Genomic DNA, 288,358 nt, shown 5'->3' on the forward strand with positions numbered 1-288,358 from the left:
TGCCCCATTCTCACAATCACTGTTATGTTTGAGCCCATTATTGCAGCCACTGTATCAATCCATCTCTTTGAGGGTCTTCCTCTTTTTCACTGATCCTCTACTTTATTAAGCATGATGCCCTTCTCTAGGGACCAGTCCCTCCCGATAACATGTCCAAAGTATGAAAGAGGAAGTCTTGCCATCCTCACTTCCAAGGTGCACTCTGGCTGCACTTCTTCCAAGACAGAGTTGCTCATTCTTCTGGCAGTCCATAGTATATTCAATATTCTTCCCCAACACCATAATTCAAAGGTGTCAATTCTTCTTCAGTCTTCTTTATTCATTGCCCAGCTTTCCATGCATATGAGGCAATTGAAAACACCACGGCTTGGATCAGCTGCACCTTAGTCCTCAAACTGACATCTTTGCTTTTCAACACTTTCCATAAAAATTAACGTAATGCCATATAAGGCTGTATTTGTTCCCATATCTATGAGTTTATTTTTCAACTAAGAAATGACTGATACTTGAAACATTTTATATAAATGAAGCAGGATTCTCAGGGTCAGTGTGAGCTTAATAAAAGTGCTCTGTTGTAAATTGTTCTTTTATTTCTGCTAGGGCAACATGGTGAATGTTCCCATTGTCTCCAAGGTAGAAATGGAATGCGGAGGGTGGAAAGGAAAGAAATGGGAACTAATACGTGATCCTAAAATCTTTAGTGCTGATACAGGAAGAATTGTATGTAGCAAACCTTACTGCCATGGAGGGGAAAAGTGTAGCCCTCTACATGTGTGAAAAAGGCATAAACCAAAAACAAAACAAAACAAAACAAACTCGTTGCTGTCGAGTCGATCCAGACTCATAGCTACCCTACAGGACAGCGTAGAACTGCCCCAAAGAGTTTCCAAGGAGTGCCTGGCGGATTTGAACTGCCGACCTTTAGGTTATCAGTCGTAGCACTTAACCACTACGCAACCAGGCATATGTTTGATGAATTATTGAGAATTTATTGTACTAAGTACTCTCAAAGTAGTTTCCTACGTTTGCTGCCCAAAAATATTCTGCTAATTGGATCAAGGAGCTCTGGTGGTGCGGTGGTTAAGAGCTGGGCTGCTAACCAAAAGGTTAGCAGTGGGAATCCACCAGCCATTCTTTGGAAACTCTAGGGGACAGTGCTACTCTGTCCTATAGGGTGGCTAGGCGTTGGAATCAACTCTACAGCAACGGGTTTTTTTTAATTGCATCAAGGAGACCTGCACTTAACCAAATCCCTTTCCACCTATCAACTCCTTACCACACTGTCCCTAACTCTCAGCATTTCTCCTCCCACCAAACTCACGTTGGGGCAACTGCAGGCTGTAAGCTCCTGGAGGCTGGCCTTACTTGTCACTGGCACAAAGTGCTGCATCAACATGGTTTGAATGAAGGAGTACATGAGTGGCTAAGGGACAGGGCCCTGCCCCCAGGAGCACCCGATCAGAGACTTCTGGATAGGGAAGAAAGCTGGTTACAGCCTCCTCACATTTTCTGTGGACCCAGAGCTGTAAGTGGAGGGAGGGAGGAAGGAGAGAAGAGTCATCTCAGCGCAGGGGGCCAGAGGATGATCCAGGCAGGGGTGTTGTCAGGCCCTCGGCAGGAATGGACTCTGGGGGCTTGGCAAGGCCGCGGCGAGGGGACAGCAGGAAGGAGGGGTGCTGCTCACCCCGGGGTCTGCCGAGCACTGCAGGTCAGCCGAGGAGCTGGAAGGGACATGGTCTCAGAGTTCTGATTTATTGTTGTTGTTAGGTGCCTTCGAGTCGACTTCAAGTCATGGTGACCCCATGTGACAGAGTAAAACTGTCCCCATAGGGTTTTCTAGGCTGTAATCTTTAAGGGAGCACACCAGCAGGTCTTTCTCCTGCAGGGTTGCTGGATGGGTTTGAACTGCCAACCTCTCGGTTACCAGCCAAGTGAGAACTGGCTGGTAGGAACACTGTTCTACCACCAGTCCACCAGTTGTGTTTTGTCTTTCCCCTACTGAGCCACCTGGTCTCTGCTCATCGAGTCATGGTGTTTGGAGCTGGAAGAAACCTGAATAAAGTCATTTTTTAGATGAGAATCATAAGTCCACAGCCTCATTTTAACCCTACGAATGCCACTGAAGCCAAGCCATGCACTGCTTCCTTCATCAAGAAAGTCTTGCTATGAAAAAATTATCATCCTAACTAAACACTGTGCTTAGTGACATCAGATTGACATTCTAGTTCAAGCTTTGTAACTCAGCTTGGACCATAACTACAAGTTCCAAGGCTGGCACTGAGTAGCGCTGCCCTCTCTCACTCACCGAATCAGTCAGTAAGCAGGAATTGAAGGGATAAAGGAATCAATGAGTCCTAAACAACACCATCCATTCCACAATAGTTAGAAAGCATCTACGGTGTGCCAGGAACTCTATTAAATACTTAGGAATACATACTTGTACAAACTGGACAATGTCTCGCTCTTATGGAATTTATATTCTAGTAAACAAATAGATCAGCCAACCAACCAACAATCCAATATACAAGGAGATAACTTAATTTTAATTAGTGAGAAATGTAGTGAAGAAAATGAAGCTGGTAGTGTGATAGAGATTCAGGGGGTGGGGCTGCTATCAAAGTGACTTTGTGGGACAGCATCATCTGGGAGATGGTTAGAAATGCAAAATCTCAGGCCCACCCCAGAACTGCTGAGTCAGTCTGCATTGTCGCACACTGCCAGGTTACAGCTTCAGATATGGTTGTCAGGAGAGCTCTCTCTAAGGAACTGAAGAATGAAAAGGACCCGGCCATGTAAAGATCATGGCAAAGAGTGATACAGGCAGCAAGAACAGTGAAAGAAAATATTCTGAGATAGGACAAGGCAAGACCAGCGTGGCTAGGACAGAGTGAGAGAGGAACCTTGGACCTTCTACTGGCTGATACTATGACGAGAATTGTTGAGTTGGGACGACCGCCTAAAGACTTGCACGCAAGACCTCTAATCCTACAAATCAGAGAGGCTAGGTAGGTTGTTGTACACAGCCACTCATCCATCCTGCGCCCATGATAGACATTTTTAATCAATCACAGAACTTCTTTCTACTGAGCCTGGACGCAGCCACAAAACTTCTTAACCTAGGCATTTAGGCAGCTACTATGAGTGGCTTGGAGTTGACAGATGAGTTGAAACCTATTCACCATCCTGGGAAAGATGATTTACACGCTGCCCTGTGAACTCAGGTGAACAGGAAAGTTTTGATGGTTCTTTGAATTGTTCTTAGTGCCTCATGATTTCTGATAGTCCAGCAGTTTACACTGAGGGGATCTGAGTGGAACTCCTTATGACACTTATTCCCACTTAGCTCACAATGCCATCGTCATGAGGAACCTGGATTTCTTTCGGGAGTAAAACTCAAGAAAATCTGTGCTTCTAAAACAAAACGAAACCTGGTTGTTTTTTATGTTATGAACACCGGAAAGCAGTAAAATGATCACTATCTCCTCTTTTCTATGGTCATTCAGTAGCTTGGAGTCAAATCTCTTGATCACCTTTAACAACTGGGCAGGATCTTCTGTTATTCTCCTCTGTTAAACTCCCCCTCTCCCTCGTACTTTCAGGTCTTTCTTTACCCAGTATTTTCTAAATTTTGGTAAGCTGCCTCAAAGTGGTGGAAGACGGTGAGGTAGGGCTAACTGTGTACAGATCAATCAGGAACTTATATAACTTACATAGGCCGTATTTGGTCCATTTCTGTGCATTTGTTTTTCAGCCAAGAAATGACTGAGACTTGAAACATTGTATAAATAAGGCAGAATTCTCAGAGCCAAGAGGAGCTTAATCAGAGTGTTCTGTTGAAAACTGTTCTTTTCTCTATGTTCTTTCTAGCGCAACATTTTTAATATTCCCATTGTCTTCAAGCCAGAAATGGAATGGAGGGTGGGAAGGAAAGAAAGGGGAACTGATATGTGATCCTAAAATCTTTATTTTTGGTACATGAAGAAATAAAAGTAGCAAATCTTACTGCTATGTAGAGGAAAATTATATCTCTCTACACATGTGAAAAGGAGCCCTAGTGGAGCAGTGGTTAAAGCGCTCGGCTGCTAAACCGAAAAGTTGGCAGTTTGAACTCACCAGCCGTCGCATGGGAGAAAGGTGTGGCTGTCTGCTTTCGTAATGACTAATAGAAACCCTATGGCACCTGAAGCAAAGGAGAATGAAGAACACCAAAGACACAAGGTAATTATGAGCCCAGGAGACAGAAAGGGCCACATAAACCAGAGACTCCAGCAGCCTGAGACTAGAGGAAATAGATGGTGCCCGGCTACAACCGATGACTGGGCTGCCCTGACAGGGAACACAACAGAGAACCCCTGAGGGAGCAGGAGACTAGTGGGATGCAGATCCCAAATTCTCATAAAAAGACCAGACTTAATGGTCTGACTGAGACTAGAAGGACCCCAGAGGTCATGGTCCCCAGACCTTCTGTTAGCCCAAGACAGAAACCATTCCCAAGGCCAACTCTTCAGACAGGGATTGGACTGGACTATAAGACAGAAAATGATACTGGTGAGGAGTGAGCTTCTTGGATCAAGTAGACATGAGACTATGTGGGCAGCTCCTGTCTGGAGGGGAGATGAGAGGGCAGAGGCGGTCAAAAGCTGGCCGAATAGACACGAAAAGAGAGAGTGGAGGGAAGGAGCGTGCTGTCTCATTAGGGGAGAGCAACTAGGAGTATATAGCAAGGTGTATATAAATTTTTGTATGAGATACAGACTTGATTTGTAAACTTTCACTTAAAGCACAAGAAAAATTAAAAAAAAAAGAAAGAAACATTATGGGACAGTAGTTCTACCCCGTCCTATAGGGTTACTATGAGTCAGAATCGACTTGATGGCAATGGGTACATATGTGAAAGGTGTCCCTGAGTGGTGCAGGTGGTTAATGCTCTTGGCTGCTAACCAAAAGACTGGCAATTGCCGTCCACCCAGAAGCACCTCAAAAGAAAAGCCTGGCAATCACTTCCTACAAATCAGCCACTGAAAACCATATGGAGTACAGTTCTACTCTGACACAAATGGAGTCACCATAAGTTGGAATCAACTTGATGGCACTGGTTTTACACATGTGAAAAGGGCACATATTTGGTGAAGATTTATTGAGAATTTATAGCACTATTTTTTTTTTTTATTGTGCAAAGGACTGTACCAAGTACTATAAAAGTGGCTTCTTGTGTTTGCTCACCAAAAATATTCCTACTAATCAGATCAAGGATTTATGATTACCAAATCCTTTTCCACTTATCAACTCCTTACCACACTGTCCCTAACTCTCAGCATTTCTCCTCCTATCAAACCCACGTTGGGGCAACTGCAGGCTGTAAGCTCCTGGAGGCTGGCCTTACTTCTCACTGGCACAGAGTGCTGCATCAACATGGTTTGAATGAAGGAGTGCGTGAGTGGCTAAGGGACGGGGCCCTGCCCCCAGGAGCACCCGATCAGAGATCTCTGGACAGGGAAGAAAGCTGGTTACAGCCTCTTCACATTTTCTGTGGACCCAGAGCTGTAAGTGGAGGGAGGAAGGAGAGAAGAGTCATCTCAGCGCAGGGGGCCAGAGGATGATCCAGGCAGGGGTGTTGTCAGGCCCTCGGCAGGAAAGGACTCCGGGGGCTCGGCAAGGCCGCGGAGAGGGGACAGCAGGAAGGAGAGGGGGCTGTTCACCCCGGGGTCTGCCGAGCACTGCAGGTCAGCTGAGGAGCTGGAAAGGTCAGCCTAGAGGACATGAGAACTGGCTGGAAGAAAACCGGTTGCACATGCGGGTTAGTGGCCATGAAAACAGGCTAGGCGGAATACTGGTTTCGTGTACCTGAAAACGGGCTAGGAGAGCAAGACTCCAGAGTGCAGGTTTAGAGGACGTGAAAACTGGCTTGAAGTTAAGTGGACATGAAGTGTGGCCGGCAGGAACAAGTTCCCATTGCTTGTATTTCGGGATAAGCCACGTGTTGTCAGCTCATGAAGGGATGTATGGAGCCGGAAGAAACCTGAAGAAAGTCATTTTTTACTCGAGGATCTTAGGTGCCAGCGAACAGCTCCGGCAGCGAGAGTACTTCTCAGGGACCCCTGTTGCCCGCCTGCGCCCCCTCGATTTCCTGAGACCAGGCCTCGCGTCGGGAGCGAGATTTTGTAGGGGGGAGGAATGGGCGGGCCCAGGCGGAGCCTAGGGGCGTTGACTACGCTAGTTGTTGGGGGCGGGACCCGAGCGTGAGGGGCGGGGGCGGGGCGGAGGGACGTGTAGGCCGGGCTGTAGAATGGTGGCCAAGGCGGTACGTGATGACGTATGGGGCGTGGCCCGGCAATACGGGGGCGCGACCGAGAAGGGTGGGTGGTGGCTCGGGTGTGAGGGGCGTGGCGAGGCGCGAGGGGTGTGGCGAGGCTCGAGGGGGCGTGGCCATGATGGCTCTGTGCGCGGACAGCGGCCCGGGAGCCAGCGGCTAGGTTCGCGCTACGGAGAAACGCTCAGGTAAGAACGCTAGGCGAAGTACAGCTCCGGCTGCTGCGGGGACGCGGCCGACCCAAGGAGGGGCGGGTACCTCCCACGACTACTTTACCCGCAGTGCCGGCCCCGCACCGGGACAGTTGTTGGTCCGCGGATATGGCCTGGGTCCCCGCGGCGCGCCCTGGAGGATTTGGGGGGCAAGCGAAACCGACCCCGCACCCCAACCCTCTTCCTCCACCGTGGGGCCACCAGACGGCTGCACCCTCTTGAAATTCTTTGCACTTAAAGGGAGAACAGCAGCTGTCCCCGGGACCTAGTGGGGAGGGGGCGTGCCCGCGGTGCTTGGATGTAAAGAACTCAGGAAGGTCCAGACCTGAGGTTGCATTTCTGGAAATGCACCAAGCTGGGGCTGACTTGGCTCTGCACTGTTGATCAGGCCCTGACAATGCCAGGGACACCCTGGACAGAGTCTCAACACCCCGCCTCCCCCAGAGCACGGGAATCAGCACCACAGCTGTATTACTTGGGTAAATCTGAGCCTTCTCCACTTTTCTTTTATGTCCTGCCCCAGAGCTTGAAGAGAAGAATCTACAAAATGCAAACATTGCAGGTGTCTGTAACTGGCATTCAGTGTGAAATGCCACTACCCTGAGCTGGTGGCAACTGTTCATATTAATCTCAGTGCCCTTCCCTCCCATATATTTTTGCTGGGAAAGTTTGAGAAATGCAGGGAGATGACGAAGATGTGTACACCTTAATGCGATGGGAGTTTGTGCACTCTCAGCCACTGAAAACCATATTGCCTTCTGCTTCCCCATCTTCTTTTCCTGTTAATCTGGCCATCTCCCCTCTGCTAATTAAAAGCCATGCTAGACCTCATGGGATTTGGTTCCTTGGTTTGGAGGTTTAGGGTCATGGTTTCATGGGACATCTGTTAATTGACCTAACAATATGTTTAGTGCTTCTGTTCTGCCTCCTAGTTCCTTGTGTAGTGCTTGGGGTCTGGAAAGCTTGCAAGCAGCCATCCAAGGCACAACAGTTGGTCTCTATTCATCTAGAGCAACAAAGGAAGTAGGAGAGTCAGGAACAGGAGGAGGATATGGGATGTGTGGCTAATTGCCTTCATAAACAAATGCCTACTTTGCCAGGACACGAGAACAACCAGATGGTGCCTAGCTCCCATCACTGAATGTTTTGATCAAAGATTCCATAGAATAATTCTGATCAAAAGGAGTAAAATGCAGAACAGAATTTCAGATTCTCATGGACTCTAGACTTTCTGGGGCCATAGAGGCTGGATGAATCCCTGAAACTATTGCCCTGAGATAACCTTTAAAGCTTAAACCAAAAATATTCTCTGAAAAAAAAATTTTTTTTTATCTTAAAACTGAACAAATAGTTTAGCTTAACTAGTAAAAAATGTCTGCCTGGAGCTTTATGCTCTTTTAAGAACTATATGGGATCAAGTTGACAATAGCAACCTGAAAGATTAGATAGGAAACTTAGGGGACAATGTTAATGAGAGAGGAAAAACTCAGAAAAGGAGGGTGTCTTAGTCATCTAGTGCTGCTATAACAGAAATACCACAAGTGAATGGCCTTAACAAAGACAAGTTTATTCTGTCACAGTCCAGTAGGCTAGAAGTCCAAATTCAGGGCGCTGGCTCCAGAGGAAGGCTTTCTCTCTCTGTTGACTCTGGAGGAAGGTCCTTGTGACAATGAATAGGTCTTCCCTTGGTCTGGGAGCATCTCAGCGCAGGAACCTAAAGTCCAAAGGGCACGCTGTGCTCCCAGTGCTGCTTTCTTGGTGGTACAAGGTTCCCCTGTCTCTCTGCGTCCTTCTCTCTTATATATCTCAAAAGAGGTTAGCTTAAGACACTATCTAATCTTGTAGACCTCATCAATATAACTGTCACTTAATCCGTCTTATTCCATCATAGCGATAGGATTTACTGCATACAGGGAAATCACATCAGAAGATGAAATGGTAGACAATCATACAAGGGAATCATGACCTAGCCAAGTTGACATATTTTGGGGGAACACGATTCAATCCATGACATTCCACCCTTTGGCCCCAAAAATTCATGTCTTTGCCACATGTAAAACATACTTACCGCGTCATATTACAGCAAAAGTTTTAAATCAACTCCAAGTCCAAAATCAAAAATTCTTCCTTTATCTGTGAACTCTAGAATATAAGTTATCTGCTTCCAAAGGTACAGTGGCAGAACAGGCACGAGGTAGGTGTTTCCATTACAAATGGGAGAAACTGGAGGGAAAGAAGGGATAACAGGCACCAAGCAAATCAGCGAAACACATTACATTAGCCCCCAAGGCTTTGAAAATAATCCTCTGTTCTCTGAGATGATTTACGCAATGGGCCTGCCCTCCAGACTCTAGGTATTGGCCAAACTTTCCAGTTTCTGAGTGCAGGCCCTTCAGCTCTGGACTTAAGCTCTGCCTTCCAGGCCCATTGGGATGGCAACTCTGCTCCCTAGGCTTTAGGTGCGCCATTCTCCTAGTCCATCTGAGTGGCGACTCCACCCTTAGAAACACCAGAGGCCACGGCACCACCCTTTGAAACCCCAGAGGTCATAACCAGACCTTTTGAGACTGAGGCAGCTCAGCTTCTCGTGTTTCTTGTGTCTTCAGCTTCTGCTTCCTGGTTTCTTGGCCTCTTGGCATTCGGGCCTCATGCCTGCATCTGCCCCGCTGGGGCATGTGTGCCAAAGCTCTGTAGCTCTACCGTTAAGTGCCTGGAGGCACCCCACTTTGCCAGTAGACTTTGGCTGGAAGGCACTCAGCTCTCTTGCTCCGTGGATTGGCAAGCCTAGCTCCACCGATAAGTGCCCGCAGGCACCCCACTCCACCAGGAAGCCATCTGCGCACAGGCACTCAGCTCTCATGCTCCGTGGGTCGGCTCCAGCTCTGTCTGGTGCTGGTTTCCTGCTTCTGCTGCTGCTGGTTCTCTGTTGCTGCCACTTCTCTTCCACTGCAGGTTCTCTGCTGCTGCTCCTCTTTCCATTCACAGTTTCAAAACTGCTTCTACATTTTAGGTATCTGTTAGAGCAGCACCCCACTCTCAGTATCAAATTCTGCCTTAGTCAGCTAGTGCTGCTATAACAGAAATACCACAAGTGGATGGCCTTAACAAAGACAAGATTATTCTCTCACAGTCCAGTAGGCTAGAAGTCCGAATTCAGGGCGCCGGCTCCAGGGGAAGCCTTTCTCTGTCTGTTGACTCTGGAGGAAGATCCTTGTGATGCATCAGTCTTCTCTTGGTCTGGGAACATCTCAGCAAAGGAACCTCAGGTCCAAAGGACAAGTTCTGCTCCCGGTGCTGCTGTCTTGTTAGTATGAGGTTCCCCTGTCTCTCTGCTTGCTTCTCTCTTGTATGTCTCAAAAGAGATTAGCTTAAGACACTGTCTAATCTTGTAGACCTCATCGACATAACTGCCACTAATCCATCTTATTCCATCATAGTGATAGGATTTACAACACATAGGGAAATCACATCAGAAGATAAAATGGTAGGCAATCATACAATAATACAAGAGAATCATGACCTAGCCAAGTTGACAGATATTTGGGGGGACGCAATTCAACCCATGACCGAGGGTAAGAATGGCTGTACAACTTGAAGAATGTAATCAGTGTCACTGAATTTGTGCATGTAGAAACTGTTGAATTGGTCTTGTATGCTTTGCTGTGTATATTCTCAACAACAAAAACAAATACAATTTATTTAAAAAAAAAAAAAAGGCCATGCTGGAAGATGAAAAAAGGCCGTGCTGGAAGATGGAGAGGAGTGCTCAGGTTTCCCTGGGGAGAGAGAGGAGCTGCCTCAGCCCCTGCCCTGAGCTGCTCTCAACATCCCTCACAGTGGTCACTGATCCCAGCCTGCAGCAGAGTGCACAAGGAACCAAAGTGCTTTGACCCACCCATCCACTCTCACTGCCACCTGGGACCTGGCGAAGAGCAGCACTGTTCTCAGATATGTTGGAAACGGAAAATCTGTCTACTTTCTAGGGCTTTCCTCTTTTACTTGGATTTTTTTTTCCTGTGGTGAAGATACACACACACACACACACACACACACACACAAAACATTCGCCAATTCAACAACATGTAATTCAGCGTGCATAATTCAGTGATATTGAATCCATTCTTCGTGTTGTACAACCATTATAACTACCCTTTTCCAAATTATTCCACCACAATTAATATAAACTCAGTGCCTCGAATGCAAAAACTCCCCCTTTCCCTCCTACCCCTGGGAAATGTTAATAATCTCTGCTTTCTATGTATTTGCCTATTTCATGTAAGTGAGATCATATAGTATCCGTCCTCTTGCGACTGACTTCTTCCTCTCAGTATAATGTTTTCAAGGTTCAGCCACGCTGTGGCATGCAGCAGGACTTCATTTCTCTTTATGGCTGAGTATCAGATCTTTTTCAAGCCAGTAGGAGGGCTGGGATTCCCTGAAAGGCCAACAGCAGCCAGGCCCCGTCCTCTGTGCCTGTGCACACCTGCCCTGTCCTCTATCCCTGGAGCCAGACAACAGGTCGCCACGCTCCCAGGTGGGACTTAATAAAGGTTGAGTGACTTGAGAGCGGAAACTGCATCTCCCATCTTTGGCCGTACTGGGACAATGAATTGCAGTACACAGAGCAGTTATTAGGAATTTATTTTCAAGGCTTCAGCAACCCCAGATTGGGCTCATGCTGTCAGGGAAGAAATGGGTGAGAGGAAGGGAAGCTGAGCTTTCTTAGGGAAGACTTGGCAGCATAACCTCTAATTGCAAGAGGCATGTTTCCTTTCAAAATCAGGAGGTGAGGAAACAAAGGGGCAATCTGGTGAGAATCAAGGAATTTTTTTCAATGTAATTATAACCTTTACTCACAGTATTGTTGTTGTAGCCGTCTGTATTGTATAAGTGTAAATGGCTTAATCAGGCAGAATTCAAATGACTAGGGATTTAATAAAAACACAGTATGAGTGATTGTTTTTTTGTTGTTGTACTTTAGATGAATGTTTACAGAACAAACTAGTTTCTCACCAAACAGTACACACATTGTTGTATGACATTTGTTAACACCATGACATGTCAACATTCTCCCTTCTCAACCCTGGGTTTTCTCTACTCTGTCAGGTCAGCAAGTCTCATCTTTCTTTTGGAGTTAGAATTTTGTTCTACATTTTTTTCCAGCTCTGCCCAGCACCCTCTACTGTGATCCCTGTCAGAGCAGTCAGTGGTGGTAGCTGGGCACCATCTCGTTGTACTGGACTCAGTCTGGTGGAGGCCATAGTAGATGTGGTCATTAGTCCTTTGGACTAATCTATCTCTTGTATCTTTAGTTTTCTTCATTCTTCCTTCCTCCCAAGGGGGTGAGACCAGTGAAGTATCCTAGATGGCCGCTCACAGGCTTTTAAGACCCCAGATGCTACTCACCAAAGTAGAATGTGGAATATATTCTTTATAAACTATGTTATGCCAATTGAGCTAGATGTTGCTCAAGACCATGGTCTCCACAGCTCTCAGCCCAGCAATTCGGTCCCTCAGGGAGTTTGGATGTGTCTGTGGAGCTACTATGTCCTTGCCTTGTACAGGTTGTGCTGGCTTCCCCAGTATTGTGTATTGTCTTACCCTTCACCAAAGTTTCCTCTTACCTGTTATCCATTAAGTGTTTTTCCATCCCCACCCCTCTCCTCCCTCTTAACCATCAAAGATTGTTTCTTTTTGTATGTAGACCTTTTCATGAGTTTTTACAGTAGTGGTCTCATACAATATTGTCCTTTTGTGATTGACTTATTTCACTCAGCATAATGCCCTCCAGATGCATCCATGTTATCTGATGCTTCCCCAGATTCATCATTGTTCTTTACCTTTGCACAATACTCCATTGTGTGTATGTACCACAGTTTGTTTATCCATTCATCTGTTGATGGGTATCTAGGTTGTTTCCATCTTTTTGCTATTGTGTACAATACTGCAGTGAACATGGATGTACATATATCTATTCGCCTGACAACTCTTATTTCTCTAAGATATATTCCTAAGAGTAGAATTGCTGGATCAAATGGTATTTCTATTTCTAGCTTTCTAAGGAGGCACCATATTGTTTTCCAAAATGGTTGTATCATTTTGCATTTCCACCAGCAGGGCGTAAGAGTTCCAATTTCCCTGCAGCCTCTCCAACATTTGTTGTTTTCTGTTTTATTCATTCGTGCCAGTAATGCCGAGGTGAGATGGTATCTCATTGTGGTTTTGATTTGCATTTCTCTGATGGCTAGAGATCGTGAGCATTTCCTCACGTGTGTGTTGACCGCTTGAATGTCTTCTTTGGTGAAGTGTCCATTTCCTTGCCCATTTTTAAATTGGATTATTTGTCTTTTTGTGGTCGAGGTGTTGGATATTCCTGTAGATTTGAGAGATTAGACCTTTGTCTGATTTGTCACAGCCAAAATTTTTTTCCCAGCCTGCAGGTTCTCTTTTTACTCTTCTGGTGAAGTCTTTTGATGAGCATAAGTGTTTAATTTTTAGAAGATCCCAGCTATCTAGCTTATCCTCTGGAACTTGTGTGTTGTTGGTTGTGGTTTGTATCCTGTTAATGCCGTGTATTAGGGCCTTTTGCATTGATCTTATTTTTTCTTCTATGAACTTCATAGTTTTTGGCTTTGTGTTGAGGTCTTTGATCCATTTTGAGTTAGTTTTTATATATGGTATGAGGTATGGGTCCTGTTTCATTTTTTTACAGATGGACATCCAATTTTGCCAGCACCGTTTGTTAAAAAGACTGTCTTTTCCCCATTTGATGGACTTTGGGTACTTGAGTGATTTTTTAAAGGCTTTCTTTCAGAAGCTTTTCTCTATCTAGCACATTTCTAAGTTTGAAAAACAATAGATAAGAGACATGTTAGTAAAACCCAAGGACATATACACGTGATCAGTGATGACAAGGGCGTAGATCTCAGAAAGCTCCGCTCACCTGTGGCCCATCCAGCCCCTACTCCCATCGTTATGGACAGACTTAAGTAGAGATAGATTGCCTGGGAAATCCGGAGTTCCTTGTTATGTTTGATGGATAAACATTACTTGTGGTTTCACAAGCTTGGGTTTATGAGATCAGTGGGGAAGTTTAAATAACCATCTTTCAATAAATCATTACTTTTAAGAGCTGTGATTGGCCTTAGGCAGCAAAGCTTGACCGCATGTAGTAATACCTAGTCTCTGGAGCGTCTGCGTTTTTGTGTCTTGGTGTATAATTTCATATTTTTTTAAAACCTGAGCCCGTTGCTGCCTTATAAGTACTGAATGTGTTTGTCAAGATCAAGATTATTTTATATATTTGAATTCCTGTTATTCTGGGTTAGGTGCTTTTGAGAAACAGAAGTGTTTTGTTCTAAGGCTTCATGTAGTGCACTGTTTTACTCATAGAAAATTATTAATAACAGTATAAAACAGTTACGTTTTGATTCCACATTAGCCATTTTTCTCCTGTGCCTGTACTGCAAAATATAACTTATTGAGAAGGTACATTCTAGTGTATTCATTCCAGGACTCACCTTGAGCTATTTTAATAATGCCTTCCATTCACACATGCATCCATATTTTCATGCTGATTTTTGCAGTTTTGACTTTAGCTAGAGTTCCATGAGCATTTTTGATAAGCATGTATCTTTGAAGCATGTGCCTGGGCATAAATAACCTCATGACCTGTTACAGGTATTGTAGCCTAGCGTTAGCTAAGTTTGGTTTCTATGGAATTTTCCTGGGACCCTCCTCTCCCTGAGCCACCATGCTCTCTTCCTTGCTTGCTCGCCTGTGACTGTTCCTTCTCAGTTACTTGGCCTCCTTAGTTGCCCCCTTTTCCTCAGTCTCCCTCCATGCACCTGCTACTCCTCCGTGGAGGAATTTCCATCTTTCTCTAGCTTCCTGACTGCATTTGCAGCTCTGGATGTTTCTTCTCGCTTCCTCTTGGCACCTCAAATCCGAAGTGATTAGAAGGCAGAGCCCCATCTTTCCCTTCCCACCTGCTCCTCCTCCCGGCTCTATTTCTCTGTTCAGGTGCTCATCCTCATTCCACCACCATTGTCACTCCAGCTGTAAAAAGTATGAGGCCTTCTACTTCTTCCTTGGTCCCTCTTCCAGTTGGGTGCCAAACGCTACTTTTTTTTTTTTTTAAACAAAATGGTTATCTCTTGCGTACAACCTATCTCTTCCTTCTCTACTGTCCCTACCCCAGTTCAGTGCTTCATGTTTTCTCACTTGGAGCATTGAAGTTGCATTTCAAGCTCAGCATGTCCAAACCTGAACTACTGATTTCCCACCCAAAACCTGTTTCACCTACTCCCTTCCCCACCTTAGTTCATGGCAACTCCTTGCTTCTAGTTGTTTAGACCGACAACCTTCCAGTAATCCACGAGTCCCTCCTTTCACATTTTGTAGGCTTTATCTTCAAGGGATATCCAAAATCCAACCATTTATCATCACCTCCACTGTGAAATCCTTAGTTCAAGCCCCCTGGATTATCCTAAACGGTCTCCCTACTTCTTTTCTGCCCCAGTGTGCTTTCAATAGGGCAGACTGAATGTTCTCTTTAAAATATAAGTCATATTACGTCAGCCCTCTGATCATAAATCTCTGTGGTCTCCCATTTCCCTGAGAGTAGTGGTTCCCAACCAGGGGCGATCCTCCCCGCAGGGGACATTTGGCCATGTCTGAAGACATTTTTGTGATTGTCATAACTGGAGGGAAAGTGCTACTGACATTCAGTGGGTAGAAGCCAGCGATGCTGCCAAACATCCTACAGTGCATAAGAAAGCCACTTACCACAGAGGATGAGCCGGTCAAAAATGTTAAGGGTACCAAGGTTGATAAAGCCTGACTTAATGTAAGAACACTTACAATGGCCTAGAACCCTACTTGAACTGGCATCCATTCCCTCTCAACCTCATCTCCTTCCACCTACCTCGTGGTTCACTGCACCCCTGCCATATCTGCCTTGTTGATATCCTTTGACCATGCCCGACACTCTCCCACCTCAGCATCTTTGCACTGGCCGTTCCCTCTGCCTGGAATATCCTTCCCCTAGAGAGCCACATGACTCATTTTCTCACCTCTTTGAATCTTTGCTCAAGTTTCACCTTCTCCATGAGGCCTACCCTGAGCACCTTATTTAAAAATGCAACACCCCTTCCCAATGGCACTCTAAATTTGCCTTACCCTATCCTACTTTTAAGGAGGTCTGTCTAATAGGATCACTGTGAATTGGAACCGACTCAGTGGCAGTGGGTTTGGGTTCTACTTTTCACTTAAGGTATTCCAAATTTCTGTATAATTGAAAAATCATGCTGTTGTTTAATATCTGTCTCCACCTATTAGAAGGAGAGCACCAAAAGGGTTGGGACTTGTTTTGTTCCATGATGAGCCTAGAACAGTGTCTGGCATTCAATAGATGTTGACTGACATATTGTTGAATGGAAGCATCAAAGAGTGATGGACTGAATGAGTGGGTGGTTGAATGGGTCACCTTCTTTCTGACTTTCCTGGCTCTACTCCTTGCCCACTCCCATCCATCTTATGTCCTGCTGCCAGAGTAACCACATGGAATAGTATCTGCAAGCCTTCTGGTCCATTGAAAATTCATATTTCCCAAATTAGTCTCAAATCTGCATCCATTACCACCTTCCAGTGCTTCCCCTGGGCATCTGCTTGACCAGTGCACAAACAAATATTAATAGCTGACTTGGAGTGATGGAAAGTTCAGACACACTCTTGGCTTGGTGACAGCCAACAGGTTTTTCTTGTTTAAAGGACACACAAGGAAGTCTACTAGCCTGGGTCCTGTGTAGCGAGATCAGCAACAGTCTTGGGGGCAGACAGATTCCAACTTCTGGGCCTTATACGCACCCACCACAGGGTGAGCTGTGTAGAGGAGACAGCCGAGATAGTGAGAGTGGCATCAGGCCCTGTGGATCCCTCCTGTTCCCCTGGCCCTAGAGAGCAAGTCTGAAGGTGGGCAATGAGACCCCTCATCTGGGCCTGGTATCATTAATGCCAGTCTTGGAGTTGTGCACAGTGTGACTGCAGAGTGCAGGGCAGTCCCCAAGGCATGACCGCAGCCCTGGCAGTCAGCCCAGCCTGCCGGGCCAGCTCCTCCTTGCCTGGTGCTTTCATGATCTCTCTGATGTGGAGCCAGACCACAGGTCAGTCACCCAGTTACTCAGGGCACCATGTTAACAGGTCTCAGAGCCCACATGGCCTCTTCTGCAGTCCCTGTGCCCTGGTCACATGCATCCCACTGTTCTGTTTGTACAGCTCCCATGGTCATCAGCATGCCCTTCGCCTTGTCTTATTGCATCCTTCCCTTTGAAGGCCAGGTCAGCGGGTCCTTTCTGTTGAATGTGGATTTCACTAGGCTTTGTCTTCTGGTGAATTAATAAGTTTGTCTTCTGTGAGATAGAGAATCACTTCACCTCAAGTAATTTGGTCTTTGCTCTTGTTACTTAAGAGATAACTCTAAAACCTTGGAATTTCCCGAGCAGTTGAGGTACCTTTCCTATCTAAACCATACCTGAGGGTTTGTGCTGATGAGTGGGGGCTGGCCTGGCCAGAAAGACCATCATGTGACCTGATATCAGCTGACCTCAGGGGATGGAGGGGGGCCGACCCAATTAGTCATGACTTACCTAGTTTTTTTTACCTAGTACAGTGGCGTCACTAGGGCTGGTGTCACCCAGTGCAGTAACTCATGGTGCTACCCCCCTACAATGGACCTCCTCCCTTACCAGACCATACAGAATCCACAGTAATGTTTTTTGTACTAATGTTATTCGTACATCCTAATTCCTGTAGATCATTCCTTCTTTTCCTTTAATTTCTATTTTATTCTCAAAAAATTATTTATATAGGTTCACAAATACTAATTATCACAGTATTGTAGCTAAAACACCAGAAAATTTGACAAAATCAGCAACTATAAGAAACCTGGCAACAAGAAAACAACAGCACGTGCTTGTAGCGTGTGCAGATGAAACCATGTGATTCGAGGCATCATTGTAATTGAGTAATAGACAGTCGTTTTGGTGTCACCCCCTCTGACAGTGTCAACCGGTGTGGTCCGCACCCCCTGTACCCTCTAGTGACGTCACTACCTAATGAAGCCCACAAAAACTCTGGACACAGAAGTTTAATGGGATTCCTGGTTGATGAAAGACATCAGTGCGCTGGGAAAGGTAATACATCCTTTGGGACATGGAAACTCTGTGCTAGGAACCCTCCCAGACCTCGTCCTATGCTTCTCTTCATTTGTATCCTTTTTTGCCATAATAAAGCTGTAATCCTAAGTATAGCACTTTCCATCAGCCCTGTGAGTCATTCCAGTGAACTATCAAACCCAAAGGAATTGTTAAAGCCAGCAGGTAAGAAAACAGGGGGCTGGGAACTCCTGAGCTTGCAGCTGGTATCCTGAGGGGGTAGAGGGAACCCCTAAAATTGTAGCCAATAGGTGAGAAGTGAGAGAGCCCAGGGAGGGATTCCCAAGCTTGTGGCTGGCATCCCAAAGAGGTAGAAGGAAACTCCAAATTTGTAACCAATGAGTTAGAAGTTAGGGAGCCCAGGGGACTACCAAGCTTGCAGCTGACTTCCTGAAGGGCTAGAGGGAAACCCTAAATTTGTAGCCAGCAGGTCAGAAGTGAGGGTGCTGTGTGGACCCCCAAACTTGTGGCTGACATCTGCCTTTTTGGCAGTCTGAAGGACGGTGCCCTTTTAACTTGTGAGGTCTGACTTAGCTCTGAGTGGCTAGGGTCAGAGAAGGGTTTACGTGGGCAGCTGGTGTCAGAACTGAACAGAGAAGTAAAAAGTGGGGATTTGATTTATATTGAGTATTATCCTTGAATCTTCCCAGCTAGGTTGTAAGCAAGAAAGGAGTCTTTTTCCGCTTCTTTGCCCATCTCTCCCTGATACGTAGCACATGGGCCTTGGGATTGTTTATTGACTATACCCAAAGTTCCCCCCATTCCAACCCGAATTGTTCTCTCCGGCCTTGGCACTTGGTGCCTGGCTTCAATGTCCTCTTCATCCCTGAGGTTTTTCCACTGTCCTTCCACTTTGCCCCTCCTACTGAAACTGTCTTTCTCAAGATACATGGTTCCAGTGTGCCACTTCCTCCCAAAACCTTAGCCTCTGCCCTCTGTGTCCTCAGTGCTCTAAGTGAAGGCTCGTAGTACATCCAGCCTTGACTAAGAAGTAAGTGTTTAAATAGTTTCTCCAGGTAGATTGTACACTCATGGGAGTGGGGAGACAGCATGTCCTTCGCTACTTTACACCTAGCTCAGAGCTTTGCCCAAGATAACCACTCGTTGCTTCACTTCAGAACTGGAAGTCCATGGCAAGGAAGCACAGAATGAAGGCAAGTGTTCTCCATATCTCTTAGCAGTTTTAGAAATTTCATTTTAGTATCAAATGAACCTCATCAGAGGGAATCCTGTTTAGTTGCATTGCTTGATGGTATTGGCTTAAAAAGAAAAAAAAATTAAGCACCATCCAATATAGTACAAAGTTCCTTAGTGGTTAACAGGGCCGGGAAGGTGAGGGAAAAGGGGAGTTACTGCTTAAAGGACACTGAGTTTCTGTTAAGGGATGAAAAATTTTAGGAACAGACAATGGTGATGGTCGCACAACGTGATGGACATAATTAGTGTCACTGAATCATACACATAAAAAAATGGAACTGTTTTGTCATACATATTTTTACCACAGTTTCAAAAAATAAATAAAAGATGACTGTTCAACAATGACTACAAAAAAATGAAGACATTGAAAGAAGGGAGGAAAAAAAAGAATCCTCCAAACGTCTTTCTATTTTTTTAGTTTTTGCATTTAAATCGAAAAATTTAGGAAGCTGATTTAGTCTAACCGTAACTTGCATTTATGCAACACTTGGGAGTTTTCTCAGCCCTTACCCCATTTGAAGTCACAGGAAAAGTCAACTTAGTTTTCAGTCTTACTGAACAACTGTTTTTTCGGCCCCTCTGGTCTGGACTTCTGCGTAAGTTTAGGGGTGTACATTAAGTCTTGATCTAAAATGTTTCTATTCATATGATCCTTTTACTCTGCTTAACTAGAGTGATAAATTAGGCAGTTTCATGCTAATCATAGTCTTACAGGTTAGAAACAAGCACAAGCCTCACCTGAGGTCACATCCAAGCTTTTTATGTGGAGATATCAGGAGAATAGTAAAGGGTTTTGACTAAGGTATTACGCTAGGTTCTAAGTGGTGGTTCAGTGGTTAAGTGCTCAGCTGCTAATCAAAAGGTCAGCATTTCAAACCCAGCAGCCCCTCCACGGGATTTGTAGAGATTAGAGCCCTAGGAAACCCTATGGGGCAATTTGCTCAGTCACACGGGGTCACTATGAATGACTATGGGTCAGAATCGTTTCAATAAAAAAAAAAAATTCAATGGCACCTAACAAAAACAGCAGCTTTTGAGAAGCTTGTTGAGTTACTGGGCTTTTCTGCTCTTTTTCTTTAATTTTGAAAAATTGATAATTTTCAGATTCTGTCAATAAACTATCATCAGAGGTTATTTCATAAAGATAATTTTTATGGGAAAGAAACTGAATTAAGAAGATATTTTCCTATAAAAACAGAATCATGGATAAAATCGATAGGATGTCTGGGCATTCTTTCAAAATAATCCAGGGCAGGGGGGATGGGAGGATATAAATAATCACACTTGGCCATGAATTCATAATTCTTAAAATGGGGTATTGGACACATGGACACATTGCCCCATTGCCGTCGAGTTGATTCCAACACATAGTGACCCTCTAGGGCAGTGTAGAACTGCCCCATAGGGTTGCCAAGGAGAAACTGGTGGATTTCTACTGCCGACCTTTTGATTAGCACCTGAGCTCTTAACCACTGTGCCACCAGGGCTCCATTGGGTACATAGGTGGTTATTATATTGTTCTCACGATATTTGTATAAGTTTGGAGTTTTCCGTAAAAAAAAGTTAAGGAAAAAAAAAAAGAATCAGATTTTAAATTGAGGTGGCTATTACTCTGAGCCTGTTCAGTTGTTTTACTTAATGAAGCTCTTTGAAAAGGTGCTCTTACCTGGCTCCAGACACTGTCAAGATAATACCTTGAAAGTTTACTAGCAGTCTGTCTTGGCAATCCTGAGTCAAACTTTTGCTTGTCTTGAACACTGCGATTTCTTCTCTGCTCAGACATTTCAGCGTACACACTCCCGCCAATAATGTATGTACATAAACACACATAAAAAATTAAACAGGTGTGATTTTAGCTCTGAGAATTTAAAACCTGGGAATACAGACATACTTTGTGTCCCTGGCCTAAAGACCCCAGGTGGGCAACCAGGCAAGGAGGTAGGGAGCCCCAAGATTCGAACTTCCTGCCAGGCCCCTGGAATGGGGACATGCGTCCCCGAGTCAGGCCCTGTATGAGCAAAGCCAAGCCTGCAAGGGAGCCCGGGACGGAGCCAGAAGGCTGGCTCCTGGCCTGCTGTGCTTCATTTTCCAGTGACTGTCCAGGCAGACGGCTTGCTGACAGGCAGTTTATGAGTGATGCCTTGGAGTGCAGTAATGCGAACTGGTGGTGCTTCTGCTTTCGTTGGACACGCCCTAGCCGGGCAGGACTGAGTCTCTGACCACATGGGTGCAGCTTCTCCCTCTAGCTCCCATGTAGCCGGCTCCCGGGCAGCAGCACAGGGGAGAGGAGCTAACGCCCAGCTAACTGATGGCCGGGAAGTACCTGAAGGGAGAGAGGGTGGAACCAGAATGCTTGCCTCCTTGTGCAGCCTCCCTCAGGATTGTCATGTGGCTTTATGTATTCTATGCCCTTCTTCCAAAGATAAGAACTAATAAAGGTCAGATAGGTAAGTGAAAAATGTCTTTAGCGCCCCCTCAGTGTCTCCTTTTGTGCCTTCCTCCCCCCAACTAAAACCAAACCAAACCCGTTGCCATCGATTTCAACTCATAGCAACCCTATAGGACAGGAAAAACTGCCCCATAGGGTTTCCAAGTGTTGCAGGGCAAGGCTTCCCAGCTTGGGACTAAGCACTACCTAGGTTCTTGCCTTCTACCAACCAAGAATGACCAGGAGAGGCTCAGAGGTTCCACAGGAACAAAGGTTTATTAGTGACAGAAAGAAAGTAAAAGGCTTGTGAGGGAGAGACGGAGAGAGGCTTCTACCTACGCTAGCCTCCAGTCTCTCTCCGAACGGAGGTTTTTCTGGAGTTTATAAGGGGTTTTAGGTGGGAAGGATGTTATGTTTTATTCACTGCTTTTGGGGGGGGAAGGCAGGTCTTGCTGAGAAGTAGAGGGGTTAAAGAAATGAGGTGCGTGCGCATCTGGGGTCCAAGGTGGAGTCAGTTTGGACAGTGTTACGTCACTACTGCGCAGTCTCTGTGGCCACTTGGCACCCATTTTCACTGCACATGTCCCGGGGATCCTCTAATTCTGTTCATCTTTGGAAAACAGCTTGTAGGATATGGAGAACTGCATGGGTCAGGGTCCAGGATGTGGGCCTTTTTGTGACACCACCCCCTATGGTGGAGTCCTGAAAAACAACTTGCAAGAGAAATATGCAAAGCTTTGTGCCACCTGGGCTGCATGTGTGGGTTATCTTGTAACACCACCCCCAGGATAGAGTCCCAGATCAACGGGCCAGTTATTCCCACCTTGAGGTTGTCCAGCCTCTGTCCCTGTCTCACAAGGAGGGGCCGGTGGATTTGAACTGTCAACCTTTTGGTTAACAGCTGAGCTCTTAACCACTGCTTAAGCAGGGCTCCAAACTGTCCAGAGCGCTCCTTGTGGCAGGAGAAGGCCAAGTCTGAGGTCGCACTACCACTCTGGTGTGAATGGGTTTGGGGTGTGCTTCCTTCCCATAAGATGTGTGAGCTTCAGCAGGCTCCTCAGAGGAGAAATTAAGCACCTGGAAGATAGGGATCATGCCTTGTTCATCTTTTTTTTTAATTCATACAACATAAGATTCACCATTTTAAAGGGTATGGTTCGGTGGCATTTAGCACATTCACAGCGTTGTACAGCCACCTCCTCTATCTAGTTCCAGAACATTTCCATGAGCCCCAAGGGAAACCCCATACCTGTCAGCAGTCAGTCCCAGTTCCCCCATTCCCCTTTCCCACAACCGTAAACAAACACTAGTCTACTTTCTCTCCATGGATTTGCAATCACGCAGTATGTGTTTTTTTGTGTCTGACTTCTTTCACTCAGCATCATGTTCTCAAAGTCCATCCACATTGTAGCAGGTATCAGAACTTATTCCTTCCTATGGGCTTGTCCAGCTTTGCATCGCAGCGCCTAACACAGTGGCTGGACCAAAGTGAACAACAGCAACTCGGATGGAGGGTGGGTAGGATTAACCAGGCACAGGTGAAAGGAGAGGGGCCCTGGGGACGGAAGAACATCTGCACAAGCCCTGAGCCTGGTGGAGCTTTGGGACTTGGAAGAACTAAAGTCCACGTGGCTGGTGAGAGGAGGCAGCGGGGACATGGACAGGAGGCTGGAAGCTCGGGAGGGCTGGGTCACGGTGTGGGTTACGTGGTCCTGCAGCCAGGCATGCTCCTGGTTGCTCAGAGGGTGTCCCCAACCAGCTGTCTGAATGCATCCCAAGCAATCACCCTAAACTGTTTGACATCTAGAGTTGCAGTGATGTGTAATCAAGAAAAAAAATTTTTCTTTTTTTCATTTCGTAACTTATTTGTTGAAATGGTACAAGGACAGGAGTTTGCAGGGAAAATGGATGGAGCAATATGGATAGGGGGAGGCTATGGGTCTCAGCTAACATGACCATGATTTCACAACGCAGCAGTGGGTGTGGGGAAGCAGTGTGTGCTGCGACCCTCTGTGAACTGTGGGAGGTGCAGGTGTCTAGGCGAAGTCGGAGTGTGTACTCAGAGTGAACCTACCTGTAGATTAAGTCAGGATTACCTTCTCCACTTTCCCAGGTTTCAGGGACATGGCGTGACACCTAAAGCTGGCCAAGAGTCACAGATAATGTTTAAACTCAGATTCCAGACCCACCCATAACTATTTTGGCAGGATGTATCTGGCTTTTTCAGTGCAACCTAGAAGCAGGCCTATTATTTTGACTCAGAGTGCCTGGAGGGAGCTTAATCTTTGTTTTCTTCCTACAGGCGAGATAACTAAGTAGAGTTTCCGCAAGTCTACTTTTTAAAAAAATGTTAAGAAACCGTCCTCTAAACAGTCTTCGTTCTTGTTCATAAAGAGAAGCCTTTCCCTGGCCCTCTAATGTTTGTCAGCCCCGAGGGAAAGGCAGAGAGCTTGAGTCAGTCCTCCTGGGCCCTGCCTTCCTCTGGGTCACCATTGAGTTTGAGGAGCAAGAGTGAATAGCAGATTAACTCTCCTTTGGGGCACTCTCCCTCCCCAGGGCGTGTTCTAATAGTCTGAATGTTGTCCTCCTACTTAGGGGTGGCCACATGATCTTAAATCTTGGTGGTTTTCAGCTTTTTCTTCTCTGCCCTTCTGTCACTAGGGTGTTAGGTTCTTGCAAGTTATTTGGACACTGATCAAGATTGCAAGCTAAAGATGGTGCTGATAGCTAGCCTTCGGCTCCTTTGTCAAGCATTTCCCCGCACAATGCCGTGGACAAGGATCCGGGTCCCCAGGCCCGCTTCAAGGCGGCCCTGCAGCCTCTACACCTGCACTTACAAAACCCAGAACCGAGCCTGTGAGTATGCGCTCCCTTCTAGAAAGAAAAAGGCTTGCTGTTTAACGAAGATCACGTGTCTGATGGATTCGTAGGGTGGATGTCATTGGTATGCCTGTGCCTGATTTTAAAAAATAGGGCTTAAGAATTGTGTGACTAACCGATTGTTTATTTCGCTCTTAAAATCAGTGTGGAAAGTTCCATTCTTGAGCAATTGTAAAATGTTAAATTGATGACATGCAGAGACAGGACACGGGAGACCTTGATTTTGAAATGCTGGGAGCCTGTTCTTTATTATGTCTAAGAGGTGGCAATTTTCTTTTATTAAGGTTGAACCACAGACTGCGAATTTTTCACGTGAAACCCAAGTGTCTGGATATTACCCATTAATATTTGCGAGTAGTTCAGTAGCTTCAAGCTTGGGAATATTCGGTCCCGTAGTTAAAAATTGCAGAGTTATTTGTAGCTACCAGCTTGCAAGTGTGTGCTCCACTACAAACACAGACAAGCAAGCAAGGCGGCAAACGGTCTTACCTGGTATGTTATGGAAATACACGTTACAGCCCTCATCCGGGGATGCAGGGTTTTTCCACTGCTGCACTATTGGTATTAGGGCTGGGTCATTCTTTTTTACCGAGGCTGTCACGTGCACTGTAGGGTGTTGAGCAGGATCCCTGGCTTCTGTTCACTAGATGCCGGCAGCACTCCACCACACCCCAAGCTATAAAAAAAAAAAAAACCAAAAATATCTCCCCAAACCAAACCAAACCAAACCCATTGCTGTCCAGATTCTGACTTATAACGACCGTTTAGGACAGAGTAGAACTGCCCCATAGGGTTTCCAAGGAGCGGCTGGTGGATTCGAACTGCAGACCTTTTTTGGTTAGCGGCTGAGCCAAACATTGCCAGATTAGCTGTGGGAGGACACAGTCGCTCTGGTTAAGAACCACTGAGATGATGGGGGCAGGGCTAGATAATGTGTATTGGTGGGGAGAGGAGTTTAATTAAATGGCTAAGTATATCTTTTAAAGAGGAATTTTTTCATATTTTCCCCTTTTTAAAAAAAATGATATAGCGTTTTCAAATGTTGGCTATCTTCAAGAGTCTAGGTTTCTCAACTTTTTCTCTTTGTGTTTATTCTTTTAATTCCATAAGCATGTAAGAAATGGAATTTGTTAATATTGCTAATCTGGCTAAATTTAAGGGCTTGAAACTGCTCTCTCTCTCTATTTTTATTCTAAGTTTATTTTATTTCCTCCAGCATTGACTGTGTCCTCTTTAAAAACTGGCCCAGGTCATAACAAATTTCTAGTTGCTGGGTGTGGTTTCCTATGGGCATGCCCACATCCTGACCCTTTCTGGCTCGGTCTGACACTGGCACATTGTGGTCCAAGGCTGAAAATGGAAAAAATTACTCATAGTTATCTAATCACTAACGTTTTTTGTTTTGTTTTGTTTTTACAGAAAGTTAAAAGCTAGAGATCTAAAATAAAACAAACACCCTTGTGTCTTTAGGATCGTTTTGTTCTTTTTAGTATTGACAAAAAACAAAAAGTAATGGCTGGGGGAAGTGGGCCTTCTACTTGATTAATTTTCCACATCACATGACCTGTTGTTTTGTAAGGCACTTAGAAAAGTAGGTGACAGTCACCATTTGAATTTGCTTTTGGCATATGCACCGTCTCTACATGTTTTCACCTGGAAGAATATTCTCATCTTCATTGCTATGGCCCTCTGATCTCAAACAGTCCACGCCCCTCATCTGTTTAATTGTACAGACAGTACTCATTGTTTCTGGATGCTCACTACTCCAAGACAAGGCCCAATGTACACCTGTGACCACAGTTCTTCCCAAAGATGTTGATGATTAGAAAAGATACCACGTTGGCAGCTACTTCCGGCCCCGATCGTTCATATCATCAGCAACATCTTTATCATCACCATAGGCTCCATGCCTCCCTAAGATTTGTCAGTTGGACTATTTTTCAGATGTTGTTGTTAGGTGCTGTCGAGTCAGTTCCGACTCACAGCGACCCTATGTACCACAGAACAAAACATTGCCTGGTCCTACGCCATCCTCACGATTGTTGCTATGCTTGAGCCCATGGTTGCAGCCACTGTGTCAGTCCACCTCATTAAGGGTCTCTCTCTTTTCCGCTGACCCTCTGTTTTACCAAGCATGGTATCCTTCTCCAGGGACTGATTCCTCCTGACAACATGTCCAAAGTATATAAGACACAGTCTTGCCATCCTTGCTTCTAGGGAACATTCTGGCTGGACTTCTTCCAAGACATTTTTCAGATGAGGTAAAGCAGAATAAGGATTAAAGGACGATTGGAGGTCATAGCAAATTCAGCAAGCACCATTTCACTACAGCCTTGGAAACCCTATAGGGCAGTTCTATTCTGTCCTGTAGGGTTGCTACGAGTCGGAATTGACTGGACAGCAACACGTTTGGTTTTCTGGCTGATAATCGGATGCGGCTGCTCTGATGAACTAGGCTCAGCATCCATGTGCCTTCTACAGCCCGCTGGCTCTGACAAGGTGATGCTGTGATCATCCTCCCACAGTCACAGGGAGGAGGGTCTCTGTGTATCCCTTCACTGCGCTAAGACCACAAAGATGGTCTTTCGTTACATAAGGAAATAGGACATTACAAGAAAAGGGAGAGTTCAGGGCAAGGCACAGGATAAAATGAGCCTATAGGCCACATGTCTGTCAGTTTGTTGTACTGTGGTGGCTTGCGTGTTGCTCTGAGGCTAGAAGCTATGCCACCAGTATTTCAAAGACCAGCAGGGTCACTCATGGTGGACAAGTTTCAGCAGGGCTTTCAGACTAAGACAAACTAGGAAGAAAGAAAGACCTGGCCATCTACTTCTAAAAAAAAATTGACCAGTGAAAACCCTATGAATAGCAGCAGAACCTTGTCTGCTATAGTGCCAGAAGATGAGCCCCCTCAGGTTGGAAGGTACTCAAAATATGACCCGGGGAGAGCTGCCTCCTCAAACTAGAGTCAACCTTAATGACATGGATGGAGTCAAGCTTTTGGAACCTTCAAATACTGATGTGGCATGGCTCAAAATGAGAAGAAACAGCTGCAAAGATCCATTAATAATCTGAACATGGAATGTACAAAGTATGAATCTAGGAAAATTGGAAGTCATCAAAAATGAAATGGACCACATAAAGATCGATATCCTAGGCATTAGTGACCTGAAATGGACTGGTATTGGCCATTTTGAATCAGACAATCATATGGTCTACTAGGCTGAGAATGACAAATTGAAGAGGAATGGAGTCACGTTCTTCGTCAAAAAGAATATTTCAAGACTTATCTCTGAAGTGGTCAGAAAAAATCTTGCTGAGGAAGTGAGAACAAAGCAGCCCAGAGACCTAAAGATACCAGGGAGCTAGCCCCTGAACTGAGGGAGGGGAAACTGCATTCAGGCAGAGGAGGAGCAGAAACCAAGGGGCTCAGGCCAGAAGGAGCTTTCCACGTTTGAAGAGCTGACAGAGGGACATGCCCCAAGGCTGGAGAAATAGTAGTACAAACACAAAATAACCAAAGCCAGGACTAGTTATACAAATAAGAAATAGAACCAAGAACATCTTCCCTGTGGAATCTAAAGGTGTTTTTGTTGCTCATCAGCAAGGGATTAGTGACACCTTTTAGTGATGTGTGATTTGCTGACTTAAATTATCACCACCACCACCAGCACCCCACCCCCGTTGCCGTAGACTTGTCTCTGACCCACGGCAGCCCCATGTGTCAGAGCAGATCTGTGTTCCATAGGGTTTTCAGTAGCTGCTTTTCCAGAAGTAGATCACCAGGCCTTTCTTCTGGGGTGCCTCTGGGTGGACTCAAACCTTCTACCTTTTGGTTAGCAGCCGAGCTTCAAGTGTTTGCCATGCAGGGGCCCCCACTTAAACTATGGGTTGATATAATTACGATCTCTGTTTATTTCATTTTCTACATATAAGAAAAACCTTAAAATGAAGGCTCTGTTTTCAGAACACTTAATCATCTTCCTATTTTGAGGGGAAGTATGAGCAAGTACCAGTAAATCATTTTAATCTCTATTTTATTAAACTGGAGGAGGAGGAGAGGAGGGGAGAACAAAAGTCAGAGTTTACCAAAAGCAAAACACGCCACTGTCAGACAGGTGGCCTTACCAAAGGGACAGTGAACAAGGCCACTGGTGGAATGGTCTGTGTTCTAAAAGGAGGAGGTGGATGCGGGGAAAGAAAGCCTTCTGGAAGCTGAACTTGTAAACTTGAAGATATAACTTGATGGGAGCATTATGGTCCCTGAAGGAGCAGTTGAATGAAAAGGCCCTTATCTTGGCTGTGTTTGCATAGGCTTGAGAGGCGAGTCCATTTCCAGGGTGAGGAGGAACCATGTTTCAGTTCTTCCCTGGTACTCACCGGAGACCCTCATGAATTGGTCCTGAAGGGTGTGAATGTTGAAATCATCAGGTGTATCCTGAGTATCTCAGAGGAGGAGACACCTGGAAGCCCACTCTGTGCCATACAACTTTAAAGCTGAATCAGCACCTTTCTAGGGCTTTCTAGAAGTTTAAAAATATAACGTAATTTGAGGCAAATAGAGCTTTTTTCCCAGCAATAACAATTGGATAATCAACCAATTAAAGTGCATATATTGAATAAGGCACTACAGGGCAACAAAAAGGGAGAAAGATATGATCCTGCCCTCAGGGAATTTGTACTCTAATCACATCATAATATGAAAGTATGATACTGGTCCAAATGCATTTTCCATTTTAGGTTTCTAAAACGGAAAGTTCTTGTTTTTCTCTAAGGAACAAGTTTTTTAATATTGAAAAAAGAAAAATTAAAACGTTGGGTTCAGATCATTCCAGAGATAGGAAGGTACTGCGTTCCATGAAGAAATAGAAAAACAAGAATACTCTGAGTTTGGGTATAGTTTTTAGCTCTAGACTAGAGTTTCTCAACCTTGGCACTACTGACATTCTGGGTCACATAGTTCTTTGTGGTGGGGGCTGTCCTGTGCATTGTAGGATGTTTAGCAGCATCCCTGGCCTCTACCCACTAGATGTCAGTAGCGTCTTCCCTCATTTGTGATGACCAAAACTGTCTCCAGACATTGCCAAAAGTCCCCTGGGAGGCATAAGCACCCTTGATTGAGAAAAACCAGCCTAGGCACTCCTGGGAGAGCTCCATATCAATATTGTGGGAGCCCCTTTCCCAAAACTACAAGGCCAAGATTTTGAACTTCCAGCTTTGGGAAACTACTAAGGGAAGAGGAAGGTCTCCTATGTAAGAGTAAACCAGAGACAGGTTCGTGTTCTTTATGAAAATGGGAGAGGGATCCTGCCATCCAGGGGGGAGTCGACTAGGTAGGAGTTACCTTGTCACTTTGTCAAATCCTTAGACTCTTTCTTAGCAGTGGGGCGTGAAACTGAGGGTCGTTGGTCTTTGTTCTACCCATCTGTGTGGCTTCTGTAGGGCAGAGAACTGGACAACCCCAAACTTCATATATGTGAGTTCTAGTCATCATGTACAGATATTTCAGCAGGTCCACCTCAGCCATCATGGAATGTGCTGATTTTATCAAAGACTCACCACAGACAAAGAGCACATGCTTGACGGTAGAGGAAATTAGGGTCAGTGGTATGAGCCGTGCTTGCGGGTGTGTGTGTATGCTCCTTAGTATGTAACACGGATTGATAAAGTGGCTGCAATAAACATAGGAACGACTGTGAGGATGGCGCAGGACTGGGCAGCATTTCATTCTGTTATCTATAATGTCACCCTGAGTCGGAGCTGACTCACTGGCACCTGAGAAGCACAACAAGCTGAGGACTTGAGGGACCTTAGCAATGCTTGTATTCTACCCAGATTTTCAGGATGGTTGCCTCATTCTCCTAGTTTGCTGACGTAACAGGGGAACTCAACACAACATTGCATTTACATGGGATAAGCCTTCTACAGGATGCAGGGTACGCAAGCCTTTATTTCTACTAGCCAGCCAACAAAACACATATGATACCTTGTTGAATGTTTACTTTCCAAAACTTCTTCCCTCATTCCCTTTGTTGAAAACAAGTCTGTTCTTGACTATTAAATTAATTTGTATCTCAAACTAGTTTTGGGGAGTGGGGCCCAGATAATTCTCAATAGCGAAAAAGAACTCATTTCCGAATACCCTATTTCCACATGGTACTAACCTCCACACGTTTTAAAATCATTTTTATTGTGCTTTAAGTGAAAGTTTACAAATCAAGTCAGTCTGTCACATATAAGCTTATATACACCTTACTCCATACTCCCACTTACTCTCCCCCTAATGAGTCAGCCCTTCCAGTCTATCCTTTCGTGACAATTTTGCCAGTTTCTAACCCTCTCTACCCTCCTATCTCCCCTCCAGACAGGAGATGCCAACACAGTCTCAAGTGTCCACCTGATACAAGTAGCTCGCTCTTCGTCAGCATCTCTCTCCAACCCATTGTCCAGTCCCTTCCATGTCTGATGAGTTGTCTTCGGGAATGGTTCCTGTCCTGGGCCAACAGAAGGTTTGGGGACCATGACCACCGGGATTCCTCTAGTCTCAGTCAGACCATTAAGTCTGGTCTTTTTATGAGAATTTCCTCCACGCATTTTTACTGGTGTCCCAGGACTGGATGGCTCTTGATGTAGTGAAATCAGTATGACAAACTGAGACGTTTGGCTTTACAAGACAGGAGACTGCTGCTTCTCTGACATTTTGAGGTTTCTTTTTCCTCTGCTTTAGTCAATTGAGGAAGCCCCAAAGCGGCTAATTTCTAACACTTGGAGTTTCTTTGGCAAGTTCTCCACAAGGGGAATTGCCTCAATGTGTGGTACCTGGTAGTGGACAGTCTTGATGGTAACCCCCGGTCTACTTGCTCCTAGTGCATCCGCTCTGGGAGAGCATGGACCTGGTTCCTGGGGGTGATCGACAGTCGCCAATCAATATCCGGTGGAGGGACAGTGTTTACGATCCCAGCCTAAAACCTCTCACCATCTCTTATGATCCAGCCACCTGCCTCCACGTCTGGAATAACGGGTACTCTTTCCTCGTGGAATTTGAAGATTCTACAGACAAATCAGGTGAGAGCAAGATCTGGGGTCCACTCTGGAGTTAAAGGACACATTAGGCTACCTCCATGGTGTTAATTGACCTCGTTTGTTAGCAAGGGCATGCAACCCATTGGACTTTCTTTTTGAATGTATGAAAAATATCCTTTCTAGTTCTCATGCATGCTTCCTTCTACTAGGATAGGTAGTATTTTAATAATTAGTCAATGAAAAAAGTAAATAATTAACATTATTATTTATACTTAATCGGGTGAGTAAATTAATTAATACACACATTTCTATATAGAGAGTCTATCACTGCTTAGTAAATAGGGTATGGAATTAAAGCTTTGCCAGACATTGTGTTTGTGTGTGGAACGTGCTAATTTTCCTCTGCTTGCTGACTTTACAAGTAACCTCTATATCAAATAGTAATACCATTTAATCAGTTTTAGCTGATAAGATTGCAATGCATTTGAAATGGGGCAGAAAGTATTTCCGTGTGTGCATAAGGGTACGGGCTTTAACAACTAGCTAAGACTAGTTGTGCAGTAAAACCTGCAAAACCTGGAACCTGTATAAGGCGGAAATCTGTCAGTGAAGGAAAACTCAAATATTTCCCACTCATAGAGAGCGATAGTTAAGTGATAAGACTGCATCCTGTCAAAGGCTGGAAACCTGCAAGACCTGGAAAAACAAGGCAGTCCCAACTTGTTCCAGCTCTCACAGGTTTCACTGTTTTAGAAAAATGGCAGCTATGATCTCTTTGTTGAATGATGTTATCTATTTTAAAAGGAGCACAGTTTAAAAGAGATTTTCAAATTCACGTCTTAGATTTCTTTTGAATCTTCTCCTTTGAACCTACCCAGATAAAAACTAATCTGGATAATTCCAAAATTTCAAGGAAATTCTTGGAGTCTGTTGAAGGCAGAATGTGATTAATTCTATACAGGTTTCTTTTTTTTTTTTTTTTACTGAATTTGATGGTATCAAATAGTCCTAATAAGCCTGAAGTAATTATTATTTAAAATCGTGCATCTCAACCAGGGGCAATTTTGCCAACCTCATTTCCCACCTCCTCCCCCGCACATCCCCTACTGGACACTTGGCAACACCTGGAGGCATTTTTCGTTGTCACAACCGAGGAGAGGTGGGAGAGGGTTGCTTCTAGCATCTAGTGGGTCAGAGGCATGACATGGCTCCAAAACCCTGAGCATCTTATTATACATCTCCAACTAAGAAGGAATTCCTCTTTTTCCTCCCAGATTCACTGACATCTTTCTTAGCTTCTCCAAGACCCCAGATTGTGCCCCTCTCAATTGGAGGCCTATAATATTGCACTGGAGCCCTGGTGGCACAGTGGTTAAGAGCTACGGCTGCTAACCAAAAGGTTGGCAGTTCGAATTTACCAGCCACTCCTTGGAAACCCTATGGGACAGTTCTCCTCTGTCCTAGAGGGTCGCTGTGAGTCAGAATCGACTTGATGGCAACAGGTTTTTAATATTGCATTATCTATAAGGGTCCCAGAATTCTTCCAAACAGCAAGCCATATTCCTTTGTCCCAGACAACCCTCTTACACTAAGGGGAGCTCTACATGTCTGCCTGACCTGAACTAATGGGCTGACCTGATCTACAGAGCACCAACTCTCATGCTCTCATTCTGAACACATAACAATCTTTTCAAGCCCCCACCCCAGCTTGATCCCCAGCCACCTTCTTTCCTTTCTCCTGAGGATCTTAGGTGTTGGTCAGCCTTCTGATGCCCTTGACAGTCTAGGAACTATCAGGAGTCTGTGACTAGTCACTGTTGCCAACTTATCATGGCTTCATTGATCCATCTTAGAGAGTCGTTTAATGGATTTCTTAACCAAGTGAATTAATTCTAAGATCATTCAGTGCAAATAGCTGTTTGTTTTATTTTTCAGTCATCTCTTATTCTCTTGAACTGTAGATCCAAGAATTCTTATCCATCCGTTTGCACTGCCAGTATTGCATGGAAAACAAAGACCTGTCTTTTGCTCATACTCGCTCTTTAGATACCTCCGCAGCCAACTGACTAAATCATTTCTTGATCTTCTTTCCTTAGGTGAGTCACTTTCATACTGTTTTTACAAAATATGCAAGAAAAGTTGTAGAGGCATTGTTAATTTTCCACTTTTTTTTTTGCAAGACCAAAACTGATAGCCGCTTTTCGTTATGCTTTAATAGTTATTTTCTTTGAAATATCATCATTCTCTAACAAGCACCTAATTTTCTCTCTCTCTCTCACCACATTTCAGTGACCACCTCCTATTTCCTGCTTATTCTTCCCTGCTATTTCTCCAGGCTGTTGCAGATTAATCAATAGCATTCCCAGAGGAAGACAGAGTGAATGAACATAAAGACTAAAGAAAAGGTAAAAGAAAACAAAGATATCCTAGAAGTGCAGAAAGACGAGAAACAATTCTAGAAAAAATAAGACTCTAACAACTATCAATATCTGTAAATTTCAAAATGAGATTAAAAAAAGAAAACTAGAAAATGCTGCCACGGTGTCCTTTACAAAGAACTAGGGAAAAATTGCAGGAAAACGGGGCAGGGACAGGATCTGACCAAAACCAAACATACCAAACCTTTTGAGATGCAGCTAGCATAGCGCTTAGAGGGAGATTTATAGATGAAAATGCCTATATTAGAAAAGAGGAAATTTCTCAAGTCAGTAACCTAGGTTTCCACATTAAGACGTTAGAAAGAGAAAGAGCAGACTAAACCCAAAGCAAGCAGAAGGAAGGATGTAATAAAGAATAGAGCAGAAATCAATGAAATCAAAAGTTGGTTCTTTGAAAAGACCATCAAAATTGACAGACCTTTAGCTAGGTGGACCAAGAAAAAAACAAGAGAGAAGACTTCAAATTAATAAAATCAGGAATGAAAGAGGGGCCAACGTGACTGACCTTAAAGAATTAAAAGGATTATTAGCGAAGGTATGTGATCATCTCGTACCACCACTCTCTGCTACAGTTATTGATTTGACGAGTGTGTATGAAAACCAAAACCAAACCCATTGCTGTTGCATCCATTCTGACTCATAGCAACCCTATAGAACTGCCTCATGGGGTTTCCAAAGCTGTAATCTTTACGGAAGCAGACTGCCACATCTTTCTTCCTCAGAGCAGCTGGTGGATTCAAACCACGGACCTTTTGGTTAGCAGCCAAGGCTTTAACCACAGCACCACCAGGGTTCCTTGAGTGCATGTGAGAGGTACAAAATGTTCTGGGGGAGGGCACTAAAATTTTCTACGGGCTGAGTTCCATGTAGGATCCCTGTGACTCTGTCACCTGCTGTGAAATTACACTTATGAGTGATGTCGGAAGGCATTAAAGAGGAGGAGGTGTGAGCCCAATTGGTGTCCTATGAAGGGTGCCTTCTGCCCCATCTTGCTTCACTTATTTTATAATTTTATGCCAATAAACCTGATAAGAATGCTTTCACGAGCATTTGGAGTTCTCTTTCCCAATTTTTAGTCCTACATTTACTTTCTTTTTTTTAAAACAATTCAGTGATTGTTAGTGAACTTACGGAGGTGTACAGCCATCACCACTATCTAATTTAGAACATTCCATCACCCCGGAAAGATCCCTGGTCCCCGTTTCCTGCATTTACTTTTGTTTGTAAGGTCCTGTGGCTTACCATTCTCTTCATCACCCCTTCTTTGCTAGCTCCTTCACCTCTATACCTAAAAGCAAAAGAAGGAAGTGAACATTAAGTAGATTGCTTACTAAAATTCACACTCCATGCCGGGTGTTTTCTGTTTGTTATCTAATTTATACAAGTTAAATCTTTTCTCATCTGAGAGCACATAAGGAACAAAATATCAACAACCTCAAGTAGTTAAATCTGTATTTATCGGACGGAGCCCTGGTGTCTTAGTCATCTAGTGCCGCTGTAACAGAAATACCACAAGTGAATGGCTTTAACAAAGAGAAATTTATTTCCTCACAGTAAAGGAGGCTAAAAGGCCAAATTCAAGGCGTCCACTCCAGGGGAAGGCTTTTTGTCTCTGTCGACTCTGGAGGAAGGTCCTTGTCCTCAATCTTCCCCCAGTCGAGGAGTTTCTCAGGCGCAGGGACCCCAGGTCCAAAGGACATGCTCTGCTCCCGGCACTGCTTTCTTGGTGGTATGAGGCCCCCAACTCTCTGCTTGCTTCCCTTTCTTTTTATCTCTTGAGAGATAAAAGGTGGTTCGGGCCACACCCCAGGGACATTCCCTTTACATTGGATCAGGGATGTGACCTGGTAAGGGTGTTACAATCCCACCCGAATCCTCTTTAACATAAAATTACAATCACAAAATGGAGGACAATCACACAATACTGGGAATCATGGCTTAACCAAGTTGTTACGTTTTTTGGGGGGGACATAGTTCAGTCCATGACACCTGGTGACACAGTGGTTAAAGCACTTGGGCTCTAGCCAAAAGGTTGGTGATTTGAACCCACCAGTGACTCTTTGGGAGAAAGATGTGGCAGTCCATTTCCGTAAAGATTTACAGCCTTGGAAACCCATGGGCCAGTTCTACTTTGTTCTATAGGGGTCGCTATGAGTCAGACTCAACTCAATGGCAGCGGGTTTGGTTTGGTTTCTATTTATTGGATATATCTTATGACTGTTCAGCTCTCTGTTTTACTACCTACTGTCTCCCTTCACCACCCAGTTTTCTTGATAAATAGTACTTCCCCCTCTCCACCCATCACCCCCACCCTGCCTCACCCATTTCCTCCTCTTGCTGAGGTTACTAGTAACATCGCAATTAACAAACTGGACAGAACCTTTACAGTTTATTTCCTTAGTTCCTTATTTCATTGAAGACCTACTAAGTGCCAGACCCTGTGCCAGCTGCTCAGAATAGAAAGAGAAATAGGAATCATTCCTGTCTTAAGGAGCTTATAGTGTAGTGGGGAAGAAGACCTTTGGAGAGATGGCGCTAATGCAGAGTGTGAAGTGCTCTGATGGAGGTATGCACATGGGACCTGGTGGGAGATGGCTTCTTGGTGGAAGTGATATCTGGGCAGCCCACGCAGAGGTGGCGGTGTGATGCTCGCATTAGGTATTACTACGTGTAAAGTCCAAGATGAAAGTGGAAGAAGAGCAAGCCCAGAGGTAGGCAGGAGCCAACTTGTGGAGGGCTTTGCAGACCACGCTCAGAGGCTGGGATTCTGGGCACAGCTTTGCTGGGTCAGGGTCTCTCCTAGGACTGTGATCAAGGTGTCAGCCAGTGTTGGGGGCAGAGTGAAAACCTAAATGTGAAACAAACATACACCAAGTCAGGGTTCACTGAAGTGCTACAAAGTCTCTTGTATATCAATTTGGGCTTAGATCTTATGGGCTTGGGAGGGACTGTGAGATCGTTAGCCCTGGCTGGGGAAAACATGCCCCTCTGTTTTTACCATCTTTGTCAACAGTAAGTGCCACATCTGGAGTGATGACTTCGTAGCTGCAAATCTGGCTGAACTGGGGGGAGCAGTCTGCATCCACTGCCCCCACTCTCAAGATGCTGTCAATAACCATCGCTTTATAGGACTTCTCCTTGAACACAGGCGCATATTCATTCACAGTGTCCACCTGAATGTGGACAGCTGCTCTGGTAGAAGAAAGAAAAAAGCTGTTTTTCTCTACCCAGAGGATACCAGTTCTGTTCCATTTTTAAAGTTTCCTTCTTTGGATACTCTGTTTCATGAAATTCATAAGATGAAAGTAACGAACTGTTCATTGTTTAAAAAAAAAGATGTCAGCTGGAGTTGGGATCTCATCTCAAGGCTCGACTGGGGAAGAATCTGCTTCCAAACTCACTCATGTGGCTGGTGGCAGGATTCAGTTTCTCTCAGGGTCTTAGTTCCTCGATGGACGTTGGTCAGAGGCCACCCGTGAGTTCATTGCCACGTGGGCCTTCCCACAGGGTGGTTCACAACATGATAGCTGACTTCATCAGAGTGAGCAAGCGAGGAGAGCCAGAGTGGGCAGGCAAGATGGAAGCCACAGTCTTTTTATAATCCACTCTTTTTTTTTATTAACTTTTATTGAGCTTCAAGTGAACTTTTACAAATCAAGTCAGTCTGTCACATATAAGTTTATATACATCTTACTCCGTACTCCCACTTGCTCTCCCCCTAATGAGTCAGCCCTTCCAGTCTCTCCTTTCGTGACGATTTTGCCAGCTTCCAACTCTCTCTATCCTCCCATTCCCCCTCCAGACAGGAGATGCCAACACAGTCTCAAGTGTCCAACTGATATCGTTAGCTCACTCTTCATCAGCATCTCCTACCCACTGTCCAGTCCCTTTCATGTCTGCTGAGTTGTCTTCGGGAATTCTTCCTGTCCTGGACCAACAGAAGGTTTGGGGACCATGACCGCCGGGATTCCTCTAGTCTCAGTCTGACCATTAAGTCTGGTCTTTTTGTGAGAATTTGGGGTCTGCATCCTACTGATCTCCTGCTCCCTCAGGGGTTCTCTGATGTGCTCCCTGCCAGGGCAGTCATCAGTTGTAGCCGGGCACCATCTAGTTCTTCTGGTCTCAGGATGATGTAAGTCTCTGGTTCATGTGGCCCTTTCTGTCTCTTGGGCTCTTAGTTATCGTGTGACCTTGGTGTTCTTCATTCTCCTTTGATCCAGGTGGGTTGAGACCAATTGATGCATCTTAGATGGCCGCTTGTTAGCATTTAAGACCCAGATGCCACATTTCAAAGTGGGATGCAGAATGTTTTCATAATAGAATTATTTTGCCAATTGACTTAGAAGTCCCCTTAAGCCATAGTCCCCAAATCCCCGCCCTTGCTCCGCTGACCTTTGAAGTATTCAGTTTATCCCGGAAACTTCTTTGCTTTTGGTCCAGTCCAGTCTAGTTGAGCTGACCTTCCATGTATTGAGTATTGTCCTTCCCTTCACCTAAAGCAGTTCTTATCTACTAATTAATCAGTAAAAAACCCTCTCCCACCCTCCCTCCCTCCCCCCCTCGTAACCACAAAAGTATGTGTTCTTCTCAGTTTATACTATTTCTCAAGATCTTATAATAGTGGTCTTATACAATATTTCCCCTTTTGCCTCTGACTCATTTCGCTCAGCATAATGCCTTCCAGGTTCCTCCATGTTATGAAATGTTTCACAGATTCGTCACTGTTCTTTATCGATGCGTAGTATTCCATTGTGTGAATATACCACAATTTATTTACCCATTCATCCGTTGATGGACACCTTGGTTGCTTCCAGCTTTTTGCTATTGTAAACAGAGCTGCAATAAACATGGGTGTGCATATATCTGTTTGTGTGAAGGCTCTTGTATCTCTAGGGTATATTCCGAGGAGTGGGATTTCTGGATTGTATGGTGGTTCTATTTCTAACTGTTTAAGATAACGCCAAATAGATTTCCAAAGTGGTTGTACCATTTTACATTCCCACCAGCAGTGTATAACAGTTCCAATCTCTCCGCAGCCTCTCCAACATTTATTATTTTGTGTTTTTTGGATTAATGCCAGCCTTGTTGGAATGAGATGGAATCTCATCGTAGTTTTAATTTGCATTTCTCTAATGGCTAATGATCGAGAGCATTTTCTCATGTATCTGTTAGCTGCATGAGTATCTTCTTTAGTGAAGTGTGTGTTCATATCCTTTGCTCACTTCTTGATTGGGTTGTTTGTGTTTTTGTGGTTGAGTTTTGACAGAATCATATAGATTTTAGAGATCAGGCACTGGTCGGAGATGTCATAGCTGAAAATTCTTTCCCAGTCTGTAGGTGGTCTTTTTACTCTTCTGGAGAAGTCTTTAGATGAGCATAGGTGTTTGATTTTTAGGAGCTCCCAGTTATCTGGTTTCTCTTCGTCCTTTTTGGTAATGTTTTGTATTCTGTTTATGCCTTGTATTAGGGCTCCTAGGGTTGTCCCTATTTTTTCTTCCATGATCTTTATCGCTTTAGTCTTTATCTTTAGGTCTTTGATCCCCTTGGAGTTAGTTTTTGTGCATGGTGTGAGGTATGGGTCCTGTTTTATTTTTTTGGAAATGGATATCCAGTTATGCCAGCACCATTTGTTCAAAAGACTATCTTTTCCCCAATTAACTGACACTGGGCCTTTGTCAAATATCAGCTGCTCATATGTGGTTAGATTTATGTCTGGGTTCTCAATTCTGTTCCACTGGTCTACGTGTCTGTTGTTGTACCAGTACCAGGCTGTTTTGACTACTGGGGCTATATAATAGGTTCTGAAATCAGGTAGAGTGAGGCCTCCCACTTTCTTCTTCTTTTTCAGTAATGCTTTGCTTATCCGAGGCTTCTTTCCCTTCCATATGAAGTTGGTGATTTGTTTCTCTATCACATTAAAAAATGACATTGGAATTTGGATCGGAAGTACATTGTATGTATAGATGGCTTTTGGTAGAATAGACATTTTTACTATGTTAAGTCTTCCTATCCATGAGCAAGGTATGTTTTTCCACTTAAGTATGTCCTTTTTAATTTCTTGTAGTAGTGGTTTGTAATTTTCTTTGTATAGGTCTTTTACATCTTTGGTAAGATTTATTTCTAAGTATTTTATCTTCTTGGGGGCTACTGTGAATGGTATTGATTTGGTTATTTCCTCTTCGATGTTCTTTTTGTTGATGTAGAGGAATCCAAGTGATTTTTGTGTGTTTATCTTATAACCTGAGACTCTGCCAAACTCTTCTATTAGTTTCAGTAGTTTTCTGGAGGATTCCTTAGGGTTTTCTGTATATAAGATCATGTCATCTGCAAATAGAGATAATTTTACTTCCTCCTTGCCAATCCGGATGCCCTTTATTTCTTTGTCTAGCCTAATTGCTCTGGCTAGGACTTCTAGCACAATGTTGAATAAGAGCGATGATAAAGGGCATCCTTGTCTAGTTCCCGTTCTCAAGGGAAATGCTTTCAGGCTCTCTCCATTTAGAGTGATTATAACCCACTCTTGAAGGTGACATCTCATCACTTTTGCCCTGAAAAGCAAGTCATTGGGTCCAGTGCTCACTCAGGGGCAGGGATTACACAAGGGTGTGACTACCAGGAGGCAGGAGAGATGGTGGAAGCCCCCTTAGAAGCTGCCAGCACGCATAGCTAATGACACCCAGCCAATTAAGTCAAACTGAGACCCTTTTCCTGCAAAGTGCATGCCCTTAACCACAATATACAGTAGAATACCTCCTTGTTTCACCTTTCCACTACAGGCAGTTTATGAGGGTAGAGTGCCCAGCGCATAGTAGGGACTTAATGATTTTCCCAGCCAGCAAGTGCAAGCATCAGATGCCTGGGCCTCTAACCTCTTCTCTACCAGGGATCACAAATGCAGATGTGCCTATAGGCCAGGGAGCGCAGCTGAGAGGGTCTAAGGAGCCCAGCAGTGGGAGACCATTTAGAACTGATGAGGACGGCTATTTCTCCTGCCCCACCAGTTGTTACCCAGGAGGAGTATGCCAAACAGGGCCAGATTGGCCCCTTTATAATTCAGTTTGGGAATCTGGATTTTTATGTGCAATTGTCCAGCTTTAAATGTTGGCAACTGCTTACAAATTTTGTTTCGTATTGTGTAAATCGGCACTGTGTGGGTGAATCAAAACACCCCCCGTAGACCATTCCTGCTCCCCACCCACTCCCCCACCTATCGGTGACTTCTCCTGCTGGCCCTACATGTCCTCACTGGAGGAGACGCCTGGTGAGGGCCCAGTGTTGTGCTGAGGGCCAGGAGGGAAAAGCTGACTGCTCTCCTCGGCCCTTGTCGCGTTACTCAGGACCTGAACTTCAGTTTGGTTCAACAGATTGGACTGAATATTTGCCAAAATTATACTTGCAACATGGAGCTGGCATAGGAAACTAAGTTTTGGAAGATATCATTTTATTTTTGTTTCAGCATACTCTGGTACAGTCCTCCATCATTGTAGTGATATATGGAGTCATGTGGTATTGCTCTCTGCACCTCCCCTGCCCCCAAAGGGAAGTGGTCATTGGTCTCTTCACTCACCTCTTACAAAATCCCTTCTTCCTCTTTTTTTTTTTTAAAGAGGAAATTAAACAAATTGGGAGGCCTCATGCTACCTGATTTTAGAACCTATTATACCGTCACAGTAGCCAAAACAGCCTGGTACTGGTACAACAACAGATACATAGACCAATGGAACAGAATTGAGAATCCAGACATAAATCCGTCCACATATGAGCAGCTGATATTTGACAAAGGCCCCAAAACAGTTAAATGGGGAAAAGACAGTCTTTTTAACAAATGGTGCTGGCATAACTGGATATCCATCTGCAAAAAACTGAAACAAGACCCATACCTCGCACCATGCACAAAAATGAACTCAAAATGGGTCAAAGACCTAAATATAAAATCTAAAACAATAAAGATCATGGAAGAAAAAACAGGGACAATGCTAAGAGCCCTAATACATGGCATAAACAGTATATAAAACATTGCTAACAGTGCAGGAGAAAAACTAGATAACTGGGAGCTCCTAACAATCAAACACCTATGCTCATCCAAAGACTTTACCAAAAGAGTAAAAAGACTACCTACAGACTGGGAAAAAAATTTTAGCTATGACATTTCCAATCAGCATCTGATCTCTAAAATCTACATGATACTGCAAAAACTCAACTGCAAAAAGACAACCCAATTAAAAAATGGGCAAAAGACACAAACAGACACTTCACTAAAGGAGACATTCAGGTAGCTAACAGATATATGAGGAAATGTTCATGACCTTTAGCCATTAGAGAAATGCAAATCAAAACTACAATGAGATTTCATCTCACTCCAACAAGGCTGGTATTAATCCAAAAAACACAAAATAATAAATGTTGGAGAGGCTGTGGAGAGATCGGAACACTTCTACACTGCTGATGGGAATGTCAAATGGTACAACCACTTTGGAAATCAATTTGGCGCTTCCTTAAAAAGTTAGAAATAGAACTACCATACGATCCAGCAATCCCACTCCTTGGAATATGTCCTAGAGAAATAAGAGCCTTTACACAAACAGATATATGCACACCCATGTTTATTGCAGCACTGTTTACAATAGCAAAAAGATGGAAGCAACCAAGGTGCCCATCAATGGATGAATGGATAAATAAATTACGGTATATTCACACAATGGAATACTATGCATCAATAAGGAACAGTGATGAATCTGTGAAACATTTCATAACATGGAAGAATCTGGAAGGCATTATGTTGAGTGAAATTAGTCAGTTGCAAAAGGACAAATGCTGTATGAGACCACTATTATAAGAACTCAGGAAATAGTTTAAATAGAGAAGAAAATATTCTTTGATGGTTACGAGAGCGAGGAGGGAGGGTGGGAGAGGGGTATTCACTAATTAGATAGTAGAGAAAAACTATTTTAGGTGAAGGGAAAGACAACACACAATACAGGAGGGGTCAGCACAACTGGACTTATCCAAAAGCAAAGAGGTTTCCTGAATAAACTGAATGCTTCGAAGGCCAGCGTGCGTAGCAGAGGTGGGGGTTTGGGGACCATGGTTTCAGGAGACATCTAAGTCAATTGGCATAATAAAATCTATTAAGAAAACATTCTGCATCCCACTTTGGAGAGTGGCGCCTGGGGTCTTAAATGCTAGCAAGTGGCCATCTAAGATGCATCAATTAGTCTCAGCCCACCTAGAGCAAGTGAGAATGAAGAACAGCAAAGACACAAGGTAAGTATGAGCCCAAGAGACAGAATTGGCCACATAAACCAGAGACTACATCAGCCTGAGACCAGAAGAACTAGATGGTCCCTGGCTATAACTGATGACTGCCCTGACAGAGAAGACAACAGAGAACCCCTGACGGAGCAGGAGAGCAGTAGGATGCTGACCTCAAATTCTGGTAAAAGGACCAGACTTGATGGTCTGACCAAGGCTAGGAGGACTCTGGAGGACATGGTCCCCAGACCTTCTGTAAGCCCAAGACAGGAACCATTCCCAAAGCCAACTTTTCAGACAGGGAGTGGACTGGACTATGGGATAGAAAATAATACTGGTGAGGAGTGAGCTTCTTGGTTCAAGTAGACACATGAGACTATGTGGGTAGCTCCTGTCTGGAGGGGAGATGAGAAGGCAGAGGAGGTCAGAAGCTGGCTGAATGGACACGAAAATAGAGGGTGGAGAGGAGTGTACCATCTCATTAGGGGAGAGCAACTAGGAGTATATAGCAAGGTGTATATAAATTTTTGTATTAGACTGACTCGGTTTGTAAACTTTCACTTAAAGCACAATAAAAATAAAAAAAGAGGAAATTATGTAAAATGTTTTCAAAAGCGGCAAAGTATATAACAGACCCTTGTGTGAATTAGCCAGTACATTTTTTCCCTGGAGTTGCTGCAGTCGATCATCTGTGTCCATAAAATTGAACTAATGATGCAGAACACTCTGGAGGTGATTAAGACGGTCAAATGAATGATTTTTGTGTTGTGGTATTGGTCTGATAACATTCAGATAGACGCCACAGAGGTCTGAAGAGATGGAAAAGCTAAAGAGTAAATATGCCAAACGAACAAGTAACCCAACCCAAAGCCTGAGAAAGGGTGACTTTAAAATCTTGTCTTCTCCAAATCTCTTGTCTGTAATGTATTGATTTCACCAGTCCCAGAAAAATCAAGTCGAAACAAAAGGTGTTTATCATCCAACAAAGTGTGGAACGGTACCGAAGCTGGGGCAACTCACATTGTTCACACCGTCCAGGGGAGATGGGTGATCATTTTTTACTTGCAAATTCCCTATTACATTTCAATCAAAGGGAAAGAAGCACTAGTATGTTCAAAAATTACCAAGTAAATATAAAAACATAAAATATTATGAATGTAAAAAATATTCTAAATATAAAAAAAGTAAATTATCAAGTAAATCTTTGTGTTTTATTGCATACTTTAACGTAGAATGTAAGCACAACTCAAGGATTGGCCTTAACAATTATATGTCGCTTGGTGTGGAGTTAAATCTTGGCACCATTCGGGGTGCAGATCTCACCCTTATACATGTGTTAACTGCACAGAGAGCAATTTTATAAACACTTGTACGTAACAGGGGATGTTCCACTTAAAGGCAGCTCAGGGGGTCCCCCCACAGATGCAGCCTGTCCCCCACTCCCCACAGCATGAGTGACCGTTCCCTGAATTGCCGGATGTGTCATTTCAGTGATCAAGGGAGGACCCCTGGAACATAACTACAGGTTGAAGCAGTTCCATTTTCACTGGGGGGCCATCAACACCTGGGGCTCCGAGCACACCGTGGACAGCAAATGCTACCCGGCGGAGGTATGTCAGATGCTTGGGGACAGTGACAACTCTGGAGGAGTGGGATTGTTCTAAGGCTTCTGGTTTTAAGCATTATTGGTAAGAACCGGGTGATTCCTGTAAGGGCTCAAGAGCACTCGCAGGGCTCACTTTTCTTTTTTTAATTGTGGTGAAAATATACACAACAAAACACACACCAATGCAACAGTTGCTACATGTATAATTCAGTGACACTGATGACATTCTTCAATTTGTGCCACTCAGCTTGTTGTTGTTGTTGTGTGCCGTTGAGTCGATTCTGACTCGTAGCGACCCTATAGGACAGAGTAGAACTGCCCCACAGGATTTACTAGGCTGTATCTTTAGGGGGAAGGAGCTATGGTGGTGCAGTGGTTAAAGTGCTCGGCTGCTAACCAGAAGTTCGGCGGTTTGAACACACCAGCTGCTCTGGAGGAGAAAGGTATGGCTTCTGTAAAGATTATAACAGCCTTGGAAACCCTATGGGGCAGTTCTACTTTATCCTATAGAGTCGCTATGAGTTGGAATGAACTAGACGCCAGTGGGTTTGTTTTTTGGTAAATCTTTACAGGAGCAGATTGCCAGGTCTTTTCTCCCGTGGAGCCGCTGGTGGGTTCCAACCACAGACCTTTCAGTTAGCAGCCAAGCGCTTAACCACTGTGCCACCAGGGCTTCTTCCACCCAGCTTAGACTTATAAAAAGAACAGCTTCCCTCATGTTGAATAATGTGGCCAAACTGAACCAGAAAATCCTGAAACAGAATTCTGAGCTGGACTGAAATTAAAGCAGAAAGTAAGAACCCAGGCAGTATAGTTCAGGGCCACAAAGACAGATCAGTCTGAGAAGGAGATGGTGGGAGGCTCAGTGAAGGCAGAGCAATAGAAATGGAGAGAAAAAGCAAAATTTAAAAATCATTGCTGGAATAAAAACCACCGAACTTGGGAGAGGGGAAGGCAAAGTTAACAGTGACCTTGAGGTTTCTCACTTGGGTGGCTGGGTTAAAGGCGATGCTGTAAAGAAAGTTCGTGAACGCTGGATGAGGAATCATTTGTAGAGAAATATAAGGAATGTGTAATGAAACAGAATTTCTTCTTACAGCTTTTTTTTTCTAATTTACTTTTAAATGTTAAATATAAAAAAAAACACACTTTAAGTGGTTATCCCTCAAAGAAGAACTTTGTCTCCAACTCCTGTCTGATTCCCGTAGGGAGAATCTGTTTCTCTGAATATAAACATCTCCTTTTGATGCAAATGGTTTTGAATATTAGTAGTTCAGGCAAATCCGAATGGAAATGGACAAATGTTGATCTGCCGCGGAAATGTAACTCACTTGGCTCTATAAGTGTTCTTCCATTTTGTCCCCAGATAAGTCCCTTTGTTGTTGTCGTTGTTAGGTGCCCTCAAGTCAGTTCCGACTCACAGTGACCCTATGCACAACAGAACGAAACACTGCCCGGTCCTGAGCCATCCTTACAGTCGTTGTTATGCTTGAGCTCATTGTTGCAGCCACTGTGTCAGTCCACCTCGTTGAGGTCTTCCTCTTTTCCGCTGACCCTGTACTCTGCCAAGCATGATGTCCTTCTCCAGGGACTGATGCCTCCTGACAACATGTCCAAAGTATGTAAGACGCAGTCTCACCATCCTTGCTTCTAAGGAGCATTCTGGTTGTACTTCTTCTAAGACAGATTTGTTCGTTCTTTTGGCAAGTCCCTTTATACCAAAGTAATATTAGTTGCTGCTCTTCCCTAAATTTCTTCCTGTCAATTCTATCTCCTTTTGCAGCAGACTGTCATATGCCTTGGCCAGTGTGGACACGTGTTTAAACAGCGTATGTTGAATAAGGCCGTCGGTTTGTTTTGGGGTATTGCTATATCATTATGTATTAAACCTTCTTTTAATGGCATTTTAGCTGCACTTGGTGCATTGGAATGCAGTCAAATTTGAAAGCTTCGAGGATGCGGCACTGAAGGAAAACGGTTTGGCTGTGATAGGAGTCTTTTTAAAGGTAAAAAAAAATCTTACCTACTTTAAGTATGTGTTGTATTCTACAATGAAAAGCTAGAAGAGTGTTATTTACTTTAAGAATATTGGGATCAATACACTGCTAAAAATGCACAGTGGTTAAAATATGAGATTGTGAGAGAGATGCTGATGAAGAGTGAGCTATTTGTATCAGGTGGACACTTGCGACTGTGTTGGCATCTCCTGTCTGGAGCGGGGATGGCAGGATAGAGAGAGTTGGAAGCTGGCAAAAATGTCACAAAAGGAGAGACTGGAAGGGCTGACTCATTAGGGGGAGAGCAAGTGGGAGTACAGAGTAAGGTGTATATAAACTTATATGTGACAGCTTGACTTGATTTGTAAACGTTCACTTGAAGCTCAATAAAAGTTAATAAAAAAAAATATGAGATTGTTACAAATATATTTTAAATGGTATAAAGCTGCACTGTCCAATAGAGTAGCCACAAGCCACTTGAAAGGAGGCCAGCGCCACTGCAGAACTGATTTTTTTAATCTGAGTAATTTCAATTTCAATGAAGCCCTGATATTCAATGCAATTACTGGAAAACTTTCCAGAGTGTTTGGATCAATTTGAGTATGTGAATGTGCACTTTCAGCTACAAATTTTTTGGTGAACATGAAATACAGATAACGTATTTCTGATGAAAATTTAGCATCCAAATTAAGATGGATGTAAAATATACACCAGATTTTGAGGACTTAGTATAGGGGAAAAAAAGTTAAGTTTCTCATTAATAATTTTTTATATTGATTGCATGCTGAAATGATACTATCTTGGATACATTGGGTTAAGCAAAATATATTATTAAAAATGATTGCACCTGTTTCTTTTTGCTTTTGTAATGTGGCTGCTAGAAAATTTAAAATTACCTCTCTCACTTGCATTATATTTCTGTTGGACAGCACTGGTATAAAATGATAAAGGCAAATAACTCGAAATAAATAATATTTAAAATACGAAATTAGCTAAGAATGTATTTTAAATGGAATAAAAAAAGACAAACAACTGTGGGAAATGGTCATGAAAAGACTATTTATGAGTTCTTTATGAGTAAACAGTAGTCCCTGGATGGTGCAAACGGTTAATGAGCTCGGCTACTAACCGAAACGTTGGAGGTTCCAGTCTACCCAGGGGCGCCTTGGAAGAAAAGCCTGGTGATCTACTTCCCAAAAATCAGCCATTGAAAACCCTGAGAACAGTTCTACTCTGGCACACGTGAGGACGTCATGAGTCGGAATCCACGTGACAGCAACTCATATGATATGGTATGGTATGGTATGTGACTATACCTTTGCTACCAATGAACTAAACTGACTGCTGTTGAGTCAGTTCCGACTCACAGGGACCCTGTAGGATAGAGTAGAGCTGCTCCATAGGGTCTCCAAGGCTGTAAATCTTACGTCTTTACAGAAGCAGACTGCCACATCTTTTTTCCACGGAGTAGCTGGTGGGTTCGAACCACCAACCTTTTGGTTAGCAGCCAAGTGCTTTAACCACGTGCCACCAGGGTTCCCCTTTGCTAAGTGCTTAATTTATCTTCCCAAGTGTGACCGGATGGTGATATAATGAGGTCCACTTCTCACATGAAGAAACTAAAGCTCAATGAGGTTAAGTGCTTTCTTGTCAGGTCACACAGCAAGAAAATGGAGAACAGGATTGAAAACCCTAGGACAATACTCCGCATGAGCCTCTGAGCTCCTGCAGGTTCCATCCAGTCTGGAGGCTGAGGTCCTGGAATGAGCCTTGAGGGCTGCAGGCCTGAGCTGAAGGCTGCCTTCCTGCTTTCTGCCTTGCTCTGAGAGCTTCAGCCTTCAGCACCCCTGTTGCCAAGCGCCTGTGAGCTCAGAAGGAAGCAGATGGCCAATAGGCCACGAGCGCTATTGCTTGCCTACTGCCTGCCAGCACCTGAGCCTGTCAGCAAACAGCCTGCCCCTTTGTTCTCTAATTCCTCAATGTGGGAAACATCCTCAATCGCCAGTTTAAGTGTACTTTCTGCACTGTGGTTTGTTGGTTTTTAGGTAATGGCCAGGTAGTTTGTTTTAATTCACATTCTGTTAACAGTTTCTACAGTTCGATGTCAATTATATTTAATGTTTTCTCATCAATGTTTTTTTAGCTAGGCAAACATCATAAAGAACTGCAGAAATTGGTGGATATGTTGCCATCAATTAAGCACAAGGTAATTTTTTTGTTCCTAAATCATTTGAATTTATTTTATGCTTCAGTCTCGAAGTGGAGACATTAACAAGGCACTTTGAATCAGGAAGTGTAATTAAATTGAATATAATTGAATTGAAATGTTAGAAGACAACTTGCCTTCTAGAATGCTTGTGTTAGGAGAGACCCTTCCTCTAGGATACTTTCAGGGGTAGCTGTTGGGTTCGCTGGGGGATCCATTGGCGGGCATGTGCTGATGAGGACTTGGGCCTCAGGAGTATAATGATCTCCCCTCTAGCCTGTTTCCTACACCAGCCCCTTCTAAGTCCTTGTGAAAACACACTCAGAGCAGCCTTCTTTGTGTAGCTACCCTCCCACCAGCAGGGAGAAAAGTTTTACAGAAGCTTGACTTGTCCAGCTTTAAAGAACAATTACCAGTATCCTTCAGGTTGGATACCATTGTCCAACCCCTAGGATGAATGGTTCATTATTCAGAATCTCCAAGAGGCTGCTCCCTGGGCAGTCTGCATATTCGTTCTGTCTCATCCCCCAACCCCAACCCTGCTCTCTCATTCTCCCACCCCAACCCCACTTTAGTCCAGGGTCCTGGCTTTTCCTCATTTGCACTTCATTCTGTACGGGGTCTGACTTATCTATAGAGTAAAAGAGAGGCCTCCTTTTTTAGGCACCACCCCAAACCAAATCCACTGCTGTTGAGTAAATTCCGACTCATAGTGACCCTATGGGACAGAGTAGAACGGCTCCACAGGGTTTCCAAGGCTGTAAATGTTTACAGAAGCAGACTGCCACATCTTTCTCTTGTGCAGTGGCTGGTGGTTTCCAACCACTGCCCTTTCAGTGAGCAGCCGAGTGCTTTGACCACTGTGCCACCAGGGCTCCTTTGTTTCTGCACCAGCCACTACCTAAGTAATACCTCCCAACCATTCTCAGAGGAGACGCTCTGCTCCACGCTCACTAGAATGAGGGAGAAAACGGTTTTTGTTGTGTCCCACTGAGGTGTACCAGAAATACACAGTGAACTGCAGGAACAAAGCGTGGGCGTGAGCCTGTCCTAAGTGATTCCTTAGGAGGTTCCTCACAGGTACCCGGGCTCCTCTGGACCGCTGCTGGTCCCCAGACACACGCTGGGAAGCATCACCTAAACATGCAGTTCCTCGGTGGCTTTCACCCCCAAATACTGACTGGGTGACCCCTTCTCTTGCTCAGGACACCCTTGTGGAATTTGCGTCATTCGACCCTTCCTGCCTGATGCCCACCTGCCCGGATTACTGGACCTACTTGGGGTCTCTGACCACCCCGCCACTCTCCGAATCCGTCACCTGGATCATTAAGAAGCAAGCAATAGAGGTTGATCACGACCAGGTGAGTTCTTCCCACAGTCTACACGAGGAAACTCAAGTGCAGCCACGTCACACTGGGCCGGGTTCCAAATGTGGCGCCCTTTTTTAACATCTTGTAATACTTAGACACTTTTGGTAAAATGTGCTAATGTCTTATCTCAGTTTGGGCATGAGTTAGGAGATGCTTCCAATTAACTGGAGCTAGGAGTTAAAACAGAACATAAGCTCTTTATTTCCATACTTAACAGTGACATATATTTTCCTGTACATGCATTATGTGTTTTTTTATATAAATGTGCATCTGTATGTAAACTAAGACCCTTTTAAAGAGAAGAATGGAGGTTGGAAATGGATGTGTTCAATACCCTTTAAAATCCTTTAAGGACTTTTGCTGTGGACTCTCGGGTAAAAACAGAACCTAACAATGTCTGTCCAGAAATTTTATTCTAAGTCAGTCATTTCGAACTTGGGCTTTATTTTTCTCTTAGAAACTAAGTGTAAGTGGTGTTATTACATCAACACACAAAATCCTATTTCATTCATAGTGTAACTAAATTACAACACTAACTACTTATATTTCCTTTGTATGGAATTTTTATTGATTACAAAACATTTTAACAAGAAGAAAAGCTTCCATTTTTTTTTTTTAAACCAAGGATCTAAAAAATCCTTTTAAAAGCCGGGATAACATTGATACCAAAGCTCATCAAAGACTGGAACCCCTCCGCCTGAAAAAGTAACATATAGACCAATATCTCTGAAATATATAAAAGCTAAAATAAAACATTAGAACCAGAATCCAGAAGTACATTAGAAGAAATATATACTGCGTCCAAGTAGAATGGACGTAAGGATGATTCAATAAAATCCATCTTCTGAGCAAAGAGAAAAATCATATTATCACTTCCGTAGATTCTCAAAAGACATTAACAAAATTCATCATCCAGTTCTTAAAATTTTTTTAACAAAATAAAAATGAATAGAGACATCCTTAACTTGATAAAAGAGATTGATTTCAGTTTAAAAGTAAAAGATCACTAAATGTGGAAAGATAGCTACTGATCCTGCTATTGTTAGCACACCAAATCTTATAGTAAATGATATTCTGGAAGTAGCCAGTACAATTAGACCAGAAAAGAAATTATAGAAATAATAAAAAGCTATTGCAGAAAATAAGATAATTCAGTGATTAGTAGAGTACAATATTAATTTATAGAAATCGATACATTTGATACCTATAGATCACAATAAGTTAGAAGATATAATGGAAGAGGGAACCCTATTTATAATGGGTATGAAAAAAATACCTTGGAATAAACTTAACAAGAAAAGTTAACAAGACTTTGAAACATTCCTGAGGAACACAAAAGACTTGAATTAATAAAGATTCATACCATGTTATTGAATAGGGAGACTTAATAACTGGCATCTCTGATGTCAATTCTCCTTAAGTTGTTATTCTTCATGAAATGTTTACTCTTCATGAATCTAATGTGGTCCCAGTAAATACATACCAACAGGATTATTAAATATATATGCTACTTCTTAATAAGTTCATATGGAAAACCAAACAAGCATGAATAATGAGGAGAAATTCTAAAAAAACGAAATGAGTGACAGCCACAAGATATTATCAAGTCTCAGTAATTAAATTGTGTGATACTGGCACATGATTAAAGAGGTAAATCAAATGGAACAAAATAGTAAATTCAGAAATATGCCCAAAAAACCTATGGGATTTAGTTTATGATAAAGTAGCATCTCAGTTCAGTGGGAAGAAAAGATAGTGCATTCAGTAAATGCTATTGGGAGGCAACTGAGCAGATATTTTGAAAAAAAAAAAACAGCTGGAGCCATCATTCAAACCTTACACAAGAATATATTCCAGGTACTTTAAATGTAAAACATAAAAAATAACACCATGCATTTGAGGTCTTAAACGCTGACAAGCGGCTACCTAAGATACACCAATTGGTCTCAACCCACCTGGAGCAAAGGACAATGAAGAACACCAAAGACACAAGGTAACTATGAGCCCAAGAGATGGAAAGGGCCACATAAACCAGAGACTCCATCAGCCTGAGACCAGAGGAACTAGATGGTGCCCGGCTACAACCAATGACTGCCCTGACAGGGAACACAACAGAGAACCCCTGGGGGAGCAGGAGAGCAGTGGGATGCAGACCCCAAATCCTCATAAAAGACCAGACTTAATGGTCTGACTGAGACTAGAAGGACCCTGGAGTTCATGGTCCCCAGACCTTCTGTTAGCCCAAGACAGGAACCATCCCCAAAGCCAACTCTTCAGACAGGGATTGGACTGGACTATAAGACAGAAAATGATACTGGTGAGGAATGGGCTTCTTGAATCAAGTAGATACATGAAACTATGTGGGCAGCTCCTGTCTGGAGGGGAGATGAGAGGGGAGAGGGGGTCAGAAGCTGGCCGAATGGACACAAAAAGAGAGAGTGGAGAGGAGTGTGCTGTCTCATTAGGGGGAGCACAACTAGGAGTATATAGCAAGGTGTATATAAATTTTTGTATGAGAGACAGACTTGATTTGTAAGCTTTCACTTAAAGCACAATAAAAATTAAAAAAAAAAATTACACCATGAAATTACTAGGGTAACCACAGGAAAATTCTTCCATACCTCCAAATGGAGGAAGTTTTTCTTAAAACCAGAAGTCATACAGAAAGCAACTAGTAAATTAGACTACAAAAAGGTTTAAAGATTCTGTATTATGAAAACCACCATAAACAAATGACAAGCAGGAAAAATATTAGCAACTCATGTTCCTTAATCAGCCACTATTTATTGCATGCCTCCTATATGCCAGGTACTCTTCTAAGTATTTGAGAGACACCACTGAACAAAACAGAAGGAGCTTATTTCCTTAATAGATAAAGATCTCCTAGAAATCAGTTTTTAAAAAACCAGCAGAAAATGGTATAAACAGTTTACAGTTAAGGAAACTCAAGAAGCTCATAAACGTATGGAAGATGTTCAGCCTCACTTATTAAAATATATAAAAACCAAACCAAACCCATTGCCATCTAGTTGATTCTGACTCACAGAAACCCTATAGGACAGAGTAGAACTGCCCCGCTGGGTTTCCAAGGAGCAGCTGGTAGATTCAAACTGCCGACCTTTTGGTTAGCAGCTGAGCTCTTAACCACAGCACTGCCAGGGCTCCTATATATATATATATACACACATATACATACACACATATACATATATATATACACATATACATATATATGTACACATATACATATATATATACACATATACATATATATACACATATACATATATATACACATATACATATATATATACACATATACATATATATATATATAAAATCAAAGTACTACGCTGAAATATCATTGGTTCAACTATCAAATTAGCAGAGACCCCTAAATTTGATGGCCTCCACTGATAGTAGAAGTATGGAGAAAGGCCCTCTGGTACCCCGCTGCTGGGAGTTAAATTGGTACCATCGGAATATCAATCAAAGTACAAGTTCACATAACCTTTGAAGAGCAATTTATTCTGCAGATGAACTCCACATCTGAAAAATTATGCGTATACATGGTTGTTCTTTGCACCCTCGTTCCTAAACAACCGAAGTACCTATCAATAGCCCAGAAACCCAGTGCTGTCGAGTCTATTCTGACTCAGCGACAGAGTAGGGAAGCAGCTAAATAAATTATGGTAGATCCACACAATGGAATACTAGCCAGTCTTTTAAAAAGAAAGTGAACGTGCGTTATATACTGATCATTTCTTTTGCTCTTCTCCCAGACCCTAGCAGGGACAGTGTCCACTCATTCAAATAACATCCATTAAATTAATAATCATTAAGTACCTACTCTGGGTCAAGGACTATGCTAGGTGCTGAGAACACCTTGGTGAAGCAAACATAAAGTCCCTGCCCTCAGGGAACTTACATTGTCACGGGAAAGACAGACAACAAAGACAGAAATCCATGAAAAGGCCCGTAGCTGTAGCTTGAGTTAAGTACTAAGAAGAAAATCAATTTGATAGTATGATAACAGGGTGGGAATTATTTTAGATAGAGAGAACTGAATAGTATTTCTGAGGACTTGGGAGAGTGCTTCAGCCTAGGGACAAGGGGCTGGTGAGGGGGAGGACGTCAGGAGGCACAGAGGTACGTGATGGGGAGCACCACAGGAGTGGGTTTAGGCAGGAAGAGGCAGAGGGAGAGCAGAAGAGCTTGAGGGCCGGCGCCATGTTCATGTGTGTACAGGTGTGCAGAGTTGGAGTCCATTCTTAGACCGAAAGTGCAAACAAAAGGAGCCTACCTCCCCCAGCCCTGCTCTTCAAAAAAATTCCTTATCCTAAGAAGGGGTATACAAAACACCAAGAGTTCAAAAAAGTCAGGTAAATTGGTGGAGGGGAGTAGAGAGATTGATTGATTGAGGAGATGCATAATAGGCTAGTTATCAGGAGGAGCTTAGGGCTCCTTTGGCATGTTCTCTGGGCACAGACATTCCTTGGTGTACCTGCTAGACAAAATACAGAGCTTAACCGACCATAAGCTGAGCTTGGTAGCTTTTACATTGAGTCTGCTACTGTTCTTCATATTTAAAAATTGACCTAATGCTGAAAAAATAAATAAATCCGAGGGCCAGTGGCCCACATGAGGACTTCTTAAATAGAATTTCAATGCAAAAAATACAATGAGAAAAAAATGTTAGTTGTCATCTATAATCCTAAACCAAAACACCAACCGCCCTGCCGTCAAGTCAGTTCCAACTCATAGCAACCCTATAGGACAGAGTAGAACTGCCCCATAGAGTTTCCACGGAGTGGCTGGTGAATTCGAACTGCTGACCTTTTACTTAGCAGCGGAGCTGGCTGTTAACCACTGTGCCACCAGGGCTCCTCTATAGTCCTAAAAAAAAAAAAAAGTCCTAGTCACCTATAATCTTACTAAAACCAGACCAGTTGCCATTGAGTCTACTGCAACTCATGGCAACCCCATGTGTGTCAGAGTAGAACTGCACTCCATAGGGTTTTCAATGTCTGTGCTCTTTCAGAAGTCAATCACCAGGCCTTTCTTCCATAATCTTACTATTCGATGTTAATCACTGTTAGGGTAAATTCTCCTGGTCTTTTATCTATACAAATATACATATTTTTTTTTACAAAGATGGAATTATTTTCTGCATATCATTTTGCTGCTCCTTTCACTCAGTGATGTGTAGAATATTGTATTGATAATAACCGTCTAGATCTTTAACATCGTGTTTAATGGTGATATACTAGTCCATTTCATAGCTGTTGTGTAATTTATTATGGGTATTTGGGTTATTTCTAATCTTTTGCAGTTAGCTGAATAAAAATAAGCATGACCTATTTGGGTACCTTCTCAGTTTCTGAGAGCATGTGTGTAATTGGCAGGTCCAGCCACTGTTTTCAGTGCTTGCCTCTTCAGCTTGGCTTGGCCTGAAGTCTTTGCTCCAAACACATTCTCACATGCTTGCCCACTGTACCATAGGCTATCCTCTCTGTAGCTACAGTGAGCCTGATGGTACAGGGGAGGTGTTGTGAACAGATTTTCCTGCCAGCTTGAAGGAAGCAGTGATCCATAACATGGTCGCTCCGAATGCCATGGGGCTACTGACTGACGTTATGGCCACATTAGAAAAAAAGCACTTGAGACCCTTGGTTGTTCCTTTAGTATCGAGCTGCACTGTCCAATACAGTAGCCACTAGTCACATGTGGCCATTTAAATTTAAATATAAATTAAAATGAAATAGAAATTTAGTTCTTCAGTCATACTAGCTAAATTTTTAGTGCTCAGTAGCCATAGGTGGCTTGTGGCTACCATATTAGATGTGCAAAGAACATTCCCATCATTGCAGAAAGTTCCGATGGACAGTGCCAGCACCGAGAATCCCATTACCACGGAAGACATCTACGTGCATTGCTTTACTCACAGTGCCCAGATGTGCTGAGCAATCAGTAATACATTATGTTAATGATTCAGTTAAATTAAAAAACGTTGTACTGTTACTATATACATCAGGCCTTTTTTAGTCTATGAAAATCAGTTGCCATGGGGTTGACTGTGACTCACGGTGACCCCATGTGTGTTCGAGTACAACACTGCTCTGTAGGGTTTTCAGTGGCTGATTTTTTGAAAGTAGATTGCCAGGCCTTTCTTCTGAGGGACCTCTGGGTGGACTCGAACTTCTAACCTTTCAGTTAGCAGCTGAACATATTAACCATTTGCACCACCTAAAACCCCATTGCCATTGAGTCAAGTCTGACTCACAGCAACCCTATAGGACAGAGTAGAACTGCCCCATAGGGTTTCCAAGGAGTGGCTGGTGGATTTGAACTGCCAATCTTTTGCTTAGCAGTCAAGCTCTTAACCACTACCCCACCAGGGCTCCTTGCAGCACCTGGGGGCTCCTGTTATTCTATCAGCTATTTTGCCCATTTAAAGATGAAGTTCCTGAGAAGCCAAGAGAAGAAGTGGGTTGTCCTGCACAGATGGCTCATATGGGGAGATAGGGCCTTTGAACCCCAGTCTTCTGATCACTCCAAGCGCCCCCCGCCCCGAGTTGCGCACATCCTGCTGCCGTCCCCTACACATGGTGGGCCATTTTATTCCCACTCAAGCATTCCTACCAAGAAGTAAGCTTTTCCTTCTGTATCTAATTTTCGTCTAATGCTTCAGGGTTTTAAAAATGAATGAAAGAATAAAAATAAATAATTTAAAAAAATGAATGAAAAGCTGTTTTTCTCTTGAAATTATTTACGTTTCCTATTTCTATTTCTAGCTTGAACAATTTCGGACCCTGCTTTTCACATCAGAGGGGGAGAAAGAGAAAAGGATGGTCGACAACTTCCGCCCCCTTCAGCCCCTAATGAATCGCACAGTCCGCTCGTCCTTCCGTCACGATTATGTCCTGAATGTACAAGTATAACCCAAGCAGCAGACCAGCCAAGTACCCCCTAAGACGTTCACATCTAGGCAGCATCTTAATACATGTTACCTTTTAAAAACTGTTAACTAGACTGTTCTAAACGGCTGCACTTTACTAGTAATTGAATGTAATCATAGATGCCCATTTCCTGGTACGGGAGCTTCCCATCAATCTCTGCGGAAAGAAGCTCTTTGGTCAACAGATTCTTACTTTTATCGATAATGATATTTATCACCGAAGTACCAGCAAGACACACAAGATTCTCATCTTATAGCAACCAGTTGCTGATGGTGATATCTTTTTAGGTCTGACTTTTCTGAGCTGCCGTTTTATGTTTATCAGTTGGTGGTTCTATAGAGATACAGGTAGGGATGATCATCAAGGTGTTTGGCACTGACCACACAGAACACCGGCCTGTGAGAAACAGCCATCAGCCCAGACTGGAGCGTCCTGGCTGAACATGGGCCTTGGTCTGAGGTGTAATTTATTTCAGAACATGAATGTATACTCTTGTATAAGGGCTTCTCAATGAGTATGTTGGCCGTGACCTTTCATTGTCGTTGCTAGTACTTGATATGCTCATTATCAATTTATAATGTAGAAAATGTATTTGGTAATCAGAAGCAAACAAGGACTTTAACTTATATCCTAGAATCCTTTTGCCTTCCCGAAGATCAGATATTTTATTTAAAGGCTTGCTCATGTAGAAAGCATAGGCAGAACATTTGAAAGAAAGTGCTTAAAGTGCCTAGAACTTAGAATTCTTTCATGGCACATTTACAGAAATGTTTTTCAAAAGATTAATAATCAAATAGTCTATAGCTTATGGCATTATTTTGCATTATTTGTACAGTGCTTTATAGAATATGACGATAATATTTTCCACAATGAAAGAGCTGCCTTGACTTCCCTTTAAAGCTGTCTGAATGTTATTTAGTCATTAGTTGAGGTTCTTTGTTGGCAAGGCAGGTGATCAACTTCGATCTCCCAATTTATACAGTAGTTTAGAAGATTTTTGTCGCAGTAATAGGGAGATTTTTTTTAATAGGGAGAGAAATGTACCAGATAGGCTGTAATCTGTCATCCCACATAATTCTGAAGACTACATGCCACTGCCGCCCTAGCGCTACGTCTCTTGGAATATTTCCAGCTGCCTAGAAACCTGTGTTCATTCAGACTCAGTGTTGCATCAGTAACTAGTAATATTTTTTTCATCAACAGACTAGTCATCAAGTCTGCAAGATAGGGCTGGAGTTGTATGTGGAAGCATTTGGAGATACCTCTGTTCCATAAAAAGAGGGTGAAGATATTTGCTTCTAGGGTGCTTGCCCTCTTTGGGAAAGGGAAGCATGTGCACCCTAGGAAATGCGTAAGAACCCTTGAAAAGATGATGTTAGCTGCCATCAAGTTGGCCCCCAACTTGTGGTGACCCCACACACAACGGAACCAAATGCTGCCCAGTCACCATCGGTTGCAGTTAGACCATTGCGATCCATAGGGTTTTCACTGGCTGATTTTTTGGAAGTAGATCACCAGGCCTATCTTCCTACTTAAAAAGATAGAGTAGGTTTTTTTTAATTTATGTTAATTTTATGCAGTTGATCTGCTTCAAACTACAGTTATCTTTAAAAGGGGAAACACACAAGATTGGCATTTTCCAGGGCACCCAGCCTTCCTACCAAGGCCTCTTCCAAAATCTTAGTATAAAACTCTATTGTAGTGGATGTTCCATGTTGGAGTGAGGTCTGATGTACAGAATCCCTGACTTGCCCTTATACCTTAGGGGTACAAAGGATGCTGTGTTAGTAGGTGACTGTGTATCCTGGTTTGCCACTCCTGATTGACTTCGCGTGTTCTCCTGATGTAATTATTAACAGCACCTCTCACTCTCAACCATGGCCTGGTTTGCACAATAAATTCTGTGGTCCCTTTCCCCACAGAGGTTATGGAAATAGCCTTGGGGATGTGATTTCTTCAGTGCCTTAGTCATGTGAACCCCCCAAAGAGGCACTCTAATTCCTGGCACCTGATACACCCTAGCAAGAAACTTTTTACGTTTTTATGCCCTCCCAAAAGTGTTTTATGTGTACCTTCCTAGACAGAAGCGGAGACACGGGCTTGCAGTCTGTCAGAAGGCTGGAGAAAGAATTTTTGTATTAAAATTGCTGCTCACCTTCCTTGAATAAGATTAGATTAATAAAACTGTTTCTTTATAATATTAACATTTGTTGAATGACTTTTCCTTTTAGTTCTTTGGAGTATATGCCCTTTGCGGTGGAGTCAATTCCGACGGATAGGGACCCCATGTATTACAGAGTAGAGCTGCTCCATAGGGTTTTCTTGGCTGTAATTTTCACAGAAGCATATCACCAGGCCTTTCTTCTGCAGTACTACCAGGTGGGTTCGAACTGCTAACCTTTAGGTTAGTAGTCGAGCACAAACCCTTTGTGCCACCTAGGGACCATTTCGGGGTATATAAGATGTCTGTAAAATTACTGAGACATCTTTTAACATGTAGATCAGAAAGTGACTGGAAAGCTCAGACAGGATTTACAGGTAGCCCCCGGCTTACGACATATCCGAGTTATGACAAACTGCACATACAACTGTTTTTTGTTTGTTTTTACGTCTTATCATTAGTAATATGTACAACATATAATTTTGCAGGACGTAATTTACTGATGTTATCATTTGCAGATGTTCAAAGATTGGATTTATAAAGATACTGATAATAAAAGGGAATAATAATGAAAAGTAAAGAAAAAAAGTGGTACTCGACTTACGTCAGAACTGACTTATGATGGAATCATTGGAATGGAACCCTGTTGTAAGTCAGGGACTGTCCCTACTAGAGAAACAGTGTGGGGAACCCCCCCTACCCCGCCCCTGCTCCTCAGCTCATATGCACAGTCTGCAATCACCATCTAGGGCAGGCTGCCAGCCCCTCTCCTCTCCCAGGGCTACACTGATCCAGGGTGAAGCTGGCTGTTCTACAAAGCAGGCGCCCACCCTACTAAAGCTTAGGAAGGTGTCTTTCCCTTGCCCAGTGGGGGACACATTCTTTTGGCATGATATTAGCAAAAATATTGAAACCACTTTTGGTGTTTTTCTGTGCCACTAGAAGAATCCACATGATTTACTTGATACCTATTCTTCTTAAAGCTTTATTGTCTTTTTGATTCAACTTTGTCAGTTAAGTCTTTCATGTAGTTTTATTGAACAAAAATGGATATAGTTAATTTAAGCAAATAAACTAATTTTACAGTATAATTTGTTGATATAAATAATACTGGCTATTTATAGGGTAGCTATGAGTCAGAATGGTTTGGTTTGGCTACATTACAGATAAATAGTAACACATTCTTGTCTTTAGGTAAATTTTGCTTTGATCCCTTCTTTATGGATTCAGCGATCTTCAGAGATGGTACTTTGGTTTGGTTCTGGGTGGGAATATCGACTCTGCCATTGTTCTTTCTCAAACCATCAGCAGTTGTGTTGCATAGAGCTTATCACTAGACAAAAAAATTGAGTAGTAAGGACACTATGTAGCACTGGATATTTCTTTCTTACACTCTCATTTCTAGAAGTACAATTTTTTAAAACCTTTTTGGGATAATGAACATTTTACCATAGCAGAGGAATAACCTGAAATATACATGCTTGAGAGTAAGTAGAGGTTGCCTTTCAGGGCACCAAGAATAACACTAAATTTATATTACGTTGCAGAATAAAGGGAACTTTGTTCTGCTTATCTGGATATCCTAGAAGAACGTATCTTTGCATTAAAATTTTACAACTCTTATTTTTACCTTATGACTTATTGCATTCAAATTATGGTAGTTACAGTTTGGAAATGGAGCTGGCTTTTAGAGCTACTTCTGTAACGAAATTAACTTGAGCAATTCAAACTGCATGAAAATTCATTGCGAACCAGCCTAAAGTACCTAAAACACAAGTACGGCCACGCCAAGCCTCTACTTAAAAGCTTTCAATGGTTACCTATTGCCTACAGAGTGTAATTAAAGCTTCTTAGCAAGATATACAAAACCCTCCTCCAGCCCACCTCTACCGCTATATTCCTTGATACGCGCAGATTACACTTTAAATTTGACTGCCAAAATTCTTCCTGTTCCTGGCAGATACCAGTTTCCCTTTCATTGATTTTGCTTATGCCGATCTGCCTGCAACTCAATTCCCACCTTTTTCCACTTGGAGTAAAAAATAAATAAATAAAAGTTCAGGCATCAGAAAGCTCTCCCTGAATCCCCAGGTGAACTATGTTAAGTGAACGTCATCTTTGCATGGGCCATATTATATTATTTATGTACTGGTGTTTCTCTGGCCCTAACTTGTAATCTTCTCGGTGACAGAGGTCACACCTTTGCAGCCCCAAGAGTTAGGTTCGCATCTTAAACCCGTAGGAGAGACTGGCGGGGGACGGAGCCTAGAGCTTTGTCTGAGGCGCTGATAGGAAGACCCGCGAAGGGGCGGAGCCTAAAGCAATGAGCGGTATTCTGTGTAAAACTGGAAGCCACTCTCCGTGGGATGAGCTTTGGTGAATGGATGAATGGATGAGGAGAAAAGGAGGAGAGGTGTGACCTTAACCTCCTATAGCGTTGGGAAAGAGAGCAATAAAACACTGGAGAAGAGGTGAGGACAGAATGACTTCCAGAATGGGTTACAAGTATCAGAGGAGTTTTTCGGGCTGCGAGATTTGCGTGGGCAGGGTTTGGAAACGAGCCGCCAACGGGAGCCTCCCCTCTCTGTCTTTGGTCTCGCCCGGGCTGAGGCGCGCTCGGGCGGCCGCGCAGCACTTGCGTCTGCGCGCGCAGCCGCTCCCGCCCTTAGGCCCGCCTCTTCCGGACGGCTCCCCGGGGAGGGCGGGGGCGGAGCGCGCTGATAAGATGGCGGCCCCCGAGAAGATACAGTTTCCAGAGAGGCAGAGGTAAGCTGTGCTGGGGGTATGACCTGCAGAGGGAGCGGGCGGAGCGGGCCGAGGCTGGGCCTGGAGAGTGTGCATGCGAAAAGAAAAGAGTCATTAGGCCAGATGAGTGAACTGCTGCTACAGTTGGGAGCCTGGCGCCCCGAACTGTCACGGGCGTCCGTGGGCTGAGGGAGGTGAGGAGGGGAACAGGTGGTGGTTACAGAAGACCTGCCATCTGAGCGTGGACGGACTAGGCGATGGTAGGTGCTTGCTCTGAAATGAACACAAGGGAAGCAAGATTTCACCCCCGATCACCCAAACAATTTCCTGTCACTGTCCTCTGGCTGAGGAGAGGGGAGCTCGGACAGCTGCAGGTGCCGTCCTTGACTCGCGCGTGCGTGTCTTCGTGTTCCAGCCACAGAAAGTACAGGGCCGCCCTGAAGAAAGAGAAACGAAAGAAGCGTCGTCAGGAACTCGCTCGATTGAGAGACTCAGGTAATGGGACTCCCTCATTCTGTTTTCTGTGAAATTACCTGTTTTCCACCTTTGCTCAAACTTGATGCCCCAGTGTTAAAAGGAAGCCAAAAATCCGAATAATTACTGTCACTGCTGCCTCCCAATAAAGTTATATTAGACCCATATGAGAAACTATGTTACCATACTAAGGAGGAGAAACGAAGTCTTGGTGTATCTAATATGACATAGTGAATTACAGTAGCTAGCACAGCCCTAGCACATATTAAGTATTAAAAAAAAAAAAGTATTAGGTGGGTATTTTTCTCTGTAACACCAGCAGAGTTCGAGGATTTTAATTAGACATTTTGCAAGTTTTTCTCAAGCTTGAGTAATGTAAACCAAAAAGAAAAATCCAAACCCGTTGCCGTCCAGTCGATTCTGAATTCATAGCTACCCTATTAGAACTGCCCTGTAGGGTTTCCAAGGAGCGCCTGGTGGATTCAAACTGCCCACTTTTTGGTCAGCAGCTTTAACTCTTAACCACTATGCCCCCAGGGTTTCCTGAGTAATGTTACCCAACCCAGTGCCCTCCAGTCGATGTTAAAAAAAAAAAAATTAGAGACCCTTAAATGACTCACTCAAATTATTATTATGCTATTTAAATATATACAAGCATAAAACTTATTATGAAGCTCTTATTTGACTGTACCACCAAATGAAATGACAGTCCCTGAAATTCAAATCTATGTAATGTAATGTGAGAGATAATGTAAAACAGACGCTGTTTCAGTGATGCTGACTGGTTTGGGGTAGGGTCTTTGGAGTTTGGAGTGTCTCTGTTATTGTTGCCTGGTTGCTTTGCACCTTTTTTTTCCCCTGTTGAGACAACCGTGTTTATTAGAAAATAATTTGTTCAATGTGGAAGCTTCATTTGTACAGCTGGACATGATGCCATTTGGCCTTCACATGGCAAACTTATTATTATTTATTAAACCTGCCTGTTCAATACAATAAAAGTAGTACTACTTGGACCAATGGGGCTATAAATGCAGATGAGAGCACTAAAAATCACAGAGCAGTACTGCGTTATAATTGTTGTCCTTTAGATTATCCAGAATATGCTTATTAAGATATCCTAGACAGTTCTCAAAGTCCTGAGGCTATTGCCTCAAGTAGCCAGGACTCTCCGACCTTGAGAAAAATAACCAAGAGGGTTGCATTTACCATTGGCGTTCCCAAGTGATTATTTTAGTAGCAGTACTTGGAATACTTGGAATGGAAGGAGCAGTGTGTTTACCTGCAACCTGTGTTAGCATCTCTCTTTTATTTGTTGAAAACTGGTCTACTAGAGGTGGGACAAAGCGTCAGGGATAAAAGGAAACACAGGGTAGGCTGGAGTTATTTATGCCCTTATCGTACTTTTTTTTCTCAGCACTTAAGGTTCTCAGCAACCTCACTTTATTCATTTAACCAACTTTCTTCTAACATACCTTTTTTAAAAAAAATTCTTCTATTTTTTCTTTCCCTATTTTAAATTTTATAATAGCTGGTGTTTATATTGTGCCAGGTTTTTTTTTTTTTCCATTTTGCCCTTGCGAAGTACGTTCAGAGTGAGCCCCCATGGAAAGTCAGGTGGATCATCTCCCTTGGCAGTTTAGTCAGTTGAAGGATACAGGACACTGGTCTGCTCAAGATTACATAGCTAATGGCAGGTAAAAGACTAAGTATCTGTCTCTGGATTCTAGCTCCTTGTTTTGCCCAGTATGACACGCAGTTCTTAGTGGTGTTTCATGAATTCTGTGGACAGTTCACTCACTGTAGCACTTGACTGGGCAGACATTACCCAGAAGGCTAGAATATAGAGAGCACAACAATTGTCAAATGATTGGTAGAAATTTCTGGATTATTGACCTCTCAATTACCAGTAGCCTCTTTGGCACCCAGTTCTACTTGAGATAATCTGAAGTGAGGTTCCTTGTCCAGAAATTAAGGTGACATTAAGTAAAAAAAAGGAGCTCTGGTGGCACAGCAGTTAGTAGCACTGAGCTGCTAACCAAAAGGTTGGTGATTCAAACCCACCCAGCAGCTCTGCAGGAGAAAGACCTGGCAGCCTGTTCCTGTAAAGATTATAGCCTAGACCTAATAACATGTTTAGTGCTTCTGTTCTACCTCCTAGTTCATTGTGTAGTGACTGAGGTCTTAAAAGCTTGCAAGTGGCCATCCAAGGCACAACGATTGGTCTCTAATTGTCTGGAGCAACAGAGGAAGGAGAGTCAGGAATAGGAGGAGGATATGGAATGTATTGGTAATTGCCTCCATGAACAGCTGCCTCCTTTGCCATGAGACCAAAAGAATTGGATGGTGCCCACCTACCATTACTGAACATTTTGATCCAAGATTCTATAGAAGAATCCTGATCAAAAGGGGGAAGATACAGAACAGAATATCAAATTCTCATGGACTCTAGATTTCCTGGAGCCATGAATGTTGGATGAACCCCTGAAACTATTGCCCTGAGATAATCTTTAAACCTTAAACCAAAAATATCCCTCGAAGTCTTCCTAAAACTAAACAATAGTTTAGCTTAACTATTAAAAAATGTCTACCTTGAGCATTATGCTCTTTTAAGAACTATCTATATGGGATCAAATTGGCAACAGCAACTTGAAAAATTAGGGGCAGTGAAGTTATATTAATGGAGGAGGAAGAACTTACAAAAGGAGGCTGAGAATGGTTGCACAAATACAAAAATGTAATCCTTGTCACTAAATGGTACGTGTAGAAACTGGAATTGGTGCATGTTTTGCTGTGTATATTCTCAACAACAACTACAAAATTAATAAAGCTTAAAAAAATTATAGCCTAGAAAACCCTATGAGCGGTTCTACTGTGTCACATGGGGTCTCTATGAGTTAAAAATTGACTTGATAGCACCTAACAACAACAAAAATATTAGTATAAAAAGCAAGTTTCAAAACTATAGCATGATTCTGTATACACACTTACATGTCTAATATAATTAGATATGTTATACATAGATGTATAATTGTATATATTTGATTATACATGTAGAGAAAATTATATACTCAGAACCGTTAGCCCCCTCTGCAGGGTGTGTGTGTGCTTGGTTTGCGACGGGGGCTTGAGTGAGTCAGTCGACAAATATTTTGGTTTATCAGCTGTATCTGGGCAGTGACTAGTCTATGGGCCAAAGCCAAAAACCAAACCCATTGCCATCGTTTCGACTCTGACTCATGGTGACCCCATGTGTTACAGAGTAGAGCTGCTGTAATTTTTACGGAAGTAGATCAGCATGCTTTTTTTCCACAGCAGTACTAGGTGGGTTCGAACTGCCAGCCTTGAGGTTAGTCGTTGTTAGGTGCCGTTGAGTCAATTTTTGAATCCTAGTGACCCCATGTGACAGAGTAGAACTGCCCCATAGGGGTTTTTAGGCTGTAATCTGTATGGGAGCATATCAGTGGATCTTTCTCCCACGGAGCTGCTGGGTGGCTTCCGTGAAAACTCTAACCTTTCAGTTAGTGGTCGAGCACGTTTGTGCCCCCAGGAGCTTCAGTCTACCAGCATACCTCTGTAAGTCAGTCAGTCCTCTGTGCCCGGTTCTTGGAAGGGCCCTCATTTAATTATCTGGATAATTGTGGGCATTAGGACTTACCCTCAGTTTTTGTTGTTGTTGCCTGTTTTAATTTCAGGTGCTGAAATAATAAAGTTTACTGGCTTAAAAAAAAAGAGAAGTAAATTATTTTAAATATCTAGGACGAGGAGAGCTTTTGGTTAGACTTAGCATATGTGACAGACACAAAACCTTTTTCCTATAAGCCTGAGATCTTCTGTTTTATTTCCTTAGGATAGCTTCCATTTCCCCCCTTTTCTGTATCTCCACTTTCATTGCTTTTTTCTCTCTCAAATTTCTGTTTTGAATTGGAGAAGAAATACATTTTTATTGTACTAAAAAATTATTTTCCCACATTTTTATTTTGTAAATGTTGCAATGTACAGAAAGTTGAGACAATAATACAGTAAACATCCCTGAACCCTTCACTAGATTTGCCAGTTGTTAACATTTTGCCTTACTTTCTATTTATATAGGTAGATAGATCCATACATACATTTTTTCTGAACCATTTGCAAGTCAGTTGCAGACATTATGAGCTTCACCCCTCAATACTTCAGCTTGCATCTCCTAAGAATAAAAACATTCTCCTATAGAACCACAATACCAGACTTGCACCTGCCTTCCCCAAACCAGGGTTGATTCTTTACAAAAGCTCACGCCAGTTAGCTTGTAGAATGTTCCACACTCTGGATTTGTCTGATTATTTTCTCGTGATTAGCTTCAGATTAACGCTTCAATAAGAAGTATATGACACCTGCTGTGTAGCATTTTGGCATAAAGCATTACTCTGTAGCTAATGTAGCAGAATGCTACAGAGCAGGTGTGGTATACTTCTTATTGTACACATCAGGAGGTCTGTAATGTCAGGTGGTTCCAGTGTGAGTGTGGTTAAGATGTCACCCACCAGACTGCACCATCCTAAAGGTGCTTTTCCCGCTTTGTGACTAGTTGACTAGTACTAATCTATGGGGTGGTATTTTGAGATGAATATTCTCTTGCCAACACGCTTTCATCCAGTGTTTTCAGCATCTTTGTCTAAATTAATTTTTACAGCGGGGGCTTACAAAAATGATAATTTTCCTATTTTTGTCTAAATATTTTAGTTGCCAGTCTTCTGTAAAGATGTTATGTTCCCCCCTCACACCCCCACCACCTTTTTGAGTATCGTTATGGAACCATGGATTAATTTTTGTAATTTAATGTGTTATCAGCTACATTAAGGAGCCCTGGTGGTGCAGTGGGTAAAGTGCTCAGCTGCTAACCAAAAGCTAGGTGGTTGGAACCTATCAGCCACTCGGTGGGAGAAAGCTGTGGCAGTCTGCTTCTGTAAAGATTAGAGCCTTGGAAACCCTATGGGCAGTTCTCCTGTGTCCTAGAGGGTTGGAATCAAGTCGATGGCAGTGGGCTTTTTGGTATCCACTACATTGTTGTTCTTTTTGATGCTCAGATTATTCCAAGTTTGGCCGGTTGGAGTCCTCATTATTAGAAAGTTTAAACCATTTCGTAAAGATTAAAGATTTCATGCATTTCATTTCCTGAGTTACTGACCTAGGTTTTGCGGTATACAGATAGTGTAATAAAACTTCTATATTCCACCAGGACTCTCACAGAAGGAGGAGGAGGAGGATGCGTTTATTGAAGAACACCAACTCGAAGAAGAGAAGCTGTTAGAGAAGGAGAGGTCAGCACTGATTTCAGCCCTTAAAGTGAACTCAGTTATTTTGAGTGTTCTAAGTCTTTACTGGAGGCCTGGTGGGGCAACAGTTAAGCCCTCAGCTGCTAACAGAAAGGTTGGTGGTTTGAACCCACTCAGAGGCTCCACCGGAGAAAAATCCTGATGATATGCTCTGTAGAGATTACAATCTAGAAAACCCAGTAGGACAGTTCTACTCTCGTCACTTAGGGTTGCTATGAGTCGAAAATTGACCCAACAGCACCTAACAACGACAACAACAAGCCTTTACTAGCACAGGTGTCCTTTATATGATCTTGTACCGTAAAACCTGCAGAAGCCAGAACCCGTATAAGGTGGAGACCTGTCAGAGAAGGAAAACTCAAATATTTTCTACTAATAAAGGGCAATAGAAAAGTGGTAAGACTGAATCCTGTCAAAGGCAGAAAACTTGTGAGACCCAGAAAAACAAGGCCGTCCGGCTGTCACAGGTTTTACGGTACAAGATAGGTTTTATAAAATAGCTTGTGTAGAACATTTATGTCTGTAGTCAACAGGCTAAAACTGAGTTCGTCTTTATGTTTTTAACCCAAGTATTTTTAACTTTTTGTTAATTCGTAAATGTTTTTGCCAAAACAAAACAAAAGGCCAAATGGTTAAGTGTAAAAAGTGAAAGAGCTTCAATAAACACAGCACCCCAAAGATAGCTACTGTAAAGAAAGTAAGAATGAAAGAAAGCACCTGTGTACAATACATGTGTATTTCTCGAATGGGTTAATATTTATCCACATTTTTCTATGAATTTTTTTTGCTAAGAATTGTATATGTATTTCAGTGTCAATGCAGAGATCTAATTCAACCATTTTAATGGCAACATAGTACCCACTGTATGGATGTAGCATAATGTACTCTTTATTCATAATTTATTCTTCATAATTTATAGTTCACTATTGATGGACTTAGAGGTTTTAATAGGTTGTTACCGTTATAGAAAATGTTGCAAAGAGCATCCATGCTTGTATATCCTAAGAAATTGTCCTGTTATTTCCTTAGGAAAATGCCTGGAAATGAAATTGCTGGGATCATTACTTGTAGATGGCAGAGTAGAACGGGCAGGCCAATTGGCAGCCCTTCTGGCAGTTGAATGAAGGTGCTTCTTTCCCTATGCCTGCACCCATTCTAGGCATTCAATTTTGAAAGCTCCTTTGGTGAAAAGTTATATTTCATTGTTTGAAATATACATTGCTTAGTTAGTAAGGTTGAATATCTTTTTATACATTTTTTTTTACCTATTTATAAAATGCTTAAGTCCTGTACCTTTTTCTTTTGGAATAGATCTTTGTTTTCACTTGCTTTATAAGAGATGTTATTGAAGATACTAAGGATTGAGGATATTAATCCTTTATCTGTCATATGTGTGATGTATGTTTTTCTCATTTGCTATTAGTCCTAATTTGATTTATGGTATTACTTACCATAATTTGATTTTCACATAGTCAACTTCTGTTATGATATCTGGCCTTGGTGTCTGACTTAAAAAATGCCTCCCCCATCCCAAGATGATGAAAATACTCTGGTAGTTTTTCTCTTAATATTTTCCAGGGTGGTGGTGGTGGTGTTTTTAATGTGGTTGTGTTGGAGAACATGGAGTTGGATTCAACTGGCCCTCAGTTCCCGTTCTGCCTCTGCTACTTACTAGCTGTCCAAGTGTGCTCAAGTGTCTTAATCTCTCTAAATGTCAGTGTCCTTATCTTTAATCTGGAGTAAAAAAGCAATCATAGTAGCTACCTCATAGAATTGTGAAGATTCCACAAGGTGGTGTGTGATTGGTAGAGGTAGGAGGCACTGTAACAGCTCTGGTTGCACTTACTGTAGGTTTCCCTTGTGGTAAAGATGAGAGAGGGGATAAAATAGAAAAGTGATTTTTATTTGTTTCCCCATTTATTTGAAATGATTCTTTTAAAGCACAGTACAATGCCTCTGTGTCCCTTTCATCTTCATGTATTCCTACACTAGTTGCGCACTACTTGAGTTCTTGTCGAAAAACGGGAAAGTTCATTATGTGAAAGTACTGTATGACTTTATATACTATTTTAAAGCAGATGTGTAGGATATTGAAGTTATTAAATTGTAAAGTTTGGAATGTTTTACTTTTTGTGGTCTTAAGGTATATACCATTTTGGTTCAGTTTCTATACAATTAATATGTTCCTCAAAGGATTCATAAATCAGAGCTCTGCCCACTGAAAGATCTATACCTACCTCATATCTGGCGCATGCATGTGACACACACAATAAGCTAGCTTCTACCACGGCTGAAAGCTGCGTTGCTGGAAACTGTAGGTGGAAATTGAATATATTTTCCCATAGAATATTTAAAGTTCTGTTTAGGTCCCCAGGCTAAACGTAAAGCCCTATTTAATTCCTAATGTTGCTGAGGTAATTTAGAACAATTTCTCATATATTTCCCTTTTACAAATTCAGTGAGAAAATGCAGCCTAGGTTCTGAATATCAGGTTGGCATATAAACCTGAAATATAACCCATCTTTAAGTTAGAAACTGTTATGAATGTCTGAAACACTTGCCATTTTAGTAATGTTGTTGTTGGGTGCTATCAGTCATATTCTAACTCATAGTGACCCTCTGTGACAGAGCCCCATGAGGTTATCTAGGCGGTAATCTTTATGGGAGCAGATCACTACGTCTTTCTCCTGTGGAGCTGCTGGATGGATTTGAACCACCAGCCTTTTGGTTAGCAGCCAAGTAAACACTTAACCATTACACCACTAGGACTCCTCTTTTTTTTTTTTTAAATGACCAGTTATAAAGAGTAATGTTTTATACTCTTTATAATTATGTTTTAAATTGGTCATTTAAAAAAATAGACACCCACTAATTTATTTTTATAACTTCTTACCATCTTTTCTTAAAGCCTGTAGTATTCTTTATTTTAAAAGACATGATCGGCAGAGCCAAGATGGCAGACTAGGCAGACGCTACCTCGGATCCCTCTTACAACAGAGACACGGAAAAACAAGTGAATCGATCACGTACATAACAATCTACGAACCCTGAACAACAAACACAGATTTAGAGACGGAGAACGAACTAATACAGGGAAGCAGCGATTGTTTCCAGGGCCTGGAGCCAGCGTACCAGTCAGGTACGGCACAAGCACAGAGAGCTGCTCCACCCCCCTGAACTAACCCCGGGAGGGGGACCAGCCGGTTCCACGGGCGGCGTGGGATGCAGCCGGTAGGAGAAGTCCCCGGGAGGCAGTGACTCGTGTTGGAGCAGAAAGAGCAGCGTCCGAGCCGGGGAACCGTCCCGCAGGGATTTGGACTGGATGCAGCCGATTTTCTGGAAAAACTAGTTTCCCAGTGATGGCTCGGAGACAACAATCCATATCAAACCACTTAAAGAAGCAGACCATGACAGCTTCTCCAACCCCCCAAACAAAAGAATCAAAATCTTTCCCAAATGAAGATACAATCTTGGAATTATCAGATACAGAATATAAAAAACTAATTTACAGAATGCTTAATGATATCACAAATGAAATTAGGATAACTGCAGAAAAAGCCAAGGAACACACTGATAAAACTGTTGAAGAACTCAAAAAGATTATTCAAGAACATAGTGGAAAAATTAATAAGTTGCAAGAATCCATAGAGAGACAACATGTAGAAATCCAAAAGATTAACAATAAAATAACAGAACTAGACAACGCACTAGGAAGTCAGAGGAGCAGACTCGAGCAATTAGAATGCAGACTGGGACATCTGGAGGACCAGGGAATCAACACCAACATAGCTGAAAAAAAATCGGATAAAAGAATTAAAAAAAATGAAGAAACCCTAAGAATTATGTGGGACTCTATCAAGAAGGATAACCTGCGGATGATTGGAGTCCCAGAACAGGGAGGAGGGACAGAAAACACAGAGAAAATAGTTGAAGAACTCCTGACAGAAAACTTCCCTGACATCATGAAAGACGAAAGGATATCTATCCAAGATGCTCATCGAACCCCATTTAAGATTGATCCCAAAAGAAAAACACCAAGACATATTATCATCAAACTCACCAAAACCAAAGATAAACAGAAAATTTTAAAAGCAGCCAGGGAGAAAAGAAAGGTTTCCTTCAAGGGAGAATCAATAAGAATATGTTCTGACTACTCAGCAGAAACCATGCAGGCAAGAAGGGAATGGGACGACATACACAGAACACTGAAGGAGAAAAACTGCAAGCCAAGGATCATATATCCAGCAAAACTCTCTCTGAAATATGAAGGCGAAATTAAGATATTTACAAACAAACACAAGTTTAGAGAATTTGCAAAAACCAAACCAAAGCTACAAGAAATACTAAAGGATATTGTTTGGTCAGAGAACCAATAATATCAGATATCAGCACAACACAAGGTCACAAAACAGAACATCCTGATATCAACTCAAATAGGGAAATCACAAAAACAAACAAATTAAGATTAATTAAAAAAAAATACACATAACAGGGAATCATGGAAGTCAATAGGTAAAAGATCACAATAATCAAAAAGAGGGACTAAATACAGGAGGCATTGAACTGCCATATGGAGAGTGATACAAGGCGATATAGAACGATACAAGTTAGGTTTTTACTTAGAAAAATAGGGGTAAATAATAAGGTAACCACAAAAAGGTATAACAACTCTATAACTCAAGATAAAAACCAAGAAAAACGTAACGACTCAACTAACATAAAGTCAAGCACTATGAAAATGAGGATCTCACAATTTACTGAGAAAAATGCCTCAGCACAAAAAAGTATGTGGAAAAATGAAATTGTCAACAACACACATAAAAAGGCATCAAAATGACAGCACTAAAAACTTATTTATCTATAATTACCCTGAATGTAAATGGACTAAATGCACCAATAAAGAGACAGAGAGTCACAGACTGGATAAAGAAACACGATCCATCTATATGCTGCCTACAAGAGACACACCTTAGACTTAGAGACACAAACAAACTAAAACTCAAAGGATGGAAAAAAGTATATCAAGCAAACAATAAGCAAAAAAGAAGAGGAGTAGCAATATTAATTTCTGACAAAATAGACTTTAGACTTAAATCCACCACAAAGGATAAAGAAGGACACTATATAATGATAAAAGGGACAATTGATCAGGAAGACATAACCATATTAAATATTTATGCACCCAATGACAGGGCTGCAAGATACATAAATCAAATTTTAACAGAATTGAAAAGCAAGATAGATACCTCCACAATTATAGTAGGAGACTTCAACACAGCACTTTCGGAGAAGGACAGGACATCCAGTAAGAAGCTCAACAGAGACACGGAAGATCTAATTACAACAGTCAACCAACTTGACCTCATTGACTTATACAGAACTCTCCACCCAACTGCTGCAAAGTATACTTTTTTTTCTAGCGCACATGGAACATTCTCTAGAATAGACCACATATTAGGTCATAAAACAAACCTTTGCAGAGTCCAAAACATCGAAATATTACAAAGCATCTTCTCAGACCACAAGGCAATAAAACTAGAGATCAATAACAGAAAAACTAGGAAAAAGAAATCAAATACTTGGAAAATGAACAACACCCTCCTGAAAAAAGACTGGGTTATAGAAGACATCAAGGAGGGAATAAGGAAATTCATAGAAAGCAACGAGAATGAAAATACTTCCTATCAAAACCTCTGGGACACAGCAAAAGCAGTGCTCAGAGGCCAATTTATATCAATAAATGCACACATACAAAAAGAAGAAAGAGCCAAAAGCAGAGAACTGTCCCTACAACTTGAACAAATAGAAACTGAGCAACAAAAGAATACATCAGGCACCAGAAGAAAACAAATAATAAAAATTAGAGCTGAACTAAATGAATTAGAGAACAGAAAAACAATTGAAAGAATTAACAAAGCCAAAAGCTGGTTCTTTGAAAAAATTAACAAAATTGATAAACCATTGGCTAGACTGACTAAAGAAATACAGGAAAGGAAACAAATAACTCGAATAAGAAATGAGAAGGACCACATCACAACAGAACCAAATGAAATTAAAAGAATCATTTCAGATTATTATGAAAAATTGTACTCTAACAAATTTGAAAACCTAGAAGAAATGGATGAATTCCTGGAAAAACACTACCTACCTAAACTAACACATTCAGAAGTAGAACAACTAAATAGACCCATAACAAAAAAAGAGATTGAAACGGTAATCAAACAACTCCCAACAAAAAAAAGCCCTGGCCCGGACGGCTTCACTGCAGAGTTCTACCAAACTTTCAGAGAAGAGTTAACACCACTACTTCTGAAGGTATTCCAAAGCATAGAAAATGACGGAATACTACCCAACTCATTCTATGAAGCCACCATCTCCCTGATACCAAAACCAGGTAAAGACTTTACAAAAAAAGAAAATTACAGACCTATATCCCTCATGAACATAGATGCAAAAATCCTCAACAAAATTCTAGCCAATAGAATCCAACAACACATCAAAAAAATAATTCACTCTGATCAAGTGGGATTTATACCAGGTATGCAAGGCTGGTTTAATATCAGAAAAACCATTAATGTAATCCGTCACATAAATAAAACAAAAGACAAAAACCACATGATCTTATCAATTGATGCAGAAAAGGCATTTGACAAAGTCCAACACCCATTCATGATAAAAACTCTTACCAAAATAGGAATTGAAGGAAAATTCCTCAACATAATAAAGGGCATCTATGCAAAGCCAACAGCCAATATCACTCTAAATGGAGAGAACCTGAAAGCATTTCCCTTGAGAACGGGAACCAGACAAGGATGCCCTTTATCACAGCTCTTATTCAACATCGTGTTGGAAGTCTTAGCCAGGGCAATTAGGCTAGACAAAGAAATAAAAGGTATCTGGATTGGCAAGGAAGAAGTAAAGTTATCACTATTTGCAGATGACATGATTATATACACAGAAAACCCTAAGGAATCCTCCAGAAAACTACTGAAACTAATAGAAGAGTTTGGCAGAGTCTCAGGTTATAAAATAAACATACAAAAATCACTTGGATTCCTCTACATCAACAAAAAGAACACCGAAGAGGAAATAACCAAATCAATACCATTCACAGTAGCCCCCAAGAAGATAAGATACTTAGGAATAAATCTTACCAAGGATGTAAAAGACCTATACAAAGAAAACTACAAAGCTCTACTACAAGAAATTCAAAAGGACATACTTAAGTGGAAAAACATACCCTGCTCATGGATAGGAAGACTTAACATAGTAAAAATGTCTATTCTACCAAAAGCCATCTATACATTTAACGCACTTCCAATCCAAATTCCAATGTCATATTTTAAGGGGATAGAGAAACAAATCACCAATTTCATATGGAAGGGAAAGAAGCCCCGGATAAGCAAAGCACTACTGAAAAAGAAGAAGAAAGTGGGAGGCCTCACCTTACCTGACTTCAGAACCTATTACACAGCCACAGTAGTCAAAACAGCCTGGTATTGGTACAACAACAGACACATAGACCAATGGAACAGAATTGAGAACCCAGACATAGATCCATCCACGTATGAGCAGCTGATATTTGACAAAGGACCAGTGTCAATTAACTGGGGAAAAGATAGCCTTTTTAACAAATGGTGCTGGCATAACTGGATATCCATTTGCAAAAAAATGAAACAGGACCCATACCTCACACCATGCACAAAAACTAACTCCAAGTGGATCAAAGACCTAAACATAAAGACTAAAACGATAAAGATCATGGAAGAAAAAATTGGGACAACCCTAGGAGCCCTAATACAAGGTATAAACAGAATACAAAACATTACCAAAAATGATGAAGAGAAACCCGATAACTGGGAGCTCCTAAAAATCAAACACCTATGCTCATCTAAAGACTTCTCCAAAAGCGTAAAAAGACCACCTACAGACTGGGAAAGAATTTTCAGCTATGACATCTCCGACCAGCGCCTGATCTCTAAAATCTACATGATTCTGTCAAAACTCAACCACAAAAAGACAAACAACCCGATCAAGAAGTGGGCAAAGGATATGAACACACATTTCACTGAAGAAGATATTCAGGCAGCCAACAGATACATGAGAAAATGCTCTCGATCATTAGCCATTAGAGAAATGCAAATTAAAACTACGATGAGATTCCATCTCACACCAGCAAGGCTGGCATTAATCCAAAAAACACAAAATGATAAATGTTGGAGAGGCTGCGGAGAGATTGGAACTCTCATACACTGCTGGTGGGAATGTAAAATGGTACACCCACTTTGGAAATCTATCTGGCGTTAAACAGTTAGAAATAGAACTACCATAAAAAACCATACAACCCAGAAATCCCACTCCTAGGAATATACCCTAGAGATACAAGAGCCTTCATACAAACAGATATATGCACACCCATGTTTATTGCAGCTCTGTTTACAATAGCAAAAAGTTGGAAGCAACCAAGGTGTCCATCAACGGATGAATGGGTAAATAAATTGTGGTATATTCACACAATGGAATACTACGCGTCGATAAAGAACAGTGACGAATCTCTGAAACATTTCATAACATGGAGGAACCTGGAAGGCATTATGCTGAGCGAAATGAGTCAGAGGCAAAAGGACAAATATTGTATAAGACCACTATTATAAGATCTTGAGAAATAGTATAAACTGAGAAGAACACATACTTTTGTGGTTACGAGGGGGGGAGGGAGGGAGGGTGGGAGAGGGCTTTTTATTGATTAATCAGTAGATAAGAACTGCTTTAGGTGAAGGGAAAGACAACACTCAATACATGGAAGGTCAGCTCAATTGGACTGGACCAAAAGCAAAGAAGTTTCTGGGATAAAATGAATGCTTCAAAGGTCAGCGGAGCAAGTGCGGGGGTCTGGGGAACATGGTTTGCGGGGACTTCTAAGTCAATTGGCAAAATTATTATGAAATCATTCTGCATCCCACTTTGAAATGTGGCATCTGGGGTCTTAAATGCTAACAAGCGGCCATCTAAGATGCAGCAATTGGTCTCAACCCACCTGGAGCAAAGGAAAATGAAGAACACCAAGGCCACATGACAACTAAGAGCCCAAGAGACAGAAAGGGCCACATGAACCAGAGACCTACGTCATCCTGAGACCAGAAGAACTAGTTGGTGCCCGGCCACAATCGATGACTGCCCTGACAGGGAGCACAGCAGAGGACCCCTGAGGGAACAGGAGATCAGTGGGATGCAGACCCCAAATTCTCATAAAAAGACCAAACTTAATGGTCTGACTGAGACTGGAGGAATCCCGGTGGCCATGCTCCCCAGACCTTCAGTTGACACAGGACAGGAACCATCCCCGAAGACAACTCATCAGAAGTGAAAGGGACTGGTCAGCGGGTGGGAGAGAGCCGCTGATGAAGAGTGAGCTAATTATATCAGGTGGACACTTGAGATTGTGTTGGCAACTCTTGTCTGGAGGGGGGATGGAGGATAGAGAGAGAGGGAAGCCGGCAAAATTGTCAAGAAAGGAGAGACTGAAAGGGCTGACTTAAGAGGGGGAGAGCAAGTGGGAGTAGGGAGTGAGATGTATGTAAACTTATATGTGACAGACTGATTGGATTTGTAAACGTTCACTTGAAGCTTAATAAAAGTTATTTAAAAAAAAAAAGACACGATCACAGTGTAGTTTTATTTTCCTTTTTTCAGCAGTTTCGGTATTTTGGGGCAAATCACCTACCACCCACCAGTTGCTGTTGAGGTAATCCTGACTCATGGTGACCCCACGTGCGTCAGGGTAGAACTGTGCTTCATGGTTTTTTTTTTTTTTAATTTGTCCTTTAGATGAAAGTTTATAGCTCAAGTTAATTTCTTATTCAAAACTATATGCACATATTGTTTTGTGACATTATTTACAATTCCCACAATTGTGATAGCACACTCCCCCTTTCCATCCCAGGTTCCCTGTGTCCTTTCATCCAGTTCCTGTCCCTTCGTGCCTTCTCAAACTCCATAGGATTTTCAATGGCTAATTTTTCGGAACTAAATTGCCAGGACTTTCTTCCAAGATACCTCTGGGTGGACTTGAACCTTTCAGCTAGCAGCCAAGTGCATTAACCATTAACTCCAGGGCAAATCACAGGAGTCTCTTAACCATATGGACTAGTAGTGCAAAGGTTTCTCACGGAAGATGCAAGGTTTTCATAGTGCTGCAGTCATGGGGTAGCCATGCATAGAATAGGAAGAGTAATACTTTCTGAATGTGAAAAGCTAATTGTTGCTTTAAGACTTGTTACACATTTTATTGGAACCTAAATATTACTGTGATCGTAGTGTCACTTTTTTTATGTCAAAGATATACCAGACACACACATATAAAATGTAGAAGTAGTGATTTCAAGGTGTTACCCTCTGTGAAGATAATTGCCAAAATGTAGTGTTCCTAAGATCTCTACTTCTATTTTCTCATTTTTTTTACTCCCACTTAATTTTTTTTATGGAGGATATCTTTTATGATATTTTAATCATTCTTAAAACATGTCATTTTGCTGTCGTGTGTGTGTGTGTTTGTAGATTAATGCCGATTTCTTTTGATTAATCGACTGTTTCACTATGCTGATAGGCAAAAGTTACATCAGGAATGGTTGCTGAGAGAGCAGAAGGCTCAAGAAGAATTCCGAATAAAGAAAGAAAAGGAAGCGGCAGCTAGAAAACGGCAGGAAGAACTAGAGGTACAGTATTAAATTAATTAACCAATTAACTATTAAGAGTTACATATCTTGCCCAACAATAAAAAGACAAACTTCCCAATTAAAAGTTGGGCAAAGGACTTGAATAGACATTTCAGCAAAGAAGTTGTATTGTATTTTTACACAAATAACACACGCTTTCTACATTTTTTTTCTTTTTTTTTTTGCCAACTACATCTTCCCCCTGCAAGATATTTTCACAGGGATGCTACGCCTTTTTTTTTTTTTTTACATATTGCTTTGGAAACCCTCCCTTCATGGTTGGCAAACATACATAGAACGTACCCATTATTAGCATAAAATATGGTACAAATGGCCAGTAGGCACCTGAAAAGGTGCTCAAGTATCATTAAAAACCCATTGCTGCCAAGTCAATTCTGACTCATAGAGACCCTATAGGATGGAATAGGACTGCCCCATAGGATTTCCAAGGAGCAGCTGGTGGATTCGAACTGCTGACCTTTTGGTTAGCAGCCAAATGCTTAACTACTGCACCACCAGGGCTCAGACCAAAACTGTAATTAGGGAAATGCAAATCAAACCCACCATGAGACACTCCTGTTAGGGTGTCTATTATCAGAAAAACAGAAGACAACAAATGTTAGAGAGAATGTGGAGAAATTGGAACTCTTATCCACTGCTGGTGGGATTGTCAAATGGCACGTCCACTATGGAAAACTGTTTTGCAGTTTCTCAAAAAGTTAAACACAGAACTATCTTATGACTCAGCAGTTCCACTCCTAGTGTTAAAAATAATCCAAACTCACTGAAATTTGAACATAAGTCTTATTCTATATGCATATTTAAGAAAAAAAAAACATTGCCATCGAGTCAATTCCAACTCATAGTGACCCTGTAGGACAGTGTAGGACTGCCCCATAGGGTTTCCAAGGAGCTCCTGGTGGATTTGAACTGCCGACCTTTTGGTCAGTAGCCATAGCTCTCAGCCACCGCATCACCAGGGCTCCATAGCATACAGGAGGCCATTTTGATCCTAGAAAAAGCAAGTGGCTCAAAGGAGCTGGGTACAACGGAGCTTATAAAGAGAAGAGAAGGGAGAAATATAGGTCAACCGTTGGCTAATCTTAACATGATCGACTGAACCCTGCGTTCCCCTTTTTGCTGAGATCCTCTAATATCAGGTTACTTCTGGCCTGGCTGCCAATACTTTGACCCTGCACCCACCTGCAGAAACCCTGGTGGCGTAGCAGTTAAGAGCTATGTCTGCTAACCAAAAGGTTGGCAGTTCGAATCCACAAGGCGCTTCTTGGAAACTCTATGGGGCAGTTCTACCCTGTCCTATAGGGTCGCTATGATTTGGGATCCAATCAAAGACACCTGCAGCCAAGAGACCTTTTTGAGATTTAAATTAGGAAGTGATGGTTTGTTGACTGTCCTTTTCTAGCTGGATAGAACAAATTTACATTGCTGTAGAGCAGTTTCTGACAGGCTTTCTATGGTTAATATTTTGTTTTGTGGATGAGAAAACCTTAAAATCAAAGGAAGATGTCTGTTATTAATTTTCCTCTTCAACACTAGGTATACACCCAAAACAATTGAAGGCAGGAATGCAAACAGATCTGTGCACACCAATGTTCATTGCAGCACTATTCACAATAGCCAAAAGGTAGAAACAGCCTAAATGTCCATCAACAGATGAATAGATAAAGAAAATGTTACTTACATACATTGAAATATTTCTCAGCCATAAAGAGAGATGAACTCCTAATACATGCTGCAACATGAAAACATTATGAGCCTTGAAAACATGCTGAGTGAAATAAGTCACAAAAGGACAAATACTGTATGATCCCACCTGTATGATATATCCCTGGTAGCGTAGCAGTTAAGAGTTATGGCTGCTAACCAAAAGGTCGGCAGTGTGAATCCACCAGCAGCTGCCTGGAAACACCAGTTCTGCTCTGTCCTAGAGGGTCGTTATGAGTCGCAATCGACTCGATGGCGGTGGGTTTTTTTATATGATATATACAGAATAGGCAAATGCATAGAGACGAAGTTCATTAGTGGTTACCTGGGGCCGGTAGGGTGGGGAAATGGGGGGGGGACGCTGCTTAAGAGGTACAGAGTTTTTGTTAAGGGTAATGAAACCATTTAGAAACAGATAGTGATGGTTGCTGCACAACATGGTGAATGTAGTTAATGGCACTGAATTTTACACATAAAAATGGTTGAAATGTTTTGCTGCATATATTTCACCATAGTAAGAAATTTAAAAATTAAGAGTTACATATCTTGAACTTCAGAAACTGATAATGTTCATTTTACCAATGTGTTTAAATTTTTTAATTTATTTTCCCCTATGTTAAATGTTTTTAAAAAGGGAATCTGAAAAAAAAAATTACCTTTCCTTCTCCTTTATTTCCTTTAAAGAGAAAATTAAAAGAAGAATGGGAACAACAACAGAGAAAGGAGCGAGAAGAGGAGGAGCAGAAACTACAGGAGAAGAGAGAAAGAGAGGTGATTCCTGTCATAGGAGGATAAACTCACTGCGTATCCTCTTAGAGTGCAAATGTTGCTGGTGATGGGTTTGAAGAGTAAGCCGTAGGCATCTGAGGGTTTTTTGTTTGTTACTTGCTTTTGTTGTTGCTTTGTTTGTTCCTTTAGAAAGAGTCGTATTTTCAGTATTGACATGCACTGGAGTTTCCTCATGATGTTCTTTGGGGTCCTGCTATGACAGATAAGACTACCTGAAATTAAGGTTTTTCTTCAACTTACCCAGCATACCCATTATACCAGTGGTTGGGAAGCTTTTTCTCTAAAGGTCCAGATAGTAAATGTTTTAGGCACTGTGGTCCATACAGTTTTTGTTGCCAATACTCTGTCATTGTAGCATGAAAGCAACCATAGACAGTATGTAAAAGAAAGGGTGTGGCCGTGTTCCAATAAAACTTTATTTATAAACACAGGTGGCTGGGCCCTACTTTACACTGTTTGCCACTCTATAACAAATGGTGTTATTCTGAGGTTCTGTTATATGTGGGTTGACTTATTCAGAGAATAATATTTTGTATAGTTGCCACATTTGTTTTATTCATGAGAGACTTAACTATTTATAACGTGTTAGCAAGAATTTTTTTATTTAGAGAAATTAGGGATTCAAATATCAAAGATTTAGCAAACACTGTTTTTGTTATTAAATCTTGTCTTTCTAACGTGGGCTACTAAAGGCAATTGCAATTAATACACGATTGTTCATTTATAAAAAAAATTGGCGAGGTATATGTATATATATTCCACAACATCCAGGATTCTTTTTTAAAGATTCATTTGGTACATTTTGCTGCTGTTCTTTAGCAGTGTATTTATTTCAAAGATATCACAGCTCATCTTTCTTTGACTGACTCATCAGGATGTATCTTTTCAGTAATATTGCTGAGTCAGAATAACATAAAATTGGGAGCCCTGGTGACGCAGTGGTTAAAGCGCACAGCTGTGAACCGAAAGGTCAACAGCCACTTGGCAGGAGAAAGATTTTATCAGTAGAGTGTTCTTCAGTTGAGGTCTTTCCAGAATCAGGTAAAAGCTAAGGCTTTCAAATGCTTGGATTTCAAAGTAAGTCTCTTGAGACAATAAAACCTATTGCCCTCGAGTCGATCCCGACTCAGCGACCCTATAGAACAGAGTAGAACTGCCCCATAGGGTTTCCAAGGAGCAGCTGGTGGATTTGAACTGCCGACCTTTTGGTTAGCAGCTGAGCTCTGAACCACTAAGGAGAAGTGGACAGAACGAAATAGATTCTAAGCGTATAAAGGGACATACGATCTGTGTTTCTGCTGTGTTTGTCACTTTCCTAGTAGATAGAGATAGAGCGGTGAGAAAGACAGTCCCTGCTCTCGTTGAGTTAGTTTTCTAGGTGAGAGAGCTGGATGATAAGTAAGCAAAATGCTGTTTCCAGTAGTATTAAGTGCTATATAGAAAAAAAGCAGAGAGTGGCATGGGAGTGGTGGGGCAGGGCAGTCTTCCCTTAGATTGCATAGTCAAGGGAGACTTCTTTGAGGAGGTGGTGTGTGAGCTGATGCCTGAGTGCAGAGATCTCAGGAAGAGGGCTTCCCTGCCCGGAGGAGAGTCCTGCAGCATGGAGCTGGAAGAAGGCCGGGGTGCCTGAAACGAAACCCAAGGGGGAATGAGGTTGGGAAGGTGGGCGGGTCAGGCTCTATAAAGGGCTTCTGGACTGAGGCCACGGATCTCACGCTAAGTGTAATGGGAAGCCATTGAAGGGTTTAAGCAGAGAATGATCTCATCTAATTTAGTACATCATTCTTTAATACGGGGTGAGGAACAGTGAATCAGGAGGCGAGATCGGAAATACAGCAGCCAGTTAGAAAGCTGCTATTGCAGATAGGAGATGATGGTGATTTGGATTAGCAGAGTGCTTAATAAAGCTACACACATACATTTGGGGTAGGTGTAGACAGAGCTGGCAGGACTCTAGCTGGTGGATTGAATGTGGGGAAGGAAGGAGAACTGAAGCCCTGCTCTTAGGTTTTGGGTTTGAATAGGCAAGTAAACAGCAGCAGCATTTGCTGAGATGGGGCGTTTAGGTGAGCGGGTGTAGGAGAGAACAAAAGTTCTATTTTGAGCGTGTTAAGCTAAAGAGGACTCTTAGGTGACCAGGAACACTTATCAAGTACACAGCTACATATATGAGACTTTTAGGTAATGCTTTAAGGGGCTAGGGAAGAGAATTCTATTGAACATAGTTTAAAGTTTATTTAAATGTCAATTAGCCACAAATTTCCTGTCGTATCGTAGGACTTCCTTTGGCTTATCAAAAAGTTAGAAGTTTCTCACAAATCATAATTACTACTCTCCGTGTTATATTTTAGCTTCATCTAGCACTGTGTTTTATAGTATTCACTAATCCTAAACCCAGACCCAGTGCCGTCTGCATCATAAAAACTAGAATGAGGTATATATGCTCAAATATTCAGAATATTGGCGTTACTGGAACTATTTTAGGCATATACTTTAAATATTTTACAACGTGAGCTATTAAATTTTCTATTTAAATAAACCTTCTCAGCAAAGTATCTTTTGAAAGCTTTTCAGCAGACCTGTGCTGTAGAGAACAAATGAGAACCTGGAGCCTTTCGTATGTGTAGCTTTGTTTCTATGTTGTTACACATGAGATTCTTAACCAGAGAAACCAGCTGTGACTTACATGACGTCCAGGTTTTCATTAGTCCTATGTTTGCACCATTTGTAGGAAGCTGTGCAGAAGATGCTGGATCAGGCTGAAAATGAGGTACGTCTAAAACCTTTCATTAAGAATTTGAGACCCATTCACGTTTTTTTACAAACAGTACTTCCAGTAGTAGTAGTTTTGTGCTAGACTGTTTCGATTACTTGTGGATATCTGTAACCACTTTTGTGGCTCTGCCACTTACATAACAAGAACAAAAGTTTATTGATGAACAACAATAAATGTCATTGAATCGCCCCTGCGGACTGGACTCACCTGTAGTCCTTAATGTGTTTGTAAGCAGCCTCACATGCTATTCCCCCCAAATAGCTGTTTAACTGAATTCACAGCTGTTTAACTGAGTTCTTTCAGTGGTGTTTGCCTAATAAATCCTATCCTTTCAGAACGGATGGGCAGAAGGAAACCTGGTAGCAGTAGTGATGCCTAACCAAGGGAAATGGGTCGGAACACTTTTCATACAGTCTTGATTGCATGTTACAACTGAAATGTGTACATTCTTAAATGAATCCGTTTTTATTTTTGACATGAATATTTGACTACATTTTTAGACATTAAGTTTTTGTCATGGATTTTTACACTGCCAGTAAAGTCATGGTTATTTTTAACAGTTGGAAAATGGTACCACATGGCAAAACCCAGAACCACCCTTGGATGTAAGAATAATGGAGAAAGATCGAGCATACTGTCCGTTCTACAGTAAAACAGGAGCCTGCAGATTTGGAGATCGGTAAGTAATTTTGCTTTATCACGTCAGAATTAAGTTTATCAAGAAATGGAGGTTTTTGAGTTCTCTTTCTTGGAAGACATACTGGCTTCTGTCTGAAATGTCCATCATCCAGTGTCCACAGTGCTCTTACCACTCCTGTCGTTCTGCAGCTGGACCTCCCTGGGTGGGCTTCCCCTAGTTCTCTGACAGGTGCCTCTCTCGTACTCCTTGGAAACTTGGATGGGGAAATCATTTATTTCTGCTATTTCAAGAAACTGGAGCAGCCTGGCTTTATTTTTTGAATGGCAAACACTTTCACAAAACAGGCTTTAAAAACACTGGCATGCTTCAAGGAATATCTTGGAAGGCCAGGCTCAAAGTGGGTAGAGGAAAAGTATTTTAAGTCAGTATGCTCAGACTCGGTGGCATAATGGCTAAGTGCTCAGCTGCTAACCTAAGGGTTAGCGGTTCGAATCCACTCAGTGGCTCCGCAGAAGAAAAGACCTGACGATCTGCTCCTGTAAAGATGACAGCTGAGAAAACCCTATGGGACAGTTCTACTCTGTTGTGTGGTGTTGCTGTGAGTCGGAATTGACTCAACGGAACCCAACGACAGCAACATGCTCAGATTCAGGAACTGACCCCTGGGTTCAAAAACTGACTTTAGCGGCAGTCAGTTTGGGCAAGTTACTTAAGCTCTCTGTGCCTTAGTTCCCTCATCTGTAAAATGGGGATTAAAAATCCTATCAATCTTATCGAGGAGGTGGTGGTGGTTCTTCTCTGAGACACGCTTCTTGTCCCATCTCTTTTGGATCAATGTTTTTGAAACAAGACATTTACATGGAAAACTAAATGTTGATCTCTTTATTCATTTAGCAAATATATGAACACCTACTGTATACCAGGAACTTGTGGTTTTTATAATTTGGCTCATTTATGAATGAACAACTCAAAGTAGATAAATAATTTATAATGGTAAATGAATCCATCAGAGGCAAACTGTAATTATTCCTATATATTCTATAGAAGAGGAGATCTGACCATAATCTTAATGTCCTGTTAATCCTAAAAAATGTCATGAATACACAAATTCATATGTATTTCGTGAGAAACTGTATGTTGTCTCATGTTTACTTTATTCATAAAATTATCCATGCCGTGAGTTTTTTTCCCTTTCTTTGAAAATATGAGCCTTCTCTTTTTCTTTTGTAATTTAAGCCCTCATACCTTTTTACATTTTTCGAGAACAATGGTTTTCAACCCTGGTTGCACATTAGAATCATCTAGAAAACTTTAAAAAATTATGTCCCAACCCCACCTCAGATTGAGTAAATCAGAATGTCTGTGACGTGGACATCCTTATTTTTGAAGTGTCTCCAGGTGTTTCTAATGTGCCCCCAGGATTGAGAGCCATGAACCAGGATCTGTAAGTCTTTTTATATTTTATAACTGGGATTGGATCTAGCGAGAATATTTCTTAAAGAATTCACAGGACTCTGGTTAATAGTGAAACCTTCCCGTCGAGGAACTGAGAACTCAGAACAGACTTTATTCCCTTTTCTGCCTTTTGAATGGTTGCCCATATGTATGTTTAATCTCATCAAGAAATAGTAGTAATTGAAGTAAAACACCCTCCACCAAAGAAAAAAATGTACAGTGAATTGCCTTTGAAAGACAACTGAGACTTATTATGAGTTCCCTTTTGCGTAGGTAGCTGAGCCAGATTGTGTTGAAGATTTTCCAGCTGCGTGATTCCTTGTTTATGATGTACGCCTAACATTTCCTTGAGTTCTAAGGCTGTGGACTCCTCTTCTTTTAGGCATAAGTAAGAGAAAGGGAGGTATCCTAAACAGTTTTAGAGAATCAGTTGACAGGGGAGTGAACTGGCAGGCTCTCAAAACCCACCCCTGAGAGTCATTTCAAGTAAATATCAGCAATTGTCAAGTTAGTATGTGAACATATGCAATTTCAGCGTTAAAACAATCTAAAGTATGAGACGGACTTGAGTATTTTCATCGTTCAAGTGACTGAAAGTGAAAATTCCGTGACTGTTAGCAGTTATGAAATCCCATACCATCCCTTCAGACAAATATACTGTCTCCCTTTTCAGAGAGCCTCAGTGACTTGCTCCAGCCCACACAGCTGTTCTTGCCCGTTGTTAAGGTCATCAAAGAAACGTCTATAATCTGAGCATTTCTTTGCTTATATGTTTTTATAATTAGAACAGAATTCAATTCTAGAATCTTTCTGGAATTGGTGTCTTTTTTGGAGACCAATTTGAGGGGAGTTCTGTTTGTTTTATTTTTCTCTTGAACATAATCCTCGATGAAAGGTAAACCTTATTTGTCTGACTATTTATACTTCGTTACTTCCAGAAGAAATTTAAAGAAGGCTCACAATCCACTGCACTAAGTTAAATAGAATAGAGCAAGTCAAAAGCAAGGGGAGGAAGAGAAAGCGGGTTATGTGAATACATTTGACTCTGGTTTTTAATGATCTCAGACACATAATAAGCTCTCTAGTTTTTACCAAAAAGGAAGAATGAATGGTATCTATGGAAAGACAAAGGTTTTTCCTGGCCGCACATCATAAATGTTTCTCCCATGAGACATTGAGTAGGAAAGTGGACAACAACTTTGATAGATGTTTTTTAACAGTTGCATACATAATTTTCACGAGACTGTTTCTTAGAGACCTTCAATAAATGATTAAAGCCTAACTTCAATATGGAACTTGGTGATTCTGTGAGAGACAAAACTAGGGCCAACAAATAGGCTTCATCTTAAATACTCTCTCCAATCAGTAGGTAGTGGTTATCTGAAGTGTGCCCTTGAGGAAGAGATAAAGGGGAGTCATCGGTTAGCTCTACCTGAGGGGCATTTGAATAGTCACACCACTGATTGACAGTCCTTGGACTAAGGTCACGTCCAACTCTATTTTTCTGCACTCTGACCTGATTCAGGTGTCCAAGTAATGGGTAAATAGCAGGTCCAAAACCAGTGGTTTCCAAAACATGATGGACTTCAGGGCCAGAGAGGAGTTACTTTGAAAACATGAGTTTCCAGGCCTCACCCCTTGATGTCTGATCAGTAGGTCTGGAGTGGGACCTGAGAAATGTCACTTCTCCCCAGATAATTCTGATAACCACACAGGTTTGGTGCCACTGTTTTAAACTGCCTTCTCAAATAGAACTTCTCTTAGCTAACTAACTTTTCAGTAGGAACTGTAGGCCTGGCCTTTTGAATACGCTATCTCTAGGCCAGGTGGGGATTTCCCTAGCCAGGGGCTTTGGCTGTGTTCCAAAACTGATAAGTGCATATTTGACACCCTGGGAACTAGGGCCAAGGTCATTCAGATAGAACATCCCAGAAGCAATTTTAACCTCATTAAATTGGTTCCTCGTTAATTCTGTGTGTGCGTCATACTTGTAAAATTCTTCACTGCTAACACTGCCAGTCAGGGTGACTCCTCCTTCTTTCTTCTATGGGTAGCTACATACGGAAAAATGGCTCTTATAACAAGGTCTCTGAATAATCTGGGAGGTCATTTGGAAGAGAGAGCATTTCCCATTAATGAACATTGAACATTTCTGCACCAGGCCTGGTGTGTGCTGGGCCTTGTGGATGCAGGATCTCAGTCAGCACCTAGATGTGTGCTGCAGACATGGAGCGTGCTTACTAGTTCAACACTTAGTCATTTCAGGGCTGTTGTTTTTCCCAGCACTTGTCCTATGTTTCTTCAATTTTTTTTTCTTCCAAAGTTCTGTGGATTTTTTTTTTCTAAAAAATTTTGCCATTTTTTAACGAGAATCCTAACTAGGAAATTTTTTATTAATTGGACTCTTGAACTAAATTTTTTTCTCGTTTTATTTATTTAATATTTTATTGTGTTTTCAGTGAAAGTTTACACAGCAAATTATGTTCTCATTTAACAGTTTTTTAGACAAGTTGTTCAGTGACATTGGTTACATTTTTCACAATGTGTCACTATTCTCATTATTTTCATTCTAGTGGTCCCATTTCCAGTAATCTAGTTTCCCTGACCACCCCCGCCCCCGGCCCCGTACCTTCTCATCTTTGTTTTACGGTAAATGTTGACCATTTGGTCTCATGTAGATGATTTTTAAAAGGAGCATAGTATTCACAGGTAAGATGGTTTATTTTATGAGCCGATCTGTTATCTACTTGAAAGGTGACCTCCAGGAGTAGTTTTGGTTCAAAGTCTAAAGGGTGTCGTCTCAGGGCGATAGTCTCGGGGGACTTCTAGTCTCAATCAGTCCAGTAAGTCTGGATTTTTTAAGAATTTTAGTTCTCTTCTACATTTTTCTCCCATTCTATCAGGATCCGTCTATTATGGCCCTGATCAGAAAGGTCAGTAGTGGTAGCCAGGCACCATCTAGTTCTGCTGGTCTCAGGGTAGATGAGGCCATGGTTTGTGTAGACAGTTAGCCCTGTTCAGGCTTGTTTCTTCTGAGTCTTTTGTTTCCTCATTTCTCTTTTGCTCCGGACGAATAGAGACCAACAGTTTTATCTTTGATGTCCGCTTGCAAGCCTTTAAGACCCCAGAGACTATTCACCAAATTAGAATGTAGAACATAGACTTTATGAACTATGTTATGACAGTTGACTGAGTTATCCCACGAGACTATGATCCTGAGCCTTCAAACCCAGTAAACCGTTCCTGCAAGGTGTTCAGTTATGTCTGAGAAGTGTCTGTAACTGTGCCCCTATACGAATATATATGCATATTCTCACACACATGTATATAGATATACCTGCAGTCTGGAAACCCTGGTGGCGTAGTTGCTAAGAGCTACAGCTATTAACCAAAAGGTTGGCAGTTCGAATCCACCAGGTGCTCCTTGGAAACTGTATGGGGAAATTCTACTCTGTCCTGTAGGGATGCCATAAGTCTGAATCAACTTGACAACAATGGGTTTGGTTTGGTTTATAGATATACCTATACATGCACACATATATGCATATATACCTACATATGTAGCCACACACATAATTTTTGGTAGTTGTTGCTGTTGCTCTCATTTTAAGAGAAAGAAGTAAATGAGAAACGAAACTCATGTAAAGGACTTTTAATTAACTCAGCTTCAGCCTGGTTAGTTCAGTCTTGGCCCAGTTTAAACTATGAAAAGAAAATTGCTCTTCATGATAATTAGCCTCATTCATTAAATAAAAATGAAATGATGTTGATTATTATACTACATAATGAACAGGCACTAGCCAGTTAACTCAGATCTCTTGGATCCATCCGTTACCAGCCAGGTGACTTTGGGCAAATGTGCTTCTCTAGGTCGTAGCATCTTTATTTGTCAAGTGGGGAGAATACTAGCCCTGGCTGTCCTAACGGGTGGCAATGATCAGAGGAAAAATTGTAAAAATGCCATGAAAACTATAAAATGCTATATATGTATGAATTAATATAAAATATTCCATTAACTGGAAATTCTGCGATCACACTATTTGTATAGAAGCGTGATTGTGTTGTCCTCATCTTCCCATGAAGAGTCCCACTTGGTGTCTTTGTGCTTGTCACCACAGCCTACCAGGGCAACAAACTCTTTTGCCCTATGGTTCAATATGTATAAGGCTTCCTGAATGTCATTAAAAGGCAGCTGAATGACGTGTGGACTTGGAAATAATTTCTAACTTTACATTTTAATAAGAGCCAATGTATTGGTCAGTCTTAAAGCAGTTTTCTTGAGCATTGAAATTCGACGTCTGAGTGTGGTTTATTCTCTTACAATTGCGTCAAAACAGGTACATGACTTGAGTCTTTATCTCAAATTTTCCAACAAGCTTTTTAAGTTTAATTTTTAACTGTTTACTGAACTCAAGGTTTGTTTTTTTTCCATTCATATGCAGGTGTTCACGTAAACATAGTTTCCCCACATCGAGCCCTACCCTTCTTATAAAGAGCATGTTCACAACGTTTGGAATGGAGCAATGCAGAATGGATGACTATGACCCTGATGCAAGCCTGGAGTACAGTGAAGAGGAAACCTACCAGCAGTTCCTAGAGTTCTATGACGATGTGCTCCCTGAGTTCAGGAATGTGGGGAAAGTGATTCAGTTCAAGGTGGGTATGCATGGGCAGAGGGGATTAGTTCGCTTCACATGGAAGTACTCAGTGGGACCAGACAGCTAGCGCACGTGATATCTACCTGGGCGGAGGAACCCACAGTGGTTCAGTGCCTGACCCGGTGTCTGGCACCCAGGCACTCAGTAAACATTACTTTCTTCTCTCCCTTTCCACCCTCCTCATAGCCGATACAGTGTAGATACTAGGTAAACTCATAAACATGTACTAGTCTGATAGTTACTGAATCCTAGGGTCTAGATTCTGTAGGGTCACTATGAATTGGAATTGACTCGACAGCAACGAGTTTGGCTTTTTGTTTGGTTTAGGGTCTAGATTAGAGCCCTGGTGACAGAGTGGTTAAGTGTTCAGCTGCTAACTGAAAGGTTGGCAATCCAAACCCGCTCCGTGGGAGAAAGGTGTGGCAGTCTGCTTCTGTAATGGTTTACAGCCTTGGAAACGCTGCGGGACAGTTCTACTCTGTCCTATAGGGCCGCTATGAGTCGGAATCCACTCAACAGCAATGGGTTAGATCGGAAAGGCTCTTTCATTTTTTTTTTAGTAGTCAGTGATCCAGCTCTCTTTCAGCGTGTGGCTTCTCAGCGTGAGGTTCTCTGCAGCTCGTGGCCAAGCCTTCACTTAGACACTGCGTATGGTGGAGTGCGCACTGCCCCTTCCTCTGTAGTCAGCCTTAGCTACAGCTGCAGGGGAACGCCGCTGCACGTACTAAGGTTGTTGTTCACCGTGTTGCAGGGCCCTGCTTGTAACTTCCACCCATTGGTGCATGAGCTTCTGGACCTATGAGGAACATTTATCTTGATTTCTTTTTTTTTTTTTACATTATTTTTATTTACTGGATTCCTTCAGTACTGAGACATAATGTCCGAATATCATGGTTTGTGATGGAGCACACTAGGTGAACGGGAGGTGTTCACATCACACATCATTATTTTAGATATGCTCTCAAACATGGGTAAAGTCAGATGTAATACCTGCTGCTCCCACTACCCATTTGTTGAGTCAAAACATAACGCATTGTCGTTGAGTCCATTGTGACTCACAGTGATTCTGTAGGACACAGTAGATCTGCCCCATGGGTTTCCAAGGCTGTAATCTTTATGGGAACAGACTGCCACATCTTTCTCCCGCAGAGTGGCTGGTGGGTTCAAACTGCTAACCTTTTGGTTAGCAGCTGAGTGCTTAACCACTGCGCCACCAGTGCACATAACATAGCGAAGCCCTATTTGTGATTTGATCGGATCCTAACCTAAATGATTTTGTTACGATGTCATATAATTTGGAAAAACATAGGATAAAAGCTATGAGTTTTTTCCTGCTAATTGGGAAATGACAGCGGAGAGTTAGAACAGCTAACAGAGCTATGGCTAAGCGATGACACGAATGGAATTCCAGGCCACACTTCTAGCTACTCATTTCACACTGGGCCTTCGAAATTCTTTTTGAGTTTCTCTTTCCCCTCTACCTTCTGTTTCTGGTGTATGTGCCTTCCGGTCTTCACCCTCCTGCGTAGTACATCTGATACACACCAGAGCAGAAATGCCTGCTCACACCCAGGGCTGGGGAGGCAGTGTGGCTGGACCAGCCTGTGCTTTTGAACACGTCACTTGCCCTCTTCATGCCTTTCTCCATCTATAAAGGGAGGGGAGTGCTGAAGTCAGTGGTTTCCCTCCTGGCGTCCCCAGATTATGCTGCTGCTTGAAGTGGTAGCAGGGGAGTTGCCTTCAGAACTTCAGACTGGTTATTAACAGAAATCACACGTTACCTGCGACAGAGTGTCCCCACTAACCATGACATAATTACTTTCTTGTTTAGAATTATGTCAGTTCTGCGTTGTTAATGGCCAAGCTCATGCTAATCAGATTTGCAGTTGTAAGTAGAAAGCTATTCAGTAGAAACACTTTCAAAACATCAAATTCATTATGGAAAATGAATAACAGGTCCTTGGGAATCACTGGACTAAACAATCTCTCCGGGCCCTCGCCCGGCCAGCACTGAACCCAGACTTTGGACTTTTCCTTCCAAGTCTGGGCTTATGGACTGGCTTGTGGGTCTGTCCCTGCTGGGTCTGGGGTGTGCTGAGAAAAGCCCTCAGAGACAAATTGTTTCCATTAGAGATTTATTTTGAAATTAAAAGCATAACTTTGGTATGAATATTTGCAGACCTTTTTATACCATTATAGAAAGATAAATAAGATTTGTCATTTCTGAAGGCCAATTGTCAGATGTCCAGCCTCACCGGTAAGAGGAGCAGTGCATAGGAAAATGAGAGATTCTTTCACACCTATCAGGCAAAAGCCATAGATTCTATTAATACCAAGAGTGGGCGAGAAGGTGTAAATTAGTGAAAGCATTTCAGAGAGCAATTTATCAATACCTAGTGAAGGTAAGGAGCCCTGGTGGCGCAGTGGTTAAGAGCTCGGCTGCTAATCCACCAGCCACTCCTTGGAAACCCTATGGGGCATTTCTACTCTGTCCTAAATTGTTCCTATGAGTCAGAATTGACTTAATGGCAACGGGTTCTTTTTTTTAGTGACGTTAACGAGACATGGAACCTATAAATTGGCCCTCGACTTCTGGTTGTGCCAGGAGAAAAGTCCTCACACCAGAGGGATGGTCAGGAATGCTTATCATAGCACCGTTTGTTGGTGACAAGCTGGAAGCACTTGGGATATCCATCACTAGATGTGTTTTGATAATCTGATGTCTCTAGCATGCTTAAATATTGAAAAAAGAATGTGGAATAAATACTATTTATATAAGATTTTAAAGTCCACAAATCAAGAGTATACATTGTTTGTCAATACATATACACATTTGTTTATGTATGTATATGTAAACGTGTATACCCACATAGACCTTAAGGAGCCCTGGTGGTGCAAAGGTTAAGCACTCAGCTGCTAACCGAAAGGTCGGCAGTTTGAAACCACCAGATACCCCACGGGAGAAAAGACCTGGTGCTTTGCTCCCGTAAAGATTACAGGCTAAGAAACCCTATGGGGCAGTTCTGCTCTGTCCCATACGGTTGCTATGAGTTGGAACGGACTCAACGGCACTCAAAAACAGCAATATATAGACCTACATGTATGTGTGTGTACATATAGTATAAATTTTTATGGCACACATATATGTACTTAACGCCTGTATGTTCCTTTGTGCTTGGAGTGTGAAGGGTATACCCAGCTGCGGGGCAGTGCTCACCACTGTGATGGAGAAGGGAAAATAATAAATGGAAGGGCATCAAATGTATCTTTAACATTTTACTGATATAAAAATTCTCAGACAGAAGTGGAGAACACTCGTGTTCAATCTGGGTGGCATGTACATGGGCTGATTTACATTCTCTATTTTTATGCATGTGTGAAACATTTCATATTTATGGGGAAAAACAGATCTGGGTCAACAGGGACCCCATCCTAGGGGCCTGCAAGGCTGCCATGTGCCTTTAATAGACTGGAGCATGGCCTCGTTTTAGAATCTTTAATTGATCACTATTTTTGGGTGGTGGTAGCCTGGACAAACTACATTTGATGACTGGCTGATACCTGTGCCTTAGTTTTTATGATAGAATATTTCATTGCTCCTTAGGTCAGCTGCAACTTTGAACCTCATCTTAGGGGCAACGTGTACGTTCAGTATCAATCGTAAGTATTCTGAACACACAGGTCTTCATGCTTTGTCACTGCGTAGTGTTTTGTTAATGTTCATTTCTGGGATTTTTCTACTGAGTATATAGCTTTCACATGCATGTTTTTTTTTTAATGTAAATATGAACAGATGACAGAGAAGTATGGTGGGGATTTGAAAATAGTACATGTATATGTACATGGTTTTGAATCTTTTACGATATGGTTATATTATTACTTATATAATTTTAATAATGAAAAGAGTTGAAAAGCGATACCAAGAATAGAGAATAGCATGAATCGAAAGAGCCAGAAATTAAAGGTCCAAATCACCTTAGTGTGCATTTGACCAGCTTACTGTAGCATTCCCGCTCCTCTCGCTGATGGCTGAGGCCGCTCCATGGCTAATGGGTTCAATGACCCATTATAACACGAACAGCGATCCTCTCGGGAACTAACAGTGGACTAACACGTCAGCATCTTGAATGGTAGAATCTTTTGGACTAAGAAGCCAGTTGCCATGCACCAAAACCTCTCGAAGGGTTAGTAAAAAGGGTTCCGGAGTAAATTTTGAACTTCAGGAGCTTGAATACGCTAACGAGGACTCCCTAGGTAGTACAAAACCAGTGAGCTTGATGGTCCTAAATAAATTCATAAAAGGGTGAATTAGTAATAGGGCTAATACATCTCAGAACGTCCCTGTGAAGCGCATCCTCTCGTTTTTTGGTTTAAAGGGAAGAAGAATGCCAGGCAGCCCTCTCCGTGTTCAATGGACGGTGGTATGCAGGACGACAGCTGCAGTGTGAATTCTGCCCGGTGACCCGGTGGCAGATGGCAATTTGTGGTAAAATACATCATGCTGGTTTTACTCCCAGTTGTTTCACTGCTATATAAAAGGACACTCTGGGGAAAAAACAATCTTTTAAAGGGTTTAAATTAAAAAAAACAAAATCACTGGGCATAGCTTTTGCTTCAGGCAGTAGATGAGCAGAGCTTATTCCATAAAGGACATCACACTTTAGATCTGTACCAGACCTTGTGGGTCACTTTATCGGTGAAAGAGGTGGGGCTAGAATTCTCGTCTTCTCCTCAGTCCTGGGCTCCGTGTATCCCATTCCGGAAGACCGAGAACCTTTGTCCACGGGAAGCCACGCTTGCCTTTGCAGGTTCACAGGTGTTTTCTCTTCACCGGCTCCCATGACTCCAGCTGAATTTTTCTTCGCATCCTTATCCCTAATGACTCTTCTGTCATCATTGCCACCCAGAACTTCACCGATCACATCCTCGCCTTATGTGAGATGGGTGCGTTTGTGCATTAGAGATGGAGTGGAGGTGTAGGCCCCGATGTGGTGTGTTCAGTCAGACAACAAGTCAGACGGTGCAGCCGAACCAGGACAGGAGGACCAGGCCTCTCCTGGGAGGAGCCAGCCACTTTGAGGGCCTCACTGTTGTGGTTTCTATCATAAGGGCTTAGCCAAACTATTAAGGGCACCCGATGAAAAGAGATGAAGCTATAAATGCCCAAGGGGAGCGCTTATTGGACCCTTCACTTCTGCTGCTTTGCTTTACACTCCCCTGCTTAAAACCTCATATAAAAAATATATAATCTGTAAAGTCTGAATCACACTAAGGATTTAGCAGCCTTGTTTTAATGGATGCTGCCATTTTTAAACCATTTTATTAAAGGAAAAACAGATTTTAGGATCCCTTGCTTAGGAAAACCAGAAGAACCATTTCAACATATACTTAAAGGCGTGGGGGATGAGAGAGATGGAATTGTGTTCTCTCTAAAGGCAGTTACTTTTGTCACTTCCTGGGGATCCAGTGTGATTTCAGTGAGCAGCTTCTGAGTGTGACTTCGATGGCCACAAAGCAGGAGGCTAGTTTACTTAAAAAAAAAAAAAATAACAGCTTTGTTGAGATATTCACTTACCACAAAACTCACCTTTTTAAAGTATACAATTCAGTGGTTTTTACAGTCATGCAACCGTCACTGCTGCCTAATTTTAGAACATTTCCATGCCCCCATCCCCTGCCAACCCCCCATCTACTTTCTGACTCTATGGATTTGCCTAATTCTGGACATTTCTTATACATGTAATCATACAGTATGTGACCTTTTGTGTCTGATTTCTTTTACTCAGCGTGTTCTCAAGGTTCGTCCACGACGTAGCATGTATCAATCTTTCTATTCCTTTTTATGGTGGAATAATAGTCCATTGTGTGGATATACCAAAAAAGCCAAACCAGTTGCTGTCAAGTCGATTCCAACTGATGGCAACCCCATGTGTTACAGAGTAGAACTTCGCCGTAGTTTTCTTGGGTGTAATCTTTCTGGAAGCAGATCACCAGGCCTTTCTTCTGTGGCCCCACTGGGCAGGCTCCAAACGCCAACCTTTAGGTTAGTAGTCGAGCAGAAAGTGTCTGCGCCACCCGGGGACCCACATATACCGTATCTTATTTATCCATCGGTCGACGGACGTAAGTTGTTGCCACTATCTGGTATTATGAATAATGCCACTGCGAACATCTGTGTAATGTGTTTGTATGAACATACGTTTTCAGTTCTTGGGTCTATGTCTAGGAGTGGAATTGCTGGATCTTATGGTAGCTGTTTAACTTTCTGAAAAGCTGCCAAGCTTCCTTCCAAAGCAGCTGAACCATCTTATAATTCCACCAGCAATGTATCAGGGTCCCAGTTTCTTCACATCCTTATGGTACTTGCTATTATGTCTTTTTATTTTAGCCATCCTAGTGGGTGTGAAGTGGTATCTCATGGTGGTTTTGATTCACATTTCCCTAATGTCCAATGATGTTGAGCACCTTTTCATGTGTCTGTTGGCATTTGCAGTCTTGAGAAATGTCTATTCAGATCCTTGTCCATTTTTTAAATTGGGTTGTCTTATTATTGAGTTGGAAGAATTTTTTTATATAGTCTATATATGTTTTTAGATAAAAAAAAACCAAAGCCGCTGCCGTAGAGTCGATTCTGACTCATAGCAACCCTATAGGGCAGAGTAGAACTGCCCCATAGTTTCCAAGGAGCACCTGGCGGATTCGAACTGCTGACTTTTGGTTAGCAGCTGTAGCCCTTAACCACTACGCCACCAGGGTTTCCATATTGGAAATGCATGTCTCTTATCACAGGTACATGATTTACAAATATTTTCTCCCATTCTGTGGGTTGCTTTTCATTTTCATGACAAAGTATCCTTTGAAGCACAAGTTTTTAATTTTGATGAAGTCTATTTTGTCACTTGTGCTTATGACAGCATATCTAAGAATTCATTGCTGTTTTACGTATCTGGGGAATTTACTTCTTGTTTTTTAAAAAGAGTGTGAAAACCCCAAAGAGGTCTCAAAGTCGTTCACATAGATTTTACCTTTGACAAGAATCTTCCATACTAAAAGCACTTGAAAATTTAAAAGCGTTAGGCCAATGTTTTTGAAGTGTTAACGAAAATACAGCATCCTCCCCCTATCTGTAGAGGCTTTCTTGTTGACCGGTGGTTCTGTCCCATCACCACCACATGCCTGCAATGCACACGCCTGCAGGGACTCTAAAGACTGGTTCTTCAGTGTTAATTCATGATCCCAGTCATGAAATCAGTGGAAGAGTGAAACTCAGGGAAGGCTAATGTGGTCACCATTTATTTGGTCAGCTGTACGCTGAGCAGTAATCCACTTGGGGAATGGGATGTTCTGGTCAATTAAACTTCAGATTTGTTATCTTTCAGAGTACCATCTGTTAGAGAGCTGAATATTTTTAGTTCTGGGAATGAAAATTATGTAATTTATCTGCAAGCCCCTTTTAAATAATACCCAGTAGAGAGTACCAGAAATGTACTTTCTGAAATGGATAAAGTACCATCTTCAGAAAAAGACAGTCGTAACTGCTATGTCCTAACTATTCCATTTCAGGTTTATTTGAAACCCAGCAGTGTCCAAGAGGAAAACACTGCAACTTTCTTCATGTATTCAGAAATCCGAACAATGAGTTTTGGGAAGCTGACAGAGACATGTATCTGTCCCCAGATCGGACTAGCTCAACCTTTGGGAAGAACCCCGATAGGAGAGAGAGAATGGGCCACCGTGATGACTACTATTGCAGGCCAAGGAGGAGACGAAGTCTAAGTTCAGACCACTCCTACAAAAGAAACGGGGAATCTGAGAGGAAAAGGAGCAGTCACAGGGGGAAGAAATCTCACAAGCACGTGTCCAAAAGTCGGGAAAGGCACAGCTCCCGAAGCAGAGGAAGAAAAAGGGACCGCTGTCGGAGCCGCGGCCAGAGAAGTCGCAGCCGAAGCCTCAGGAGCCGGAGAAGTCGGACCCAGAGCCAGAGCTGCAGGAGCCAGAGTTCATCCAGGTCCCGGAGCCGGGCCGGGAGGAGGTCCGGTAGTAGAGACAGATATATCTACAGTCCCAAATCCAAATAAATACATTGGCTAGAAGGGGAGGAGCTCGAGGGCTAGCAAGTCTGGCAGAACCCTGTGTGAACTGGAATTCTATTTCAAAGAAAGTTTTTTTCTCTGATAATCAAGAATTGTATGTTTAATATCGAAAACTTAGAAAACAAAACATATAGGTAGCAACATAAAAATCGCTTGTAATCCTAACCAGTGACCTTTGGAGCGTTGCTTTAGTCTTTTCTTATGGATGTGTCCGTATTTTTTTTTTAACAAAGTTAATGTATGTCTGCAGTTGAATATGCTACCTTTTTTTCACCTGAAACATTGCCCTATTTCAAGCAGTCCCTATTCTGACGTGGTTTTTACTTACTGCATAGTTTAATGTATCTATTTAACCATATCCCTATTGTTGTATTTTTAAATTATTTATAATTTTGTACTCTTAAAGGAGCCTTTGCTGAAAACAAATAAAAAGTAAAAAACCCTATGATGGGTTTCCTTAAACACTTCCGTGCATTTCTGATCATTTACTTAGGATAAATTACATCAAGGGATGTGGACAGTCAAGTTTTTCCCAATCCTGCTCCAGCAGAGTACGAAATCTAGCACGCAGAGGTCATTTTGCTGCTCCCACTTCAAGTATTATCTGTGTAAGTGCTCATTTCTGTACTTTTATGTCTAAGCCAAAGGTTTTCTCTGTAATTAACGGCCATTGGTGCTTTTAAGAATCTTGTTTGCCCCTTATTAAAAATCTATTAGACTTTTCTCCTGTACTAGCTGAACCGTTTTACTTTAAAATTCATGTTCTCAATCTTAAAAACTAAAGGGTTATGTAACTTTTTCCTCCCTCCCACCCGGTTCTCAGTTCCCTTTCAGCTGGGGGCTTTCTATCAATCAGGGTGTTCATCTTTTTTACAGTATAGTCCTTTATAGGAGCCATGGTGGCACAGTGGTTAAAGCACTCAGCTTTTTAACAAAAATGTCAGCAGTCTGAACCCACCAGCCTCTCTGCAAGAGAACGACGTGGCAGTCTGCTTCCGTAAAGATGACAGCCTCGGAAACCCTACGGGCAGTTCTACTCTGTCCTACAGGGTCTCCAAATCACAATCGATGGCACTGGGCAGAGTCCTTTACATAAAGCTTATGTCATTTTCAGGATATTAGGGTCACTGCTACTGAATATGCCTTGTGTTAAGGCAATCCTGGTACAAAAATCGTTGCTCTCATTACTGTTTGTGACTCAAAATACTATGATTCAAAAATTCCAACTCTGTAGATTGCCCGCCATGGCCCATAGGCCTGACTGGTGAGTAGCCAGCTGCATGTCAGAGGCTCCAAGCCTACCTATTACTGTCAGGCAACCTAAGTTTTGACTTTTTGGTTGTGTATTAGAGGCAGGCAGTACAATCTGCAAGTACCAGTCCACTGTGGTGGGAGTGCTAACCCCCCCAGGTCATGGGGGAAAGGGAGGAGATCGGAGTTGTTCGGAAAGAGCAAAAAAAGAGAATCCAGTGCATCAAGGTTTTAAAAGCTGCATTTATTGATTGAAAATAAGTATGTAGATAAGCTCTTGGTAGCATGAAATCCACATTTTTTTTTTAACGAACTTGAAGAACATGAAGACTCCAACTCTGCTGCCATTTATCTTGTGTGTGCTTATAACCACCACCACATTCAAATGGAGGTGCATTTTTGTCACTTTACTGAAAAAAAAAAACAAACTTCCTTCAGCAGCTCTCCTTAAGTTGACAAACTTTTGGAAAGAGATTGAGAAAACACTACAGTGGTGTACAGTGAACATTTATTACAACTACCCGGTGATGCGGTATGACAGTGATCACGTGGCCTGAATACTGGTCAAAATTACAAGCTTAATCCAGCCCAGCAAACACAAGTGAAAGTGTAAACTGTAAAGACATGTTTAAATATGTGCATGTATGTATGACAGTTGACACTGAAACAATTACACAGCTTTAAAAAAATACAGGGCCCACTAATGCCAGCTGACCTCATTCAACTCTCACTCTTTTATGAAAGGTGTCTGAAGACTTCTGTTAAGTAGGCAGTGCCACGGAGGGGACAGAGGATACCTAAGTGAAGGAAAGCAGAATACACTGTGCTTGAACAAGCACATCAGAAGGAACAGCCGTGCTGTAAACGATGGCTTATGCAATACTTTGTAAAGAGAGCAATATGTTTTCTGTTAAGACACTGTTATGAAGAGTTCCTGATCAATCAACATTTCCACTTTATTTTGGGGCATCAAAACAATCTAAGTGACAACATGATTATGACCACAAAGAATTCATCTCAGCAGTCAAATGTGCCTTGTCTTAAAAAGAAAGTGCTATTTTCCAACAGTCCATCTATGTTCTTTGTCCCAGGGTCAGAATGTCAAAGAATCTTTAGCGTGAGACACCATCATCAATCCAATTAGTCATGTAAAATTATCTGTATTCCCTTTGTGTTTTAAGGTATGTAGCTTCCAATGGGATCTTTGGTGTAAATTTGGTTTTTAAATGTTTCAAAATAGTTAGCTTTTCATTCATTTGATGTGTGACATGTCAATTCCCTTTATTCCCACTAGACTGAAATGCTGCACTAGTCTTTGGTTCCTTAAAACCAGGTTTCGCGTTTTAATTTACCAGCTTCCTTTGTCACATACAGTGAGGTAACAAAGGCATATTGTTGGATTTTGCATGTATACGGATGTGTCATTTTCATATATACACGTAATCAAATTAAGAGAAACTGACCAACTTTAAAATATCCAGAAAAGCTACCTTCTTTTCTGTGTCACTGTAATTCATATTTAAGTCCCTTTAATTTACCATTTGATTAACCAAAGTTCCCTTAAAAAAAAAAAAAAAAAACGCAAAACTTTTGTGTAGGCCTGAATGAAGCAGCTTAGCACAACAGTAATACTGACGAATCATCATCTTGTACCATTAGCTAACATGGACATGAGAGGCAGTGAACGTCTACAGTGTGTGAAATGCCACAAGAAGTCATCAACAAGGAAGGAGAGTTATGTCAGTCCAATTTCTTCAAGAACACTACGTGGGGTTTCAGCTTCCTGTGGAAGGAAAATGTGAGACTCTGGTAAGCAGATCCAGGGAGCCTTTGCGAATGCGAAAAATGCACATGAAGAATGTTCTCATTTTAGAAAATAACAAAAGCAAAGACAAGGTGTGTTTTTTTTTTAATTCAGTGTTAAAAGACCATCACCATATTAGTGGTACCAAACCCAAACCAAGCCCGTTGCCGTCGAGTCAATTCTGACTCATAGCGACCCTACAGGACAGAGCAGAACTGCCCCGCAGGGTTTCCAGGGCAGTAAATCTTTATGGAAGCAGACTGCCGCATCTTTTCTCCCATGGAGCGGCTGGTGGGTTGGAACTGCCGACCTTTCGGTTAGCAGTCAAGTACTTTAACCACTGCACCACCAGGGCTCCTCTGTATTAGTGATATTAGTGGTTAGGGCTTGGGACCCAAAACACCTGAGACCACATAAGGCTCTTTTTCGGCATTCAGTAAGTACTTACGAGTACCTGCTCATGTGCCAGGTACGGCTGCTGAAACACAAAAATCAATCAAACCCAGTGTAAACCCACCGGCAATTCATGCAATCACGGTTCCTGAATTGTATACAAAAAAGATAAGATACCTAAGTGTTAAAATTCAAACTATCTCCCCTAAACAGAAAGCTAGGGGGCAAAACTCTTCCTGTAATTTTTCCCCATGGTCTTTTTTTGTCACATGCATTTGTAGAAATGCTTATACTACTCAGTTTGAGTTAACTGTGTACTGCAGCAAGGTTTCCAAAGTGGTCACCTTCCCACACCTGCCGATAGCATTTGGTGGGGGCAACGTACAGAAAGAACGCCCTCTGGCCCAACCAGTATTTGCTTTTAAATTTCGAAGAAAGACAAAAACAAAGCAGGTATATTTAGCTGGTTGATTTTGCATGTTACAAAATAAATTGCCAAGTAGGTCATATTTCAGATATTACTGATAACAAGTTTGTAACTAAAAGGCATGCTAAATTGTAATAGAGCAATTTTATAGTATCCAATAATAAACTTACTTTTGCATCCTAATCGTAGTGCAGCACAAAGCAAGGAAAAGAAAATTATATTAAACCACAAATCCTTAGAACATTAATTCTAAGACACTACACATGGTAAAATCTTAAATAACTTTATAGTCTGTGCCCGTTTCTGGGAAAACAAGGCTAACAGTACTTACCTTCATGTGTTGAAATTATGAGAGACAAAATCAAAACGAAGGTGCTGAGCACTACAACCCAACTCTGTATAATGTTCATGACATTTTAGTATGTTTGTGTATTGAAAAATGGGTGCAAACCAGCTTTAGTGAAAAACGTATTTATACTTTTTATAAAAGGCAGTCAAATCTGTGAAGTGTTCTTGCCAAAAAAATTGAACCTGAATCAAACCAGACTCAGATCTAATAACGATATAAGGGGGACAAAAAAACGAGGAAAACATCGTCACGAGAATATAATCAGCCAAATATACAATGTAAGAAATCTTGTAAGACAAACGACCCAGTTTTAAAAAATGGCAAGGGTGGAAAAGCCGAGGAACCGTGATAGATTTAAAGAGACTTAAGATTGTTCTGTAAACCTTCATCTAAAGTACAATTAAAAAGATGAATCTATAAAAAAAAAAAAAAAAAAAGAGAGACTTAAGAGACACATGGACCAGATGCAACAGGAGCTTTGGAGAACCTACTTCTAACCAATTATAAACACAGGACAAAAAGAACCCCACACAAGCTATTAGGAATTACTGTTAAAATTTTGCTGAGTGTGGCACTCATCTGTTCCAGACAGAAACTGAAGTATTTCGAGCTACAATGATACAATGTCTAGGTCTGGCTCTAAAACACTGAGGCTGAGGAAACAAGCAGAGGATTCAGCTGACAGCTGGTGAAGCTGCTTGACGGGCACACAGTGTTCCTTAAGCCTGTCTCTATATTGGAGTGTCTCAAAGTCTTCATGAGACGGCTTTTAAAGAAAGCCTAATGCAACTGATGTAAGTTCCCAAAAAGTGACTTAAGCCAGTCTCTTTCATTTCTAACGATTAGCCTTTAAAACACTGAATACACTGAGAGAATGGCATGTGAGTCACATAAATATTAAATAAAGGAAACAATTTTAAAATAATGGTTTCCATTTAATGTTAAGTATTTTTTTAAAAAACTTCACACAACCCTATGCATTCTGTACAGTTAACAGTCTTAACTTATCCAGCTAAATATGTCCCCCAGCTAGTCCCTAGAGCCGGTCAGATTTTCCCTAGGCGATCGCGGCCTGCAATTTTCTGCGGCATTTGCTGAGGAAAACCACTTTGCTTATGGAATATGCATTATTTAAAATAAAAGGCCTGTGTTTCAAAGAATCATTTACACGTTTTACTCCTTTGAGACTTGAACAGTATTTTTTTTAACAAATTGTGTTTATAATTAATATAATTTTCACATGTTCACACTAAATTGTAGCTCAAAATCAACCTGGAAAAGCTAAAGTATAAAATACGTTATTTCATGAAACGGGATGAAGAAGAAAAAAAGTCATTCACATGAGACAAAGTACATGCAATACTTTTATTTTAAACATGCCAGGAAGCTTTTTCAGAGTCTACTAATTTGAAGCAAGCAGCGGTATACAGATAACAAAAGCGATGTGTTACAGCGCAGCACACAGCATCCAAAGCCAGCAGGCACGAGACAATGAATATTTATGTAGCATTAAAACCATATGAATAGTATAGTGCCTTGCAGGGGACATGGATGAAAAAAATGGAAAAGACAGACCAATGCGTAAATGTAGAATGCTACATTTCTCATTGACAGCCCCATACAGGGGCTTCAAATGTAAGCGCGTGACAGCAACAACGGTAAGGATAGAAATAACTGTACTGCCTAATGCTAAGTTTGGTCAAAACACATTTTCATAGGCCTTCCTTCAGTGGTAAGCTAGTTTGAGTATCTTAACTCAGACTTTCTAGATATAAAACAATGAATTTATTTGATACTTTTCCTTTGATAATAAAATTTGCTGCAGGTTTTATTAAAAGTATACACAATAATGGTCAATATTAAAGAAAGGTTTTAATACCCCTAAAGTATAAAATCATCATTAACAAAGCAGTAAGTATTCAAATGAAGATTTAGGTATATTATAAAACTACAGCCTAGCAAAATATAAGTATTTAGGTATTTAAACTGAATTTTAAAATATTAACTACATAAAAAAATCAGTATTAATACTTTGAAGGGCTACTTAATATTGAGCTATAGATATTGTGGACCATACTCTTCTGACGTAACTTTCTGACAGTTCTTAAAGGGACTGCTTGATATTATTATATTGCACAAATGTGACACTACAAAATTCCCAAAACATGGGCTATTTAAATATTATGTATTGGTACAGATCAATTTCACCTTCATGCATTATTTCCACATAGACTTTTCTGGGATATATTAGGACACATGAACTCATACAGGATGGGATGTGACAGTAAATACAGTTTTCATTTTTTTAAAACACACCATCATTGGAAGACCGAACCACGCTACTTATTATGGCACTGCTTGTTTTGACCTAGTGTTCCAGCCATAATGTCCTTAGTAAACATTTTCAAGATTGCAAGGTTTTGCTCTTAGGAGATTCATCGCAGATGGTTCATTAATGACCACATGTATATATTTAAGATGAAATATTACTCGAAACATTCATAGGTTCTTATTTTTCACCCCCAAAATTAAATCAGTTGGAGTAGGCATAAGCCAAACCAAGATCACATGTAGAATGAAAATCAAATGGAAAAGGGCTAGGGACAGGAACAGGGAAAAATACAATCATAAAGCTATTGGTTCTAAAATATTCTACAACTATTACGACAAGATAACCAGTGTCACCAAGCTGAGGATATTTTCTTTCATAAGCATATCAGCTCTCTATTTCCTCTGTGAAATTCTGCATACTCGATGAGTAGTCATTTAGTACACAGGGACATTAAAATATTCATGACGTGGCTACAAAAGAAATGCATGTAAAAAAAAAAAAGAAATGCATGTATTCTTACATACAGTATACAAATTGAAATAGACACAAGATTTCTAGAACATTCAGTGCACAGTGAAGAAAATTTAATTAAAACTGAAAGTTTTTCTTTGTTTTATGGCTGAACGTTTAATTTCTAAATAATGCCCAGGAGCTCGTCTTCATCTTTTATAATTTCTCCATTACTGTATATAATGATAATCAGTATTCAAATCAATGACCCAAGTCTACAAAATCCTAAAGTACTGCATTTACTAATAATATTTTGAAAAGATTTTCAGTGTAAGTTATCTGGTCAATACTGAGTTAACAGAATACTCCATTCTGCCAGTGTTTATGTTCATCAGGATTTTATTACACAAACTAAAGGAATTTAATCTCTTAAAGAAGATCATTTTATCCTAAGGTGACCATAAAGTCTTCTACAGAGGAAAATCTTGCCTGAGAAAAAGTGGGAAAATAGTCATCTATCTGGTATTTTAAGCAGCAATGGAGGATTTTAACTGTTCATTCAGCTACAAACAAAAGTCCATAGAATATGACTTTGAGACTAAGAATATTAAAAAAAAATTACTCCTAAGAGAGATTTTAAAGAACTCTCCAAATAGACTTGTTAAATGTCTATACTTACAATTTCATCTAAAGAGACGGTTCTCATATCAACAACAAAAAAGGCAACTTGAGGTGAGGTTTTAACTGACTCCTAGAGAGTCCATAGATAGATTTCTAGGGACTCCACTTACCCCCTGAAATCAGAGGCAAAATTATGTAGATTTTTTCATGGGGAGAGGGTCCATGACCCTTCAGACTCTCAAAGGGGTTATAATCGCACCAACACCACAAGGTTTGTGGCTCCATAAAGTTAAAAACTACTTATTTAAGGCATCAGTAAGTGTCGACTGTTTGGAAAGTATTTTCATTTCAGTATTTATGCAATTTGGAACTTTGAAATGTTAAGCTACAAAGCCATATAAACTGTTCCAATAAAATATGTAACAGGGCATTAAATACATAAGTATCTGAGGAGAAAAGCTAGTCACATTTGAACCCTCAATTCCTAAATATTTTAAAGAGATACTTGCCTTTCCCCACCCCCCACTCAGAACAGAATTACAATGGAATGAAGCAGTAGGTTAAAACATCAATAATAAATTAAACCCTCAAATGCTTCATTCTCTTATAAAAGCTCTCACTTTCAAAAAGGAATTCTATTTCTCCCACCGGCAAATATACATGACTGTAGGTGTGGCTCATATAGAGCACATAGGAGTAAAGTCAGGGAAACCTCTTAGACATAACCAAACACCTCTTGGGATGAAGTTCCTAGGCTTGAAGACAACTCGAGGGACATCTATGTCAACTGGTACAACACAGTACATAAAGTCAATGTTCTGCATCCTACTTTGGTGAGTAGCATCTAGAGTCTTAAAAGCTTGCAAGTGGTCATCTAAGATACAACTATTGGTCTTTTTCAGTCTAGAGCAAAGGAAAGTGAAGAAAACCGAAGACTCAAGGGAGGAATTAGTCCAAAGGACTAATGAACCACATGAACTACAGCCCACACGACCCCAAGACCAGAAGGACTAGATGGTACCCAGCTACCACTACCAACTGCTGACTGCAATCATAACAGAAGGCCCTGGACAGAGGGGGAGAAAATTATAGAACAAAAAAATCAAATTCACAAAAAAGACGAGGCTTGCTGGTCTGACAGAGACTGGAGGAACCCCTGAGACTATGGCCCAAAGACACCCATTTGACCTGGAAATGAAGCCATTCCCAGAAACTACCTCTAGGCCAAACAATAGACAAGCACATAAAATAAACATCAAACACTCTATGTACAAATTATTGAATGGGAAACTAATTTGCTCTGTAAACTCTCACCTAAAAGCACTATAAAAAACAAAGGAATTCTATTTCTGTATCAGTGACATTAGTGATTTAATGAATAAGACCTTTTTGCCAGTGAATCTCTGCAGCTATTTCAGTATTCTCTGTGAAAAAAAGTAAATCGTAAGTCCCAATGATGGATCATGATCAGAGAAAAATTTCCTGTGAAAATATGAGCTTAATGAAATAACTGGGACTATCCCTTGGGATATAACATAATTAGACTTTTCAGGTAATGCTAAAATACAAATGACAAACTTTGACGAGATTGTATTTACCAACTGAATTCACGTCCTTCCACTTTTTGATGCATGTCAGTACCCCAGCATATACTCTAGTACTCAATGAAATGCTGACTGTTTAGCGTGATCACAGGCAGAATGACTGATGCCCAGAGATCATTAAATTCAGCCACTGGTCACCAAGAAAGCTCGTTACCCCAAGCCAAGTCAGAGGGTGGTCTATCCCATTCCCAACCTACCCCAACTGCCAGTTTGAGTAATAAAGTGATATTTACCACTACCAAAGTAATTTCTTACCCCCAATGAAACTCTTGCTATGATACTGTTTTCTGGACAGAGAACAAGAGAAATTCAAGTCTGTCAAATAACCGTTCACCTAAATAACAGCAATTCTTTCAGTCTTTAGATTGTTTGTAATCATTTTGATTTCATCACACCATGTAAAACCAGCCACGGACAGCTTATTCCCATTAAGAGAGAAAAGCGAGGGTAGGCCATTTCTAAAGAGGGCCGAGGGACCGTCTGCAGCAGTTCCTCCCAAAGACTTCTCATGAATGGGAACGTTCATACAGAACTGTTCCTTCTTACTCCTAAGCAATCTTCCTTCTTATGAACGGGAAGGAACAATTCTGTATGAACCATCCACCAGTGTGACAGGCCCAGACATCTCTACCACTTATTTGACAGGCCTTACTTTAGGGAAGAGTTGATGAGAAGCCAGACTATTCTTTACAATCAGTGATCCACATTACTGCACTTCAGCAAGAAATTATCATCCACCAGCTGCGAAGACTACTCTTCATAGGGAGAAAACCTGCATCAATGGAAAAATGTCCTTCAAGGAAAAACAAGACAAAAAAAGAAACCCTAAAATGCACAGAAATAAATGTATTCCAGCCATTTCATACTGCTATAACATGTTTTACCTATTTTCCCAATTTAGACTGCCTAAAAGAGCTCTGCTATAAATAAATACCTTGATGGCTCTGTAACACTTAGGACTGAGTTTTAGCTAAATGATAGATACACTCATAATTAATGAAGTCAGTGTTTCTTTCATATACAAGGAGAATATCATAGTGGATTCAAGGTAACTCCAGTAACTCTGGGCCCTTTATCATTGGTACACGTTTTTGAGCCGCAGAAAAAACTGTATTAACTAGGAACTAGGGCAGGTGAAAGTAAAGTCGGCCATAGTACCCCGCAGGCCCAGAATGAGGCCCACTATTTTTTCCCTGGGGCACCTGCTGAAATACTACCCTGCAAACTGTATGTTTCTTAACGTACTAAAATGTCAGTGGTCTCGATTAAGTGGAAATAAAGGCCAGGACGAAAACAGTAAGAAAAAAACAATTTTTAATACAGCTGTATTATGCAAATATAAGCCACATGTTGCCTTTAGTATGGACTCTTTAGATGCTAGTTTTTAAAATACAGATCCTAAGTTTATTATTTTCAGCCTAAAATGGGCCTTCAATCCTGGGCAATCCTTTTGTTCATCACTAACTGGCTTCCCACTACGACTACTCTAAACCCAGAACACTTTGCTCAAGTTGTCTACCTCTTTCCTTCCTCCAGTCTTCCGTAGCTCGCCTCCAGATGATGGCCTAGTTCTGAATGCCGAGAAAATAACTTTCTCAATTTCCTTACACAACTCACGGGAAGAAAAACAAAACAAAACAAAAAAAACAAAAAGCAAAACAACCTACAGCTTTTACCCGTGATCACCTCCTAACAAAGGAGGAAGACTTCTTGGTCCAAGGGTTTTGATTCCACTCCCATTCTCTCTCCCAATATGCTTCTCCATTCATTCTATTCCTCTATTTTTCATTGCTCTCTCCATTGGACCCCTCCCGTGTCTACCTGCACCTTCAGGTTTCCTCCATACTAAAAAGCTTTTTCTCGACCACCTACCGAAAGGACCAGATGTAGTGGAAAATGAAGGGTGACAATTTGACCACGGCTTCGAACTGGTTCTGCCCAGGTCAGTTGTGGCTGACAAAAAAAACCTGAATGGACCAGAATCTTTAAAAATGTGGGTGATCTAGAATGCTAACTGGAACGGGAAAAATGATGGGTCGAAGACCTATTAGAAACTTAATCTCCCTCTTAGAAAACAAGGGCATCAGGCTCCTGAAAGGGCTTGCTACACTGCTTCCAAGTCTCACATTCCAGGGCTTTGACCCATCATTTTTCCCGTTCCAGTTATCATTCCACTTCACCCAAATTTTCAAGATTCGGGGCCGTTCAGGTTTTGCTTCATCAGCCATAACTGAACCAGTGTGAATTGGTGTGAAGCCCTGAATTAAACACATTAAAGAGCAATCAGATATACCTGTTCTCAAAACCATCTACCTTCCTAAGAAAAAAACTAAGAGGAAAAAGCCCCATTACCTTAAAAATTCTTAAATATTTACCATACTAGGTTTATGACTCAAAAGTAAAACCAACTGTGAATCCATAATAAAAACTGGTAAAGTCACAGTTACCTGAAGGCTTAATTCTTGAGATAAGAGATACGTTTAATACTCATAGAGCACTGAATTGAGCAAGTGGCTTCCGTAAACTGGTGGTACTGAACCTAAGACTGAAAACCTCAGTCGTGATTTGCTTTCCCGTACACAACGTTGTAAGAGAGAAAATAATCTACATTTAATGAAAAATATAAGTAAGTGTAATCTGAAGGTATCACTCTCCTCCTATTTTCACGTAAAGGCACTTCACTTATTCCTTGCACTACAAAGTAGTATCCTCCGTCCTTTATGGTCTAGAATACAGTGGTCCTTTTTATGCTCCTATTGAATTCTGAGTCAAAGGATGCAAAGTCCTTACTCTCAACTCCGGAACCCTATTTCTTGTGTTGAACCAAAAGGACAGCAGAGGATCCAATCTCACTAAGATCTATTTTTAGCAATGAATAAAAAGAAGAATCCACACAGTTTACAGGGCACTTTTTACATGACAGGGCTCATGGTGTCAGAGCCTTATTTCATGAGCATTTGTGAAGCACTAGGAAACTCAAGTGATTTTTTTTTTTTTTTTTTACAGAATAATATGGCTGCTCTCCGGTGGTTACCATCTAAAATGTCCACGAGCAGGCATGTGCTTCGTTTTATGTGCTAGAACTTTTTTTCTGATAATTCTACTCTAGATTTATATTCCGGAGCAACACAAAGCCTACTCTTTCATTCACACTGCAGCATTGTTTTATGTAAAAAAATAACATGAAATGCAAGCTATTTGACACTTCTAAAAAGGGGGAGAATCTCGAACATGTCCAGGGGTTACACTATTAAGTTTGTTAATGTCCTGCTACTAGATCTTTTCTCACTTGATACATACACCTTGGGTATCTTTCCATATCAGCATATAGAAATCAATCTTATTTCCTTTACAGTTATGTAATGGTTTCACTGTATGGTTGTACTGTAACTTCCTTAACATATTTCCCATTGGACATCTGGGTAGGTTTCAATGTTTAATAGTATGCCAGGCACGTGTCTTGTTGCATTTCTATATAGTACTATATACTTTTTATAAATTTGTCTTAAAAATAATGATGGGGATAACTTAACCACAACTTTTACTCAAATAACACACCCTTTCTATGTTTGCCAACCGCACCCTCCCCTCACGAAGTATTTCTGTAAGCGCCGTTGTGCCAATTTTTTTTTACAAGTTGTTGTAAAATAAAATTGGTACAACACGCTTACAAAAATACCTCACGGGAGAAGGGCGCAGTTGGGAAACAAATGTAGAAGGCGCACATTATTTCTGTAAAAATATGGTAAACTCTGCTTGAAAACCATTTAGTTATAAAATACTCAGGACAATTACATTCTCCAGCAGTTACTCTTACTTTTTAAATAAAAAGCGGCATAATCAACATAAACCAAAAAAAACCCCATTCCCATCAAGTCGATTCCAACTCACAGCAACCCTATTAGGGGACAGAGTAGAACTGCCCCATAGGGTTTCCAAGCAGCAGCTGGTAGATTCAAACGGCGGGACCTTTTGGTTAGCAGCTGTAGCTCTTAACCACTACACCACCATGGTTTCCAATTAACATAAAAAAAAGAACATAGGAAATATAAATTTAGGCTATAAAGAAATAATTTTAATCATATTCTAGTATGATTGTATTTTACTTGCCCTGGTCTTCCTTTTGGATCATAAAAGAAAGAGCCCTACCTTGAAATACTCTGAACTTAATCAGGGCTTTCAGAACATACTAGATTTCTTGGTATTATAGCATTTCATATACTCCAACTCTAAATATTGTTAGTAAGTAAACTTTAAGTCTATACATCTAAAAGAAAAAAAGTCTAAAACCCATTGCCATCAAGTTGATTCCAACTCATAGCAACCCTACAGGGCAGAGTAGAACTGCCCCACAGGGTTTCCAAGGCTGTAATCTTTCCTCAAGTAGACTGCCACATCTTTCTCCCTCGGGGCAGCTGGTGGGTTTGAATCACTTAGCAGCCCCGTGCTTAAGCATCCCACCATCAGGGCTCCTTAAAGAGAAGTCTATATATGCAATTATGGTTCTTTAAATTATTCCTCCTTTAAGATAACTATTAAATCCCCAAAGTGGATGGGAAAATCAGCAGAAAAGCCAAGTGTTCTGACTACCTGCAGGGTATATACTCTATTCTGTTTCCCAGTAAAACTCAATAACCTTAACAGGAGTGAACGACTTTGTTGCTGAGGAAATTGAATTCATACAGTGACATCCCACAAGCTTTGCTGTGGATTAGGTCCTCAAGTCAACCACAGATTACCTCCTCATTCCCTGGTTATCAAGTAAAGGTAATTTTGTGTTCTTAAGCACAGTTTGTGCTTCTTTCACAATTTTCAGGGTTTTTTTTCTCCTGCTTCAGTTTTTTTACTCATTTTCAACCAGCTACGTATGTATGCTCTGCACTGTGTGTTATGTGGAAAAGGTGGAACAGTCTATAAACGTAGACAGAGTCTGTATATTCCAAAGTGTTAAGTTAAACCAGGGTTTCTCAGCCTCTGTACTATTGACAATTTGATATGCGGGAGCTGTCCTGGGCATTCTGGGATGTTGATCGGTGTTCCTGGTCTCTGCTCACTAGATGCCAGTAGCACCCCCCCCCAAGTTGTGACGACAACCAAAAATGTCTCCAGACATTGCCAAATGTCCCCTGGGGGTGCAAAATTGCTCCTATTGAGAATTACTGAGTTAAACTAATCGTCTCCGATTGGTGGATAAGATTGTTATCGTTTATTGTTGTGTGTGTGGCATCAAGTTGATCCTGACTCAGCACAGAACTGCCCCATAGGGTTTCCCAGGCTGTAATCTTTACCAGAGCAGACCACCAGGTCTTTCTCCCAAAGAACACCGGTGGGTGAGAGCTGCCGACCTTCCAGTTAGCAGTTAAGCACTTAACCACTGCACCACCAGAGCTCCTGATAGTCTGCTCGCCTGTATTTGCTTCTTTTTCTATACTGGGAATTTTTATTTAAAAAAGAGGAAACAACAAAAGAATACATAATAGAGAAAAAGAATCTGTCAGTCGGGGAAAAAAGAACTCAAATCCTGAAGTTTTCAGAAAATATTCTGTAAAGAGCTAAAATGACCGCTGACACTCTGTAGAGCCCTTTGCTGGCCCCATGCTAAGGCTCAGAAATCAATGAGTAGGTCAGGACCAACGTCCCATGAAACATAAGAGGATAAAAAATGTGAGACTGTAAAACAAGAAACAAGACTATCATTAGTAAACTTTTTTATTTTTCCAGTTCATATGTGATTGATATAAAAATATATTTACTACTGTAGGTTCTAATAAAAAAATTGAAAATCACTGATTTACAGTTATTGAGTATTTTAAGTTATTCCAACTATTCATTATTATAGAGAGCCCAGGGTACCAAGAGCTGGCTCAAAATAGGTTAGAAATACAATAGAAAAATCCTCAAAATTCTGACTAACAGACCAAGAAAAAAAAAACACATATAGCCAAATAATTAAAATCTGAAAACCAGTGGCCAAGGACATTGGCCAAATTGTTTATTAAACAAAGTAAAAAGCAAGATTAATTGTGCCTGAAAACCTTTTTGTTTCAAGCATTAATGTAACTAAAACTCACTTAACCAAAAAATTTTATAGCAAACCCCAATCAAGTTTACGTACAAAAATTTCAAATATACTGGAATTAAAAAAAAAAAAAACTAGTGCCTTGTTAATTTTTAACCCAATTTAAAAGAAAAAAGTTTAGGCCTTAAAGTTTTAACATAAACAGTGGTAATTACAAAGGAATGACAGGAGTTTGCCCTAAGAGGGCAAGCCTAAAAGGATTTACAAAACGGTTTTTACTTTTAAATGACATTATTGTATTTATCTGAACACATCCAATTGTTTTTAAACAAAGATATTCTAGAGTTGGTCTAGCGTATCCAAATATTCTTAATTAGCAAGATTTGACTTTAAAAAAAGGCTTCATATTAAAAGGTAAATTAATACTTCAAGTACTTATTTACTGAAAGTAATATTACTCTACAAAAGCTCCGTATTTTTAAAGAGAACACTTTTTTTCTCCTAAGATTCTTACCTTTCCATTTTTATGGCAGTCCCACAGATTTATTATCACTTCCACAAAGACACTGCTTAGTTCTAAGATATATCATGCAGCCCCCAGCACTAAAACCAATCAATTTTGGCAGCACTAATTCTCTGTAGAGCACTACTTTCTAGACAAGGCAGATTAACAACTGCAAATCCAGTAAATATATTCATGAAGTGAATCATCTCAAGGTAGAAACAAATTCATGAGTTTAATGCTTGCTTTTGGTACCTCACTGATTTTCATTTCACCAATTACCTTAGTGAGAAACAATACCAACAGCAAACAGCTCAAAGGAAAAAACCCCATCAATTTCAACGTGATGCTGTTAGTATTAAAAAGGGTTAACACATCCCAAAGCGCTGAGCAACGCCATCATGCACCTGCCACTGAGGGTTAAAGCCCAAGGCCCAGTATGGCAGTATTTGATCCATGGACCAAGCAAGGACTTGAAATCATTTCACGTGCAACAGTCTTGGCATAACACCCCATTTTATCCATGCCACAAGAATGGTAAATTTAGTAGTTACCAATAAATAAGTTGGGGGTCAAAGGGACTAAAGTCTTAGACTGCTCTTTATCATAAGACATCCTCAGACAAACCTCCCCATTCTTCATTCTGGCTCTATAAAATTAAGGAGCAGAGAAAAACCGGTCAGTGCCTGGCTTTAAAAGGAAAATGCATGCTGTATACCCTGTCATTACGTGTGTGTATTTATAAAGTACATCCAACTGTATCATCCATCCTCCCAAAAAACATTTAGTTTAAGATAAGGTATTTAATTGGTGGTAGGGAAAAATATTCCAAGTATTGCAAAGAATATTAATTTAGCATTCTTAGCGTGTTGCAAGGAGCCCTCCTGGCGTAGTGGTTAAGCACTCAGCTGCTAACCAAAAGGTCTGCAGTTCGAACCCACCAGCCATTCCACAGGAGAAAGATGTGGCTGTCTGCTCTGTCAACATCACAGCCTTGGAAACCCTATGGGGCAGTTCTACTCTGTCCTATAGGGTCGCTATGAGTCGGAATCAACTCGACTGCATCAGGTTTGGGTTTTAGTATGTTGCACTTAAATAGTTTAATAATCAAGCTTAGTACCAGTGGCATGTTAAGGAAATGTGTTTTAAATTCCAACAGTCCAACATTAAAAATTAGATATGGATCAATTTCTAGGCTTCACCTCCCAAGTCTGATTATGTATTCATAGAGCCATGTTCAGTCTGGAAAGGGCAAACTGATCCCTGTTTTACAAAGTTGTGAAGTAAAATTAAAAAGGTATCCTTACTATTTAATCGCAGTGCTTGCTGATATTTCAGCAACTATTATTTAAATATACATTTATGTAATTTTCTCATTATTGACTGTAATCTGCTAACAGAAAATCTGCTTTATTCACTATCTGTCCCGATCACCTATAAAGTGAAACAATACCTAATGTTTATACAAATTAGGCAAAAGGGAAATTTTTAATTTTCTGAAGAAAAGCTGGGTTTTAAGGATAGAAATATTTGTTTCAACAATGAAAAACAAAATCGAAATAAAAATCATTTTGTAATTGCATATACCTTTAAGCCAACACAGATATTTTCACTACACGTTCAAACTTATCTTTGGCTGATCAGAAATAATCAATTCAAGTAAAAGATCGACACTAAACAGAAAAACCATGATATGTGAAAAGCTAGATTAAAATCAATTAGGACCTCTACTATAAATTAAAGAATGCATTTAGATAAGGATCATTACAGCTATACAAAATGACATACAATTTTAGAAGCAAAATCATTTCATGACATATGCCCTAAACTATAAGACCAAAAAAAAGCTACTATAGATCCAAGCATTTTAAGAATGCCAACCAGAAATTATTTGAAAAACATTAAATTTTATACATCCAATAAAGAAATTCCAACTACTAATAATTTGGACAATGAAAATCCCCAGCCTAAATAAAAAGCAAAAGGTGGCATCAGCCTTAGGAAATCTACTCTGTTCAATACAAGGAAGTTTCTAGGAGAATTATGAATGTGTATTACTGAAAAACACGGAAGTTGGTATCCAAAACAGAACATTTAAAATACGCATAGCAAGACCACACACGAATGGGGGCAAGAGCAGGGCGTTAAGATGGCACACAGCTCTGCAGTCTGGCATCCTGATTTTGCCAAGCAGGTGGCCTCAGACCATTCACTGGAACCTTATTTTCTTCACTTGGTAAAACGACCACCTATAATCCTTTCATGGCTGTTGCATGGGGTGCTTGAAGCAAACAGCGCCTCACATACAAATGCTCAGTAAATAGCGACTACTCGTCACAGTTTTTTTTTATTGTTGTATTATCTACAACGAAAGCTTTTTTTTTTTTTAACCAGTTTGGGTAGTGCCTTTTCTCATCTTATCCCCCTTTATTTTTTTTTTAATATTCAAATACTCTCCCAGAGATGTAAACAGGAATCATGTATAAACATGTAAGTGAATGCCTTTTAGCTATCTTCCCATCCCTGGATTTCTCCCAACATATGCTGATGACGGAAACAGCAATCTGAAACCTTACTGTCCCACGTAGATTTTAGCTTGGTTCTTAAAGACCTTAATCTGCAATGTTTTCAAACTCACTCTTCACTCAGAATGGACCAACCACCTGCTGCTCCTCAAGACCTGAATAGCTAAATTAAGCAAAACGGTTCACCCGGACCATTAAATATAAAATGTCTTAAAATGTACTCAAGGAAGCTACACTTTGGTTTGTGTACAAACCATTGTAAAGGCAGCCACAGATGAATAATAGAGCCAAAGCACTCTTCTAAAGACAAACCACCAGCAATGTAATTACAGTAGTCACTTTGTTTTAAAACAACAATGAGGAGTCAGGAGACTGTCACATGGGACTACAGTCATTCTATGCTTCTCTACCCATTGTTACTTTCCCTGATTAAAGATATAAAAACACTACTTCAAAAAGGAAGACAATATACCATTACTGAACATTTTGATCCAAGATTCTATAGAGAACACTGATCAAAAGGGGGAAAGTACAGAACAGAATTTCAAGTTCTCATAGACTCCAGGCTTCCTGGAGCCATGAAGGTTGAATGAACCCCTGAAAGTACTGCCCTGAGATAATCTGTAAACCTTAAACCAAAAATATCCTGTGAAGTTTTCTTAAAACAAAACAATAGTTTAGCTCAACTAGTAAAGAATGTCTGCTTGAGCACTGTGCTCTTTTAAATGGGTAAGTGCTACAGTTGCTAACCAAAAGGTCAGCAGTTCGATTCCACCAGGTGCTACTTGGAAACTCTATGGGGCAGTTCTACTTTGTCCCGTAGGGTCGCTATGTGTTGGAATAGACTCAATGGCAACGGGTTTAGTTTTGGTTTGGTATATGGGATCAAACTAACAAAAGGGACTCGAGAGATTAGATAGAAACCTTAGGGGGCAGTGAGTTTATGTTAACGGAGGAGGAACAACTCAGAAAAGGAGGGTGAGAATGGTTGAGTAACCCAAGGAATGTCATCAATGTCACTGAATTGTACATGTAGAAACTGCTGAATTGGAATGTTGTGCTGTGCAAATTCTCAAAAATAACAAAAAGTTTTTAAAAGGAAGACAATACTTACCAAGGGACGTAACTATACACACAAATAAACATGGACCTATAATAACTTTCTATCCCCTAGTACAGTACTCAGGACATACTATAAGGTAAACTTATTTTGTCACATTATAAAAATCTACAGCAATTTCCCAGTACTGTTTAAAAAAAAAAAAATCCAGGCACAAGCAGATATTGGTGCCCCAAACATTACTCTCCAGGAAAAAAAATATATATATTTATTTAAATTAAAAGTTAGACTTTTAAAATGTACTTTTAGGAAGTAACTTTAGTAATGTTTTAAATCAAATGCAATTGAAAAGATTAACAAGTTGGGGAAAAACGAGGTTCTGATATAACAGAATTTAGTACAGTTTTTTTTTTTATAATAACCCCCCCAAAAATCAAACCCTTTGCCATCAAGTTGGTTTTGACTCATAGTGACCCCACAGGATGCGGCAGAACTGCCCCACAGGGCTTCCAAGGCTGTAAATCTTTACAAGAGCAAACTGCCACATCTTTCTCCCACAGAGCAGCTGGTAGGTTCAAACAACCAGCCTTCTGGTTAGCAGCCAAATGCTTTAACCACTGCGTCACCAGGATAACTACAAGATCATTAAATGACAATGCACGCATATTTAATATAAGTATATCGTGGCTGGTGTCGTCTCAACTTCGAGTAATCCTCACAACTGACCAGAGAGCAGTGCCCCCCCACCCCCCCCAGAGGCCAAGAATTATAAAGGGGAAAAAGGATCTTTACTCTTCTTACTCCGTTCCCTTAAAACGACATTTCCTTTACAACAGACGCTTTAAAAACTGGATTTAAAGTCTCCCTTAATAATACAGAGGAGCCCTGGTGGCCCAGTGGTTAAGAGCTCGCCTGCTAACCAAAAGGTCAGCAGTTCGAATCCACCAGCTGCTCCTCAGAAACCCTATGGGGCAGTTCTACTTTGTTCTATAGGGTTGCTATGAGTTGGAATCGAATCGACAGCAATGGTTTTTTGGTTAATAATATGGAAGAACAAACTGATAAATATGTAACAAACAAAAAGGAGCTAAAATAAACTGGAAATAAAAAAAATCATGCTTTCAACGCATCTAGAAAATGAACCAGTGGGCCAAAATTATTTAAGACCTTTTACATACATATATATATCTAACACTTACCTTAATGAATACACACTGCATAGGCTGTATTTACTAACCCCTTCTTATGCTATGACCTTTCTATATGATAAAGACCACAATTCTCACTAAATCAACTCGGTACTTGCATTAAGGTAGCGAATTACAAATATTAAGTCTTTAGAAAAATGGTAGCATTAGTTAGGAAACTTCAGACTTCAGAAATCTAAAGTATTTAAGCATCAAATATAATTAAACCAGGATGACTGCAGTAATTACAAAGAGAAGGGGGGTGATAGCGAGATAAGAATGTAAAAGCTTGACAGAATATGGTTTGCTATTTAAAAGCAGAGCAAACAGAAGTATAGATACTTGTGTTTTTAGTTCCGCTAACAGAAGTCTAAAGGGTCCTACTAAGAGCCTAATTACAAAGCGCTGTCATTTGCTCGGCTACATGTGCATTTATTTACTGGACCTGAGGTGAAAATGTGAACCCATCTGGAATGAAAATGCCGTAATCTCAGAGTCAACTCTGGGTTATCCACACTAATGAAAAAGGAGGTCATCTAAGTAATTCAAAATACTGGATAGAGTTCTCAAATTTGTGTTAATTTTAATGAATCTTAGTCTGTCCACTAAAGGTTTAGACTCTAGTGTTTTGGGCTCCAGAAAAAACAAACCATCAATAAGAGGCAGAATTGAGAGACCATCTCTAAAGTGAACCACCAACCCACAGACAACTGAGCCGATGTGACTGACCGATCCCATATTATATAAACCAACTGGGCAGACGCTATATGCCAAGCACGCTTCGGAGTAGTTTCTGCAAGTGTGACAAATGACTGAGGCGTCTCTAGCAAGAGCAACACACGCTAGTGCCAAGTCAAGAAACAGCTTGTAGCTTACCTCCTGCAGTAGATCTGCCTGCTCAATTGCTTTGAGAACATTTTTCTTGGATGTTTCCTGCACTTCCCCTCCCAAAAGAAACTCATCCAAAATAAAATACGCCTTCTCAAAATTAAAGATGATGTCAAGTTCACACACCTGAAAAGCAAAAAAGTACTATTAAAATGTAAAGAAGCAACCTTCCCGACTATGAGGTGGTCAGTAAAATTTGAACTGCCTGTCTTCGTTATTTCTAAAAATGGCAATCATGCTCACTCAGCATCTGTGACTTAGTAGGCCTCAGTTTCATATCACAAGTACTGGAAAACACAGCGTCTACAAGCTAAGTAAGACCTGACTCTGCATGCTCCCCCGCCATGGGCAACTTTCATCATCGTTTTCTACCCACTAAACCTGACCTTTAAACACATTCTTCCTGGGCACTGTGATTACAGCTGCTAACCAAATCTAAATTCTATACTAAGCACTTCCAGAACAGTACTGTGTTTGTACTCGGACTCCTTTCTATTTCACAATTTTCAATCTCATTCTCACCACCGTAATTAAATGAGGAGATCTGTAGGGTCAAGCAATTCTGGCAGTTATTGGAACAGGCACGCTGACAAGAAATTGTCATTCCGTCCGGCTCAGAGCTACTTTCAAATGGTCAGAATCCTCCAATCAAATAATAAACTTGTTGTAGAAAAGATTAAAATAAAAACAAAACACTGTGACATTTAATTTCTTAAAGCAAGAAACAAAATACTACTCACACTGCCAAAGTACTTGTCAAGTAGTTCCACGTAACGATGAATTATTTCCAGGGTAATAAGTTCATTGTCCTGATCCTCAATAGCACAGCAAAAATACAGACTAGCATATCTGTAACAAAACCCAATCGTGGAAAAAAATTTTACCCTATAATCATGTTTTCTAAATATATTTCATACGCTATTGTGAAAGTCCCTATGCTCATACACTTTTTTCTTCTTTTACAGCAATACAGATTATTTTTTTCCTAGACTATAAAAGTAATAAACGCTTATAAGAGAGATTTTGAAAAGTGCAGGCAAGCAAAAAGAAAAAAAATCATTCACCCACACTATGTAGAAACAGTAACTTAGTCTGTTATTGTTTTCCGACTCCTTCCTACGACAACTTTAAAACATAGCCGACCCAGGTTTTTCTTAAGTTTATTTAATTAAAACAAAATACATCGTGTGATTAATTCAAACAACGAGTAAATGGGGAGGAAAATAAACATTCCAATTGAAGCACTTACTGACATACTGTCAACATGAGGCCAGTGTTTCTGAACTTGCACGCAGAGAAGAACATTAAGTCATAAACATACATACAGTGTAATGAATTTTCAAAGTGAACCCACCCATGTACCAGCACCCAGATGAAGAAAAAGACCATTACTGAATCCCCGAAGCCCTTTATACCCTCTTCCAGTCACACCTCCCACCCACAAGAAGAACTATCTTGACTTCTAACAGCACAGAATTGTTTTTAAAAGGTTAGTTTTCTATAACACAGAGACACTAGTCCAGGTAACTAATGATTTAGACAGAACCCTGGTCTCGCAGACATTAATTTCTAATTATAAAATAAAAAAAAAGTTTCTAGGATTGTGGAAAAGCTGCAAGAAAACAGTTCTAAGTTAGTACAGAAGTTAGTGAAAGTGAACATAAGTCCCTATCACTTCAGGGAAGCCGAGACCCATCCCCAGATTTTCCACTCTCGGGCTGAAGGTTAGGCTGTTTACCCTTGACGAAGAAATACGGCTGGGAAGCTCTCACATTCTTCTCCAAATTAGGATTCCAGCATCGTGGGACTAGGTTATGCTCAAGCTGAGGAAGCCGAACTTATATTCTAAAGTCTCAGTTGAGATTGTAATTTTCACTGAGAATGTAAATGATTGTTTTAAAAAAAAAACCACAATAGACAATTACTGCTTGTAAAATTATAGAAAAGCACGTATCTGTTCTGGGATTTCAAATATTGCTAATAATCCCAAATATTTCATATTTCTCTCCAATATAAGAATAATTAGTGCTTAGGTGCTGTCTAGTCAGTTTCAACTCAGAGGGGCCCCATGTGACAGAGCAGAACCGCCCCATAGGGTTTTCCTGGCTGTGATGTTGATACAAGTCGATCTTTCTCACAGAGCTGCTAGGTGGGTTCGAATCGCCAACCTTTTGGTTAGCTAATGAGCGCTTAACCACTTGAACCACTAGGGCTTCTTTTAGTACCTATGTAATACTCTACTAATTTCAATATTATCAAAAACATTTCATCTTATTTCAAGAGCAAATACTATCATTCTTGATTATAAATGGAAAACGGAACCAAAAATGACGCCCAAGAACACAGGGTCTACAAATGGTAGTAGCAGGTCAAGAAACCAGATCTTCTGACCTTAATTCCAGACCTTTTTCCGCTCTACCACTCAGACTTCCCTTGCCGTATGTTTGCCTTTTTGGATGTCTGTTCTACCTGACTTCCATATTCATTAAGTTATTTTAAACGGTGGGTCTCTTGCAGTCTTATACAAAGTAGGCATTCAAATGCATACATCTGTTACAGCGAAGGGAGTAAATCTTCGAGGACAGAACAGTGCACCACCTCCAACCTGAACAAATTGTTCCCTCTTTCCCGTCACTATACTATGTTCTTGTTCATTGGTTTAAAAGGTAATGGGATAGTCAAACTTATCTTCCCTATCCCATACTCACCAAATACAACTGTGAATTTGGGGAAATTGATCCAAGTGATACATAAGATCCCCTGAATTGAAAAAACTAAACATTAAAGGGACTGACAAAAATGGTAGGAATAACTAGCTGATACGAACAGTGTTAAATCATTCCATTTCACGGAGTTCACTAACATTCCACCTTGGGTAAAATTCCTCTTCTACTTCTTCAGTGCTACCGTTAAATACGCAACCTATAACGTGAGCACCATCCTCTTTCCTCCTCCACAGCAGTGCCCTTACTTATGAATATGCAGCACCTGAACACCAGGCAAAAGGCTTCAATGGTATGAATCATTTGGAAACATTAATTTAAGAATTATCAGGACTCCTGTGTCTAAGCACCAACTAGTAATATTTAAAGAAAAACAAAAACAGCAACACTAAATGTTTTCTTTCACCCAGAATTGAAAAAGAGACATTGAATTAAGGAATTCTTCATTGCAGGTGAAAATCTAGCTATCAGGGTTATAAGAACATAAGGAAGAAATAGAAGCCGAACAACAACAGGTGACTTCACTGAGTCCTCACTGAGTGAGGCACGCAATGCTAGGTAAGGAGTTTTGCAATACTGTTGCATTTGAGTCCTATGAGGGAGACTGAAGCTTGAGTAACCTGCCCAGGGTAAGTGGTGGAACAGAGGTTTGACTCCAGAACTCAAAAGTAATATAAGTTCTTTATTAAATGCTATAGCTGAGAAACGCGCCTGGCACAAGATTAAAGCATACTCAAAGCCGTATTTTAAGAGTGTTGAAGAGGGAGAGAAATAAAAATTGTCATTCCCATTTAGTAAAAGAGAACCTGAAGTGTACTCCCTATTTTTAGAACCAACTGGTTTTTGAAAAATTCAATAAGGCATTCATTTTGTTCTTAGTGCATATTTGTAAGACCGAATCTGAAGTAAAATTAATAATGGACTAGTAAGAAAAAAGGTATGTTTGGGTATTTTTAGCACAGTGGATTAAGCTTACTCTAATTACTGGCACTCAGAGGACATCTGAAAGTGCCTATTATATTCAACACACGTGACTTCTCTGCAGTCATATCAGCTGACTGTTGGTGAATGTAGCTAAGCTGCTCTCAATACCCACTGGTATGTCATTAAAAATTCTTTGGTTAGTAAAGAAGATCAATACAGTCACCATCAACAAATTCTCAAGCTGGTCATCTGGAGGTGTATGCCTTCTTCCTGACTTTTAATGGCTTTAATCCAGTGCCTCTTCCATAAAATACTGCGTGAGGCTGTATCTTCAGGCAATCATCAAGAGCATTTACTTATCTTAGAGATGAGAAAACAAAGGCAAAATGCCTTGTTCAAGGTCACCAAAGCAGCCAATGGCACAAACAGGGTCTAGACCTCAAGTCCCCAGATTTTCAGTCTGTGTTTTCAACTCTACCACGCTATCCTCACCCCTTACCTCCCCCTCCCCAAAAGGGGGAATTTGTGTGAACAATACTCAGGATGAAGAATACGGATTAGACAACTGATGAGCACATAAAGGTCACTTGCTGCTATGAACACTGAAAAGTACCGGATCAGAATTTCTCAGGAGTTAAATGGTAATTCTCTTGCTTAAAAGGTCTTCTCTTCCAGCTGGGCCAGAGAAAACCAATCATCTGTTTGTATCAACAACAAAAAAAACATGCCCTTAAGTAGCAGACTAGATGAGGTTTTCAGTACAAAATGAGGGAGAGAGAGAGAAAAAGTGATGCCAGCCTGCACCTTTTGTATGTGAATGATAGCTTGATAAATCCACCTTTCACTTACAGGAGCTGGATGCAAGTATCAGTAGGATACATTACCTTTTACAGATTTTAAAAGAAAAAGTGGTGGCCCAATTTGGGGCAGGCTGAGTGACAAGGAACACCAACTACTGCTTTCTCTTCGGCAGCTTCAAAGCCCATTTCCTTCAGCGGCAGAATTCATGATTCATGGGGCCGATTCCCTTGCTGGTATTTTCCTCCTCCACACGGGGGACTCCTTTCCCTATCTATAAATAAGCTTAAGTCCCTCACACTTTAACCCTGTCCCCCACTCCTATGTCTATGGGAGGGGTGTTACCACCTCCTCTCCTTTCCTTCACAACGAAGCTCCCCAAAATAGACTACACTTGCTGTTTAAATTTCTCCACCTCTTCACACTTCATCCCATTACATCGAGAGTTTTGTCTCTACTCCACTGAAAATGTTCTGGCAAAGGGCATTTTGGGAAATGCTCACTGTAAAATCTAATGGGTTCTTTCTTCATTTTAATTGAACTTTATGTGACATCTGGCACTGGTGAGCCCATTCGTGAAACCCTCTCCCCCTTCCCTTGACTTTACTGACCACACACTTTTACTCTCTCTGGTTCTCATTCAGCTCTGAAGGTCCCCCTGCCTGCCGCTTAAATGTTGGTGATCTAACACTTTATGCCTAATTTTCCCCCTGACTTCCACGCCTATATCCACCGCATCAAACTGTTGTTGTTGGGTGCTGTCGAGTCGATTCTGACTCACAGTAACCCTACAGGACAGGGAACTGCTCCATAGGGTTTCCAAGGCTGTATCTTTACGGAAGCAGACGCCACATCTTTCTCCCACGGAGCAGCTGGTGGGTTCAAACCACAGGCCTCTTGGTTAGCAGCCGAGCATTTAACCACTGCTCCACTGGGGCTCCTTTAAACTAGGCATCTCCAAATGGAAATCACACAGGCATCCCAAAGCCAATTTGTCCAAAGATGGGCTGAGATTTCTGATTCACCATTTTCTAAAGTTGGCAAAACCAGAGATGTGGCTGTGACCCCACTCCTGCTCCCTCCCTTTACTGCCTTCCCCACTTCTAGCAGTAAGGAGTCTTAGTCACACTGACCTCCATACAGGTGCTTCTTTCCACCTGCTGAGCCTATAGCCATTGTCTCCCTTGAGGACTACATCATTATACAATCTAACTCACCTCTCAGCTTACACCCCCCTCTCATCCAGCTTGTTATTACAATGAGTTTTTAAGAAATGCAAATCGAATCTTCTTTTCATCCTTATTTAAAACTTTTGCCTACATGATTAAGATCTGAGTTCTACCCCCATGTCAGTCACTAACCAGCATATGACCTTGAGCTGCTTCTCCCAAAATCTCATTTTCATAAAACGGAGGTTTGCTTAACAGCAGTGGTTTTCAAACTCCGGATCCGGAACTGTCTCCGGTGTAAAGGATAGAGGTCAAGTGAGAGGGGTACAAGATCCCCCGCGCGAGGGATTTCACAAGAGCAGGTCCACTTCCTCTTGTTTTATTTATTAAGTCTCTACTACTCCGGTAGGGGAGGGGAGCTGAAAGGAAAAAATCTCTTGCCTAGGCTATTCTAAGATATCTCCCAGCTCTAAAATTCTATGATTTTTCTATGATCTTTCTCAACAAGTACTAAATCAAACACTGGATACAAGATCATCCAAAGGTGATTAAATTCTACTGTTAGAAGGGGAGTTGATAAAATTGAAGAAACTCTGCCCGATAATCTCCATTTCTTCCCCTGCCATCTCCCCCACAGAAAGCTCCATCCATGCTGGCAGTGGGATAAGCGGACTCCTCTTCACCCCTCTTTACCTCGCTGCATCCCATTCGGTTTGTCCTCTGCACACCTCCCACACAAGAGCCAACTTTTATATGCAGAAATGCATATCTTAAACTCAGTAAGCTAGTCATAAAGGGAAACAGAAATAGGGAAGAAAGTTAAGGTCCTCCTAAAAACGTTCAAGAAATTTTTTTTCAACCTGCTCAGAAAAATCGAGAAATTTAAAGGATTTAAAACAGGTACAGATATTAATAGACTATACCACTTTCTAAATGAAAAATATTGATCTCTGCAAAGAACTGAATTCCATTTTTCTAAAATGATAACTAATAAGCATTTATGCCTTCAGTTGTATAGTTTTATAGCTTATTTCCCTGCATTTATCGTTTTAGACTGAGTAATTCATCAAACACAAAGCTTCACCTTAAACCTATTTCATCTAAATCTTTATTAATCATTATTTATAAACATCATCTCTTAAAAGTCTGCAATTTTCACATCATAAATGACCTAAGATTGCTATTTCAACGTTCTGGGGTGGCGGGGGCGGGGGGAAGAAATCATACCTTTTGTAAACAATCTTCAGATCTCGCCACTCAAGAAAGCTGCACATCTTAGGTTTACGTGCTAACACGGTTTGCACAAGTTCCCTTGTGATCTTTTTCTTCTCTTTGTCTGATAATGGGACATACCATTTCTGCAGTCGAAGCTTTCCCTGACGACTAAAAAGCAACATAAACTGCATCTGTTAAGGTAAATAAAACCAAGGTTAGATGCAACCCTTTGACTCAACAGAGTTAAGATTAAAATTACATGCTTTTTAGAGAAGGGGGGGTGTTTAACTGATAATGACTAGTAGCTATCAGTATTTCTATGCCAATTAAAACAGCAGGAGATGCTTGCAGAAAGCTCTTCTTACTATATGCAGACCTCGCCACCCCACCCTATTCCACTCAAGTTTGGAAAGGAGCGCATGGAAAAGAAAACCAGTTCAGTTGGAGTGAAATTTCTGAAGAAAGATAACTCTTCTGTCATTTAAAACAGTATTTTTTACTTGTGCTTTTTTTTATATGTATACCCACACTGTCTACGCATCACAGAAGAACTGGAGACATCATCTCCTTCAGGTACATTTGAAAGAAAGAGAAGACCTACTATTTTTCACCCTGAGGCCGTCTAGCTCCGGGCTGAATTCCTTGTAGACAAGGCTATTATCACTTAAAATGCACTCTTCAGTTTATGCTAGCATATTTTAAACAAAATTTAAAAATCTAAAATATTAACCAAAAAAGGATCCCATAAATAGATGTTTTTCTTAATGAGAGCCTGATTTTTAAAGATGTTTTGACCTCACTTTTTAAAAAATCCAACATACGTATGCACACAATAATGAGTGTAAGATTATGAAAGAGAAAATAAACCTTAAAAAAGCCAGAAGTACTAAGAGTTAAACATATTTAGAGACATTACACAATACTTCATTTAAAAACCATCAAAAATAGCACCTACAGATTGAGTGACTGCTGTATTCTAGCGTATTTGATACGCTCCTCTGTGTATAGTTATTTGGAATCTGCAAACCAACAGATGTTGATTCATCTACATGTTTAATTTTTAAAGGACCAGAGGGGCCCCGGTGGCGCAGTGGTTAAGAGCTCCGCTGCTAACCAAAAGGTCAGCAGTTCGAATCCATCGGCAGCGCCTTGGAAACCCCATGGGGTAGTTCTGCGCTGTCCTAAAGGGTCGCTATGAGTCAGAACCGACTCGGACCACAACGAGTTTGGCTTTCTGGTTCTTCTTGTAATTCAACTGGTCATCTCAACTGCGCACATCTAAGTATCGTTTCAACAAAGGCAATTTAAAGGTACAATTCAGAGAGATTTTTTTTCTTTTAACTATAAGTTCCTTTAACAGTGTGGCTGCAAATATAATTCAAACCTGGTTTTTAATATTCATCACACCATCTTGAATATGAACATGGAAAGGCGGAATTTACACAACCAATTTAGAATAAAATGAGCCCTACATTTCCAAAGTCGCTAATTAGTGTCGTATTTTTTTTTGTAATAATCCAAAAAGGCATCAACGAGATATCTGGAAATTCATGACGCCGCAATTTAACTTTTTAAAGTTAAAACTGGCTTAAAGACGCAAAGCAATTTTATCTCAAAACCCTTCACTGGCACAAAATACATGAACCTTATTCAGAGACGTCAGTGTGCCTCCCAAACAAATCCTGCATATAGCGGCATTCGAAGGGGCCGCAAGGGACGCATCGACTGGACCACGCTGAATATAAACCCGTTACTAGAACTCGGAAAAGAATGGACTCTGTGTTCATAGAGCTTGGTGTCCAGGAAAGGTAGGGGTCTACTAGCGATCGGAGTCTGGGCTCAAGGCTGTCTGCAGCATTCTTGTATCCGCCCTGCCACTTCACAGGACAAATAAATAATTCACTCTCCCTAAAGTACTCCTTCCCTCTTATTAAAAATCAATGCTTTGATTTTGCCGCAAATCGCAAAGCACAATTCCTCGAGGTTGGTGTTAAAAACAATGGGCTCTGCCGCGGAGCGGGCTCGGGGCCAGCGTTCCTCGGGTCTGGGCGTCGCCGACGCCCCCCCTCGGGGCCACACTCCATCCGCTGGCCGCACCGGGGCGAGGAGACAATGGCATCCGCCGCCGCGCAGGGGGCGCCAGGGGTCCTCGGCCGCCACAGTTCCCCGCTGCGTCCCCTCCCCAAAACGCCCCGCAAAACTTGAAGCGATTCCCGAACCACAAGTGCGACGGGGCTGGTGCGGCGGCCGGGACGGACTCCTGCAGCCCGGGGCGCGGACGCCGAGAGAAGTGAGTTGCGGGGCGCGGCGCCCGGGAAGCGGCCGGGCGGGCGCTGGGTGGGTTCGCCGGGGCGCGCGCGGGGCGGCGGGGGGCGCGCCCGGCCCTCCCCCACCCTCTCCTTCCCCAGCCTTCGTTCGCCCCCCGGGACTTACTGCGGCCGCGGGCCGCGGGCGCGGCGGGGCTCGGCCGGCAGCGGTGGCGGCTAAGGGGAAACCCCTGTCGCCGGGGTGAGGAGCAGCAGCCGTGTTGCTGAGGGGAGGGGACCAGTTTGGAGAAAGGCTGGGTTAGGCGGCGAGGGGAGGGCGAGCCGACAGACCCCGCCCCGGGGGCCGGCCGAGGGAGGAGCCGGGGCTGCGGCGAGCGGAGGGGCGGGCTAGGCGACGCGCGGGAAGCAGCCCGGTCACCGCCCACGACACCGGAGGCAGAGTCGGCGACGGCACCGCCCAAGGCAGCCGATTGGCCGGGTATCCACCCAGCCGGGTGGCGCGGACCGGAAACTCGGCCACGTGACCCGGAAGCGGCTTCTGCCGGGGCTGGCGCGCCTGCGCCCTGGCGCCCCTGCCCCCGGGGTGCTCGCGGGCTGCTTCCCGGGCTTCGTCTATGGTGGGTCGACGGGGTTCCGTGGCGTGCTTTGCAGGTACCACCATGCCGATCGTGGAAGCTTCCTACCTGGAAGAGCCACGTTCGTGCCCGGATCACTTTCCATGCCCCTAAGAGGCTGGCATGAGGGAAGTGTGACGGCCAGGGATGATAAGGGAGTGGGCCTGCAATTCCTGGGAAATCAAGTCAGCTCTTTCGTGGAGCTCGTGCAAGCGGTCAGAGGTTCTTTTGCAAGTATTCCGCCTCATAACTCTTCGGAACCCGGCCCTTGCCTCCCATGGCGCGGCTACTGCCATAGTCTAGACACTTTTCGCCCCAGGCTTTGCAAGAGTCTTTCGTGCGTTTGCCTCGCCCATCCTCAGTGCTGCGTATCAGATGGGTTACTGTCCGTTCTCTGCTGAAAAACGCAGACAGCCTTTCATCTTCGAGATAGAGTCTTGTTCCCGTCACTTGGGGCCACCCCTTACCCGTCTGGGTTCAGTTTAGCTTTGCCGAAGATCTGCTCAGCTTGGCATGCCCTTTCTCCTAAACGTCCCCTCTCCTGTGAAGTCTGAACCTAAAACCCTGTAAGAACGAGTTCTTTGTCCCATGTACCCACTGGCCTCCATTTAGCACATCTTGAATTGTATTCCATTTTGCATCCCCAGCCTATTCTACCGCTTGGCATATATAAAAAAAATCGCAACTAGTAAATATGTAAGTTGACATTCCCGAAGCCAGCTCTTCAGACAAAGAATAGACTGGACTATGAGTTATAAAATTGATACTTGTGAAGAGTATACTTCTCAGTTCAAGTAGATACATGAGACTAAATGGGCAGCTCCTGTCCTGAGGTGAGATGAAAAGGCAGAACGGGACAGGAGCTGGCTGAATGGACATGGGAAATACAGGGTGGAAAGGAGTGTGCTGTCACATTATAGAGATAGCAACTAGGGCCACATAACAATGTGTATATAAATCTTTGTATGAGGAACTAACTTGAACTGTAAACTTTCACCTAAAGCACAATAAATAAATCTTTTTTTAATGTGTGTTGACCGATAAGGACTCTAAAATGATAGATTTGGTAACCGGAATGCTGAGCTTAGTTCCTGGCACACAATGAATGTTGATATTTTTTTTTTTGTTTTGAATGAGAGAATTGATGAATCATCTAGTCCAACCATCTTCTTTTACAGATGAGGAAAGGGAAGCCCCATGGGATTAAGTGACCTTGCTTGAGCAGCCACGGGTTTCCCGTGTCGAATGCTATTCATTACCCCAGTCTCCTGGATTCTTACAAAGGAAGCTAGAAAATTGTTCTTGTTGGACCATGCCCTTTTTTGCAAAGGTTCCAGAATAGTCTCCAAGATTTTCTAAGGGCTCCCAGTAAAAAAAAGCTAAATTTTTCATGAAGCTAAATTTAAAGAAATGAAGGATTGTGTTCTTTCTTTTGTGTGTGTGTTAAAATGTCTTTATAAAATCGAGAGTATATAATAGGGGCTTGGGGGCATTTTTTTTAATGCCTTTATTTAGCAAAATAAAAATTGATAATGCATCCCCTTGTTAAGCACTGGTCTTGGTGCTTGGAAATTTTCCTACTAACCTGTATGATTGATGAATATTGAAATACAGAAGAAAGTGCCAGGGAAGAGCACAGAGCTGGCTATCTGTAGTTCTCTAGGCCCCCACCCAAGCTTCTCCCTGCTCCCTGCCCAGTCAAGCCCCAAAGGCACATTCCAATGTCCTTTTCTCCCTTACTACCAAAAACAGGTGCCATTGGTTCAAAGATTGCTCTGATGCTATGCAATGAAACCCTCTAATTCCAAGTGCTGCTGTCTGTTTTTCTGCACCAAACACCTATATCCCCAGGGTTCCAGAGGTAGCCACCTCCAAGTTGAAACTCATTGGTTATGCTCTTAATTAACATTGGTCTGTGGCTCGGAAAATGAGGGCTGGAGACTAGCTGATTGGGGGTAAGGGGGAGAAGGAACTATGGGAAAAATAATTAGCTGCTGAAAGCAACCATTACATAATCTTGGCTGCTTATTAATTTAGCAGAAGGAATGGCTTACTAAATTCTAATAGCAACAGCACAACTGCAAATGACCTACCAATTAACAGCGCAAGGCCCATTATTTTGTTAATCTGTTCTCTGCTTTTGGCCAGTGTATGAGAACGAAATTTATAGAAGCAGATGGTCTTTTTCAGTGGATTATGGACGGTTTATTCCCTAGTTTTAATATTAAGTGCTAATTGTGCATTCACCGTGAAAGACAAAGCACTGTTGGCGTCTTTGTTAGTAATTAATAGCTTGACTTTGATTACTAAAATTTCCGAGCTGTGGGCTTTATTATAGCCACGCTTCTCACTGAGTATCGTCTTTATCTGTCATTACCATAGGGTATCTTTTTTAATCCCCTGCTTTTGTTATCTAGATGGTCCCGATTTCTTAGTGGTAATGATGGCACAGAAAGTATTTTTATGAAAAATTAAAAGTCAGATTTTATAATTGTCTCTTAAATTGTAAGAAAAGTACATCGTTTTAATTTATGCTAAATACAAGAGATCAGGATGAAATAGGGCCTCTCCCTTCTAATAATAAAACCTTGAGACTTTATGTAATCTATTAGAAAGTTTTCAAATATGGTATTAGTACTTCTTGTTAAATGTGGTATGATGGCCACATGCTTTGATCTTCTCTCCCTCTCAAAGGCCGTGAAATGAAAAAGGAACGTTTAAAACTTCAACACAAGGATGTCAGCGTACGTTAGTGGCTCTGTAGTGCACTTAACTTGTGTCATCATTTAAACACTGACAATTGATTTAAGGAAAAACTGTAACATTTATATGTAGGAGCAGAAATGAGGGGATGTTGAAATAATGCTAAGTCCTTCTGCACTAACAGGAACAAAATAGATAACATCTAGAATAAATAAAAAACAGGATTAGTACCATACTCTTTAGATAAACCAACCCAAACCTGTTGCTTGTGGAGTCAATTCTGACTCATGGCAGCCCCGTGTATTACAGAGTAGAACTGCTCTATAGGGTTTTCTTGGGGAAGCAGATCGCCAGGACATTCTTCCATGGTGCCACCAGGTGGGTTTGAAACACTAACCTTTCAGTTAGTACTCCAGTGCAAACCATTTGCACCACTCAGGGATCTTAGTCTTTAATAAAACCAAACCCTTTGCCATGGAGTCATTCTGACTCACAGCTACCCTGTAGGACAGAGTAGAACTGCCTCATACAGTTTCCAAGATTATGAGTCGGAGTCAACTCAAGGGCAGTGAGTTTATGGGTTTAAGCTTCACAGAAGCAGACTGCCACATCTCTCCCACAGAGTGTCTGGTGGGTTCAAACTGCTGACCTTTCAGTTAGCAGCTGAGCTCTTAATCACTGTGCCACTAGAGCTCCCTAGTCTTTAAATACCAGGAAATAAATACCAGAAGCAATGGCAAATTTCTTTCTAGGGATGGAGTCTTGAGCTGAGATGTAATAAAGGCTATTATTACATTTTAACGCCAGTTTTACTTAAAAACAAAACACCAAATCCGTTGCTGTCGAGTCTATGCTGACTCACAGTAACTCTATAAAACAGAGTAGAACTGCCCCATAGGGTTTCCAAGGAGCGACTAGTGGATTTGAACTGCTGACCTTTTGGTTAGCAGCCAAACGCTTAACCACTGTACCACCAGGGCCCCAAATATTGTAATGAACTTGATTGAAAAAAAAAAGTCAGTGCTAACACTATGTTGTGGACTAGTCCAGAGTTCCCTAAGCCACTCTATATGCTTTTTAGAAATTATTAAATAAAAATACCTAGCCATGCGTCTGAGGTCTTAAATGCTAGCAAGCGGCCATCAAAGATGCATCAGTGGGTCTCAACCCACCTGGAACAAAGGAGAATGAAGAACACCAAAGACACAAGGTAATTACGAGCCCAAGAGATAGAAAGGGCCACGTAAACCAGAGCCTGCATCAGCCTGAGACCAGAAGAAATAGATGGTGCCCGGCTACAAGCGATGACTGCCCTGACAGGGAACACAACAGAGAACCCCTGAGGGAGCAGGAGACCAGTGGGATGCAGACCCTAAATTCTCATAAAAAGACCAGACTTAATGGTCTGACTGAGACTAGAAGGACCCTGGAGGTCATGGTCCCCAGGCCTGTTAGCCCAGGACAGGAACCATTCCCAAGGCCAACTCTTCAGACAGGGATTGGACTGGATTATAAGATAGAAAGTGATACTGGTGAAGAGTGAGCTTCTTGGATCAAGTAGACACATGAGACTGTGTTGGCATCTCTTATCTGGAGGGGAGATCATAGGGCAAAGGGGGTCAGAAGCTGGCCGAATGGACGCGAAAAGAGAGAGTGGAGGGAAGGAATGTGCTGTCTCATTAGGGGGAGGGCAACTAGGAGTATATAGTAAGTTGTATATAAATTTTTGTATGAGAGGCTGACTTGATTTGTAAACTTTCACTTAAAGCACCATAAAAATTAAAAAACAAAACCTAGCCGTGGAAGTCAGTGCTGAATCAGTGTAGAAAATCACAGTAAATGTAAGAAAAGATCCTCAGTTTATTAACTTGCATTTCTGAAGATAAAGTTGTTTCAAGGAGAAAACTGGCCGAAAATAATGAGGCTTTGTGAATCAAACCATTTCAAAATAGGCAAAGCTGTCACTGCCGGAGTCCTCAACAATGAGTTAAAGACAACTGGAACATATGCTGCTTCTTGAAGCTTATTTCCAGAGCTTCGAATCAAATGCAAGACAATTACTATTCTTTCAATATTAGTTTAGAGCACTGGCTGTCAATCAGGGGCGAATGCGCCCCCCAGGGGACACTTGGCAGTGTCTGGAGACATTTTGGTTATCACAACCAGGTGGAGGATTCTGGGATGCTGCTAAACATCCTAAAATGCACAAGGATTTTCCTCGAGGACCCCTGCTCTAGAGATTTAGAGTTGCCTTAGATTACAGCTGAAGCATTTCATTTCAAGCATACGGTCAAAAGGACATGATTTGAAATCGTTTTTTTAACAACATATCGAATCTCTCTTATATCGCAGCCCCGACACAACAAAGAATTATCTAGCCCAAAATGTCATTAGGCCCGAGGTTGAGAAACCCTGGGTTAGTCACTGAAAAGGGTAACGGAGTAACAGAGATCTTTCAGAGCCATTTCAAGAAACGGAACACGCGCTATCTTCACACACTTATGTTTTTTCTCCTGGAGGGATCTGGAGGCCTTATTTTTAATACACAGTAGGTAAAATCTTAAACTGCTGATGAGACTGGCCACATACATTAGGCAGTCAGTATTCTCTAATAGTAACTAAGAGAAGCTATCCAAATGGGATTTTTTTTCAAAGTGACCCCAGAATATTAGAAGTTCCTTAAGAACCTGAATCCATGAGATACTAGAATGCTTCCCCCTGCTGGTAAGTATTCTTCAATCCATTCATTCATTTGCTCATAAATGTTTATGATGTAGGAGTTCTCGTGGCACAATGGTTAAGCTCTTGGCTGCTTACAGAAGGGTTGAGTTTGAACCTGCCCTGTGGCTCCACGGGAGAAAAGACCTGGTGATCTGCTCCCATAAAGATCACGGCCTTAGAAACCCCACGGGGCAGTTCTCCTCTGCCCTGTAGGGTCGCTCTGAGTCGGAATCGACTCCACGGCACACAACAACAATAACTCTATGCTAGGCACTCTGGGAGGTAATGAGGATACACAGATGAAGAGGATATTTCCTCTGTCCTAAAGCTCCCAAACCGTTTTTCCAGACACGGAATTCTGAGCCTTTTGGAGACAAACCCTGGCTGGTCAGAAGAGTGAGTCACCAGTCAAGCATATTATGAATACGTTTTCTTTTGGTAAGCTCTTAGAGATGCTTCATAAACCAAAACCAAACATGTTGCCATTGAGTCGATTCTGACTCATGGCGACCCCAAGCATGTCAGAGTAGAACTGCGCTCTATAGAGTTTTCAGTGGCTATGATCTTATGAAAGTAGATTGCCAGGCCTTTCTTCTGTGGTACCACAAAGTGAATTTGATCCAGCAACCTTCTGAGTACAACCTGTTTGTGCCACCTGGGGACCTAGAGATGCTTTATAGAGCCCCAGATTTCTCTGAGCCACACCTTTGTATTGCCCTAATGACCTCCCAGGCTCTTAGCAATCTTCGTTCTGTGAATTTTCTTCATCGTTCTTCATTGACAGCAATATAGGAGAGATTTGATGCTTTAAATAAAACGATTTTTAAAAATCTTTTCACCTGGTCCTTAAAATGAAATGCTTAGCAGTAATCTAACTCAACTCTAAATCTCTAGAAAAGTGGTTCTCAAACTTTGTGGTTGTTAGCTGCTGTTGAGCTTATATACAACAGAACAAAATGTTGCCCCATCCTTTGCCACCTTCACGATCCTTGGGATACTCAAGTCCATTGTTACGACCACTGTGTATTTTGAGTACCTTCCATCCTAGGGGGATCATTTTCCAGCACTGTATCGGACAATATTCTGTTGTGATCCATAGGATTTTCATCTATAGGCTAATTTTTGAAAGTGGATCGAACATTACCTTGAGCCAAATCCTCTAGAGGACTTGCTAAAACACAGAGGACTGGGCACCACCTCCAGAGTGCCTGATTCAGCAGGTCCGAGGTGGGGCCTGAGAATATGCATTTCTAATATGTTCCCAGGAGATGCTGATGCTGGTGGACCAGGACCACACTTTGAGAACCACCGCACTGTAGCAAACAAAGCTATGATATCCCACTGGAAAATTCCCAAAGCCAGCAATTGTAGTACAAATTTTCCCAGACAGATGATCAAAAGGAAACTTAGAGCTGAATATTTCTTTATTGCTGACCCCATTAAGCCTGATAATCTTCAGAGAGAGATCGTTCCAGTTACATGAGCCTGAAGCTGTATCAATATGTACAACCCAGAGTGGCGTGTGATCATTGTATGCTCTGTACAAACCAATGTGCTGTGATATTCTAGGGCAACAAGTAGAGCGCTTAGGGAAAATCTGAAGGTTGCACCATAAAAATCAGGTGCTTCCTTTAGGAATCACACTACCTTAAAAATATTTCCAGTTACTCGTGGCACGTGGAGTCACCTCGGGAATATTTTGTCAGCAACTACAGACGTGAGGTGGAAAGGAGAGAATTGCGAGGGAACAGACAGAATCAATATCCCTGGGTAAGGCAGAGACCACTATGTATTCATCAAAATCTGCCCTTTCTCTTCCTTGGCTAGACTCTGTTACCCAGCCTCCCTTGCAGTTAGAGCTGCCCATCTAGCTGAGATGGAGCCAATGAAATGAGGATGGAAATGATATCAGGCCTGACCCAGAAGGCCTCCCACAGGAAAGCCTCTTCTCTCCCTCCCTGCCCAACCCCGCTACCATCACCTGGATGTTGACACCCAGGATGATCTTGGAAGCGATGGACTGAAGATGGCTGAGGCTTTGTCAGCCTGGGCTCCGGGACCTCTGCCACCATCTCCGTTTCTGCCACTCATTGGACTTGAAAGGAATGAGAAATAGATGTGTATTAAGCTGCTGATATTTCAGGGTCCATCTGTTATAGCTGCTAGCCTTAGTCTGATACACTAGCCATTCATGGACCCTGTTGCCCACTTAGTTTCCAAGAGCAGGATCCATAGCAGTGGGAAGAGCAGGTGAATTTTCAAGCACATAGTTCTTTTTTCCTGATTCTAAACCTACTTTCTGTGCTCCTTCCTATGTCTCCTTTCCACTGAAATTTGATGAAAGTTCTCAAACAGTCTGAGCCCAGAATTTAAAACTATTCATCTATCAAAGAGGTAAAAAAGACTGATTTGATACTGTGTGATCCCACTTATATGAAGTATCAGGAATGGGCAAATGCATAGAGACCAAAGTTTATTAATGGTTACAAGGGGTGGGACTCATAGGGCCACTATGAGTCGGAATCGACTTGATGACAGCAATGACAAATATTTTAATATATATTTTTTTACCACAATAAAACAAGCAAAAAAAATTACACAAAAAAGTTAAAAAAAAAAAAAAAAACTGAATTAACATTCCCATGAGAAAGCCTAGCATTCATTCCAGGCAGTAGGACAAAATTTAAAAATCATAAGGTTGAAAGAGCCAAGGAAGTGAAAACAATTGCACATTTGGGTAAACTGTCCCTAATTGTCACGTGTGGATAATATTATCATCATCAGTCTCTTATTGTTGTTTTTAATTGCCGTCCAGTCGGCCCCTGAGTCATGGGGACCCCGTGCATAATGAGATTGGACCGTTGTGATCCATAGGGTTTTCATTTCATTTCATAAATCACCAGGCCTTTCTTCCTAGTCTGTCTTAGTCTGGAAGCTCTGCTGAAACCCGTTCAGCATCACAGCAACACGAAAGCCCCCACTGATAGACAGGTGGTGGCTGCACGTGAAGTGCGCTGACTGGGAATCAAACCCAGGTCTACCGCATGGAAAGCAAGAATTCTACCACTGCCCCTGCATCAGTCTCTTAGAACCAAGAAACCAAAGTTTATTTGTGACCAGGTTATACCCTTTTCTTCCAAACAGTATTGGACAAAGTTAAATCGTTTATCCTTAAAGCATTATATAGAATACATGGACACTGTGGATGAGTTGAAAACTTTTTAGAAATAATATACAAATTTTAAATATAACAAATATATAAAATAACAGAATTTTATGAGGTCATTTCATTTTGAAACTTCATTTTACAAATGAGGAAATTAAGTCCTAGAGACGTTAACCAAATTATTCAGGATCATACAACCTGGTAAAAGGCAGGTACGGTACTAAAAAAACCCAGTGCCCTCAAATCGATTCCGAATCTTAGCGACCCTATAGGACAGAGTAGAACTGCCCCATAGAGTTTCCAAGGAGCGCTCTAAGACCCCTATTTTATTTTATTTGTAGTTTTTTTTTGTACTTTAGATGAAGGTTTACAGAGCAAACTAGTTTCTCATTAAACATTTAGTGCACATATTGTTTTGTGACACTGGTTGCCAACCCCACGACACGTCAACACTCTCCCTCCTCAATCTTGGGTTCCCCATTACCAGCTTGCCTGTCCCCTCCTGCCTTCTAGTCCTTGCCCCTGGGCTGGTGTGCCCCTTTAGTCTCGTTTTGTTTTATGGGCCTCTCTAATCTTTGGCTGAAGGGTGAACCTCAGGAGTGACTTCATTACTGAGCTGAAACGGTGTCCAGTGGCCATACTCTCAGGGTTTCTCCAGTCTCTGTCAGGCCAGTAAGTCTGGTCCTTTTTTTTTTTTCTTTGGTAAGACCCCTATTTTATATCTCAAAACAATTTTTTTTCCACCACAATACACTGTCTGTATAAACTACTAGCCCATGATTCTTAGACCAAAAAAAAAAAAAAAACACTCAAAACCAACCAGGCAAACAAAAAAATTGACACACACACACACACAAAACCTCAAAACACAAACTACTGGGATTCAGTTCTATGATTCTGCCTCCTCTTCTCTGTGCCTGGTGCAAAGTATTTGTGTCACACTAGCTACCAGACACTATTGCCATCTCCAGGACTGGGATAATGTCTTATTAATCACTACATCTGCATAACCTGATACAATGCTTTGCATAGAGTAGGTACTCAGAAGTGTTAATTAAGTTGAGTTGGACTGCCAAAATAAGATTTAATAAGGCCTTGTCTCATTGCTTCTTGAGGGTTAGACTTTTTTTCTGCCCCCACCCCCTCGAAATAGCATAAGTATTCTCCTCCTTTCCATCCCCACTAACACCGCACTAGGTCAGGCCAACAAACTGGGCCTTCCATCTCAGCCCCTTCTCTCTTCCTGATCCCGGTATGGTTCCTTCTGCACATTGCTGCCTGAGTGTTCCAAAACTTAAATCTAACAGACATTAGACCCTCTGCTTAAAAGCCTTCAATTTCTAGGAATCCCTGGGTGGCACAAATGGTTATGCACTCAGCTGCTAACCAAAAAGTTGGAGGTTCAAGTTCACCTGGATGTGCCTCAGAAGAAAGACCTGGTGATCTATTTCTGAAAAATCACAGCCATTGGGGGAATACAGCCATCGGTATCTTTATTATTTCATTCAGTCCATATACCTAGTATGGGCTAGGCACTCATTGGGCATTAAGGATAAAATAGGGAAGAAGTTAAGCATGGACCCATCCCTCAGGTGCATACAGTAGGTATAATGGGGGGTGGGGCACGCAGTTTACAGGTGGCAATCCCAAACAGTAGAGTAAGTACTTCAAAGAGGGCAGGTCCTGGTGCTGTGGAGTGTGTCGGAGAGTGACTAACCCAGAGTTTTGGTGGTAGTGATGGGGGTGCTAAGGGAAGCCATCCTGTGAAGAAGGAGAAAGTGGTCAAATGTACCAAATATTGCTGAGAATTCAAGTAAGGACGGAAAGGGCTCGCTGGATTCCAAAAAAGCTGTCTGACTGGAATGACGTGTAGAAATGCCCACTGTCACAGCATGTGGAGGAAAACGTGGAAAATGAGAAGTGGAGGCAGCTCTTCTAGGAGATTTGGATTTCAAGAGAAGGGAAACAGAAATAGAGCGGTAGCTGGATGGGGGTTGGTATCAGGTAGAGGTGCTGTTGTGGCTGTTGTAGGAGGGAGAGACAGGCTGATGGGGAGGAGCCAGGAGAGAAGGGGAAGTTAAGGATATGGGGAAAAGGAGGAGATAATCAATACTCCCAAGGTGCTGAGTAGTGAGGAGATGATACAAGCTAGAACACAGATGCCATCATTGTGAACTGCCGCTGACTCATGGCAACCCCTGCACATGGCTGATTTTTGGAAGGAGATCACCAGGCCTCACTTCCTAGTCTTTCTTGGTCTAGAAGCTCTGCTGAAACCTGTTCAGCATCATAGCAACACCCAGTCCACAGCTGAGGGATGTGCGTAAAGTGGCATTGGCCAGGAATGGAACCCAGGTCTCCCGCATAAAGAAGGTAAGAATTCAATCACTGAAGCACCACTGCCCCCTAAAGACACAGATAAACCTGAATTAAGAGAACGAGTAGCTCTTCCATTTGCTAAGAACAGTAAGTGACAGGAGAGGCAGAAAAAATGCAGGTAAGCAAATAGCTTATCTGCTGGGCGTGAAAAGAGGGGAGGTGTCAATGGAGAAGTGGGGAGCAGACTTCTAAGAGAGGCCTTGGAGAGATGGAGAAGCCTCTGGAGCAATACAGAAGGGCAACTGCGGGAACTGAGAGTACAACTGAGATGGGACCTGTGACGGGGTCGTTAATTCATTGTAATGTCTGAGATTTGCCAGATGGTTGAGATGGAAGGACAGCGAGTGACCGAAGCGATGAGGATGGAATTCAAGCAAGAAGGGGAACAGGAGATTGCAGGGTCAGGGAGGGAGGCTGTGGATGCTGATAGGGCAGAAAGATAGAAAGTAGCCGGCTTGAGGAAGACGAAGACCCTGTGCATTGTAATTCACTAGAGCAACTGAGTCAGACACCAGCAAGTATAGGAAGGTGTGTTTGGGGCACAAGAAGGGAGTGGGTGGTCGAGTGGAAAGGAAGTAGAGGTTACTGGAGAAGGGACACACTGGGGCCTTGAATGGTGGGTCATTCCTTGGGACATCTAAGTCTTTCTGGATGGTAGCAGGACCTGATGGACATGGTGACAGTGACCCAGTTGCTAAAGACTCCCAAGAAAGAGGGGGAGTGGCATGTGATGGCAACAGGAGGGATAGGGCATGATTTTTTGGTAACAGCGTTATTGAGATATAATTCACACACCATGTGGTTCACCCATTTCTAGTCTACAATGAAATGGCTTTTAGTAGTATGCTCACAGAGCTGTGCAGCCATCAATTGCCACAATCAAGTTTAGAACACTTGTATCACTCTAAAGAGAAATCCCGCACCCCTTAGCCATCTCTCCCCAGTCTCCCCATCCCTTGCCCCCCAGCCCTGGGCAACCACTAATCTGCATTCCGTGACTAAGGATTTGCATGTTCTGGCCATTTCCTAGAAATGGAATCATGTAACTTGTGGTCCTTTGTGACTGGCTTCTTTCACTGAACATTATGTTTTCAGGGTACATCCATGTTGTAGCATAGATCAGGGCTCCATTTCGTAGCATGATTTTAATGGATGGAATGAACCTCAAAGGAGCTTAAGGGTGGATTCCAGGCCAAACACTTCCCTTGCAAAGGAAGTCAGCTCTGAAATTGTTATAGGGACTTTGCTTGGGACTACCTAAAATAAGTCAATATGAAACGCTAATGATAGCGTCTTCTCTCCCGCTCCAGCAGTAAATATAACTGAACCCATCATACCTGTTGCCATCGAGCAGATTCCAACTCATAGCAACCCCATGTGACAGAGTGGAACTGCCCCCATAGGATTTTTTAGGCCATAAAAGTGTACTGAAGCAGACTGCCACATCTTTCTCCTGCGGAGTGGCTGGTGGGTTTGAACCACTGACCATTTGGTTAGCAGCCCAACCCTTAAGCACTGTGCCACCAAAAAAAAACTGATGCCGTCGAGAGCTCTTAACCACTGCACCACCAGGACTCCTCTGTGCCACCAAAAAATCCCAAGCCCGTTGCTGTCGAGTGGAGTCTGAGTCATAGCGACCCTCTAGGACAGAGTAGAACTGCCCCATAGAGTTTCCAAGAAGCGGCTGATGGGTTCGAACTGCCAACCTTTTTTAGTTAGCAGCCAAGCTGTTAACCACTGCACCACCAGGGGTGCTACTAGAGCTCCTTAAACATAACTGGAAGCCCTGCTTAACTACAAAAACAGAATCAGTCATTGTTGCTTCATGTTAACTACTTGCCTAAGAAACGCGTTCATCTTGTGTAGAAGATAATGAGCAAAACTGGCAATGCCCTAATAAGCTCTAAATTAAGCATACATAATGTTGAACAGAATATGAGAATCAGCAAAAAAAAATTTTTCTACTTATTGATCATTAGTGTTAATGAGAACAGTAGCAAGTGGCTTTGATCCTGTTCACTTAGAAAGTATAAAAACAAGGTACGCAAGCAATTAGGAAGGTTAATGCAACGACTCCATTTTCAAACTGATGATAGAATAATTTCTTTCCCAGCCTACCAAAAAAAATCCAAACCCATTGCCGTTGAGTTGATTCTGACTCGTAGCGACCCTGTAGGACAGAGTAGAGCTGCCCCACCGGGTTTCCAAGGAGTGGCTGGTGGATTCTAGCTGCTGACCTTGTGGTTAGCAGCTGTAGCACTTAACCACTACACCGCCAGGGTTTCCTTCCTAGTCTACAGTGCTGGTTAATGTTATATGTCAGCTTGGTTCGGCCATGATTCTCAGTGTTATGTAATTATCCTCCATTTTGTGACTTGATGTCGGGGGAGTTTCCTTGGGTGGTATGGCCTGTAGCCAGTATATATAGATGTTCTGGTAAAGCTCGCCCTCTCTCCGTCCTGCATCTGACTCGTCATCCTTTGACCTCCAGTTCTTGGGATGTGAGCCAGCAGCCTGCTGTCTGACCTGCCGATTTTAGGTTCGTCAGCCCCTGCAACCACAAGAGTCCGAAGGAGCCTCCAGCTTGAAACCTGACCTACGGATTTGGGACTTGCCAGCCTCCACAACTGTGTGACCCATTTCCTTGAAATCTCTCTTTCTGTATGTTTATATATATACATCTCTGGTTTTGCTCCTCTAGAGAACCCAGCCTAAGACACCTACTGACTTTGGAAGCTCTCGATGGCTTTGTCTTCTCTGGTTGTTGGCTACTTTTCAACCATGATGGTCATAGGAGCTGTGGAAATAGGGTCAGGACCTACTACAAGCAATAAAATCAAATGAATACATCTACTCTTAGGAAATATCAATTAAGAAATAAGTAGAAGGAACTATTGACTATAGGAAGAGACTGTTGTTGTTAGGTGCCTTGGCGCTGATTTCAACTGATAGCAACCCCATGTAACAGACTAGCACAGCCCCATGGGATTTTCTCAGCTGTAATCTTTACAGATTAGGAGCCCTGGTGGTGCAGTGGGTTTGGTTTTTGGTTTGGTATTGTCTATAAGAAGGACTTGTCTGTCATCGAGTTGATTCCTACTCACAGTGACCCCATGTGACAGTAGAACTGCCCCATAGATTGTTCTAGGCTATAATCTTTATGGAGAGAGCCCTGATGGTGCAGTGGTTAAGTGCTCAGCTGTTAACTGAAAGGTCGGCATTTAAAACCCACCAGTCGCTCCATGGGAGAAAGATGTGGCAACCTGCTTCCTTAATGATTACCGCCTTGGAAACTCTATGGGGCAATTCCACTCTGTTCTGTAGTATTGCTATGAGTTGGAATTGACTGACCGCAGTGAGGTAGGTTAATCTTTATGGGAGCAGGTCTTTCTCTCCCAGAGCAGCTGGGTGGGTTTGAAACGTCCTTTTGGTTAGCAGCTGAGCACTTAACCGTTGCACCTCCAAGGCTCCTTAATGAAGGAACTGGAGCCTGTTATTAATAACAATAGAGGAAGTAATCCAAGAGACTAGATTTGCTGGTGAGAGGGGCTGAGGCTGTCTGAGGAGCTCAGTTTCTAAAAGCCACATAAAAGCCTGGGCAGAGAGAGAGTGAAATCAGAGACAGACCACAAGAAGAGCACAGACCCCTCAGCATAATGCAAGGAAGACTAGCCAGAGAAAACTGACAAGCTGCTGAGGGTCTTTGAATTGGAAGGGTCACTGCTGCAGTGGAACGTATTTTGTTTGCCCAGTATCCCTCCCTCCTTCCAAAAGCATATCCCTGTTCTGGGAGGAGACTGTTTTCTTCCCTACTACCTTCGACACAATTCCAATGACACAAACTGAAAGAATGCATGTCCTAAGGTTTGGACAAATTATATCTGAGAATATGAGAACAATTTTCAAATGAGATCCTTAAAATATCCTCTGTAATCTATGGGAAATAGAAGCAATTCCGGAGGGACAGGAGATGGGCAAATGTCTTGGTTTTCCAATCCTGCGAGAAGGTAGATGATGCAAATGTTGACCCAGGGACTGGGGATTTCAATGCTAACTTTCTCCTGGAGCCAGTTCCCTTACCGTGGAGTCGATTCTGACTCAAGGTGATCCCATGTGTGTCAGAGTAGAGCTGTGCTCCGTAGAGTTTTCAATGACTGATTTTTTGAAAGTAGATTGCCAGGCCTTTCTTCTGAGATGCCTCTGGGTAGACTTGAACCACCAACCTTTCTGTTAGCAGCCGAGTGCATTCTGTTTGCACCTCCGAGAGACTTCCAAGAAAATTCTCTTAGTCAGTTTTCTGTAGAGAAACTGAACCAGTTATATATAGGGAGAGAGAAGAGAGGTTGAGAGAAAGAGACATCCCTAGGGAGCGGTGGTGCAAATGGTTAAGCTTAAGTGCTGGACTTGTTAATCGAAAGGTTGGCAGTTCAATCCCACCCAGAGAGGCCTCGGAAGTAAGACCTGGCGATCTGCTTCTGAAAGGTCACAGGCTTGAAAACCTTGCGGAGTGCAGTTCTACTCTGACACACGTAGGGTTGCCACGAGTTGGAGTCAACTCCACAGCAACTAGCAATAACAGCAATATATATAGAGAGAGATTGCTTTTAAGGAATTGCCTCACACAGTTGTGAGTGCTAACAAATCCAAAATCCATAGGTCAGGCGACAGGCTGGAGATTCCTGCAGTTTTTTGTACCAAAATCTGTACGTCAGGTGATGGATGCGAAGAGTGAAGGAGTAGTTCTGGCAAATGTCTGTTTATAGTCTGGAGGCAGAACACACCCTGGAAAACTCCGTTTTTGCTCTTAAGACCTTCAACTGATTAGGCATGGCCCACCCACATCATGGAGGATAATCTGCTTTACTTGAGGCCAACTGATTTAATCACGTGTAACTACTTCATAACAGCATCTGGACTAGTGTTTGACCAAACAACCGGGCATCACAGCCTACCCTAGCTGATGCATCAAATTAACCGTCCCAGGTGGTGTGTGAACTCCCAGAGAGAGATGTGAGCCTTAAAGAAACCAGCCAAAACTCACTGCCGTCGCGTCGATTCCGACTCATAGCGACCCTATAGGACAGAGTAGAACTGCCCCATAGAGTTTCCAAGGAGCACCTGGCGGATTCGAACTGCTGACCTTTTGGTTAGCAGCCGTAGCACTTAACCACTACGCCACCACGGTTTCCAAAGAAACCAGCACGAGTTTGCAAAGAAAAGACATTGTGACAGCAGGCCTTGGATTCTTTTGTGATATGTTTATGAGACTAGGAGATCAAAGGAATCTCCTGGACATAGAGTGTCTGTATTTCTGCAAGGCATTTTTCAAAGTCTTTCATGGCATCCTTGTGGAAAAGATGGAGAAATTGGATGGATGAAAAGATAATTTAGCAGCTGAAATATTCTCTCCTAGGAATGCTGATTAATGCATCTATCTTTGTCAAGTTTTCTGGCAACGTTTGTCAGAGGTCTGCATTGACCAGGGCTGTTTTCTTAGCGTGGCCTTTTTCCGCACTTCTTTAAGTAACATGGATACAGACAGAAAAGACTTGGCTGGCAGATGAAGGGAGAACGAGAAGCCGGGAAGGAGTGCGAATCAATAACAGAGCAGGATCCAAAATGGCGCTGGCCCACACGGATGATATGTCATCCACCTGGATTCTTTCGGAATGAGGCAGGGAAATGCAGAAGTCAATGCATAAATGACCATGTCTTTATTCAAATAAAATTTAAATTGAACAAATGGTAAAGTTCTGTCCTTGGAACCCAAGTTAAGGATGTAATGTTGAGAACTGGCTAAACAGCAGCACAGTAATGTGTAGCTTACGTTGTGCGAACCCTGGGTACATGGGGCTGGGGGCTCCCAGGTGCATGGGCCCGGGGCTGCTGTGCAGTGCAGCCTGGGCAGCTCAGCTGTGGTTGCCTCAGGTGAGCGCTCAGTTGGACGCCACCCTGCAGCCCAGTGAAGGTCACTGGGGAGGCTCCGAGCACAGGCAGGAGCAGCAGAGAAGCGGTCTTGGTGACCCAGCGCCCCGGGTGGGGCTCCTGTTCCGGCAAGTGGGGGGCTGGAGGTGGGGGAGGAGGGTGGGGGGGGAGCAGGCTTGCTGCCAAATCAGGCTGTGGGCATCCCCTGGACAGTACATGCTGGCCCGTGGACGTCTATGCGGTCAGTTGTTGCCTGCATGGACTTTAGGCAGCACATGACTGTATGTGGAAAAAAAGACTTGGGGGGCTTAGTGGCCTGAAGCTAGGAAGAGCCAAAAGGGTGATTAGGCTGCAAAACAAAGAAGAAAAAAGGAATCTTGGGCTGTTTAAATAGAAATTTAGTGTTCTGACTATTCTATGCTTTGATAATCAATCTCACTGTACATTGATTTATTATGTTTAGTTCTGGGAAACATTTCATGAGGGACATAGACCAACCACAATGCCTTCATAGGAGTCATATCATATAGTGCTATAAATCATGACATATGAACAACAGCCAAAATAAGTGAGGATGGTTAGCTCAGGGAATAAAATATTTAGGGGCAAAAGGATGCCTCTCTTACAGTATTGAAAGAGCTGGTATATAAGAATTCTGTTTAGTTCCAAGAGGGGAAAAAAAGGACCAATAGATGACAGTTACAAGGAGGTAGATTTGAAACAAAATATAAACAAAGTAAAAATACAATGTCATATCTAATTATACTATTACACAGTACTTGTCTTTTTTTTAAGTATGTTGTTGTTGTTAGTTGTTGTCTAGTCAGTTCTGACTCCTGGCGACCCCATGTGTGCAGAGTAGTACTGTGCTCCGTAGAGTTTTTTGAGGCTGACCCTCAGGCTTTTCTTCCGAGGCACCTCTGGGTAGGTTCGAACCACGAACCTTTTGGCTTAACTGTTTGCACCACCCAGGGACCTGATGTAGGCGTAATTATTGCTAAGTAGGTGAGCATTCTGCTACTAAATTAAGGGCTGGCCAATGAGAACCTTAAGGGTCCTTTCACTTGGGGATCCTGAAAAGCCCCCTTGAAGTTCGCTGTTGTTTTGCAGTGTGTTTCTGTGTGTATATGTGTGTGTCGGTGTTATTTCTCTCCACCCTAAACAGAAGTGAAGTGTTTTGTGAGTTATGTATCAGAAAGTGAGAAATAGTGAGGCACAGACAGGCCAGAAGGCTAGTGTCCAGAATTTCCTTTGGATCTCCCTAGGGCGCCTAACGCACAGAAGGCGCTTCAACTTCTTGGGTGTTTCCCTTGAAGATGCTTTCTTGGTTTATGCTTCATTTTATTCATGATTTAACCTTCAGTTGAGGGTTTTTTTTTTTCTCACAGCTACTAAAGAAACTATACCTCCTCACTTTGATTCCTATCAGTGCAAATTCGTATTAAATAAAAATACTTTCCTGATCCTCCTCTCATCCTTTCCCTGAGAGGATTTTGCTTTGGAAGGGACTTGGTGTTTGGAACAAAAGTTTGAAAGACCTTTTCAGGGTATCATACTTAACAGTATGCCCTTCAAGTCAAGCTGACCCAGGTTTTAATCTTGGCTGTTGCGCGTACCTTAGGCAGGTTGCTTAGTCTCCCAGAACTTAAGTTTTCTCACTTGTCGAATGATGTTCATAATAAATATTTCAGAGAGATATCTGGAAGATGAAATAAGTATTCCAAGAACCTATCATAATACTTCGTATGTGGTAGGGATACAATGAAATGTGAATATCATTATTAATTCCACGCATAGTAACTTTCTAACAATTCTCAGCACTCCTTAAAGTAACAGATCATATTTAATTTCTTAGCACTGTAATTCAGTAAAACCTGTGAAAGCCCGAGCCTGGGTAATGCGGAAACCTGTCAGAGAAGGAAAATTGAAATATTTTCCACTAAATAGTGCTAGAAATGTGGTGACTGCACCCTGTCAAAGGTGGAACACTTGCGAGACCTGCAAAAACGAGGCAGTCCCATCAAGTTCCGGCTCTCACAGCTTTCATTATTACATTTAAAATACCCAGTTCCGTGACAGAGACTGGGGGAGACTTTGAGAATATGGCCCTAAGTTACCCTTCTGAACTGGAACGGAAGCCATTTCCAGAGACCACCCTTCACCCAAACCATAGACAGGCCTATAAAATAAAATAAACAATAACCCCTGAGAAGAATGTGCTCCTTAGAACAAACAATATGTGAGATCAAAAAGGCAACATTTGCACAAGAGCAAGGATAAAAATGCAGGAAGGGGTAGCAATTCAGGACAAAAGGAAACAGGGAACCTAGGATGGAAATTAGGGGAGTGCTGGCACATTGTGGGGAATGCAACCAATGTCATGGAACAGTTTATGTACAAACTATTGAATGGGAAATTAATTTGTTCTGTAAACTTTCACTTAATGCACAGTAAAAAAATTTTTTTAAATAATAAAATACTGAGTGCCAATTGTTCATTTTTCTCCCCTAATCTGATCATTTAAGACAGCTAAGATATCCTAGGAGTCCCTAGGTGGTGCAAACAGGTTAACACACTTGGCTGCTAACCGAAAGGTTGGTAGTTAGGACCTGCCCAGAGGCATTGGAAGAAAGGCCTGGCAAGCTACTTCCGAAAAATCAGCCATTGGGAACCCTATGGAGTACAGTTCTGCTCCAACACACGTGAGGTCACCATGAGTTAGAATCGACTCCACCGCAACTGTTTTTTTTTTTCTCAGAAAGATGTTCTAACTTAATAATTATTTACAAGTTAGTTTTTTTTTTCCTAAGTGGCATGATAGTAACCAAGTCAAAGGAATATGTTTATCGTTAGCCTAGACTTCTACCACCCACCCTCTGTCTAGGTCTGACGGTATAGTCTCTCAAATACCTGACTCAGAGAAAAGTGATTGCAGGCCTTCCGCCTCCACAGTCTGCCCTGACCAAGCCCAGGGCGCTGACTGTCTCCCTCCTACACTTCGCAGCAGTTGGCCTCATCCGTTTGATTTGAAGGCATGAGTCTGGATGGTAGTGAGTGGTACACTCTGCTTAATGACTCATTAGCAGAACAGAGGAAAGAACAGACTCAATTACATGCTGGGCTGGTTAACCAGCCTTTCCCTGAACAGTGCCCTGCTCCAGCCCACGTGGAGACAGGGAGGCTTTTGTATAGCAACAACTCCCTCGCCAGCGGTTGCGTCTGTTGAACCTAAGACCCACATTCTACGGTCTTGATTGATTTTAATCAGGCTTAGCAGCTTTCTTAAGGACTGCAGCCATCTGCAAGCAGGAATAATGAGGGCTTTGTGCAAACAACACCACCGCCATACCCCTGCTTCATCTCCCCCTTTCTGTTTTCTTGACCACATGCTTCATCACCAGCAGGTACCAAACTCCTCTTGGCGGCCCTTGGGGCTTACTCAGGAGGGGAAAGAGAGTGGATGGCAGTAAATGGGTAAACAAACACATCAGATGCAGAGCCTTCTTTTCTCTGCCTCTGGGGCTCCAGCCTCAAGATATTGATGTTCCCTATTTTCTGGGAATCCAGGCTTTCTGGAGCCATTGAGGCCGGATGACCGTACCCCCCTCCTCAAAAACTATTACGCTGAAGAAACCTTTAAACCTTGAACCGAAACTATCCCCTGAAGTCATCTCTGAACCAGATAATAGTCTAGCCTAATTAGAAGAGAATGTCTGGTTAAGCATTATACTCTTTTAAAAAATTATCTATATGGATCAGATTGACAACAGCAGCTCCCCAAAGGATACGTGAGAAGCTTAGGGGGCAGTGAGTTTGGGTTAATGATGGTGAAATAGTTGGGAATAAGTTGTTGAGAAAGGTGGTATAACTTGAAGAATGTAGCCAGTTTCACTGAATTGTACATGTAGAAATTGTTAAAGTGGTGTATGTTTTGTTGTATTTTCACACAAATAATAATAATAATAATAAAGATATTGATGTTCCTTGACTGAGCTCTGGTCTCTTACATCTCAGGGACTGAACACCTGTGGAAACCTTCCTCAGCCCTCAGAAAATCTCAGCCCTTTTCGCGTCTTCCGCGAGGCCCTCTGACTTCTCCCAACTCCTGGCCTCTCCTATTACCTCTAGTTGTTGTCTAGCCTCCCCCCACTAGTCTGGAGGCTCCTTTGGAACAGGGACCATGTCTTTTCATTTTCCACATCTCAGAGGCCTAACACATTGCCTGCCATATCAAGACTGCTCCAGAATCCTTGGTGGATTGAGTGAATGGGTCAAGGTTGAAGGCCAACCTTGATTTATTACATAAGTAATTACTGAGTACCCAGGATATGCCAGTTGTCTTAGTCTGGGTTCTCTAGAGGAGCAAAACCAGTAAAGCATATATAGATATAGAGACATTTACTTCAAAGAAATGGCTCACACAATTGTGAGGAAATGGCTTGCACTATTGCGGGGGCTATCATGTCCCAAATTCATAGGTCAGGTTAGGTGACAGGCTGAAGACTCCTGCAAGCTTATGGCCCAAGAACGAGAGGTCAAGTGACGGACGAGAAGAGCGCAGGGTCGAGAGAAAGCTTGAGTTTTGCCAGAACATCCATTTATATACTGGAAGCAGGTCGCACCCCAAAGGAAACTCCCCTTTCAACTATTTGGCTGCTCTTGTCAGATCACAAAATGGAAAGTGATTACATTATATTACATTATGGAAGAGCAACCAGTCCAGTGTCTGCCAAACTACTGAGAAGCACAGCCTAGCCAAGTTGACACATAACATGAACCATCATACCAGGGGAGCCAGACAATCCAGAAATCAACGTAGAAGTTATGTCAGATGGTGAGAAGTGCCCAGAAGTAAGGGGAAGGGAGTGATAAGGGGGACACACAATAGGCAGATGAACAAATAGGTCAGGAAGTGATCAGTAGCAAGACAGAAATCTAGAGAGGGTTGAGCGGGGAGGCGTTGCTATTTTAGTTAGGATAAGCTGGTCAGGTATAGCATCGCTATGAGTTGAAATTGACTCTCTGGCAATGGGTTTGGCCAGGGAAAGCCTCTCTGGAAAAGTGATGTTTGAGCAGAGAGCTGAAGAAACGGAGACAATGAGTCAGGTAGAATCAGGGGGAACAAGCCTTCTTCTGAGCAGAGGGCACAGAGTGCCAAATCTTAGAGCTAGGTGGGAGAAAGTGTGGCGGGTCTGGTGTGAGGAATGGGAAGGATGCTAGCGTGGCTGGAGCAAGTCCTGGGGTGGTGCAAATGGTTAATATGCTCGGCTGCTAACCAAAAGGTTGGGAGGTTTAAGTCCATCCATAGTCGCCTCAGAAGAAAGGCCTGACAATCTATGTCTGAAAAATCAGCCATCGAAAACCCTGTGGAGCACAGTTCTCCTCTGACGCATGTGGGGTTGCCAGGAGTCAGAATGACTTGATGGCGACTAGTGTGGCCGGAGCAGAGTGAGCAAAGGGGGGAGTGTGGGAGATGACATAAAAATAGAAGGAAAAAAAAAAGGAGGAGAAAAACACAGCACCTATTGGCTTGGGCCCCGGGTGGACATGGTAAACTATCAGAGAAAATGTATAAATGCGACCCTGAATGGCTGTGGTTCAGAAGTAGGAGAAACGCCAGAGGAACGGAGGTGAGTCTTAATTTTGAAAAACAAGACAGTACCAAAAATGCCGCTCTAGTATAACGGATGTTAATTGCAGGTGATGGATTGCAATATTCCAAAAATGATTTGCAAGCACCCACGCAGGAAATTAGTGAGCCGTTGGAGCCAGGACAGGGGGGTTACAAAGAACAGCATGTCAGGCCAGCAGATTCCCTTTTACTGTTCCTTCAGTAATGGTGTTAGGCTGGAGATCAAAGTGATATGGTACAAACGGTGTACAGAGACTTCTGCGGGCCATTTGGCAAGGTCTTGGTGTCCTTGTGGACATGGACAAACACTCTCTGCATGGTCACTCCCTTAGGTGGCTTTGCTCTTTTGTTTTCCTTTTTTGTTTTTTTAACACATAACATAAAATTTTACCATCTTAACCATTTTAAAGTGTACAACTCCATGGCATTAAGTATATTCGCAGTGTTGTGCGAGCATCATCACCGTCTAGTTCCGGAACGTTTTCATCACCCCAAAGGGAAACCTTGTCTTCATTAGCAGTCGCTTCCCATTCCTCCCCTCCACCCAGCTCCGGACAACCACTAATCTGCCTTCTGTCTATGGATTTGCCTATCCTAGACTTTACATGTAAGTGGGATCATACAATATGTGGCCATTTATTCTGGCTTCTTTCACTTAGCATCATTTTTTCAAGGTTCCTCCGTGTCATAGCATGTATCAGATCTCCATGCCTTTTCATGGCTGAGTAGTATTCTATTGTATGTATGTACCACACTTTGTTTATCCATTCATCCGTTCATGCCCATTTGGGTTATTTGAACTTTTGGGCTATTGTGAGTAATACTGCAATGAACACCGGTGACTCTTCTGTCTCCCTCTTTTTCACTTATAAATCTTTGTGATGACATTGGGCCCACTCAATAATTCAGGATAATTTCTCTATCCTGAAGTCAGCTGATTACCCTTTGCCATTGAGTGGATTCCAACTCATAGCGACGCTATAGGACAGACTTGAACTGCCCCATAGGATTTCCAAGGCTGTAATCTTCATGGAAGCAGACTGCCAGGTCTTTCTCCCAAGGAGCAGCTGGTGGGCTCGAACCACCAATCTTTCAGTTAGCAGCCAAGTGCTTAACCACTTTGCCACCAGGGCTCCTTAAAGTCAGCCAATTAACAACCTTAATTCCATCTGCAACCTTAATTCCCCTTTGCCATGGAACATGGACATCTGAGACCATTATTCCCCTTTCCATACCTTCCTTGTTACTTTTAGAGCTCGGAAGGCTCTCCAAACTGCTAAGGAGGAGCCAGGGGATGGAATTATGGGCAGCTTCACCTTCCCAAAGGAGCCCTAGTGGTGCAGTGGTTAAGTGGAGGGTCAATAAAACGTGTAAAATAGATACATACACTGTGTGTGGTCCCCTGTATGTGGTCTTCTCTTCCCATTAGAAGAGCAAGGTTGGTAGCACCAAAGGTTGGCTCCAGGAGAAGGATTCTGCTCCTTGTCTGTATAGAGAAGTTGAGAGGGGCCAGGAAGCCCCCAGCCGAGAATGCCTCATTGGGATTTGGAAGGACTTGGGTTAAAGGTCAGTGCAATGGCCTTATCTTGGATGCCAGCCACCTGGAGTTTGCATACAGCAACCCCCTTCTCAGCCGGAAACCCTGCAGGCCTTCCACCAAGACAGCCTGTTGCTAAGCTCCCAGAGGGAGGTGCAGGCCAGCCAGCAGACCATCTGTCTCTCTGGAGATGGCAAACTCATCACATTTTCAGATAACACCAGAGGGCAAGGGACTGAAAATACAGAGTCAGGATTTGGAAAGATTGCAGCAAGTCAGATAAAAATTTAATGCAAGTCAGATAGATGATTAAATTGAATCAGATAGCATTTATTTGTGATTTCTTTTTCTTTGAAATGTGTCTAAACACCTCAGCATGGTAAGTTCAGAGTGGGTGAGATGGAAATAGGTCGCCAGTAGAAAAAAAATCAGGGGTTGTCTAAGCCAGAGGTTTACTGAGATTAATTTTAAGGAGTTACAAAGAGCTGGAAAGAATAAACTTCCTTAAAAAAAAATCAGCATGAAAATAGTTCCATTTTCTACATAAGAACCCAGGGGCTACCCAAGTAGCAATAAACTAAGGAATGCACTAAGGTGCTTGGATTTATTTCCAACATCTCTAACAGATGGATGCTAAAATTTCAAGAATATGTCTCCTTCTAAATTGGCAAACTCAGAAGCCACTGGTTACCAAATATTGTGCTTGATGCCCTGATCATGTCTTCCACTCTTAGGGGCAGCTTTCCCTAAGGCTCTTCCCTCCCACCCAGGTGCCACATTGTTGTTGTTGTTGTTGTTGTGTGCTGTCCAGTTGATTCTGACTCATAGCAACCCTATATGACAGAGTAGAACTGTCCCATAGGGTTTCCTAGGCTGTCCTCTTTATGGGAGCAGATCACCAGGTCTTTTCTTCCTCAGAGTGGGCTGGTGGATTCGAAACCACCAGCCTTTTGGTTAGTACCTGAGCGCTTAACCACTGCACCACCAGGGCTCCTTCCAGGTGCCATATATACTGCAATCAATGTGGGGAAAGCACAGTTTAGACATCAAATCAGTAACTGTATTATTTCAGAGTCAACTTGCCAGCTGTAAATTTTTCAAAACCTCAAAATCCATCAAAACACTTATATTTTTCATCTCCAATATCACAGGAGGACCAAAGAACAAGCCAATTACTTTCTAAAAAATTTATGAAAAAGTAAGTCATAGAATTTCATTCGTTTTTAACTTTGTATAATATTTATGAGTCCACGAATTGCAGATGAAAAAGGTAATAAAAATGATTTGTTTCCAACTGGGAAACATGCATTAGAAAATTCGAGTCTGTTTGTACAGTCTTGCTTACCACCTTTTCTCCTGTGGGCCTGGGCACTTGGTATAATACTTACAGATTTTCAGATAAAGAATGCCTCCGAAGGCTTGAATTTTCACAAGTGACTTAATTTTGACAGTTTTCGCTGATACCCAAGGACCTAACTCTTATCTGAGACCCAGAAAAATCTGTGAAACCTATCCCATTCTAGTGACCCACCAGTTAGAACATTTGCATGACATAAATTAAAAAATTTGGCTTGCACCGTTCCTTCAACATGCAAACAGCTTTAGGTGAAAGAGAGCTGATAAATAAAGCATCCAAGAATATTATCATTTCCAAATGTTTTAAGAAAATTCATCTAAACCTTAACAACCAGCCAGATTTTAAAGTAACATTTGATGTTTGAAGACACAAGCATTTTGTGCAGTGTGGTAGCCTTGGAACTCACCCATTATTTGAAACCTCTCAAAGACAAATTCATATTTCAAAGACCCATTTCTACCCTAGCAAATCCTTCAATAGTTGAAGACTAAGGTGTGCCTTACCCAAGCCATTGTATGGGAAAGCTGGACAACGAGTAAGGAAGACTGAAGAAGAATTGAGGCCTTTTAATTACGGTGCTGGCGAAGGATATTGAATATACCATGGACAGCCAGAAAAACAAACAAACCTGTCTTGGAAGAAGTACAGCCAGAATGGACATCATGCTTGGTAAAGTAGAGGGTCAATGAAAAAGAGGAGGACCCTCGACGGGATGAATTAACACAGCGGCTGAAACAATGGGCTCAAACATAGCCACAATTGTGAGGATGGCACAGGACTGGGCAGTGTTTCTTCCTGTTGTACATAGGGTTGCTATGAGTCTCGGAACTGACTCGATGGCAACTAACAGCAACAACAGCCCTAGCAAAGAGGAAAACAGGAATCCTAGAATGCAGTGTAAAATTTCAGTGCTGTATCTCGAGAATATGACGTCTTCAATGAGCAACCGTGACACACATAAATTTCAAGGCCGTGTGGAGTGAGTAGGTGGGGTATCTAATGGCTCTAAAATAAAACTAAGCTGAGTCTCAAACAGTCTTCAGGTACGAAACACCAAAATTACCCTCTCTATTAATCACAGTGAGGAGCCCTGGCAGCACAGTGGTTAAATGCTTGGCTGGTTGGGGGTTCAAACCCACCCACCAGCCACTCGGCCCCAGAAAGATGTGCAAGTCTGCTACTGTAAAGATTACAGCCTTGGAAACCCTATGGGGCAGTCCTACTCAGTCTAACAGGGTCCCTGTGAGTTGGAATAGGATTGACAGCAGGAGGTTTAAAGGAGCCCTGGTTAAGTGCTCCGCTGCTAACAGAAAGGCCGGCGGTTGGAACCCATCAGCAGCTCTGTGGAAGATAGATTTGGCAGTCTGCTTCCAAAAAGATTTACAGCCTTGAAAACCCTATGAGGCAGTTCTGCTCTGTCCTACAGGGTCACCATGAGTTGGAATCGAGTCGATGGCAGTGGGATTTGATTTTTGGTTTAGTAATCCCAGTACTATCCATTTCAACCCATTTTTCCCCTGCAAAGTTGCTTGCAGACCAAAATGTTGCTATTTGGTAAGCTATAAAAATAAGCACAGATAAGAGCAATAATCCCAATAAACGGGTATGTTGGGAATGTCAGAATTACAGATAATCACCTCTTACAGATAAACTCTGCCTCGAAGGAGACGTGAATACCTTTTGAGTTTTCCCAAAAATACTGATTTCCATCCATAATCCAAACAGCTATTGGCAGTGACCAAATGTCCCACAGAAAAGCACTGAAAAGGGCATTACATCTTTTACTTCCCCAAGACAATATGGTATTAATATAGCACAGGAAAACGGGTGGATACATCTAGCGCATTTTACTCTTTTGCAACCCATCGGTAAGCCTGCAGTAATAATTAGCACCACATTCTGGAACACCACTACAGTTTTAATTAACATGTCAACATCTCCACATTATTATTATCAGGAATAAAAATGGTAGACTTACAGACGGAGCCCAGTTCTCTTGTCTCCACATCCTTACGCAGAATGTTCCAGTAAAGTGGACTGATAGCTAAAACAGGAGTTGTTTATGTATTTTAGAAAATATGAATATACTGAGGAGATCAAATATGCAGTCACTCTCCAGTCCAGCTCTTCTCTGGGCTCTGCTGACTGCCAGTGTCTTAGTCTAGTTTTTCTACCTACCTGTTTCCTTCCCCTCAAACTTCCTTAAACGCCCCCAAATTCCTACCTCTTCAGTTGGCTTGCTTTTCTGTAGAATGAGCCAGAAGGAGTGACCACAAGGAATGTTCAGATGCTGCTTCCCTCTCCGGCCTGCCCCTCCCTCCCTCAGCAGGGACTGTGCCTTCTAGAATTAGCACTTTCTCTTGTTCTGTTCTGTCACTTTTTTTCCTCAGAAGCTCTTTGTCTTTTGTCTTTGTCACCTTCTACCAGCTTTGTACCCCCGCTTTGTCACAGCCACTCTGAACTAATCCTGACCCCAAAAGATGAAAGCAATTTTATGTTTTAATTAAAGCCAAGGGCCAATGGATTAAGAGAAAAAAATCTAGAAGACCAAGGCTTCGCTTATGGATAGCATAGCTTAGACATTTTAAAGAAATCACCTAGATTTCATTGAAAAGTCAAAATAAAACGAAAAGAACCTTAACTACATGGTTAATGGGGTACCCCCTTAGAGAAACTTCTAATCTCCTTTGTAAGGAAATGCTTTAAAAGTCCTTAAAATTCCAACAATACTGTAATGTACTTTACAATACGGTAATGGTGGGTACATGACATTAAGCATTTGTTAAAACCCATAGGACTGTACAACCCAAAGAGTGAACCCTAATGTAAACGGTGGCCTTTAGGTGATAGTAATGTATCATATTGGTTCTGCCATTGTAACAAATGTGAACAATAGGGGAGACAGTGTCGGGGGAGAGGGGGCCTATGGGAACGCTCTGAACTTTCTGCACACCTAAAACTGCTCTAAGGAATGAAGTCCATTAAAGAAAAATACCAACAATAGAAATCCGACCAACAGAGAAAGGGTCTCATTTGTAGACAGCAGATTGCTATTCTGCCAAGAAAGGAGCCCTACTTTCCCTGAAGAAAAGCGCAAGGTGACCAGCCCTGACTCAGCACCTAGAGGACAGTAGTAGCTCCAATCACACTCTTCTACCACAGAATTATCCATGTCGTTAGGGATTTGGATTCAGGGAGAGCTGTGTATTTTTGCTCATTTTTATCCTGAAAATAATAATATCCTTCCCTTGAGCCAGTCAGTTTTATCGAAAGTTCTCTATAGCAGAGACTGCTTGAAGCTGTAATACCCAGCAGACGCTTTTTGTATGCTGCAAAGAAAATGGCAAAGGTAGGTTACTTTTTATGCTACGGCCCCACTGATCTCTCCCTTTCTATCTCATGTTTATTTAAATTATAGCAGGACAGAGGGAAAAAAAAATGTTGAATTTCTCTGTTATCCCTGGTCTGCAACTCACGTTAAATTGTTTTTATCTCAGTGAAAAGTGTTTCCCCAGCACCTGTGTTGAACATATAATGTCATATAACGAAGCATGAACGACTACGATAGAAGCTGGAGGGGCTGGGGCGGGGAAACACTGACATTTTTCCATTAATCCTTGTGCATTCCCTGTATAAAACAAAAGAATTGTTTCTCATATTTGATTTAATGGAACATTTTTCTCTTGAAGAATCCACTGAGTCGGCAGAGTACGTGATTACCAAAAAATCCTGCTGTGGAGTCAGTTCTGACTCGTGGCGACCTCGTGTGTTACAGAGTAGAACTGCTTCGTAAGGTTTTCTGGGCTGCAATCTTGATGGAAGCAGATCACCAGGTCTTTCTTCCGGGGAACCATTGGGTAGGTTCAAACCGCCAACCTTTAGGTTAGTTGTTTTGTGCCCTTGAGTTGACTCCGACTCATAGTGACTCCATGTGACAGAGTAGAACTGCCCCATAAGGTTTTCTTGGCTGTAATCTTTATGGGAGCAGATTGTATAATCCTGTGGGTTTTGACAAACGCGCCAGGTCTTTCTCCTACAGGGCCACTGGCTGGGTTTGCACTGCCTACCTTTTGGTTAGCAGCCAAGCACAAACCATTTGTGACACCCAGGGACCTAACATGCTTACAGGGAAACATTATGCCTGTCTTAAAAGGACCTCTGGTGGCTCAGTGGTTATGTGCTCAGCTGCTAACAGAAGGTTAGTGGTTCGAACCTATCAGCTGCTCCACAGGAGAAAGATGTGGCAGTCTGCTCCTGTAAAGATTGAAAAACCAAAACCAAATCTGTTGTCATTGAGTCAATTCAGCCTCATAGTGACCCTACAGGACAGGGTAGAACTGCTCCATAGGGTTTCCAAGGAGTGGCTGGTGGATTCAAATTGCTGATCTTTCAATTAGTAGCTGAGCTCTTAATCACTCTGCCACCAAGCCTCCTCCATAAAGATTACAGCCTTGGAAACCCAATGGGGCAGTTCTACTCTGTCCTATAGGGTTGCTATGAGTCAGAATTGGCTCAAAGAAAACGTTTTTGTTTTTGTTTTGGTATGCCTGTCTTTATTATGATAATGATATATTTTCTATCAGGAAATGAAAGCACCCTGAATCCATTCTAAAGCCCTCTTGTGATGGTGTTAGAAAATGTTATCCTCCTTTTGCGATCAAATGATAGAGTGCTTGTGAAAACTCTGTAAACTGCAAAGCCCTGTTCATATATGAATTGGTACCATTAATAGTTGATTGTCTATTTAGATCTTAGGTCAAAAGGAGACTCCTGGAGGTTGTCCTAGTTTGGTCCTCCCAAAAGAGACCCCAGACAAGGATTGAGATGGGCATTAACAGGGAGGTGATCCAGGAAGCAGGAAGTGAGGGGGTGGCAAAGTTAGACAGCAAGGGAACAAACTAGCCAAAAAGGGTGATTTACCGAGTAAATGGGGGCAGTGGTGTTTCAGTAGTAGAATTTTCGCCTTATCGGCTTCCAGCCAATGGACCGCATGCACAGCTGCCACTCCTCTGCTTGCATGTTGGTATGACGCTAAAAAGGTTTCAGCAGAGCTTCCAGACTAAGACAGACTAGGAAGAAAGGCGTGGCTATCCACTTTCAAAAATCAGCCAGTGAAAATCCTACGGATCACAACGATCAGACCCACAACCAAACATGGGGCTGGCACGGGACTAGGCAGCATTTCGTTTCATTGTGCATGAGTCAGGGCCTACTGGACAGCTAACAACAACTGAGTAATTATAACCAAACCAACCAAACCCATTGCCGTTGAGTCGATTCCGACTCATAGTGCCCCTATAAGACAGGGTAGAACTGCCCCATAGAGTTTCCAAGGAGTGTCTGGTGGATTCAAACTGCCAGCCTTTGGGTTAGCAGCCCTAGCACTTAACCACTACGCCAGCAGGGTTTCCATAGCCATACGCAAATGAAGTCCAGGGGGAACCAAGCAGCCTCAGATTGACAGCAGGTATTCAGCCACTGACTGCGCCCCCTCATTGGTTAAGGGCTGCCCCAGAAGCGATAAACCCCTAGCAGTCCCCAGACACCCTTTGCATGGGCTGGGCCAGGTTCCCAGGTGCTGGAGAAAGCCTTCCAGCAGAGATGCAAAGAGACTCCAGTGGTTGCTAAAGGGAGGGAGCTGTCACCAAACCAGAGTTTTCAGTAGCTGCAGTTGAACTCAGGTGAGCCGGGGGATCTGATTTGCACTGTCTACCTTTGTCCCGGGCCTCGAGCGAACACTTTGCACGAGTAAATCGTCCGAGGTGAAATTAACCTATGCTTGGTTTGGTTTGATACTGTGTATTCCTGCCACTGTTAGCTATTTTTAGATGTCAGGATTGAAGTGCTGTCCAGCCTCTGGTGTATTTTATGAAATTTACTGATATCTCCTGAGAGGCAGCACATTCTAGTGTAGTAGCTCTAACTCTGGCTTTTTGTTAAGCACTCCTCCCCCGCCACCCCCAGGAGCTTTGAAGAAAAACACTGATGCCTGGGTCCCACCCGTTTAAATTAGGATCTTGGGGAGTGGGCTCAAGTTCAGAGTCCCTGGGTGATGCAAATGGTGAATTAACTAGGCTGCTAATGAAAGATTGGAGGCTGGAGTCTTCCCAGAGGTGCCTCAGAAGAAAGGCCCGGTGATCTGCTTTTGAAAAATCAGCCATTGAAAACCCTATGGAGCACAGTTGTACTCTGACACACAGGGTCCGTCCACATGAGTCGGACTTAACCTAACGGCAACTAATCGATTTGGTTAGGGTGGGGCCAAGACCTTGGTTTTGTGTGTGTGTGTGTGTGTGTGTGCTTTAACCCTCCTGATAATTGCCAAAGGAGCCCTGGTGGTTAAGCACTGGGCTGCTAACTGAAACACCAGCACTTCCAACCCACCAGCCACTCCACGGGAGAAAGATACGTCAGTTGGCTTCCATAATGATTATGGCCTTGGAAACCCTATGGGGCAATTCTACTCTGTCATATACTGTCGCTATGAGTCAGAATCCACTCGATGGCAATGGGTTAATGATTCTCCTGTGAAGCCAAAATTGAAAATCACTGGGTAATGAAGGGAGCATAGCCTTGGCCAAGCTGGAATCAGATTGCCTTGTGTGTGTTGTTGTTAGGTGCCGTTGAATCAGTTCTGACCCATAGCGACCCTATGTACAACAGAACGAAACACTGCCTGGTCCTGTACCATCCTCACAATCGTTTTTATGCTTGAGACCATTGTTGCAGCCACTGTGTCAATTCCTCTCATTAAAGGTCTTCCTCTTTTTCGATGACCCTCTACCAAGCATGATGTCCTTCTCCAGGGACTGGTCCCTCCTGATAACATGTCCAAAGTATGCGAGACAGTCCGTCCATCCTTGCTTCTAAGGAGCATTCTGGCTGTACTTCTTCCAAGACAGACTTGTTCCTTCTTTTGGAAATCCATGGTATATTCAGTACTCTTCACCAGCACCTTAATTTAAAGGTGTCAGTTCTTCTTCGGTCTTCCTTATTCATTGTCCAGCTTTCACATGCATATGAGGCGATTGAAAACACCATGGCTTGAGTCAAGTGCACCTTAAAGTGACATCTTTGATTTTTAACACTTCAAACAGGTCTTTTGCAGCAGATTTACCCAGTGCAATGTGTCCTTTGATTTCTTGACTACTGTTTCCATGGGTGTTGATTGTGGATCCAGGTGAAATGAAATCCTCCTCGACAACTTCAATCTTTTCTGTTTACCGTGATGTTCTTTACTGGCCCAGTTGTGAGGATTTCTGTTTTCTTTATGTTGATGTGTAATCCATACTGAAGGTGTAGATTTCTGCAGTCCCACTAAGCAGGTATGACTTTCCATGAGTTACACACATTCTCTGGGGCTCAGTGTCCTCATTCCTTAAATAGGGATGTATCTCACAGGCTTCTTTAAGAATTAAATGGGTACAAAAACAAACAAAAACAAGTCTACTGTGGTATTGGCATGCAGTTGGTAGTTAATGCAGATCCGCTCCCAGCCCTGGCCGACTTGTTCCATACTTGGGGAAATAACAATTAAGTGTTCACATGTAGGTGGAGTGGGTGGAGAGCTTCAAGGACGAGTAAGGAGGCAGAACAGGACTATTCCACCGTCAGGAACTCATGAAAGCCAGCGTAGCAAGAGAACAAACAACTGGCTGAAAGCAGAGACAAGAAAGTCACCAACTGGCGGAAACATAATTGTGTGAAGGCTTCTTTAGAAAGGATTTAAGACAGGGAACAGAGGGCCCCCCAAATCTGCAAGCAAAGTAACAGGAAATGGGCCAAGGCCAGAGCAGAAAACAAAGCCATTCCCCAGAACAATGGGGCAGAGTATCAGGAAACAGCCCACAAACTTCTTTAAAGCTGTCTTTCAGAAGCAGCTGGATAAAACCAGCCCCAGGGACAGGCACAGAACATCCACCTTTGACGGCTCTGTGACCTACCACCAGGGGCAGTGAGGGACTACAGCCACAGAGGAGGAATCAAACTCAGGAAGCGAGAGACTGGGCAGGTGCGACACCCCATAATAAATCCTGCTACAAATCCCAGAGGCCTCCGGGACAGGAGCCATCTTAGAAAGCTGCAGCGAGTGCACTGTAGTTAACATATCCCCACCTATGCCTATGAATAAACATGAATCTTTTCCCACCCAAGAACTTTTAAAAACCCGGGCAAGACTTTTGTTCTGTGAGACGGGGGTAAGCATAGCTTAGGCCCTCTTCGTCTCTGCTTGCAAGCCTCTTCAAAAAATCTTTGCTTGTGTGGAAAACTCTTCGTGCCCTACCTGCTCATTCTTGACCAGTGAGAGGCAAGAACCTTATTCAATTCCAGCAACAGGTTCAGGGTAGCAGGAGAGGCAGTCCCTGCCAGGAAGACACAGATACTGTAGGGACGGGCCCTGTCCTCGTAGAGTGTCTCTGTGGGATTTAAGTCCCTGTGGGAAATACCTTCAAGTGCATGTAAAATATTTGCCAGAGAGCCTTTACAACACTCCAGGTTAGGCTTTGTAAGCCCCCCTGTGTTTTTTAACCAGTAACTAGTTGCTGTTTAGTTGACTTCAACTTGTGGCGACCCTCCTGTTCGTCAGAGTAGAACTGTGCTCCATAAGGTTTTCAATGGCTAGTTTTTCACAAGTAGATCACCAGGCCTTTTCTGAGGCACCTCTGGGTGGAGATAAGCTGCCAACTTTTTGGTTAGCGGTCAAGAATGTTAACTGTTTGTACCACCCAGGAATTCCCTGGGTTTCTTACCTGATCTTTAAATTAGCAATCAATATGATATTCATATTTACCATGTATTGGCTAGAATATTGACTAGTTTCTTTTGGGCCAGGACTGTGTTCATTCATTGACAGTACCCGGTACACAGTAGAAGCTCAACAATGATTAAACTAAAGTAAGTCATAACAGAGACTACATCAAGGTGATGAATTTTGAGGTTGCCTCTTCCATTAAGTGGCAGCCTTAATCCCTCCCTCTTTGTTTCAGGAATGGGCCGAATTTGTCCAATGAGAGTTTAGTGTGAAATGAGAGTCCTTGAGTGGCACAAATCCACCCAGAGTCACCTCGGAAAAAAGGCCTGGTGATCTACTCTAAAAAAATTAGCCATTGAAAATCCTATGGAGCACAGTTCTACTTTGACACACATGGGTCATCAGGAGTCAATGTTGACTCAAGAGCTGCTGGAACCACTGGAATATTAATGTGCTTGGCTGCTAGCTGAAAGGTTGTCAGTTCAAGTTTACCCAGAGGTACCTTAGAAGAGGAGCACAGCTTTACTTCGACACATAGGATCTCCATGAGTTCGAGTCAACTTGATGGCAACTGTTTTTTATAAAGATTAAAGCTTATTAGCAGTTACCAGGGGTGGGAGGGGGAAAGGGGAGTCATTGCTTAGGGGGCACTGAGTTTCTGTTGATGGCAGTAGAATAATTCGGAAATAGGTGGTGATATTTGCCCAACCTGATGAACTTAATTAATGTCACTGAATTGTATGCATAAAAATTGTTGGATTGGCAAATATTTTGTTATATATATATTTTTACCAAAATAAAAACAAACAAAATCCCACACAGCTGGAGCCATGAAGAAGGAATCCTCCAAAAAGAAGAAGGAGGAGAAGAAGGAGTCCTCCGAAGAGTGGAGGAAGTGGAGAGTTGGGTGCTGGGGTGGAGGATCCATACAATAAGTAGATCCCGCCACAGCAGTAAGTAGTAAACCTTCCGAATCCAAATAACCTTACCCATTGATGCCACTGACCCTGTTCAGGAGGAGACATCAGCCCTGAAAGCCTTGTTTCCTAAAGGATGGTAGCCAATGGATTTGTTTCTCTAACCATGTTCAGTCAGGACAAATACTGCTTTGCTTGTGCCCTGTCAAGGAAACACTGAGGAACAGACAGCGATTGTACAATTCCAATTCTATGAAATGTCCAGAGTAGGCAAATCCATAGAGACAGAAAGTAGATGAGTGGTTGCCAGGGGCTGGGGCCATGGATAGATTAGGGGATGATAGCTAAAGGGCACGGGGTTTATTTGGGGAGTGATGACAATGTTCTAAAATTAGACCATTGTAATGGTTCCTTGACTCTGTGAATGTACTAAAAACCACTGACTTGCACACTTTAAATGGGTGAATTGTATGGTATGTGAATGACATCTCAATAAAGCTGTTACAAAAGAAGAAGAAAAACAGAGGGCTGAATGGTTTCCTTGAAAAGAAACTGAGAAACTTGCAAAATAAGAAAAGCAGATGGACACCCCTTCAGCAAACCGGACACACACTGAAGATGGTGAGTGGGGACAAGGTATTATTTACCTGAGAGCTATTCCAAGTATGAACCCCCAACTAGCAGCAACATCTCCTGATAGCTCATTAGGAATGTAAATTCTTGGGTCCTATTGGGGTACCCCAAACTTGAGGACATGGTTGTTCAGTGGTAGAGTTCTTGCCTTCCATGCCATGTGCAGGTGACACAACCTTGCTTGGTGAAAGTGAAGAGGACTTGAAGCACTTACTAATGAAGATCAAAGACCACAGCCTTCAGTATGGATTGCACCTCAACATAAAGAAAACAAAAATCCTCACAACTGGACCAGTAAGCAACATCGTGATAAAAGGAGAAAGATTAAGGTTGTCAAGGATTTCATTTTACTTGGATCCACAATCAACGACCATGGAAGCAGCAGTCAAGAAATCAAAAGACACATTGCATTGGGCAAATCTGCTGCAAAGGACCTGTTCAAAGTGTTGAAGAGCAAAGATGTCACCTTGAAGACTAAGGTGTGCCTGACCCCAGCCATGGTATTTTCAATCGCCTCATATGCATGTGAAAGCTGGACAATGAATAAGGAAGACCGAAGAGGAGTTGACGCCTTTGAATTGTAGTGTTGGCGAAGAATATTGAATATACCATGGACCGCCAGAAGAACAAACAAATCTGTCTTGGAAGAAGTACAGCCAAAATGTTCCCTAGAAGCAAGGGTGGTGAGACTGTGTCTTACATACTTTGGACATGTTGTCAGGAGGGATCAGTCCCTGGAGAAGGACATCATGCTTGGTAAAGTAGAGGGTGAGTGAAAAAGAGGAAGACCCTCAAGGAGATGGATTGACACAGTGGCTGCAACAATGAGCTCAAGCGTAACGACGATTGTGAGGCTGGCGCAGGATCGGGCAGTCTTTCATTTTGTTGTGCACGGGGTCACTATAAGTTGGAACTGACTGCACGACACCCAACAACAACAACAGTGTGGGACACTGGGTTCAATTCCCGACCAATGCGCCTCATGAGCACCCACTACCTGTCTGTCAGTGGAGTCTTGTGTGTTGCTTGACTCTGAACAAGTTTCAGCAGAGCTTCCAGACTAACAGGGACTAGGAAGAAAGGCCTGAGGCTCTACTTCCAAAAATCAGCCAATGAATACCCTCTGGGTCACCACTGTCAGATTCACAACCGATCATGGGGATGGCACAGGACTAGGCAGCATTCCGTTCCATTGTGCATGGGGTCCCCATGCGTCGGGGGCGCACTCGATGACAGCTAACAACAACAACCCCAAACTCCCAATTCAGAATCTCTGGGGATCACTAAAGTTTGAGAACCAGGAATTTAACTCAGTGTTGCTTTTCATAAACAACTCCTTCCCTAACAGCATACAATGTGCTTTTTCAAACAGCAAGTCAAACGTGATGTAAAAGCAACAATTGCATATTTTTTTCAAATGTTGGTTGGACAAAAGAACCTTAATTTTGTACTTTGCAGATAACGATAGCAACAAAGCTGGGCTTATTACCAACCAATGGTTACTTGCAGCGAAGGTCGTACATTTCCTGGAAGCTGCTGAAACCATTAGCCAGGCTGACACGCCTTGAAGCTGCAAGTATTTCCTCCATGACCTACTGGAAAGACACCTCTCTCATTTTTCTCTAGTGAAGATGCCGAAATTGGTGTGAATGCAATGAAAGCTGAGATACAGGTGGAAATTCTCAGAGATAGTTTTGTCATCTTGAAAACCAATTACTTGCTCCAATGCCACATTTCCAGACCCAAGGTTTGAGGACAGATTTATCTCCTGTGATTATGTGAAGTATCCTAAGTGCCGCACACAGATTAGAAATAAAAAGAGCAAGAAAAACAGTCTTTAAGGCTGCTTCTGGAAATATTTGGCAATTATCTTCTTTAAGCCATACACAAAGCTCAGTTGGTGAGACAGTTTCCGTGAAACTGCCCCGTCATCATCAAACAATGCCTTTGACTCCAGGAGGTAACTCTTGACCTTGCTCAGTTGCAATTAGCGAGGAAAGGTAGTAAATTGGTGGCAACATCACCAGCAGCAAAATAATTGTGCATCTTCTCTGACTTCCGCTGAAAGTGCATGGCCATTTGGCACAAAATTGCAAGCGTGTGGCGCAGTAGCTGAACGAGCCATCCAGCAGCTGTCTGAGCTCAGATATTATTGTCAGTATAGAAAAATGTCACACTTTAAAACCTTGTAATAGTAAAATAAATTTTAGGTATATTCTGGTATCTCCAAAGTTCATTCTAGAATAGAATGTTTGGTTCTGGCCTTGGTTGGGGCCTTTGAGCATTTGGCTAAAATATGTATTTTGTGCACTGTTGGTTAAGAATGTGCAAAAGTGAAAATTAATATCAAGTGTCCTGGTTCTTAAAATAATTCATCGGCCCCTCCTGCAAGTCAGCATCAACTTCGTGTTTTCTTGTTCAGCTCTCCCTCTCTTTAAAAAAAAAATTTAGCCAAAGACAATTCCCTTCCGTTTTCTTAGGGTAGCAGTTTGGCTCTCTTCCATTTCTGCCCCCCAAAGTCAACTCTGACTTTCCTTTGCATAGCTAAGGCCTCGGCTGAAACTTTAAAGTGATCCCATAAAGAGCTCATTATATTAACTACTTAAACCTGGAGCAGCACCTTCCCTAGGTTCTTATAGAGATGAGACTACATACACGTATTAACAAATATATACAGTATAATATATGTATAATATTATATATATACACACATGGAGTCCTGGTGGCCCAGTGATTAAGCACTCCACTGCTAACCTGAAGGTCAGTGGTTCAAACCCACCAGCTGACTCTGTGGGCAGTCTGCTTCCATAAAGATTACAGCCTAGGAATCCCTACTGGGCAGTTCTACCCTGTCAGATAGGGTCGCTTTGAGTCATAATCAAATTGATAGCAAATGGATTTGGGTGTACACACACACACACACACACACACACACACTTACACACACACATTTACACACACACACACAGAGAAACAGTTTGGGCCCTGGGTGGTACCAAGTTTGCACTAGACTACTAATCTAAAGGTTGATGGTTGAATCCATTCAGTGACATCAAGGAAGATAGGCCCGGCAATCTGTTTCTGAAAAGTCACAGCCTTGCAAACCTTATGGAGCAGTTTTACTCTGCGCACATGGGGTTGCCACGAGTTGGAATTGACTCAAAGTCAATGGGTATATATATTACATATACATATATATATACACATAAACAAACAATGGAAGACAGTAGTAAATAACTAAGTATTAAGCTAAATAAAACATTTTTAATGAATGGAAATGAAGGATATATGGAAACTCTCCATACTATCTTTGCAATTTTCTGTAAATTTTATTATTCCAAAATAAAAAGATGATTTAAAAAATGGATGAAAGAATAATATCTCAGGGAAGCAAAACAATCTCGGCAAACAAAAAGACGCCCTCCGTACCACTAGAGAAGGGAGAGAAAACACGATTTATTATTGAGTATGCAATCAGAACCCACTCAAGAGACCGTGAAGTCGGAACCAAAATCTCACATAATTTACAGAGCAGAGCTGAGGAAAGACCAATGACTTCCCTTATCTCCTCCAGAGACAGTGGGCTGCCCTACCGGAAGGTCCCCAGTAGGCCTCCTGAGAGACCCCTCTGTCAGAGCTAATTCCTGAGATACGTACATTTACATATCTAGAGGCTATTTGGCCCGTGACCTTGGAGATAACCTCTGCATTGTAAAAACTGGAAATTGGGCTTAATCCCTAGAGAAATTTATCTCTATTCCAATAATTAGAGTGAAGACTCAGGTTCACTATGTCTCCAAGTAACCCACCAACCCAAGTAGACACTCTAAAAGGGGGGGGGCGGCGGGGGGCAGGGGCGGTCTCTTGGCACTCTATAAACAGGGAAAATCTTTTTTTCTTTTTTATTGAACTTTAGATGAAGGTTTACAGAACAAACTAGTTTCTCATCAAATAGTACACACATTGTTGTATGACAATGGTTAACAACTCCACGACATGTCAACATTCTCCCTTCTCAACTCTGGGTTCCCTATTACCGGCTTTCCTGTTCCCTCCTGCTTTCTAGTCCCCACCCCAGGGCTGGTGCACCCCTTTAGTCTTGTTATGTTTCATGGGCCTGTTCAATCTTTGGCTGAAGGGTGAACCTCAGGAGTGGCCTAATTACTGAGCTGAAAGGGTTTCTGGAGGCCATACTCTCAGGATTTCTCCAGTCTCTGTCAGGCCAGCAAGTCTGGTCTTTCTTTTTGAGTTAGCATTTTGTTCAAATTTTTTCTCCACCTCTGTCCAGGACCCTCTATTGTGATCCCTGTCAGGGCGGTCAGTGGTAGTAACCAGGCACCATCTAGTTGTACTGGATTCTTTCTGGTGGAGACCTTGGTAGATGTGGCCCATTAGTCCTTTAGACTAATCTTTCCCTTGTATCTTTAGTTTTCTTCATTCTTCTTTGCTTCAAAGGATGGTCTTGATCACACCACCTAGCTGCATGTGTTGCCATCGCGTGAAGAGAGAATTTAACTCTTTAAAAATGAAATTGTTACCCGAAGCAGTTCCTGCTCAATTCGACCTCTCGTCAATAAAGACACACTGAGGTGAGGAGGGAGGAAGAGCATTCATTGCACGTGCGCAGGCAAGGAGCAAGGAGGTGTAAACTTCAAATCAAGGTCCCCGAACAAAGGGAGGCAGAACCTTTTATGCCGGCTCTCACAAGGCAGTACATACAAACATTACGGACTGCATAGGTTATCATGGCGTGCAGGCACAGTTAGACAAATTGCATTTTTTCCCATTAGTATATACAGAAAATGGCAGGTAAGTCCTGCCCTAGGTGGAGATTTTAATATTCAATTATTATGTCTTAATGAGGTTTAGGTTACTTTAGGACACTTTTGAGGTTAGTAAGCTGATTTTGACTGGTTTCAGCTGATTGAAGGCAGAAGCTGAGTTACAGGCAGTGCTCAAGGTCATGATGATAATGGACAGGAGGGGCAGGTCTTGCCTGATAGTGGCTGAGCCGCTGCTGGCTATGCTCCTTATCAAAGTCACCTCGGACGGAAGCCAAGAGACTAGGCTGAACTATAGCGTGGTCAAAACTGGTTGAATATTGGCAATTTCCTTGTAGTTCAGCTTGCTCTGTGCTGTGTGGTTGTTGTCGTTAGGTGCCCTTGAGTCAATTTCAACTCATATCGACCCCATATGACAGAGTAGAACTGCCCTATAACATTTATGGGAGCAGATCACCAGGTCTTTCTCCCATGTAGCTGCTGGGTGGGTTCAAACTGCCAACCTTCTGGTTAGCAGCCATTGCTTAGCTGCTGGCACCACCAGGGCATGGTAGGACCGCGCAAAACGAAAGCAGACTCCAATCCATACTTTCAAAGTCTTTTTTGGTCCGCAGAGTTGCTGTAGCTATGGCTCTGGGATAGAATTTTCACTGAGTGGTTGGAGGGACTGTTTTACTTTTTTGTTTTAATTACTGATGGAATTTGGGAAACTTGTCTTTGAGCTATTTGCTCTGCCAGGCTTTCTCTCCTTTATCTGCGCTCACACAGTTCACTGAATTTGGCTGTGTAGAACTGCGACCCTCAGGCATGCACAAAATGTGCCCGATCTATTGCAAGTAAATGGAAGGAGCCTTGGTGGTGCCATGGGTAAGCGCTTGGCTGCTAACCAAAAGGTTGGTGGTTCGATCCCACCCAGTTGCTCTAAAGGAGAAAGGCCTGGCAATCTCCTCCCGTAAAGATTACAGCCACACAACAACAATAGCAACAAATCAACCATTAAAGAGAATTGTAACTTCAAGTTGTAGCCTTTAAAAATTTGTATCCAGATTTATCTCCAGACCCGAAGTGAAGTAAAGAACGAACAGTCCATTCCAAGATTATCTCTTGTCAAGAACCCTAGAGACAGTGGCATAAGAGACACCAACTATCCCTTGTTCAGCATCCTTGGCAATAACTATTAGCGACATTTTGGTATAACAGATTTAAAAAAAAAAACAATTTTTTGTTTAAGAAACAAAAATGACTAAGGACAACATATACTAAAATAATTTGTATTTTACAGATGATACCCTTACTAATATTTTTAGTTTCGTACCATCTGTTTATCTGAAATTAAATTTCTGGCAAATGGACGCCAGTAGATGCTGTTTTTATTTTTATGTGCAGCTGAAACGTAGAATAATAAAAATCTGCTTCAGTTGAAGAAATATGTTCATAAAATGTTTCTTTTTTAATCCGAGTTGGCTGAGAAAATGGCTTTTTAATCTAGTGGCAGCTGCTTTCATTTGGCTGGTGTTCAGTCTAAATAGTTTACATTGGAGGCAGATCATTTGTTTTCTATTTGGATGCAGTCTAACCAATAGTGCCTTTTGAGCTACCAGGAGAACCCAGGTCTCACGAACATCTTATTTCCTCTCTTCGTCTACCTTTCTAATTATTTCTAGCTTCTTTGCCCGATGCCCAGGGGCAGGCTGTCGGTCTGTAAATGAAAAGCACAAGCGGCAAATTGCACACCGCCCGGTTACCGTGTGATTTTTATGTGACTCGAAGAAAAAGTCACATCCTACACATTAATTGGCATTTGTTTACAGGAGAGGAAAACGATGTCTTTTGAAAATATGACTCAGTGGAAACACTTTTTGTCACCCTAGCTTGCAAATAGCATCACTGCATTTCCTTTGGGTACTCCGTGTGATTCCACTGGGAACCCGGACTCTTCCCCCCCGCCAAAAAAAAACAGAGTGTTAATTAAAGAGAGCCACCTCTTGGCGCCTCTGCCTGCCTTGCTTCAGCTACGCTTCAGAATCCTGAAGCTGCCTCTTTAATCAACAACACGTGTTGGATGGCTACTTTTAGTGTGAGACACAGCAGCTAGCACCCTAATTTCAGTGGCAGTGGCAGGCACAGGCCCTTGCAAGTCAGACCACCTACACCCCTTTTAGAGAAGCCATTCATATCTGCCTTTGACTTGGAATAATTGAAATTTTGCAAGCAAAGTGTGAATTTCGGAGAACAATCTGGCCGCCTTTGTCTTTGCACGCAGCACTGAGCGCGCAGGTCTCATTATGTTTATCTAATAAACCTCCTTTTCTCACTGGAGGGTATCATGTTGATTTTGTATGCCGACTTCTCCCAAGACTGAAAAACACAGGGCGTTATTCTGAAATGTAGAGGCTAGTCTTTGGTGATAAACTTATTACTCAAACACGTGGAATACGTTTTTTAAGGAAATTGGACTGGACTGAAAGAGACACTTCAATATTAACCAGTTACTGTCGAGGCAGTTCTGACTTATGGCGACTCCATGTATGTTAGAGTCGAACTGCGCTCCAGAGGCTTTTCAATGGCTGAGTTTTCAGAAGTAGATTACCAGGCCTTTCTTCAGGCCCCTCTGGGTGGACTCCAACCTCCACCCCTTTGGTTAGCAGCCGAGTGTGTTAACAGTTTGCATCACCCGGGGACTCCACTTAAATGCTAAAACCAAAAAACCAAAGCCACTGATGTTGAATCCATTCCAGCTCACAGCAATGGAGTAGAACTGTCCCATAGTGTTTCCAGGGAGCGGCTGTTGGATTCCAGCTACTGAGCTTTTGGTTAGCAGTCAAGCTCTCAACCACTGCGCCACCAGGGCTCCACTTAAATGTTACGCGTTGCTGTCGAGTCGATGCCGACTCATAGAGACCCTGTAGGACAGAGTAGAGCTACCACATAGTTTCCAAGGAGCAGCTGGTGGATTCGAACTGCCTACCTTTTGGTTAGCAGCCAAGCTCTTTAACCACTGCACCATCAGGGCTCCACTTAAATATTAGGACTTCCAAATTACAATGAAAAAAACTTTACGTAAAATTTAAAAAAGATTTATGTTTTTAGATATAAAATTAAAAGGTAATAACCCATTGCCGTTGAGTCGATTCTGACTCATAGTGACATTATAGGACCGAGTAGAACTCCCCCATAGGGTTTCCAAGGAGCACCTGGTGGATTCAAACTAGTGTCCTTCGGTTAGTAGCTGTAGCTCTTAACCACCAGGGTTTCCTAAAAGGTAATAATCAATATTAATACCAAATTTTGTAAAGTTTGACAATATGCCAAACTAATCTATGCAGTGTTAAGTCAGGATAAGATATGGGAAGGTAGAAGCTAGAAGGAGGCACATGGGGATGAGGGCTGGGGGGTTTCTGGGATGCTGCAAGTGGCCACTTCCTGTTTGGGTGCTGATTCAAAGTGTGTGCCCAATTTGCGAAAACTCACTGAGCTCTTAATATATGATTTGTGCACTTTTGTGTTGCTTTTGTCGTTCTTAGGTACCTTTGAGTCAGTTCTGACTCATAGTGACGCTATGTACAACAGAAGGAAACACTGCCCGGTCTTGCACCATTCTCACAGTCGTTGTTATGCTCGAGCCCATTGTTGCAGCCGCTGTGTCAATCCATCTCGTTGGTCAATTGAAGTTAAAATATAAAAGAAAACTAATGCTTCTGGGTGATGCATTTAATACTAGAGATAGGTTATACAATTGTCCCATTGTCCCAGCCTTGACGACAAACAGGCTAGTCCTCCTTTGTCTTTTCTAGTTCAAAAAGTCACCAGAGGTTAAAATCTAATGAGTTGGAATATATGAAGAAGTCGAGCCTCAAATAAAGTTGAGTATAATATTCCCAAAGGCAGAGGTAGAACTGCAGACACAGTTAAAATTTCTGGCTGAGATTGCTTGATACAGTTTTTCTCAGCCTGGTAGCTTAGAAGCTGGAGGCTAAAAAAGCCAGGGGGCCAAGAAGAGCAAGAAGGCTTTCTGGGCAAGGGCAATGCAGACCCCAGTACAGTGGCTTAGATGGGGAGTAAAACCAAAGGGAAACCCATTGCCATCGAGTCGATTCCAACTCATAGTGACCCTATACTGACGCTATAGGACTGAGTAGAACTGTTTCGTAGGGTTTCCAAGGAGCAGCTGGTGAATTTGAACTACCAATCTTTCGGTTAGCAGCCCGAACTCTTAACCACTGTGCCACCAGGGCTCCAGATGAGGAGTGGTGGGGTTTTAAATTGGGTTGTAAGCAAACATGGCAGGTTCCAGCTGTCCTAAAGGAGAGGCTTGGCGTCTGTGGAAGGGCCAAAGCTGGCTTTCCTATGTGATGGATGGAACTGAAGAGTCAGATGATATGTTTGTGGCCCTGGATACCTGTGTCCCTAGAAGCCTCACACCTAAAGACAATGGCTGCTAAGAAGTTTGCACCTTAGTGCTTTGCAGAGAGGCCTTCCAGGTGTACAAATAGGTTACTGCCCAAATTCCTCAATGCCTGGACTGTGTGCTTCTATTGTTCCCAGTGCTGGCATTGAGTATTTCATTGTTTCACATTGTGCTTTAACGTCCCACAGGACAAACCTTTGAAGTTCGTGGAGCTGACTGCCACACTGGCTAATGGAAATTTCATGGCTCTGAGTGCTGGCTCTGTCAACAATTATCTGGGCGATCTTGTACTGTCTGTCATGTGGAAAGCAAGGACATCCACCTCTGCTTTTATGATTGTTGAGACAGAACTTTTTAAAAAACAGCATAAAAAATGCTTTTAAAATAAAATTTGCAACTCTTCGCTGGCAGTTCCCTGCCTTCTGGAAAGCAATGACTTTTGCTTTTGAGGTTTTGGAAAGGTCCTGAGTTGGTGTTTGTGGGCTGTGTGTGTAGACCGGGAACAGGCCTGTCTCCTAGTGCTTTCCTAAATAAAGACACTCTTGACATTCATGAACACTTGCCACTCCAGCTGCTGGCACATTTCCAATGGGGATGTAGCTCTCTTTTCTTCACCATTGAAACCAGTTGCCATTGAGTCTGACTCACGGTGACCTCATGAGTGTCGGAGTAGAACTGTGCTGAATAGGATTATCAAAGGGCGATTTATCAGAAGTAGATTGCCATGCCTTTCTTCAGAGGCACCTCTGGGTGGACTCAAACAACCAACCATTCAGTTAGCAGCTGAGCTTGTTAACTGTTCCCATCACCCAGGGGCTCCTTCTTCACCACTGTTATTGTGTGCCATCGAGTAGACTCTGACTCATGGCGACTCCACACGACAGAGTAGAACTGCCCCACAGTGTTTTCTTGGCTGTAATCTTTATGGGAGCAGGTCACCAGGTCTTTCTCCTGCCGAGCTGTTTGGTGGTTTCGAACCGCCAGCCTTTCTGTTAGTCAAACTGTTAACTATTGAGCCACCAGGGCTCCTTTCCTTATTTAAAAAAAAAAAAATTTTTTTTTACCCATACCAAATGTCCTAATATCTTCACCTTCAAAATGTCCTAGAACCACAGCAGTGAACCATCCAGGAGCTTATTAGAAATGCAAAGTATTCCGGGCCCTACAGTCACAGTAGCAAAATCTGCATTTTAACAAGCTCTCCCAGTGATTTGTACACACACGCAAATGAAATCAGCTAGCAGGAAATGGTAGCAATTGGGAGATCCCTCTTCCCAAAACCTCTCCCACAGGGCCAGGCCTGCCATTATTTGGGATGGATTTTCTTGAGTGTATTCCCCTTATTATCAAGGAGCCCTGGTGGTGGCGCAAATGGTTAAGCGCTCGGCAGCTAACCGAAAGGTTGGCCTTTCGAAGTCACCCAGCAGCTCCTTGGGAGAAAGACCTGGCAATCTGCTTCTGTAGAGATTCCAGGCTAGAAAACCCTATGAGGCAGTTCTACTCTGTCACATGGGGTCATTATGAGTCGAAATCGAGTCGGTGGCACACAACAACATCAAATGTCCCTGGTCTGATTAACTCAGCAAGCGTTGTCAGTTCAAAAGCAGGTTGAGTGGAGGGGGAGGGTGGTGGAGGGAAGTGGGGTAGCAGATGTGGGCTTTCAGGGAAGAAAGGAGGCTGCCTCTACAACTGTAACACCCTGGGGCCAGAGTGAGTTTCTGTACGGTGGTGGGGAGGGGCAAAATAGCAATAACAATGGTCACAATCACAGTGGTCGTGGTGGGGGGTAGATTTCCTAGGCTTGCTTTACAATGAGAATCACCTGAGGGAGGACTTTTTGAAAAATACCGGTACCCCCGAGCCAGCTCCCCTCCCCGCCTCGCCCCCCGGGTTTATGGCATTCCTAGCTCTGAGCCTCTCTATTTTTAACCAGTGCCTCATGTCTTCACGTCCACAGGCGGGATGAGGTGAACGACAAACCTGGATGCTGTGCCTGGTGCTTCATGAAGCTGACCTCCAGCGCCCACCATCAGCCTCCAAGGTATTATGGCATTTTCCTAACTGCATTTTATAATGCAGAAGTTCTGGAGCTTGCCCCATGGCACACAGGCAGTGAGAGGCGACGGAGGAGTCCATCCCAGGGCTGTCTGGCTCCAAATCCTTTGTTCTTTCTCTGTCATAACCCCTTCCGTAAAATAGCAGCTGCCCACAGGTTATTTGGCCCAGGCCTGGCTCTGTTTACCCCAGCCCGACTCTTTGGGGGTGACCATTTCTGCAGATGCTTCCTAACCTGATATGAAGTTAGATCATCAGCGTCCAGGTTTGGGTGGAATTGTGCAAGGAAACCAGACTGGTAAGTTAGCAAGGATCCCCCCTCCTTCCAGGCTGCGGTTACTAACCAGCAACGCAGAACTGGGATGCTGGTCACCTTAGGTTTGAGAAGCAGGGCTCTCTTGGGTATCTGAAAATTTCCGGTTACCTTGGTGTTAAGGGAGCCCTGGTGGCACAGTGGTTAAGAGCTCAGGCTGTTAACCAAGAGGTTGGCAGTTTGACTGTTCAAGTCTACCAGCTACTCCTTGGAAACCCTATGGGGCAGTTCTACTCTGTCCTATAGGGTCGCTATGAGTTGGAATGGAGAGCATCGAGTTTGGTTTTTCGTTGGTGTTAAGGCCGTTTCCCAAAGTGATGGAAGCAGACACATTGCTTATGCCCTTTGCAACCTTGCTTTGTTTCGGGAAATCCCTAGAAATAAAATACAGTTATTTAATACAGCAATGTTAAAAAAGTGATAATACCAAGAACAGGGCACCATCTGGCATATTTGAATAATTGTCGAGATTGGCCTTTCTTTAAATACTGTTTAGTGCTCAGCCCACCCATATTCAATTACTAGCGCTAGAAGTCATGTGGTGGTGATGTGTTGGTATTACAACAGTTTACTTGCATATTAAATTCCTCTGCTTGCTCCCACGTTCAGAATTCAAACGCGGCATTTGACCTTCATCTATATTTAGTCTCCTCTTGTTGTCTACAGTCCCCTTTAAGGATTTGTTCCAAAGACTTCTGATTCTGTCATCTAGGGCAATGGTTTCCCATGCAGGGTGAGCAAGCTCCAAAAGGGTCCACTGGGAGGCAGAAAATAAATATAGCTTTTTTTCATATCACTTTTAATTTCGATTTTATGTGTATTTATAATGTGTGTAATGTTTGATTACAGTAGTAGAAAATGTGTACAATTTAGAAACAGATACATACAAATATATTATGGAATACATGATTAAAAAGTTCTTGCCCTTTGGGATGGTGGATCAAAAAACGTATAATCCAGTATATTAACTCTTCCTACCAGTATCATAAAAGGTCCTTAGGTGGTTGGCAATTCGAGCCAACTCAGCGGTATGGAGGAAGAAAAGCCCTGGCCATCTGCTTCCATTAAGATTACAGCCAAGAAAACCCTATGGAACAGTTCTACTCTGTAACACATAGGGTCGCCATGAGTTGAAATCGACTCAATAGCAACTAACAACAACCAGCATCATGTTATTTGCTCATTTGATACAATGCCTTTATCCTTATAAGTTCAGTTCACCTTTACTGAACTATGTAGGATAGTGTGCTAAATGCTCTCAGGTATATATGAGGTTGGAGCCCTAGTGGCGCAGTGGTTAAGAGCTACAGCTGCTAACCAAAAGGTCGGCAGTTTGAATCCACTAGCTGCTCCTTGGAAACCCTTTGGGACAGTTCTATTCTCCCATGGGTCACTATGAGTAGGAATTGATTTAATTTGGTTTGAGTTTCTTTTTTTAAATGAAGATAAGACATATTTACTGCTCTCAGGAAGTTTACAATCTGGAATGGAGATGATGATTATGCTGGTGGTTTTGGAAGTGGTGATGACGATGATGTTGAAAATGATAATGAAAGTGATGATGGCAGTGTTGAGGGTGATGATGACGATGGATGGTGATGGTATGATGATGGTTATGATGATGAAGGAAAGAAGGAGAAGAAAGCCTTATTTGTGGCTGAAATAAAAGCAAAATGGAAATTGACTGCTTCTCCTCTTATCTGACAGTGCGACATCTTTCCCCAGCAGTGATGCTCTTCTCTGCTTGTTCGTCTTGTTTCCAATGTCGCTTAAAAATACCTTTTCATTATCTTCAGTATGTACTATAGTTCTCAGCTCCCTCGGATCTGAGCCTGGGGAACAGGAGGTTATGCTAGGCCTCCCAAGCTGTGCAAGCTGTGAGTCATGATTCCCATATGGTGGGATTCCCTCCCCTCCCCTCCATCTCTGTGCCTGCCCTGCCATCTGCCACCATTCTCAAGGTTAAGGAGCAAGAGATGACACATGAAAGGGAAAGGAAAACACCAGGAGAACCAACACTGTTGTAAAAATAAAATTGGAAAACCATAAATTTTCTTATCACAAAAGCAATTTGTATTCATTACAGAAAATGAAACAAAACAAAACAAAAAAACCAATCCTCCCTAGAGCATTAATCATTCTAATAATCTCTATGTATGTTTTTCCAAACCCACATATGTGTGTGTGTGTGTATATATATATACACACACACACACACACATATATATGTATATATTTAGGCAGCCCTGGTGGGGCAAACAGTTTTCGCTGCACTACTAACCTAAAGGCTGGTGATTCGAACCCACTCAGCGGCTCTGTAGAAGAAAGGCCTGGCAATCTGCTTCCATAAAGATTACAGCCAAGAAAACCCTATGGAGCACAGTTCCACTCTGTCACAAATGAGTTGGAATCAAGTAGATGGCAATGAGTATACACACATGTACACACACACACACATTAAACAAAAATGGGATTTTTAATGTTTAGTGAGTATTTTCTATGCAGGGCATTATTCTAGTTGCTGCATTTATTTACAAAAATAGTTAAGATAGTCCCTGCCTTCCTGTGGCTGTAACATAATTTCTTCCCCTGTCTAACATTTAGATCATTTCCATGTTTTTGCATTTACAAACAGTGCTGTGTCGAATCTCCTTGCAAATCTTTGCATACCCTCCTAATGTTAGAATGATGGTATTGGCTATTCTCTGCTCCACCATATCTACCCTGCGTCCTTCTCTGCCTTGCCCGGTGGCCCACAGCAGTGTGTTCATTTGCTCTCTGCCAATGGGAAGCCCTGGCAGGGCGTGGGAGGAGGGGAATTGAAAAAAGTGAGGGATGGATTCTGACTCCCACCCAGCGTCCTTGTGGGGTAGCATTCTCTGTGTTCTTTTATTGAAGGCTGCCCTGCCTGGGCAGGCCTCCCCCAACCGCCCTGTCAAGTTCTCAGGGAGGTGCTCACCCCAGGGTGCTGCAACATTCCTTGTTGGTTTCCCTTAACCTTGACCGTGCCCTCATAGTCAGTTCTTCATTAAACCCTTCTCACGTACCACATGGAAGTGTGCCATCTGTTTCCCGGCAGGACCCTTGATGATGAAAGTGTGCTCCTTCTTCCGGATGGACATATTCTACATCCCTAGCTGCTGGGCTGGATTGAGAACCTGGGCTGGATCGGGTAGAAAGGCTAAGAGCTCGCTTTTCTCCTTCAACTTAAGGCCTAGACCACAGTCACCACTGCGCACCCATCTCCTATTTTCTTCCTCCTGTTATTGGTAGGTGCTGTTAACTGCCCCATACGGTTTTCTAGGCTATAATCTTTACGGGAGCAGATAGCCAGTCTCTCTTCTATGGAGCGGCTGGCGGGTTCAAACCACTGACCTTTTGGTTAGCAGCTGAGAGCTTAACTGCTGCACCACCAGGGCTCCTTGAGCCCTCCCTAACCCTGATGGGGACCTCTCAGTGGCTGACTGTGGCACTCTGGTCGGTACCCAGGAAAAAACAGAGAGCCCTCCAGTGCTCCCAGCCAGAACTTGACCCCATGGTAGATGGTACCGTCGCCTTGTTTTTGATGACAGAAAACTGCTCTGACATCAGGGCGAGTTCTGGAGAGGTTGTGTGGCTATTTTTTTTTTTTAAATACAGTAGCCAAGTTGGTTTTGTATGTGCGTGTGTGCATGTGCGTTTATGTGTGCATTTGCGAGTGCGTATGTGCATGTGTGTGCGTGTATGTGTGGTTATTTCTTATCCTCTAAACACCAGGAATGGCCCTGGTGGCCCTATGGTTAGGCATTCAGCTGCTAACCGAAAGGTTGGCAGTTGAAATCCACTAGCTGCTTCTTGGAAACCCTATGGGGCAGCTATGCTCTGTCCTGTGGGGTCGCTATGAGTTGGAATCGACTCGACTGCAACGGCTTTGGTATTTTTGGTTTATACACTAGAGCTCATAGCACAGCTTGATTCTTTAATTCTTTCTCCACTTTAGTCTTAAGTGGTGTTATGGTATAATTATTAAATAGCCAGAACTATATTTTTACATCATTTTTTTTATTGTGGTAAAATATATCTAACAATTTGCCGTTCTAAATTATTTTTAAGTGTTCAATTCAGTGGCATTAATTATATTCGCCATGTTGTACAAACATCATCACTATTTCCAAAAATTTGTCATCACCCCAAATGGAAATTCTGTACTTATTAAGCAATAACTCCCCATCCTCGCTCCCCCAACCTCTTCTAACCACTATTCTCATTTCTCTTTCTATTCAGTTGCATATTCTAGATATTTCATATAAGTGGGATCATACAATATTAGCCCTTGTGTGTCGGGCTTATTTCACTCAGCATAAGGTTTTCAAGGTTCATCCACGTCGTAGCACGTATGAGAGCTTCATTTCCGTTTCTAAATGACTAATATTCCATTGTATGTATGTACCTAATTTTGTTTATCCAGTCATCTGCAGGTAGACACTTGGGTGGTGACTAATGCTGCAGTGAACATTGGTGGACAAGCATCTGTTTGTGTTCCTACTTTCAGTTCTTTTTAGTGTATACCTAGGAGTGGGATTGCTGGGGCATATGGTAATTCTGCCCTATAGGGTCGCTATGAGTCCGAATCGAGCGACAGCAGTGGGTTTTTTTTTTTAGTGGGTTATGGTAATTTTGTTTAACTTTTTGAGAAGCTGCCAAGCTCTTCCACAGCAGCAGCACTGTTTTACCTTTCCACCAGCAATGGATGAGGGTTCCCTTTTATCCACATTCTCATCAACATTTGTTGTTGTCTGTTCATTGATAATCAAACCAATCTCACTGCTCTTGGGTCGATTCTAATTCCTAACGACCCTATAGGACAGAGTAGAATGGCCCCAAAGGGTTTTCAAGGCTGTAATTCTATGGAACCAGACTGTCACATCTTTGTCCCGAGGGTCAGCTGGTTGGTGGGAACTGGCAACCTTTCAGTTAGCAGCAGAGTGCCTTAACCACTACGCCACCAGGGTTCTTTGATAGTAAAACCCGTTGCTGTTGAGTCAATTACGACGCATAGCTACCCTATAGGACAGAGTAGAACTGCCCCAAGGAGCAACTGGTGGATTTGAACTGCCGACCTTTTGGTTAACAGCCGTAGCCCTTAACCACTGTGCCACCTGGGCTCATTCATTGATAATAAAACCAAAGCCAAACCAAACTCATTGCCGTTGAGTCAATTCCTACTCATAGATAACCCTTATTTAAAACAAAACAAAACATTGTCCTTGAGTTGATTCCAACTCAGAGCTACCGTATAGGTAGCTACCCTGTAGGCAGAGTAGAGCTGCTCCACAGAGTTTCCAAGGAGCGCCTGGTGAATTCAAACTGCCAGCCTTTTGGTTAGCAGCCATAGCACTTAACCAGTATGCCAGCAGGGTTTCCAGTGACCCTATGGGTTTTTTTTTTTTTAGGATGTCCAGTGACCCTATAGCAACCCTATAATAGCCATCCGAAAAAAAAAACAAAACTAGTAGCTGTTGAGTAGATTCTTTAACTCATGACGACCCCATGTGCATCAGGGTAGAACTGTGGGTTTTCCGTAGCTGAATTTTCAGGAGTAAATTGCCAGGTCTTTCTTCTGATGTACCTCTGGGTGGACTCCAACCACCAACCTTCCAACCTTCTGGTTAACAGTGGAGCTTGTTGGCCATTTGTATCACCCAGGGACATAGCCTCCCTAAACTCAAATCAAACCAAATCCATTGCTGTCAGTGTTGATTCCAACTCATGGCTACTCCAGGTGTTACAATGTAGAACGACTTTATAGGGTTTTCTTGGTTGTAATCATTATGGAAACAGATTGCCAGGCCTTTCTTTTCTGGTGCTGCTGGGTGGGTTTGAATCACCAGCCTTTAGGTTAGCAGCTTAAAGCAAACCACTTGAGCCACCCAGGTATCTTACATAGCTATCCTAAACCCTAAACCCACTGCTGTCGAGTTGATACTAACTCATGGCGACCCTATAGGACAGAGTAGAACTGCCCATAGGGTTTCCAAGGCTGTAATCTTTACAGAAGCAGACTGCCACAGCTTTCTCTGGTGGAACAGCTGGTGGATTTGAACTGCTGACCTTTTAATTAGCAGCTGAGTGCTTAACCACTGCGCCATCAGGTCTCCATCCTAGTGGGTGTGCAATGGTAGTCTGTATGACTTTAAGGCTTCCATCTTCACTGACCTAGCTCCCCTCCGCACTTTCCTTCCAGCCTCCTCATTCTTCTTCCCTCCTCCCTCTCCACCATCCCTCCTTTCTGTCAGTGCCATGAGGATTAAAAACCAAGTCAGAAACACGTTGGGTGATTCCATTCCTCCAGTAACAACTGACCATGAAAGTGCAGGGAATTCTAATCAGAAGGAAAACTCCCAATCATAAATCTAGGCCCAAAAGGACTAAGTTATTTCACAAGCTCTTACCTTGTCCTTTCAAGGACACTCAGAATGGCGGAATGCTGCTGATAATGTTCATTGGTGTTTCCCAGTCTTTGAAAAATGCCTGTTCAGTGTTCTAGACTGAAGATTTGTTGTGGTGAATCAAAAGATAAATTCTCAAAAGTGGTTACATAATATGTCAAATGGCCTTATCTGGTGGAAGGGAGCCGGCTGGCTAACATGAATAGGTTCAGTTATTCTGAGGTGTTGGAAGCTGGGTTGGGAAGGGGATCTTGTGTCAGGAAACTGCTGTGTCAGCTGATAGGGGCTGCTCTAAAGGCTAGCTGGGGAAATAAATGCATTATGGGTTTTTTGCACCAAAATTCAGGCTTTAGTTGGTTCCCTTTTCCCAATTCTTCCAAATTCTTAGCTTGTCAAGGAAGATAGATTGGTCTTAAACTCTTCTGGAGTCCCTGGATGGTGCAAACCAGGGCTTTGAACTGGTTCGAACCGGTTCTGTCTTGGCTGATGAAGGGAAACTGGGACAGACCCGAATGTTTAAAATTTGGGTGATTTGGAACAATAAACAGAAGGGGAAAAATTATAGGTCAGAACTTTGGAATGGGAGACTTGGAAAAGGCTTAGTGGGCCCTTTCAGGAGCCTAAGGTGTGAGACTGAGTTATTGGCAGGGCTGTGGAGAGTGACATACATTATTCAAAGCAGCATGGTCAGCCACTGTCTTTGAGCAGGACACTGCTGTTTCCCACTCTGCTCAAAATCCGATGCATAAGAGATTTGGTTGCTATGCAGTTTATTTGCTGTCCTTGTCTTCTAAGAGGTAGATTAAGTTTCCAGCAGGGCTTCGACCTGCAATTTTTCCTATCCCGTTTATTGTTACGGTTCGCCCAAATCTTGAAAAATTGAACGTGTTCCACTTTTGCTTTCTTGGCCATGACTGAACTGAGAAGAACCGTTTTGAAGCCCTGGTGCAAACAGTCAAAATACTTGGCTGCTAACCGAATGATTGGAGGTTCCAGTCCATCTTCTTAAGAGAAATTTTCAACAAAACATTTTTATTTGAACTCATTGACTTTATTTAGCAATTCATGAATTGGGCAGAATCTAGTTTGAAAGTCAGATTAGAGATCCAAAGGATAAGTGAAAGAAGCAAAGGTTACATAGAAAAGGTGCACTGGGTCATTTTTGTGTGGCCTTTCTAGCCATGGACTTGTAACTCCCACCCAAGTGAATGGGTGGGACTGTACAAATAAGGTAATTACGTCCCACCAGGGAGGTCTGTCAGTTTTTGCCATCCCGCTGGGCTTGAAATGAGCCATCCCAGAGGCAGGAAAGATAAGATCCCACCACCACCAAGAAAGAACAGCCTGGGGTAGAGAGTGCATCCTTTGGACTGGGATTCCCTGAGAAGCTATTAGAACCAGGGGACAGGGAAAGCTGTAAAACTGAAGACAGTGAGACCTGGCAAGCAGAAGGTGATGTGGTGGGCTTCTCAGCCTACAGAGGGAGAAAAATGAGTGCCTTTGTGGTACAGTCTGGGGTCCAGGGAGAGGCATGCCTGCAAGCACGGCTGGGAAGAGGCTGTCCTGATGGAAGAACTGTATCCTGAGCGTTTCTGAGCCTGAATTGTAACTCTTTCTTCCCTAATAAACCCCATAATCATGAGTATTGTCTGTGAGTTCTGTGTGGCCATTGCAAGGAATTATTGAACCCAGCAGAGAAATAGAGAATACTGTGGGAGGGACGACTGGTGTCTGAATTGGTAAAGATGGCTGAGAGAAAAGGCACGTCTGACCTCTGCCTCACAGGAATCAGCCTTTGGGCTTTTGATTCTCCTTCCCCCTTGTGAAGTTAGAGGAGGTCAGACACTGCCCCCATGCTGGTTTTTAGAGTTGGCCTCAGAAACAAGATTCTTTGCAACGGCTCCAGGCTCATGAAAGCATGGGACTTTGTAAGAGAAAGAACAAGGGACTTCGGAAGGGAAACTTTTGATTCTCACACAGTTACTTTGGTTGTTGTTACCTGTAAAGGCTGAAGAGCTGCAGCTTGAGTGGCCTGGGGCGAAAGGCAGGCCAGATAAGCAGGATGATTGATAGGGGGCCGGGGTCTACTGATTCTACCCAGCCAGAGGCCCAAGGCCATGTACATATGAATGGGAAGATAGTTGATGGGCAGAGAAGAGAAAATGAAGCTGGAATGCTTTAGAAAGGGTTATGTGTTTAAGATTACGTGTTTAATTGAGTATACTTTAGATATTGAATGTTTCTTCTACCTAGTGTGGTAATAAAGCAGACCTAAATGTCTGGTAGAAATGTGTGGTAGAATACTGGTTATTATAGGTCACAGACAGCATGTGAATCTGCTGTCCGCCAATACTTAATTGGATATGCACAGGCTGTTTGAATGTAGTAGTGCTGTGTATAGACTGGGAACTTACTCTGAAAACCTGAGCCACACCCAGATTTTATATTTGAAAAGACATGTAGAACCATCCAGAACTGCTGAGAGCATAGGAGATTTGCATTTGGAGGAAGGATCTGCAGAAATAATATGTCATATATATGTCTTAATTTTATATTAGGTAATATTTGATGTATACAAAATAATCAATGTCATAAATATGTCAGTTAAAAAGGATATTAAAACATAAACACGCATGGGCTGGAACATTAATAACTGGGCTCCCTTCATGATTTTAATCTTTTTCACCGAAATAACAGCTATCCTGAATTTTTTTATCCCTTTTTTTTTTAAACTTGAACAATTTTTCCAAGACTTCAATTCTTTTTCTTTTAACATTTTATTTGTGTTTTAGGTGAAAGTTTACACAGCAAGTTAGTTGCCTCTTTAACAATTTAAAAAAATTTTTATTGTCCTTTAAGTGAAAGTTTACAAATCAAATCAATCTCTCATACAAAAATTTATGTACACTTTGCTATATATACTCCTAATTGTCACCCCCTAATGAGACAGCACACTCCTTCCCTTCACTCTCTTTTCCTGTCCATACCCCCAGCTTCTGGCCCCCTCTTCCCTTTCCTCTCCCCTCCAGACAGGAGATGCCAGCATAGTCTCAAGTGCCCACTTGATCCAAGAAGCTCATTCTTCACCAGCATCTTTTTCTATTCCATTGTCCAGTCCAATCCCTGCCTGAAGAGTTGGCTTTGGGAATGGTTTCTGTCTTGGGCTAACAGAAGGCCTGGGGGCCATGACCTCTGGGGTCCTTCCAGTCTCAGTCAGACCATTAAGTCTGGTCTTTTTACGAGAATTTGAGGTCTGCATCCCACTGCTCTCCTGCCCTTTCAGGGGTTCTCTGTTGTGTTCCCTGTCAGGGCAGTCATCTGTTGTAGCTGGGCACCATCTAGTTCTTCTGCTCTCAGGATGATGTAGTCTCTGGTTTTATGGCCCTTTCTGTCTCTTGGGCTCCTAATTACCTTGTTTCTTTGGTGTTCTTCATTCTTCTTTCCTCCAGGTGGGTTGAGACCCATTGATGCTTCTTAAATGGCCGCTTGCTAGCTTTTAAGACCCCAGATACCACTCTCCAAAGTGGGATGCAGAATGTTTTCTTTCTTTCTTTAATAGTTCTTATTGCGCTTTAAGTGAAAGTTTACAGATCAAGTCAGTCTCTCACACAAAAACCCATACACACCTTGCTACACACTCCCAATTACTGTCCCCCTAATGAGACAGCCTGCTCTCTCCCTCCACTCTCTCTTTTTGTGTCCTTTTCGCCAGCTTCTAACGCCCTCCACCCTCTCATCTCTCCTCCAGGCAGGAGATGCCAACATAGTCTCAAGTGTTCACCTGATCCAAGAAGCTCACTCCTTACCAGCATCCCTCTTCAACCCATTGTCCAGTCCAATCCATGTCTGAAGAGTTGGCTTCGGGAATGGCTCCTGTCCTGGGGCAACAGAAGGTATGGGGGCCATGACCACCGGGGTCCTTCCAGTCTCAGTCAGAACATTAAGTCTAGTCTTATGAGAATTTGGGGTCTGCATCCCACTGCTCTCCCACTCCCTCAGGGGCTCTCTCTGTTGTGTTCCCTGTCAGGGCAGTCATTGGTTGTAGCCGGGCACCATCTAGTTCTTCTGGTCTCAGGATGATGTAGTCGCTGGTTCATGTGGCCCTTTCTGTCTCTTGGGCTCCTAATCTCCTTGTGTCCTTGGTGTTCTTCATTCTCCTTTGATCCAGGTGGGTTGAGACCAATTGATGCATCTTACATGGCTGCTTGGTAGCATTTAAGACTCCAGATGCCAATCTTCAAAGTGGGATGCAGAATGTTTTCTTAATAGATTTTATTATGCCAATTGATTTAGATGTCCCCTGAAACCATGGTCCCCAGACCCCTGCCCCTGCTACGCTGGCCTTCGAAGCATTCAGTTTATTCAGGAAACTTCTTTGCTTTTGGTTTAGTCCAATTGTGCTGACCTCCCCTGTATTGTGTGCTGTCTTTCCCTTCACCTAAAGTAGTTCTTATCTACTATCTGATTAGTGGATACCCCTCTCCCACCCTCCCTCCCCACTCTTGTAACCACAAAAAGAATGTTTTCTTCTCAGTTTAAACTATTTCTCGAGTTCTTATAATAGTGGTCTTATACAATATTTGTCCTTTTGCAACTGACTAATTTGTCCTTTTGCAACTAACTAATTTCACTCAGCGTAATGCGTTCCAGGGTCCTCCATGTTATGAAATGTTTCACAGATTCATCACTGTTCTTTGTCGATGCGTAGTATTCCATTGTGTGAATATACCAAAATTTATTTATCCATTCATCCATTGATGGGCACCTTGGTTGCTTCCATCTTTTTGCTATTGTAAACAGTGCTGCAATAAACATGGGTGTGCATATATCTGTTTGTGTAAAGGCTCTTATTTCTCTAGGATATATTCCAAGGAGTGAGATTGCAGGATCCTATGGTTGTTCTATTTCTAACTTTTTAAGGAAATGCCAAATCGATTTCCAAAGTGGTTGTACCATTTGACATTCCCACCAGCAGTGTAGAAGTGTTCCAATCTCTCCACAGCCTCTCCAACATTTATTATTTTGTGTTTTTTGGATTAATGCCAGCCTTGTTGGAGTGAGATGAAATCTCATTGTAGTTTTGATCTGCATTTCTCTAATGGCTAATGATCGTGAACATTTCTTCATATATCTGATAGCTACCTGAATGTCTTCTTTAGTGAAGTGTCTATTCATATCTTTTGCCTATTTTTTAATTGGGTTATTTGTCTTTTTGCAGTTGAGTTTTTGCAGTATCATGTAGATTTTAGAGATCAGGCGCTGATCAGAAATGTCATAGCTAAAACCTTTTTCCCAGTCTGTAGGTAGTCTTTTTACTCTTTTGGTGAAGTCTTTGGATGAGCATAGGTGTTTGATTTTTAGGAGCTCCCAGCTATCTAGTTTTTCTTCTGCATTGTTAGCAATGTTTTGTATACTGTTTATGCCATGTATTAGGGCTCCTAACGTTGTCCTATTTTTTCTCCCATGATCTTTATTGTTTTAGATTTTATATTCAGGTCTTTGATCCATTTTGAGTTGGTTTTTGTGCATGGAGTGAGGTATGGGTCTTGTTTCATTTTTTTGCAGATGGATATCCAGTTATGCCAGCACCATTTGTTAAAAAGACTGTCTTTTCCCCATTTAACTGATTCGGGGCCTTCATCAAATATCAACTGCTCATGTGTGGATGGATTTATGTCTGGATTCTCAATTCTGTTCCACTGGTCTATGTATCTGTTGTTGTACCAGTACCAGGCTATTTTTACTACTGTGGCGGTATAATAGTTTCTAAAATCAGGTAGAGTGAGGCCTCCCACTTTGTTCCTCTTTTTCAGTAATGCTTTACTTATCCGGGGCCTCTTCTGCTTCCATTTGAAGTTGGTGATTTCTTTCTGCATTTCATTAAAGAATGTTGTTGGAATTTGGATTGGAATTGCATTAAATCTATAGATGGCTTGTGGTAGAATGGACATTTTTACAACGTTAAGTCTTCCTATCCATGAGCAAGGTATGTTTTTCCACTTATGTTGGTTGCTTTTGGTTTCTTGCAGAAGTGTCTTGTAGTTTTCTTTATGTAAGTCTTTTACATCTTTGGTCAGATTTATTCCTAAGTATTTTATTTTCTAGGGAGCTACTGTAAATGGTATTGATTTGGTGATTTCCTCTTTGATGTTCTTTTTGTTGGTGTAGAGGAATCCAACTGATTTTTGTATGTTTATCTTGTGTCTGGATACTCTGCTGAACTCTTCTATTAGTTTCAGTAGTTTTCTTGAGGATTCCTTAGGGTTTTCTGTGTATAAGATCATGTCATCTGCAAATAGAGATGCTTTTACTTCTTCCTTACCAACCTGGATGCCCTTTATATCTTTATCTAGCCTAATTGCTCTGGCTAGGACCTTCATTCAGCACAATGTCAAATACGAGTGGTGATAAAGGGCATCCTTGTCTGGTTCCTGATCTCAAGGGGAATGCTTTCAGGCTCCCTCCATTTAGGGTGATGTTGGCTGTTGGCTTTGTATAAATGCCCTTTATTATGTTGAGGAATTTTCCTTCTATTCCTCTTTTGCTGAGAGTTTTTATCAAATGCCTTTTCTGCTCAATTGATAAAATCCTGTGATTCTTGTTTTTTTTTTTTTTTATTTATATGATGGAATCCCTTTCTTTTTGAAAAAGTTTTTACCACATGGAGATGATTCCTAAACAATGCCTTGTTTTGGAGCTTTATAAAAATGGCATCAAACTGTGGTGTCTTTTTTTCACTTACATTTCTTAAATTCATCAATTCATCCATTCTGCTGCTTGTCTTTCTGTTTGGTGAATACACCAAATTCCATTTATCCATAGTTTTGTCTGTGGACATTTTGGTTGTTTCACATTTTTGGTGTAATAATCTTGTCCACGTAGATGAGAAGTATACTAACAAGAATTTTTAGTGTTCCTTTGTCAAGTTGTCACAACCACTAGATTAATTCATCTAGTGTCCCTTTGAGCTTTTTCTGTTTGCACAATTGCCACAAATCAGCTAAAGAAATATAGATTCCGGGAAAAAAAAGAAGTGATTTGCCTCTGCTCTGTTACTGCCGCTACTCGCACTGCTGTTAGGCCCAGAAGTCAGGCTCTGTTCTCCTTGCCTTAGCAAAGGAGAGCCCCTCCTTTTATTTTATTATTAGTTTTTTTGGTTTTATATGAGTTTTATGTTTTTATTGTGCTTTAGGTGAAGGTTTACAGAGCATTAGTGTCTCATTAAACAATTAGTACACATATTGTTTTTTGACACTGGTTGCCAAGCCAAGCCCCTCCTTTTAGAAACAGGAACTAGAAAGGTAGTTTTTTCCAGCTCACAAAATGCATGATCCAGGAGGCAGTGCGTTGCTGTAAAAACGATATGCGGTGGGAGGTAGACAGATCTGGGTTAAAGTGCTGGGGTCCGCCCTTGTAATAGGGGTACAGAGTGTCAGTTGCTGTGGAGTTGATTCTGACTCATGGCGACCCTGTGTGTGTCAGATTAGAACTGTGCTCCTGAGGGTTGTCAGTGGCTGAGTTTTCAGAAGTAGATCTCCAGGCCTTTCTTTCGAAAGACACCCCCGGGTGGACTCAAACCTCCAACCTCTCGTTAACCTTTTGCCCCCCACAGAGACTCCTGTAGTAGAGATTGTTGTTAGTTGCCATCAAGTTGGCCCCTGACTTATGCTGGTGACCCCATGCACCACAGAACGAAACACTGCCTGGTCTTACGCCATCCTTGTCATCTGTCGATTGGACCGTTGCGATCCATGAGGTTTTCACCAGCTGGTTTTCCGGATGTAGACGGTCAAGCCTATTTTCATAGTCTACCTTAGACTGGAAGCTTTGCTGAAACCTGTTTAACATCGAATCACATGCAAGCCTTCGCTGACAGGTGGGTGGTGGCTGCAAAGGAGGTGCATTGGCCGGGAATTGAACATGGGGTCTTCTGCATCGAAGGCGAGAATTCTACCTCTAAACCAACACCGCCCCCTGTAGTAAGGGTTGTTGTCGTGTGCCATCGAGTCAGTTCTGATTCATAGTGACCCCGCCTGACAGTTGTGCCACCAGGGCTCCTTATAGTAGTAGTCGTCTTGTGCAAATTACTTTATCCTTTCATACCCCATTTCATCATCTGCAAAATGGGGATACTGATGCTTTCCTCAGAGGGTGGTACACTGATAAAGACAGGTAAGGCATGTGTAAGGCCCACCATCACATACAATAAAGAGCAGCTCAAGCTCACAGCTTGACTAGAAAGCAATTAGTTCTGGCTGGTGCAATTTCTGGACCTTCCACGGATGGTTCTGACCTGGAACAGAAGGTCCTTCATTGACTTGACATACTGTTTTGGCCTTCCTTAGAGTATCAGCTTTTTCTTCCCAAATCTAGTGGGTTAATTTAACAGTCCTTTCATGCTGAGCTATTAGTATAAAATTCCTTTGTACTTTCTGTTGGCAATGAAAAAAAACTAAGTGATCTCAGTGTCTAATACATTAAGGAGTGAGTGCTGGATTTCTTCAGAGAAAATTTAATATGTTAGTCAACGTGAATTAGTGTTAAGGCCGTTGCGTAAAGCATTTAAACTTCAATATTGGGCTGGAGCACCTGAGGAGCGTGACTTTATCTGTCTTGTTCTCCACGCTAACCCCACTGCTTAGCACAGTGTCTACACCTAATGGAGGTGGTGGTGTGTGCTGGTGAGTCAATTCCAACTCGTAGCAACACTGGCTCGTAGCTGCCCCATCGGGTTACCTGGGCTGTAATCTTTGTGAGAGCCCATTACCATCGACATGATTCGAACTCATAGTAACTGTCATGAATTGAATTGTGTTTCCGAAAAATATCTGTCAACTTGGCTAGGTCATGATTCCCAGTACTGTATAATTGTCTACCATTTTGTCATTGGATGTGATTTCCCTGTGTTGTAAATCCTTTCACTATGATGTTAAATGAGATGGATTAGTGGCAGTTATACTGATGAGATCTAAAAGATTAGATAGTGTCTTAAGCCAATCTCTTTTGATATATAAAAGAAGTGAGCAGAGAGACATGGGGACCTCATACCCCCAAGAAAGCAGTGCCAGGAGCAGAGAGTGTCCTTTGGACCTCAGGTTCCTGTGCTGAGATGCTCCCAGACCAAAGGATGACTGATAAGGACCTTCCTCCAGAGCAAACAAAGACAGAAAGCATTCCCCTGGAACCAGTGTCCTGAATTTGGACTTGTAGCCTACTGGACTGTGAGAGAATAAACTTCTCTTTGTTAAAGCCATCCACTTGTCATATTTCTGTTATAGTAGCACTAGATAACTAAGACAGTGATCCTGTAGGACAACTGTAATCTTTGTGGAGATGGTGCAGGACCGGGCAACATTTCATTCTGTTGTGCATGGATGGGGTGGATATGAGTCAGAAACGACTCGAGGGCACCTAACAAAGACATTCTTTATGGAGCAGATCACCAAATCTTTCTCCCATGGGGTGGCTATGTGGGTTCGAACTGCCAATCTTTTGGTTAGCAACCAAATGCTTAATCGTTGTGCCACCAGGGCTCTTTGGGAAGGGAATCTGGCATTACAAAGACCCTCATCCACTATTTTAGGATGAATCAGTTTAACCTGAAGCTTTCCTGCTTCCAAACCAGCTGCCTTAGAGTTGACTCAGACTCACAGTGACCCGTAAGTGTCCAAAAGGAGAGAGGTTAAAATCAGTGATGGCACTTCCGCTTACCTTATAAAAACGAGCCATGGAAATCAATTTTTTTTTTAAAGACGTTTGGTAACATGGGTGAGGATCACTAGGGATGTGAAGTAAAAAAGCGAAAAAGAAAAACAGGCTATATAACTAAGGAACAGGGTTATCTTAATAACATGGACAAATAAGTGATATATGTGTACAGTGTTTCTCCATGCCTTTCCTCTCTGTTCATACAAATGGTGGTACAAGGACAAAATGAATGTAAATATCATTGGCTGTTGTTCCCACTCGTTTCTGCAGGAAGTCAGCTGCCTTTAAAGGGCTCGTTGGAAGGTTCTGGAGTTACTCAGGGGGCTCTCTATTGACCTTGGGAACTGTTGGTGCTGCTTTGTTCCTTGTGCATTTTCAACACCTGGACCCATAAGATCCTGGAGCAGGAAGGTGGCCAATTGTGCAGATGGGAGCTCTTTGGCCCCATCTTGCTCTTGTATTGTTCTGGACTGGAGGGCACCAGGCAGAGCTCCTTGTTTTCACAGTCCAACAGAGTTTTGGGTTTTGCAGTCCCTTGCTCTCAGTTGAGGTCCCTGGGTTTATGCTTTTTTTCTATGGCATCTACTAACCTAACAACAGCAACAACTAACAGTGGCATCACTAGGGTTGGTGTCACCCAGTGCGTTAATTCATGGTGTCACCCCCCCATGGACCTCCTCCTGTACCAGATCATACAGAATTCTCAGTAATATTTATTCTGAATTTTAACCACAGGATATGTGATATAGTTGTAACTTGCTTAAATATAAAATGTCTTAGATTATATGAATACTGACAACAAGATTGTTTTGTAAAATCTTTCTACATTGAATTACAACATCATTAGTTACATTGTTAGTAACTGAGCGGAAGCCTTTTTTGATTTTTCTTCATCTTTTCCTTTAATTACTAGTTTGTTCTCAGAAAAGTTATTGATATAGGTTCATAAACACTAATTACCACAATGTTGCAGCTAAAACACCAGAAAATTTGACAAAATCAGCGAGTGTAAAAACACCTGCAGCAATGAAAACAACAGCGGGTGCTTGTAGCACGTGAGGAGGAAACCACGTGATCAAAACGTCATTGTAACTGGGTGATAATGACAGCTCTGACCCGAGGACATTAGAAGGTTCCAAAAGTAAATTAGCATAGTTTTTGCCTTGTAGGTACACTGATACGTGTAAACTGGGCTTACGGAAAATGCTTCTGTTGTTACAACTAACTACAGGGAGGGATGTTTTGTAAAAAATAATAAATTTCTGCTGAAACACTGCACAAAGATTTTATAGACAGTCATTTTGGTGTCACCCTCTCTGAGAGTGTCACCTGGTACAGTCTGTACCCCCTGTACCCCCGTAGCGATGCCACTGACAGCTAACCTAAATGTTGTAGATTTGAACCCACCCAACCGTGCTGCGGAAGATTACAGCCAAGAAAACCCTGTGGGGCAGTCCTACTCCGTGACACCTGGGGCCGCCATGAGTTGGGATCAACTCGAAGGCAACAGGTTTGGGTTTTTTTGGTTTCCTCTCATTTGGAGGCAGGGCCAAGTGATGAATCTGAGTGGTGGAGCCTGGGCCCTCAAGCCAGACTTTGCCATTTAACTGTCTGCCTGGATTTTGGCAAGTTATTTCCCCTCTCCTAGCTTCCTTTTCCTCATCTAAAAATAGGGATAATTGTTCCAGTTGTTTCTTGCTGTGTAACAAATCAGCAGTTAATGGCTTAAAAGAGCCACACTAATTTTGCTCATGAATCTGCAGTTTGGCCAAGGTTTAGTGGGGACAGCTCTTCTCTGCTCCACTCAGTGTTAGCTGGGGTGGCTGGGAGCTGGAACCATCTGAGAGGGCTCACTTGCTCAAATATCTGGTGGGTGATGCTGGCTGTTGGCTGAGACCTCATCTGGGGCTGAGGCTGGATCACCTCCTCATGGCCTTTCCATTCCACTGCTCTGTGTGACTTGAGCTTCCTCATAGCATGGCAGCTGGGTCCCCAAGGCTAGAAAGGCCGGAGAAAGCTGCATTCTAGGATCCCATAGGTGGTTTCTTAAAAATACCAATATCAAGCCCCAACCGCAGTTGTTCTGATTTCGTTGGCCTGGGATGGGATTCAGGCATTGTTTTTATAAGCTCCCTGTGTGATTTGTGTGTGGGCAGGGTTGAGAACAACTGCTCTTAATGAAGAGCACACAAAACCAGTGATTTGGCCGCCAGCAGTGAACTTTTTTGAGTCATCTATTGGGCTCCTGAGTTCCCAGTCATGTGCTGTCACATTCCAAAGGCTGCCATTGAAATCAGATCAGGAAAGTCCCCAAAGTGGTAGGATAAATAAGTCAGATTATTACAGAGCTCTGAAGCTCCCCTTTGGCTGATTCTGATTGACAGTGGCCAGGGCTCCTGTGTTTGACCTAGGAGATCCTGGCCAAGCAGAAAGCCTGAGTAGAAGAACTAGCTGGGACTCCTCGTGCCCCTGTCCTTGAGGTGGCCGTTGGACAAGTCAAATGCCAAGTGGGGTTTTCCCCATCATCCGTGCAGGTATTAATCTTCACACCTGAGGAAAAAATGCCTCTTTTATTATTTGGTTAGCAGCTGAAAGGGAGTAGACGCGGATGAATTTTAGTCAGGGCTCTTCGGACATGATCCCAGTAGATGCCACAAGGAATTAAGATCCTGTTACTTTTTAACCTGACACAAGATGTCACCATTGCTCCTGTGCTTTTAGCAATAAGGGTGGCAAATTCAACCACAGTGAGACTTTGACTCCCAGATTAAACACTTCTTTTTCCCCCTCAAAGGGAGAATCAGGAGTGGTTTCTGTCAGTGGGGTTCATCCCTCCATTAGCATCCAAGTTGAAGTATTTATTGTAGAAACGCTTGATTTGATTCCCCTCCTCTCCCCCACACATCAGCTAAGGATCACAGTTAATATCTCTTTGTTAACACTTCACCGAGGAACTTTGGTCGAGGCGACTGTAAAACAAGACAAACGGACATTTTTTTTGTTTAGTTTTTTTAGTTTTTATTGTGCTTTAAGTAAAAGTTTACAAATCAAGTCAGTCTCTCATACAAAAATTTATGTACACATTGCTATATACTCCTAGTTGCTCTCCCCCTAATGAGACAGCACACTCCTTCCCTCCTTTCTCTATTTTCGTGTCCATTCAGCCAGCTTCTGCCTTCCTCTGCCCTCTCATCTCTTCTCCAGACAGGAGATGCCAACAGAGTCTCATATGTCCACTTGATCCAAGAAGCTCATTCTTAACCAGTATCATTTTCTATCCCATAGTCCAGTCTAATCCCTGCTGAAGAGTTGGCTTTGGGAATGGTTCCTGTCTTAGACTATCAGAAGGTCTTGGGACCATGCCCTTCGGGGTCCTTCTAGTCTCAGTCAGACCATTAAGTCTGGTCTTTTTATGAGAATTTGAGGTCTGCATCCCACTGCTCTCCTGCTCCTTCAGGGATTCTCTGTTGTGTTCCCTGTCAGGACAGTCATCGGTTGTAGCTGGGTACCATCTAGTTCTTCTGGTCTCAGGATGGTGTAGTCTCTGGTTTATGTGGACCTTTCTGTCTCTTGGGATCATAATTACCTTGTGTCTTTGGTGTTCTTCATTCTCCTTTGCTCCGGGTGGGTTGAGACCCATTGATGGATCTCAGATGGCTGCTTGCTAGCGTTTAAGACCCCAGACACCACTCTTCAAAGTGGGATCCAGAATGTTTTCTTAATAGATTTTATTATGCCAATTGACTTAGATGTCCCCTGAAACCATGGTCCCCCAAACCCCTGCCCCTGCTACACTGGCCTTCAAAGCATTCAGTTTATTCAGGAAACTTCTTTGCTTTTGGTTTAGTCCAGCTGTGCTCACTTTGCCTGTATTGTGTGTTGTCTTTCCCTTCACCTAAAATAGTTCATTTTCTACTATCTAATTAGTAAATACCCCTCTCCCTCCCTCCTTCCCTACTCTCGTAACCATCAAAGAACATTTTCTTCTCAGTTAACTATTTCTCGAGTTCTTATAATAGTGGTCTTATACAATATTTGTCCTTTTGCAACTGACTAATCTCACTCAGCATAATGCCTTCCAGATTCCTCCATGTTACGAAATGTTTCATGGATTCATCATTGTTCTTTATCAATGTTCACTGTGTCAACATGGGTGTACAGATATCTGTTTGTGTAAAGGCTCTTATTTCTCTAGGATATATTCCAAGGAGTGGGATTGCTGGATCGTATGGTAGTTCTATTTCTAGCTTTTTAAGGAAGTGCGAAATTGATTTCCAAAGTGGTTGTACCATTTGACATTCCCAGCAGCAGTGTATAAGTGTTCCAGTCACTTTACAACCTCTCCAACATTTATTATTTTGTGTTTTTTGGATTAATGCCAACCTTGTTGGAGTGAGATAGAATCTCATTGTAGTTTTGATTTGCATGTTTTTTTTTTTTTTAATGGCTAATGATCATGAGCATTTCCTCATGTACCTGTTAAGTTCCTGAATGTCTTCTTTAGTGAAGTGCCTGTTCATATCTGTTGCCCATTTTTTAATTGGGCTATTTGTCTTTTTGTTGTTGATAAATGGACATTTTTATAGGACAACTGGAAAATGGCACATTATGGTTTTGTTGGGCTTTTCTGCTGCTGACATTGTGGAAGTAATCTCCCATTATCAGGCTTAGTCTGGTGCCATGGGCATTAGCCTACGGCAGCAAGAGTTAAGAAATGGAGTGGGTCACAGGTCTTTGGAGTGCTAAAACAGCATTTACAATGTTACCAAGATGGAGCAAAGCGTATTTACAGAAATTCTTTTGTGCACAGTGTTGTGTGCCGTTGCCCAGTTGGAAGGAATACTTTGCAAACTGGCTTGGTTATGGGGGAAGGAAACTGGAAGTATAGCCCAGTAAAGTGTGGAATTTTGCGGGGTAGAGTCACATTACTGGGGACAGTAAGAGAGGCTGGGAATACCAGCATCCTCTTGCTCTGCCCTTCCCCCCACACACCATTCTTCTATATAAACATTGAACAAACATCTAAACACTACAATGAGTATATAATTAGAAAAAAAAATGACCTTAAAACAACATGATTCCAGAGATTTATTGTGAAGAGCAATGTACTGTTAAGAAAATATTATCTACTTTCTAGTCAATGTAGATTAAAATGTAGCTGAAGCTGTGGATCAGTCAGGGCCCTGGGAGGGAGCAGATGACAGTCACATTAGGTCATCTGAAGAGAATTTTAATACAGGGATTGTAGGCAAACCATAAGGGAGGGTGTAGTACCTTAAGATAGTGCTACTGGGCTGTTACAACCATGAGGTCTGGAGGGCTAGAGGAGAGAGAGCTTTGTGAAGAGGGCCACTCAATAGGAGCTGGGGCCTTAGTGGAGGGATGTGGACATTCTGGAGTGATAACACACCAGGAGGGAGCATCGACAACAATGTACTGGTCTTACTCTTCTCCCTCATTCAAGTGTCTGTTTTTGGCCATTTCAACCAAGTCTTGATATGGTCCTCATGGGTCAACTTTCCGAGGACACACTGAACAGAGAGGAGCAGGGTGAAGAATGGATCTGAGGGAGAAAGGCAAGATATACAGCAATGCTTTTTTTTTAAAAAAAATTAGTTTTTGTCACTGCATTGTGATGCATCACTTTCAGAGGTGAAATGAGGGTACTTCACTACCACCAAGAAGAAGAGGTGTGAGCGTAGTGTGCCCTTTGGATCTGGGATCCCTGCGCTGTGAACCTCCTTGACCTAGAAGACAGAGAGAGAGAGAGCTGTAATGCTGGAGATGGTGCAGGATGGCAAGAAGCAGTGACAGAGAAATGGTGGCAGCAGAACCAGGAGACCAGCACGAGATGGCACGGTGGGCTTCCCCGCTCACAAAGCAAGGTGGCTACAGTGGACAAGCCAACTCATAGAGCGAGAGAGCTGAGTGCCCTTGGGCCAAGGCTTACTGGTGGAGTGGGGTCCCCTGGGCACTTATTGGCGAAGCTCAAAAGCTTTGTAACACTTGCCTGAGCAGGGCAGAGGCCAGGCCGAGGGCCAGAGAGAGGCCTGCCTGTGGGGATGGCTGAGAAAAGGCTGTCCTGATTCAAGAATCATACCCTGAGTCATTTCTGATCCTGAATTGTAACCTGTTACTTCCCTAATAAACCCCATAACTATGAGTATGATCTGTGAGTTCTGTGTGGCTGTTGCAACGAGTTCTCAAACCCAGCAGAGTGCTGTGCGAGGGTCGGTTGGTGTCAGAATTGGTAAAAAGGTTGGTGTGAGGTGGTATGTCTGACCTCTGTCTCATAGGAATCCCGCCTTAGGCTGATGCTGATGGTGATTCTCTCTCCCCCTTCCCCTTGAAGTTAGAGGAGGTCCAACACCCCCACTGTGCCATTTTTTACAATCACATAATTCTGCAAGCTCATACGGTTCTGCAAGATTGTCAATGAAAACGAGCAATCTGTTTCCCCACCCTTCTCCATTCCTGTTACCCACTTCTAAGAGCCAACCATTTTTGATTCTATTATTATCCCCTCCTGGGATTTACTTTCTTCTTTTTTATCAACATTGATATTTCTATTTTTTAGCTAGGTACTACCTATTGATTTCTCACTATGGAAGGTGAGGGTTTAACTTTATTAATATCACCTCCCCTTCCCACCTCTCACTGAGTTCGAAAGCACACACATTCTCTACCCCACCCTACACTATGTTGTTGTTGGTTGCCATTGAGTCCATTCCAACTCATGAAGACCCGATGTGACAGTGTGGAGTTGCCCCATGAGGTTTTTCTAGGCTGTAATCTTTAAGGGAGCAGATTACCAGGTCTTTCTCCCTCAGAGCGGCTGGGTAAGTTTGAAACACCAACCTTACGGTTAGGAGCCAAGCACTTAGCCTATCCTGCACTATAGTTACATCAATTTCTAAAAAAAATGAGACCAAAATTCAGTGTTTATGTTATGACTTTGTAGCTATTATGCATAGATGGACTAAGTAGTATGCAATTATTACATTTTTTTGCCAATTTTAAATACAGTTTTATTTAAGACATTGTATTTTCCACTTACAATACAGTGCTAGTAAAGTGCAATGTTGACTTCCTTTCCCCTATGCATATTCCATATTCAAGTATTGAGAATACCCAGAAACTTAGTATAGCAGTACAACGTTTAAAACCGCCACTAAATGTACTCCAAATTTGGGCCCTTCAATTCTTTTTTACTGTGAAACAATGCTCAAGTATCTCCGCTCAGAGATCAGCCTAATCAACTTCCTCAATGGTGGGTCCAGAAGAGGCACCACCCGATGGAGGAGCTCCACCGCCAGGGAAGCCCCCAGGCATTCCTCCAGGCATGCCTCCAGGCATCCCTCCAGCACTCTGGTACAGCTTGGTAATGATGGGGTTGCAGACTTTCTCCAGCTCTTTCTGCTGATGTTCAAATGCTTCCTCCTCTGCCGTCCGGTTCTTGTCAAGCCAGTTGATTATTTCATTGCACTTGTCCAGAATCTTCTGCTTGTCCTCATCACTGATCTTGCCTTGAAGTTTTTCATCTTCTACTGTTGCCTTCATGTTGAAAGCGTAGGATTCAAGTGAATTCTTAGAAGACACCTTGTCTCTCTGTTTCTCATCCTCAGCTTTGTACTTCTCAGCTTCCTGGACCATCCGCTCAATGTCTTCTTTACTCAAACGGCCCTTGTCATTAGTTATGGTAATCTTGTTCTCTTTTCCAGTACTCTTGTCCACAGCAGAAACATTAAGGATACCGTTGGCATCAATATCAAAAGTGACCTCAATCTGAGGAACACCACGGGGTGCAGGAGGTATGCCAGTGAGTTCAAACTTGCCAGGCAAGTTGTTGTCTTTGGTCGTGGCACATTCACCTTCATAAACCTGAATGAGCACGCCAGGCTGGTTGTCAGAGTAGGTTGTGAAGGTCTGTGTCTGCTTTGTAGGAATGGTAGTATTGCGCTTGATGAGGATAGTCATGACTCCACCAGCAGTTTCGATACCAAGGGAAAGAGGAGTAACATCCAAGAACAACAAATCTTGAACATTTTTAGATTTGTCTCCAGATAAGATGGCTGCCTGGACAGCTGCACCGTAAGCAACAGCCTCATCAGGATTGATGCTCTTGTTTAGTTCTTTTCCATTGAAGAAATCCTGAAGGAGTTTCTGAATCTTGGGAATACGAGTAGAACCACCCACCAGGACGATGTCATGGATCTGTGACTTGTCTAGCTTGGTATCCCTAAGGGCTTTCTCCACAGGGTCCTGGGTGCCATGGAATAGGTCAGCATTCAATTCTTCAAACCGGGCATGGGTAATAGAGGTATAGAAGTCGATTCCTTCATAAAGAGAATCAATCTCTTCAATACTGGCCTGGGTGCTGGAAGATAGAGTGCGCTTTGCACGTTCACAAGCAGTGCGGAGGCGACGAACAGCCCTCTTGTTCTCGCTGATGTCCTTCTTATGCTTGCATTTGAATTCAGCAATAAAATGGTTCACCATTCTGTTGTCAAAGTCTTCTCCGCCTAAGTGGGTGTCTCCAGCTGTAGATTTGACCTCAAAGATTCCATCTTCTATAGTGAGGATTGACACATCGAAAGTGCCACCTCCCAAATCAAAGATCAGCACATTTCTTTCAGCACCAACCTTTTTGTCTAAACCATAAGCAATAGCAGCAGCAGTTGGCTCGTTGATGATTCTCAGCACATTGAGGCCAGCAATGGTTCCAGCATCTTTGGTAGCCTGACGCTGAGAGTCATTAAAGTAGGCTGGTACAGTGACAACAGCATTGGTAACAGTCTTTCCAAGGTAGGCTTCTGCAATTTCCTTCATCTTTGTAAAAACCATAGATGACACTTCCTCTGAATAAAAACTTTTGGTCTCTCCCTTATATTCCACTTGGACCTTGGGCCTGCCTGCATCGTTCACCACCACGAAGGGCCAATGCTTCATATCAGACTGGACAACAGCATCATCAAACCTTCATCCAATCAGACGTTTGGCATAAAAAACTGTGTTGGTGGGATTCATTGCAACTTGATTCTTCGCGGCATCACCAATCAATTGTTCGGTATCAGTAAAAGCAACACAGCTCGGGGTGGTTCGGTTGCCCTGATCATTTGCAATTATCTCCACTTTCCTGTGCTGGAAGACACCCACACAGGAGTAGGTTGTGCCAAGATCAATGCCAACTGCAGGTCCCTTAGACATGATTGCTCAGAGCAGGTCCCGGCTAGTTGACAAAATAATTGCAGTCCGCAGCACTGCCGCCCATTCAATGAGCTGCAATTATTACATTTCTTTTCTTGAAAACCTTTTTATTTTCTCTGGAGCTAATAATTTCATCATTTTGGGGGCATAGTTTCCATATATCCTTCCCTAATTCATCTCCAAACACTGCCGGAAGCATCAGTCTTCTCTGAGTACATCCAAAATGGGTATTAATCCATAGCTTCAGTTTTTGTTGCGAGTTACCTTCTTTGAGCCTTCCATCCTCTTTACTCCTATCTCAATCAGTTGCTCTCTAAGCTTGCTTCTTAGCTGTGTGGCCCTAAGATTTCCTTCACCTTCATCCTGGTGAAGGAGAATTATCTTCTCTTTCCTTTGTTTCCTTGATCTTCTGCCTTAGTTATCCTTCATTTTGGTGGAGCACAACCCAGTGACTTCCTAAGGTTTTTGAGACCTTACATGCTCTTGAGATGTTGTTCTTGTTAGGTGCTACCGAGTTGTCTTTGACTCACAGTGACCCCATGTGACAGTAAAGTTGCCCTATAGGGTTTTCTTGGCTGTAATCTTTACAGGAACAGATTGCCAGATCTTTCTCCCAAGGAGCTGCTGGGTGTGTTTCAACTGCCAATCTTTTGGTTGGCAAATGAGCTTAACTGTTGTGCAACAGGGCTCCTTTTTAAGACATTACATGTCTGAAAATATTTTTAAACTACCATCAACAGGTTGATAATTTGGCTAGATATAGAATTCTGTATTGAAACTATTTTCTTTTCTCAAAATTTTGATAGCATTGTTCTATAGTCTTCTAGCTAGTCTGTTTTTCTATCTTTTGTTTGTGAGCTGTTTTTTTTTTCTCTCAAGAAGATTGTAGAGTCTTCCCTTTATACTGAGTGTTATCTAATTTTATAGTAATACCTTGGCATGGGCATTGTGCTGGGTACTTGCTTGACCTCTTTAATGCAGAAACTCATATTATTCTGTTCTGGGAAATTTCTGTAATTATTTCTTTGTTTTCTCCTCTCCATGTCCATGTGTTTCTTTCTGGAACTTCTATGATTCAGTCTTGGACCTTCTGGATTAATCCTCTGATTTTTCTAATCCTATTTCTTGTATTTTCCACTTCATTCTTTTATTGTCTATTCACCTTTCATTAAAATTTCTTCAACTTTATCTTACAACTTCTCCATTGATTTTTTTTTTTTAATTATCTGTTATACTTTAATTTTAAAGATCTCTTTATTTTTTCTTGGACATCTTTTTTTAATAGTATGCTGTTCTTGTTTTATGGATGCAATCTCTTCTTTTACCTTTTGAGAATATTACTTGTAGTGAGGTTTAGGTTTTTGAAATTTTCTTCTGCTCTCTGCATCGTTTCCATTTTCTCAGAGTTCTTTTTTTCCCTGTATGTTTGTTCTTTGCCTTTCATGTTAGAAACTTTATTTTATTTTGTTGCTGTTGTTGAGAATATACACAGCAAAACGTACACCAATTCAACTGTTTCTAAATGTAGCATTCAGTGATATTGATTACATTCTTCAAGTTGTGAAACCATTCTCACCCCCTTATTCTGAGTTGTTCCTCCCCCATTAACATAAATTCACTGGCCCCTAAGGTTCCTATTAATCTTTCGAGTTGCTGTTGTCACTTTGATGTCATATAGATAATTCTTAAAGAGCATAATGCTCAAGGCAGACATTTTTAGAAACTTTCTTTAAATGGCTATTCTTTATTATCTATTCACATTTAAGAGTGAGACTCTAAAAAGCTTAGTTTTGTGAAAACTCTGTACATGGGTGGCGTTTATTAACTCATTAACATGAGAGTCCCTCATCATAGGAGGATTGAGAAGGGACTTGCATGTTTTATTAGGGACTCCCATACATCATTATCTGTAGGTGTTTTCTCGGGGATCATTCCCTTGTCCCGGAAGGAAATGAGTGACTGCTGGTGCTCTCAGAGCCTAGTGGTAGAAGGAGGCTAGGAGGCAGGGGGATGTCACTACTCTAGATGTAATAATTCTGAATCAATTCTGTGTTTTTGTACAGGACACCTGCCCTCACCTATTTCTTGTTTTCAGCCTCTTCTTTTCAGCCTTTAGAGGCCTGGTGCCTCCAATTCCTGAGCATCCCTGGGAGTCTGCAGTTCAAATTGGCTTTTTCTTGCCACTGTTACCTGGTCCTGGATCCTTGTAGATCCTTCAATTTTTAGCTTTATGCTAAGTCAGTTACCATTTGTGCGTCTGCTTTCCACCTTTCAAAATTTTATGGCCACTTTCATTTGCTGTCATCTACCCTCTCATTCTCTTTGACCTTATGGATCTGTGCCTTTTTCAAAAAATCCTTTTTCTCTACCATGTTAATTCAAAATCTTCTTCTTTTTGTATCTAAAAGTGAATGCGTACTCAAGAGAAACCTAAGCAGCTCAAGGGTTTTCAGCTTCTCAGGGTCACTCTTCCTCAAGCAGTCATCTACTGGAGACCTTAGGATGCTTCATTTCCCCTTAAAAGCTTTTTTTGTTCTTCTTTGCTGTGTTGACTGAATTTTCCTCAGACATAGTTGACATACTCCTCACCCTCTGCCCCATTACACTCTGGAGTCCAGTTCCTTTATTCCTGAGACAATTGGAGGTTTGCTTATGATCAGGGTTGAAATGAATGTGTTTCCATTCTATTTATAGAAATGTGGTGCCATGCCTCCCAGGGTATAAATAGAACAATGGGTGTTGACAAGATTTTCTGTAACCATAGATACACTGCAATTATTCCTCAACCATACGCATTGTTTATCTGTATCTGAATTTTAATGAACTAGCCTCTTGCTGCTAACTCATGAATTTTTCAATGAAAACATCACCAATTATTATTCTCTTCTCATGAGTCAAGTTCCATCTTTCAAACAGCCATACACATTTGAGAAGGCTGAATCAATCACTCTTCTTGGTTGAAAAAGTCATGATGAGAATAATAACAATGGCAATAATGATGATGGTGGTATTGTACTTAAAAATCTTATTTGGTTCTAAAAATAGCTATGAATTCTTAAAAACAGTAAGACTTACTGGAATGGTAGAGACTAGAGAAGTCCCTGAGACTATCACCCTGAGATACACTTTAAACTTTGTACTGAAATCACAGCCGGAAGTCACCTTCCAGCTAAACAACAGATTGGCCCATAAAATAAACAATATCACCTGTAAGTACTGTGCTCCTTTAAAAAATCATCTATATGAGACCAAATGGTCAACATTTACCCTAAAGCAAAGTTGAGAAGGTAAGTGGGGGCAGGGAAGCTTGATTACTAGAAACAAAACAACCAGAATGAAAATAATGAGAATGTTCACACACTGTGAAAAAGGTAACCAATGTCACTGAACAATATGTATGTTATTGTTGTTGTTAGGTGCTGTCGAGTTGGTTCTGACTCATAGGGACAGAATGATACACTACCTGATCCTGTGCTGTTCCCACAGTTTTTGCTATGTTTGAGCCCATTATTGCAGCCACTGGGTCAATCCATCTCATTGAGGGTCTTCCTCTTTTTTACTGACCCGCTATTTTACCAAGTGCAATATCCTTCTCCAGGACTGCTCCCTCCGGATAACATGTCCAAAGTACATGAGATGAAGTCTTGCCATCCTCGCTTCTAAGGAGCATTCTGGCTGTACTTCTTCCAAGACAGATCTGTTCCTTCTTCTGGCAGTCATGGTATATTCAATATTCTTCCCCAAGATCATAGTTCAAAGGCATCAATCCTTCTTTGGTCTTCCTTATTCATTGTCCAGCTTTGCATGCATACGAAGTAATTGAAAATACCATGGCTTGGGTCAGGCTCACTTAGTCCTCAAAGTGACATCTTTGCTTTGAACACTTTAAAGAGCTCCTTTGCAGCAGATTTGCCCAATGCAATACATCTTTTGATTTTTTTCTTCAACTTTAATAATATATTTTATTGGACCAAACATACTGAAAATATCATCAGTTCAATATATAGTCAATACAAAAGTCATTAATGGAATAGTTGACTTTTTTCCTTTTTTCATACTAAATCTTCAAAATCTAATGTGTATTTTATTCTTACAGCACATCTCAGTTTGGACAAGCCACGTGTCAAGTGCTCAGCAGCTACAGCTGGCTGGTGGCTACCGTGCTGGAGAGTGCAGTTCTATATAATCATGAGTGTCACTCTTAGCCATTGCTCTCTCACCTCTCCTCTGTCCAAGCCATGGCTCTTCCACTGGGGCTCCCTTGGGTCCTGCTGGTCTCTTGGCATTCTAGGCCATAGCCTTAACCATTTGCCTCTTTTCTATTTTCAGTCTCTTTCTTTTCAACAGTTTTTTCCCTTAGCCTTCAAACATGCCCAAGTTGCTAATCCTGGAGTCTATTTTACACTGATCCCACCTTCCCCTCAAGCTACCATCTCCAAGCCTGGTTTCCTTGCCCTTTCCCTGTCTCCTCTTCCTTACACAGCATGTCCTGGCTCCTCAGATCTCTAGACTCCTACCTCTACCACTGCTCTGAAGCTGTTTGTACACAAACTGTTTGCGCACAGTTGTTGGTAACAGGGCCATGGGATCTCAGGTTTGGGCAAGGCCTTCAAAACTATCTAATCCCAATCTCCAGACACAGACCCATGCTGACCTGCATTAGATTCTTGCGGGGAGATTGTAAGAATGCGGATTTGTTAGGCCTCATCCTCAGACTCTGATCTATTAGGTCTGGGGTGGTGGCCCCAGAGTCTGTATTTTAACAAGTATCCTAGGTGGTTTTTTTTTTTCTGATTATAAAATGATTGTTTCCAGCAGAAAATTTGGACATATGAAAGACAAACTCTCTGTCTGTATATATATGTTGTTGTTAAATGCCGTGGAGTCGACTCGGACTCACAGGGACACGCACTCATAGGGACCCCGTGCAACAGAGTAGAACTGCCTCATAGGACGTCTTTTGATTTCTTGAGTGCTGCTTCCATGGGTGTTGATTGTGGATCCCAGTAAAACCAATCCTTTACAACTTTAATATTTTCTCCATTTATCATGATGTTGTTTATTGGTCCAGTTGTGAGGATTTTTGTTTTCTTTATGATGAGGTGTAATCCATACTGAAGGCTGTAGTCTTTGATCTTCATCAGTAAGCACTTCAAGTCCTCTTGGCTTTCAGCAAGCAAGGTTGTGTCATCTGCACAACGCAGGTTGTTAATGAGTCTTCCTCTAATCCTGATGCCACGTTTTTCATATAGTCTGGCTTCTTGGATTGTTTGCTTAGCATACAGATTGACTAAGTATGGTAAAAGAATATAACCCTGGTGCACACCTTTTCTGATTTTAAACCATGCAGTATCCCCTTGTTCTATTCTAACAACTGCCTCTGGGTCTATGTATAGGTTCTGCATGAACACAATGAAATATTCTGGAATTCCTATTCTTCGCAAACCCAAACCAAACAAAACCCACTGCTGTCGAGTCAATTCTGACTCATAGCGACCCTATAGGACAGCGTAGAACTGTCCCATAGAGTTTGCAAGGAGCACCTGGCAGATTTTTTTGGTTTTTCTTCGCAATGTTATCCATAATTTGTTATGATCCACACTGTCAAATGCCTTTGCATAGTCAGTAAAATACAGGTAAACATCTTCCTGGTATTCTCTGCTTTCAACCAACATCCATCTGACATCAGCAGTGATATCCGTCATTTCACCTCTTCTTCTGAATCCAGCCTGAATTTCTGGCAGTTCCCTATTGATGTACTGCTGCAACCACTTTTGAATTATCTTCAGCAAAAATCTATTCGTGGCTGATATTAATAATGTACTCCGGTCAGAGCTGTCATTACTCAATTACAATGATGCTTCGAATCACATGGTTTTGTCTGCACACCCTACAATCATGGGCTGTTGTGTTTTCATTGTTTTTACAGCCACTGATATTGTCAAATATTCCGGTGTTTTAGCTACAATATTGCTGTAATTAGTATTTGTGAACCTATATCAGTAACTTTTTTGAGAATGTAGTAGTAACTAAAGGAAAAGAAAAACCCGCACCCGTTGTCGTCAAATTGATTCCGACTCATAGTGACCCTATAGAGCAGAGTAGAACTGTTCCATAGGGTTTCCAAGGATTCAAACTGCCAAACTTTTGATCAGTAGCCGTAGCTCTTACAAGAATTAGGATTTTCGAGTAACCTTAGTACAAAAAACATTACTAAGGATTCTGTATGGTCTGTTATTGGGGGGTGGGGGCGGCGGCGAGACACCATGAGTTACTGCACTGGGTGCCACCAACCTTGCTGACGCCACTGTTTCCAAGGCTGTAATCTTTACGGAAGCAGACTGCCACATCTTTCTCCCCGGAGTGTCTGGTGGGTTTGAATTGCCGACTTTTTGATTAGCAGCCGAGCAGCTAAGCACTGAGCCACCAGGTGCCTTTTGTATCGGTTAGGTCATACTAATTCCACAATAGCTCTCTCTAGAATAAGTAACACTATACAGCTATTTCAGCAAATATTCCATTTGATAGACTTAAACTGGTTGATCATCCAAGAATTCACTTAATTTCACACCCTAGTTCTTCATTTCTAATATAGTACAGCATAGGCATTTGAAGGATGTATAGCTTAAAAATTTTTTTAAAGCGTCCAAATTTGTAATAAACCACATATTTTTCTTGAATATTTTCTTCCTTCTGGGGTTTTGGCATCCCCTGAGTTAGCTATACTCTTTATAATGATCCATTTGAATATAACTAAAACCCATCACTAAATCTCAAATATCCAAAATTCATCTTTGAAGAATATTCTGGAGTGTTTTTCTGATGCCAGGAAGCACCTTTGAATAATTCATGTTGTTAAAATATATGTTAAAGCTACTGATTTCTTATCAAGCTCTCACTCCTCTGTTCCTGACTTCCTATGGAATATATGCATAGCATTTAATATATTAAGTTAATGTGGTAATAAAAAAAAAAGCCTCAAATGCTTAGGTCCACTTAAAAAGTGAGTATAAAATTACAGGCTTGGGGAAGTGTTTCCTGGACTCTCTTGGATGCAGAATTACACTGGATCTGATTTCCATATTTGTTTGATGGTTCCCCTAGTGCGAATCAGGTGCCATTCTCATGATAACAATGCAAGGAATAATGGGGAAGTTATATCATTTCAAGGAGTGGCTACTGTTATTACCTGGCAACATCAGCCTTTGGCTCATGGCAGCCCCATGCACAATGGAATGAAATGCTGCCTGGTCCTGTGCTATCCCCAGGATCAGTTGTGGATGGGAACTTTGTGGTCCATAGGGTTTTCATTGGATGATTTTTGGAAGTAGATTGCCTGACCTTTCTTCCTCTTCTATCAGCTCTGCTGAAACCTGTTTATCATCATAGCAACACAGAAATCTTCACTGACAGACAGGTGGTGTCTGTGCTTTAGGTATACGGGCCAGGAATCGAACCTGGGTCTCCCACATGGAAGGCAAGAATTCTACCACTGAGAGGGGTGGGCTGAAGATGGCAGACTAGCCAGAGGCACTAAGCAATCCCGCTGCAACAAAGGCCCGAAAAACCAAGTAAAACATACAAATGTCAATCCTGGAAGCCTGAACCTTAAATGAAGGGATAAAGTATTAGATTGTAAATCACTGAGAAGAAGAAACTGGTGGAAAATGGGAAAGGGATAGAGATATGGAGTGGAGATTCCTGGCTAAACGACATGACTCAGCATGACCATCTTGGAAGAAAACTAACAACCCCTCAAGTAGAAAGACACCTCCTTGGAATTCCCAATTGGAGATAGAAGTATGGTGTGGACACACTCAGGGCTAAGTATGACCACGTTTGCTGGCTGCAACTGAAGGAGCCCAGACTCTCTCACTCAGTAACCAGGGACATAAAAGACCTACACAAAGAAAACTACAAAACATTACAGCAAGAAACCAAATGAGACCTACATAAATGGAAAAACATACCGTGCTCATGGATAGGTAGACTCAACATTGTGAAAATGTCAATTTTACCCAAAGCAATCTACAAATACAATGCAATCCTGATCCAAATAGCAATAGCATTCTTTAACCAGATGGAAAAACCAATCATTAACTTTATATGGAAAAGAAAGTGGCCCCAGATAAAAAGCCTTATTGAAGAAGAACAAAGTAGGAGGCCTTGCACTATCTGACTTCAGAACCTACCATACAGCTATGGTAGTCAAAACAGCCTCACACTGGTACAACGACAGACACACTGACCAATGGAACAGAATCTAGAACCCAGATGTAAATCCGTCCACTGATGGTCACCTGATCTTGACAAAGGCCCAAAGTCCATTAAATGGGGGAAAAGGCAGTCTTTTTAATAAATCATGCTGGCAAAACTGGATGTCCATCTGTAAAAAAAAGAGACAGGACCCATACCTCACACCATATACAAAAACTAGTTTTAAATGGTTCAGAGACCTAAATACAAAACCAAAAACTATAAAGATAATGGAAGAAACAATAGGGTCAATACTAGGGGTCCTAATATACAAAATGAATAGGATACAAACCATAGTTAACAATATGCAAACACCAGAAAATAAGCTAGATAAATGGAATCTTCTAAAAATTAAACATTTATGCTCATCAAAAGACTTCACAAGAGTGAAAAGAGGGTATACAGACTGGGAAAAAAAATTTGGCCGTGACATATCCAACAAAGGTCTAAGCACTAACCTCTATAGGAAAATCCAACACCTCTAAAATAAAAAGGCAAATAATTCAGTTAAAAAATGGGCAAAGGTTAGAAACAGACGCTTCACCAAAAAGACATTCAGGCAGTTAAGGACACATGACGAAATACTCGCCATCACTAGCCATTTTAAGCCATTAGAGAAATGTAAATCGAAAATACAATCAGATACCATCTCACCCCAACATTACTGGCATGAATCAAAAAAACAGAAAATAACAAATGTTGGAGAGCCTGCGGGGAGCTTGGAAATTTCATGCACTGCTGGCGGGAATGCAAAATGGTACAACCATTGTGTAAATTGACATAGCACTTCCTTAAAAAGCTGAAAATAGAAATACCATTGGATCCAGCAATCCTACTCCTAGGAAAATACCTTAGAGAAATAAGAGCCATTCCACAAATAGACATATGCACACCCATGTTCACTGCAACCTTATTCACAATAGCAAAAAGATGGAAACAACCTAAGTGCCCATCAACAGATGAATGGATAAACAAACTATGGTACTTACACACAATGAAATACTACTCAACGATAAAGAACAATGATGAATTTGAGAAACATCTCGCGACATGGATGAATCTGGATGGCATTATGCTGAGTGAAGTAAGTCAATCGAAAAAGGACAAATACTGTATGAGACTACTATTAAAAAAAACTCATGAACAGGCTTACACACAAAAAGAAACAATCTTTGATAGGGAGGGGAGGAGTGGGAAGGGAAAAACACTAACTAGGTAGTAGATAAGTAGTAACTTTGGAGAAAGGTAAAACAGTACACAATACTGGGGAAGTCAGCACAACTTGACCAAGGCAAGGTCATGGAAGCTTCATAGACACATCCAGACTCCCTGAGGGTCTGAATTACTGGGCTGAGGGCTGGGGACCATGGTCTCAGGGAACATCTAGCTCAATTCTTATAGTTTATAAAGAAAATGTTCTACTTCCTTCTTTGGTGAGTAGCGTCTGGGGTCTTCAAAGCTTGTGAGCAGCCATCTAAGATATAAGATACTCCACTGGTCCCACCCCATCTGGGGCAAGGGAGAATGAAGAAAACCAAAGACACAAGGGAAAGATTAGTCCAAAAGACTAATGGATCACAACTACCATGACCTCCACCAGACTGAGTCTGGGACAACTGGATGGTACCTGGCTACCACCACTGAGTGCTCTGACAGGTAGCGTAATAGAGGGTCCTGGACAGAGCTGGAGAAAAATGTAGAACAGAATCCTAACTCACAAAAAAAAGACCTGACTTACTGGTCTGGCAGAGACTGGAGAAATCCTGAGAGTATGGCCCCTGGACAGCCTTTTAACTCTGTACTGAAGTCACTCCTGGGATTCACTCTTCAGCCAAATATTAGACATGTCCCTAGGACCAACTCATAGCGATCCTATAGGACAGAGTAGAACTACCCCATAGGATTTCCAAGGAGCGGCTGGTGGATTCGAACTGCTGACCTTTTGGTTAGCAGTTAGGGTCGCTACGAGTCGGTATTGACTGAATGGCAATAGGTTTGATTTTTGGTTTATAGGGCCAACAGGAGCCCTGGTGGCACAGTGATTAAAAGATTGGCTGCTAACCAAAAGGTCGGCAGTTCCAATCTACCAGCTGCTCCTTGGAAACCCTATGGGGCAGTTCTTCTCTGTCCTATAGGGTTGCTATGAGTAGGAATTGATTCGACGGCGACACGTTTGTTTGTTTCTGGTTTATAGGGCCAACAATAACGCACATGAGGAACGTGCTTCATAATTCAATCATTTATCCGAGACTGATGGGCACACCAGCCCAAAAGCAAAGACGAGAAGGCAGGAAGGGACAGGAAAACTGGACAAATGAAAACAGTTAACCCAGGGTGGAAAAGAAGAGAGTGTTGATACATTGCAGGGTTGGCAACCAATGTCACAAAACAATTTGTGTATTAACTCTTTAATGAGAAACTACTTTGCTCCGTAAACTTTCACCTAAACCAAAAAGAATTCTAACACTGAAGCACCAATGCTCTGTCAAGGAGTGGAAGGGAACAGGATTCACTGTGGAGGCTTTCTGCTGGAGGTGGGGGGTATTTGACCAATAGTTCAAAGCACTGATGGAAAGGAGAGGAGTGAAAACCCAATCTGGAACCAGAAACTCTTCTTGGAAATCCACCCAACAACAACAACAGGTTGGGATGGATATGTGGGATCTCTGAACAAGGATATGCTTCTTCCCCCGCACCACTGAGGAGCTTCTGTTGGGTTTCAGCTCTCATCTGCCACAAAGAAGTGTGGCTCAGGTGAACCCTCCTAAGATTCCTTTTGGTGAGACATAATACTGACTTTCACTGATAAACGTACCCATCAAAGGATAAAAGATAATGATCTTGATCTTGATTAGCCTGTGTTCTGCATTTAAAAAAAAAATTTTTTTTTTAACTCCAGAAGACCCTTTGCTTCAAATCACTGGCTAATGTGAAATTCATAAAGTTTTGTTATGATGGAAAAAAGTTAAATTGAAGAAAAGCATTCAGGATAGTTTCTTTGTTCTCACTGGTATTTTCATGGCAGAAGATGCACATCTTTTTTTTCATCTAAGGAAAATGTGTAATAATTTTACCCCAGAAGCCTACATTCTTGTTGTATTAGACAGACTATATTTCTAGCATTGTCATTCCATTAGAGAATTTGCAATAAATCTTAATGATACATACAAATACACTGATCTAATGGTCCATTATAAAGGAAATGACTGACTGTTACCGTTTGCTTCCAGCAATTTATATGATTTCTCACCTCCTGCTGGTAAAAAGTTCCAGAAGGCAGAGAACTCAGCATTTTTTTTGTGTGTGTTTTTAAACAGCAAGACATATCAAAATGAAAAGGGGAGGCTAAGAAAAAGTATTGCTTTTTTATTGTCTCTGCATTACAATTTATATAGATCTTCCAAAACTGACATAATTCTCAGCCTTTTGATTTTTAATACCACCAAAAAGAAGTTCTGTTAAGATGTTTCTCTTTTGTTTATCTTGCTTTGGTCTCTATACACTGAGTGCAGGAAAACAGAAGTAGATAAAAGCCAGGTCAGAGAGGAAAAACAAATTTTGAAAGCCGATGGTGTCATCCTCCAGCCCCTTCTGCCTGTAGGCTCTTGAGTCATCTTCCAACTGAGACATCTTAACTCTTTCTTGCTAGATGTGTTTAGATACTTATGAGGGCAAATTATAAGTTCCTGGGCAGGGTTCATGTCTGACTCACCTGTGCAATTTCCAGACCTAGGACAGTGTTGAACTGAAATTGAACTCAATTTCTCAACTTGAGTCCAACAAGCCAAATCAATAGGCCCACCCCTTATCACTACCTATCTTACTTAACTAATGCCGCTGTAACAGGAATCCCAGAAGTGGGTGTTTTTAAAGAACAGAAATTTATCTTTTCACAGTTTGGAAGGCTAGAAATCCAAGTTTTGGGCACCAGCTCTAGGAGAAGGCTCTCTGTCTGTCTGTTCTGGGGGAAGATCCTTGTCTCTTTCAGCTTCTGTTCCTCCGTTCCTTGGAGATCTTCACGTGGCTTCTATCTTCACCGGTTTGTGCTTCTTGTGTCTGTCTATTCTGCTCCTTATAACTCAGAAGTAATTAGATTTAGGACATACCTACACTACTATGGCCTTGTTAACATAACAAAGAAAACCCTATTTCCAAATAGGATTACATCCACAGGTATAAGAGTTAGGGCTCCAACACATATATTTGGGGGACACAATTTAAGCTATAATGTTACCTTTATCCCTTAATTATTGTTGTGTGCCGTCGAGTCAATTCCAACTTATAGCGGCCCTATAGGACAGAGTAGAACTGCCCCATGGAGTTTCCTAGGCTGATATAATCTTTACGGGAGCAGATTCCCAGGACTTTTCTCCTGAGGAGCAGCTGGTGTGTTTTGGGTTATCAGTTGAGTACTTAACCACTGCACCATCAGGGCTCCTTTTATCCCTTAATACCTGTATACTGTTTATGCCATGTATTAGGGCTTCTAGCATTGTCCCTATTTTTTCTTCTATGATCTTTATCGTTTAGATTTTATATTTAGGTCTTTGATCCATTTTGAGTTAGTTTTTGTGCATGGTGTGAGGTATGGGTCTTGTTTCATTTTTTTTTGCAGATGGATATCCAGTTATGCCAGCACCATATTATTGTTTTTTTTTTTAATGGGCCTGTCTAATCTTTGATTGAAGGGTGAACCTCAGAAATCAGTACTGAGTTAAAAGGATGAAAGGGGGCCATACTGTTGGGATTTCTCCAGCCTCAGAGTCTCTTCTAATATCCATTTTGGCCTTTTCTTTTTTTTAATGACCTTTTGCCTTCTTCGTGTATGATATTCTTGATGTCATCCACGATTAGTCTGGTCTTCAGTCGTTAGTGTTCAATGCGTCAAATCTATTCTTGAGACGGTTTCTAAATTCAGGTGGGATATATCCAAGGCCATGCTTTGGCTCTTGTGGACTTGTTTTAATTTTCTTCAGGTTCAACCTGAACTTGCGCAGGAACAATTGATGATCTGTTCTGCACGTGGCCTCTGGCCTTGTTGTGACTCATGTAATCGATCATCTCCATTGTGTCTTTCAACACCTGTAGTTGATTTGATTCCAGTGTATTGCATTTGTTGAGGTACACTTGTATCGTCGCCGTTCATATTGTTGAGAAAAGATATTTGTAGTTGAATGTAAATCCTACCTCTGTTAAGGAGCCTTTGTTCAATGGGCGAGCATTTTATGATTGACTGAGTGGTGTGGTGGTTAAGAACTATGGCTGCTAACCAAAAGATTAGCAGTTTGAATCCATCAGATGCTCCTTGCAAACCCTATAGGGCAGTTCTACTCTGTCGTATAGGGTCGCTATAAGTCGGAATCGACTACGTTGGCAACGGGTTTTTTTTTTTTTTGTTGGTGATTGATAAAAACAAAATCCATTTCAAGACCCATCATAGAGTCTAGTTTGTTCTGGCCTTGACCCTTTATGTTTTTGTGGTGGCTAAAATCTGTTAGAAGAAGTAACAGAGAAGATGTATAAACTTTTATTGCCTTTAAAATGTACTCTGTGGTGGGTATGAGAATGTGCCTCGAGGACCTCAAACTGCAGGGAGTGTAATTGACTGCCTCAGCTGCTGGGCTCTGAAATCCATCTCCGGATTTGAACTGAGGCCACATATTCCATGGGCTGCTCCCAGGTAATGACTGGGCGTGGCACCGGTACTAATGCAGGTTTGTTCAGGGGAACATCGGGGTTCCTCTGATGGCTGACTTTGGCTCAAGGGCTCCTGATGGCCTTGCCAAACCTTCCTTAGACTACATGGCAGCCTAGGACACATCTACCGAAACTTCCTTCCCTTTCCTTCACTTGATGTCAGACTTATATGCAGTCCAATGGCTCTCTAGCCCTTCCTGTTCCCTCCATTTTCTCTCTCAGGCATTTTTCCTAAAAAAATCCTTGCTGTTTAATTCCATCTTGGCATCTGCTTCTGTTAGGACCTAGACTAACACACACTCATTCAAAACAGAGTTTGTGGTAAGTAAAATGGCTGCAAGTAAAAAGACTACTGCAGCTAAATCTTTTCTCCATTCCTACCGTTGATCTAATTTTAAGAGGATGTGGAATATAATAAAATATTTTATGGTTGTAAAGCTGTCTTAACATCATTTAATTTACCTGGAGATTTGTTATGCAGTCAAGTATTCCCAGACTACTTTGAACAGAGAGCAAAGCTGCCTGATCAAAATTCTCATTTCTTATTTATAGGCAGATGACAGTTCAGATGCAGATGTCGAATGGGGGAGGAGGTAGGAATCTTATCTTGTGTTTCATTGGCGTGTCAAGTGAAAAGATGAATTGTACTTTCTTTTTAAATGCACAAATATAAAAATATATTTGGGATATAGTCAAGTTTCCGTGAATGTGGATATAAAAAGGCTACTTGATAAATTCAAAATAAAACTCTGTTAATATGACAATAATGTCCCTCAAAGATGCAGATTTTATCTGTAGCAGTGTATCAAACCCAATCACGCCTTTACTTGGAGTATTATTGCTTTTTTTTTTTTTTTTGGTCAAGAGCATCTGTAAAATTTTCTCAATAACATTTCATTTAACATCTGCCTTAACTGTCAGCATACATTTTTCTAACTTGTATTAGCTATTTGGCAATCCCAGCTGCTTGGTAACAGTTGTGAGATACCAATTGCTCTAGATTGATAACTACTGCATGAGACCTCACAATATCAGAATTAGATTAAAAATGACATTTTGCAATAGTAAAGCAGAGTAAATGTCACTTTTTAGTTTGGTTCCACAATACCTATAGTTAAAGAAATCTTCTTGCTGGTTACACTTTATCAATTCAGCACTTTAAATTCAGAAAAGATATTAAAGGTCAACTAATCCAACCTTTTCATTTCACAGTTGAGAGAACTGAATCTCAGAAAAGGTGAAGGTTACATAGCTAATTAGCTATATGCCCAGGTTTAGAAGCCAAGTTCATCCCTCCATCCGTCCACCCGTCCGTCTCTTCAACCAAGAAATATTTATTTAGCTCCGCTGCCAAGACACTTGCTCCATGGCGAGGATACAACGGTAAACACCACTAGACATGGCTTGTGTTCTTGTTGAAGAGACAAAGACTAATCAAATGACGATATAAATATAATGCCATGAAGGAAAACTTCATGGGAGCATATTAAGGGGGCCGAGCTTATCTGGTCAGTGGACTATGGCAAGGAAGTTTTACTTTAGCTCGATAAGCTTAAGCTGTGAGCTGAAGTTTGAGTGTTGGTTAACCAGGCAAAGAGGAAGAGGAATGCACCAGGGTCATCCATGAACTTTGGCTATAACAAGGTTGTAACAAGAATAGCACCTTGGATGGCCTTGGTATAGGCCAGTGGAGCTGGAATGCAGCAAGCCAGTGAGAATGTCATTCACAATGGAACTGACAGCTAGAAAAAAGTAGGATAGAAAAAGGGTGAAGGCTGAGCCAAGCAGTGGTCTCTCTTCTTTAAAGAGAGACTCTGGAATACAAACTACACCTTGGAGTTATCCCTGCCTTGAGGAAAGGGTCACTTTTGTAAACCACCCCCCCATATCAGTCAGTCATTGGCTGTGGGCCATGGGGTAGAACAACTTCCTGGGGGGTTGGCTACCATCAACCCAGGGCAATTCTGCAGAGGAGGGCAGCTGGGGTAGCCAACACAGTCACTGCTAGGGGATGGGTGTCGTGGCCTGGAAAATGGGATATGGGGAGAGTACCAATGACATCTATATTTAATTCGTCTCATTTAACCTCTTCAACATCTGTCGAGGCAGATATTATCATCATCCCTATTTTTCAGAAGGGAAACTGAGGCATAGAAAAGCATGCTGAGACAAATTTAGCATTCCAATCCAGGCAGCCTGGTGCCCAATTTTAGAGCATTACAGGAGAAACATGCCTGATAATTTCAAAGTCTTTTTTAGCTCTTCATTCTATGCTTTTAATTTAATTCAATTCATGAAATATGCATTGATCACCAGTATGTGTCTTACGGGAGTGGTTCAATGGTGGGCCCAGTTTATACCGCTTCTCTCTCCACTGGACGGTTTGATGTTGAAAACCCTTGGGTCCATTTTGTCCAACATTCCAAGTTACGTAATTAATTATGTGTACCTTGTTGGATTCATCTCAAACTGTCTGATCTGTTTGTTTTTCTTAAATCATCTGTGTGAATTATCTGCTCATAAAATATGTCTTTTAATGAGGAAATGTGACATTGGATCTTCATTTAAGTCAGTAATTAAGGACTATCGTGGATAGGAACATTATCTCACCTGTCAGCTCCATGCCTTTTCATCCTCAAAAAAATAGGTTGAAAGAAAGAGGCAGACGATTAAAGATCTTTCTAGATAAGGATGGACAGTTAGCTTTCTAGGGTTTGTGGTGCAAAAGAGAAATGGCTGTGAACTATAGGTTGTCTGTGGAAGGGGAGATTCATCTTCCCAGGACTTTATCTCTTTGTTTAGTCCACACACATGGGACGGGCTTCCATTGGCAGCGATTCCTGGGGAGGATGAGAAGATTGCTAGGTAGGTTGGATCTTAGCCTAAGATTTCTAAATTTTTATTTTATTTGTTTTTAAATACATAATACATCACATGGTTCAAAACTCAAAAGGTTATTATACTAAAAAGCTTCCCTCCCTAATGTTGCAGGTACCTAGTTCCCTTCCCCAAAGGCAACCAATGTTGACAGTTTTTTGATTATCTTTGCAGAAATATTTTATGACTTTTCAAGCAGATACATAGAAATCTTTCCTAAGATCTTTGAAATTCCAGTGATGAAGGTAGAAGCAGGAATTTCAAAGCTTTGAGCAGGCTTTGTAAAGAAGTAGAGTTCAGTTCACCTTTGGGATGTGGGATGGGGCTCAAAGCTCCTTAGTTTTAGAGAAAACAAACACCCAAATGGGTCTTTCTGTTTCATAGATAGAACAAAGGGGAAGACTATTCTTCACCTCCCTAAGAAGGAGTGAAAAGCTGTGAGAGGGAACTGAACCTAGCTAATCACCTCCACTCCACATAGATTGGACTTTTGGTGCCATTTGTCCATGTTACTCAATTAAAAACTTTTTTTTTTTAATTTTGCCTAAAGAGAGAATGAAACTTTATTTCAGGGAAGTAGGGATCATGCTGTGTTTCCCCACTCTATTCTGGAATCTTCTGTTTCTGTTTTTAAAAGTTTTATTTTGTTGTTGTTGAGAATATGCACAGCAAAACATACACCAATTCGACAGTTTCTATATGTACAATTCAGCGACATGACATTTTTGAGGTGTGCAACCATTCTCTCTCTGACTGACTCCTCCCCTGCCCCTCTTTCAAAGACCCTTGTGATTACATTGGACCCACCAAGATAATCCAAGATAATCTCCCTATCTCAAGATTTGATTCTTCATCACATCTGCATAGTCCCTTATGTCGTGTAGGGAAACATATTCACAGGTTCCTGGGATTAGGATGTGGATGTCTTTGGGAGGCCTGAACACAAAAGCAATGTTTGCCTCTCAACATGCAGCTTCATGTTCAATGCCTGGAATTCGTTTTGCTGAGTCAGCTCAGTGTCTAAAGACTTGCCTTGCAATGCTGTCTGCACCTACTCTCTCTCAGTCTTAACCCAAGAGTTAGTCTCTGCCAGGGCCTAGAGTGGGACCAAGGTAGACCCTGTCCCTCTTACTGGAGCCATGGGGTCTTAGTCACACAAGCTCAGAAGGGACAGGGGCTGTGTGGCACCACCGTGCCCATCCGCAGACAAGGCTTTCTCTTGGCATGATTTGACAAAGGCAGACCCATGAGCACAATCTCTTCTAGGTCCGTCTGACATTGCCTTTCCGACTAGATCTTTTGGGAACTCAGTAGGGCTACCAAGGAAACAATGAGATGAGTCTTCTCTGGCTACAAAGAGTGTTTCTGTGTAAAAACTCGTGGCCATCGAGCCTATTCTGATTTATGGCAACCCTATAGGACAGAGAAGAGCTGCTCCATACATTTTCAAAGGAGTGGCTGGTGGATTTGAACTACCAACCTTTTGGTTAGCAGCTGCAGCTCTTAACCACTGGCTCTGCCTCTGCAAGAGAAAGATCTGGCCATCTGCTGCCATAAATATTACCGTCTAGAAAACCCTGTGGGGCAGTTCTACTCTGTCACATGGGGTCGCTATGAGTGGGAATTGACTTGATGGCATAAAACAACAATAACAATGAAACAAGGGTAGTTAGAAAAAAAAAACCATCATCACCCCTACTCCAGTCTTAGTCTCTCTCTCTTCCCTAATTTGCCATGTATTACACTTCTTTACAATCTTTTCAACATCAAAATCAGGTTTAGGGCTCCAGACACAGTCTATAGTCCATGCAAATGAATTCCAGAACTGCTGCTTAGTAAGATGCTAAGATAATGTGGAATTTGCTGTCTTTCTCCATTAAAAAAAAAATTATGGACAGCAACTCATGATTAATGTCAGCCAAAGGAGGAGTGAGAGGGTGCTGTCACTTGATATCAGTAATTTTCCTTTTGAATTGCTCAAATTACTGCCAAATGTCATTGAGCGTGAAGTTATCTGGGTATTATTTTGCCCACTAATGTGGATCTGGCTAAAGAGTTTCTGTTTTCTGTCTGCACTTTGCTCTTCTGAAGTGAAAGAAGTAATTTGTCTTCTCAGAAAGGGCTGCATGGTGTCTTGCACCCATCATATTTTGAGTTCGTGCTTTTGATTCTTCCTTCTCATTAATCTCCCTGGTCTTCTCTCTCTCTCCCTCTATCCTGCTCAGATTTTCCATCCACTGCATTACTTATGTTCTTAATTTTAGTGCTTCTTACCTGAACAGCGGCCTGGTCCATCATATGGATAGTTTGGTCAGAGCTACAGCTGGAAAGCTAGGCTTGAAACTACTCTACTTTTAAGATGTTGTTGTTGTTGGTTGCCATCAAGTTGGCTCTGACTCATGGTGACCCCATGTACAACAAAATGAAATGGTGCCCCGTCCTGCACCATCTTCATTATCGTTGGTATGCTTGAGTCAATAGTTGTGGCCACGGTGTATTTTGAGTGCCTTCCAACCCAGGAGGCTCATCTTCCAGCACTATTATTGGACAGTGTTCTGTTGTGATCCACAGGGTTTTTGCTGACTGGTTTTTGGAAGTAGACCATCACCTTAGCCTGGGAGCTCTGCTGAAACATGTGCACCATGGGTGACCCTGCTGGTATTTGAAATACCAGTGGCATAGCTTCCAGCATCATAACAACATATAAGCCATCACAGTACCACAAACCGACAGATGTGTGGTGGACTTTTAAGATACAGCATCTTAAATAATCTGAACATTTTAAGTTACTTCCTACCTAATTTCTAAAATCCACTGGCTGTTTTCTCAGACTAACATTGGTTTGAGCCACACCCTATTTATGAAATTCATTATTCCTAATATAGTGCAGAAAAAAGGATATTGATTAAAAGTCAAAATCATGCACGTTGCCTAGTCACTTTTCACAATCCTAGATGTGGAACCGTGAACTTGATGAATTCTGGGTATCGCTGACATGCTTCAAGAAACCCAGTGGCTGCTTCACAGATATTTCTTCAAACTTCAATCTTTCTTGCTAGCTGACTGTGACAATTTTGTACAGGGCAACAATATTCTTCCCTAATATGTTTTCTTCAGTCCCAAGAATATAAATGAATTGATGATTAAGGATACGGAGCATAAAAGGTCCCATGTTACTGTAACAGGTTTCTGAGATTCGAGCTATTTATTCTGCCAGCTCAACATTTTGCTAGTGCCAGGAAGATGTTTAGCACGATTGGAAATCCTATGAGATTCTCCATTCAGGTATTGCTACGCAGAGGGCTGAATAGAGTTCCACCTGCAGCAAAATTGTCTTACGTAATATTAAAAAGGAACTAAAACGACACTCTACTTTCACAAAAAACAATAATGTGCTTTCTGACCAGAGACACAATAGAAGGTCCCAGATAGAATGGGAGAAAAATGTAGACCAAAACTCAAATTCCTAAAAATAGCCAGACCTACTGGAGTGATAGAGACTAGAGGAACCCCTGAGACTATTGCCCTGAGATACCCTTTGAACTTGGAACTGAAGCCATTCCCAGAGGTCACTTTTCAGATTGGATATGAAATAAACAATATTACCCGTGAATACTGTGCTTCCTTAAATAATCAACAATATGAGACCAAATGGTCAACATTTACCCTAAAGCAAAGGATGAGAAGGTAAGTGGGGGTGGGGGCAGGGAAGCTAGATTAATGGAAATGGAGTAACCAGAATGGAGATTGTGAGAATGTTGACACATTGTGAAAAATGTAACCAATGCCACTGAACAAATATGTATGAAAGATGCTGGTTGCATAAGGAACACAGTTTAGGAAATCTTCTAGTCCAATTTCCTCTTTTTATAGATGAGGCTTGGGGGATTCTACTTCCAAGAGATAATTAAATAAATTAAAAGATACAGAAAGGGACAGAACTGGCATGCCAAGTCTTTATATCTTGCTCCACGTGATGAGAATTTTTGTCCACTTGTATCTCTATCATCGAGACCCTGGTTGCATAATGGTTAAGAGCTATGGCTGCTAACCAAAAGATCGGCAGTTCGAATCCACCAGGTGCTCCTTGGAAACCCTATGGGGCAGTTCTACTCTGTCCTAGGGGGTTGCTATGAGTCGGAATCAACTTGACGAGACAGTAGAGCCTGGCTCTAGGTGTTCCAGAGGAAAAGGAAAAGATGTGATTGGAGGTGACAATGCCCTTTAAAAACCACCAGGAGCATACCTGTAGTTAAACAGGTCAAGCATATTACTCATGCAGGTAGCCATGGGGTGCCTCAGCAAGAGGCTGTTAGAAAAGACCTATCATAGGATTTGGGCTTTGGTTGGGTGATTTAAGGGAGGGTCTAAGGAAGCGGGGGTTTAGTCTAGATTGGATGCTGTCAGAAAGTGTGGGCAATTCTATGATTGGGTATTTCGTGGGTGGTACAGTCTGTCTTGGTAGAAATACAGCCACAGTGCTCTTTGGAAGTGACGATGCTGAGACTACATGTCATGTACTTTGCACGTGTTCTCAGGAGGGACCAGTCCCTGGAGAAGGACATCATACTTGGTAAAGTCGAGGTTCAGAGAAAAAGAGGAAGACCCTCCATGAGATGAATTGACACAGTGGCTGCAACAATGGGCTCAAACATAACGATTCTAAGGATGGCCCAGGACCGGGCAGTGCTTCTTTCTGTTGTATGTAGGGTTGCTATGAGTCGGAACTGACTCAACGGCACCTAACAACAGTAACCTCAAGAGCCCTGGTGGTGCAGTGGTTAAGAGCTCTGCTGATAACAAAAACGTCAGCAGTTCGAATCCACCAGCTGCTCCTTGGAAGCCCTATGGGGCAGTTCTATCTGTCCTATAGGATCATTACGAGTACGAATTGACTTGATGGCATCGGGCTTTGTTTGGTTTACAGTGACCTTGTTTTTGTTTGCGCTTAAACAAAATTATAAAGTGGCCTTGTTTTATTTCATTTTATCATGGTCTGAGAGTAAACTTGTCTGAGGTTGGTATTTGTGAGGTTGTTTATGTCTAAGAGGAGAACACAAGTGGCCTGGTTGTAAGCGTCAGGCAAGTTTGTAGTAATATTGAAGTCTAGCTGTGAACGTCAGATTAGTTTTGGACATCTGATACTTCTTTTTCCACCCCCCTCTCCGAGGTCATTACTGTTAACCATGTCAAGTATTAAAGAGCAAAGAGAATTTCTTTGGGGCCAAGGCTCATCCATGGAGCATGACCTTGGATGGGGTGGTGTCTTCACTGCTGGGTCATAGGAGAAAATGAAAGCAAAGAAACCTCATAAGCAGGTGGCCAGGAGACCTCGTGAGTAGTGTCACATTCTTACGGAATACAATTTTCAGTACAATAAAACGTACTCTGTTTTCTTAAAAAAAAATCCGACAGCCCTTCTGTCATGGATTGAACTATGTCCCCCCAAAATGTGTATCAATTTGGCTGGGCCATGATTCCCAGTATTGTATGGTTGTCCTTCATTATGTGAGTGTAATTTTATGTTAAAGAGGATTAGAGTGGGATTTTAACACCCTTTCCCAGTCACATTCCTGATCCAATGTAAAGGGAGTTTCCCTAGGGTGTGGCCTGTACCACCTTTTATCTTATAAGAGATAAAAGGAAAGGGAAGCAAGCATAGAGACAGGGGGACCTCATACCATCAAGAAAGCAGTGCTGGGAGCAGAGTGCCACCTTTGGACCCAGGGTCCCTGCACAGAGAAGCTCCTAGTCCCTGGGAAGATTGATAAGAAGGCCGACAGAGAGAGAAAGCCTTCCCCTGGAGCTGACTCCTTCAATTCGGACTCCTAGCCTACTTTACTGTGAGGAAATAAACTTCTCTTTGTTAAAGCCATTCACTTTAGGTACTTCTGTTATAGCACTAGATAACTAAGACAGGTCAGGGCTGCTGCTGGTCCCTGCCTTCTCATAAATTTATAGTCTAGACAGCGACGGATGAAAACACCTATATCAGAGGTCCGCAGACTTTTGCTGTAAAGGGCCAGATAATAAATATTTTAGGCTCTGTTGCTACTACTCAGCTCTCCTGTTGTAGCATGAAAACCACCACAGATGACATGTCAACAAATGGGTATGGCTCTGTGCCAATAAAAATTTATTCACAGATACTGAAATTCAAATTTCATAGAATTTCCACATCTCGTGAAATATATTTTTCTTTTGATTTTTTTTCCCAACCACTTAAAAATTCACAGTAGTGCAAACGGTTAAGTGCTCGGCTGTTAACCAAAAGGTTAGAGGTTCAAATCTACCCAGAGGTGCCTCAGAAGAAAGGCTTGGCAATCCACTTCTGAAAATCAGCCATTAGAAACCCTATGGAGCTCAGTTCTACTCTGACACACGTGGAGTCACTCTGAGTCAGAGTCGACTCGACAGCAACTGGTTAAAATTGTAAAAAGCTATTTTTCACTCACCAGCTGTACCAGAAACATGCAGTTGGCTGAATGTGGCCCGAGGGCTGCGGTTTGTGGACTCCTGGCCTAAATAGTACAGAATAGTCTGTAAAGAATATGCACTGGATGGAGAGGGAGATGCACTGGACTGGGGGAGGGAGGAAGATATCAGGACCAGAACATACCTGACTTCAGGCTCAGAGGGAGATAGAGGAGAAAGCCCTTCTTTAGACTGGAAGACTAGCAGCTCTCCGGGCCCCAGTAATGAGCAATGCCTGTTGCTGAGGGACCACTGCTCTGAACAGATTCACTTAAAATGACCCAGTGGCTTGAACAAGGCCAGGGATGATTTTCTGCCTTACATTCAAAGGGTATAATCTGACCACTTGCGTCTCCTAAATTAAAATTTCCTGAGCTCAGAGCTCAGGCCTTTAAGCCCCTTAACATGTTTACTTCTTATACCTTTTATCAGCATGGAAGGCTAACTGCTTTTCTCGTCTTTTCTTGTCAAACCTTGTTCCACTCGTACAAGGTACTTTAGCCACATGATGTTTCCTGGTTCTTTCAGGGCCAACAATCACAGTATCACAGAAAGCATCACCCTCATTATAGATAGATAAATCTGATAGTTACAGAGAAGTTCGAGGACACCCTGGTAAGTGTTGTGGGCAGCATGTGATAAGACAGAGGTGATCTGGGGGGCAGTTTCAAAGGTGTGATTTGAATATCTTAGCTGCTTTCTGCCTTACCTTTTTTTTATTTTCTTTTTTACCGAGGACTAAATTATATATAGTAAAATTCACTCTTTTTGGTGTATAGTTGTATGAGATTTGACAAACGTAATGTTACCACTATGACATGTTACATCTAGGCGTCATATGGCCAGCCACTATGGCAGCCAAGATTTAGAGCATGTCTGTCAACTCGAAGGTTTGATCTTGCCACTTTATAATTATCCTCTCCCCACTCTAGCCCAGAACGAACCCTGCTCTGATTTCTGTCTCTATAGTTTTAACTATTCCAGAATGTCATGTAAATGGAATCATTTGGAGCTTAGCCTTTTGGGTCTGGCACAACGCATTTGAAAACGCTGCATGTTGTTTTGTCTATCAGTAGTTTGTTCCATTTTATTCTTAAGTAGTATTTCATTGTATGGTCATACCACAGTTAGTTTATCCATTCTCTAATGAAGGATATTTGCATTATTTCCAGTTTGGGGCGATTTTGAATGAAGCCAATATAAACCTCTATGTATAGGTTTTTGTGTGAACGTACGTTTGCATTACTCTTGGGTAAATAGCAAGGGGTGAGTTTGCTGAGTTGTATGGTAAGTGTAGGTTTAATTTTTAAGAAACTGTCAAACTGTTTCCCATGCCATTTTGCATTCCTACTGGTAGAGCTGGGAGTTCAAACCACTTAGTGGCTCCCTTGGAGAAAGACCTTGCGACCTGCTCCATAAAGATTCCCAAAACCCAAACCTGTTGCCGCGGAGTCGATTCCGACTCATAGTGACCTATAGAGTAGAATAGGGTGTCCAAGGGTTTCCAGGTGGATTCGAACTGCTGAACTTTCTGTTAGCAGCCGAGCCTTCACCACCGTGCCACCAGGGCTCCCCATAATGATTACAGAATAGGAAACCCTGTGGGGCAGTTCTACTCTATCATATGGTGTCGATATAAGTAGAAATAGAATCAATGGCACGCAACAACAACAACAACAACTGCCAGTAAGAGTATGAGAGTTTTAGCTGCTCTGACTCTTTGCCAGCACTTGGTATTATCAGTGTTGTTGTTTTAATTTTGGCCATTCTAATAGGTGTGTATGGAGTCCCTGGATGGAACAAATGGTTAAACGCTCGACTACTCGACTACTCGTGGAATGGTTGGCAGTTTGAACCCACCCAGAGGCTCTTGGGAAGAAGAGCTTGGTAATCTGCTTCTGAAAGGTCACAACATGGAAAACCCTATGAATCACAGTTCAACGGTGCACACCTGGGGTTGCTATGAGTCCGAATTGACTGGATGGCAACTAACAACAACAAGGACAATATATGTATGGTGGTATCTCATTATAGTTTTAATTTACATTTTTCTAATGACTGTAGATGTTGAGCATCTTTTTCATGTGCTCATTTCTTGTCCATATATCTTCTTTGGTGAAGTGTCTGTTCAAACCCTTTGCCTGTTTATTAGGTTGTGTCTTCTCTTATTATCAAACTTTTAGAGTTCTTTGTATATTCTTAGCCCAAGTCCTTTATCAGATATGTGTTTCGGAAATATTTTCTCCCAGCCTGTGACTTGTCTTTTCATTCTCTCTTTTATTATTTTTTTTTACCAATAAAAATAATAACAACTTATTGACTAATATTTGCAGGAGGTTCTGTGTTTGAGTAAAGAACAGAATTTTTTTTCCCCTTAAGTTCTGGAGACTAAAAGTCCAGATCAGGGTGTTGGTCCTATCGATTCCTTCCTTGTTGGTAGCCCTGGGCATTCCTTGGTTCTTGGTAATCCTCATGTGGTGTGTGTCTTCCCAGGTCTGTACACATCTATGCTGCTCTTTATATAACTTAAAAGAGATTAAGTGTAGGAGCCAACCTACACTGCTAATGGTCCCTGGGTGGAACAATTTGTGTTCAAACTCACCCAGCTGTGCTGCAGAAGAAAGGCCTGGCAATCTCCTTCCATGAAGATTAAAAAAAAAATCCTATCAAGCAGTTCTACTCTGCAACACTCAATGGGATTTTCTTGTCCATAAGCAATTAGTACACTGCTGAATGTTGTTATTAGGTGCTTTCGAGTTGGTTCCGACTCATAGTGACCCCATGCACAACAGACCAAGATACTGCCCGGTCCTGCACCATCTTCACAGTTGTTGCTATGTTTGAGCCCACTTTTGCAGTCACTGTGTCAATCCATCTCATTGAGGGTCTTCCTCTTTTTTGCTGACCCTCTACCAAGTATGTTGTCCTTCTCCAGGGAATGGTCCCTCCTGATACTGAGTCCAAAGTATGTGAGAAAAAGTCCTGCCATCCTCAGTTTTAAACAGTATTCTGGCTGTAATTCTGGCAGTCCATGGTATGTTTACTATTCTTAACCAAGACATAGTTTAAATAAATGTGTCAGTTCTTCTTGGTCTTCTTTATTCATTGTCCAGCTTTTGCATGTAAATGAATCAGCTGAAGACACCATAGCCTCTGTGAGGCACACCTTAGTCCTCGAGGTGACATCTTTTCTTTTTTTTTAATTTTTATTAAGCTTCAAGTGAACATTTACCATTCCAATCAGTCTGTCACATGTAGGTTTACATACATCTTACTCCCTTCTCCCACTTTTGAGTCAGCCCTTACAGTCTCTCGTTTCGTGCCAATTTTGCCATCTTCCCTCTCTCTCTCTCTTCCCATCCCCCCTCCAGTCAAGAGTTGCCAACACATTCTCCCGTGTCCACCTGATTTAATTAGCTCACTCTTCATCAGCATCTCTCTCCCCCCAACTGACCAGTCCTTTTCATGCCTGATGATTTGTCTTCGGGGATGGTTCCTGTCCTGTGCCATCAGAAGTTCTGGGGAGCATTGTCTCTGGGATTCCTCTAGTCGCAATCATACCATTAGGTGTGGTCTTTTAATGAGAATTTGGGGTCTGTATCCCATTTGTCTCCTGCTCCCTCAGGAGTTGTCTGTTGTGCTCCCTGACAGGACAGACATCGATTGTGGCCGGGCGCCAACTAGTTCTTCTGGTCTCAGGATAATGTAGGTCTCTGGTTCATGTGGCCCTTTCTGTCTCTTGGGTTCTTAGTTGTCGTGTGACCTTGGTGTTCTTCCTTTGCCTTTGCTCCAGGTGGGTTGAGCATCTTTGCTTTTTTAACACTTTAAAGAGGTCTTTTGCAGCAGATTTGCCTGCTGGTCCTTTGATTTATTGACTGTTGCTTCCATGGGCGTTGATTGAGGATCCAAGTAAAATTAAATCCATGACAACTTCAATTTTTTTCACATACATGTTGATGTTGCTTATTGGTCTAGTTGTGAGGATTTTTGTTTTCTTTATGTTCAGGATCAGGAGCCTTGGTGGTGCAGTGGTTAAGTGCTTGGCTGCTGTCTTAGTCATCTAGTGCTGCTATAACAGAAATACTGCAAGTGGATGGCTTTAACAAAGAGAAATTTATTTCCTCACAGTAAAGTAAAAGTCCAAATTCAGGGTGTCGGCTCCAGGGGAAGGCTTTCTCTCTCTGTGGGCTCTGGAGGAAGGTCCTTGTCCTCAATATTCCCCTCGCTGAGGAGCTTCTCACGCACAGGGACCCTGGGCCCAAAGGACATACTCTGCTCCCAGTGCTGCTTTCCTGATAGTATGAGGCCCCATCTCTTTTTGTTCTCTTAATAGTGTCCTTTGCAGTGCAGAAAATTTTAATTTTGATGATGTTCAATGATACCCTAGTAGCTACGAGCACACACTTAGCACCCAACTATTTGTTTCAAAATAGCATTCTCCAATAAAAGGGATCATGACTCTTTTGATAAATGACTTATTCAAAAACATGAGCAGGGAAAATACAAGATAAGCCTGCAACATCTTGTGGTGTTAGAAGGTAAAAGTGTGAAAACTCATGGGGACATGTTAAAAGTACACAGGAGCCAATTTGAAGGCGCTCCTAATTGGCAAACCTGGGGCAGTATGAGCAATGAAACAAGGAATGAGAGTAATGGATTATAACCCACAGAATAAGATAAAGATCCACAAGTCCAGACTGGTGTAAATAATAATCGAATAGGTAAATAAATGGGGGAGAAGGTAAAGCACTTCCTTGTAATCAAATTTCAATGAATAAATGTAGACAGAATGATGGAAATAGAAAATCACCACTTGGCAAACACTACAGCAATAATTGGTTCAGGCAAAAATTATTAATGGATGTAAAAATCAGTGGGCAAAAGTTTAAGCAAAAACAGGACATTTGTATGGCTTAAAAGTATTTCTGAATTGCTAAATATTTAGTAATTAGAAGGGGAAAAATCCTACCTTTACAATGGAGAAACTAGGCAGATACCACTTTAACCAAGTGATCAAAGCTAACCTCACCCGTACTGAGGAAAATTGACCTTGTGTGACTCCTGATAGAACACACTGCGAAGGGCACAACATCACTTGTATGGTTTTCTGGACAAAAATGCATAGCTTGAATTTAGTATGAAGATGCGTCATTCAAACCCACATTGAGGGGTTCTCCTATAAAATAACTGACCGGTAACTTTTTAAAAGGGTCAAAATCATGAAAGACAAAGAAAGATTGACAAAGTCTCCCAGATTGGAGGAGACTAACCAAAACAAACAAACAACAAAAAACCCCAAAGAACCAAACCCATTGCTGTCAAGTGAATCCTGACTCATAGCAACCCTATAGGACAGAGTAGAGCGACCCCATACGGTTTCCAAGGATCTGTTGGTGGATTTGAACCACTGACCTTTTAGTTAGCACCTGAACCACTGTGCCACCAGGAACTAAATGCAACGTGGGATCCTGAATTGGATCCTGGACCCAAATAATGACATCAGTGGGACAAGAACAATATGATAATGATATCGGAATAAAGTCTGTAGCTTAGCTAATGATGTTATACCGATGTTAATTTCTTAGTTGTGACAAATATACCACGATTAGGTAAGATGTAAGGAGCCCTGGTGGCACAACGAAGGGTTAAGCACTCAGCTGCCGAATGAAAGGTCAGTGGTTCGAACCCACCCAGTGGCTTGGCGGGAGAAAAGACCTGCCTATCTGGCCCCATAAAGATCACAGCCTAGGAAACCCTATGGGGCGGTTCTCCTGTGTCACATGGGGTCACTATGAGTCAGAATCGACTCCTCAGCACCTAACAACAAGAAGTAAGATGTAACACTAGGGGAAGCTGGGTCAAAGGTATATGGGAATTCTCCATATTATTTATGCTACTTTTCTATAAATCTAAAATTATTAAAAAATACTAAGTTAAAAAATAACCAAAACACTTTAAAAAGGGCTAAACATAGTAAGAAGGAGCAAATGGTGGGGGAGACAGAGATAGAAACTGGGCTTTCTGATATACCTTGTTTTGTAGCTTTGGCTTTGTATCATAAATATTCTACGTAACTTTGAACAAACAGAATTAAATTTTAAAAGAATTTCCTAAGCATTAAAACCAAAATAAAACAAATGAATGTAATTGAAAAACAGATTGGTAGCAAAGCATAAAGAGAACTATTAAATGACTTCGAACTACAGTAATTTGTGTGTTTACCTAGTGGGATAGACCCTAAGGACAAGTAAAACTGAAACATTCAGTTGTGTCTTATGTGCCAGCGCTGAGTCACATGGCAATCCTGAGCTGCAAGGGAATCTGGGAAAGTATTTGACTTTCCGCTCTGTATAGTGCGAGGCGGAGCCCTAGTGGTGCAGTGGTTAAGAGCTCCACTGCTAATCAAAAGGTGGGTGGTTTGAACCCACCAGCTGCTCCTTGGAAACCTATGGGGCAGTTCTACTCTGTCCTACAGGATCACTATGAGTTGGAATCGACTTGAGGGCAATGGGTTTGGTTTGGTTTTTATAGTGTTAAACAAGGCGCCCTGGTCGCAAAATGGTTAAGTGCTCACCTGCTAACTGAAAGGTTGGTGATTTGAACCCACCCAGCAGCTCTGCAGGAGAAAGACCTGGTGATCTGCTCCTGTAAAGATTAAAGATTATTGCTTAGAAAACCCTATGGGGCAGTTCTCCTCTATCATATGAGGTCGCCGTGAGTCGGTATCAACTCAGTGGCACCTGACAACAACAACATACTGTAAAGCAGCAAGGGAGAAAGGAATGGCTTTAGGGAAGCCAGTCAACAGCGCCAACCGTTGGTATTGACTGGGTATTTACTCCTCTATTCCGTGGATTGGGGTAGGTAACATTTTTTCTCAATAGCAGATAAAACGGTGGTAGCAGCAGTCTTCTGCAGTAAGTATTCTGCCACCTTACTGAGGTGGGGGCAGCCGCCATGACAGCATTGGGCGGGAAATCTGGAACCATCTCTTCTGCTCTAACCAGTGGAGGAGCAACTCTGAGCTTATTACCAATAGGTACTAATCTCTTCCCTCCGGGCTAACAGTGGATCATGGCTTCGATCACATACTTTTATGCTGAAGAAAATGGCAACCATGCTTAAAGACTGGCATATCATAACAAGGCTCTTGATTTTCAAAGAAAGAGTAATAGAAGCCTGAAGTCTGGAAAGATGCACGATGTGTAAATTCATTCGTCGTTATGCAAATACATATGCACATAATAAATCCAGAGATGGCTGACTATATTTTAGAAATATTATAGGCCAATTATTTTGACATTCTGCGGGAGGTGGATAAATTGTGAAATATATGTTATGGTATACACAGTAGCTTGTTAACAAGCTGTCTTTGGCTAGAAAATATTTTAGCAGAGAAACCACCCATCAGCACATTTCTAGCTTTGTTCTCTCGCCTTGACTTCACAGGCACATGTGTTGTTGTTGGGTGCTGTCCAGTTGGTTCTTACTCATAGCGACCCTATGTACAACAGAACGAAATACTGCCCGGTCTTACGTCATCCTTACAATCATTGTTGTGCTTGAGCCCATTATTCTAGCCACTGTGTCAATCCATCCCGTTGAGGGTCTTCCTCTTCCTTCGATGACCCTTCACTTTGCATTTGTTTTACTTTGCAAGCATGATGTTCTTCTACAAGACTGATCTCTCCTTACAACATGGCCAAAGTATGTGAGATGAAGTCTCACCATCCTCGCTTCTAAGGAGCATTCTGGCTATACTTCTTCCCAGACAGATTTGTTTGTTCTTCTGGCAGTCCATGGCACATTTAGTAGCAGAAAATAAAAGGGGAGGAAGCTTGTGTGCTTTTCTAGAGGCTTGTGATAATTTCATAAACTTTGCCTCATTTAATGCTTACATAGTTAGTGAAACACGTGAGCCGGGGCTGGTATTCCACATTTTACTGACTGACAAACTGAGGCTCTTGGAATTTTAGTGATTTGTTCAAGGTCAGGAGGGAGGCAAATTTGGTCCGTAACCCTGTATCCAGTTAGTTTCTTTTGCATGCTAACACTTCCACCCTTCCTTTACTCTCTTTGATTTTCAGATTGACGTAGTTTGGCGTTATCTGGCACCCTGTGATGAGTGACCCAGGGCACATGAGGGCCTAAAGATTATTGGTACTGTGTCAACAAACAGTGTAATGCTAAAGCTTAAGAGGTGCAAATGCCTCTGTCAAAAAATGTTAAGTGGACACCATCCCAATCTTTCAAGGACTCTGCTCTCACTACAAGTATTTCCCCGGATGACAAGGGTGGTGTTTCTATATTCAGAAATGCACCTTGAAGGCCAAGTGTCAGAGGGCCAACGTAGTGAGAAGGACACTAGATTGAAGTCAGGAGATTGCTGATTGGTTGGGTGAAATAGGACAAGTTGCTTCATCTGTCTGGGCCCCAAGAGGGTTATTTTCTCAGACTTCCACGTAGTTCTAATATTCCAATGCACTGTCTTGCAGTGTAGATGAGGAAGTTCTAAACCTGGGAAACGTTAAGGTGTCAGCCATTTATGTCGCAGATTTCATCCTAGACGGACGGGCCTCACCTGCAGAGATTACGGACTAGCAGAGATGGAATTATCAGCTTCCATTAGCAGTTGCAGAGTGCAGAAAAGCTGAATGAATGAAGAAAATGGCCTTTCTGGGAATTGAAAGTGAGGCATTTAGTGCTTTCTCCATTGGCCTCCCAGAAGGGTCATGGGTGGTTTATAAGCATAAGGAAGGACAGACACAGCGAAATCTGCTACCAAAGGGCCAAGCTGGGTGTGGGTAGAGAGTTGTACTCTAGCAGATGTGGCGGCCAGTGGCAGTGGTTCTCAATTCTGGCCACATATAAGAATCATCTGGGGGACTTTTTTCTTTTTTAAATTGTGGTAAAATATGTACGACAAAACATTTGCCATTTCAACCATTTTTATGTGTACAATTCAGTGACTGATTATGCACAATATGTTGTGCAACCATCACCGTTATCCACTTCCAAAGTTTTTCATCACCCTCAGCCGAAACTCAGTGCCCCTCGAGCTCTCTTTCCCCCATCCTTCTGCCCCTGGTAACCATTAATAAACTTTGGTCTCTGTGCACTTGCCTATTCTAGATAATTCCTGGGGAATTTTTTAAAAAAAGATTATTTTTAATTGAGGTTTAATACATACAGCAGAATCCTAAGTGAACAACAGTGAATTTTTACATATGCGTCCACCTGTGTTACCATTGTCCAGGTCAGGATATAGACCCTTCCTCACCTCAGAAGAATCCTTCCCATTCAGTGCTCTCACTATTCTGACCTCTATCACCACAGATGGGCCTTGCTTGTTTTTGAACTTCATATAAATGGAATTACATAGTGGGTATATCTGTGAGATTCATCCAGGGTGTTACATCTATCAGAAGCTTGATCTTTTCCATTTCTGTCTAGCATTCCCATTGCATGAATATGCTACATTTTATATGCCCATTCTATTGTTCGTGGACATTTATGTTGTTTCCAATTTTTGAATTCCTGTGAACGAAGCTTCTTCAGACATTCCTGTGTATGTCTTATGGTGGCTGTAGCACTCATTTCAAGGAGCCCCAGTGGCACAATGGTTGAGCACTGGGCTGCTAACTGAAATTTGGCGGTTTGAATCCACCCATTGGCTCCATGGGAGAAAGACCTGGTGATCAGCTCCTGCGAAGATTGCAGCCTAGAAAACCCTTTGGGGAAGTTCTACTCTGTCACACGGGGTCGCTATGCATCAGGATTGATTCAACAGCACCTAACAGCAACAAGCACTCCTTTCAGTTGGCCATGTAGCTAGGAGTAGATTTGCTGGGTCCTGGGGTAGATGTATGTTTACTCTGTCAGAAACTGCCAAACAGTTCTCCAAAGTGGTTGTTTCAATTTACACTCCCACATCCCACCAACACTGTAAGACAGTTCCAGATGCTCCACATTCTCTCCATCACTTAGTATTGTCAGTCCTTTTAGAAATTTTATTTTAGCCATTCTGGTGGGTATACAGTTAACCTGGGAAACTTAAAAATACTACTGCCTGAGCCCAACTCCAGCCAATTGACTGGGACTCTGCAGAGAGTGAGGGAAATCCAAACTCCTCAGCCTGGCATTCAAGGCGTGTAGAAATTGGGATTTAATTTGTTGATTCAGTTTTTCTTTCTAATGTCTCCCTCACTCCTTGTGGAAAGCCTTCACCCCAGCCAAACGGGTCCTATTCATTGTTCTCTTTATATCCCAAGTTTATTCCCACATCTGTGCCTTTAACATCAATAGCTTCATTGATTGAGCACTATGTTGAAAATTTTACATTCTTTTTTTTTTGTAATTTTAGGACAACCCTTCAAAAAAAGTACTATTATTCCTACTTCACAAATGGAAAAATTGGCAATCTAGAGTATTTAAATAACTCATCTGACTGATACACCTAGGCAAAGGCCTCAAACTCTCTGTTTCCTTGGCTTCTGATCTTTCCCTTGCTTGGAATTCCATCACTTAGAAGTTTCTTGCTGCAGTTACTTTCCATCTTTCCTCCAAGGTCATGTCCACTATGGGACCTTCTCCACCTTGCCCAGCATTTGAGGTTGACTTTCCCCCTCTAGATACACTCTGCACTGATGCTCTCTGCGTCCCCTTCTTTTTTAAAAAATTTATTTTGTTTCTTTGTTTTGAGAATATACACAGCAAAATGTACACCAATTCAACAGTTTCTACAAGTACATTTCAGTGACATTGGTTATATTCTTCAAGTTATGCAACCATCCTTACCCTGTTTATCTGAGTTGTTCCTCCCACATTAACATAAACTCACTGCGCCCTAATTTTCCCGTCTAATCTTGCTGTTGTCAATTTGATCCCATATAGATAGTTCTTAAAAGAGCATAATGCTCAAGATAGGTCTTTTTTACTTGTTAAGCTAAAGTATTCTTTTTTTTTCTTAATATAATTTATTTTGTTGCTGTTGTTGAGAATATACACAGCAGAACATACACCAATTCAACAGTTTCTACATGTACAATTCAGTGATATTGATAATATTTTTTCTGTTGTGGAAACATTCTCACCCGCCTATTCTGAGTTCTTCCTCCATTAACATAAACTCACTGCCCCTGAAGTTTCCTATCTAATCTTTCGAGTGGCTGTTGTCAGTTTGATCCCATATAGATAGTTCTTAAGAGAGCACAATGCTCAATGCAGAGCTTTTTTTTAGCTAGTTAAGCTAAACTATTGTTTGGTTTAAAGATTTCAGGGGATATTTTTGGTTTAAGGTTTAAAGATTATCTCAGTGCAGAAAAAGGGCCACATAAACCCGAGACTCCATCAGCCTGAGACCAGAACTAGATGGTGCCCGGCTACCATCAATGACCGCCCTGACAGGGAACACAACAAAGAGCCCCTGATGGAGCAGGAGAAAAGTGAGGAGCAGAACTCAAATTCACATAAAAAGACCAGACCTAATGGTCTGACCGAGACTGGAGGAATCCCTGAAGCCATGGCCGCCAAATGCTCTGTTAACCCAGAACTAAAACCATTCCCGAAGCCCACTCTTCAGGCAAAGATTAGCCTGGACTATAAAACATAAAATAATACTTGTGAAGAGTGTGCTTCTTAGTTCAAGCAGGTACATGAGACCAAATGGGTGGCTCCTGTCCAAAGGCAGGATGAGAAGTCAGGAAGGGACAGGAACTGATTGAATGGACACAAGAAACCTGGGGTGGAAAAGGGGGAGTGTGCTGTCACATTATAGGGATTGCAACTAATGTCACATGACAATATGTGTATAAAATTTTTGAATGAGAAATTAATATGAGCTGTAAACTTTTACCTAAAAAAAACTTTTACCTAAAGCACAATGAAAAAAAAAAAAAGAAAATTATCTCAGGGCAATAGTTTCAGGAATTCACCCAGACTCAATGGCTTCGGAAACTCTGGATTTCATAAGAATTAGAAATTCTGTTCTACATTTTCCCCCTTTTGATAAGGAGTCTTCTATAGCATCTTTAGTCAGAATGTTCGGTAATGGTAGCTGTGTGCCTCCAGGGAATTCTTATGATTTTTCCCTTAACCCTGTACCTTGGACAGAACAGGAGCTCAGATGTTTCAGGCCAGGGTTGGTTTAAAGGGGAACTTGGGAACCATGGCCGCAGTTGAAAAGGTAAGTTAGATCAAGAAGGGGCAGGTGAGAGATGCCTCTATACTTTGTTCCTTATTCTCAAGCCTCTCATGAGAAATGGCAAAGAACCAAAACTGCTGAAAGGCAAAAATAGGTGTTGGAGAAAGTTTACACCAAGAGATCCCTGAAGGTGCTAAGGTCTGCAAATGTTTGAAGGAATATAGGCAATCAGGAAAGTCTGTTCTGGGGTCCTATGGGTTGTTAGCTCTGCAGCCTGAGCAGTAGTAAAAGAAGGTCAAGGTCTTAGATGCCATTTCCACTAGGACTAATGAGCTCTGTTCTGGTCCCTGTATTTTGCATTTCCTCAGAGCTTGGGCAGGCTTGCTTATTTAACTCAGGCGAGCTGTCTTGTCCCATTTACTAGAATCCTAAACACCAGAGGGACTGGATGAAACATGGGTGAGTGAGACCAATTCATCTCCCCCAGGAGGTTAGCAAAGCGTGGCTTAAACCACCTAGCTGCTTACGCAGAAGGATTATTTCGCTCAGTTCTGGGAGGGGAGCCAAAGTAGACCAAATATTAGACCTGAAAAATGGCTGATTTGCTTTTTTTTCAGGATGGTACCTTTTGATGGGCTTTTGAAGCGTGCCATTCTGTGTGTGTGTATGAGTGGCAGGGTGGGGAGAACTGTGTGTTTATCTTAGTTATCTAGTCCTGCTATAACAGAAATATACCACAAGTGGATGGCTTTAACAAACAGAAATTTATTCTCTCACAGTGAAGGAGGCTAGAAGTCCGAATTCAGGGCACCAACTCCAGGGGAAGGCTTTCTCTCTGTCAGGGAAGGTCCTTGTCATCAATCTTCCTCTGGTCTGGGAGCTTCTCAGCACAGGGACCCTGGGTCCAAAGGACATGCTTGCCTCCTGGTTCTTCATTCTTGGTGGTATGAGGTCCCTCTGTCTGCCTGCTCACTTCTCTCTTCTGTATCTCAAAAGAGATTGACTCAAGATACAACCTAATCTTGTAGATTGAGTCCTGCCTCGTTAACGTAACTGCCTCTGATCCTGCCTCCCTAACATCAGAAAAAAAAAAAATCAGAGAGGTTAGTATTTACACCACATAGGAAAATTACTTCAGATGACAAAATGGTGGACAGTCACACTATACTAGAAATCATGGCTTAGTCAAATTGACACACATTTTTGGGGGACACAATTCAATCCATAATAGTGTTACTCTAAGGTTCCTGGGTGACCTAAACTGTTTGTACTCAACTACTAACCCAAAGGAGCCCTGGTAGCACAGTGGTTAAGAGCTCAACCACTAACCAAAAGGTCAGCAGTTTGAATCCACTAGCCACTCTTTGGAAACCCTATGGGGCAGTTATACTCTGTCCTATAGAGTTGGAATTGGCTCAATGGCAATGGGTTTGGTTTTTTGGTTTTACGAACCTAAAGGTTGGCATTTTGAACCCATTCGGTGGCACTGAGGAAGAAAGGCCTGGCTATCTGCTCCCATAAAGATTACAGCCATGAAAACCCCGTGGAGCAGTTCTACTCTGTAACATGTGGAGTCACCATGAGTTGGAACTGACTCTATGGCAATGCCTTTGTTTGTTGTTTTTGTGTTAATCTAGTAGACAATGAATGGCTTCCAAACACTAGGTTTTCCAACTCATTGCAATGAAACTGAACAGGAAGCTTCATTTGTTTTGCAGAGTGCTAACTTGATGCTTCTCAGGGCCAGATGATCAGCAAGTAGTCTAAATTGACCGTGATGTTATCCGTGCTTCTCTTTGAACAGGTTTCTTTTTCAGAATTTTCAGCCAACAGCTTCCAAACTGTCATTTACAATTTATGGAAGGACAGAAAGTAGAATAGTTGTCAGCAAGCAGCATAACTGTGTGCCAGGAAATGACATGGCAAATAGTGTAGCCTGGCAAGTGCTAGACGGCCCCTTCCCTATCTTTTAGCTTCAGGCAGGAGCAGAACTGCAGTATCTGCTGATCTCTGTTGCAACTTGTTTTACACTTGAAGTGCTGATTACTAAGGAGAATTTGCTTCAGAGATCAGAACTTGGGCAGAGATTTATTTCTGAAAAAGCAAAGCAATGGAGGGATAGGAACTTGGAAAGTTAGATATGTTATGTTATACTATGTTATGTTGTGCTCTGCTCTCCTATGTTATGGTATGAAATGCTATTGTGTAATCCAATGGCCCTTAAAATAAGGTCCCTGGGGAGCAGCGGAAACCCTGGTGGTGTAGTGGTTAAAAGCTTGGCTGCTAACCACAAGGTTGACAGTTCGAATCCACCAGATGCTACTTGGAAACCCTATGGGGCCATTCTAGTCTGACCTACAGGGTCAGTATGAGTTGGAATCAACTGGACAGCAATGGGTTTGTTTTTTTTTTTTGTTTGGGGCAGCAGCACTTGTTAGAAATGCAGATTCTCATGGACCACCCAAGACCTACTGAATCAGGAACTCTGGGGCTGGAGCCCAGCAATCTGAATAACAATAAAGTATTATGGTAAAATATATATAACAAAGGTTTTGCCATTCCAACAAAGTCCCTGGCTAGCACAAATGGTTGAGCTTTCAGCTGCAAGCTCAAAGGTTGGGGGTTTGAACCCAACCAGAGACTCGTTGGAAGACAGGCCTATTCTAATTCTGACAGGTCACAGCCATTGAAAACCCTATGGAGCAGTTCAGGAGTCAGAGCCAGCTTGATGGCAATTAACAGAACCATCACCACCACTGACCATTTTGGGAAATTAAATTTTTTTTATTGTGGTAAATAGATAATGTAACAAAACATCTCACATTTTAACAATCTTCACAGGTACAATTCAGTGACGTTGTATGCATGATGTTGCATTGTAACCATTTTTTAAGTGCACCGTTTAGTGACATTAATTACACCATATTGTGCAACCAGCACTATTATCTGTTTCTAAAAGTTTTCATCACCTCAAACAAAAAGTCAGTACTCTTTAAGCAATAACTCCCCCTTTCCCCTTCCCAGCTGCCCCAGTACCCACTAATGAACTTTGGTCTCCACGCATTTGCCCATTCTAGATATGTCATGGAAGTGGGATCATACAATATTTGTCCTTTCGTGACTGACTTCTTTCACTTAGCATAATGTATTCAGGGTTCCTCCATATCGTAGCATGTATCAAGACTTCATTCCTTTTCATGGCTGAGTAGTATTCCATTGTGTGTATAGACCACATTTTGTTTGTTTATTGATAGACATCTGTATTGTCTCTACCTTTTGGCTATTGTGGATAATGTTTCAGTGAACATTGGTGTACAAGCATCTGTCCTGGTAATCTGAATTTTGATATGTCTTCCAGGTGATGCTGATGCATGCTCAAGTTTGAGAACCACTGTTATGTAATGGATGGCAAACAAATCCTACCTTGTTTTTATTTATTAGTTACGAATATAATTGGCTGCAAAAAACCCTCAGAAAACTCAGCAAATAGTGACTGCGTCAGTGACAAAGAATTTTATTATTCTCACAAAGCAAGATATACCACGGAAGGCAGTCCAGGCTGTTGTCCAGAGCTTAAGGATGTGGTCGAGGCATCCAGCTTTCTAGCTTCCTCCCGTGCCGCTCTTAGCAAGTGGTTTTTAATTCTTGTTTTGTCCTCAGAGCTGCAAGATGGAGGCTGTGGCTCTAGGCATTACTTCCATGTTCCAGGCAGGGAGAAGAGGGAAGGGAAAAGGACTTCTATTATTTTTATGCATGGGAAGTAACCCTTCTCAGGGATTTCTGCCTATATCTTTTGGCTAGAACTATGTCATATGGCAAATTCTAGCAACATCAGGAAGAAAAAAGGTGAGGGTGAGAAGAGTTTGCAGGAGTCTAATCTATATTGTCTCTTCAACTTGCAACTTGTAGCTAAATCTTTTCTTTTTGATGGAGCTTCTTGGGATAGGTTGTTATGGTAAAAGTCATCCTCTTAATTTTCATAGGGAAACACGATTAACAAATTGTCTTTCTATTTACACTTTAATTCTCAAAGGTAGTTCATCAAGGAAAAGTCATGTTTTAAATCAGAGTTATTTTACATTAGGATAAGGTTGTGGCTGGGTGTGCGTTCTTGTGATGTAATGGAAAATTTGTAAAATGATATAAAATCAAGCAAAATAAGAAATAATATGAAATGCTGTACAACTGCACATATTTAGGCTAATTATAGTGAAGAGTCTGAAATTTTGAACATTCCAAAATATGCATCTATTATCTCCTTAAAATATAAATAATAATTAGAATTAGGCCCCGGGGCTGTCACATACAATTTCCTTTCATTGTAATGCATAGATAATAATAATAATCGACTTATTTATAGCGAGAATTGTTTCTAAATTAGTATAGCAGTGTCAATGCTATTTAGAAGACTTTGCAATCCTATTTATTTCTCAACAAAGCCGTTTCTCTTGCATTTCAAATGGTAAATTTGCCCAGACTTTGTGCAAAACATTGCTAATTGTAATTTAATGCAGGGTGAGCATATGAGCTATTGTTGGTATCATGGAAGTTGCCATGGGAATAATCTAGCTGGCAAAAAGAAGCGCAGGACCAGAGAGGATCAATGATACGGCCCAGGTACAAGAACTTATACGTATCTGGATAAGTATATAGGGTCAAAACAGAGGTAGCTGGACAGCAAGTCCTGTGTTCTTTCACATTCTCTTCCTCTAGATTCCAAAGTTCTATTTTTTAATCTTCAACAAATATCCTGCAATGATGACAGAACTTCTTAGCACTCTCTTCCTTAATCACAGCCTCTATCTAGATCAAGCGTTGGCAAACTACGACCAATGGGCCAAACCTCGCCCACTGCCTCTTTTGGATGACTCTCAAGCTAAGAAGGATTTTTGTATTAAAAAAAAAATAAAAACAGCCCCACAGCATTATTTTGATCCGTTAATAACATAAGGATAATCAAAACAATATGAACACGTGTTTTAGAACTATATTCGTAACTAAGCACACCAAAAAAAAGTGAAAAAAACTATTGTCCTCGACAACTTCTCACTTCATTGATGATTCTAGTTGGGTACACTTTGTAGCAGAGTAATATCTCCTTTTAGCACGATGCAACCCAGTCGTTTTCTTGACTTTGTTTTAGAATGAATCTCTTCTGCATCTTGTAATAGGAAGTTCATATACTCATGACAACCCATGATCCAGCCCTGTATATGCATATTCACTTGCTCATAGAGCCAAGCCTCAGTCTGGGAAGGTTAAGTACCGTTGTCACCCTTTGTTCAGCCCCACCACCCTGAATTTTTAAATGTTTGGGAAAAAAAAACTTCATGACATAAAAATTATATTAAATTCAAAACATTTCCATGTCCATAAATAAAGTTTTATTGGCACAAGCCACACCCAGTGGCGTCACTAAGGTTGGTGTCACCCAGTGCAGTAACTCATGGACCTCTCCCTGTGCCAGACCATACAGAATCCTTAGTAATGCTTTTTGTACTAATGTCACTTGTAAATCATAATTCCCATATATCAGTCCTTCTTTTCCTTTAATCACTACTTCATTCTCAAAGAAGTTATTGATACAGCTTCACAAGTACTAATTATGACAATATTGTAGCTAAAACACCAGAAAATTTGACAAAATCAGCAACTATAAGAGCACCACCAGCAACGAAAACAACAGTGTGTGCTTGTGTATCATGTGCAGACAAAACCATGTGATTTGAAGGCATCATTGTAGTTGGGTAATAAGGACAGCTCTGACTGGAGGGCATTAGAAGGTTCAAAAAGTAAATGAGCATAGAGTTTTAGTCTTGACGCATGTAAGCTGGGCTTATGAAAAATGGTTTCTGTTTTATAACTAATTGCCCATAAACCCGTTGCTGTCGATACAGACCTTATAGCACAGAGTAGAACTGCCCCATAACTAACTACAGGGGTATTTTTAGAACAGTCATTTTTGGTGTCACTCCCTCTGACGGTGTCATTCAGTACAGTCCGCACCCACCCCCCCACTGACCACTCCCACTTGTTTACTTGTCCTCCATGGCAGCTTTGGTGCTGCAACAGCAGAGTTGAGTAGTTGCCACAGAGACCATATGGCTGCAGAACCTAGAATATTTACTACCTGAACCCTTTTACAGAACAAGTTTGCCAAGTTCTTCTCTAAGTCAATCCTGGTTCAGAGGACTTCTGGTCATAGAGGCAAAGGGAAGCCCTCTTGTCTGAAATGTTAACTTATAACTTAGGCACCTCTGATCTGTCTTCCTGCCTTTCTGACATTTTTCCGGAGTAAATTCTCTCTCTGCAATTTCAAGTTTTGCTTGGACAGAACTGGCGAGAGTGCTGTCAATCGCAATAGTGCAAGGCACGTGGGCTCTTGAGCACTTGAAATGTGGGAGTCCAAACTGAGATGTGTTGTGAGTATAGAATGTACCCTGAATTTGGAAGACCTTAGTACAAAAAAAAGTGTAAAATCTCTCGTTAATATTTTTTACATTGATTATGTGTTAAAGTGGTACTATTTTGGAAATATGTGATTAAGTCAGATGTATTGTTTCTTGTTTCTTTTCTCATGTGGCTACTAAAACAAAAAACAAACAAACAAACCAAACCCAGTGCCTTCGAGTCAATTCCAACTCATAGCGACCCTATAGGACAGAGTAGAGCTGTCCCATAGAGTTTCCAAGGAGTGCCTGGCAGATTCGAACTGCCGACCCTTTGGTTAGCAGCCATAGCACTTAACCACTACTGCACCAGGGTTTCCCATGTGGCAACTAGTAACGCTAAAATCATACATGTGGCTCAGATTATATTTCTTTTGGATTCTGCTGATTTGAGCCTTTTCATTTCTGGCTCAGTTTTCCATTAGCAAACCCCTAGTGAGTCAATGAAAAAGCTGAAACGTCGGTGGTTTGAATCCACCAGCCGCTCTATAGGAGAAAGATATGGCAGTCTGCTTTCATAAAGATTACAGCCTTGGAAACCCCATGGGGCAGTTCTATTCTGCCCTATAGGATCTCTGTGAGTTGGAATCCACTCCACGGCAAAGGGCTTGGTTTTGGTAGTGAGTCAATGGAAAAGCATGACATACCGGTGTTCCCACTTTCTTCCTGAGGCTAATTATGAACAAATATCACTTCTAACCCCTCTTCTCAGCCTCCCTTCACCTCTTTTTCCCTCTTTGCAAGCAACATTTTCAACTTTTTAATTGGTTTTTGGTGTTTTAAATAACATGCTTATATCGATACTTTTTCTTTTTTTAAGTTGTAGGCATTGTCTAATTACCTTCCACTGTCTTAGATTAGGACTTATCTTTCTTTCCCATCTCCTTACCCTGGCCACACACAAGAACATTTCCTATACATACATTGTCGCAGTATAGTTTCATTATAATTTCAGTTAGCTCAATAATTTGATTAAATAAATGCTGTTCATAGCTGAGCCAAGTTAAGCCGCTGATAAGCCATCACTGATGAAACAATTAGGGAACTGGAATATGGATTTCAAATATCTATATTCCAGCATCTATTTAGATCCATTAACATAGATTTTCATAAATATAAATATAGATTTAATCTATTAATATAGTTTTTAGAAATATAGATATAGGTATTTATTACAGATTTAAATGTATTTACCCAGAATCCTGCTCACACAGATAAAAGGAAGAGAACTCGTGAGATAAAAGTTAAAGGGACATGAAGGATAGAATGTGAAGGCTCAACATATGCCAATGTGTGTTCTGGAAGGAGAAGATTAATGAGGGAGAATTAAATGTTGAAGAGATAACGTAGATTAAGAAAGACCAATCAAATGACTAGCAGGAAAAACTTAAAAAATTCACACTATATTATCTGTAGAGACCAAAGGTGAAATAATGACTTTTTCCAATAGAGTGTAAGAGTTGACCATTCAAAAAACCTTTAATGCTCAAGGATGTACTTCTTTAAGAAGGAAATCAATCCTGGAAGGAAGGATAAGTATCTAAGAAGCCAGTTGAGCAGAGAAACTGGGAAACTTGTTGGTAAATCTAAATAAGTAATGACTGTTTAAAGAAATCTACAATACCATATTCTTACGCAGATAACTCACACCTTCTGTGTTTGTTTGCCAACCTGCCCTCCTCCTCCAAGGTAGTTTCATAAGCTCCACTCTGGCAATTGTTTTTTTTTTTTTTTTTTTTACAGGCTGCAGTAAAACAATTAGCACAAGGCACTTATGAAAATACCTCAAGAGGGGAGGGCCCTGTCAGCAAACAAAAAGAAGACATGCATTATTTGTGTAAAAATGCGGTAATAAGAGTTATAATGAGTATATTTTGGGGGGTAGGGTTCAAAGTGAAATTCAACATTGCTTGATCTAGCTGGGAACATTGGGGATGGGTCTACATGGAGTTAAAGGGTTCTAAGTACATTGAATTGTTCAGGAGGAGTCTAAAGATGTGATTACACTTAAAATATTAAAGTCAAGTATGTACTTTAAAACCTGTAAGATAAAAAAGAATAGAAACAATATGTGTACCTTACAAATCAATGGAAGATAGTAAAAGAGGAACAAAGAAATAAAGAAAAAGCAAGGTAAATAGAAAGTTCAAAATAATGCAAGGAAATCTGTAGTAATAATAAATAGTTCAACATTCCTCATTAAAGACAGAGCTTCTTAGATTAGATAAAAAACAAGACTCAACCATGTGCTGTTCATAAGACACACCTAAAGCATAAAGACACAGAAAGGAGGAAAGTAAAAGGATAGAAAGAGAAAAACCAAGTGACTATTTGTTTAACCAATGAGTAAAGTCCCTGGATGACAGAGATGGGTTTTATATTTAACTTTTTTATTTGCCACAGAGCCATGTTTATATTAGGGGCTGAAAACCTGTGTTTGGATTTCAGATTGAATTCATGATAATCAGAGAAAATAAATGTTGGCCACTCAATATTTAATGGCAATACTGCCACCACCACCAAGTACCCTGCCTTTTCCATACAGTTATCAGAAAATGGTATTTCTTGCATGACCATAAAATAAACTCCTCGAGTTCATCTTCTAGTACTAGGAATGCTTAGCCCAGGGATATGGAAAACGCCCACTAACATGCTATTTGTGGTAATAAGATAGGTTGAAAGTTCTGTGACATAGTATGAAAGAATCTTGATTTTTGTTGTTCTTGTTGTTGTTGAGCTTGTGACTATCCTTAAAAGGACTCTTACAAGCTGGAGCCCTATGTGGCAACCATCAAAGATCCTTGGAGAGCAAGAGCATCACTCATCAAGTTCACAATTCATCAATTGATTTTAACAAAAATTTATATGCCATTTATAGACGTAAACCATATTGAAATCCTCTGTATTAGTTTTCTATTATGCGTAACAAATAATCCCAAAATACAGCAGTTTAAAACAGCAAGTTATCTCACAGTTTCTGTGGGTTGGGAATTTGGGAGCAGCTTAGCTGGGTGGTTTTGACTCAGGGTCTCTAATAAAGTTTCAGTCAAGATGTTGACTGGGGCTGCAGTCATCTGAAGGCTTGACTGGCTGGAGGATTCATTTCGAAGATGATTAACTCACATGGCTGTTGGCAGGAGGCCTCAGTTCCTTACAACATGGGCCTCTCCACGTTGCTGCTTGAGTGTGGCAGCTGACTTATCCCAGAATGAGTGATCCAAGAGAGAGCAAGACAGAAGCCACTATGTCTCTATGACCCAGCCTTTCAATGTAATACTCTATCATTTCTACATTATCTTATTGGCTCCACAGGTAAGGTCTATTCAGTATGAGACCACACAAGCCAGGAGAGGGAGATCATTTCAGAGATTGGCAATCACATTCCTCAGAGATAGACATCAAACTTATGTTTAGAAAGGATAGAGAGAGGCCAAATTTTTAGGAAATAATAGAATTCAGGATTTTATCACTGTTTTCATTTTCTCTGTCTTACATAATGACAATTCTTGTTTAAATCAACATTTTGACTTTCCTTTAATTTCTACCTTTTCTATACTTATTAAGCCGGAAGCTCTCAGTGGCTTCACAGAAGAAAAGACCTGGCTATCTGCCCCTGTAAAGAGTCTAGAAAACCCTGTGGGGGCAGTTCTACTCTGTCACATGGGGTCACAATGAGTTGGAATCGACTCAATGGCACATAAAAACATCAATTGTTGGTTGATATATGTGTAACTTAAGTATATGTGTGCCTCGTTTGAAGTGAAAACTGCTGTCCACTCGTACAATAATTAATGTTCATTTTATATGTAGATTTTCCTAAAAACAGAGGATATCTTACCAAATTGTTAGCTGTTTCAATGCAGTAGAGCCCACGTGAAGTTCAAGGAAAAGGGTTCATTCTTCTTATCTTCTTCTAATCTAAAATTTTTCTGCAGTTCAATAAAATTAATGCTTTTAACATTTCCCATCCATACTGGAACCATACTAGAGAGTGCTTTTAGAATATTTTTAGGGGATGATATGTGAACACCTGCCTATAATTGGCTAAATGGAGACATTAGAGAATCTAATACTTCATCCCTTTCCAAAGGGCTGCTTCCATGGGGCGACATAAGCTTTGGAAAATGGATGCAATTTTAGGAAATTGGTGACTTATCATGCATTTAAATCTAGAAAGCCTGCATTTCATTTAAAATTGAGGTCTTGAAGGTAATGCTTCTTATTTATAGCTGCGTTATCTTAATAAAATTTTAGTGACAGTTATTTTTTAACCAACAGTCAATGTTTAAATGAAAATCACAAAAACTTGATTTAGAACTTTAGACGTTAAAGTATGATAGTTGCTATAGCATTGATTGATTATGATCTTCACAAAGATTTGGGTAAAATAAAGCTACCACCAAACTTCCCTCCAGACAAATTTGCACGGGGGTCCCTTGTCTGTCTTCCTGCTTGGTGTATCCTGGGGGTGCTCCAGTCTCCAGGGGCCTGTCCGTGACCACTTTTATTTTGTCTGAAGTTTCCATGGCTACCCACTCCTCTGGAAACCCTGGTGGTATAGTGGTTAAGTGCTACGGTTGCTAACCAAAAAGTCGGCAGTTTGAATCCACCAGGCGCTCATTGGAAACTCTATGGTGTCTTTTTACCCTGTCCTATAGGGTCGCTATGAGTCGGAATCGACTCAACGGCAGTGAGTTTCTTTCTTTTCTTGTCTTACCCACTCCTCTGGGTCAGAGAACAAAGGAGAGGGCATTGTTTTGAGAAAGTAACAGTTGTCTGCATATTGTGTGCCTCAGATGTCCCCTAGGTTTCAGCAGTGTGTGGGTTCAGACTCCTGAATTGGAATCTTACAGTTGCTGGAGCAGAAGGACCTTGTTATGCCTTCACAAAAGCAGGCTGATTGTCCTGCAGATAATCAGATTTGATGTCTTTGAACCTGCTGCCGTTCTAGGTCTATTGCTCTACTTGGCCTGACCCAAAGCTCAGCTGCTCTGCTGGGACCCAGTGAGGAAATCCAGGACATGGCAGCCATGGGCAACCCTTGGGTCTTTTGCTAGGACAATAGGAAATGTGGAGTCCCTGGGGGGTACAAATGGTTAACGTACTTGGCTACTAACCAAAAGGTTGGAGGTTTAAGTCTACCTAGAGACACCTTTGGAAAGAAGGCCTGGTGACCTGCTTCTGAAATATCAGCCATTGAAAACCCTATGGAGCACAGTTCTGCTCTGACACACACGAGGTCTCAATGAGTTGGAGTTTACTTGATGGCAACTGTATTTTTTTAACTGGAAATGCATGTCTATTTCGGATGGTAGGGTTAGGTGGGTAGGGTTTGATCCCAGAGCTGTTGGTGGCCATCTTTACCAAACTTTGGTGAGAACTGCCAGAGAATAAAGCCAAACACAGTAAAAGATAAGGCCAAGAAGTGGGAAGAGGCTCATTTCTGGGCTTCTGGCAGATTTATCAATGAAATAAACCAAACTTTGGTGAGAACTGCCAGAGAATAAAGCCAAACACAGTAAAAGATAAGGCCAAGAAATGGGAAGAGGCTCATTTCTGGGCTTCTGGCAGATTTATCAATGAAATAAATCTAAAATTTCCTGCTTATTGTGCTTAAGTAAATTCGAACTGGGTGTTGGTCACTTGAGGCCAAAAAGAATCCTTTTTTGCAGCATTTATGAAATGAAAGTGTTGTTTTAAAAAACAGATGTTATCTCTTGAATTTTCAGCCAATAGTGAGGAAAGAATTTGATCAAGCTTTTCATTGAGCAGTGGCTGAGAAAAACCCATAGATTTCCAAAGTAAGCCCTTAGTATTTTTTTTTTTAAGTTAACATTTTATTGAGTTTTTGATGAAAGTTTACACAGCAAGTTAGGTTCCCATTTGACAATTTCCACACTAATTTCTCAGTGGCATCGGCTACATTAATCACAATGTGTCAGCATTCTCATTAATTGTGTTCTGTTTGTTCCCTTTCCAGCACTCTAGTTTCCCTGTCCCCTTATCTTCTCATCTTTGCTTTTAAGAAATTGTTGACGTTTTGGTTTCATACTGATGGTTTTTAAGTAGGGAACTGATCTTACGAGTAATATCCTTTATTTTGTGTGGCACTCTGGTATTGCACTAAAAGGGGATAGGCTTAGTTCTAGGTTTAAAGAGTGTCTCTGGGCGATAGTCCTGGGGGTCTTCTGTTCTCTACTGTTCCAGTTTGTCTGGCTATTTTTTTTTTTAATAAGGATTTGAATTCTGCTCCATGTTTTTCTCCAGTTCCATCCTGTACAAATTACTGTGACCCTGGTCAGAAAGGTCAGTGGTGGTAGCCAGGCACCATCTAGTTCTTCTGGTCTCAGGGTAGATGAGGTTGTGGCTCTTTCTTCTCTGAACTTTTGGTTACCGCGTTAGCTATATAGTGTTGCTATGACGGAAATACCACAAGTAGATAGATGGCTTTAACAAAGAGAAATTTATTCTCTCACAGTTTAGGAGGCTAGAAGTCCAGATTCAGGGTGCCAGCCCCACGGGAATGCTTTCTGTCTCTGTTGGCTCTGGGGGAAGGTCCTTGTCATCAGTCTTTCCCTGTCTAGGAGCTTCTCAGCACAGGGAGCCCAGGTCCAAAGGATGCGCTCCACTCCTGGCTTTTCTTGCTTGGTGCTAATGAGGTCCCTCTCCTCTCTGCTCACTTCTCTCTTTTATATCTCAATAAAGAATGACGTGAGATAGAACCTAATCCTGTAGATTGAGTCCTGCTTCATTAACATCATAAAAAAAACCCGTTACTGTCGAGTCGATTCTGACTTATAGCCAACCTATAGGACAGAGTAGAACTGCACCTTAGAGTTTCTAAGGAGTGGCTGGTGAATTCGAACTGGCAACCTTTTTGGTTAGCAGCGGAATGTTCAACCACTTCTCCACCAGGGCTCCATTAACATCATAGAAGTTAGGATTTAAAGCACATAGAATAATCACATCAGATCACAAAATGGTAGTCAACCATGCAATACTGGAAATCATGGCCTAGCCAAGTAGACATACATTTTTGGGGGACACAATTCAATTCTGAACAGTTACCTTCTTACTGTTTTGCTCCTGGTGAGTCAAGATTCATAGTTGTGTCTTAGATGGCCACTTGTAAGCTTTTAAGACCCCAGACACTATTCACTTCACTAGAATGCAGATCATGGTTTTTGTGAACTATGAGTTGTTTGAGTTCTCCCATGAGACTACGGTCTAAGCCTCCAAACCCAGAAAACCAATGTTGGAAGGTGTTTGGTTATGTCTGAGAGGTATCTGTATTTGTGCCTTCAATGAATGTATGTGCTTGCACCCATATATTTGTATTTACAAATACGTATAAATACTTCTAGACACCCTGGTTGCATAGCAGTTAAGAGTTCGACTGCTAACCAAAAAATCAGCAGTTTAAATCCACCAGGCGTTCCTTGGAAACCGTATGGAGCAGTTCTACTCTGTCCTATAGGGTCACTATGAGTTGTAATTGACTTGAAGGCAACAGGTATAGATACTTCTATCTGTTCTCACCTATGTCTTTCTGTACCTACCTGTATACCAATTTGCCTATATCAATCCGTATGTGCTCCAATGCTCGTTATTACTTTGGTTATGCTGCACTCACTACATCCACAGTCAGTGCCATTTTTCCCATCACCAAACATAATTAGTCTCTACTGTATAAAGCCTACGTTCTCTATCCCCCTCTTCCTGGTAACTATCAATGAACACTGGTCTCTCTATATCTATTCTTGGCTTCTTATAAAAGAGGGATCATACAGTATTTGTCCTTATATGCTTGACTTATTTCACTAAGCATTATGCCCTTCAGGTCCATCCATGTTACAATATGTTTTCGCAGACTCATCATTGTTCTTTATGGTTGCATAGTATTCCATTGTATGTATGTACTACAGCTTGCTTATCCATTCACCCACTGATGGACACTTCGGTTGTTTACATTTATTTGCTATTGTGAATAAAGCAGCAGTGAACATAGGTGTGCATATGTCTGTTTATGTCATTATTTTTAGGTCTTTAGGGTATGCACCTAGGAGTGGAATTGCTGGATCATAAGTAGTTCTATTTCTAATTTTTTGAGAAAGTGCCATACTATTTTCCACAGTGGATGTAGCATTTTACAGTCCCGCCAGCAATGGATAAGTGTTCTGTTTCCCCACATCTTTGCCAACATTTGTTGTCTGTTTTCTTAATAGGTGCCATTTTAGCCAGGGTAAGATGGTACCTCACTGTAGTTTTAATTTGCATCTTTTCATATGTTTATTGGCTGATTGGATGTCTTCTTTGGTGAAGATTCTGTTCATCTCTTTTGCCCATTTTGTGATTGGGTTTTTCGTCTTTTTTTGTTGAGCTGATGCAGTTTTGTATAGATTTAGAGATTAGACCCTTATCGGATAAATTGTTTCCAAAGATTCCCCCCCCAATCTTTAGGTTGTGTATTTACTCTTTTAATAAAGTCTATTTATGAGCATAAGTTTTTAATTTTTATGAGGTCACATTTATCTGTTCTGTCTTCTTCTATTTGTTTTTATTTGTGCATTTGTTGTAAAGTTTGTTATCCCATTTTTACAAAAGATTAGGTCCCATAGTTTTCTCCTAGGAATTTTGTGGTTTTAGATTTAGCGTTTAGGTCTTTGATCCATTTTGAGTTAGTTTTTGTTTCTGATATGAAGTATGGGTCCTGGTTCACTTTTCTGTAGGTAGATACCCAGTTTTGACAGCACCGTTTGTTTAAGAGACTGTTTCAGAGTAGTCTTTGCTGGTGTAGAGGAACCCAGCTGATTTTTGTAAGTGTTGATCTTCCACTTTGCAACATTGCTGAATTCTTTTATTAGTTCCAGCTGCTTTCTTGTGGAATCCTTAGGGTCTTTTATGTATAGCATCATTTCATCTGCAAATAGAGATAGTTTTATTTTTTCCTTTCCAATTTGGATACCTTTTATTTCTCTTTCTTGTATTATTGCTCTGGCTAGGACTTCCAGTACAATGTTGAATAACAATAGGCATCCTTGTCTCATTCCATTCTCAAAGGGAAGGCTTTCAGCCTTTGACTGTTAAGTATAACCTTGGCTGCTGGTTTTCTATATATGCCCTTAATTATGCTGAGCAATTTCCCTTCTATTTGGTGAGAGTTTTTATCAGAAAAATAGTGTTGAATTTTATTGAGTGCTGTCATGGATTGAAATGTGTCCCCCCAAAATATCTATCATCTTGGCTAGATCATGATTCCTAGTATCCTATGATTGTCTACCATTTTGTTACCTGATGTGATTTCCCTATGTGTTGTAAATCCTAAACTCTGCCTGTGGCTGATGAGGCAAGATTAGATTATTTTGAAGAGGATTAGGATGGGATGTAAAACCCTTTCTCAGATCTCATCCCTGATTTAATATAAAGTGAGTTCCTTGGAGTGTGGCCTGCACCACCTTTTATAAAAGATAAAAGGAAAGGGAAGCAAGCAGAGAGTTAAAGACCTTATACCACCAAGAAAGCAGCACTGGTATCATAGTGTGTTCTTTGGGCTTGCAGTCCCTGCCCTGAGAAGCTCCTCGACCAGGGGAAGATTGATGACAAGGACCTTCCTCCACAGCCGAAAGAGAAAGAAAGACTTCTCCTGGAGCTGACGTCCTGAATTTGGACTTGTAGCCTACTAGACTGTGAAAGAATAAATTCCTCTTTATTAAAACCATCCACTTGTGGTATTTCTGTTATAGCAGCCCTAGATGACTAAGAGAAATGCCTTTTCCATATCAATTGATATGATCATATGGTTCTTTTCTAGCACTGTTCTTCTCAGGTTCCAGAGGTGTGAGTAGGCTGTGTGGCTGGCTGCTTCTCCCTGAGGAAACTGCAGCCAAACAGTAGTTTCAGTCCTCTGCTGCTTCCACCATTCCGGGAATGGTGCCTGAGGGCTTCCCGTGATTCAGGTCTGGTAACTCCTCTCCGCTTCTGAAGGGTCTCTTCTTTCCCCTGCCCCTCAGTTCATTTTCTAAGCTTGCCTTCGATGCTCAGGGCTCCCAACTTGTCATAAATACACTCGTTTCAATTTTTTTTCGGGTCTTTGTTGTAAAGAGGTCTCACTGAAAGGGTCTATTTGGCCATCTTGGCTCCGCCTCCCTAGTATGATTTTTTTTTTGAAGTGCTACAAAAAGGATCCAAATGAGATCATACATAAAATTGGAAAGACCCCAAGAAGTGTTCAGGAGGCAAGGTAGTGGAGTAATGCAAGGACGAATGGTAAAATACAGAGGTTTAGATTGATTCTCTAGCCGAATCAAGATCAAGGGGAAAGCTAGTGAATTCAGTCCACACATGCTTTCAGACAAGACAGAGTAGGAGAGACACTTTCTCTCAGTTCAGGGAGTTTCAAGGGAGTCATCTGGAGAAATGAGAGCCGTGGCTACAATAAGGACCGGTTGCCTTGGTCAGTTTCAGGAAGTGAATTGTCTGGTTGGGGATGAAGGAACAGGGCATTTGTCCTATGACTTTGAAACTTTGTGAGTTACCAGGCCTGATAGAGATTTAAGTACCGCACTGAAATAAAAGGACATTTTACGTTCTGAGCCTGATTTTTGCTTTTGTCTTGTGAAACAGTAGTTCCTTCACTGATGGTCCTTCCAAACATGCTACAGCCAGTGATGCAGTGAGGCCCTAGGCACAAACAGAGGGAAATGTCTGTATTTGTGTGTGTGTGTGTGGTGAGTCCAGGTGGCACAAACTGTTTAGGGCCTGGCTATTAACCCAAAGGTTGGCAGTTCCAGTGTACCCAGAGGAAGTTTGGAAGGAAATCCTGGTGATCAACTGCCAAAAGGTCACATCCATTGAAAGCCCTGTGGAGCAGTTCTATGCTGACACCCATGGCGTTGCCATGAGTCAGAGTTGACCTGATGGCAACTGGGTTGCCTCGGTGTGTCATGTATTAGGGAGTGGCCAGGGCGCAAGAATTGTGTATGATGTACTTGAATTATTATTGTTTTTATCTGTTGGAGGGTACTTTGGTGAATCAAGAGGGATGGCGGTTCCTGCAGCATGGCTTATCTTGTCAACAGTGTTTCACGAAGGCAGCAGAGAGGGGAGAAGGAGGTGGCTTTACCGCCTATGTATTGAAAAAACTCAAAGTCCAGACTTGAAGAATCTAGAAATAATATTCCCCCCACTTACAATTCAAAAGCAAGTGCTGACAAGTGTCTCTCCGCAGTTCCTTTTATATCTATAAGATAGCCCTTTGTTGAATACTTTTTCCCTGTTTCAAAGACATTGTGATGGTTAAGGAAGAGAGGGGCTGAGGAGATAAAATGCAAGAGGCTCCTCTTCCAGGCCCTTGAAGGAGAACGAGGTGTTTTAGAAGGTTTTCAAATAATAGAGGCTTTGGTGGCTATATTGGACAAAAAAGGGAGTAAGATACTCCCCAGGGAAGATGGGGAAATTGAGTCTGAAGCCTCAGTACCTTTCAAAGCCCTGCCTGGCACTTGAGAACGAGCCTCAGGCAGGACTCCAAATCGTCTGGTTGGCAAATTCTCAGTCTCCCTCTCTGGATGTTCAACCTTGTTTCCTTCCATTTCAATTACTCAGTCACATTTAGGGGCATAATGTGAGTTTCAGCAGTAAGTAACTGGGGTGATTTCTGATTCCCACCCCAAACTCTTGCTTTTGAGTCGCAGAGAAGCAATGGGTTTAGAGACAGGAATATATTTACACACGGAAACATTCGTCAGTGTTTGTTTTCTGCCGTGCAATATCACTTAAGTTACGCTAAAAAAATCACGTGTATAAAACGATGTTTAATAAATCTCGTGTCATTCAGGAAAACACGATCTGTTAGGTTGAGGCATTGGCTGGCTATTCATTTTCCTGGTCAAGGGCTCAAGGCCTGCCAATTTCATGTTTAGCTCTGAAACAAGCAGCCCTCTACCTTGGAAACCTTTTTTCCCCTCCTGTTGCTACATCCTCCAGCCCTTTGCAAGCACTGTGCATAATAGATACTTGGAAGGAAATGACATTTAGAACTTTCTTGATCTGTGAGCATAATATCAGCCTGTTCAAAATCACATGTTATGTTCCTGAGGCCTTCTCTTTCCTTAAGTCTCATTTTTTTCTATTTCCAGGGTGGAAAACAAATTCAAGGAACCACTTAAAATTGACACCAACATTTGTGTAATTGTTTACAGGTAGTCCCCGTCTTACGATGTATTCTAGTTACGACGAAATGCACTTAAAACCGTCTTTTTTTTTGTTGTTGTTGTTCATCTACAGAAAACTCATAGAGATCCTGTAGGAGAGAGTAGAACTGCCACATAGGGTTTCCAATGAGTGGCTGGTGGATTTGAACTGCTGACCTTTTGGTTAGCAGATATAGCTCTTAAGTACTGCACCACCAGGGCTGCAAAGATACTGATAATAAAAGGCAATTATAATGAAAACTGGAAAAAAAAAAAGGTATTCGACTTACATCAGAACCGACTTACTACGGAGTGGTCACAATGGAACCGTGTCGAAAGTCGGAGATTACTTGTACTATTTAGCAATATTGACTTTCTGCATTGAAAATGGCTTATTTAATGGTCAAAATCTAACAGAAAAAAAAAAGACTAGCTGTGAATAAAAGGCTTTCTCATCATAATTCCTTGCCTCAAAGCATTCCTTCCCAAGTAGGTTATTGTGGGTGGAAGTAGGTCATTATTTATTGAGTGGACTCTTTTGCACTTTCACTTAATTTCAAGTGCCTGGAGTGTAGTAAATGCTTAATACATAATTGTTCAATGTTTGAATGAATTAATCAGCACTTATGAATCCGACCTGCCTAATTATTTTGTGTTGAGCTCCAGATCAATATACAAGTATTGTACTTTTAGTAGGGAAAAAATCTTTTAATTATTTCAAAGGTATATCAACATGTAATTTAAAAATGTTTTTTGTTGTGAAAAATTTCCAAAATAAGAAAATTGAAGAAGGAACTTTATGGTGAACATTTGTATACCACCACCTAGATTCTACTATTTATATTTTGCTATACTTATTTTATCTCCTATATATTTCTTTTTTTTATATTTATCTATCCACTCATTATTCTATTCATTCATCAGCCTTATTTCTTTGTTTCATTTCAGAGTAAATTGAAAACATCTGTACACTCCTCCCAAATATTTCAGCATATGTGTGTTTTATTACCAACTAAAGTTCAGTATTTACTAAAGTTTTTCTTTCGATGTGAAATTTACATTCAAGGAAATACACAAATCTCAAATGTACATCCACTGAGTTTTGACAAATACATTTATCTATGTAACCTAAACCCAGGATATATAAGGAACTCCTGCAACTCAACAGCAAAAAGACAGCCCAATCCAAAAATGGGCAAAGGATGTGAATAGACATTTCTCAAAGAAAGATATACAAATGTCCAATAAGTACATCAAAAGATGTTTAATGTCATTAGTCATTAGAGAAATGAGAGTCAAAATTTAGTGTGATGCCACTTTACCAGCACGACTATTATCAGAAAAATGGAAAATACCCAAGTTTTGGTGAGTTTGTGGAAAAATTGGAACCCTCATCCACTACTAGTGGGATTGTAAAATTGTACAGCCACTGTAGAAAACAGTTTGGTGGTTTTGCAAAAATTTAAACATAGAATTACCACATGACCTAGCAATTCCACTCCTAGATATATACCCAAAAAATGGAAAACAGGGATTCAAGCAGATACGTGTACACTAATGTTCATTACAGCACTGTTTGCAATAGCCAAGAGTTAGAAATAGCCTAAATGCTCATGAAAGATGAATGGATAAACAAAATGTGACATATACATACAATGGAATATTATTCAGCCATAAAGAGAAGTGAAGTCTTGATCTATGCTACAACATGAGTGAGCCTGAAAAACATTATGCTGAGTAAATAAGTCAGACACAAACGGACAGGTATTGTATTATCTCGCTGATATGAAGTACCTGGAATAGGCAACTGGATAGAGTCCAAAGTTTATTAGTGGTTACCGGGGGCGGGAGGGAGGAGAGAAGAGGGAGTTGTTGCTTAAGGGCACTGAGTTTTTGTTAAAAGCAACAAATCAATTTGGAAATGGATAGTGGTGATGGTTGTACAACATGATGAATGTAATTGTTGTTATCTGCCATTGAGTCAATTCCGACTAATATCGGTCTTACGTGACAGAGTAGAACTGCCCCATAGGGTTTCCAAGGCTGTAACCTTTAAGGAAGCAGAATGCCACAGCTTTCTCCCAAGGAGCAGCTGGTGGGTTCAAACTGCGCAGAGCTTTCAGTTAGCAGCCAAGTACTTAACTACTGTGCCACCAGGGCTCTGTGATGAATGTCACTGAATTGCACACATGAAAATGGATTAAATAGCAAATGATATATTTATATAGATAGGTAGGTGGGTGGGGGGGTGGGTGGGTAGGTAGGTAGGTAGGTAGGTAGATATTCTTTATGGTCGCTATGAGTTGGAAACAGCAGTGGGTTTGGTTATGGTTTATATATATATATATATATATATATTCTACCACAATTAAGAAAAAAAAAAAGATGTCTTTAGAAAACTTCTGGGTAAGAAGACCTGACTAATGCAAACTGACAGACTTTATCTCATTATTGTCATCAGGAAGGTACCATGTTTCATTTTATTTTCACATCTCCAAAATCAGGAGGAGTTCTAAAATCAGTGATATGTCATAGCTTAGTTGGCAGATTTTTCTATCTTTCTTACTGTTACATGCATTTTACATTTGTTGACATCTTAGATTTGATAAAATAGAATTAATTAACGTGAGCAAAATGGTCATGTCCAGAAACACGTATCCCAGGTAGAGTATATTTACAGTAGTTGAGCACTTAAAACCACTTACTAGGTGACAAAGGAAAGGAGGCCTGGTGGCACAAACATTTAAGCGTTCGACTGCTAACTGAAAGGTTGGCAGTTCGAACCTGCCCCGCAGCTCCTTGGCAGAAAAGACCTGGCAGAAACCTATTGGGTAATTGGGTAAATGAGGTCTCTATAAGTCAAAAACGACTCGACAGCACCTAATAACAACAACATTCTTGCTTGACTTAGGCTTTAAGTATTAGGTAAAACCAGGGTGCAAACACGATCTCCATTTTCCAAAGGAGGCTCAGATGGGATGAATGACAGGTTCTTGTACACAATTAGGAAATGGTAGTCTGGGATTAGCTCAGGTTCTCTCACTGCGGTAACTCCTTCCTCTGTTTCATAGTGTTTTTTCAACCCAATTATGTCAGTAAAAGTTTGAAAATAAGTCTTTCTGTCAGTAACTCACCACTACATGATTGAGAAATGGCGGTCCTGCAACCTGTTGTGTCTTTCTTGTACTTCTTTGAACCACAGAAAAAAAAATTTGGGGGGAAAATGTCCCCATTAACCAATGAAGAAACAAATTCTTGTGGAAGGATTTCCATGGAAGGGATTTTCAGTTGTTCAGACTATCTTTCAAAATATTTGATATGTTTGTTTAAAACATACGTTGGAAAAGAAAGGTTTTGTTTTGTTTTTTGGTTTCCTTTTAATGGCTTGAACTTTTTCGGCATTAATTCTAGAGGTTTTTCAGTTAACAAACTTGTGGCTGTGAGTTGGCAGAACGCCAATATATACAATGTTAATGCCTTCTAGAACATCATTACACTGTCCTGAAAGGTCAGGGATTGTAAGGGGTTCTGATAATTTGGGTCCTTGTTAACAGCAAAGACAGGAAAATGACTGAAGTGATTATTTCCCAACGATTCACAACAGCTGAAATTTGATTTCAAGAGACTCAACAGGAGATTTTTCTGTTTGTAAACAGTGGTTGAACTTGGCTCTGGAAAAGCACATACTATTTTCAAGTAAATAATACTCCTTGAGTATCGCTAGCAAGTTTTCTGAATCAGCCCCTTAAAAAATAGTCACTCGATGCATAGAGAAGGCTCCCCCGTGCTTGTCATTGATTTTGCTATAATGGCTGAAACAGGGAAGTGTTCTCTTTGGTCATGTCATTGGTTCGTCATCCTAGATATATGATTGCAAGCCCATACTTCTTTTGTGGCAAGCCCCCCCAAATTATAACGCTATTAGCCAAACTTTTTTTTTAATTATACTTTAGATGAAGGTTTAAAGAACAAACTTTCTCATCAAGAGTTAGTACACACATTGTTGTATGACATTGGTTAACAACTCCACAACATGCCAACACTCTCCCTTGTCAACCCCGGGCTCTCTATTACCAGCTTTCCTTTTCCCTCCTGCCTTCCAGTCTCTGCCCCAGGGCTGGTGTGTCTCTTTAGTCTTGTTCGATGGGCCTGTTCAATCTTTGGCTGAAGGGTGAATGAACCTCCAGAGTGACCTCATTACTGAGCTTAAAGGGTGTGCGGGGGCCATACTCTCAGGATTTCTCCAGACTGTGTCAGGCCAGCAAGTCTGGTGTTTCTTTTTAAGTTAGAACCTTGTTGTACATGTTTCTCTAGCTCTGTCCGGGACCCTCTATTGTGATCCCTATCAGAGCAGTCAATGGTGGAGACCGTGGTAGATGTGGTCCGTTAGTCCTTTGGACTAATCTTTTCCTTGCGCTTGTAGTTGTCTTCATTCTTCCTTGCTCCCAAAGGGGTGAGACCGGTGCAGTATCTTAGATGGCTGCTCACAGGCTTTTAAGACATCAGACTCTACTAAGCAAAGTAGAATGTAGAACATTTTCTTTATAAACTGTTATGCCAATTGAGCTAGATGTTCCCAGAGACCATGGTCCCTGCAGCCCTCAGCCCAGCAATTCTGTCCCTCAGGGAGTTTGGATGTGTCTGTGGAGCTACCATGACCTTGCCTTGCACGGGTTGTGCTGGCTTCACCAGTATTGTGTACTGTCTTACTCTTCATCAACGTTACCACTTATCTATTGTCCATTAAGTGTTTTTCCACCCCCACCTCTCCCTTCCCTTGTAACCAGCAAAGATTGTTTCTCATACAATATTTGTCCTTTTGTGATTGACTTATTTCACTCAGCATAACGCCCTCCAGATTCATCCATGTTATGAGATGCTTCACAGATGCATCGTTTTTCTTTATGATTGTGTAATACTCCATTGTGTGTATGTACCACAGTTTGCTTATCCGTTCATCTGTTAATGGGCATCTAGGTTGTTTCCATCTTTTTGCTATTGTGAATAATGCTGCAGTGAACATGGGTGTACATATATCTATTTGTGTGATGACTCTTATTTCTCTAGGATATATTCCTAGGAGTAGGTTTGCTGGATCATATGGTATTTCTATTTCTATCTTTCTAAGGAAACACCATATCGTTTTCCAAAATGGTTGTATCATTTTGCATTCCCGCCAGCAGTGCGAAAGAGTTCCAATCTCCCGCAGCCTCTCCAACATTTGTTATTTCCTATTTATTGATTTGTGCCAGTAATGCCAGGGTGAGATGGTATCTCATTGTGGTTTTGATTTGCATTTCTCTGATGAGCATTTCCTCATCTGTCTGTTGGCCATTTGAATGTCTTCCTTGGTGAAGTGTCTGTTAATTTCCTTTGCCTATTTTTTATTTGGATTATTTGTCTTTTTGTTGTAGAGGTGTTGGATTTTCCTGTAGATTTTAGAGGTTAGACCTTTTTTGGATTTGTCATAGCCAAAATTCTTTTCTCAGGCTGTAGGTTCTCTTTTTACTCTTTTGGTGAAGTCTTCTGATGAACGTAAATGTTTAATTTTTATAAGATCCCAGTTATCTAGCTTATCCTCCAGAGCTTGTATGTTGTTTGTGGTTTGTATCCTGTTAACGCCATGTTTTAAGGCCTCTAGCATTGATTCCATTGTTTATTCTATGAACTTCATAGTTTTTGGCTTTATATTTAGGTCTTTGATCCATTTTGATTTAGTTTTTGTATATGGTGTGAGGTATGGATCCTGTTTCATTTTTCTGCAGATGGACACCCAGTTTCGCCAGCATCATTTTTAAAAAGACTGTCTTTTCCCCATTTGATGGTCTTTGGGCCCTTGTTGAAGATCAGGTGAGCATAGGAGGATGGATTTACATCTGGGTTCTCATTTTATTCCGTTGGTCAATGTATCCGTGGTTGTACCAGTACCAGGCTGTTTTGACTACTGTAGCTTTATATAGTAGCCTTTGAGGTCAGGTAGTGGGAGTCCTCCTACTTTATTCTTCTTCAATAGTGCTTTACTTATCCGTCGCTAGAGACAGACACATTTTATATTTGGATTGATGCTGTCCTCTAGAATGGTTGTACCAATCTTCAAGAGGTTTATCTCTTTAAGAAATAATCCTTGCTCTCTTTTCTTTATAATATTGCCCACGGTTATTGAGCCCTACTGGACTGAATAACCTGAAGCTTTTTAGATCTTCACAACCTGTTCCAAAAACTGCCACCCAAGCAATTATGCTCTGCACATACCTGAGGATTTTCCATGGCAACCAAACACAGAAATAGTCTGGTTCCTTTTATGGAGTTTCCCATCTGCTTACTATCAATGCAACTCTGCGGGAGTTATCTCCACATTAACAGCTTTGGTTTTAAAGCTAATCATAGATTCAACGTTGTGGACATGTTCAAATGGAGTACTCGCTGATTTCACGTAGAGTAATAATGTCACCATGGAAGGTACTAATGGAAATACCTTTTCAAGTGAGGTATTGGGTTTCTTGGCAATTTTTTGACAAACCTTATAGTATTACTGATGATCTTAATGTCCTCTTATATAAATACACTTTAATAATATGCATAATGTCTTTGGGCCTCAACCTTTTTGGTTTAACAAGAGTTAATCTACTATGAGCATCCATTACTCCAGACCTGTGAGGAACCATTTAGACACACCATATTTGAAGCCTCTGACTCACATGACTCTTGGAGCTTTGGAGATCCTGAGCTAGTATCTCCCTCTCTTATCGCCCCCCCCCCTTTTTTTGCCTTTTTGAAGTCTTCTTTCCCCAACGTAAGCATTCGGCATACTTCTCTTAATATCCCATTGATGGTTTTAGTAAGGTTAAGAGTGAAGATCCCTCATGTGTCTGTCAGTTTGTCATACTGTGGGGGCTTGCATGTTGCTGTGGAGCTGGAAGCTGTGCCACCAGTATTCAAATACCAGCAGGGTCACCAGTGGCGGGCAGGTTTCAACTGAGCTTCCAGAGTAAGACAGACTAGGAAGTCTACTTCTGAAAAGGTTTTAGCCAGTGAAAGCCTTATGAATAGCAGCGGAACATTGTTTGATATAGTGCAGGAAGATGAACCCCTTAGATTGGAAGGCCCTCAAAAGATGACTGGGGAAGAACTGCCTCCTCATTTTAGAGTCGACTTTAATGACGTGGATAAAGTCAAGCTTTTGGGACCTTCATTTGCTGATGTGGTACTACTCAAAATTGTAAGAAACAGCTCCCAGCATCCATTAATAATCGGAACCTGGAATGTACCAAGTATGAATCTAGGAAAACTGGAAGTCGTCAAAAATGAAATGGAATGCATAAACATTGATGTCTTAGGCATTAGTGACCTGAACCCCCATGTGTCTGCCATTTTGTCGTACTGTGAGGGCTTGCGTGTTGTTGTGATGCTGGAAGCTATGCCACTGGTATTCAGATACCAAGCAGGGTCACCCATGGAGGGCAGGTTGCAGCTGAGCTTCCAGATTGAGACAGACTAGGAAGAAGGATCCGGCAGTCTACTTTGGAACAGAATTAGCCAATGAAAACCTTATGAATAGCAGCGGAAGATTGTCTGATACAGTGCCAGAAGATGAGCCCCCCAGGTTGGAAGGCACTCAAAAGACGACGGGGGAAGAGCTGCCTCCTCAAAGTAGAGGCGACCTTAATGATGTGGATGGAGTCAAGCTTTTGGGACCTTCATTTGCTGATGTGGCACAACTCAAAATGAGAAGAAACAGCTGCAAACATCCATTAACACAGAACCTGGAATGTGCAAAGTATGAATCTAGGAAAATTGGAAGTTGTCAAAAATGAAACGAGAATGCATAAACATCAATATCCTAGACATTAGTGAGCTGAAATGGTCTGGTATTGGTCATTTTGAATCAGACAATCATATAGTCTACTATGCCGGGAATGCCACCTTGAAGAGGAATGGTGTTTCATTTATCATCAAAAAGAACATCTCAAGATCTATCCTGAAGTACAACGTTGTCAGTGATAGGATAATATCCATACACCTACAAGGAAGACTGGTGAATACGACCATTATTAAATTTATGCCCCAACTACTACGGCCAAAGATGAAGAAACTGAAGATTTTTATCAGCTTCTGCAGTCTGAAACTGAACGAACTTGCAATCAGGATGCATTCATAATTACTGGTGATTGGAATGAGGAAGTTGGAAACAAAGAACAAGGATCAGTAGTTGGAAAATATGGCCTTCGTGATAGAAACAATGTCGGAAATTGAATGATAGAATTTTTCAAGGCCAATGACCTATTCATTGCAAATACCTTTTTTACCAACGTAAATGGCGACTATACGCATGGTCCTTGCCAGACGGAATACGCAGGAATCAAAAACAACTACATCTGTGGAAAGAGACGATGGAAAAGCTGAAATGTTCAGTCAAAAGAAGGCCAGGGACCGACTGCGGAATAGATCATCAGTTGCTCATATATAAGTTCAAATTGAAACTGAAAAAAATCAGAGGAAGTCCATGAGAGCCAAAATACGACCTTGAGTATATCCCACCTGAACTTAGAGAGTATCTCAAGAATAGATTTTACTTGTTGAACACTAATTACCAAAGACCAGACGAGTATTGGAATGACATCAAGGAGATCATACAAGAAGAATGCAAGAGGTCATTGAAAAAACAAGAAAGAGAGAGAGAGAAAGACAGAAAGAAAAGACCGAGATGGATTTCAGAGGAGACTCTCAAACTTGCTCTCGATCGTCGAGCAGCTAAAGCAAAAGGAAGAAATGATGAAGTAAAAGAATGTTTAAAGAGTGGCTCGAGAAGACAAAGTATTATAACATGTGCAAAGACCTGGAGATAGAAAACCAAAAGGGAAGAACACGCTCGGCATTTCTCAAGTTGAAAGAACTGAAGAAAAATTCAAGACTTGAGTTGCAATAGTGAAGGATTCTACAGGGAAAATATTGAACAACACAGGAAGATTCAAAAAGCCAAAATACGACCTTGAGTATATCCCACCTGAATTTAGAGACCATCTCAAGAATAGATTTGACGCACTGAACACTAGTGACCGAAGACCAGACGAGTTGTGGAATGACATCAAGGACATCATCCTTGGAGAAAGCAAGAGGTCACTGAAAAGACAGGAAAGAAAGAAAAGACGAAGGTGGATGTCAGAGGAGGCCCTGAAACTTGTTCTTGAGCGTTGAGCAGCTAAAGCAAAAGGAAGAATTGATGAAGTAAAGGAACTGAACAGAAGATTTCAAAGGGCCTCTCAAGAAGACAAAATAAAGTATTATAATGACATGTGCAAAGAGCTGGAGATGGAAAACCAAAAGGGAAGAACACACTCAGCGTTTCTCAAGCTGAAAGAACTGAAGAAAAAATTCAAGCCTCGAGTTGCAATAGTGAAGGATTCCATGGGGAAAATATTAAATGACACAGGAAGCATCAAAAGAAGATGGAAGGAATACACAGAGTCATTATACCAGAAAGAATTAGTCAATGTTCAACCATTTCAAGAGGTGGCATATGATCAGGAACCGATGGTACTGAAGGAAGAAGTCCAAACTGCTCTGAAGGCACTGGCAAAAAACAAGGCTCCAGGAACCGATGGAATATCAATTGAGATGTTTCAACAAACAGATGCAGCGCTGGACGTGCTCACTTGTCTATGTCAAGAAATATGGAAGACAGTTTCCTGGCCAACTGACTGGAAGAGATCCATACTTATGCCTATTCCCAAGAAAGGTGAGCCAACTGAATGTGGAAATTATAGAACAATATCACTAATATCACACACAAGCAAAACTCTGCTGAAGATCATTCAAAAACGGCTGCAGCAGCATATCGACAGGGAATTGCCAGAAATTCAGGCCGGTTTCAGGAGAGGTCGTGGAACCAGGGATATCATTGCTGATGTCAGATGGATCCTGGCTGAAAGCAGAGAATACCAGAAGGATGTTTACCTGTGTTTTATTGACTATGCAAAGGCATTCAACTGTGTGGATCATAACAAATTATGGATAACATTGCAAAGAACAGGAATTCCAGAACACTTAATTGTGCTCATGAGGAACCTGTACATAGATCAAGAGGCAGTTGTTCAGACAGAACAAGGGGATACTGAGTGGTTTAGTCAGGAAAGGTGTGCATTAGGGTTGTATCCTTTTACCATACCTTTTCAATCTGTATGCTGAGCAAATAATCCGAGAAGCTGGAGTATATGAAGAAGAAAAGGGCATCAGGATTGGAGGAATACTCGTTAACGACCTGCTTTATGCAGATGACAGAACCTTGCTTGCTGAAAGTGAAGAGAACTTGAAGCACTTAATGATGAATATCAAAGACCACAGTTCAGTATGCATTACACCTCAACATAAAACAAAAATCCTGACAACTGGACCAATAAGCGACATCATGGTAAAAGGAGAAAAGATTGAACTTGTCAAGATTTAATTTTACTTGGATCTACAGTCAACACCCACCCAAGTAGCAGTAAAGAAATCAAAAGACACATTGCGTGGGTTGGGCAAATCTGCTTCAAAGGACTTCTTTAAAGTGTTGAAAAGGAAAGATGTCACCTTGAAGAATAAAGGGTGCCTGACCCAAGCCATGGAGTTTTTAGTTGCCTTATATGCATGTGAAAGCTGAACAATGAGTATGGAAGACAGAAGAAGAATTGACACCTTTGAATTATGATATTGATGAAGTATATTGAATATACCATGGACAAAAAAATCTGTCTTGGAAGAAATACAGGTAGAATGTTCATTAGAAGAAAGGATGGTGAGACTTTGTTTCCGACACTTTAGACATGTTATCAGGAGGAACCAGTCCCTGGAAAAGGACGTCATGCTTGGTAAAATAGAGGGTCAGCGAAAAAGAGGAAGACCCTCTACGAGATGGATTGACACAGTGGCTGCAACAATGAGGAGTAGAACTGCTCCATAAGGTTTCCAAGCAGGGCCTGGTGGATTCGAACTGCTGAAGTTTTGGGTGGTAGTCGTGGCTGTTAACTACTATGCCACCAGGGTTTCTTAGAAATGGACATATCCTCTAAATCCTCTACCATTTTTTTTTCCTCTACCATTTTTAACACTCTGTATGCAATAAATATTCAGTTAATAGTTGAATTCACTTTTTATACATGACTCAGTTTTTGAAGAGAAGGTTCTAAGTCTTAACAGGTTGAGTACCCTAGAAGTATATCTGGAAATGTGTATTCTTCTTTTTTAAAAAAATTTTTTTTGTGCTTCAAGTGAAAGCTTACAAATCAAGTCAGTTTTTATATACTCCTAGTTGTTCTCCCCCTAATGAGACAGCACACTCCTTCCCCCCACCTTCTCTTTTCGTGTCCATTCGGCCATCTTCTGACCCCTTCTGCCCTCTCATCTCCCCTCCAGACAGGAGATGCCATCATAGTCTCATGTGTCTGCTTGATCCAAGAAGCTCCCTCTTCAAAAGTATCATTTTCTATCCCATAGTCCAGACCAATCCTTGTCTGAAGAGTTTGCTTTGGGAATGGTTCCTGTCTTGGGCTAACAGAAGGTCTGGGGACCATGACCTCAGGGGTCCTTCTAGTCTCAGCCAGACCATTATTAAGTCTGGTCTTTTTATGAGAATTTGGGGTCTGAATCCCACTGCTCTCCTGCTCCCTCAGGGGCTCTCTGTTGTATTCCCTGTCAGGGCAGTCATCGGTTGTAGCCGTGTACCATCTTATTTTTTCTGGTCTCAGGCTGGTGTAGTCTCTGGTTTATGTGGCCCTTTCTGTCTCTTGAACTCATAATTACCTTGTGTCTTTGGAGTTCTTTATTCTCCTTTGCTCTAGGTGGGTTGAGACCAATTGTGGCATCTTAATACCCTAGAGGTCACTCTCCAATGGAGATGTGCATTCTTTTACAAATACCCTATTGTGGAAGTGTTCTCAGGAGAAGGGGATTGAGGGAAGCAGGGCAAGGGAAAGAGTCAAAGGAGGATGTGATATTTACTGAAGTCTGATCCTAAGGGTAGCTCTGGAGCACAAATTGCACCACAAAGTTTGTCCTACCTCTAGGCAAGTGTTGGAGTGTGTGTAGGGGGGTGCTTTTCTATAACCCTGGCAATAAATTAATGGCTACAAGCCACCCTTTGGTGGAGGGCAACCTCCCCAATGACACAGCTCCCTATCAGACAATGGCAGTTTTTCAGTGAAGGAGGCAACTGCAACCATTTACAGACAACACTCACAGCATCTGGATGATTGATGCCTGGACTGAATAAGAGAATCTAGAAAGACAATGACAGCATCCACTATCTAGTTTCATAAGTCTTTATCCTGAAAATGCCTTACACTTGGTAGACATTCTATATGTGAGTGCCTTAATGTATAGAACTACAGAAGCATCTCACTTCCAAGGAATAAATTAGTTCATATGGGTAAATTTTCTAGGTATCGAAGACTGTACTTTTAAATAATTTTTAACATTTTTAATGAGAATATTTCTCAAACGCATAATAAATTTCCCTTACACATTACACAGAAGATAATGAAATTAAAATGATTTTTCCCTGAGGACTGGGGGAACCTTAAAACCTTTGCTGGGGTGTAAACCAGTAGGATTTTCTTTTCTGAATCAGTAGTTGAATATTGGGAGCCTCTGTGCAGTGGTTTTCTGTGCAAGGTAGCAAGCTGGGCTGTCAGATATCAGCTGTCATAGCCCTTGACAGGATACTGGCTTCTTGCAAGTTTCTTCAACTTCGAGTCTCTGAGGCCTGAGTGGTCTGATGATTAAAGATGCCAGGTTTGTGAGAAAATCAGCTCTGAGCTCTGTCCTGAGGGCCTCTTCTAGAGTGGATTACAGGATTTTAGCGTTTTCACAAACAATGGCTGATGTGTCAGGTGCTAAAACATATCTGTGCTGGGTACCCATTTGTGGTCTTGCTCCATATCCTGGGGTGCTCTAATCTTCACCACCTGCGGGAACACTCTATTCAGAGTCCATCCATTATTAACTTCTTGATTGACTTTTAAGATGAGGGAAAATGTTGACAATTTTCATCCTTAGGGACCCTAGGGAATCAAAGAAAAGACCAAGTTTGTCTTCACTAATTTTTCCGAATTAGAACCTTTGGAAGTCATTTTTTTTTACAATCTTGGATTAATAAAGGCTTTAAAGCATGTTAGAAAAGGAGATTAAGCATTTCAGTGTTTCAGGGTCTCCCAAATGGCAGTGATTTCAGTGGTACATTCTGAGTGGGAAACAGGAGCTTATTTATGTCTCTTCCTTCACTTGAAGCTGAAAATAGTGTATCCTGGTACCCGGAGCTGCTTTGCTCCCTGCTGTTCTTACTGCTCAGGACCTGAATGTGAGCTGAGAAGGGAGCACTGGGAGCCATTGGGTTTGGTTCAGTGGTGTGGAGAAGCCAGCTCTGTCAGAGTAAATTGTGTACGTTTGTCTTGACGTCACATTCGGTAATTTCCCATCGATAGCTTGAAAATTGGCCTTTGTGAGTGTTGTGGATTGAACTGTGTCTCCCCAAAACACGTGTTGTAAATTCTAACCCCTTTATGTGTGGATGTAATCCCCTTTGCGAATAGGGTTTTCTTTACGTTAATGAGGTCATTTCAGTGTAGGTTGTGTCTTAAGACAATCACCTCAGATAGAAAAGAAGCAGATTAAGGAAGCAGAGATGTGGAAAGAGAGATAGCAAGCCACACGAAGATCCCCAGAGCAGAAGCTCAGAAGAGACAAGGACTGTTCTCCACAGCCCACAGACAGAAAAACCTTCCCCTAGATTTGGCACCCTGAATTTGGATTCTAGCCTCCTAAAAGTGAGAAATAAATAGAAAGCTCTCCACTTGTGGTATTTCTGTTGTAGCAGCACTAGATAACTAAGACAGTGGGAATAAGGAAGACCGAAGAAGAATTGACACCTTTGAATTATGGTGTTGGCAGAGAATATTGAATATACCACAGACTGGCAAAAGAACGAACAAATGTGTCTCGGAGGAAGAAAAGCCAGAATGCACCTTAGAAGCAAGGATGGCAAGACTTAGTCTCACATACTTTGCACATGTTGTCAGGAGGGATCAGACCCTGGAGAAGGACATTATCATTTGTAAAGTAGACGGTCAGTAGAAAAGAGGAAGACCCTCAAAGAGATGGATTTACACAGCGGCTGCAACAAGGAGCTCAAGTATAACAATGATTGTAAGGATGGTATAGGACTGGGCAGTATTTTGTTCCGTTGTACATAGGGTAACTATTAGTCAGAACCGACTTGAAGGCAACTGACAACAACAACAACATGGAAGTTGATAGCCACTATAAATCAGCGGTTTTTTCCCCTAGAAAGCCAGTTGTTAAACATTTACCAGCACACCACTGACCCCTAGACCAATAGCCCTAGCCACAAACACTGGTGCTTTGATCAGGGCTAATGCTTTGGACAAAGAAAACAAATGAGATTTGGAAGAACTTAAAAACCAAAGTGTTGCTGGGTGAAAATCCCAGGTGTCACTTGTTACAGCCAATAAACAATTGGCCGAGGTGGGAGATCAGTAAGACGCCTTTATTTCATTGTACAAGGAAAGGAGCAATCAGGGCTGCTGCCTCTAAGACTGCTCCCAGGCAGCTTAGGGAGGTGGGCTTTTATAGAGAGTGGACATGGAACTGTAAATTCATCATGAATATTCAGGATTGACAGCCCTGCAGGGGCTCAGAGCTTGGGGGTGACTATGCATTTTCTTTAGACAGGGGTTCCATCCCCCAGGATGGAGAAAGGGATGAATTTTTCTTCATTAGGGTGTTAAGTCTCCACCCAGAGGTGGGTTGAGGCCATCTGTGGGCTGTTCTGGGGTTGTCTTGTCAAGGACAATTTCAGAAGAAAGGGCAGCTTATTCTGCTTGGTGTAGGAGGAGAAGTCAGAGCAGGTGTCTCTTAGAAGTGTTGGGCTCCGAGGCTGCCTGCCTCAAAACCAAACCCATTGCTGTGGAGTCGATTCCGACTCATAGTGACCCTATAGGACAGAGTAGAACTGCCCCATAGAGTTTCCAAGGAGCATCTGGTGGATTTGAACTGCTGACCTTTTGGTTAGCAGTCGAACGCTTAACCACTATGCAGCCAGGGCTCTGGTGGACCTTAAAGTCATGAAATTACCCAAGTGTTGTCTTAGGAGAAGCAATAATAACAAGTCCGAACCCTTTATTTATTTACTAATTTTTTTAACCAAAAGGAAGATGAGACTCATAAATGAGTGGAAAGCAATTTGCTCAGATCGTATGCTGTATTACATGCAAGGTTTCGATAAGAACCAGAACTTTCGATTCTTTGACCAGAGGCTTTTAAAAAATTCGTTTAAATAATACTATTAATAATAATATAAAGGTAATGTTTCCAAACTGGAAAATGATAAGAATGAAAGTCAACAAGAAACTGGTACCATACTTTTATGCAAATAATGCCTGCCCTCTGTTTACTGGCCGTACCTCCTCGAGGTACCCTCACAAGCATGGCCATGCCAATCCTTTCCCACGCTCTGCTTAAAAAAAAATTGGCAGGGCTTGCTTAGGAAAGCACCTCCCAGTGCGGGGGCGCAGCTAGCAAACAAATGGAGAAGGTGCTTGTTATTTGCATAAAATACAGTATTAACAATGAATTATGTTAATATTTAATTAATCATTGAATACCTACAGTGTCCCAGGTACAGAACTGGTATCTTACATTATTATTTCATTTAACCCCTAGCACAAACTGTGTGCATTTTGATCCCCATTTTATAGATTAAGAATCAAAGATCAGAGAGGTTATGTAACTTGTATGCACAGGTAGTGGGTAACCGAAGCAGGGATTTCAACTAGGCCCTCTGTCTTCAAAGCCTACTCTTCTCTATGTGCCGGATTGCCTTTATGAATATGGCATTAGTAGGCTGGGATTGCACTCCAATGTGGAAAAGTCTATTTACTTTAAAAATGCTTTGGGAAATAAAAACGAGCTGAGCAGAAAAATGAGCCTTTCTTCTTAAACTACAGTGCTCCTTTCTGGAGCACTCTTCGCTATCTCCTCGCAGCCACCAGTAAGGGAAACAGCCTGCCATTGATAGCAATCCTTTAGCTTCTTGCCTCTGCAATGCTGTCTCTCCAACTTTCAAGACTTCTACTGTGTCACATTGGATTGGTCCTGCTGGGAAAATTTACTGATTAAGCCTTGATTGTGCCATCTATCAATTTGGTTCATGTGTGTCTTATTGGTTTATGTGGTCTACTGGGGGAATTTTGGCACAGCTTCTCAGCTTGCCTTATAGGATAGCAAGTTTTCGTTTTTGTTAAGTTATATCCACAAGCATATTCGCGTGTGCCTACTTGTGTATTTAATCTCCTAGTGTATCACAGAAATTATTCTTTGCTGCCACAAAAGTTCTTCATGAATACAGTGTAACCTTAAACTTCTGTAGCGTACATGAACACTTTCTTGAAGCTGAGAAAATACAGCTCCTTGAGTAAACTCATTTATTTGTAATTTGGAATGTTTCTTTTTAAAAGAGAGTATTCTGCCTTTTGTGTTGTTAATGGTTTTAGGATGTGTTCCCAACTTGCACTGGCAATTCAAATCTGGCAATAGCTCAAGGAAGCTGGAATAAAAGACTGGAAGTGTGCGTTCAGGCCAAGGGCAAGGGGTTCAGGCTGGAGGTTCTAGTGGAGGAAATGGGAGGGCCATTAATTGAAGGGCATTTCAGAATAGCTGTATGTCTGGGAATGAAATCTTGGAATCCAAACTGAAATACAGACCAGACTGCTCATGTGATCCTGTCTTCAATAAACACAAGCACCAACGGATTTGGTCAGGCGAATGGAGTTATATTCATCTTCAACCTCAGACCGGTCTTTCTCTTGAGTAAGGTTGTCCTGGTAGGCTCCAAACACAGCTAAAGCAGGAATGTACCAAAAGTGCTGGAGGACGGAGGTGGGTGGCTGCCGAGTGATTTAGATCTTTGAGATGACCAGGAGAATGGTGTGGTGGTAAGAAGACCCAGCTGGATGTTCTTATTCAAATACTATCCTGATTATCAAGATGGATAATTCTGTTCTTTATAACAAACCTCACCAAAACAGGGGATTTAAAAACAATAATCATCTACTTTGAGGCTTAATGGCCTCAGCTAGGCAGTTTCTCTTGAGGCCTCTTAAGTGGTTCAGTCAGAGACTGGCTGGGGCTAGTGTGACCTCAAAGGCTTCTCCACAGTCATGTCTGTTGCCTGGGCTAGAGATACTCAGACAGCTGGGGGCTGGGAGAGCTGGGGCTCCCCAGGCATCTCCATCCTACGTGTTCTTTCCATGTGATCTCCCCGACATGACGCTGTAGCACAGCCAGGCTTCTGACATGGTGGATGAAGGCTCCCAAAGCAAGTGTCGCAAGAAATAATATTAAAAAATTGCCAAGCACATAGTAGAATACCTAAATGATAAACGTTATGTTCATCAAAAGGGATTTTGACTTTGGAATTCCAAGCAAACAGATCATAGTTAAAACACATCTTGCTCCATCTGGTCGGGTATGTAAGGCTGACTTGTGGGATTGTAGAGTGCTCGTGGATCCATGCGTCGGTGTGTGTGTGTATGTGTTTCTGTTTGGGCACAGAAACAATCTTATGTTTCCCATCTACCCCAGAGGTTGGTTCTCTTTGTCCTCGACTGGAGAGAAGAGAGAAGACCTTACAGGGTTCGGGCCTGTTCCACCTCCGGTTTTTTGTTTGTAACCTGTATTGCCTTCAGTCCTCCATCAGCGAACAAGGGTAACTACCAAGTTGTACAGCAATAATCAAGCATATCATAAATGATGTGATGCATTTTGGTTGGTTCTAACCATGCTTAAGTGGCTCAGCCTTTTATGCTTATGAACTTAGCTCAACCCAAGCACAGGCGGGTATTTTGTTTGTTCCTAATTGGCTATTAAGTATAATTAGCGTGCAATGCAAAAGTAAAAACACGTTGGGAATCAAGCAAGGGCTCTTTGGCTTAAATCTGTTTCATTGGGAGGATGGGGAAGGCGTTTTTCAAGAAGTAAAAGAAGGGTAGGCATTTGCTAAGGGAACTGAACCGTTGGAGGCCAGAGATTAAACACAGTATACGCACGCTTGATTAACCCTTTTAGTATCCAGTTAAAAATTAATTTATACATCCAACACTAGAAGCCTGTTTTATTTAATCAGTTTCATCTAAGCTGGTGTTTGTTTGGCTTTAAAAACACCTCGGATGCTCTTCTTTGAGCCTTCTTTGTGGTAATCCATTAATTTCCAGAAGTCAGGACCTAAGGGTTTGAAAAATGAAATTATATGGTTGTTAATTTGTGAGCTTCTTGATTATCTTCTCATTCAGGGAGTTTACAGTTCATTTCAAAGTCAGAAATAAATTAGAGAAGATAAGTGTGTCCTGTTTTATGAACTAAGGCACTGGCGTGAACCACGTAAGGAAATGATCCGAAGCCTGGTTTCAAATTGCCTTGATGCAGTGGTGTTCCTGCAAGTTGCGGATTCCAGTCGCCTGCAGCAAGCCAATAGTAAGACAGGGGGAGGTAAGCAGCAAGAGGGCTTTATTGAACACCTTGTTCAGGAGACAGAGGGGACAAAATTTCCCCCGGATTCTGTCTGCCCCAAGAGGGCCACAAGAGGGTTTTATAGGGAGAGGGTCGGGGTTTAGAAATGTCCAGGAATGTTGATTCTTCTTTGAGGGGGACGTAATGACGAAGTGACTTATTGTTGATGTCTTGTAGACCTCTTTACGCCATCCTGGTTTCTGTCACAAGATGGGTCCGGGCTTTGCTCAATTGTCTCGGGTCCTGATGGTATCGCTCATTGTTTTTGTCACCTCGGAGAGAAATATGGTTTAATCAACAATAAAAAATCTTGATTACCTTGTTCTTCTACAGTGGAATTTGTTTTTCTACAATGGAACAATCGTGAGACAGATTCCAGAGCAAATAATCGACGTTTTCAAAGACTAAAGATTTTAATCACAGCTTATACAGCTAAACTAGAAAATATATTCTGTCTTACTTTAACACTAAAACGCTACAGAAAATGCATTTTCTCTACTTCAGTTGTGTGGGTTGCCTTCATTTTTTTTAGTTTCTCCATAATAGTAGTGGTGCACACATTTCTTATAAAGAATAAAAAGGCTTATTAAGACTATCTTTAGTGCTATTTGACAAAAGGTTATGCTCTAAGGAATTTATTTGGGTAAATTCCTTGGTTTACCTCATCCTCTTGACCAGTGATCTTTGTGTTCTTTATCGCCATGACTTTCCAGCATCCTTCAAAACTCTTCTTAGACCCCGATGGATATCTCCACTCATCAGATGGGGTTAGCTGCCTCTTCTCAGCAAGCATAGTGCCACCTCAGTGCACATTCCCTTGTGGTTCCTCTCACTGGAAATGAAAGTAATTATCTGTTTAGGTGTCTGTCTCCCCACTAGATGTGAGGTTTCTGAGGGTGGGAACTTTATTATCCAACTGTGTACCCCCACACTCCAAGAAAATTATGTACTCTAGGGAGAAATTGTGCCCCAGTCTCAGGGCACTTGGTGTGCACCCAATAAGTGCTTGTGGAATGAATACATAGGTGAATAGATACCGAGGTACTGGATTTAAAAAAAAGTTTATTTTCACTGCATTTTTTAAATTGATGTTGAACATATGCATAGAAAAACATACGCCATTGCAAATTTCTACATGTACAATTCAGTGACATTGATTACATTCTTCTAGTTGTGCAACCCTTCTCACCCTCCCTTTCCAGTTGTTCTTCCGCTGTTAATATAAACTCACTGCCCCCTAAGCTTACTCTCTGACCTTTCTAGTTAGTGTCAGTTTGATCCCATATAGGTCATTCTTTAAAAGAGCACAATGCTCAAGGCAGACATTTTGTACTAATTAAGCTAACCTATTGTTGGGTTTAAAGAAGACTTCAGGGGATATTTTGATTTAAGGTTTAAAGATTAGCTCAGGGCAATAGTTTCTGGAAAAGGTACTGGATTTTTAACTGGTGCTCTTCAGAAGTTGACCTGAGAAAGTGTGGTATTTTGATGAAGGAAATACACAATTTTGAATCCTGAAGAATAATTTACTCTGCATATTGTAAGCCAATAATTGCACTGTGGACCAAACCCAATAATAAACCCAGCTGTGCATTTTGCTATAGTTGGGTTTTATAACCTGTGAACCCTAATGAATTGATGAATAATGTATGTTATCTATTGCTGTGTAACAGATGACCCAAATTTAGTAGCTTCAAACAACTCTTACGATCTCACAGTTTGTGTGGGTCAGGAACCTGGGTGTGACTCAGCGGGGTTCTCAGTCTCAGGGTCTTTCACAGGCTGCATCAAGGTTTCAGCTGAGGCTGCTGTCAGCTTAAGGCTCAACTGGGAAGGATCCACTTCCAAGCTCACACATGAGGTTGTTGGCAGGATTCAGTTCCTCGCAGGCTGTTGGCTGAAGGCCTTGGTTCCTTTTGAGCTGTTGGCTGGAGGCCTCCCTTGGTTCCTTGCCATGTGGGCCTTTCTATAGTGTTTCTCACATGGTAGCTGGCGTCATCTGAGCAAGCAAAAGAGCAAAAGAAAGTACAGGTAGTCCGTGTGTTACGATGGGGTTCTGTTCCAGTGACCCCGTTGTAAGTCGGTTCTGATCTAATTTTTTTTTAAGTTTTCATAATTATTGCCTTTTATTACCAGTATCTTCATAAATCATGGGAAATCCTGGGGACATAGTGGTTAAGTGCTATGCCTGGTAAGCAAAAGGTCGGCAGTTCGAATCCACCAGGCGCTTCTGGGAAACTCTATGAGGCAGTCCTACTCTGTCCTATAGGGTCGCTATGAGTCAGAATTGATTCGACGGCAGTGGGGTTTTTTTTTGTTTTGTTTTGTTTCATAAATCATAACATTGAATATTTGCAAGTAAACTTCGGAGAATGATAACATCAGCAAATTGCCAGCTGCAACACTGTATGTAGTACATATTACTAACAATAAGATGTACAAAAATAAAAAACAGATGGTCGTTAAGTTGGTTCATCATAACTCAAATATGTCATAAGTCGGGGACTACCTGTACTAGCAGGAGAGAAGAGGGTGCTAGCAAAACAGAAGCCACAGTCTTGTAACCTAATTATAGAAGTGACATCCCATCACTTTTGCCTTATTCTATTGATTACTAACTAGGTCCGTCCTATACCCAACGGGAGGGTGTGAACACTAGGAAGAGGAGATCATTGGGAGCCATGTCAGAAGTGCCTACCACAAATGATAAATAAGAATTTAAGAGAAATACAAAATGGGTGACAAGAAACCTTGGGGTACAAAAATAAAACATACTAGTTTGATTGAAAACAAACGTGTGGGTGCAAACTTAACTACTAGCTGAAAGGTTGGCAGTTTGAACCCTCGCAGAGGCACCTTGGAAGATAGGCCTGGTGATCTACCTCCTTAAGGTGACAGTCTTGAAAATCCTATGGGGCTACTGTGCACACACAGGGTCCACATGAGTCACAATCGACTGAGCGAACAGCCACTAAAAACAATAAGTTTGATTGAACTACTAACACAACCGATATATAGGAAAGTTTAAGTCCAAATTCCTTAATGCTCTCTTCTTTAATCCATGAGCATTCATTGACTGCCTATTAGGTGCCAGGCACCCTGATACACTCAGGGCACCCCCAACCCCACCTAATGCCATCGAGTCGATTCTGACTCATAGCACCTCAGAGAAGAAAAAAACATTATTCATGAGTGAAGGAACTTACAGATTAGTAAAGGAAATAAGCATGGAGAAAAAAAATCTGTGTGGAAAATTTTACAACACAAGTACTTATGGTGTTTTAGGAGTGCAGTGGTAGAGTGGACGACAGGAAAATTTACTGAGAGTTGCCGAAGTGAGCAATGAGGACGAATTCCCTAAGGAGAGATGGAGGGGAGAGGAAGAGAGTCTTTGTAGAGGAAGAAATATGCTTATTTGGGATTTATGACATCAGGATTTTGACGATCATATAAATGCATAGAAAAATTATTAAGTGACTGAAAGAGAAGTAATTTTAACTGTCCTCCCAAGCCTCAATCTCAATTCCAAATGGAAGCCCAGGTAGTCCAGTTCCCAGGGAGAGTAGAGATGACTGAGTAAAGATAAGCCTTGGAAAGAGTGGGGTGGATTTACCGGAATTCAGCATGGCTGGTCCTTAAGAAATGTTGAAACATGCAAATTGTGCCGTTAGGAATGTAGTCAAAGCTCCTCTCTTGCTCTGCGGTATTTCTGTAACCACCTGAGGCTTCACCAGGTCAACTCTGTGGGGCAGCACCCCCACCAGGCTCCCCTGGAGATGCCTCCTTCCTCGCATCCATCCTTGTTGTTGGCTGCCTTGGAGTTGGCTCCTGACTCATGGCAGTCGTATGCACAACAGGATGAGACCCTTGTGATCCATAAGGTTTTCACTGGCTGAGTTTTGGAAGTAGATCTCCAGGTCTTTCTTCCCAACCCATCTTAGTATGGAAGCTCTGCTGAAACACGTTCAGTATCATAGCAACACGGAAGTTTCCCCTGAAGGACAGACAGGTGGTGGCTCTGCACAAGGTGTTTCCTCTCCTGGGGGGAGTGTAGGAGGAGACCTGGGGTAAGGACCCAGAGCAGCGGAGAAACTGATTGATGCCTATGCCATCTGATTTTAAGACCTCGCTCTAAGGTAGCAGCAGACATTATCTGTAGTGATGTGGGAAGCAGGCGTTTGCTTGACTGTGGATTATAATTGCATTATTTTGCTTTTAATTATCTTATTGTTTGCTTTTGCTGTCACCTCAATTCCATTTTCACAAATATACCTCCTCTTTTTGTGGCAGAAGCATATATTTATTTCTGAGTTTGATTGGTTTTGGCATCGTTAAATTTTACATTCTTCAAAATAATGACTGCGTGATGATGCCATTATCTAATGATTGATGAGTTCTCTCCTCTTCCCAGTCAATGTCGCCTATTTAGGTTTCTTTCTTTCTTTTTTTTTAATGTTAATTTATATATATGCATGTATGTATATATAAAACATTATGTATGCCGGGGAGAACCTGTCGTTCAGAGATGGTGACTGAGCTGACTCCAGAACCCAAAGCTTGTGTTCTTTGCACCAAGCCAAACACAAAAGTCAATATGTAACGTTATTGCTTAGAATATTTGAGAACTCTGCAATGCCAGGGAGTTTCTGGGCAGTGAGAGCTGGGCAATCGGCCTTTCTCTTTTCCAATAAGGAGGTGTATTCTTCAAACTCTAGATTGATGAGCTGGCTATCAATTCTTGGAATGAGTAGATGAGTAAGATGAGCTAGGGGAACTTACAAAAGGGAATGGTATTGATTTTCTGACCCCCTGCACCCCCACAACTTCTGATTCATGGCTCCATTGCACAGCAAGGGAGAAATGAGCCCCTGAATAAGAAGAGAACACTCACTAGTCAGAGGGAGTCAAAAGCTCAACCAAATGACAGATTCTGCATGTTTTCCCGAAACAGAAAACAGCACTCCAACTCCTTTCTAATGCATTTATCAGCACTCCTTTCGCTAGCTTTTTGAAACTAGTTGGTGACGAGGGGACAATGATGGTTCAGTGGCAGAATTCTCACCTTCCACGTGGTTCAGTTCCCAGCCAGTGCACCTCATGTACAGCCGCCACCTGTCTATCAGTGGAGCTTGCCTGCTGCTATGATGCTGAACAGGCTTCAGCAGAGCTTCAAGACTAAGATGGACTAGGAAGAAAGGCCTGTGGATCTACTTCTGAAAATCAGCCAGTGAGAACCCTGTGGATCACAATGGTCCAATCTGCAACCGCCCATGGGATAGTGCAGGACTGGGCAGTGTTTCCTACCATTGTGCATGGGATTGCCACGAGCCAGGGGCTGACTCAGTGGCAGCTAAGAATGACGACAGTTGTTGATGCAATGCCCAGCTTCCCCTCACTTACTTGAGGTCAGAAAGACCCTCTCCCTTGTTGACCACAATATGGTTCTCAAGCAGCATCTTACTTTCTACCTAAATATAAAAGAAAGACTTACATTTTAATATTTTAAGGAGCCGGTATGGGTTGTCCCCAGCCTCTGACTGGGAGAAAAAGAAGGAAAAAAAATTCCCTTCTTTTTTTCCTACAATTTAGTTCTTATAAGTGACTTAGTCTGATTTCTAAATTGTGAGCCACAGCAGCAGCACATATAAAATTATACTATAATTATATACTTACATATCTGCTTTTCCCACTAAATTAGGAATTCTGCAAAAGCTAGAGTCCCATGTCATTCATCTCTGTATTATTGAAATGTATATAACACTGCCTGCTACCTAGCAAGTTGCCAACAAATGCTTGTCCACATAAAGTCATTCATTCATTCATTCAAGTTATTCCATTTCCCTGAACTTTCCTTATTTTTCTTAGGATAACAGTACAAACGGCACCTGGCAAATCATCAGGCATGTAGTAGATGCTCAATAAGTAATGTAACATTGCTTCCCCCTATTCGGAGAGGCAGTTCATGAAACCTGGAGAAGTACATATTATTTAGAGCAGTTAAGTGTTCTAGGACCACATTCTGATCTCATCCATGTGAGCTTCAGGTTTTACCAGCCTACCCATTGCTCTCTTTGGCAGGGGAACTGAAGGAAAAAGCTTCCTGAGGCATCCTGCTTTCTCTCTTTTCCATGAACACCAGTGGTGTACAGATCGCAAGCCTTGTTCCTCTTGTTGGGTGAACACAGATGCAAATAATCCCAAACCTTCCAAACATGATTTGTTTCAGTTCAGGCTTTTTCTTTATTCGTCTTTGGTTAAACATCTTCCCTTTTAATTTTTGTATGTGTCCTTTTTTGTATCTGAGTTTATCAAATGACTTTAGCATTCATTTTCCACTTTGATAGAGAGAGCTCAGAAATGCCTAATGCTTACAAAACGGAAACATGATAAAATATTGTATGTCACTAATACAGTGAAATTAGTACATGTGATTTGAAATCTTATTAATGCGTTAAAAGAACTACATTTCAGCCTTATCTCTTTTTAAAAGAGGCCAAACTTATTAATAAAAGGTCTCTGAAAATATTTCTTGTTTTAATGGTTCTGCTTGTCAGGCTTATTTAGACTGAGGGCCTAAATCTTGAACTTCATTAAAGTTTAGGCCCATAGTTCTTTATCAGCCATTTCGAAAGGCCCAAAGTCTGACAAGCCAATGTTTTGGTAAGTCATTTGAAGACAAAATCTGACCTGAACTGAAGAGAGGTTATTTATAATCTCTCTTTATCCCACTTGCTGTGAATATTCATGTTTCATGGCAGGAACCTCAATGTTTGATTACTGCATTCTGCCCCAGGCCCCATTGCAAATGTTATTTAAAATGTAGTCTGTGTTCTCTGTGACCTTCCTAAAATCTGAGAAGTTCTAGATTTTGAAACATTTAGTCCCAAGAGTTTCTCTGGGGAAAAGGGATTGTGGGTCTGTAATTACCAAACTCAATTCAGCTCCTGGGGTGCTGGTATCACCAGGTCTTTCTTCCATGGCATCATTGGGGAGATTTGAACCACCAGACTTTTGGTTAGTAGCTGAGAGCAAACTCTTTGCCACCACCCAGGGACAATACATATACATATATGTATATGTATATCCCTAGTGATGCAGTGGTTAAACATTTGGTTGCTAACCAAACAGTTAGCCTTTCGAATCTATCAGCTTCTTCTTGGAAACCCTATGGGGCAGTTCTACTCTGTCCTATAGGGTTGCTATGAGTCAAAATCGACTTGATGGCAACGGGTTTATGTGTATATGTATATATATATATACATACACACATACGTAATTACACACAAATATGTAATAAGTTCAATCATCTTTGGTTAGAATGGTTTCAAAGAATATTTAAAATAATTGCTACTTACTGAAATATTTATGGATGAAATAATGTCTGGAATTTTTTTTGAAATAATGAGAGAGAGAGCAAGCAGCTATTAAGAATATTGAAGGGTCTTCAATTTTACCCTACTTGCAAACTGACAAGTTAGGCTACCACAGTTTCATGGATATTGGCAAAAGACAAAAGACTCCTGGGTCAGACACAAAGGACTTTATTATTCCCAGAACAGCAGGCAGCCTCAATTTCATGTTCAGATCAGATCCCTCTTGCTTCCCAAGTCCCACAGCGGCTATATGGAGTGGCCCAAGTGGATGCTGGGCACACACTGGGTTTGCATCACAGCTGAGGAAACCTGAGTTTAGGGAACCCAAATCTTTTATAATTGGCAGTAAGCAAACCTGCCTCACTTATGCACTGGAAAAAGACATTGTCTTAATCGTACTGGACAGTAAACAAACCTGTCCTCTGCATTGAAGGGTGATGCTATCTCTATTTTCTAAGACGGTTCACTATGCAATCATCCTTGAAAGCATAGTCCATTACAAAGGTCATCAGTACATCTACTCATAAGACATACAGAAACATGAGGGACCCATGGAGAATTGTCTCCCAACAGCGGTGAAGGAATAGATGAAACAAGATTGACTGAGGTGATAATTATTAAAACTGGGTGATGGATACATTGAGCTACAGTCTACTTTGGTATATTTTTGAAATTTTCCATGAATGATAAGTTAAAAAAATAGCTACTGAAGTAAAGTGCTACATTACAGTCTTGATATAAATCACAATGAAAAGGACACAGGGAGAGGATGTTAAATCTTCACTGTCTTACGTCTCCAGGTCAGTGAGCAAATGTCTGGGATCTGTTCAGCAAATGTTCTTGGAGGCTAATCACATTATTGGTTTGCTGGAGTTACTGGCAAGTTCAATATGATGAACACAAATTTTTACAGGTTAAATGATCAGCTGTGAAAGTTGGGAATATTGAGGAATGGTAGGTAGTTTTTAATTTTTCAGGAGCACGATATACATAAATGTGTTTATATATATATATGTATGTATGGAAACCCTGGTGGCGTAGTGGTTAAGTGCTATGGCTGCTAACCAAAGGGTCGGCAGTTCGAATCCACCAGGCACTCTTTGGAAACTCTATGGGGCAGTTCTACTCTGTCCTATAGGGTCGCTATGAGTCGGAATAGACTCGACGGCACTAGGTTTGTTTTTTTTGGTTCATATGTATATGTCTGTGTCCCAAACCCAGTGCCATCCATATATATATATGAAATGTAATTGCTGTTAGTTGCTGTTGCTCTTTGCAGTTTCTCTTACATGACACAGTTGACCACACCCTCCCTTATTAAACTACATTGACTTTATAAGATCAGTTTGGGTGGCTTGATGGGGGCAGAACCAGACTAGGAGGACTGAGCAGGGAGTGAAGGCTATGGAGGGCAGACAAGTTCATACTATTCTTTCAGAAAGTCAGGCTTCAGAGGGAATGGAGAAAGACACAGAGTTACCAGTTAGCAGCCAAGCACCTAGGGACTCCTCACATAGCCCACAGGAGGTGACTGACCCATGATGACCCCATGTGTGCAGAGTAGAACTGCGCCATAGGGTTTTCAAGTCCGTGACTTTTCAGAAGCAGATCTCCAGGCCTGTCTCCCCAGGCACACCTGGGTGGGTTTGAACTGCCAACCTTTTAGCTAGTAGTTGAGAGCTTAACCATTTGCGCCACACGGACTCCGTATATACGTATATACATATATTTCAGTGAGGTGGTGGCAAAGGAGATAGCATTTATTTGGAAGGCTTTTTATTCACACAAATAGTATTCAGACTGTCAGAAAAGGAAACCTTAAGAATAATGCTAATGAAAGTGTTTTTTAGCAAATACATGTTTTAAAAATATGTATTAGTAAAACATAAATGCATCCCTGCTATTAAAAAAGAAGTGTCTAGACTAAAAAGTGAATACCTTATTCCCCCCTCCCCCCCCGCTGCCACCCTACCAAGCACTTTCCTTCTCCAATTTCCCATTTGCTTCCTGAGAGGTAATTACTGTTAACAGTTTGGTATGCATTTCTCCAGACTCCTCTCTAAAAATTTACATACGGTAATATGTAAAAGCACAAATACAATTTTTTTAAAAACATAAATAGGATTATGCTGTGCATATTTTTATATACCTTGCTTTATTCATTTAAAAAATTTTTGGAGATTTTTCAATTTCAGTATAGAACTGCCTCATTTTAAAAACTATTCCATAGAATGGATGTACCATGTTTGAAATATCCAGTCTAAGCTTATCTTTCACTGCTGATAAGCACTTTTTCATAGTTATTATTAACATGTACCGTGGCTGCTCTCCGTCATGCCAAGTAAGATTCTGCAACCAGTTCCTGCCCATTCAGGTCTATAATCTAAGACAACCTCAACACAAACATGTAGTGAGAAGGCAATTCCTTTATGTGTCAACAATTTTGAGACTATTTTTTAAAAATTATTGGGCTTATTTTAGATTCTCTGGCTTTGAGAAATCATTTACAGATGCTAAATCGAGGAAGAGGGGGAATTAATGAGGAACAGGAGATCACATAGTCTCAACTCACCTTCCCATCAATTACTTATTACAAAAGGAAGATAAAAAAAAATCTGTATATATATATAGAGAGAGAGAGAGAGTATGATAAAGCACATATGGCAACTTATTAAAAATTAGCGAATATGAATAATGGTTACATGGAAGTTATTTGTCTTGGTCATCTAGTGCTGCTATAACAGAAATACCACAAGTGGATGGCTTTAAGAAAGAGAAGTTTATTTCCTCACTGTAAAGTAGGCTAAAAGTCCAAATTCAGGGTGTCAGCTCCAGGCGAAGGCTTTCCTCCTTCTGTCGGCCTTCTCGTCAACCTACCCCTGGACTAGGAGCTTCTCTGAGCAGGGACTCCAGGTCCAAAAGGCTTTGCTCTGGGCACTGCTTTCTTGGTGGCATGAGGTCCCCCAACTCTCTGTTTGCTTCCCCTTCCCTTTATCTCTTGTCAGATAAAAGGTGGTGCAGGTCACACCCCAGGGAAACTCCCTTTACATTGGATCAGGGATGTGACCTGAGCAAGGGTGTTATGTCCCGCCTTAATCTTCTTTAACCACAGGCAGAGACTATGGTTTCTAACACACAGGAAAATCGCAGAATGGAGGACAACCACAGGGGGACACAATTCAATCTATTACATTATTTTTACTGTTTTTGTAGCTTATCTGAAAATTTGAAATGATTTCAAAATGATAACTTAAGGCACATGTCTGGGTTTCAAGAGCCTGGAGAAACCAGAAGCCGATAATGTATGCATTGAAGTGACGCTCCTGGAGCCTAGTTCAACCTCTTGCCTGCTCGGGTGAGCTGTGGTTATAGGAGTATAGGGAAGGGTTCTTTTTTAAAATGTTTTGCAGAGATATCATATATCTCACAATTATCAACTAACAAAACACTGCAGTTTCAAAAATATAAATAGGTCTTAATTTGCAGAGGCAGGATAAAGAATGTGTATTTTAACTAAGTTGTGGTTTTAATAAAACATTGTCTTGCATCAACCTGTTGTACTAGTTTCTCCTTGGTCTAGGATGGTTTCCTAAACTGTGCCTGTGCACATGAACTTGCTCTCACTTTTAAGCCTTTACTTTTTGTAATTCTGGTGGAGTGAGCGAACAACGGGACATGGCTTTCAGTTTGGAGAGGCATAAAAACAGCAATTATTTTAACAGATCAATACTCCCTCCTGCTTATCTGCCTCTGATTTGCTCCATGGAACTGGCAACAGAAAATTTTTAAACAGCTTTATTGAGATATAGTTCACGTTCATGTGTTTCAGCCATTTTAGGTATATGATTCAATGGTTTTTAATATTTTCACAGGTTGTGCAACCATCACCAAGATCTAATTTCGGAGCATTTTCATCACTCCGAAAACAAATGCTGAACCCGTTAGCAGTCACTCCCCATTGCTGCTGTCCCCCAGCCCCAGGAAACCAGTACTCTACTTTCTGTGTCTATGCTGGACATTTCATGTAAATGGAGTCATATAATATGTGGTCATTTGTGACTGGCTTTTTTCACTTACAATGTTTTCAAGGTTTATTCATGTTGTGTAACATGTATTAGTACTTCTTTTTTTTATTGCTGATTAATATTCTCTCATATGGATATACCACATTTTGTGTATCCATTCATGAGGTGATGGAGATTGGGGTTGTTTCCACTTTGTGGCTGTTATGAATAATGCTACTTTGAACATTTGTGTGGGGATACGTTTTAATTTCTCTTGCGCGTGTATCTAGGAATGGAATTGCTGAGTCATATAGGGTCGCTATGAGTCGGAATCGACTCGACGGCAGTGGCATGGGTTTATGGTAACTCTGTGTTTAACATTTTGAGGAACCGCTAGTCTGTTTTTCAAAGAGGCTGCACCATTTTGCACTCCCACGAGCAATGCATGAGGGCTCCAATTTCTCCACTTGTTATTGTCTGTCTTTTTTTATTATAACCATCCTCATGGCTGTGCAGTGGAATCTGATTGTAGTTTGGATTTGCAATTCTTTCATGGCTAATGATGTTGAACATCTTTCCATGTGCTTGTTGGTCATTTGTATATCTTCTTGCAGAAACGTCTATTCAGATCCTTGGCCCATTTTTAATTGGTTATTTATCTTTTTATAAACGAGTATAAGATATTTTTATATATTCTAGATACAAGTTCTTGACCGGATATATGATTGGCAATGGCAATTTACACAGGCTGGCTGTTACTTAGCTGATTTTTTTACTTAAGCAATTTCTTGGAGATATTTTTGCTTCAATATATATGGCCAGTCTCCATTTCAAAAACTGTTGCATAGCATTCCACAGAATGTATGTACCGTACCGTATTTGAAATATCCCCTAGTAATCATCATCTGAATGATGTCTCCTGTCAGTATATCCTTATAGATCATATTCTGAATAATATTCTTCTCTCTTCTGCGTTTTGGGAGAACCCACCCTACTAGATTTATGCTCTTTAAGAACATGTATTCTGCATCTTCTTGGATGTATCAGGCTTCTCACAACAGCACTTAGCATACCATACTCTGTTGCTTGGTCAGTTTAGAGTAAATGATTTCTGCTGACTCTTTGTAGACTCTCAAGTAGAAGACTTTCCACCCTTGGTTTAATATAATCTTAGAGATGGTACATTCCTCCAACTTCTACTCCCATTCCAGTGGTGAAAATAGTCATATGGCTCCACCTAGATTCAAGGGGTTTGGTAAATATGGTCTAGCTGTGTGCTAGAAGAAAATGGAAGAGGAGAAAATGGACATCGGAGGACATTCTCTAGCACAGTGGTCTAGGGGGATACATAATTTCTGCTTCAAGGCAAGCGATTTTCTTTTATGAAAGTAAAGCTGGAGTGGCCCACATTGGCTAGAGCATGCCTTCTCAGCACTGGCAATATAGGATATAAGGTTTTTTTTCCTCCGCCTGTGAAAAATCAAACCGGTTGCCTTCTAGTTGATTCTGACCCATAGCTACCCCATGTGTGCCAGAGTAGAACTCTGTAGGGTTTTAATGGCTGCGACCTCTGGGTGGATTCGAACTGCCAACTTTTCAGTTAGCAGCCAAGCACCTAGGGACTCCTTATATAGTCCTCTGGAGGTGAAAATTAGCTCTTGTGGGGTGAACAAATCTTAGATATTGACATAGTTTATGGCCCTTCAAAGCCCAACCCTACCTGAGAAAAATCTTTTTTTTCCTTTTTTTAATTTAATTGAGGTGAGGGAGGGTGGCTAAGAAAACATGTCTAAAAGGCATTTGGGGGAGCAATAATGAAAAAAAAAAGGTCAGAGAACATTAGCTGGAGCTTGGTCACACCTATCTGCAAATTTATTCTTTATTTGGATTACCATGTGCCCATGAAGTGGGGGAGACTGAGTGGAGTTTAAGGGATGACTAACGGCTGCCACAGGGATATAT

At 41.8% G+C, this 288,358-nt stretch overlaps 4 protein-coding genes across 12 annotated transcripts; 2 read left to right on the top strand and 2 right to left on the bottom strand.

The window, feature by feature from the left end:
* Positions 1-6,430: 6,430 nt before the first annotated feature.
* On the top strand, positions 6,431-59,963 carry CA5B (carbonic anhydrase 5B). 4 transcript variants are annotated; one of them, XM_064278036.1, is made up of 9 exons: positions 6,431-6,498; positions 17,584-17,714; positions 24,022-24,216; positions 31,108-31,305; positions 44,445-44,563; positions 46,470-46,565; positions 48,700-48,762; positions 49,968-50,123; positions 56,927-59,962. In XM_064278036.1, the coding sequence occupies exons 3-9, from the start codon at positions 24,075-24,077 to the stop codon at positions 57,071-57,073; spliced, it is 921 nt and encodes a 306-aa protein (XP_064134106.1). In that variant the 5' UTR covers positions 6,431-6,498; positions 17,584-17,714; positions 24,022-24,074; the 3' UTR covers positions 57,074-59,962. The 4 variants fall into 4 exon arrangements, with proteins under 4 accessions (XP_064134106.1, XP_064134109.1, XP_064134108.1 ...); XM_064278039.1 differs by lacking the exon at positions 17,584-17,714 and having other exon boundaries at positions 56,927-59,963; XM_064278038.1 differs by having other exon boundaries at positions 17,584-24,216.
* Positions 59,964-61,601: 1,638 nt separating this feature from the next.
* Positions 61,602-100,346, top strand: ZRSR2 (zinc finger CCCH-type, RNA binding motif and serine/arginine rich 2). Of its 4 annotated transcripts, none has more exons than XM_064278033.1 (11): positions 61,602-61,723; positions 62,413-62,492; positions 67,687-67,768; positions 78,390-78,498; positions 80,908-80,994; positions 83,744-83,782; positions 84,349-84,467; positions 90,326-90,539; positions 94,146-94,201; positions 94,918-95,027; positions 98,105-100,346. In XM_064278033.1, the coding sequence occupies exons 1-11, from the start codon at positions 61,641-61,643 to the stop codon at positions 98,617-98,619; spliced, it is 1,494 nt and encodes a 497-aa protein (XP_064134103.1). In that variant the 5' UTR covers positions 61,602-61,640; the 3' UTR covers positions 98,620-100,346. The 4 variants fall into 4 exon arrangements, with proteins under 4 accessions (XP_064134103.1, XP_064134104.1, XP_064134105.1 ...); XM_064278034.1 differs by lacking the exon at positions 61,602-61,723 and adding an exon at positions 61,918-62,018; XM_064278035.1 differs by lacking the exon at positions 61,602-61,723 and having other exon boundaries at positions 62,034-62,492; positions 96,480-98,222.
* AP1S2 (adaptor related protein complex 1 subunit sigma 2) lies at positions 100,109-129,416 on the bottom strand. Of its 3 annotated transcripts, none has more exons than XM_010595767.3 (5): positions 129,309-129,416; positions 126,888-127,066; positions 120,787-120,895; positions 120,035-120,172; positions 100,109-100,295 (listed from the first exon to the last, which is right to left on the bottom strand). In XM_010595767.3, exons 2-5 carry the CDS (start codon positions 127,064-127,066, stop codon positions 100,293-100,295), a joined length of 429 nt encoding a protein of 142 aa, XP_010594069.1. In that variant the 5' UTR covers positions 129,309-129,416; the 3' UTR covers positions 100,109-100,292. The 3 variants fall into 3 exon arrangements, with proteins under 3 accessions (XP_010594069.1, XP_010594067.1, XP_010594068.1); XM_010595765.3 differs by having other exon boundaries at positions 100,109-101,668; XM_010595766.3 differs by lacking the exon at positions 100,109-100,295 and adding an exon at positions 104,210-105,660.
* Positions 129,417-200,173: 70,757 nt separating this feature from the next.
* LOC100662306 (heat shock cognate 71 kDa protein-like) lies at positions 200,174-202,453 on the bottom strand. Its single transcript, XM_064278031.1, is given in 1 exon segment — positions 200,174-202,453. A coding segment is annotated over 1 exon segment (1,956 nt). The 5' UTR covers positions 202,379-202,453; the 3' UTR covers positions 200,174-200,422.
* Between the last annotated feature and the right edge of the window lie 85,905 nt (positions 202,454-288,358).

This window comes from Loxodonta africana, chromosome X (genome assembly GCF_030014295.1).
Source record: "Loxodonta africana isolate mLoxAfr1 chromosome X, mLoxAfr1.hap2, whole genome shotgun sequence".
NCBI classification, from domain to species: domain Eukaryota; kingdom Metazoa; phylum Chordata; class Mammalia; order Proboscidea; family Elephantidae; genus Loxodonta; species Loxodonta africana.

Bases quoted from the DNA above. Each gene is read 5' to 3' on its own strand.
- ZRSR2 (XM_064278032.1), top strand. From the start codon at position 62,255: ATGGTAGGTGCTTGCTCTGAAATGAACACAAGGGAAGCAAGATTTCAC. The intron at 84,468-90,325 runs GTAAGTAATTTT...ATTCATATGCAG, and splicing joins GCCTGCAGATTTGGAGATCG to GTGTTCACGTAAACATAGTT. The intron at 95,028-98,104 runs GTAAAATACATC...ATTCCATTTCAG, and splicing joins GTGGCAGATGGCAATTTGTG to GTTTATTTGAAACCCAGCAG.
- AP1S2 (XM_010595765.3), bottom strand. From the start codon at position 127,066: ATGCAGTTTATGTTGCTTTTTAGTCGTCAGGGAAAGCTTCGACTGCAG. The intron at 120,896-126,887 runs GTATGATTTCTT...GTTTTGTTACAG, and splicing joins CTGAAGATTGTTTACAAAAG to ATATGCTAGTCTGTATTTTT. The intron at 101,669-120,034 runs GTAAGCTACAAG...TTCCTTCCACAG, and splicing joins AGGCAGATCTACTGCAGGAG to GAAGCTGAAACCCCACGTAG.
- CA5B (XM_064278039.1), top strand. From the start codon at position 24,075: ATGGTGCTGATAGCTAGCCTTCGGCTCCTTTGTCAAGCATTTCCCCGC. The intron at 44,564-46,469 runs GTATGTCAGATG...ATGGCATTTTAG, and splicing joins GCAAATGCTACCCGGCGGAG to CTGCACTTGGTGCATTGGAA. The intron at 46,566-48,699 runs GTAAAAAAAAAT...ATGTTTTTTTAG, and splicing joins TGATAGGAGTCTTTTTAAAG to CTAGGCAAACATCATAAAGA.